General features: G+C 40.3%; 4 protein-coding genes and 1 non-coding gene across 6 annotated transcripts; 3 read left to right on the plus strand and 2 right to left on the minus strand.

The window, feature by feature from the left end:
- The first annotated feature begins 8,273 nt into the window (after window positions 1-8,273).
- LOC123640858 lies at window positions 8,274-8,377 on the plus strand. The gene has a single exon (XR_006736100.1). It is a non-coding gene; the product is annotated as a U6 spliceosomal RNA (small nuclear RNA).
- Window positions 8,378-33,376: 24,999 nt separating this feature from the next.
- Window positions 33,377-119,730, plus strand: DUSP16 (dual specificity phosphatase 16). The gene is made up of 8 exons (XM_045554308.1): window positions 33,377-33,820; window positions 35,007-35,156; window positions 76,373-76,965; window positions 77,879-78,017; window positions 95,504-95,667; window positions 108,595-108,754; window positions 113,889-114,012; window positions 115,957-119,730. Exons 3-8 carry the CDS (start codon window positions 76,738-76,740, stop codon window positions 117,131-117,133), a joined length of 1,992 nt encoding a protein of 663 aa, XP_045410264.1. The 5' UTR covers window positions 33,377-33,820; window positions 35,007-35,156; window positions 76,373-76,737; the 3' UTR covers window positions 117,134-119,730.
- A 6,181-nt stretch (window positions 119,731-125,911) lies between these two features.
- On the minus strand, window positions 125,912-204,909 carry BORCS5 (BLOC-1 related complex subunit 5). Of its 2 annotated transcripts, none has more exons than XM_045554310.1 (4): window positions 204,833-204,909; window positions 201,714-201,857; window positions 149,991-150,148; window positions 125,912-126,236 (listed from the first exon to the last, which is right to left on the minus strand). In XM_045554310.1, coding segments are annotated over exons 1-4 (534 nt in total). In that variant the 5' UTR covers window positions 204,834-204,909; the 3' UTR covers window positions 125,912-126,005. The 2 variants fall into 2 exon arrangements, with proteins under 2 accessions (XP_045410266.1, XP_045410265.1); XM_045554309.1 differs by having other exon boundaries at window positions 204,448-204,859.
- Window positions 132,655-133,383, minus strand: LOC123639997 (V-type proton ATPase subunit E 1-like). Its single transcript, XM_045554311.1, has one exon. The coding sequence runs from the start codon at window positions 133,308-133,310 to the stop codon at window positions 132,918-132,920; it is 393 nt and encodes a 130-aa protein (XP_045410267.1). The 5' UTR covers window positions 133,311-133,383; the 3' UTR covers window positions 132,655-132,917.
- Window positions 204,910-210,095: 5,186 nt separating the features above from the next.
- Window positions 210,096-226,624, plus strand: MANSC1 (MANSC domain containing 1). Its single transcript, XM_045554312.1, has 4 exons — window positions 210,096-210,333; window positions 215,532-215,854; window positions 219,802-219,942; window positions 225,230-226,624. The coding sequence occupies exons 2-4, from the start codon at window positions 215,632-215,634 to the stop codon at window positions 226,159-226,161; spliced, it is 1,296 nt and encodes a 431-aa protein (XP_045410268.1). The 5' UTR covers window positions 210,096-210,333; window positions 215,532-215,631; the 3' UTR covers window positions 226,162-226,624.
- Window positions 226,625-247,058: the final 20,434 nt, after the last annotated feature.

Consider the following 247,058-nt stretch of genomic DNA (forward strand, 5'->3'; position numbering starts at 1 on the left):
TTTAGCCTACCTTAGGCCTTTGAGAACTTGACAAAGATTGTGTTTGATAATAGTATGCCTGAACAGCCCTTTGGCTCACACTTTTTCAAAGACTCCTGAAGTGCTTTGCTAACCCTTGCAAAATTTAAGTGAGGTAGAGTTCCCAGATTTAGCAATAAGTATACAGGTCACCCAGTTACATCTGAATTTCAGATAAACAAATATCTTTTTAGTATAAGTATGTCCCATGCAATATTTGAGACATACTATTACTAAAAAAAAATTATTCATTATTTGACAACCAAATGTAACTGGGCTCCTCTATTTTATCTGGCAACTCTAAATTGAGAAGGAGTAATAGCAGGCAAGTTTTGAACAGTCTCCATCCCATCTATGCGACGCTTCAGAGGAACTAAAACAGGTCAGTTCCTCCACATAAATGCCCAGCCAGATGGTGTGGCTTGGAAGGGGTCTGGCCTGCGGTGGGGGTGGGGCGGGGGGTGGGGGGATTGCATGGTCAGGGCCCAGCTGGGGTGCATTCCCCAAACTGCATTCCTAGGGGCCCAGGGATGCCCAGGCCCATCCACTCTGACCATCAGGGACAAAAGTCTCTGCTAGAGCCGTTCTTGCTTTCCACCTTGGGACGCCTCCTTCTCAGCCTGGGTCCAGCCATGCCTTTGCCACTGCTAAGCTCTCTTCTTCAGAGTGGAACTTCCTTTCCTGCCACTCTCTTCGTGCGTCCCCCCAGCTGTGGTAAAGAGAGTGTCTCCACCAACAAAAATTCACCCAGCCCTCTGCAATGGTGCTTATTCATCTGTCTTTGCGCCTTTGGGAGGCACCAGGATGGCCATGCTAGGCCGTGTGGGAGAAGCACTCAGGCTCAGTTGCCAGCCCCTCGGGAAGGAAGATCTTTTGAATGATGTGGTGGAACCTGAAAACATACAGAGGAAGTATACACCACCAGCTTCAGGACAGTGCTTACCTCAAGGGAGAGGAATGGGATGCCGAGGGTCTTGGGTGGTTAGCTATATAGTTCACTCTTAAAGAGGTGAAGCAAGTATAAGTCAGGTGTTGGTAGGTATGGAGTATATGTTGTATTGTTTTTTTTCTGTACTTTTGAAATGTTACACAAAATTGGAATTTAAAAATTAAAAAGCTATAAGTAAGCCCACTCACTCTAAAAATTTATGGAAATACTTTAAATTACAAACAAATTTTAATTTATGAAAATGAATTCTAATCACATCATAAGAGACTTTGTAAAGGAAAGAAAATCTTGTGAACAAGTATTGTACAGTCATACGTTAAATATTTGCTGAGAAGTCCCCAGAATTGGTAACAAAGGGATGAAAAGAGAACAAGAGGGTGTATTAGCTTCTGTAAGTACAGTATAAATCCTCAAGGACTTTACAGTGCAGGAGGGGAAAATACATACATACATAAGACTAAGATCACTCACTAAACAGGGCATCTGGTGAAAAATAATACAGACGGAGTTTAACATCTATGTGCTCATAAGTTGAAGTTAAAGGGGTGTTTACGGTGGGTAGGGAGAGACAAGCATTAGACTGATTGGGGATAAAAGAAGAGTGAGGACAGCAAACAGAATTTTTAAAGTGGTTGGGGGAAGTTTAGAAGAATGTGCTCTCAGAGTCCTGGGCATACTCTGTGTCTGTGGTTCTCCATCTTTTCTTCCTATACCATCTTCTCTAAGGGAACCTCCAAGGCATGCAATTCCTTTAAAAAATGCATGTATTTCTCCTCCCTCCCCCTCCTCCCCATCACAAAAACATATTCCGTATACTCTCAGACACCCCACATAGAGGCACTGTTGGCCTGTGTTGCATCAAGCCTCTGCAGCTGCTATGGAGTTTCTTGTAGTGACTTCCTAAGTAGTGTGGTACACACCCGATCCTACTAGTTCGCATGCCCTCCATGCCCTCATCTCTCTCTCCCTCTATTCATCTCTTTCTCTTTCTCCTGTTCCCCTTACTGCTAGGCTAAAAGCACAGGTGTCTAAACAGAGCCAAGATGATCATGTTACTCCATGGGCCACATGGGTCTGCTTGGGCTCATATCTCCTGGGGAACATCAGAGAGAAAGGAAGCTCATTAAAATAGCTTGTTAGACTCCAGCTGACTTTCCATTTAGTTTGACACATAGGAGCCTGAAAATTTAAAAATTGGCAAGCTCTTTCCAAACTGCCATTGGAAATGAAAAATATTTGATACAATTCTGGCATGGAAATTTTTGCTAGACCCATCTCCAAATACAATCTAGAAATAGCAATAATTTTGTAAAGGGCCTACCAAGGAAGAGACAAAGGTGGCCATGAAATCTCCCATAGTAACTTCTGACCCACCTTACTGCACGCCATAAACTTGGGGAAGAAGATATCCCAGAATCATCCCAGAAATGTCCATTCATTACTTCTCTGTCCCCAGCTTGTCTTTTCAAAGAGTTGATCATCTGTGGCTGAGTGATAAAGATTTTAACAGGCAGCATAATTTGCAGATAGTTCAAATCATGACACAAAGACTGAGAAAAGAAAGGAGGAAAACTATTCAAAGAAAAAAACAAACCACTGATTGAAGAGAGGTAGCGGGTGGCATGAGATTAAGAGAGGAGGGTAAGGGAACAAAAATTAACCTTATCATAGAAACCACAAACGAGGCAGGCAGTACAATATTCTACATTGAGGAATACCATGGCTACGTTCATATGGAAATCCAGCGCTTGAACAACAGAGTATTATTGCTGCTGATATGGTAATCTTCGGAGGTACAGAGAAAAGTGGGTGGTTCATGTGAAATTCATGAGATGCTTGAGGTGAACTCACTGTTGAAGTATTAGTCATGTTTTGTTTTGTGTGTGTGTTTTTTTTCCAATTTATTTTATAGATAAGTATTCCTCTGTACTTTTTGTTTTCTGAAACTTTAGCTTATTTTCATGAGACTATAAAATATTCCATCTAAAAAGTTTGTTTTTGTTCTAAAGGCATTTTGCAACATGCCTCTCCTCCTTTGGCCTACACAGACAAATATGCCTACATTTGCATACAGCACAGTACCTATTTACTCTCTGCATTGGCTAGAAAGTTCAGAGGCAAGAGTCAAAGGAACATTTTCAGAGTGAGCACATAACTCAGCCTCCAGCTTGTCAGCAGGAGCAAAATAAATAAATAAAGCCAAGAAGTACTGAAACAGTCTGTTGACAGGGAAGGAAAAAGAGACCCAATCAGCATAAAAATAAGGAAGAGAAAATGAAGCTGAAGGAACTAAAACCTTCCATGTTCAAACTTTCCCTCACCTCTTCCCCTTCACCAACCTACTAAAAGCTTCCCCTCAAACTCAACAACAGCTGTTCTTTACACTACCCTACCATTTTCCACTTAAAATACTGTTGCTATTTCCAAGCCATATACATACATAGCCTGGTGGGAAAGAATAAAGTGTGCCCTTATTTGAGCAAATCATAGAAAATTTAATTATTGGCAGATAAGCAACTGTTTAAAATTGAACTACCTTTTGTAAGATGATGGCTTGCCAAGCATCACTATTAGTCATTTACACTTTAGTATGAATATGCTTCTTTTCTTACCTGCTCCCTAAAGATTCGTTTAATATGGGGTTTGTGTAGGGGGAGAAAAGAGGAATATGTAGTTTTGAAGAATAGGTATTATAAGAGGGAGAAGATCTGGGTAGATCTGATTACTATGGTTGGGCTTTGAGGATTTAAAGAACAGCAAATAGGCCCTGGATGCTTGTGAGGGGTGGGGCGGGGTAGGTAGTTGAGAGCTGAAGAAAGAACAAGTGATCAAGTACTTTCTTTCACAATTCTCCTGAGGATTTACCCAACAGACACACATGGGCCAGGCACATTTTCGTTTACTGACTCAGACCTAAAGATGTCTAACTTACTGTAGCACATGTTACAGAGCAAGTCAAACACTCAGCCTGCATTTATAGCTTGAAAGCCTTTTTTAAAAAGCAGCTTTCTTCCTTCAAAATTCACTTCTGAGGTAGTTGTTCCACTTTCAGGTTTGGTAAACCCAGAGTTGTTGCTAAATGAAAATCTGAGAGTGCTCCCCTTGTGGGTCTTTTTATTTATTTATGTATGTATGTATGTATGTATGTATGTATGTATGAGACAGAGTCTCACTTTGTTGCCTGGGCTAGAGTGAGCGCCGTGGCGTCAGCCTAGCTCACAGCAACCTCAAACTCCTGGGTGGGTCTTTTATTTTTAAGGAGCGAAAGACAGGAATCCTGGGTCATTCAGGAGGAAGTGTGCTTTCGGTACCTGGGGACTTCACAAAACCAACAGAGGAATCATTTCTTTCTTTCTTTTTTTTTTTTTTTTTGAGACAGAGTCTTGCTCTGTTGCCTGGGCTAAAGTGCCATGGCATTAGGCTAGCTCACAGCAACCTCTAACTCCTGGGCTCAAACAATCCTTCTGCCTCAGCCTCCCGAGTAGTTGGGACTACAGTCATGCGCCACCATGCTCGGCTAATTTTTCCTATATATTTTTAGTTGTCCAGCTAATTTCTTTCTATTTTTAGTAAAGATGGGGGGCAGGACGAGGGTGTCTCACTCCTGCTCAGGCTGGTCTTGAACTCCTGACCCTGAGCGATCCTCCCGCCTCAGCCTCCCAGAGTGCTAGGATTACAGCCGTGAGCCACTGCGCCCGGCCTGGAATCATTTCTTTATAAACAGCTTAACTGTTCCAATTTTTGCTTTAATCTTCCCCATTTCTGAGAAAAACAATACAAATTAAAATTTACTATTGGGATCCTATCAAACCTACTTATGACCATAAAGATACTCTCAAAAAGCCACGAACAATATTTATAAGAATTTAAGTGCTAACAATAGCTCCTGTCTCTACTCAGGTACTATCTATCGCTATATGTAAATATCTTTGACTCTTTCTGGCATTACTTTATAATATTATGGATATTCTGATGTTTCTATTTGAGATCATATAGCAGTCACATATCTTCATTTATTCTTTTAATTCATAAATTTAGGCTAAGAATTTTTAAAAGCATATTTTCCATTCCTTTATCTTTAAAAGGCTTCATTCATCTATATAGATTTCTATTACAGGATTTTTTCTTTCTTTCTTTTTATTTTTTTAGAAAACAGGGTCTCACTCTGCCACCCAGGTTTGACTGAAGTGGCACAATCATGGCTCACAGCAGCCCCAAACTCCTGGGCTCAAGTGATCCTCCTGCCTCAGCCTTCCAAGTACCTAGGACTGCAGGCATCTGCCACATCCCTGGCTAATTTTTCCTCTTTTTTGTAGAGATGGAGTCTCGTCATGTTGCCCAGGCTGGTCTTGAAGTCCTGGCCTCAAGCAATCCTTCCACCTCGAATTCCCAAAGTGGTGGGATTATAGGTATGAGCCACAGCACTCAGCCCACTGTAGGATATACATTTAAACCTTTCTGCTTATACATAGAATTGTTCTCCATAACATTTGTTTAAATCTGAAAGTGGTTAATGTCATTCTTCTTTGGTTAATATGTTACCTGAATTATATATCACCTAATATCTTGTGTCATAAATTATAAAATTAGTAGTAGTAATACCACTGAGTTTCCATAATGTTTGTATGAATTTTATCTTATAGGAATAAAGGTATTGTCACTTGGAATCTAACCTAACATGCTGTTTTGTCACCAACAGCAATCCTTTGTTAGAGGGCATGGCTATTCCAGCTAAGGTTATCCCTGGAAGTTCAATAGCATAATTTTGCTTAGTAGCTTGTCATTCATAAACGTCTCCAAATCATTTAAAGATTTTTTTTGCTTGCTACATAAAATATTCCTTTAAAATATATACATTCTAGGCCGGACACAGTGGCTCACACTTGTAATTCCAGCACTTCGGGAGATCAAGGCAGGAGTATTACTTGAGGGCAGGAGTTCGAGACCAGCCTGGGGAAAATAGCAAGACCCCCATCTCTACAAAAAAATTTAAAAATTAGCTGGGCGTGGTGGCATGTGTCTGTAGTGCCAGCTACTTGGAAGTCTGAGGCAGGAGAATCGCTTGAGCCCAGGAGTTTGAGGTTGCAGTGAGCTATGATGACACCACTGTACTCTAGCCCGGGCAACAGAGCAAGACCCTGTCTCAGAAAAGTAAATAAATAAATATGTATTCTAAGCTTATCTCAAAAATGTTTCAAAGGGCACCCTTTGATCCTTATTTTACAAACAGACTCAGGTTGAGGCTATCCTCACTGTTCATGGTTTTTATAGATTCACACCATGCTATTTCTCAGCTTTTACCTATCCAAGGTGAAAGGTGCTGCTTTAAAAACTCCTTTCCCCGCACTTGGCCCCTGTAAAGTTTTCTATTGGTCTTTTCTGAGCAGTTTCTGAGACCATCACCTCTCTTTCTAGAGGAAGTCACCAGAAAGGCCTCAGTCCCATCTCCCGTGTGTAGATGAACCATAGTTTGCTTGCCTATTTGTTTCTGGTCTATCCTGACACTCTGCTGCCCTCACAACAATGAGATATGAAACGCAGAGGTAGCAACACCCTCCTTCTGATAAGGAAGACCCCCACCATCTTTTACTTAGCACAGCAGCCACCTGACACCCCCACCCCTCACGGAAGACCCGCATCAGCATAATACTAACCTAACACCTGGCCCATTAGCTAATCTATTACCTGGCACATCAGCATAACACTAAACCTATTACCTGGTGCATCAACATAATACTAACCTATTACCTGGCGGGCATTAGTCACCTGAGACCCCACCCCTTGGATCACCCCAACTTAATAAAAGTGGGAAAAATTGGGTAGACGGGGCTGAGAATTTGGTGGCGAGATCCCTCTGAGCCCCCTGGGGAATAAACCTTGATTCTCCGACTCTCCGTGTGCCGCTTGGTTTGTCCTTGGGACCACCCGCTGTAACACTTCCACTTTTCACCAGGAGTATATGTACACCACTGGGAATTTTATTGATTTTCTTTACACTGAAGCTCTGGTCTCTAGGTATTTTTCTAAAGTAGACTAGGAAGTCGTTTGTCTTAAGTAATGCTGCCTTCCTCAAATAAACTTGAATTGCATAGCTGCCTGTCGCTGGCTGCCGGCATGCAGTCAGGGATTGTGCAAGAAATGTTGATCTGTTCCTTCGGTGTCTGGCACTCTGGTCATCAGCCTGGACTTTGTTAGCCTCTCCCTAATCCTTAAAGATTTTCCGCAGTTTATTTCATTTTGTTTAGTGTTGGAAAACTTCAGGCCTTCTGGTGCATTCCCCTCGGATAGCCTCCTTTCCCACTCAGCTCTGTTCCTGCTGCTGAAGGTGAGGCCCTTGTTTGTTACCTTCCTTCCTGCCCAGTCCCAGCTCCCAGAGGACAAGACCACACCTCCTTTGTCCGACACTGTGAGATGCCTGAGGTGAGGTGGAAGTTGTCGGCTGGCTGCACTGGCGCCCCACCCCCACCGCTTCCCATCCCTGCTCGCATTCAAGCTTTTCTCCCTTGTTTCTACTCCTAAATCCACACAGATCTACTGCTCTCCTTGCCACTGCTGCAGTGCTCCATTGCCTCCCCTTCTCCCCGCTTCCTTTGTCACCCCCCTATTTACTCTTCTATCTTTTAGCCTTGGGAAGAGCTACTTCTGCAGTTTCGCCAGGTGCCTGTAGGCAGCTCCATCCCCAGCCAACCTAAGTGCTTAAGGTACCCAGCAAGGCTGTTTTCTTGTTTCCACAGGTGCTATTGCTAAGCCCGAAGGAGGCAGTTTGTTGTAGGACGGGCTGGGGACAGAATTAGACCCTTTCCAGCATTCTTCAAGGAAGCTGCCTCCCCAGCTTTTCCTCTTTAACGCTTTCAGCAAACAGGTGGTCCCTTCACTGGTAGTAAATTCCTGGGTATTTTTACCCACCATAAACTCCATAAACAAAATGACGACGTTATTGGAAATGTCACACAACCAGGCATATGAGTAATGTCCCCATTAATCAATTTGCCAAAGAAAACAGCTTGCTATCTAAGCTTGTTTGGAGAGATGCTAGCTATGTGAAGGAAGAGATACTCAAGCATCTGCTTAAAAGTATACTGTCAAAATTTAAATGATAGATACCTGGCAATTTGGTGTGTTTTAAAGTTAGCCTTTCCCTATGTAAGACTGCGCCAACTGTACAGTTGACACTCAATGAAGTGTTACAGGAACCTCGCTATAATGCCGTGGGTAGCGCCTGTTGTGCCGGGGCTTGGGGAGAGACAACATGGAGTCCAAGAGAGATGCAAGTTTTACTCGATTTGTCACTATATTAAGAAATATCGTGCTCGCTTCGGCAGCACATATAGTAAAATTGGAACAATACAGAGATTAGCATGGCCCCTGCGCAAGGATGACATGCAAATTTGTGAAGAGGTCCATAAAAAAAGAAAAGAAATATCAAACTGGAAAGAAATCTTTCAGCCATAGTATGATTAATTCATTCTTTTATCCATCCATGCATGTATAAAACGTATCCAGCTGCTCCTTTTTACCAGACACTGTGCCACACACACTAGAGATATCAAGATTAACTAGATAGGGTCCCTATCCTCAAAGAGCTTACACACCAATGGGGATTTATTTATATTTTATTTACATGCCTTCTTAAGTATGTAAGCATATAAATTCAGGAGGATAGCATGTTATGTTTGATAATAAAGGTATACATAACACACAGAGAGGAACTAAGGCAAGTCTTTACTGAAAGACTGATTTCTGAACCAGGTCTTAAAGGATAAGTACAAGTTTTTTAAGCAGGCAAGAAAAGAAATATTTGCAAAGGCATAGTTCTGTGAAATTATAGTGGGGAACTGCAAATAATTAGGTTTGGGTATAACATAGGCATCCCAGGAGATGAGAGCAGTGTCAAGACCTAAGGGCAAAGAAGCAGACAGGTGATAGATGATGAAGCACTTTGAATGTCAAGCTTAGGAGTGTGAACCTAATTTGAAGGTACTTGGGAGCCACTGAAGGTTTAAGCAGGAGAGTGACAAATCTGGGAGAAGTTGACTCTTTCACATACAGGCAGCTCCTCAATACCTCTTATTTTATTTTGGTATATTTTATTACACTAGATTATATCATCTTCATAATATATGGTATATTTTGGCATGGTGTGCAAAAATCAAATATTGGAATGTAGGGGCCTAGCATATATTAAGCACTTACAATATCTGATGACTGAACAAAAACTCTGACATAAGTCTTTCACCCTTGGTCAGATGTTGGCGGTACTGGAGGACCACAGGTCAAGTGTCCTGACTTCATTTCTCTCCAGATTCTTTCTGTCACACACAAGCAACAAGTGACAAAGGAACTGCTGGGATGTCCTCAGAGATATGTAGTGCAGCTATATGACAATACCCAATATATGTTCTAGAAATTATCTTCATCCATTCTTCATCCAAAATTTTAACTTAATCTATTGTAATATATCTGGGACAGGACAATATTAACTTTTAAAAGTTAGTAAGACATGGTGTTCACTCTAGAGAAGCCTTTTATTTTCACCTTTGGTGAACCACGTCCATTTGCAAGGTGAGTGATACCTGTAATGGATATAGAGAGGACAGACTAGAAATTCTCAGTGCCCTTCATTTCCCCAGGCACAACTGTTAATATCTATTACCAAGAACTGACGGATGGGCAAACAGATCAGCAGACAGTGAGATTGAATTTAGACTCTTACCATTTACTTATTCAATAGAGTTGAACAAATATTATTTGAGAAAGTAGACAAAATTTTTAAAAAACCCTCCATGTTCTCTACAGAAATTTTCCTTAACCTGATTGAATTTATCTTTTTTATTTACAAAAGTAAAAAAAGCATTTTATTTCAAAAGTAATACATGCCCATGGGAAAAGATTCAAACAATAAAGTTGTAAGGTGAAAAATAAAACCTCTTTCCCCACCTCTCTGATGCACTCTCCATAGTTATTAATAACAACCACTGTATATCTTTTTAGAAGTTTTCTATGCACTACAATGAGTATAGAGATCTCTCTCCCTTTCATTTTTACACAAATAGTATTATATTATACACACCATTCTATATTTTTCAATTAAAAATATATATTGGAGGGTTGGGTGCCGTGACTGATGCCTGTAATCCTAGCACCCAGATACTTGGGAGGCTGAGGCGGGAGGATCGAGTGAGCTCAGGAGTTTGAGGTTGCAGTGAGCTATGATGATGTCACAGCACTCTACCCAGGGCAACAGAGCAAGACTCTGTCTCTAATAATAATAATAAAATAAAAATGTATATTGGATATTATTTCATATCACTGTATAGAACACTAACTCCTTCCTCTGTTGTTTTTCTTTCCTTTCTTTCAGAATTTACTTCTTGTTTTACTTTTTATTTTTACTATTAAACAATGCAGAAACACATAATTTTGATTATACATCTTTATGTTCTTGTGTGAATTTATCTGTAGGATAGATTCCCAGAAGAGGAACCTCTAGATGAAGTATATATGCGCTTGAATTTTTGACAAATATTGCCAAGTTTTCTTCCAAAAAGTTACAAATATGTGTACTTTCACCAGTAGTGCATGTTTCCTCACTTGCCAGCCAACATGTTTTGTCATTAAACTTTTAAAGCTTTGCTAATTTGATAGGTTAAAAATGGCATCTCATTGTTATTTTAATTTGCTTTTTTTTTTTTTTTTGAGACAGGATCTCACTCTGTTGCTTAGGCTAGAGTGCAGTGGCCTCATCATGGCTCATTGCAACCTCAAACTCCTAAGCTCAAGTGATCCTCCTGCCTCAGCCTCCTAAGTAGCTGGGACTCTACCCAGCTGATTTTTCTATTTTTTGTAGAGATGATGTCTCAGTCTTGCTCAGGCTGGTCTTGAACTAGCCTCAAGTGATCCTCCCACCTTGGCCTCCCAAAGTGGATTATAGGAGTGAGTTACTATGCCTGGCCTTAATTTGCATTTTTTGAATTAGCCATAAGGTTGCATATTCTTTTGTGTGTTTTTTGAGTACATTGATATTTCTTTTTCTGTGAACTACCAGTTCATGTTCTTTGCTCATTCTTTTATGGGTGGTTAGTCTTTGCCTTATAGATTTCTGAAAGTTCCATCTATACTAAAGGAATTAGAAGTTATATATGTATCATATGTGTTGCCCACTTTTCTCCCAAACTGTTTATTGTCTTTGATTTTATTGATTGTATTTTTTTATTCAGAAGTTTCCATTTTTAAGTAGTAATATTTATTAATCTTTTCTTTATGAATTCTGGGTTTCTTGTTATACTTATAAAAAGCCTTGTTCATGCAAAATTATATAAAAATTCATTATTTTATTTTAGTACTTTGGTTATTTCATTTTTATATTAATATTTGTCTTTACCTAGGATTTATTTTTTGTTTGTTTATTTATTTTTTGAGACAGAGCCTTGCTTTGTTGCCTGGGCTAGATTGAGTGCCATGGCGTTAGCCTAGCTCACAGCAACCTCAAACTCCTGGGCTTAAGCGATCCTACTGCCTCAGCCTCCCAAGTAGCTGGGACTACAGGCATGCGCCACCATGCCCAGCTAATTTTTATATATATATATTTTTTAGTTGGCCAGTTAATTTCTTTCTATTTTTAGTAGAGAAGGGGTCTCGCTTTTGCTCAGGCTGGTCTTGAACTCCTGACCTCGAGCAATCCACCCGCCTCGGCCTCCCAGAGTGCTAGGATTGCAGGCGTGAGCCACTGCACCTGGCCTAGCATTTATTTTTGATATGCAGAGAAAAATATAGATCTACTTTCATTTTTTCTAAAAGATGAATCATTTATTCCAACACCAATTATTGAATATTTTTCCTACTGATTTGGAAGGTTCCTTTTACCTTAAATTAATTTTGTTTACATGTGGGTCCATTTCTGGACCATCTACCTTTTTCCATTGATCTGCCTATATCTGCACTATCCCGACTGTTTTAATTAGTGTAGCTTTAGAATACATTTTAAAACCTAATGCAACTCATTTCTTCTTTTTTTTTTTTTGAGACAGAGTCTCGCTCTGTCGCCCAGGCTAGAGTGCCCTGACATCAGCCTTGCTCACAGCAACCTCAAACTTCTGGGCTCAAACAATCCTCCTGCCTCAGCCTCCCGAGTAGCTGGGACTACAGGCATGCGCCACCAAGCCTGGCTAATTTTTCTATATATATTTTTAGCTGTCCATATAATTTCTTTCTATTTTTTTAGTAGAGACGGGGTCTCGCTCTTGCTCAGGCTGGTCTCAAACTCCTGAGCTCAAACAATTAGCCCGCCTCGGCCTCCCAGAGTGCTAGGATTACAGGTGTGAGCCACCGCGCCCGGCCTTCATTTCCTTTCATCATTCTATTCTCGTGTTTATATTTCCAGATGATCGATACTTTCCAATAAAAATTTTAATTATATGCTGTGTACAGAGCAACAATGGCTGGTAAGATGATTTAATGATTCTTAATGGCCAGTACAATTTTATTATTGTTTTCATGTCCAATATTGCAGTGTAAACAACATTTTTAGTGGTGAAATTTTTATTGATATCTATTTTTCTGATTTGTCCATATGTATTACAAGTCCTCTTTGTGCTTCCCCCAAATAAACTTTTAAGTGAAAACTGCTTCACAATGTGCCAGTGCTTACTCAGTCACTGTCCTGAACCCTCTAAAATGCACAGAAGCACAGGCAGTACCTACTGAAAACACTAGGCCTGTGCTAGATGTGGATAAAGAAATCTCATGTTCATCAGACTTCTCATCCCACAATCAAGATAAGCTTAGGGTTTCTGAATTATCCTTTGTTCACTATTTTTTTCCTCCACATCAAGTATTTTCCATCCATGTATCCAGTTCTAGATGTAACTTTTCAGTCTTGGAAAATGAGAGATTTGCCAAAAAGCACTAAAGAAACATTTGCAATCTCAGTAACTGCAGTTGCTGTGGCCAAATTCTAATCCTTACGTGGTTTATCATTGGCTACGTCTTCCCTCTACCCATGCCTCTGCTTATTAAAGTCCACGGGCATGTTGAAGTCCTCCTGAAACATCTGTGAGTCACAGGGAGGGAATTTAGAAATGAAAAGCCAGAAAGTTCAGAAATTACAGCCAGAAGGAAATGACCAATGGCTTGTTGGCAAGCTCCATCCTTCCTCACCATCATCTTCCCCTCCTCTGCCCCTACCCAGGATCTGTAGGTTCAAAACTAGAGATCCTCTCTACAGGACTTGCCAAGGGAATTTCTCAGTCAGCTTCCCACCTTCTTCTAACTCTCCATTCATCTTGAAGCTTCAGGTGAGTACTATTTTAACCACTGCACACAGAAAAGGTCGAGAAACAGGGACCAATAGAATCCCTGATGAAACAAAATAAGAACTGGCCATGGTTGGTTTATGTGACCATGAGCAAACTCCAAAGATATAGCCAGTTGCCTTGTGAAATCATGAGCTCTTCCTTGCATGACCTTCTGCTGGAATGTCTTAGTTAGGACTGGGTTGGAGATTGGACTGAACCATCTTTGGATTGGTATCAATGAGTCACTGGTGGTAGCTGAGCTGAATCTAAAACGGGATTCAAATAGGCACAAGAGGGAAAGGAGGAGTAGAGAAAATGGCATTCCAGGTAGAGGGAAGAGTATAAACAAAGGCACGAAGATATGCAGCATAGGAGCAGCTGCGAATAAGTCAAGACTGTATTTTCAGAGTCTTAAATGCCAGGAAAGGAGTAGCAGGGATAATGTCAGTGAAGTAGGGAGTGGCCGGGTCCTGATGATCCTGGTATATCATGATCAAAAGCTTACGTTTTATCCTATAAATAATTTGTAGGGTTTCAAAGAAGATGAATGACATATAGTAACTGGGATAGTCCCACATATAAGTATCATAGTGATGACCTTACCAAAAATGTATGAGGCAATTTTGAAATTAGCTTAGTTCATAAAAGCTGGTGAGATTCTTGTCATATATGTGCTAAAGGAATATCATACCTATTATAAGATTGACAAAAAGATATCTGCATCTAGCTTCTTTGTTTTCTTTCTTTTTTCCTTTCAGGTGTTTTCAATGAATTCGCCTAGGTTCTTATGCTGGGTTATGACATAGTTGCATTTATTTATCAGAAAGATTATTCCGGTAACATTGTGGGAAATCATTTTAAGGCTATTAAAACTAGAAGTAAGGAAAAAAGTTAAAAAGTTTTCAGAATTGTCTAGACGAGCGATGACAGAGGCTTGAACAAGGACAGTAGATGGAGACATCCAGCGAAGACAAAACTAGCAGATTCGCTTGAAGAGACAGTATGGTATAAGATGGCAGCAATGAAAATGCACCTCACAGAAAGGTTCACATAACCCCAACTTCTGTGCTCTGAAATCCATCACTGCTTCTTACTGATCTTATGCTTCTCGAAGGCTGTTTTATGACTGAGTGCAGCAGGGAAGCTAAGGCAGGCTCACTCCTGGGAATGTGGGACTCCTCAGATGGCAACTTTAGCTCCAAGATGTTCCACCGTCCTTACAGAACTTCCTTAGTACTGCACCGCAGTTTAAGACTCTTCCACTCAACCTTCTTTCCACCCAATCTTCTTTCCTCCCTCCTGTTCTTTCTTTCTTCCTTCTACGTCTCGTGAGGTCTGCTGGCTCTCCTAGAGGACCCGGACTAGTGCTTATAGTGGGTAAGATTTGGGTTCCGGAGTTACAATAGCTTGGATGGTAATCTGGTGCCATTAATCAATCCTAGGTATGTTGGTTCAAGCAAGGGATTTAATCCCTTAAAAGTGCCAGTCTTCTCATCTTAAAATCATAATAATTGTTGTGAGGATTAAATTAATCAGGCTTATAAAGTACTCAGCAAAATATATGGCACATAGTAAGTCCTTGATAAATAAATGTTAGCCATTCTTATTACTAGACATGGGGGATGAAGGAGAGGAAGAAGTCAGGGATAATTCTTAAGTTTCTGGCTACTTACAATATATAAAGTAATCACAAATATTCCACTCAACTTAATTCTCCTTTTGCACACAGCAGATATCCTTTAGAGTACTACAGAGATTAGGAAGTCTTTCCTCCCTACTCCTAAATTTCTTGACTCCTACAGTTTTCAGCAGCTAATGGATGATAAACTATTCACTTACATATAGAAATGGACATAAAAGAGAATCCCCCAGATGCTGGAGTTTAGAGGGTGGCCTTTTACCACATTATCTCAATCACATCTAGTCCTGATAGGACAATCTATAGAAGATTATTCTGCCCTGTGGAGGAAAGACTCATTTTAGAGCTCCTTCGTGTAAAAAAAGAGAAAAGTTACCCAGCTTCCTTGAGGACCTGAAAAACTAAGTGGGGGAATTCTAAGTTAAATGCTTTTCATAAATAGAGTTTTATTTAGAACAATTTAGCTATTAAATATGAGATAGCAGGTACACTGTGAACACTAGCAAATGATCATTCCCTTTTTTAAACACTTACAAAGCTTAAGACAGAACCAAAATCCAAGTCATAGACCGGAATATGGAGTTAAAGCTAGCAAGATGGAATAGAGGGGGAAAATGCAAACTCCTGAACAAAATTTTAAGAAATTTACTGTATAAACCCAGGATACAGAAAATCTAGCTAAGCAGTAGTTTGTAGGAAAAATACCAAGGGTTTTATTTAGGCTAACCACCAGCACCATGAGAGCCAACAGTGTGCTTTTAGCTTGTAAAGAAATGAGTACAGTCCTAGGCTACATAGAAGCACAATATTCCAATAATGGGAAACCACAGCTTCCTTATCTGCAAAATTAGGGACTGGATTGGTGATTTCCAAGTCCCATACAGCTCTACTATTTAATGAGTATATGACTCTATGACTTAAAAGTTCTAGACTTACAATCCAGCATTTTCAGAAAATGATCATAGAAAAATATAGGTTTGATAAAAACAGATAATCCATTTCTCCGGTTAACTTTATAGCTTGAATGATCTACAGCATAGAAAAAACGAATCTTTTGTGTGCTGAACTGACCCACAGAGACACACCATGTCAAGCTTCACACAAAGCTATTTTGCTTGAGGTGGCAAGCCTGGGCAACCAGTTTTTCCTGAAGTTCACCTGATAAATACATTCATGATGAGCTGTGCTGTCATTCTTCTATCTTGCCATAGCCTTCGAGGGCCCCTCCCAAGCCACTGGGCTGCCTGTTGACATTGGTAATCAAGGATTTCAGAGGCAGACACAAAGGTCAACATCCATGGGCTGTGACAGAGAGGACTAAGAGCCCCAGCCCACAGGGCCCCTCACTAGGCTCTGCGGCACAAGGGCTGAGGGAGGGCCCGGATCCGAGGTTTAGCCACAGCGTAATAGGTAGTCTGTGATGGTTTTGTGGGTAACCAGTGAGCCTCCCCACTCCATCACCATTCTCTTCTAGATCCCTAATTGGCATTTCCAGACATTTTAAACATCGTTCGAGAAAAAGGGAGTAAAAGAGACCAAATCTTGGGAAAAGCAAAGCTTCAATAAAAATAGAATTCCAAATATTTCAGCTGGGATCTCTCTGTCTAGCTGAAAGAGATTTGGAGAGTGGATCAGAAGGCCTGAATCTCCTTCCCATTCTGCAATCAGCCAGGTGTATACACTTGGGCAAACCACTCAATAATCCTGGGCCCTGATTCCTCACTTATAAAGCAAGGAGGAACCCCACCTTGCTACTTTCAAGAGTGTAGGAGCCCCTTTGGGCTGCCCTAGGCTGCGGAAGACTCCTGATCTAGGAATAGGTTATATATTGAGCAGGAAAAGAACTGGATATAGGCTTGGAGTTGATTTGTGGTTAGAAGGCCCCTACAACCCCAAGGGCGTATCCAAAGGGCAATGAGGAAGAACTGAAATTACAGGATGCCTAGGTTCCTTTCTCAGGTGAGTCTCTCCTAGGTGTTGGCTGAGTCGCTCTATGTCTCACTTTCTTAATTCTGCCAGGCAGAAGAGGTCACAGAGGGTGGGGCTTTGGCCAATGTATCTCGTTCCCAATGTTCTGAAAAAAGGACAGATGGAGCAACAGAATGGCCAGAAGAGGAGTTTCCACTGCAAATTGAGCACAACTGACTATTCCATTTTCTTTCCAGAGCAGAAGGGACATAGGAGCCAGGTAGCCACGGCATCCACGGCTTCATAGGTCCCTCAAGCCCTTAGCACCACAGTCACCAACTTGGTCAAGGAAAGGGATCTTTAACAAAGAGGGGTGGTCCAGGGGATGCTAAATTAGATGAGCTTTTGGAGGTCTGGGGGATCCATAGATGATTATATTTTCAGGGGATAGGTCCCCCTTTTATTGTGGTAAAATGTATATAACATTTATCATTTTAGCCATTTTAAAGCGTACAATTCAGTGGAGAGCCCCTTTTTTGATAACTTCAGTTTTCTGCCTGTGCTGATGTAGACTGTGCACTCCTTGCTAGGAAGATTCCTGATTGCTTTGCAGAGTCAGAGTACAGGGTCACATCCAGTTAATCTGGGTTTGGCTCCTGCAATAGGGGAACACCCCCAAATGCCAGAAACAGGACAGGAAATTATTCCATGGTCATTTCTCCTTAACGCTGGTGAGATCTCGTCTGCTGCTGTGTCCTTTTAATTTTTATCTCTGCCTTGGCGCTAACTACTTGTCTTGACCTGTGGGACTGATCTCTTTTGTTATTCACTTTTATTCTCTGCTGACTCCTGGCTTATTCTGACTATTAAAAAACCTATTTTCGTTGGGATCTGACTGGTCTGCCCCTTCAGTAGTCCTCGTAGAGCGTTTGTCAGGTTTGATTGACAGCTCTCTACCTGAGCTCCAATCCCATGTCCCTGACTGCCTACTGACCATTTCCTTGGGAATGTGCTGGTCACTGTTCTGCCAAGCAGACTGCAACATGTTCAAAAACAACCTTCATTTTTTGTCACAAATCAGCTGCTCATATAACGTCTCAGCCCCTGTCAATAGTCCATTAAGTCATTTAGATACAGAAGCAAAGTCCTCTTTGATTTGTTGTCCTCTTTCATCACTCTCGGCCATTCAGCACCTGCTGTAATCAGGTTTTCCTTTAAATATTGATCTTTTTTTTTTTTTCTGAGACAGAGTCTCACTCTGTTGCCTGAGCTAGAGTGCCGTGGCGTCAGCCTAGCTCACAGCAACCTCAAACTCCTGGGCTCAAGCGATCCTCCTGCCTCAGCCTTCCGAGTAGCTGGGACTACAGGCATGCACCACCATGCCCGGCTAATTTTTTCTGTATATATTTTTAGCTGTCCATATAATTTCTTTCTATTTTTAGTAGAGACGGGGGTCTCGCTCTTGCTCAGGCTGATCTCAAACTCCTGAGCTCAAACGATCCACCCGCCTCGGCCTCCCAGAGTGCTAGGATTACAGGCGTGAGCCACCGTAAATATTGATCTTTTTTCTATCTTTTTCTCCCCCCATACCCATTTCTAGGGCCTTACCTCCTCTAATGTCATCTAGTGCTCATATCTGCTCTTTCACTGATTCAATTCCCTGTGACAGGCTGAGGCCAGACCAATCTTCATTAATGAAATCATGTCTGTTCAAAACCCTGAAGTTCTTCCCCTTCCTATCATATAGGCTTCCTATTCTTCTCAGGCTGTCAGTTTCCCCTAATTGGATCCCATACCAGACAACCCTTCTGCCAAGTGACTATACTATAATGGAAAGTTTAATGCACCTGGAGATAGCAGACCTGATTTCAAATCCCAGCTCTGTACTCAGCAGAATGACCTTGGGTAATTCACTGACACTTGGAGTCTTGAATCCTCATTTGCAAAATGGGGATAACAATGCCTATATCATAAGGAGGTTTATGAGAATTTAATGAGATAATAAGTGTGGAAGCAGTTTAGCATTGCGCTCAGAACCCATGCTTGAGCTGACTAATTTGGTTCAAACCAAGGCTTTTCTACACAGTAACTATGTGATCTGGAGCAAGTTCCTTAACCTCTCTGGGCTTCATCATTTACATCTTTAAAATGGAGACACTAACAGTGCATATCTCATAGGTTTGTAGTGATGATTAAATGAGATAATACAGGTAAAGTGCTTAACACAGTGCCTGACACATTGCAAGCTTTAAAGGTGTAAGATATTATGCAGCAAGAGTATAGTGCTTGACACCTAGTCAGCACTTAATGTGTTTGCTAAATTTGTTGACGAATTCATCCTATACATATGATTTTATTTCCCACTAAATCTTGCCGTGCACATTCTATGCCACCCTTCCTCCAAACAAGACTGCCTTGGTTTCTATGAATATATCTTCCACTTTTACCACCTTTGATTGTGGTATTCCCCATTTCTAGAATGTCATAATGACTATTCCCTGCCAATCCAAATTCTTCCCATTCTTTAAGATCTATTCTAAACTTTGCCTAGGTGAAATGTTCTCTCATTACTTCTGTACTTATCAATGTCTCACTTTTCCGAACCAGTTACCCTTGATTTAGCACTGATGCTATTATTCTTTCAGGTACACTTAGGTTTCCTGTATATTCATTTCATGTCTTCAACTAGTTTGGAAAACATTCCTCAGTTAGCTTTGTTTCAGAACACACAGTAAATATACAGTGACTGATAAATCTGCTAGGCTACCTTATTATCTCACATTATCTCTAGGGATTGTATTCCCAGATTAGGTTTATGGTGGAATTTGGAGAATGGGACACATATTTAGTTGTCTGAGGGTGGGGAGAGGTCCAGCATTCTGGAATAATTTTTCAGACTTAGAGTCTCTTATCAATAGAGTGGCCTATGAGAGTGGGCAGACACAGAGGGACTTGGGGATAATGAGTTCCTGTTACATTGAACATGGTCCTGTGGCTTCTGCCCAAGGTGTCAGAGAAGTGCTCAAGCATAGGCACCCTGCAGGTGAGGGGCTGCAAGCTGACCATTGCTGACACAGAAAAGTGTCCCCATTCAAATCTGGTTCTTGCTGTGACAGGCTTTGCCTTTAACTAGTTTCTCAAGCTTCTTACACCTTTACACAACATTTGCCCTATTGAGAAACTGGTTTTGCATGAAACTTCCCATGGCTTGAAGCAAGTACCCATGACGGTGTTTGCATACCATTGGGGTTTTATCCCTCCCATACATGCCAATAAAGATGAAGTGGCATTCAGATGACGTGATATGAAGGACATCACTGCGGCCTGCAAAGCTGAGAATGTTTGAACTATGTGAAAGGTTCATACCAGGATTTCGCAATTACAGAGAAGGCCAAGAAAGACTAGTCAAGAATGCAAGGTTAAGAACATTGTCTTTGCCCCAGTTCTCATGGGTACTGCTGCCTCCATCGATCTCCCATTTCTCTGCACTCCTGTAGTACATATTATTTGGACTACATTATACATTGTTTTTAAAAATTGTTTTTTGTGTTAGTTGTGTTCTCCCAGCTGGTTGTAAGTCCCCTGACAATACAGACTATATCTCAAACTTCTTTTTTGTCCCCGATGTAGCTTCATAATACAATTTAACTCAGTTTGGGACACAAAATTCTCAACAGTAAGTATTGATGGATTTGTTTTGGGAAATGTAAATTATTAAAACATGGCCCTACAAAGGAGATTTAGAAGACTTGCTTCTTTTTTAAAGTGGTGGGCACTGGAAGTCCCCTCATTTGTGGTGGTGTCAGCAGCAGCAGCAGCCTCCTTTTGTGGGACATGCAGTCAAGACGGTACAGGTAGGACACGTGGTTCCAGTGCTTTCCCACTCAGGAGAGAAAGATGTCCCACCACAGTGCCCAAGACCCTTCCCTGATTCCCCTTCCCTTCTTGACCATGGAGGCCATACAGTCGGAGCTTGAGGGGCATCAGAGATTATCTGACTCAGCTCCCTCACTGTGTGGTTGAGGAAACAGGGAAGAGCAGCTGGCAGTGTAGAGAGAGCACGTATGGGCTTCGGAGTCAGGCAGAATGGGACTCAAAGCCCAGTGCTGCCTCTCCTTAGCTATGTGATTGGGGGAGTCTCCTAACGTCTCAGAGCCTCAGTTTCCTCATCTTTAAAGTGGAGATAGCAATGCCTACCTAGAAGGGATGTTGTAAAAATTCAGTGAGGTAATGTACGTAAACACCGTGCCTGGCAATGATAGATGCTCAATACTTGGCACTCTGTCTTTTCTTTCTCTTGAGTGTCCTGCCCAAAGTCATAGAACAATTTAGTGCTAGCCTCTCCTGTTTTTCAAACTACACTTTCTTTCAATCATATACTAAGGCTAGCCTCCTACTCACTAGAAAATTAGGATCAACCATTAACAATTTTTTTTTTTTTAATGTGGAAAGTACCTTCATTGGAGATATGGACAAATTTATTTTGAGCACATTCATATACCTTGAGATAAAAGAAGTTAAAAGTTAGAAATACTGAATTTTGGTGTGAAATTCAAAGGCATTGAGGTTTTGCATATTTCCAACTACAGTGTTTGAACCTTTAGCACTCCTAAAATAGTACTCGTGGCCTTTTACCCCTTAAAAAAATAAAAAATTCCCATCTCTGGTATATTTACATGCTTTGCCTTGCAACCTGATATTTTCCACCTGTCTTTCTTAAGACATATTCTGCTGTCCATTAATCATCAAGTGGAGCTAAAATGAAAACACTGCTGTTGAGGTTCTGTTAAAAAAAATAAGAAATGTATTGGTAATAATCATGGTGGATTTGTGAAGTGGGTTAGTTTCAGAAATGGAATGGACACTCATATCATTTATAAAAATGAATGGCTGATGATAAACCTTTTCCCCCCATACTGGAAAGGATTTACTAGGATCACTATTTCTTTTAAAATGTTTAGTTAACATTCATTGTGTTTGGCTGCAAAGAAATCTTAAAGAACAGAGCAGAATCAGGATTAGACCAGAAGAAAAATCTTATCACCAAAGACCTCCTAATTGTGATTATTACAAGTATCAAACTGTGATTGATGGTTTTTTGTTTAGTGAATCAGTTAGGTCCTGCAAGACAGAGAGACAAAGTAGGGGCAAACCTCCCTGGAGTTCTGTTTGAGGAGGGTATGGTAGGCAGAATAATGGTCCCCCAAAATGTTCACATCCTAATCCTCAGAATCTGTGACTACATTAGGTTACACAGCAATGGAGGCATTAAGGTTGTAAAGGGAATTAGGGTTGCTGATTAGCAGACCTTAATAGGGAGAGTAGTCTGGATTGTTCAGGTGGACCCAGTGTAATCACAAGGGTCCTTAATAAGAGATGAGCAGGGGCCGGGCGCGGTGGCTCACGCCTGTAATCCTAGCACTCTGGGAGGCCGAGGCGGGCGGATTGTTTGAGCTCAGAAGTTCGAGACCAGCCTGAGCAAGAGCGAGACCCCATCTCTACTAAAAATAGAAACAAATTATCTGGCCAACTAAAAATATATATAGAAAAAATGAGCCAGGCATGGTGGCGCATGCCTGTAGTCCCAGCTACTTGGGAGGCTGAGGCAGTAGGATCGCTTAAGCCCAGGAGTTTGAGGTTGCTGTGAGCTAGGCTGATGCCACAGCACTCACTCTAGCCGGGCAACAGAGTGAGACTCTGTCTCAAAAAAAAAAAAAAAAAGAGATGAGCAGGGCCAAGGACAACCGGAGAGGTGGTTGGTGAAGTGGGAAGAACTCAAGCTGCAATTGCTGGTTGTAAAGACGGAGGAAGAAGGCTGTGAGCCGAGGAACGCAGCTACTTCTAGACTGGACAGGGCAAGGAAGTAGGTTTCCTCCTAGATCCTCCAGAAAGGAATGCAGCCCCACTGACACCTTGATTGTATCCCAGGGAGACCCATTTTTGATTTCTGAATTACAGAACTGTAAGACAATAAATTTGTGTTGTTTTCAGTCACTATATTTGTGATAATTTGTTTATAGCAGCGATAGGAAGCTATTACAGAGGATCTCTGCAAAGACTGACAGACTATCTTGCCCCAAAGATTCTGTCTGGCATTCTGGGATTTCACATAACCATGGGCAACAACGTTCCCACAGGGATTGAGCTACAGGGAGAGGCTGAAGACCAAAGTCAAGGGGGCAAAGTGACCTGCAGTTTAGTAGAGAGTACCTCTCGTGTTTCACATCACAAAGGATGGAGAAGAAATATAAATATAACTATTAACCTCAAGGAGAGACAGGATTAATACCAATACTCGGTATTTATATCATCTTATATTTTATAAATAGTCTCATTTAATTCTTTTAAATAGTTTCATTTAATCCTCCCATCAATGTTGTGAGGTAGAAATTTTTGTTATCCCATTTCATAAACAAGAAAACTAAAGTTTAGAGAGCTAATTTTCCTGGGATCACACAATAGTAAGTGGGAGAGTTGGGATTCAAACAGATGTATCTGGTTCCAAAATCTGTTTCACTACTTTGGCATCTGTCCTGTCTGGAAAGCCATTCAGCCAAGACGTCAACACCATGTAGGGCTTGCTCATTAGTTTGGGTAATTTCTGCTAATTGAGTGGAGTTTGGGGAGAGAGGTGTGGTTAATACTTTGCAGTGGTATCCGCTCTCCAAATGTCTGCTTCTCATGAATATGAAGTCTTCCTAAAATGTACCCATCATCAAACATCACTGGCCAGTGGTGGCTTCTTGCTGAACATTTTTAATTGACTATCCACCATAAACCTATATTTGACATGTCTAAAATATAGGCCAACTCCATTTCCCCAACCTCAAACAGAGCGTTTTCCTGACTTTCCTATTTCCTTCAGGAATTTTGTTATTCTTAAATAACAAAAGTTGTATAGATTCAACATCTATAAAAACAATAACAGCTCATATTTACTAGGAATGCATTCCAGTTATTGTGCTAAGTGTTTGAGACGTCATCCATTTAATCCTCCCAATCACCCTAGAAGGAAGGTACAATTATTAACCCCATTTTATAGATGAGGAAATTGACGTTTATGTAAACTATCACAGGTGACATCTTAGCATCACCTTTCATTACTCATCTCCTTCACCTTCCATAGTTCGTGAATCACCAAGTCCCGTCAATTCTCCCTCTGTATTACTCCTTGTGTTGCTTTCTTTCCATATCCATTGTCCCTGTACTGGTCTTGCCCCTTTTTGACTTATGCCTGAATTGCTACCAGAGCCCAGGTTAGATCTTTATAATCTGTTTTGGTCAGAGAAGTCACCTAAAGTCCCACTTTTATCCCATTTGTCTCCAAGTTTAAACCTTTAAACTGGAAAAGATACACCCAAATGTCCTCAGAGTTCATCTTTGGATAGTGTTATAGTAGCAATATATTTTAGAGAAATTAAATAACTTATATTAAAAAGAAAAGGAAAATGTGTTACAACTATATGTTGAAAATAATCAGACAAGATACATAATAAAGATAAGCAATCATTGTACCTTATAAATGTATGGTTCCAGCCTTGGGGAGCTCTCACTGGTTATGTGATCATCTCAAAGATGCAATTCCATTTTTTAGAGGCAAATCTTCACATAAAAAGAAAAGTTACGTAAATGTGCTTAGTGCTTTCCATTTGTTTATAAACTTTATTGTTAGTATTAAAATAACAAATGTACGTGGTAAAAAAACTCAATCAAAATACCACCAAAGGAAAATGGTACCTGTGTGGTCATGGATGTGTTAATTTGATTGTGGTAATCATTTCACAATGTATGTGTATATGATATCATCACATTATACACCTTGAATGTATACTATTTCTATTTGTCAATTATGCCTCAATAAAGCTAGGGAAAAAAGAAAAAAATTCCACCAAGGAATATAACAATAAAAAAATTTCTCTCTCTCCCAAGGTAACTATTGAATAAAGTGATTTGTACATTCTTTATATTTTATACTTCTGTATAATTTAGACTTTCTACAGTGACTATGTATTGCTTTATAATAGAAAATAAGGCCATAAAGCATAATTTGAAAAAAGAATCAAACTTTCCATCATTCCCTGCTACTTGTAATATAAAGGCTAAATTCCTTCTCTGGGACCTGATGTAATCTGGACCAAACTGCTTTCCAGGCTTATTATATACTATCAAATTCAAATGTTCTGCTTCAGTTAAAGTACTTTAAACACATTTTCCCTGCTGTGTCTCACTGTGCTTTTTTTCTCTTCCTAGAATGAGCTTCCCATTCTCTTTTAATATCCCAATTCAATCCATTGTTCAAGATCTGAGTCAGTTCTACATACAGCCTTTCCTAAGCAGGAAGGAATCAGTATGTAGTATTACCATGTATGCTAGGCACTGCACTTGGAGTTCTACTTGGTACTTTATTTAAACCTCATAATAACTCTGAAAGGTTGGTGTTATCTTCATTTTACAGATGAGGAAACTAAGTTTCCCTCAAGTCACACAGCCAACATGTGGCAGAGCTGGAATTTGTAGCTGGCTGACTCTTTCTGCCCCAGGTCAGCAAGCTCCCATTTTTTCTAAGTTTTACAGCTCATATCTGAGTGATCAGTTAGACCAGTAATCACAGAAGTACATTCTAAGATAGTGGCATTGCTTATAGTATTATTTTGGACTACTATATTTATACTTTGTATTTTTGTCTATCTTTTCAACAATATCTTTTGGGAAAACTTCTTGGGTTCAAATCCTAACTTGCTATTTACTAGCTACGTGTCTTTGAGCAAATGCCTTAACTTTTCTCAGCCTCAATTTCCTCCACTGTAAAATAGGAAAGAAAATAATATCTAACTCTTAGGTTTGTTATGAGAGTTAAAAATCCAATATGGGCCAGGCGAGGTGGCTCACACCTATAATCCTAGCACTTGGGAGGCCAAGGCAGGAGGGCTGTTTGAGCCCAGAAGTTCGAGGCTGCAGTGAGCTATGATTGTACCACTGTACTTTAGCCTGGGCAACAGTGAGACCCTGTCTCTAAGAAAACAAAATCCAGTACATACTTTGTGCAAAAGAGCTGCTTTTGTATTTGATTTGACATTTGATATGGTGATAGTTTATTTTCAAATTCCATTGAATTTCTAGTTTCTTTATAGTAGTGGTTTGAGATATTCCTAAAACTCAGTGATCTAAACTAGAGGAATAGATCTTTTTGTCATTAAAAAAATTGAGTTTACACAAATTTAAAGAGTATTTTTAATTAAAATAATATTTTGTTATTTGGTCAGAATATCCCATCTTGCTCTTTAACCAACATTGAACAAGAGGTTCAGTTACTGGCTAACGACTGTTCCTGAAGGTAAATGTTTACATTTATAAACATGAATGTTGTTGCTGAATGTCGTCATTGTTAGTCTAGGAAGCCACTGAGAATTTAAAAACTGAGCACACTGAGATGTATGTTTACTCAGAAAATGGGAAAAAAAAACATTTAAAAATCTCTGGCTTTCAAAAACAGATACCAATTTTTAAAAACATATTCTTTATGTAAAACAAAAAAAGGACATTACTATATTCATTCCATTTATTTTCCTTTAGGGTCAGATGAAAAGAAGCAAAATTCATCTAACCTAGTGGTTCACAATTTTTTTGGTTGTTGCAGCATCCTTATTCCTGTTTTCTAATTTTTCAATTCCTGTTTAGACTTTCTATTAAAGGTGCTATAAGACCTTTATTTACTGAAGTGAATTAAGTTTAATTTTATAGGATAATTGGAAACAGAATAAAAAATTTAGGTATTTGTCATTTACATTTAAAGTTTTGTGAGCTGGAGTCAGCAATTGAGAAAAGTTGTAAGTAATTACTAACAAATCTTTTTTAGCCTTTTATTTATTTACTTTCCCCCTACTACCACCATTATTTTTTTCTGATTGTAGAAGTATTTTTCAGCCTTTTAAAAGAAAAATACATCTGATGTTAGAAATGATAATTCTTTGATTAATATTTTATTTTACAGTTATCATAAGACTTGTCAAAACATCCTTGACAAAACCCCCAAATGTGTGTTCCACATAATACTAAAAATAAAGTTTGGGCTGTAGGTAGTGAAAGTCCATCTGCAACTCTCTTGAGGTTGCAACTGAGAAATTCTCATTTCTCATTTCTTTAATCCCTGTTTGTTATGAATTGTTTCATTACAACAAAACTAAACCAAACCTTAGACTGGTTATCAGGTCATTAGGATTTTTGTAGGGTTGAAATATTCTCCATCTGTCTGTAAGTAGATATTATCCTATTCTTAACAGTCAACCGTCTTGAAATAGTAGTTTCTATTTCACTGTTTCCATTTTCTTCCTTCTCATTCCTTTTTCAACTCACTGCAATCTTGCTTTCTGCAAGATTGTCTTCAGTGAAACCACCCTCTCCATGGTCACTTTATTGCTAAATCAAAGAAATGCTTTTTAGTCCTTATCTCACTGGTCTTCCCTGAGGTATTAACCCGCCAGAAATACACTTTCTCCCTGCTTGAAACTCTTTTCTTGGCTTGCTTTCTGTAACAGCCACTTTCATTGCTTTTCTTTCTACTTCTCTAGTTTCTCCTCCTCAGCCTCCCTATGAGCTTTAAGCCTCACAGTTGCCTTCATTGCCAACATTTTTTTTTCTCACTTTCCCCGTGATCTCATCTACTGGCCATGACTGCAACGAAATATGGCTAATGAATCCCAAATCCTTATCTCTCACCCAGATATTGCCTCTGACCTTCAGACACATAAATGCAATGGCCTAGTACCTCTTGAGGTCCACAGGCCCCTCACACATGCTTAAAATTCAGCCTCTCATCTTTCCTCTGGCCGCAGTAAGCAGCACCACTATCCAACCAAGTCAGAAACCTGGGAGTCACCCTTGACACTGCCTTTCCCCTCAGCAGCTCCTACCTAACTGGTCGCGAGGTCCTTTTGATTCTAGCTTTTCAGTATCTTGAACCTGCCTTTTCCTTTCCATTTCCATTTAGTTCTCTAACTTGTACAATTGTTTCCTATCTTGCTTTACGGACCCCACCGAACCATTCTTCACGTGGCAAAATGCGAATCTGATCCTGTCACTTCTGCTTAAAATCTTTCAAAGGTGCGCCCATTGCTTGCCTTGAATAAAGTCCAAGCCCTCTGATACAGCTTGTAAAGCCCCTAGGATCTTGATTCTGCTTAGATGTGTAGTGCATGTTACCCAGATCCCAGCTCGTCCATCGGCTGTGCAATGTCCAGCAAGTCAGCTGTAAACTGGAGGTAAAAATAGTTGTGAGGATTGAATGACGTAATTTTCAATAAATGTTAGCTATTATTTTACATTGCGATTAACACCCTTATTCATATGTCTTTGGAAATAGTACTATCATTTCCTTAAGACTAATTCTTAAAGTAGAATTGCTGGGTATGCATTTTAAAAGACTTTTGAAAACATATTGCCAAATTGCCCTCCAGAAGAGTTATGTCAGCTTATGCTCTCACCAGCGGTATTGAGAAAGTTGGTTTCTCCACACTCTTGACTTAATCGTGGGATTGCCAATTTTTAAAATAATTGCCAAATTCATAAATGAAAAATCATCCAGTGTGTAAGTTATTGTGACTGTTTACATATGTGCCACAAAAAGATCAGATATACCAGATAACACAGAGTATTATTGCTATTTACTCTTTCTTGGTTGTACATCTTAATATTGATGTCTTTCATCTCTTTCAGGGCTGAGAACTTACACATTTTTTTTTTTTTTTTTGAGACAGAATCTCGCTCTGTTGCCCTGGCTAGAGTGCCGTGGCATCAGCCTAGCTCACAGCAACCTCAAACTCCTGGGCTCAAGCAATCCCTCTGCCTCAGCCTCCCGAGTAGCTGGGGTTACAGGCATGCGCCACCATGCCCGGCTAATTTTTTCTATATATATTTCTAGCTGTCCAGATCATTTCTTTCTATTTTTAGTAGAGATGGGGTCTCGATCTTGCTCAGGCTGGTCTCGAACTCTTGACCTCGAGCAATCCTCCCGCCTCAGCCTCCCAGAGTGCTAGGATTACAGGCATGAGCCACCACGCCCAGACCATACTTACACATTTTTGAACCTCTTTCCTTCCATTTCCTCAGGAATAGGCATGTATTTGTGCAATTGAATTGGATGAACACTTAATTCCCATTTAACTTTTAAGCTCAATATTTGGTACAGTTCCTTTATAAACCTTTCCATAAGGAGCTGGGACTTGGGAGACCTATTTGTAATCCTACTTTAGTCCCTAACTAGCTGTGCAACCTTGGGCAAGCCACTTAACCTTTCTGGAGCTTCACTTTCTTACATGTAATGTGAGTGGGATGGTACTAGGGAATGTCTTAGGTATCTTCTAGTTCTCATATTACACAGGTACAATTTTTCTTCCATGAAGTTCCTTCACTGGCAAACTTGTGGAATATTCCCTCCTACTCTGCAGCAAATACTGCCCTCCTCCAATATAGTGTCATCTCTTTGAGGCAGAGCTTGCTTCTGTCCAGAACTATAATTTGTTTGTACAGGGCTATGAACCTTAAGATGACAGCAGCAACTACTATCCAAAAAGCACAGCCAAGACTTATATGTGAAGTGGGTCTTACTCACTTTTTTGCATGTGACAAAATCCTTTGAAAGTTTGTTGAAACCTAGGGAGCCACTTACAGAAAAACACACATAAGCATGTATGCACAAGATTTCAGGGGGCTCCTATACCTTCTAAAGCCCACCCATTTACTCTCTAGGAATCTATGAATCCTGGGCACTTGATTTGGGGACATTAAAGGGATCCCTGGAGATTAAATTATCAAAAATACTCTCTTCCTATTGGAAAAAGAAGCTGCTAAAATAAGAAATATTTATAGAATATTATTAAAAACTAACCTATTAGGCTTACTTGCAAATTTCCTCTTCATAAATCAGATCATGTACTAGCCTGCTTAAATCTTTTAGAATAGAACCCACACTCCTTACCATGGACTACATGGTTCTACATAGTCTGACTCCTTCCCACCCTTGTGTTATACCTTTGAGCCCCGTTGGCCTCCCTTTGGCTCTGGGAACACAGAACTCTCTGCAAGACATTCTGTTTCTGTAGAAGGGTCTTAGAGTGACCTGTTTCCTCTGCCCAGACCACTTTCCCTGGTTGCCATCCTTCAGGTCTCAATTCAAATGCCCCCCCACCCCCCTTGAACTTCCTCAACTACCTTCATCCCTACCCTCAATCATTCATTATCACTTCACCCAGTTTTTTCCCTATGTAGTCAATCTTGTCACAGTCCTGGGCATTGTTTTTGTTTATTTGTTTATTGTCTCCTCTCCCCATTAGAATGTTAGTTCCACGATGGAAGGGCCTTTCTTATCTCATTTATAACCACATTCCCAGAGCTAGGCCTGGTGCCTGGCACATACAGGTAGTAGGCACTCAATCACTGTTTGTTGAATGAATGAATAAACTTCAGCCAGGGATGGATTAAGACCTTAAGCGGGTTTAAACACTAAAGATTATGGCACTCCTCCCCCATATTTAATTCTAACTAAAAAAATTTGTGCTCCTCCTCACATTTAACTCTAACTAAAAACAAAACTAAACCATACACTTTCAAGTACCGAAGTGAAAATAGCTTCTTTCTAGATTATTTGATTGTAAATTTTGGAGTTCCTGCTTTGCTGGTTCCCTAAGTATTTGAGCTCTTCCTTTGCCTTTGGGGAATCTAGCATTCACTCATGCCTCTAGATGTGCTAGACACTGTTTGAGTTTAAGCTTGTCTATGTCTACAAAAAAACTTGCTGGGATTTTGATGGGAATTATGTTAAATCTATAGATAACTTTGGGAAAAATTGACATCTTTATGGGTTCTTCTAATCTATGAATACAGTAAGTCACTCCAATTATTTGTCTTCTTTCTTTCATCAACTTTTTAGAATTTTCAGCATACAGGTCCTGTACGTGTTTTGCTAGATTTATACTTAAATATTTCATATTCTTTGGAGCAACTGTAAATAGTATTGTTTTTAATTTCTATTTCCACATATTTATTTATTGTTAGTATGTATAGAAACTGTTTAAGTAGGAGAAGGAGAAATGTACTCTTCAATTAAGTAAACTTGTTTTAATAGTTTCCCCTTAACTTGCTGGGCTGGTAACAAGCCATTTATCTTAACATTCAAGTGCCTCCACAATGTGCCTCTGTATCTCTTCAATCTAGCCTCGTACCTAATTGCTAAACACCCATCTCTACTACTACTGGACAGGTCACTCGTCTCCCACCTGAATACACCTTATTCACTATTCATTCCACCTCCATGTCTTTGCTCATGACATTTTCCCTCTGGAATAGTCTCACCATTGACTTCTTTATCCCAAATTAAATTTTAACTGTCCTTTAAGGGTAAGGTCAAAACTCTTCATAAGATGCCTTCCCTGACAATCCCAGCTTACATTGCTCCTTTTCTCCCCTAGACTCTTCTAACCAATGTTGTATGCTACTCAATCATTCATGTAGCTTTTAATTAGCTTTATATCTTATTTCTCTAACTAGATGAAATACACCGAGGAGGCTCCCATGATAGCAATCATAGCACTACATGCATACATTACACAAACTTTATTGTATAGATAAGGAAAGGGGAGAAAGGTTTCAAGACGTGTCAGTTAAAGTAAGGCAACTGGAGCTGCAGCAGGTGAAGGGTATATCATAAATTCCCATATATTTCATTTAAGCAAGATCCACGATCTCCACCTCTGGTACAAGGACTATGTTTTCCTTCCTTCCTAAAAATCCCAACACCTCCAACTAAGCAGATTGGAGGTGCAGATCCTTTCTAACTACCCCCTCCAAACCACTCTAAAAACAGCAGAGCTATGGTTACTAGATTTTTAGGGGTTTACTCACAGAGCACAAGCAATCCCGATAAGGCTGCAGTAACATGTTCTGGCCGCCAGAGGACAGGGAGCAGCCGGAGAGATTGCTTCCCCTCAGCTGAAGTCCAGAGGTCAAAGGCACAGGCTGAAAGTTGGTTTTGCATCTGAGGCCTTCAGGCTTCACTTACTGCCAGAAGTGCGTCTCCCATCTCCAAATGGGCTCCTTTTCCTTCTCAAAAAAATGGGTCAGAAATTCCCAGAGGCTGACCCCATAATACTAAACTTAAATGATTCCCAATCATAACGAATGCGTTTTCGTTGCAGGATTTAAAGGCAGAAAAGTAGCAACAGAGCTATATTATCTTTCTAACTCACCCCAAACCTGCTTCTCAGTTCTTTTGCCAATTAAAAAAAAAGTCCACACTTAGGCAGTGTCCACATGGCTATCTCTCAGCGAACAGTGCTTTAGGGGCCGGTGTCCCAGTACGGTACATTGCAGATGGAATGTTTTAAGAGTTAGATTATCCCTACACATAAATTCTGGCTCATGGAGCAGTCCACTCGCAGCGTGCTTTTCCATCATTAATCACATCTTTATGCGATATCCACGTGAGTACTTCTCAGTAGAAGCGGCTTCATGCTCAAATGCTCAAAGAACACAGGAATAAAGCTCCGATTGTCCTATTCAGTGATTCCAAGTCCTGGTTTGTCACCACCTCAGGTCTCTAGCTTTCTGAAATGCATAATGTCGTCTCAAAACAAAGCTATTTTAATGAATTCAAATTTTAAAAAAATGCATGAGGTATGTAGAGTTAAATCAGGAAGGGTCTTGCACCTCTCAAGAGGGCAGTGAATCGCTCATCTGATTTGAAGATGATTCTGTGCTGCCCGATGTAGAAAAGTTTTGAAGAGAATTCTAGGCTGCTTATACTCATATTTGTAAATGTAAGCAAAATAATTCAGGAAGAGTCATGTGCGGGCTTTCAACCGCAAACACAGATAGCTGAATGCCTGCCGACACCAGTGTGATTTTTCTTGAAGTATCCGTAACTTCTCTCCTAAGAGAGAGCCCTGCATTTTAGACTCGTCAGACTTTTTAGAGAGCGATTGTAACTCTCTCAAATCAGTGTTTGCTTTTCTTCACGTCGGTGAGGCGGCTGCAAACAGCCCAAGGTGGAGGGAAAGGCTCTGCGTCTGGGTGGGGGCAAAACCCTTCGGTACCTGTTGGGGCGCAGCGCTGCTGACACGCCGACCCAGCGTGGAGGGCGCGAGCCCGGGGGGGCGGGGGAGGGGACGGCGGGCGCGCGGGCGCGGGAGGAGGAGGAGGGGGGGGGGAGCCGCGGGGCCGCCTCCGCCCGCAGCCCCGGCTCCTCCCAGCGGCGCCCGCGGAACCTGCCTCCGAGTCGCCGAACTCTGGAAGGGAACGTGACCCGCCCCCTCCCCGCGCAGCCGAAACGAGGCGCGGAGCCGCGCTCGGGGCTCGGGCGGCCGCGGGATGGGCGGGCGTGCGTGCGGCCCCGCCCGGCGCCCACCGCCCACCGCCCTGCCCTCGCCTGTCTCCTCCTTTCCCCGGGGCTCTGCTGAGTTCATTCACTGGGATTGGTTTCAAGTGACGCCATCTCTTTATTTTTAAACCAATGACCTCATCCGCGCTTGAAGTTTCCTGACCAGCGACTCTTTCTCTTTTCCCCAACCCCCCACCCCACCCCCCCTGCCTTTCCCCCTCTTTCTGTGTATCACTGCTTGGGGGGCTTTAATCAGTTTTTAAACGATTATTATCACCTCGCCCTCCCCTCCCCTTCCACCACGCGGTCCCCCACCTTTACCTCCTCAAGTTCTTCACCCCTTTCGACATTTTTTTTGAAGGCTGATGGGGGGAAGGGTGGAAGAGAAAGAGTGAAGAAAAGTTGCAAACGTCTCTCTTCCTAAGCCTCCCGCCCCCACCCCTCCCCAGAGAAGGAGAAGATAATATAGTGAAAAGAAGAGGAGGAGGAGAGAGCGACGGGACGGGACGCGAGCGGCAGCGCAGCCGCCCTCCCGGCTCCGCGGCGGCGCCTCGCTAGCTCGGGAGGCGAGGGGGGCCCGAGCGGAGACGCCGTGACAACTTTCGTTTCCCTGAGAGGGAGTCGGGAGGTCGGCGGCCCCAGAAGTAAGTGGCCTGGGCGCACCGCGTGGGGTGCTCGGGCGGGAGGCTGCGGGGTTTGGGGCGCCCTCCCGCCCGGCCGCATGGACGCTCCGCGGCGCGCCCCGACTTCGGGCGCTGCGCTCTGGCGCCGCGGGCTCCGCCGTCCCGGGCGTCCCGGCCACCCTTTCGGGAGGCGGGGTGGGGGCGACCGCGGCCCGGAGCCGCGCGAGCCTCTGAAGCGGGGGTGTAGGCCTCGGTGGGGGCCGGCCCGAGCGGGAAGGGGGCGTGCGGCCGGCGTGGGGTCGCAGTCCGCGCGCCCCTGCGCGTGCCACGGTGCGGGAGCGGGCTCGGACTCGGAGTGGCCGCTGCGGGACGCGGCTCCTTCGCGGGCGAAGCTGCTCACTTGCAGGCGCGACTGTTACACAACTCGCCTGCCAAGTGGGGCCCCGGCCTGACTGTTCCCATTATCCCAAATTCGCCTTTGGGGTAAGCGGCGAGGCCACCTGGCTGGTGACGGTGCTGCTTTCTTCAACCAACCAAAAAAATCTCAGTTTTCCTTCAGGGGCTCGGGTCATGGTGTTGGGGGGGCCCAGTGCGCTAGTGGCTTATTTACATTAGCTATAAAACGTGAGAAATAAAAAAGCCCAGGGAGACAACTGAGGGTCTGTGTATCAGGTGTAGTTTCATGTAATAAAACACCATGGCGGAAAATATGCAAAACCTGTTTTCAGCTGTTGGGTTTATTTCCTAAAGAAAGCCGGTAAAGAACCTGAGAAAATACAACTAGATCTGAAAAAGAATGGATACTGCAAAATCCTAAAGAAGTTTATGAAACGTCATCTGCAAAGATCGTTGGCGTTTTAAAGTCCTGGGTGTCTCAAATTGTTTGGAGAAAGCACACCTCTAACCAGCCTGTGATGAATAAGTAAGGTGGGGAGGAAAAACCTGTTGCATAATCTCATTTGCCGTGAGGTTTGCAGAGCCATCCCCTTGAACCAAGGGGAAGTGAGTTAAGATGCAGGGTTTTAAAACTCTATGAAGTTTTTATTTACCCAGTGCTCCGGCTGCCACTTCTGCTTTAAAAGATTATTAAGTAAATACTCCGCTCTTAGAAGTGAACCAAACCTATCAAACCTGTTTAGAAAATGACCGGGTATGTTTCTTTCTCTTCTTCCTTTTCCGTGTGTGTGAAATTTACCATCCATGAAAGACCTTATGACTACTATTTGGGGACTGTCAGAAAAATGCCTCTTTATGCCACACTTTGTGGGCTGATGAAGAGTACATGTAGATGACAACTTTTCCTCGAAGGATTTATGCTATTTCATCTCCATCAAGAAAAGAGATTGTTAAAGTTAAGGTAAATTTTTAAAAGAAGAATTTTTACTAATTAAGTTAATTACTCTGTATTTATTTACTTTTCCTTGAGAATTGCATATATTGGTGGACACAGCTTGGAAGGCTGTAATTGAGGCTTGTAGAGTTGTGTATTTGGTGAAGGCAGCAGGCTGGAAAAGTAAAATGAAAAACTAAGAATATATGGCTTTGTGTAGGTATTTTAGACAGAATGTGACTAGGCACTGTGAAAGGGTTTTGTTTTTTAAATACAGTTGTGGAATTTACTGAGTTTGAAGACAGTGTGGAAGGTTGCTATTAAAATAATTTATTTGGCTAATATTTAGCATCTTATGTAAAAATTTGGGCTAAATAACACCAGCCCAAGAGTTGGATTTTAGGTAAAATAATTTGCACTTACAAAAATTGCACATGGGGGAAAAATTAGAAATGAGGTTGTTTTGAATTCTGGTAATGTGACTAGTATATGAAAATATGGTTCAAGCACCATAAACCTACATTCAGATGCAAAAAAATGTGTAAACTGTGGTAATATTTAAACATTTTTAGTTTTAACCTCTGGTATATCAGCAACTCAAAGTAAAATATTTGATTTCGCTTAAAATTGTACATATTTTACTTTCATGTTTCAGATAATGCGTAATTATGGAGGGAGCTAGGAACAGAACTGCAGAATTTTCCAGTTTTGTTTCTTTTTCAATTTGGGAAGTCCTTGTCCTTTGGTTCACTTTGGTGAATGTAATTGAGTACCTGTAAAAGAAAAATAGTCATGTGAAATTGGGGGTTAGGGGTCTCTTTGGCCAAAAGCTTAATGGCAATTAACTGAGAAGGGGGCAAAAGAGAAGATCCTGTTAAAACCCAGTTCTTTTCCTTTTTCCTATACATGTAAAAATTATTTGTGGGATGGTTGGGAGTGGAAGTGAGGCCAGGATCAGGGTTTAAGAGTAGGTCTAATAAGGTAGCTGAGTTTAGGCTGGAGCCAGAGAAAGGGGCAGGATTTATGTGTGAATTTGTTTTGATGCTGTCTATAAGTGCTTGTATTGGGAATTAAATGCCATGGGGTTTTTAGCATATGGAATTAATATTTTGATGAAGCTGACCAGTATTAAAGTTTTTCTGTTTTCAACTAATCATGAAATCCCACTAAATACAGTTTGCTAGAATTACCAGTGTAATTTACCTTGGAACCCCAAGTTTTCCTATAGTATCTGACAAAAACAGTTTTATATCCTTTGCTATCTAGACAAAAAATTTTTACTGGACAGTCAATGTTTTTAAAATGCTTTTATGTTCATGATGTCAGGTTTGTTAAAAAAAATGCTTTGCATTCTCAAGCAAAAGGTACTTTAGATTGAAAAAGTAAGTTAATACAGGGTAAACTGATTTGGATCAGAATCCCAAGAAAAGGAGATAAATCAGAGGAAACAGAAAACAGATTTTATGACAGATTTCAAGGGATTGAAGGAATTAGTTAAAAAGACTCATAGGAAAAACTACATTTGATGCTTGATTGGCTTTTTAAAAAAATAACATCAAATTTTAAAACTGAGACAGATATTGTCCATTATAAAACAAAATCTTACTAATGTTGGATTAAACAAAAACATAATTAAGAAAGTAAATCTTGCCCAAAGCTACACATATGTTCCAAAGTCAGATGTCTATTTTTTTCTGACTTTCTTGTGTTGTAGATAATCTGTTATTTTTATACATTTCATTAGCTGAGATGATCAAGGGTTGGCAGTGTGAAGAGAGGTTCATAAAGGTTGGCTAAATTTAAAGAAGCAGGCTCAGGCTTTAAGAAGAGGCCATTCTTCTACACAGAGTGATTGAGACAGGGAGTTAGAAATTTAATCAAATAAATGACTGGAGGAAAAAAGAGTGGCTCAAAAGAAGGATCTAAAACAGATTACTAAGGACAGGTACAAAGAAATAATAAAAGCTTGCCAGGGGTATGATCAGTAAAGAAGGAAATGGGATACATCTTGGCATGAAAGGAAAAAGGCATAAATGGAAAAATACTCTTCCATGCCTCAGCAACAAGAAGAGAGTAAATGAAATTTCACCCCCTTTTTGATTGGGGTTAGAAACTTCATTATAAATATCACCAAAAAGTCACTAGGTTTTTTTTTATTACATAAAAAAATTTAGTCTTGGGAGAGGGGAATGGGTAAATGATGCACATAAATTATGATTATATAAGAATATAAAACTTGAAATTGTCAGAGATAGATTTAAAGTAAAAGGGGACTGACTGCAAATCATGGCCTGTTTTGAGTTATGTGGATTATTAACTGGATTAACTGAATTTCTGCACTAACTAAAGACATAAATCAATCAAGCAAAACATTTATTAATGTTATACTATTTAATGTGCTGAGGTGGCTACCAAAAGTTGGGGACATGGGCCCATGCCCTTAAGGAGAATAGGATTATAAGAATTTTAAGGGAGATATGTACATATGCAAAGGGAAACAATTATTAGACAGACGTTAAGTGCCAAATTCTTGGTATAAAAAGAGAAAGAGGATTCTGGGAGGTAATCTTCATAGAAATAATAGAATTTGACCTTGGCTTTAAAGGTTGGTTAACGGGAAGTGGGGGAGGTGGGAGGTCAGAGAGGGAGGCTATTCACCCATTTCATCATTCAGTAGATTTATGTTGAGCCTCTGCTAAGTGCTAGACACTGGCCTTACAGTAGAATATAAGATAAAAGTTTTTGCCCTTATGGAACTTATATTCTAGTGGGAGAAGGCAGAAGGAACAAGAAACAATAAGGACAGCAAGAAGGAAAATAAACAACACATGAAAATCTGATGTCACTAATAAGTAGTGGAGGTAATGATCAGGGTCAAGGAAAGGGCTAGACTCCCACTTTTTCTGTGAATAACCTGTTTTGCCTATGATATTCTGATGAATAATGTTAATATTATAACTTTTTAATATTCATGTGCAGTCCAAACCAATTTGAATAGAATTCTACAAATTAATTCACTTTACCCAGATTTTCAGTAAAGAAACCTATGTGACTTTTTCTTTAGGTTGAAGCATGCAAACTTTGACTTTTTTTTTAACTCCTTGTTAACAATTCATCCACAGTTCTTTTGCTGCCATTTGTTAAGGAGCTCAAGTTTTTTGCAATGAGGTTAACATCACTGTTTACTGGTTTAGTTAGGACTTTCATGTATTGGGTTATATTTTTAGGTTAGATTCTTCATTAGGAACAATAATCACAATAGTGTTATGAAGTAAAGCTAAATTCCAAGAATAATTGTTTTGAGGGTACAGAGCATACAAAACAAAAGATGTACAGACAGTGTAAGTAAGCTATTGGGTGGGGCGTGGTGGCACCTGTAGTCTCAGCTACTCAGGAGTCTGAGGCAGGAGGATCACTTAAGCCCAGTTTAAATTCAGCCTAGGCAATGTATCGAGACCTTGTCTCTAAAAAAATAAAAAAGGACTAAATCTATAAAAAATATAAGTAAGCTATTAGAGTTGATTACCAGTAGGTAAAATAGGGTAAGGGATAACACCTGTCCAGGTCTTTTCTGGGTGATACAGGAATCAGATGACAAATTTAGACTGTTTTGTGCTCTGTGTGCTTAATTATGTCTCCTCAAAGATTTGTAGGGGATTTGTAGTGGTGTAAAGATTTGTAGTGGTCTCACTGAAAATATCTTAAACTTACAATTTTTCCTGTTTTTCTACAAAGAGTAGAAACCTGAAACAAAACTGTTCAGAAATGAGGAAGTCTGGATTTTTATTGTATTATCTGGTAGATTTGTTTTGTTGAAGATATCCTTTATAGTGTTAACTAAAAACAGACATTATCAGTGACTGTTTCATGTTTTCAGGCACACTTACAAAGTGCTTCTCAAGCATTCTTTTTATTTTGTTTTGAGACAGTCTTGTAGTGTTGCTTGGGCTAGAGTGCAATGGTGTCATCATAGCTCACTGCAACCTCAAACTAAATCATCCTCCTACCTCAGCCTCCCAGGTAGCTGGGACTACGGGCACGCACCACCATGCCTGGCTAATTTTTCTATTTTCTGTAGAGACAGGGTCTCACTCGTGCTCAGGCAGGTCTTGAACTCCTGGCCTCGGGTGATCGTCTTGCCCCAGTCTCCCAAAGTGCTAGGATTACAGGCGTGAGCTACCGTGCTCTGCCATTCTCAAGCATCCCTTAAAAAATATGTTCTCCCCCCTTCTCCACTCTTTTTGCAGTGTTAAATTTAAAAAAACTTTTGTAGGTGAATTTGGGATAAAGGATTCCAAATATTAAGTCTGCGTTTCCATAGGACCAAATCCCTTGAAAATTATTCTATACACCCCTAACCAATTTTTATCTACAATATACTTGGGATAAACCTATGGAAAACAAAACAATTTTAAGAGAAAGTAAGGGCTGGGCATGGTGGTGTGCTGCTGTAGTCCCAGTTAATGTGGAGGCTGGGGCAGGCGGATCACTTGAGCCCAGGAATTTGGAGGTGGCATTAAGCTATGATTGTGCCACTGCACTCTAGCACTCTTGAAAAAAAAAAAAAAAAGACAAGGTAGGAAATTCTTTAGTATTCTAAACTAAATTCAAATTTGTTTTAATGTCGGGGGGGGCGGTGGGGCAAACTGTAGTTTATAGGAAAAGGATAAATTGTAATGGTATGGCAAGGTAATTTACACTATGTATATTCATTCTTCCTCTTAAAATTAATGGAAATGACCTGTGTAGAGAAGTATATGCTACTTGTTGTGTGCATTGTATACTAGTCTTTAAAATACACAGCTCATATCCTAGGGTAGTGCCTAGTAGAGTCACCTGTTGATAAATGTTTGCTGAATAATTTGAATTAATTCTCACAACTGTTATTTTTTATAGCACTTCCATTATATCTTTAGGTTAGAGCACTATTTTTTGAGCTTTGAGTTGCAGGCTGCGGGGGTTAACTCACAGTCTTGGGCACCTGACTCTTGTTTGAGTATGCTCATACTAGAACCAGGTTCCTGACCTCACCCTCAGCTTAAGCCTCATCCTTTCCGAAATGGTGGGTGGTGGCTTCCTGTCACCTTTTTCCGCTCACAGTCTAACAGCTCCTTCTCTCCCTGAACAGTTGAGCTGTCCTCTTCTGGTCACTTCTCAGAATACCAAAGTAAATGTGTCGCCATGCAGACCTATTTTATAGTGGGTTGGTTTGTTGTTTGGTTGGTGGAGAAGCACATTCCTCAGGAAGATAGTTCTTGACCTTGGTTTGTAAACTGTACATGGTATATGAAACATGATATTATTTCCTCTTCCTTCCTAGCTTTAGTTAAAAATCTTGGCTTCACTTGGAAAAGAACTGGTAAGAATGATATTTTGATAATACAAACCAACTAGAAACTAACAAAGATTTTTTTTTTTGAGACAATCAGGAAACTTGAACATGGAGTGTATATTAGGTGATAATTAAGAATTATAAATATAATGTTTTGGCTATAATAACGGTATTGTGGTCATGTTAAAACATTCTCATCTGTTTAAGATATATATAGAAGTATTTATGGGCAAAATGAAATGATGCCTGATATTTGTTTTAAAAAACATCAGGATAGGCACAAACATAAGTGAGAAATAAACAATATTGGCAAATTTTTGAAAATTGTTGAAGCTAAGTAATGGGTACATTGGAGTTTGTTATCTTCTGTACACTGTGTTTTTGGAAATGTCCATAATAATGAATTAAAATATATATTACCATTATAACTGTAGGGACAGGAACTTAATGTGGTAAACTTACGTGGCTGGACATTTGAGCTAATTGGCTAATCAAAAATTTCCACTTTGCATTTTCTGTAAGTTCTGTTTTTAGTAACAAATTTTTAAGAATAGGGAGAATTTTGTAGAAACCTCATAAAAAGTACTTAAAACTCTTAAACTTTGAGAGCTTATAATAGTAATATACCTTATAGTTTATAAATTCCTTTTTCATAGATTGTTTCTCTTATCCTCAGAACAAGACTGGAATTATCCATTTTATACATGAGGAAACAAGGCCTTAGAAAGACTAGGTAATTTAGTCAAATCCCAAAGGAAGTAAGACATAGTGCTAGAAATGGAGACAAGATCTTCTGATTTGTATTCAGGTGCCCATTCTCTTACACACATATAAGTGCTCTTTTTTGGTGACAGTATAAACCAGCAGTTTTCAAACATTTTGGTCCCAGGACACTCTTACACTCTTAAAAATTATTAAGGACCCCCAAAATCTTTTCTGTAGACTATGTATCTATCAACATTTAACATACTAGACGTTAAAACTGAGGAATATTTATTTAAAAATAGCAAACATTAAATGGTTAACATAAATGACATACGTTTGTGAAAAAGGTATTCTAAAACAAATCTAGTGAGAAGCATGGGAGTGTTTTACATTTTGCCATTCTCTTTAGTGTACTACCTAATAGAAGATAGCTTGATTTGCATAACTGCTGTGTTCAATCTGTTGTGATATGTTATTTTGGTTGAAATATTTGAAGAAAACTTGTCTACACACAGATAGGTAGTTGAAAAAGGGTGGAGTATGTTGTTATAATAGTCTTTTCACATAATTGTGAATAATCTTTGTTACACCAAACAAGTGGTAGATCCTTAAGGGTTAGTTGCGCTGTTGAATCTGAAACCCTGTCAATAAATTTTTTGTGCTGTGTATCATTAAAATCTACTGGTCTGTCTTAAACTTTGAATGGATCTTTGACCTGTGTGTAATTTTGTAACATCATGTATTGGTCATTCAAAAATTAACTGAACTATGCAGATCTTTGAAATTTTGGCACATTTGATTACATGATATTAAACAAGTCACATTGATTAGTATGACCATCAGTCTCATCAAAAAAGTCTTTAAGACTTGGGAAGGGGTCAGTTTCTTGGTGACAAATTCAGGTTTTCCAAAATTCGAATTTTCTCTTGAAAGCTCAGATTTTATCATTGGCAACAGATATTGTCAGTTTTCCTTGAAGTGGCAAGCTCACTTTATTCATTTTAGAGAAAATGTCTGCCAGTTACCAAAGACTGAATGACTATAAGTTGTCTGCCATTCTTTTAAGCAAAAATTGTATTCTATGATAAAAGCTCATAACTTAAGCAATTGCATAAATGCTTTTCTTCAAAATAGGCATTATGCTTAGGTATCCAGCAGAAGTGCTTTATGTGTGTACTTCCCACTTCATCATACAGGACATTAAAATGACCAAGTTCTGAAAAGTAGAAATTTAATAAATTAATAATTTTTATTATTTTATCAAGGACATTGTTAAGTGAAACTGGCTTTTTTAAATGATAGGCAGTAAAGGATATACAGGCACTTTCATTAGTTGTCCAAGTGATACATTATAATTCCATACAATGTGTCCTCTGAAATCACTGTTGTACACTTAGAATAAAGAGAAAAGGGCAGATAACATCTTTGTATTACCAAAAATAGTTTTAACATTGTGGATCTCCCAAAGGGATCACCCCTCACCCTCATCTGTGCGTTACACTTTGAAAACTGCTGGTATAAACTACTGTCGTGTGCTAACAACATCTTTTTTTTTTATTCATTTATTTTTTTAGACAGAGTCTCGCTCTATTGCCTGGGCTAGAGTGCCATGGCGTCAGCCTAGCTCACAGCAATCTCAAGCTCCTGGGCCCAAGTGATCCTCCAGCTTCAGCCTCCTGAGTAGCTGGGACTATGGGCGCGCACCACCACGCCCTGCTAATTTTTTTAAATTTAGTTGCCCGGCTAATTTTTTCTATTTTTAATAGAGAAAGGGTCTTGCTCTTGCTCAGGCTGGTCTCAAACTGCTGAGCTCAAGCGATCCTCCCGCCCTGGCCTCCCAGAGTGTTGGGATTATAGGCGTGAGCCACCAGGACCAGCCAAACGTTTTTAGAGCAATCTGGCACACATATCTACATCAATCAAGTAATGTTGCCATCTTAACTGATTAATTTGTCAGGGAAAAGAGATTGTGCTAGTGTGTGGTTATGAGCCATTTGACCCGGAGACCACAGTGGGTGGGAGGTCATATGACATCAGAGAGTGGTGGGTGAAAGGTAGATGAAGGGAGGAGTCAGTAAAAGCACTTTATAACTTACCGATAAATGAGCATTTGTTCTTTGTCTCTTTTTTTAAATAAAAAGCACTGTGCCCACATATATGCTCAAATACCTGTTCATACTCATTTATATTTTTATTTAAAATCAGGAGTACTGAGTTATATTTTTCCTTGAATGACAAGAGGGGAAAGTGATGGTAACATACGTGAGAGGAGAATGGAGCACTCGCGGCTGTTTGTTCCATCCAGCTAGGCAGAGCCGACCTTTTTTTTTTTTTCTTCTCCCCCCTGAGAAAGCCAAGGGATAACAGAAGACAAATGAGGTTAGAAAGAAAATGGTAAGAGAAGAGTGAATGGAATAGGCATTAGTGATCATGGGAATGGCTGTAGGCAGAACTGGGCTGTGGACAGTGGACGTGGGTGTTGGAGGGCACAGAGGAAGACTGCAGGTTGAACTGGGTTCCCCTCTGCGCTGGATGCTGAAGAATGGATTAGGGTAAGTACAGAGATGGGTGCCACAGGAGTCATGTAGATGAACATATATTTGAAAGATTGCCATCAAAATGTGGTTAAAATAACTGTACTAGGTAGTCTGAGTTTTAATGTGTCACCAGTATTCCAATTCTATTAATATTATTATTATTGTTTTAGAGACGGAGTGGTCTTGCTGTGTCGTCTAGGCTGGAATGCAGTGGTGTGATCATAGCTCACTGTAACCTCAAATTCCTGGGCTCAAAAGATCCGCCAGCTTAAGCCTCCTGAGTAGCTGGGACAACAGGCACATGCTACAATGCCCGGCTAATTTTAAATTTTTTTTATGGAGACTGGATCTTGCTGTGTTGCTCAGGTTAGTCTTGAACTCCTGGGCTCAAGTGATCCACCTCAGCCTCCCACAGTGCTGGGATTACTGGTGTGAACTGCTGCGTTTGTACGCAGCCCCAATTCTGTTATTAACTCATCTGTTCAGTTATAGTAGGGGAAAATAGCAATGCCACTTTTTTAAGTCATATTGACTACTGGGTAGTGTCTCTAATAAAGATCTTGATGGTAAAGAAGGCTAAAGCTAAAATTAGATTTTAGCTTTTGTGCAGTTACATTACTTCTGTCCCAAATTTCCACTGAAAATGAAAAACTAACTGCATTTTTATTTTAAGAGAGAAAGATATACATATCTATGTATTGTCTATAAGCAAAATACCCTCAGTACAGTGTTCTGAGGAAGTGCTCTCCATCCCAACGGAGGAGGTATTTTAAGCACTATTGTGAAAAAGCTGGTAAAACATCCCCTTTTGCTTGTTGGGCATTTGTTCTTATTTGTTAGTATTGTTCATGCTGTGTTTTTGCCTTAGATAAAACTAAAGGACAACTAAAGGAAAGTGATTTCCTTTGTGCATTATAGCATATAAACTTTACTTGAATGAAGCAGAACCTTTGATGTTTCAAGTTCCTTAAAATGATATTCTTATTTCTGTTTCAAAAAGAGTGATGATTTGGCCTAATATGGAATATTTTATTAAGGTTGTGTGAATTTGGATATACAGTGAGTTGAAAATCATTTTACCACCTCTAACAAATCATGAAATTAACTCTGCTTATAAATGAGTCTATTAAAATATGTTAGCTTAAAAAGTGTCAATCTTATGCCCACCAAAAATCTTTTTTTTTTTTTTTTTAAAAGAGATGGGATCTTGTTCTGTCACCCAGGCTGGAGTGCAGTGGCAGTGGCAGGATTACAGCTCACTGCCACCTCCAACTCCTGGGCTGAAGTGGTCCTTCTGCCTCAGCCTTCCGAGTAGCTTGGATTACAGTAGCCACTCTGCCTGGCTAATTTTTATAAATTTTTTGTAGAAACAGGGTCTCGCTATGTTGCCCAGGCTGGTCTTGAACTCCTGGGCTCAAGCGATCCTCCTACGTTAGCCTCCCACAGTGCTGGGATATAGGCGTGAGCCACTGCGCCTAGACTCCAACAAAAATCTTATAGAAGGATCCTACTGCGTTTTATTTATGTTGGTAGGTATTGGAGATAAATATTATTAAGTGTAGTATTTTAAGGGCAAGGGACATCTGCAATGTGGGGTGTACTTTTAGGAATGCATGTGTACATTCATTTTTAACAGCTGCTTTGAACAGTTTAGGGTCAGCATATTCAAATATCAGTTAGAAACCTTTTCTTTCTACTGAAACCCTTTAAGAATGTAATTAGGCTGGACATATTGGCTCATGCCTGTAATTCCAGTTCTTTGGGAGGCTGAGGTGAGAGGATTGCTTGAGGCCAGAAGTTGGAGACCAGCCTGGGCAACATGGTGAGACCCCCATCTCTACAAAAGATAATGAAATTAGCTGGGTGTGGAGGCGTATACCTGTAGTGCTAGCTACTTGGGAGGCTGAGGGAGGAGGATTGTTCGGGCCCAGGCCTTCGTCACTGCAGCATGAGCGATAGAGTGAAACCTTGTCTCTAAAAAGGAAGAATGTAATTAAAGCAATTATTTTCGCTTTTCATTCTGTGAATGACTAAGAGCCTTGTTAATGTAAATATTCAGGAAGCTTGATTTTGTAGCTTCTTGGTTTTATAAACAACAATAAAAATCATGTACAATGGAAAACCTCTGCTTCTCTTGTCTACCAGCAATCCCAACTGAAGGACAAATTCAAGTGATTTTTGTTGTAAATGAATGGTTTGTGTGCTCCTACATGCTGCCAGTGGCTGTCTCATTGTGGAGCAATTGTATATTTTGGGGGGAATTCCCAAGTACCGAGTGTTGTGCAATATGGTATCCACCTGCCAGGAAAAATTAGTTGTATAGAAGTTTTTAATAAAAGTTGTGAAGTCAGTGGAAATTTTAATTACAGAAATGACCTTAATTCATTCATTAAAATAAGTACATTGACTTTTGAATCTAGTAGGCATTTTTCTGGACAAAAGATCCATTCTTTTGCCAATAGTGTCCTTGTCATCAGCTTGAAGTTGCATGTACTTAGCAACTTCTACGAGTGAGGTATTAGAAGGAAAACAAAGAAGATGCACGTGGCCTTGGTCATCAAGGAGCTTATACTTGTTTGTGGAATCTCTTTATTGATTATCTACTCTTCACAATTTAAACAAAACACTATGAAAGACTCCTTATTTTTTGCCCTAGGTGTTCTTTAACTGGGGGTCCATCACCCCATCTCCATTTTCCTAGGCCGAGGGACAAAGTCAAGATTAGAAGTGGACAGTCCACCTGAAGTCCTCTCCTGACCATTTCCCCTTCTGTCCTGTGATTGCAGACCTACCCTGCATGCTCTGAGAGCAGTGTGTGAGCTGTAGGATAGGTTGGGAGAAGGAATCCGACGTCCTGGAGCAATTCTTGCCACCTGTAGAGTATGAAAGATTGGGAGGGACACAACAAGAAAAAGCAAGAGATCTATTGCCATTTTCTTTTCTTCATTTTTTTATTGTTAAAAAACAAAATTTAGTATCTTAATTATTTTTAAATGTACAGCTAAACGGTGTTAAATATATTCACATTGTTGTGAAAAAGATCTCCAAAGTTTTTTCATTTTGGAAATCTGAAACCATATAGCCTTTAAACAACAACTTCCCTTTTCTCCCCACCACTAGCCCCTGGTAACCACCATTCTACATTCTCTTTCTATGAATTTGGCTACTTTAGATACCTTAAATAAGTAAAATTATACAGTGTTTGTCCTTTTGTGACTGGCTTATTTCACTTAGCAGTAATGTCTTCAGGGTTCATCCATATAGCAAATGATAGGATTTCCTTCTTTTTAAGGCTGAATAATATTCCATTGCATGTATATACCACATTTGTTTAATCCACTTATCTGTGGATGGACATTGGGTTTTTCCACCTCTTGGCTATTGTGAATAATGCTGCTGTGATCGTGGTTATACAAATATCCCTTTGAGACCCTGCTTTCAGTTACTTTGGCTATATACCCAGAAGTGGGATTGCTGGATCCTATGGTAGTTCTACTTTTAATTTTTTGAGGAATCTCCATTCTATTTTCCACAGCAGTTGCACTGTTTTCCAGTCCTACCAAAAGCATACAAAGGTTCTAGTTTCTCTACTTCCTTACCAATACTTGTTATTTTCTGTTTTTTTAATAGTAGCCATCCCAGTGAGTATGAGGTGATATCTCATTGTAGTTTGCATTTCTTGGATGATTCGTGATGTTCAGCATCTTTTGATATAGTTGGCCATTTGTGTATCATCTTTGAAGAAATGTCTACTCAAGTCCTTCACCTATTTTTTTAATTGAGTTATTTGACTTTTTTGTTGTTGAGTTGTAGGATGCCTTTTTCTTTTAAAAATCTGAATCAGCAACTTAGAATTACTCACAGATCAGGAGTGATATATATATATAGTGCAGGAACACAAAAATGGAGTGAGTGGAGTAAGCAGCTGCCGTCTCTGCCTCTCCCATCACTAGCCATTACCAGGACAGCCTGCTTAGTTGAGGGTTTCTAGATCCTTAGAAGAGATTTGGAGGGTTCGGATTCAGTCTCCTCTTCCTCCACCTCCTCACTATCTATAAACCAGGGGGATGACTAAGTGATATCTGAGGTTTCTTCCAGCTGTAGAATTCTGAATTTTGAACGTATTGCCATTTACCAGCTGACCTCTTGTGCCTAAAATTTCCTAGGAATGTAAGTACTGACTCTTAGATTGAGAAATTTTTGCCAGCTGATGGCTAGTAGGTAGCATGTTAGATCTTCAGTTTCCTAACTTTTGTTTTTGGAGACACAGGGTCTTGCTCTGTTGCCCAGGATAGATCGCAGTGGCAACATCACAGCTCACTGCAACCTCAAACTCCTGGGCTCAAGCGATCCTCCTGCCTCAGCCTCTCGAGTAGCTGGGACTACAGGCACACACCATCATGCCCAGCTAATTTTTCTATTTTTAGTAGAGAAGGGGTGTCACTCTTGTTCAGTCTGGTCTCGAACTCCTGAGTTCAAGTGATCGTCCATCCCTGGCTTCCCAGAGTGCTAGGATTATAGGCATGAGCCACTTTGCCCAGCCAAGGTTAATTCTTTAACTGCTGCTATACACAAGTCCTGTAGTGGGTACGTCATACAGTGGTGGAACTTGTACTTTACCCTGGAGATATATAAATGTTTGTTTTTTTTTATGCCTACTTACAGTCATGAGGAAGTAGAAGCTGAAAAGTTCATTAGACAGTGTATTTTTTGTTTTAAATACATAGAGCAAACAGAATAACCAATCCAAATTCAGTGAATTTTTATTTCTGTAAGAATAGCTACATTTTTAAGTGTTAAATGCCAGCTTTGAAACAATATTACTGAACTGATTTATTTATTCCTTGTCCATGGCTCTCATGTAATGATATCATAATAATTAAGAGGAAGAAGTAATGTGATTGTGGTTGAGGTTGAAGGGTAGGTACTATGTATTCTGCTGTGATATGCTTATAAAATTATTTTTAGGTTTCAAGTGCTTGATATTTTAAATTTTTTGCATCTTAACAGATATTCTCTGACAGACAACCAATCTTGAGGGTACTTGTTTTAGTTATATGGAGTTATATGTTATTGTCATATGGTACTGTGACTTAAAATGCTCTCATGCTGACAGTACTTTAGGAGGAATAAAGTAAACAAGCAAAATCTACTAAACCAAATAGGAATGGGTGAGGAATATGTATGGTGATGCAGAATTTGTGAGTTGTTAGTAGTGTTTGTGATAGAACCCGAGATATCTAGTCTGGCAGTGTCTTTGTGCTGGACCACCTATGACCATCTATATTGCTTTCTGGAATGTTGCCAGTTCTTGATGGAACATTATCAGTCATTTCTTCCAAAATACTAAACACAGCTGGGTGCATGAATAGAGGAGGTAATGCAGGGGACTGAGGCAGCTTCAGAGAACTGCATTGTGGAAAGTTGCTATAATGTTCAGAGCTACCCTAGATTTTTTTTTCTGGCTGTCCATAAGAAATTTACCTGTTTTAAAAAAAATCTAAATGCTGGCATTGTCCAGAAAAATTTAACAGGTTTTTAAAAATCACTGTTACGAAGTTGAACTGCTGAAACTTGTTCACTGAAACGTTTTGACTTGCATTAATGCTTTACATCTCTGTATTTATATTAGAAATGCACATCTGAATGAATATGGAAAAACTGCCAATACCTGATTTCTGTCCCCTATTTTTCCACTCATAATCATATACTTAGGTACTCTTTGACCCTGTGGGAAAAAATAACTAACCTTCAGAACTAGTAATAGGAAGAAGAGAATTTTTTTTTTTTTTTTGAGAGTGAAATGTTTCCCATCCTAGTGGATTCTTAAGTACATTCTTCATATGTGCAGTGTACTAGCTGGACATCTGCTAGCATAATTGCTACACATTTGGCATGAATAGCACACAGGTTGTTGTTTTCTAAAAGACCAACCAGATAGGCCTCACTTGCTTCCTTACAAGGCACCAGTAGCTGCAGTCTGGAAGCACAGATCTGTTTTGAAGTCCTGAGCAATTTCTCAGGCCAGATGCTGGAAGTCAAGTTTATGAATCAGAATGGTTCAGTGGACTTCCGATAATGTCTAATTTTACACAGTGCCACAGTACCAGGCCTGTAACAGTGAGGTTTCTTCACCCCTCCAGTAGAGGGTGCACTCTTAGGAGCACCTTAGGTAGCCAGTTGCTTCCTGGGAGTTGGTTTGAGGCCATGTGCTTTGTAGGAGCCATGATGTGGAGACCTCCTTACTTATCCCCTTCTCCATCTGCTGGAGCTGGGGAGCTAGAGGTGCACTGGCGTTAAGAGAGTGATTGCTTCATGGTGGCCCATTCATTCTTAACTTAGGTTGTACAGTTGACTCAAGGATTGAAAATAAACTTGGTAGCACTGTGACAGTTTTATTTCAAAAGATTACTAGGCCCTTTAGGGTTACTCATCGCCTCCCTCTCTGATTATAGGGTGGTCATTTAATTGTGGAAAAAACGCAACCACCAGAACACAGGTAAAGTAAAAAGATAAAACTAACCTATGGGTGATAATTAGTAGACCAGAATTCATTAATGTAATCATTATCAAAAGGTTATAAAGTTTCCCCTGCAAATGATAGTATTTTCATAAATTTATAATACTGTATAAAGAACTATCAAATGTTTTCATTATTTATTCATCCATTTATGTTGAATGGGAAGTATAACTTATTTTAAGACTTCAAATGTCATACTTTTTTAAAATTTCAAAATATTAAGGGGGAACAAATGTTTTTGTTACATGGATGCACTGTATAATGCTGAAGTCAAGGCTTTCAGTGTGCCTGCCGCTAGGACGGGGTTCATTGTACCTGATAGGTAGGTTTTTTATCCCTCACCCCTCTCTTAGCCTCCCACCTTCTTAGTTTCCAGTGTCCTTCAGGTCTTATTGTGCCCCTGTGTACCCACTGTTTAGCTCCCACTTGTTAGTGAGAACATGTGGAGGAAACATAACTTATTTTTATACTACAATTTCTTTTTTTTCCCCTTAGAAAGCCAAAGGTAGAAGCAGGATATACTTAAATTTCACTTCTGCTTTCTAAAAGTATATGATTTAACTATTATTGTAACATCAATAGAAGTTCTTTTTCCTTGCAGATGTTTCAGAATCTACATATTAAATATTAGAGTCTATGACTGTGATTTGTCACCATTTCTCTGATCTGCTTTGTATTTGGTGGGGAACGGTTTTGTAGAAAATGAGACTGAAGCTATCATAAAATTATGGCTAGCTGGTAGTGTATAGAATATCATTAGACTTCATTTGTCTGTATACCCTCGTATCTATTATTAGAGTAACTTAAGATTTGGTCATGATTTGTGTAATAATAAATAAGATTTTCTAAGTAAATAGGGAATAGATGTATAACTCTTTTTTTTTTTTTTGAGACAGTCTCTCAGGACTCTGTTGCCCTGGGTGGAGTACAGTGGCATCATCATAGCTCACAGCAACCTCAAACTCCTGGGCGCAAGCAATTCCCTTGTCTCAGCCTTCCAAGTAGCTGGGACTATAGGCATGCGCTGTGATACCTGGCTAATTTTTCTATTTTTGGTAGAGAAAGGGTCTTGCTCTTGCTGGGGCTGGTCTCAAACTCCTGAATTCAAGCAATCCTCCCGCTTTGGCCTCTCGGAGTGCTAGGATTACATGTGTAAGCCACTGTGTCTGTCAAAATGTTTTGATGGTATTCAAAAACTAATATAATTCACTGCATGAACTATTAAAAAAATGTAGAAAAATTGTATGACTATCACAGTAGATGCAAAGTGTTTGTTGAAATCTAATACCTGTTCATGATGAAAGCTCATAGCAAACAAAAATAGAGACTTCCCAAATATGATAAAAGATATCTATAAAAATAGCAGAAACACACATAATAATGAAGTACTGAAAGCTCTCTCATTGAAATTGGAAACAAGATAAGGATGCCTGCTATCACCACTCATACTCAATGTTATATTGGAGATTCTAGCCAGTATAATGAGTCAGTAAAGTAAATGGTTAAATGATTGGATAGGAAGAGAAAAAAATCTGACACAATTGTGTGACCAAAAGAATCTATGAAAAATTATTAGAATTAAAAAGTATATTTAGGCAAGGATTTAAACAAGGCAAGGATGTCCATTTGCTATTGCTAGTCCTTGTACTGAAGGTTCTGGCTAGTGTAATAGGCAAGAAAGAGAAATAAAAAGCATATAGGCTGGGTGCGGTGGCTCACACCTGTAATCCTAGCACTCTGGGAGGCCGCGGCGGGCGGATCATTTGAGCTCAGGAGTTCGAAACCAGCCTAAGCAAGAGCGACACCCCGTCTCTACTAAACATAGAAAGAAATTTTACAGACAGCTAAAAATATATATAGAAAAATTAGCCGGGCATGGTGGCGCATGCCTGTAGTCCCAGCTACTTGGGAGGCTGAGGCAGGAGGATTGCCTGAGCCCAGGAGTCTGAGGTTGCTGTGAGCAAGGCTGACGCCACGGCACTCTAGCCCGGGCAACAGAGTAAAACTCTGTCTCAAAAAAAAAAAAAAGCATATAGATTGTAATGGAAGAAATAAAGTAGTCCCTATTTGCAGATGACATGATTGTCTACATAGAACATTTTGAAGAATCTATTTAAAAAGTTCCAAAACTAAGACATGAGTTTCACAAAGTTAGGAGATACAAGGTTAATATAAAAAAAATCAGTTATATATCTATATATTAGTAATAAGCAATTGGAGTTAAATTTTTTTTTAAAACTACCATAATCAGAAACTCAAAATACTTAGGATTAAAACTATTAAAATATGTGCAGAGTCTTTATGCCAAAAACACTGGTGAAAACTGATGAAAGATATCAAAGACTTGTATGTAACATATAATAATTTATGTATATGTTATATTCATGGATTGGAAGACTTCCTGTTACAATGTCATGTCTTCCACAATTGATTGATTCAATAGATTTAACACTGTCCCAATCAAAATCCCATTAGGACTTTGTAGGTATCAACAAGTTGATTCTGAAATTTATATGGAAAAGCATTGAAGCTAAAATGAGACTTGAAGAAAAAGAAATAAAACAAAAAAAAAAAAAAGAAAGAAAAGAAAAGGAACTAGACTCACCAAAACAATTCGGGGAAAAAAACGAAGTTAGAAAACCCAGAAATTTGAAAACTAACTGTATAGATTAATGGATTAGAATAAAGTCCAGATACAGACTCCTAAAGATATGCTCAATTGATATTTTAAAAAATTGTGGTAAAAAACATGTAACTTAAAATTGATTGTTTTAACCATTTTTAAGTGTACAGTTCAGTGGTGTGAAGTACATTCATACTGTTGTGCTTTGAAATCTCCAGAACTTTTTCATACCCATTAAACAACAACTCCTCATTTCCCTCTGGGTTACCTCAGCATTCTACCCTCTGTCTCTATGAATTTGACTTCTTTAGACACCTTCTATTGAGGAATTATACATATTTGTCTTTTTGTGACTGGCTTACTTCACTTAGCAAAGTGACTCCCAGGTTCATCCACGTTGTAGCATATGTTAGAATTCCCTTCCTTTTTAGGGCTGCATAATATTCCATTGTATGTATATACTACATTTTGTCTGTCTATTTATCAGTTAATGGACATTTGGGTTGCTTCTGCTTTTTGGTTATTATGAATAATGCTACTTTGACTGTAGGTGTACAAATATCTTTTTGAGAACCTGCTTTCATTTCTTTCAGATACATTCCCATATCTAGGATTGCTGGATCTTATAGTAGTTTTAATTTTTTTTAATATCAGTATATTTGGAGGGTGCAAGTGCAGTTTTGTTACATGGATATATTGTACAGAGGTGAGGTCTAGGCTTCTGGTGTGCCCATCACCCATGTAGTGTGCCTTGCACCCAATAGGTAATTTTTGATCCCTCACCACCCTGCCAACTTTGGAGTCTTCACTGTCTTTTATTCCACTCTGTTTGATCACGTATACCCCTAGTTTAGCTCCCACTTACGAGTCTGAGAACATGCGGTATTTGATTTTTCCATTCCTGAGTTACTTCACTTAGGGTAATGGCTTCAAGTTCCATCCAAGTTGCTGCAAAAGACATTATTTCATTCTTTTTTATGGCTGAATAGTATCCTATGGGGTGTGTGCACACCACATTTTCTTTATCTACTCACCAGTTGGTGGGCACTGAAGTTGATTCTATATCTTTGCTATTGTGAATTGTGCTGCGATAACCATACCAGTATGGGTATCTTTTTGATATAATTACTTCTTATCCTTTGGGTAGAGCCACAGTAATGGATTGCTGGATCGAATGGTAGGTCTACTTTTAGTTCTTTGAGAAATCGCCATACTGTTTTCCATATAGGTTGTACTAATTTATATTCCTATGAACGAACAGTATATAAGTATTCCTTTTTTACCACATCCATGCCAGCCTTTATTGTTTTTTGACTTTTTAATAATGGCTATTGTGAGTGGGGTAAGAGGGTATCTCATTGTGGTTTTAATTTGCATTTTTCTGATGATTAGTGTTGAGCATTTTTTTGATATGTTTTTTGGCCATTTGCATATCTTGTTTTGCAAAATGTCTGCTCATATTGTTTGCCCAGTTTTAATGGGGTTTTTTCTTGATGATTTGAATTCCTTATATTAATAGATTATGGATATTAGTCCTTTGTTAGATGCAAAGTTTGCAAATATTTTCTTCCATTCTGTAGGTTGTCTATTGGTTATTTCCTTTGCTGTGCAGAAGCTTTTAAGTCCCATTTATTTATTTTTGTTTCTGTTGTGTTTGCTTTTGGGGGCTCAGTCATAAATTCTATGCTGAGGCCCATGTTCAGAGTTTTTCTAAGATTTTCTTCTAGAATTTTTATGGTTTCAGGTCTTACATTTTAGTCTTTAATCTATCTCAAGTTAATTTTTGTGTATAGTAAGAGATAGGGGTCCAGTTTCCTTCTTCTGCATGTGACTATTTAGTTTTCCCAGCACCATTTATTGAATACGGTATCTTTTCCCCAGTGTATGCTTTTGTCTACTTTGTTGAAGATAAGTTGATTGTAGATATATGGTTTTATTTCAGGGTTCTCTATTCTGTTCCATTGATCTATATGACTATTTTTATGCTAGTACCATGTGTTTTGGTTACTATAGCCTTTTAGTATAATTCGACGTCAGGTAATGTGATGCCTCCAGTTTTGTTCTTTTTGCTTAGGATTGCTTTGGCTATTCAGGCTCTTTTTTGGTTTCATATGAATTTTAGGATTGTTTTTCCTAATTCTGTAAAGAATATTTAAATTTTTTTTAGGAACTATTAGGAACTATTTAGGAACTACCATACTATTTTCCATAGCAATTGCACCATTGCACAATCCCACTAACAGTGCATAATGGTTTCAATTTCTCCACATCCTTGCCAGCACTTATTTTCTGTTTTTTTTTTTTTTTAAAGTAGCCATCCTAATGGAAGTGAGGTGTCAGTTGATTTTTGACAAAGGTATAAAAGCAATTCAGTGGAGAAAGAATACTCTTTAATAAATGGTGCTGAAACAATTGGACATCCATATGCAAAAAATTGAACTTCAACCTATACCTTAAACCTTATACAAAATTTAACTCAAAATGGATCATTGACCTAAATGTAAAACATAATACTATAAAACTTTTGTAAGAAAGCATAGGTGAGAGATTCTTTGTGACTTGAGTTAGGTGGAGAGTTCTTAAATATGACACCAGTGAGACCAGCCTGAGCAATGTAGCAAGACGCTGTCTCTACAAAGAATAAAAAAACAATTAGCTGAGTATGGTGGTGTGTGCCTGTAGTCCTAGCTACTTGGGACTCTGAAGCGGGAGGATCGCTTGATCCCAAGAGTTCAAGGTTGCAGTGAGTGATTATCATGCACTCCAGCTTGGGCAATAGAACAAGACCCTGTCTCTTAACAATATATGTATATATGATACCAAAAGCATGATCCATAAAAGAAAAAAATTGATAAATTGGACTTTATCAAAGTTAACTTTTGCTCTGCGAAAGACTGTTATGAGAATTAAAAGAAAAGCCATGGCTGGTAGAAAATATTTGTAAATCACACACATGACAAAGGACTTGTATCCAGAATATATAAAGTACTCATAAAAACTTACAATTAAGAAAATAAATAGCCAGTAAAAATTAAGAGCCAAAGATTGAAGACAGTTTACTTAAAAAGATACACCTAGAGCAAAAAGCACATGAAATGATGCTTATTAGGGAAATACAAATTAATACCACAATGGAAATAACACTAAACACCTTTAGAATGACAAAAGAACAAAAAAACCTGATAATACCAAGTGCTGCTGAGGATGCAGAGCAAATGGAACTTTCATATGTTGCTGATGGGAATACAAAATGGTACAGCAGCTTTAGAAAACAGCTTGGCAATTTCTTATAATGCTAAATATATACTCACTATATGGATTGTCAATCCCACTCCTAGGTATTAAGAGAAATGAAAATTTATGTTCACAAATAAAAACCTAAACACCAAGAACTGGAAACAACCCAGTGTCTTTCAGGTGGTGAGTGTAAAAATTGTGATAGAGATCCCTGTAATGTTATGTTACTCAGTGATAAAAAGAAACAAACCATTGATACATGTAACAACATAGATGAATCTTAAAGGTCTCATGTTGAGTGAAAGAAGCCACCTTCCAAAGATTATACACTATATGATTCCATGTCAGTCATATGCTAGAAAGGCAAAACTATAGGAATGGAGAACAGATCAGTGGTTACCAGGGTTTGAGGGTGGGTAGGTGTTGATTACAAAGGAGTGGCATGAGGGAATTTTTTGGAGTGATAGAAATATCTTGCTTATGGTGGTGGTTACATTACTCTATACATTTGGTCAGAACTCATGGAACTTTGCATTGAAAAGCATGAATTTTACTTTAGACTAAAAATAATACTTTAAAAATAAATTTAGTAAGATTACTAGATACCAGGTCAATATGCAAAATCTATATTTCTATATGACAATAATAGAAAGTAAAATTTTTAGAAAAATGTATATAATAGTATCAAAAAATACCAAATGCCTAGGAATAAATCTAATGAAAGATATCTAAAACCTTTATACAAGTTGATTCTAAAATTCACATGGCAGTGCAAATGGCAAAAATAGCCAAGGTAATATTAAAGAAGAACAAAGTTACAGAATTCACACTGTTGAATATAGAGTGTGGAATAAACAGATAGATCAATGAAATAAAATAGAGTCCTGAAACAGACCCCCAAATACAGATAGATATTACAGATAGATAACTTATGATTAAAGTGGTTCTCTACAGCATTGTGGAAAGAAAGATCTTTCAATAAATGATCCTAGGTCAATTGTCTATACATATGGAGAAAAACTAATTTTGGCCTCTACTTCTCATCATATACAAAAATGAATTCTAGGTCAACTGTAGATCTAAATGTGAAAGGTTAAACAAATAAATCTTGTAGAGGTGTTCAACCACATTAGTCATCAAAAAATGCTGAGTAAAACCACAGTGAATTACTACTACACACTGACCAGAGTAGCTAAAATTTTAAAAACAAACCAAAACTTGGAAATACCTGTGTCAGCATGGATGTAGAGAAACTAGAACACTCATATGCTGATGGTAGAATTGTAAATTGGTGCAACTACTTTGGAAAACTGTTTGGCAATATCTGTTATGCTAGAATTCCATATGCTCATCATGTCTCTGACCCAACAAGGTGTATATCCTAGGTGTATATCCTAGCAGTATATCCAGCAGAAATGTGTACTTATGTTCACCAAAAGACATATACAAGAATGTTCATAGCAGCATGATTAATAATAACTCCAAGCTGGAAAGAACCTAAGTGTCTATCAGTAGAAGAACAGATTAATAAATTATTGTATATTCAATGAGATATTCTATAGCAGTGAACATGAAAAAAACTCTTGCTACTTAAATGACATGGGTGTGATTATAATTTTGTGCAAAACAGTTCAAACACTAAAGAGATTGAAAACAGGCAAAACTAATGTGTGATATAGGAGTCAGGATTGTGGTTACTTTTGAGGCAGGAGATGAGTAATGGGAAGGTATGTAAAGCCGACTTCTGGAGTACTGGTGAGTTTCTATTTCTTGATCAGGGTGATAGTTGCATGAGTGTGTTAACTTTGTAAAATTTCTTTGAGCTATATATTCATGCTTTGCTTATTGGTATATATGTTATACTTGAATTCTTAAAAAGTTTATTTAAATATGTTTTGAGTTAACCATAGGAGTAAATGGCATCCAAAATTGTATTAGTTTCTTTTTTCATTAGTAAAGTTTATATTATCAGTGCCGTAAGGGAGAAAATTATTTGTATCGACGAATAAAAATAACTAGCTCCACAAATAAATACAGAGAATAGGCTTAGATTCTTTCCTAACTAAATCCAGACATTCTTAGACTTCTTGTATGTTTTAATTACCTTGGTTGTTAGGGATAAACCCATTCTTCTGTATACCTCTTTTTCTCATAAAAGAATATATTTCTGGATATCATTCTATATCAGTACATATAGATAGACATTTTTCTTTTTTGGCAGCCAAACAGTGTACTACATTGACTCAGTATATTTAGCCAGTTTATCATTCATTGACTTTGAAATTATTTCTTTTTACAGTTTATAAACATGTTTCAGTGGACAGTATTTCATGTGTAATATGCTTGGGCAAGTATTTATATAAGACAAATTATTGGAAGTAGAATTTCTGGATCTTAGAGTGTGAATATTTTTTATCTTTTTGTTTGGAAATAATTTTAAATTTACAGAACAGCATCTACTGTTAACAGTTTGCCCCTTTGCTTTATCACTTGCTCTCACTTCACTTATATACATGATATATTTTTCTCAACCATTTGAGAATGCGTTACATGTGTCATGGCCCTTTATCCCCAAGCACTTCAGCAGGTCTCCAAAGAACAGGACATTTTCTCCTTCCCACAGCACAGTTGTCAACCCCAGTAAACCTAACATTGATGTAGTATCTCTACCCAGCCCACTGTTGGTATTCCAGTTCTGTTAGTTGACCCAACAAGATTCTTCATAGCATTTTACCCTCCAGTACAGTCCAATTACCATAACTGAGTGGCTTATAAAAGAAATTTACTTCTCACAGTTTTGGAGGCTAGAAGTCTGAGATCAGAGTGCCACCATGGTCTGGTTCTGGTGAGGGCCCTCTTCTAGATTGCATCCTCACATGGTGGACAGAGGGCAAGAGAGCTCTCTGGAGCTCTCTGGCTCCACCCTCATTACTAATTACTTCCCAAAGGACCCCCCCATACCATCACAATAGGATTAGGGTTTCAACTTAATGAATTTTGAGGGGCACATAAACATTCAGTCCATGGCATACAGGATCCAGGTGAGGATCATGTGCTAAATTTGTCATGTGTCTTTTTAGTTTCTTTTCATCTGGAATAGTTTCTTGGCCTGCCTTCCCCCCCCCCCCCCCCTTTTTTTTTTTTGAGACAGAGTCTCACTTTGTTGCTGGGGCTAGAGTGAGTGCCATGGCGTCAGCCTAGCTCACAGCAACCTCAAACTCCTGGGCTTAAGCAATCCTACTGCCTCAGCCTCCCGAGTAGCTGGGACTACAGGCATGTGCCACCATGCCCGGCTAATTTTTTCTATATATATTTTTAGTTGTCCAGATAATTTATTTCAATTTTTAGTAGAGACAGGGTCTCGCTCAGACTGGTCTCGAACTCCTGACCTCGAGCAATCCACCTGCCTCGGCCTCCCAGAGGGCTAGAATTACAGACATGAGCCACCGCGCCCACCCCCCTCCCCTTTTTTAATAGCAGATGGAGATATCATTCATATGCCATAAAATTTTTACTCTTTTAAAGAAATAGAGATATAAATTACAACCATAAAATTAATCCTTTTAAAATGTGCAATTCAGTGGTATTTAGTGTAGTCAGAGTTGTATAACTACTACCACTATCTGATTCTAAAACAATCACCCCAAAACATACACGATATACATTAGCAGTCATACCCTATTCTCCAGCCCTTGGCAACCACTAATTTACTTTCTATCTCTATGCATTTGCCTATTGTGGGCATTTCATATAATATGTGGCCTTTTTTGTTTATCTTCTGTCGCTTAGCATGTTTTCAAGGTTCACCCATGTTGTAGCAAGTATCAATATTCATTCTTTTTTATGGCTAACAGTCCAGTGTATGGACATACCACATTTTGTTTATCCATTTATCAGTTGATGGATTTTTTTGCATTTATAAATAAAGCCACTGTGAACATTCTTGTATAGGTTTTTGTGTGTACGTTTTCAGGATCTTGTATTTATGTTCTGATCTAGGCCTCACATCTCACTATAGCTCTCTGCAGAATTCTCTTCACCATTACTTCCCTCTAGGGTTTGTGGTGGGTCACGTGTAGTCAGAGAAAGAGTTGTTAGGAAGACACAGACTAGGCACTTTGTCACTCTCAAGGGGTCTTTTGACTAAAAATCGTGAGGACCATGAGTCTAGAGAGCCAACTTCTCCCGTCTACAAATATTAAAGATTGACCAGCTCCTGAGACTTTGGTGCTATTTGCCTACCTTACTGGGCCTTCCAATAAAATAGAATAATTTTAATGAGTTCTCTTATTTTTCCTGCTTATGCTATGTGGAAGATGCTGTTGGGTAGAAACAATGTCAGAGTAATCTTGTCAAGTAACCCAGAGTTATAAGGCTTGTGCCCCTCTTTTATTCTTTCCTTCTTCATGTTTCCATTTGTGTGGGGAGAGGGGACTGTATGTTCCTGGGCTCTGAAAGGAGATGAACTGTCTCCCCCTTCTCCCTTTCCCTCTGCTAAGTCAGTGCCACAGTCAGAATGAGCAACCTGTCTGCCTCCTGAAGATGAATCTGTGCTGAGGGGTTCCTGGAAGGAAGCAGCCAGCCTTCAGGGACCAGCCGAAAGGAAGTTGCCTCCAAAATTAGTAGAAGTTTGCTGGCCAGTGATGTTCCTACTCCCCTCCAGACTTCCCTTGGCCAGGGGTTATTTGTGAATACAAAGAAATTGTGTAGCACCCTAAGGAGTTGGGGTAGGAGAGCATCAAGACTAAATATATGTTGGTGAGATTTATCACCTCCTCCTCGTTAATTTCCAGTCATTGCCACTGGAAATTCTTTCCCTGCCACTCTTGCAGCACCGTCAAACAGAGCCTTGTACTATCTGTGTACAAATTTTATTTCTCTTTTGAACTTATCTTAAAGTTGTGTCCTCCAAAGTTACCTGAGCAAAAGACCTTGTACAATAGGAATGCTCTGAATACGAACTCCTGACTCTAGTTGAATGCCTTTTTTTTTTTTCATAACTACTGGCCCAACCTTGAGAAGGGTGGGGATACCCTTTATTTAATGTAATATAGATTATGTGGCTGGAGGCCAAAATCTTGGTTTCCATGATCATTTTACGTCAATGAAGTTTTACAGGATTGGATAGAGGGAGGAATTCCAAAGGATTGTATGTCCTTGTAGTGGTGATTAGCCCTTAGTAATGGGAAATTCCTGGGTGTGTGGATATTTATTTAACTTGTGTTCATAAGCAGGTGAACACTGAGCTCTATCTCCTCCCAACCTTTCCTTGATATAGCTATATCTAGAAAATAATGGAGAAAGATTGGAAACTAGATTGCTTCAACCATAAACTTTTGTTTTATTGAGCTGTAATTATGTTCTATGCTGCAGCATATGCTTGTGCTCTTATGTTGGGTATCATAAGTGAATTGTTGTGCTCCTTTGTTATTATTGGAACCATAGAGGCTGTGAACTTTTGAGAACTTTCTCTCTTACCTAATAATACACTCTGGCATATATTATAAAACACCTCAAGTAATAATTGTGTGTCACCAAATTTCTCCTTTGCTCTCTCTTATAAACTCTGCCTTCCAAGTGGCCTGTCCTCTGTGACCCTTGGGAGGAGGTAAAGAATCCACCTCCACCTGTTTGTGTCAAAAATACTAATGCCAGTGATTCATTTCTCAGAGATTCTGATTTATTGGTCTGAGCACATTTAGAAACTGCTGGATGATTTTAATGTGCAGCCAAGGTTCAGAACTACTACTGTATCAGCCAAAATGTTCCTCCATTAATCCCATGCTCAGCTATTCCCTTTTTTCGTGAATGTTACAATTTACAAATTACTATTCTTTTTCGTACTTTAATTATCTTATTCTATTTTCACAGTGACCCAGTGAAGTAAACAAGCTTTTGTTTCCAGGGTTCCTCATTCTTCACTATTGTCGTGTTGGGGCTATAGCCCCAACCAAAGCTGTCTTTAGGATTGTATTTTTGAAACTTGCCTGATCCAGTGAACTTCCTGGAATGTTTGTTAAAAATGTAAATTCACAGTTTCTATTCTAGACTCAAGAATCAATCTCCAGAGCTGGGGCTTGGGTGCGCATTTTTATCAAGTTACTGAGTGATTCTTGTGACCAGACAGAAGTGGGAAATTGTACTGTAGGAAACTGAACATAGTTGGTGCTTGATAAATGAACGCATGTATTTCATTTATTTATTTATTTATGAATTTATGAATGAATGAATGAGACAGGGTCTCACTGTGCCTGGCTCACTAACCCATTTAATTTTCCTTCCTGGAGTTTTGCAGAGTAGCTGAGATCCGCACCCCAGGATTACAAAAAACAAAACTGAACATTTGTTGTATTTTACTTAGAGGGCCTTTCAGTCCCTGATACTTAGTGATACTTTTAAAACCATTTGTAATGGTTTTACTTATAATTTTAATTTTGAATATGTGATCGTTGATACTGAAGGTTACCTATAGAAAAGGAGCATTGTCCTGTACTAAGCCATATATATTTAAATTGCTTTATAAGGAATACATATGAATGCCTTGTCCCTTGCAGCATGGCTGTCATAGCGATATGTAATTACATTTTAAAATTAAAAAAATTTTTTCACACTACTAAGTCATTGTTAGGTAAGTCTCATGATAGTGTCTTAACTCATTTTGGTTTCACTTTGACTTCCGTGTCTTTCTTCCTCTGAACAGCATGACATGAGTTCAGAAAATATATACTGTAGTTTTCTGTTGTGAATGTTATGTATATATATGATAGAAAAGTTAGAAATTACAGAAAAATATGTGGAAGAAAGTCACTCATAAAGCCAACATTCAGAGTCCACTTCTGTTTGCATTCTGCTTTACTTTATTTCAGCATTTTATTATGCCTAATTCTTCCAGTTTATAAACAGCAACCTGACTGGTAAAACTTGAACCTGTATGTAGTGCTCATCTTGCTTTATACTAGCTCATCTGAAGCAGGGACATCTTAGAGTTTTGAGATATGTTCATATGTTGTTATGGTGGAATAATTCAATAATGTAGTCTAGATAGCCATTTTCATGGGCACTTTGAGTGAGAAGTCAATTATTTAATAGCGGTATATTCTGTGCCAGGCACCCTACCTTGGATTTAGACCTATCACCAGTCTCTTGGCTCTTTCCTGTCCTGTCAGATTTAATAGTCACCATTCTAGGCTGAGCCCATCCTTAGACAACTAAACCTATAATATGGGCTATAGCCAGTCAGTCTCCTTACTTGCATTGTCTCCTCATTTCAGTCCATTCTAAATAGAATTACCAGAGTGAAATTCTTGTAGTACTGTTCTCATGTTATTGTCATAAAGCTTACAGGGGCTTAGATGGCCTTAGACTCTCAGAATACTTTACCAGCGAGCCCCTTCTACACGGCCAGCTTGTTTTGTGGTTTGTTGATATAATCTGTGCTCTAGACAGGAAAATCTTCACACAACTTGCTTGTCCCTCTGCCTTTGCTCATGCGTTCTCTTTGTCTGGAATTCTCTTCCCCCCTTCTCTCTGGCAGCTCATGTCCCTGTTTTCCCTTAAAACTCTTTTTGAAATTTACATTTTCCAGGAAGCCTTCCTCTTAGACTTGCTGTTCATCCCACTAGCACGTTATCTTTTTATATTTGTTCAAAATGTCATTTTTCAACTACTTACTCAACTTGTTAATATCAAGAACTTGCCATCTATTCTGTTTTCCACTGTATTGGTGTAGAGACCTAAATTAATTTAACTCAAACCAATACACAGACGTTGGTATTTTTTAGAGTGGGAAATTGAGCCTTTGGTAGGAAGGTGTTTGCTGCTTTTGTGGCATGCCTGACTGACATCACGCCCAGAATTTATAGAGGGCCAATATAGTACTATGCAAAGATGACAGAATAACCTCTTTCAAAAGGAAAAAGAAAAGCAAAAGAATAACAAAGAGAAACACCATCCTCTTACACCTTCATTATAGAGCAGGAGTTTTGTGGAAACTCCTTTTTTTTTTTTTTATTCCTTGGTTCTTATTCTGTAAGATATAATCCAATACTATTTATTTTGCTATTCAGATTGTGTGGGGAAATCCTTTTAAAAAATAGAGTTACTGGGAGCTGAGATAGGGGGCTTATTTAAAGTTTTCTGCTCTGACTTTTCTTATTTCTCTTTCGAGTTCTTTCTGGATCAGGTTTGTGTTCAACTGGGAAGAGAACTAACGGCTCACCCGAGATGGGGGGAAGGACAGGACAGAGCAGCTCAACACTGGTGTCAGTCCTGACTTGCCAGTCAGACTCTCGATGAAGCCCACTTTGTCCACAACTGTAGGGACAGAGGTTCCTTTCTGCTTGAAGAATCTGAGTACTAGATTACAAAATAATTCAGATCTTATTTTCTAAATAATCTAGTGTAAAAATTCTGAGAATTCGTATCTTCCTCTGAGGTTTAGATAGAGGTCTGACTTCTAGTATCTAGATCATCAGGTTATTTAAGGGGTAATGTAAATGTAAGGTACTGAATTAATAATCTTTATTAATAGTATAATCAACCATGTATAAAATACCAAATTGGAAAAATTTTACCTCTCTCCAAAATGAAACTTTTTTTAGAGTAATAAATAAAAGATTTTAAAGGTTGTTAAATGATAAAACATCTGAATCATTGGTGACTGTCTCAAACCACTCTAACAGTTATGGTTACTTGTTTTAATAGCAGTATGTCAAGGGCCTTGGCAGTCCCCCCCCAAAAAAAAAACCCAGAAAATGAATTAATGGTGAGGGCTTAATGTTAGGCAGGAAGAGGCTCAAGCAGAGAAATTAAGATGAATATGAAGAGGAGAGGGAGAAACAGCAGAGCCTCTGAGGACAAAAAAAGGGTACAGGAACTGCCATTAGATAATGTGAGGGCACCAAATTATAGGGAAAAGATAGAAGTTGAAAAGGACAAGTGAAAAAAGTAACCAGGGATGAGGACAGAGAACGTCCCGGCTCCCGTCAGGGAGTGCTCTGCCAGCCTCTGGTCTTCTTGCTGTCCTGGGGTGCTGTGATTCTTCTGCCCAGGCCTTGGCCGGTCACTCTGGAGTGCTTTGCCCTGTGGTGCAGCTTCCTGAGATCATGAACTCCCTGGGCCCCAGAAGGGGAAGCGTGAGGACAGATGCAGTGGTTTAAATTAGCACAGCCAGGGAGTGAATGAACAGTGATGCTGTTGCTGCATTTTCCTGTCACCTGGCCTCCCTTTCTTTTTTCCTTACCTGGTAGAATAAGGAGTCCCAGAGGAGGCTCCCATATACCATGGGGATGGCAGAGAATTGGAGTGGAAATAGTTGTTTCAGAGCAAGTCTCGGAAATCCCCTATCACAGAAGGAATGATCTGGAACAGTTGTCATGTTGGTTGTGAAACTATTGCCCCTGAGTGAGTTACCCATTTTGCGTGTTGTCGGTTATAAACCCTAATACCTTAACAAGCCTGCTTAATGATCACATCAGCTTTGGTACTCTATTCTGGTTAGGGGACTTTACTAAGCACTAAGACACACTTACAGAGATAGCTTTATATTCTGAATGAACTAATCCTTAGATGTTAGTGGTTACCCAGTTCCTCATTTTACAGTTAAGAAACACACAGGCTTGGTTGGAGATATCAAGTGATATTGTATATGCCATTTTAGCATTTTAATAGGAGTTGAAATTAGAAACAAAGTCTCCCGAGTCCTAGTTTACAGTTTTTCAAAAACAATACACCATAAATTCTCACTTGTTTCTAAATTCCTAGGATTAATTTTGGCCTCAAGGAGCAAAGAAACTGAGCAGGCCTAGGTTGTAGGTGATTGGCACAAAGACTTGAGAGAAAGAAGCCCGTGGTGGAGTCTCTGTGATTGTAGAGTTTTGTAGCTCCTGCTTTTACTGTTAGTGGAGCTGAGCAAGGGGCCTGCAGCTACCCCTGGGCCTGGCTGGTGTCCCATTTTTGAGGCCCCAGAGTTATTTTTAGCCCCAGGGCCTTGGAAGCAGGTGTGGTCGGGGCTTGAAGGCCACGCCTGGAATGTGTTCAAGCCTTGTTGTGCATGTCTACTTAGGACCTGAGAATAGTGACAAAACCGCTGCATATAATCTGTTAGAGGAATTTGCACTTTTTCAGTGAGAGGAATGAAAGTCATACTGTGTTGCATTTGTGCATATTTTAAGCAGGTTTATTTTGGAAACTTTTAAAATTAAAACACATTTTAAGAGTGGTAGGGAATATATTAATTTAAAAATTCAGTTATAAACCCTTTGTATATAGAAGAAATCTTTTGTATTAAATGAATCATATCCCAGCTGACTTATTTTAAAATTCCAGGTTTATAGTCACAAGTATATGATTTAAAATTTAATTTTTCTAATTTTTTCCCCCCTCTCAAACATTATTGCAATTTAAAAGAATTCTTTATAAGTGCTTTTGTGAAGCAGCAACACAGCTTTTACCTTGAGGGTAAACATCAGTTTCCATATATTGTATTTGTTCATCTTTTTACCCTGCACACCCAAACTTTTCTTAACAAGCCTGATAAGAAGGAGTATAGGAGGACCTGGTACTGGGACCTGGTCTGAGTGTATGTCATGCCCTTTACTAATATTTTTCATAGTTTGCAAGGTTATGGAAAAGGTAATACCTTTAATTACCTAAGTAAAACTATTTTGTATTTTATATATATCCATCCTATGTGTTTGTATGTATGTGGGTCTTTGAGGGTCTACTTTGCATAACTTTTCTGTGACTTGATTTTATTCAATATATCACGACCACCCTTGCTTGTCAAGCAGAATTCTTTTACACCATCATTTTTAAATGTTGCATGATACTGTGTTGCAGGATTTGTTGTAATTTATGTTTCTTAGTCCCCTTCTTATATAAGTTGGCCTTTTCTAGTATTTTTCATGTGTGTTTTAACCGAAAGGTGAAGCAGTTTCTTGTAACTCATTTTGAAATTATCCTTGTGAGCCATTTTGAAATTATCTTCAGGAGAATATAGCTGGGCATTCTACTTTTATTTTCGTATTAAGAATTAAAATAGATAAAATTAAGGAATATTGCTACTGTGAATTTGGGCTGAAGTACAGGTGGGTGGAAGGATTGATGCTGGTGATCTCCAATTGCATTCCATTGGAGCCTTCTGGTTCTCTTTGGAAAAATTAAATTATAACCTCTCTTCCATTAAATGGTGTTCCAAATTGTCCAGATGTTTACCCTGGTCTTAAGACCTTGAGTAATTTAGCTCTGTGTCAGGAAAGTACAACAGCTCTTTCATGTAGTGGAATTTTGTTCTGGGGGTGGGATGGGCTGAGGATGGTGTGTATCGATAAAGGTGAAAAACTTAAGTTAGCTAGTGTTTCCAATCCCTTTAATATGATAATCTGACTTGTAAAGTCCTTGTGTTAAGTATTTGATCCACCTTCTGACAGGGAGAGTACCTTGAAAGCATTTTTATTTTAATGTAAACATCCATTAAACTACTTCCTTGTTGTAGAGATTTTTTTCCAGCGTACATCTTGCTTGACGTGTCTTTGGTATTTTACTGCATTTTGTGCAGTAAAACCAAGATTCTGTTATTAGATACAACACATTTGTTGTGGGCTTGAAGGAATTGTATTAAATTAACATTAATAGTAGTCTTTCTTGTTACAGTATTTCTTTTCATTTCTTTGCCAAGAAATGCACTAATAATGGGGATCATAGCTTCTCTCTTTGTAGTTTTAAGGAAAAAACTGTACTAAACTTTAATTTTTCACACTGAAGTTAAAAGTTCAGTTGTCCACTTTAAAAGCACAGGCAATAAAAGCAAAAATAGACAAGTGGGCCAGGTGCGGTGGCTCATGCCTATAATCCTAGCACTCTGGGAGGCTGAGGTGGGAGGATCGCTTGAAGTCAGGAGTTCAAGACCAGCCTGAGCAAGAGCGAGACCTCCTCTCTACTAAAAATAGAAAAAATTAGCTGGGCATGGTGGTGCTTGCCTATAGTGTCAGCTACTTGGGAGGCTGATGCAGGAGGATCAGTTGAGTCCAGGAGTTTGAGGTTGTTGTAAGCTAGGCTGATGCCATGGCACTCTAACCTGGGTGACAAAGCAAGACTATCTCAAAAAAAGAAAGAAAGAAAGAAAGAAGGACAGACAAGTGGGATTATATCAAATGAAAAGTTGCTGCATAGCAAGGGAAACAGTCCATAGAATGAAGGGACAACCTACAGAATGGGAGAAAATATTTGCAAACTATACATCTGATAAAGGGTTAATATCCAAAATATATAAGGAACTCAGTAGCAAGAAAACAAATAACCTGATTAAAAAATGAGCAAAAGACTTAAATAGACATTTCTCAAAAGAAACTTACAAATGGCCAATAGGTATATGAAAAAATGCTGAGCATCACTAATTATCAGGGAAGTGTAAATCTAAACCACAATGAGATATCACTCCATTCCTGGTAGAATGGCTATTATCAAAAAGATAAAAGATAAGTGTTGGTAAGGATGTAGAGAAAGGGAAGCCCTTATTCACTGTTGGTAAATTAGTACAGCCACTATAGAAAACAGTATGGAGAATACTCAAAAAATTAAAAATGGGACTGTCAGATGATCCAGAAATCCCACTACTGGGTATATTCCAAGGAAATGAAATCAGTATGTCTAAGAAATATTTTTACTCCCATGTTTATTATAGCACTATTCAAATAACAAAAATATGGAACCACCCTAAGTATCCATCTACAGATGAATGGATAAAGAAAATGTAGCACAAATACACAATGGAATACTATTCAGCCTTAAAAAAGAAGGAAATCCTGTCATTTGCAACAACATGGATGGAATTGGAGGACATTAAGTGAAATAAGCCAGGCACAGAAAGACAAATAACACGTGATCCTATATGTGGAATCTAAAACAGTTGATCTCATAGAAGTAGAGAGTAGAATGGTGGTTACCAGGGGATGAGGTGGTAGGGAGGAGGGGAAGGGTGAGGAGTTGTTGGTCACAAGACACATAATTACAATTAAACAGGAGGAATAAGTTCAAGAGATTTATTGTACAGCAGAGTGACTACAGTTGAAGATAGATTCTTGAAAAATGCAAAGAGAGTGGATAGGTGTTCGCATCACAAAAATGACAACAAGTAATGCACTTGTTAATTAGCTGGATTTAACCATCCCACAATGTATATGTACTTCAAAACACCATGTTGTATGTGATAAATACATATAATTTTATCTGTCAATTTTAAAAGTTCACTTTCCTGGAAATGCATCATTTCCAATAGATATAACCATAGTTCTGAAGAAAGACTGAACACCTGCCACATCTTTTATTGGCATTTGCCCAATTCAACATTCTTGGCCAGTATCTTCATGCCTGGTCTTCCAGGTATCCACGTAGCTCACCCTCTCACCTCTCTGATGGTCTTTACTTAAATGGTACCGTGAAGATAAGGCGTTCTCTGACGATTCTGTCTAAAATTTGAACCACCCCCATGCCCTTCTTTCTTCTCTGTTTTATTTTTCCTCCATAGCATTATCACCATCTGTCATAGGAAATGTTTTGTTTCTGTTGTTGTCTAGTATGTGTCCCCTATAACTAAATGAGAAACTCCAGGAGGTCAAGAATTTTTGCCTGGTTGACTTATAACAAGGCAATGCATTTATAATTTATAAATTATAATGAATAGTTTTCACTTATTGCTATATTCTTACATCAGTACCTGGCATATATTAGGTGCCCAGTGAGTACTTGTTAGTTGACTGAATGAGTTATGGTAGGTCTGATGAGTTACAGTAGGTCTGACAGATGCTCAAGAAAACCAGGATGCACAAATTAATCCCCAACTGACCTCTGTTTGGCTTGTTCTAAATCTCTTTTCTCCTGTCTGCAGCCTACCTTTATTAAAAATATCCTTTTAAAACATTTTCTCCTTGGCCAGACACAGTGTCCCATGCCTGTAATCCTAGCACTCTGGGAGGCTGAGGTGGGTGGATTGCTTGAGCTCGGGAGTTAAAGACCAGCCAGAGCAAGAGCGAGACCTCATCTCTACTGAAAATAGAAAAAAATTAGCCTGGTGTGGTAGTGCCCACCTGTAGTCCCAGCTACTTGGGAGGCTGAGGCAGGAGAATCGCTTGAGCCCAGGAGTTTGAGGTTGCTGTGAGCTACACTGATGCCACGGCACTCTAGCCTAGGAACAGAGTGAGACTCTGTCTCAAAAAAACAAACAAACAAACAAACACAAAAACAAAAAAACCAACAACATTTTCTCCTTAACTCTCAGATTAAACCCTCCCCTGGCCACATTCCCTCTTGCCCAGTAACTCCATCCAGGGGTCCTTCCATTCCCTCTCCCTCAAGACAATCTCCATACCCAGCCAGACCCTTCTGCTAGTGGGCAGGGTCCTCCATATTCAGGCAGGATGCCAGGAGGAAGCATTGAATGCAGAGTAAGTGAGGGGGGCTGTGGGGCAGAGGGAAAGAGCAATGTGGAGAGGGGAAAGGAGGAGGAGAGCTCAGGTGGGTCAGAGAGGAGAAGCTGGTGCCACAGGTGAGCATTGGCGGGAAGCAGCACTAAGTAGAGAGATGGGGCTCATGAGAACCAAGAATACAGTGCTCCTGGCAGAAACCCGATGAAGGCTTCTCACAGATTTGGCCCCCGCGTGCGCTAGCGTATGTCTAAAAGAAAAAGCATTATAGTTAGTCTTTGAAGGATGGCTCCTATTCCAGCCTTTATCTGTGGGTCCTTGAGATGTATGTAAACAACCTGAACATCTGGTTGGCGTGGTTGCTTTCAGTGGTGCTGTATGTCAGTGAGAAGTAGCTAGGTTTCACGGTGCTAGTAACTGCTGTGTCCATGTCGAGAGTACTGTCTAAACAGTTTTGTTTCGAGCAGTCTATCCTGTTTTGCCATCACTTGTCAGAATATGCGTCCTTACCTTTTGGGTAAGAAATTATGGTCAAGACATTAATAGGCATGTACAAAGCACATTAAGTTCATAGCCTTCTTGGCTTTGGTGAGGGTGGTTTTTATTTTTTTGTTGAATATATTTTCCAAATATCAGACCTCAGAATTTTTATCAGGTTTAACCCATAGCATATGAGATAAAGTTGCTTTAATTTCATAGAATTAAGACAGTCAAAGCCTAAGGCATTCTTGTTTGCTTCCATACCTTATAGACTACTATTTTTCCCTTTTGATTTGTTCAGTTTTTTCTCATATTGAAAGTCTGTTTAAGGTTCTACTGAAAGGCTGTTTGATTTATCTTGTTGCCTGTTTCTTCCGTTTTATTGGTTGGAAAAAATTTAAGTCTGGCTTGTAGTTTAATAAAAGTAAACTTCTCACATTATTATATCCTTTTCATAAACTCTCTGAGAATTTGAACTTGAGCTGTAGCCCAACCAAATAGAGGTAGATCCCTCTGCTTTCTGAACAGGCCTTTTAAGCACCCCATAGCTATAGGATCCTTTTCCTTCTCCTGATAATTTTCCCTTTAAAAAAGGAAATGTTTGAAACAGAAGCCCCACCTCCTGGGGGGTGCACTTTTCAGACCACCATGTGTGTTCAGGGAGCCCATCCCCTACCCTACCTGCTGGAGGCCTTGGTGTAGACCTTGGAGTGGGTGTTTAGGGCAGCAGTGCCGGGTAGCAGCTGAACTGTTGCAGCTGGCAGAATATAACCCATGGGTAGAAGGGGAAAAGTCGTGTGTGAGAAACCTTATCACCTTTTTTCTAAGTGGGACATAGCCAGTGCCAGAGTGACTGACCCAGAGGCCAGGATCATGTTTGGGAAGTTGAAGAGAAAAATGCCTCATCTGAGAAGAAGAGAAAGATGCTTAATAGAATCATTTAAAAATAATTTTTAAAAAATTGTTCTGATTAAGCACTAACTTTGAAGGCTACAAGTACAGAAGAAAATCATAACAAAACATTTTGCTTTTAGCTAGTTAATGGCAAATACTGGTTTTTATAAGGTCAGACTTTATATTGTTCTTTTAATTAAAACAGGCTCCACTTGTTCACCTTATTAAAATAGGCTTAGGACTTAAAGTTCTTAAATTTAACTAATTCAGTAGTATACTTCATTAATATACTATTTGTGCAAAGTTGGATGTAAAGTGAGTATCAGTAAATAAAGTCCATGTAAAGTCATAGATACATTTCCGTAGGTAACTGAATGGAATCTAAAACATAAAATAAATTACATATAGAAAACCAGAAAAATGTTAAAATTGTATATTAAAGGGGGAAGTTCTTATACAACTTGTATTAATATTAAAAGTTATAAAATAAAAAACATAAATCATTTGCTGAAATGTAAAATATACCAGAAATGGTACTTCTTTAGCAGATTTGCCCATTTTGTTCCTGATCTGTATAGTCATTTTGTTATACTAAAATGTTGCCTCAGCCTGTCTTTATACCTAGGTCAATACAGTGTTTCAAAACATTTATTTTTGAACATGGGATACTTTGCAATTATTTAGTACCCCTTGTTAAGGTTACAGCTCTTTGCTAAATATTACTGACTTTAGGGTATCCCTTAAAAGATAATTACCATAATTCCATGAATGTACACTGTCACATTTTAACTTTCTTTTAAGCCAGAGCAGTTACAGAAGATACTCTCTTACTGGGATGTCATAAAACCATTTGCTGACCTTTTGAGTGCACTGTTATGAATTACTCTTCAGTTTTTAGGTGCCCCAGTAAATGGCTGGTCAAGTAGGTATAATTCTAGGGGGAAGAGGGGAGTTATCTTTTAAGCATTTCTGTATATTTTATCTAGCATTTCAGAAGTGCATATGTGCACGACCTATAGATATATAGATTGATTCCCTTTCTAATTAAATGTTGAAGAAAACCATATTGAACTATTTTAAGTGGAATAAAAAGCAAGATGCAGAACAGTGTATCTACCATGTAACCATTTGAGAACAAAGAAGGAGAAGGAAAAGAATATATATTTGTGTTTTATTCTGTATTCATTAAAAAAAATCTTTGGAAGAAATCAGAAGACACTACCAATAGTCGTTACCAGTTAGAGGGCACGGTGGGGACCTGGGCAGATGGAGGACAAGGTAGAAGGAGGATTTTCAATATATTCATTTTTTAATTTAAATTTATTTGCTAGCGTTTCAATATCATGGCATTTTTTAATGCCTTTATTGAGGTATAAGTGACACATAATAAACTGTGCATGTTCATGGTATATATACATTATTAGGCTTTTTTTTGAACCGTATGAATATATTATCTATTAAAAATTGAAAGAAATTAATTAAGACTTTAAAAATTGGCTAATAGATAAATAGCAAGGCTGGTCTGCCCTGGATTTTGTTATATGCACTTGGTTCAATCTAAGAATTTTTATTCCTTTTGACTTCTTATAGAAATTTTGGATAAGGTTAGCTTGGTAGTGTTGCAAACAGTAAAATACTCTCGTCATCTTTTAAGTCCTACCTGGTGCAAAAGATTTTGAAAACAAAATAATGAATATAGAGAAATTTTTAAAATTAGAGTTGTAGCCAAGGATGGGGATTTAACCAAAATTCTGTAGCTGTAAATAAACGGGAGAAGTTAAGGCCATTGTTACCTCACCCTCCATGACCCCTTGTCAGGGTTCTGCCTCTCACATAATCGATTTAGGACTACAGAAAATTAGGCCTTGGGCATAAAGGTGTAACAGAAGGGGTTCATCTGGCCACAGTACAGCGCCGAAAGGCTTAACTTAATCCTCACGTTACTTTCACCCCATTGCTTCAATTATGTCCTCATATGAGAGTCACTTTGACCAGACCTTTTCTTGGTCAGGGAAAGTGTCTTTATATGTGTCACTACTGACTCTGGTTCTCGGGGCAAGAGTGACCATTTTCTGCTCTGTAGAACTGTTTGCTGTAGCCTGTCTTTGGGCTTATGAGATTTGGCTGAAGGGAAGCAAAGATGAGAACTTTTCTAATTCAACTTTTGCTTGTTCGCTGTCTTCTCCCTCCTTTTGTCTCTTGATCTGCTAACCCAGATAACTGCTTTGTCCCATCCGGATTTAATCGTTTAGAGGAGCCAATCAGACTCGGAGACTCAGTGCCATTGTTGGAATCAATCGCTCTTATTCTCAGATTTCTACCTTCTGTGCCACCCGGGCACCCTCGTGGACAAGTCACGTCATTCTTTCCCAGTCCATCTCCATTATGAGAACAGGCACTCAGGGAAAACAGGGTAACCCAGTAGTAGAAGCTCTGGTTTGGGAGTCAGACAATCTGAGTGCAGGACCTCACGTTGCTGTAAACTGTGTCACTGAGCAGTCAGGACTCGATTCAGTGCCAGAGTTTTGATAGGTGCTTTGCAGAAGTTTATTAGTTGATTGACTAGGAGGAATTCTCTGGTCTAGTTTCTTTAATTGAAAATAGAGATGGCTTTTGTAGTTCATTGCCATAAAGCTTTACTAAAAATAAATACATTAATGTAATGAAGCTTGTTTCTTGGAAAATGAGACCTGGACATATGATGTATTAAGTGGAGCTATTTGTAAAATGTGGGATGATTGCGATGGTATCTCAGGTGCCTTCTAACTCCGTGTGTGTCAGGCTCTGTGAGAAAGGGCACAGCTTGGTTGCAGCTGTACTATGGGAGGATGGAATTACATCTGTTTATCTGCTGAGTGATGTCTTTTAGATTCCAGATGCAAGCCAGCTTTGTTCACCATTGGTATCTTTAGAGCGTGCTTCCCCCTTTCTCTGTACGATTCGTAGTGGGTTATTTACCTGTGGACTTAAATAAGCTAGATAATTTTGTCCTTAACAAACTTTGCGAGGAGACAAGGCCACTATTATATCTACACTTTGTAGCTGAGGAAACTGTGGTTTAGAGAGGTTATATGGTTTGTCCAAAGTTGTGTAACAAGTAAATGGCTTTTCTCCATACCCTAATTTCTCTTAACTTCAGCATGCTTCAGCTTCCAATTTGTAAGTATAAAATTAGGAAATATGACCCGAAGATGTTTGAAGGCTCTATCATCCTCATCTGAAATGAGTTAATCAGATATTGATTTAGAATCTAAAATCATTTTTGGAATAAGGAGGATTTTACTTATTCTAATAGTGTAAAATGAGTATGTGCAAAGCACTGTGGAAGTAAGAAATACAGTACAGAACCTTTGCCATCAAATAGTTTATCCTCTAGAAGCTGAATGCTGACAGTAGATATCTAGGTTGATGTAGGCCAGGATTTCATATAAGCAGAGATGGACTAGGGGAGGTAGGAATCTGAGAATATCGAAGGTCAAAGTGAGGTCCAAGCAATGAGCACAAAACTCCAACTAGTGTTAATTAGGAAATGGTTGATGATAGGAGTTTGACAAGAATAGGGAAGTATTGAGTCCAGCTTTAAGGGCTCTGTATGTCTGGGTTGCTGACTTAGAGGCCCAGGTAAAAGAGTGAGATTTTTTAAGTCTGAGAGTCAGTGCTTCTCTGCAGAATGCAGCATGAGAGAGTGAAGGGTAAGGCTAGGTAGGAGGGCTCCAGGAAAAGGGTGGGGGAGGTGGTCACGGGAAGGAGACAGCCCAGGGTCACCACTGTGAGACTGCATGGGGGAGCTGGGTGCATGACAGCCCCCAGCGGTTAGCTTAGCAGTTGCTGTGACAAGCATATCAGCCATTTTTGTCCCTCCTCTCTTCCTTAATAGGTAGCTGAAATTTATAGACCCTCCTATTTCCCTGCATCTTCTTTCCTCCGTGAGGGCAATTTAAAGGGGCTGCTGTTTGCGCCTTGGTACTTGTGGGTGCTTGTGTGTATGCACGTGTGCGCACCCCTCCCACACACACTCATCACACAGGCATTCCCAAGCCATCAGAAAAATTTTTTTGGTTCTGATAATATGGCAAATATGGGATTGCTAACTTGGTCCTAGGCTGCTGTTCTTTTTGCTGTTTTCAAGAAATAAGCAAATAAAATGGAGGAAAACCATTTGGAATAGTAATACTTCAGCTTTTTATAGCCCCTTTAATTTCATATTACAAGTCATTTAGTTCTGGGCCCCAGGTGATTATAATTCATGAATATGTCTTCTTTTGTTTTCTTTGGGTTTTTACATTCTGAGGTAAAATTGAATTACCACTAGCACATTTTCCTGAAGCTGTACCTAATTGTCCTTTTTGTTTGTTTGTTCAAATGAAGCAGTGCATCAAGTATGGAATTAGATTAATGGAGTAAATATTATGAATCATACACTCTCTCTCATCCGATACTCTTTCTTCTTTTTTTGACCTCATGTTTTGTTTTCTGTGTTCCTCTCTCCGCGTAGGCTTTCAGTCCAGTGTAAAGCTGTTGGCGCGAGGGAGCAAAGGTAAAGAATGATGTAATGCACTGGCTGCCCCAAAGCATCTTTTGTTGTGGAATGGTTATTCCAGTCATCTCTTTATGAATCAAATGTGAGGGGCTGCTTTGTGGACAGAGTCCTTTGCAAGAGCACATCAACGGGAAAGAGAAAGAGACATTCACTTGAAGGGCTCTTGCTGAAAATGGGTTTAACTCTCCTTTTGCCAGTCACCACCAGCCTGACCTCATACATTTTTAGTACAATGGAGTGGCTGAGCCTTTGAGCACACCACCATTACATCATCGTGGCAAATTAAAGGAGGTGGTGGAAAAAGAGGACTGATTGTTGTCATGGCCCATGAGATGATTGGAACTCAAATTGTTACTGAGAGGTTGGTGGCTCTGCTGGAAAGTGGAACGGAAAAAGTGCTGCTAATTGATAGCCGGCCATTTGTGGAATACAATACATCCCACATTTTGGAAGCCATTAATATCAACTGCTCCAAGCTTATGAAGCGAAGGTTGCAACAGGACAAAGTGTTAATTACAGAGCTCATCCAGCATTCAGCGAAACATAAGGTAAATGCTTTCTTTTTTGCCTTTTTACAATAAAGGGACACACTGAATGGGGAATAATTTTAATTGAAACCTTATTTTTAAGTGGAGAAAGTAATTTGAGGAAGTTTTGGTTGCTTTTTAAATTATGGTACCTTGTGGTACCTTAAAATAATTTACTAACCATGTTGTCACATTTAAGAATATTTCTAAACTATACAGACATGTTAAGTCACTTTAATTTGGACAGGTGCTATGTTTTCCTATTCATGGCTTACTAAAATTATTTTATCAATCCAAACATTATTTAATGTTATCTATAAATTCACTGAAAGGAAAGTCATTCTCCAAGTGCTCTGGAGAAAAAGTAGGAATTATTAGTGGTACTTTTTATGTGTGGCAACATCTATATGTAACAGTGGTCAAGACCTAAGGATATTATCTTCAAGGAAAGTTACCCGTGGAATCCCAAAGTACCTCCTGTGTGGTAGGGAAGGCTATTTCTTTTCTTCAGGAGTAAAAATGAGTTCACATTTTAATTTTGATAAACAACTGATTTCTTTTTTATTATATAGAAAACATTTTTTTAATGTTTCTTTAGGTTGTAATTGTTATGTTTGCTTTGCATATTACTTGGTTTATGAACTTTATCATTTTATAGTGCCAAGGATTTAAAACCAGGAGTTCTGAGCACATCCACACAGAAATCATCAGTTTTGCCTTTTAAAAGCTGATTTTTACAAGCATTTAAACCATTTGTATGCTAAGTTTATCCAGTAAGTTCACTGCATCTCATTTTCGTTCAAATTATTGATTGAAAACAGGAAGCATTTATTTGCTTCAGCACCAGTAAATGTGAGAGATCCTACTCAACTAGTAGTTGATGAGATCATTTTCCTCACCTTCTTTCCTAATAAGCGGCACATTTGCATTTCAGGTTGACATTGATTGCAGTCAGAAGGTTGTAGTTTACGATCAAAGCTCCCAAGATGTTGCCTCTCTATCTTCAGACTGTTTTCTCACTGTACTTCTGGGTAAACTGGAGAAGAGCTTCAACTCTGTTCACCTGCTTGTAGGTAAGGCTTGTGATAGAATTAAAAGGACTTGGAATCTCACTGAGCTGTATGAGTCAGCAGTATTTTACAGTGAGCTCAAAGTGCAATAGATCATCCCAACTTTGATGTATAAAATGATTTGTTTATAGCTCTTGATTGATGTAAGGGTTCTACTTAACTTGAATACTGTCATTCTTCCACCTTGGTCAGTGTATTTTTGACTTGGTTCAAGTGCCTCTTCACTTGGTGTTTGTTAGCTAGAAGTGCCACATAGATCTGTCTGCCCATATGGATAACTCAAAGCCAGCCGCTTCTGTCCAGGGACTTTTCCATTCACCTATGATACAGAAACACCAAATGATCTACACCTCAGCTCCTGCTCTTAGTTCCCACCCCTGTGGCAAGAACCAGACCAGTGTTACAGTGTCAAACTCTTGTAGTTAAAGTGGACTCCAGAGATACAGTCACCTTTTGGGCATTATGAACAAGGACATAGGGAGAGAATGTGTACAGAATGATTCTTCTGATAATTAGGTGGGCTATTTTAAAACGTAACTACTTGTTTATTTCTATTTGTTTTGTTTTTACAATTGAAAAAAAGTCTCAACTTATAAATGCTAAGCAACCAGATGATTTTATAAAGTAGATGGGAAGGACCAAATATTTTACATCTGCCCTGACGGAGTGCTGTGTGCGAGTTCCATCCCATCGAATTCCAAAGCAGACTGTTCATCCTGTTTTGCAAGTGAAAATCCTTTCTCTTGCTGTGGCCCAAAGAGCTGGGAATATAGTTTGACAATGCATAGTAACCTTAACATAAAGCCGCTGTGTCAGGTAGATGTAGCCACAGTGATAGGTACAAGTGCTTTTAAAAATTTGATCTCAGAAAAACAAAATATTGATATTCACACCTTTAGTATTTTGTTGTGTGGAGGGTACAGGGAACTTGATGTCATTGGCAATTATTAGAAGTGTAAACATTTCAGTTTTAACAGAATAGGATTAATCAATTGTTGGTGTGTTAGCACTTTTAAACTCTGCAGGTTTAAATAAGATTTCCATGTCTCCAGTTCTCTCTCACAAGCTTTTGCTTCAGTTCTCTAAAAACAAAGGGTAGTTTCCAGTCTCTTTCAGATCATCTGTAGCCGTACCTTTCATTTACGCTGTGATTCTGTCTGATCATTCCATTAATGTCCTTAAGTGAAGCCAGCTTCTCTTAGAATGTAGTTTTCAGAATTCTGTAACTGGGAATTATTAGGTTCTACCTCTGTTGATAGGTACATCCTTTTACTGGGAGTATAATTGTGTTAAATATAACAACCATTATTAGAGTCTCACTAAACTAATTTGGTGAGTTTAAGAACTCATTTCATGCTTCTTGTAGCCACTGTGTGAGGGACCTTGGAATCCTATTAATGGGATCTGGGATTTTCTTAAAGAGGCTGCACACCAAGATGTGCTTCCTGATAGAGTGGTTATCCCACCCTCTTCCTATTTGAAATCCTTTTTCCCTGTGGGGGGCTCTGACTTAACAGCTTGGCCAAGCAGACAGCGCAGCAGAGGGATTAGGTCATTTTGTGTTTCTAGCACAGGTGCTTAAGCTACTTATTTACCCTTTACTCCCTTCACCAGAAAGCATTCCTTTCTTACCTAGGAAGGTTCTTAGCATGTGTAGCTTTGGGAGGGGCATTCTTTGGGCAATAAGGAAGAAAAAGGACTCAGTCTGATCAGCTAGATCAACCCTAGGGACACATGGTAGACAACACTGCATATAGGAAATGTTTTTTAGGCCTATAGGAAAGTGCATCGAAGCAGTGCCAAGAACCTCCCTAAATGTAATGATAGCACCATATCCTCATCCACACCTTCAGAGTCTTGTATTTCTTTTAGCTTAGGAGGTGGCTTCATGGTCTGAATTGCCTTGTTTGGGAGTTTCTGAGCAGCCAGATCGCTTCTAACACCTAAGAGAGGGTTCTGGATGGTCAGAAGTCACTCCAGCATCGAAAAGCCTCTGACCAATTGGGAATTCTTTTTGTTAGTGAATCTGTTCTTCGGGGTAGATAGAAAATTGGGGTAAGTGGAAAAGAATGTTGGGAACTTGTTTTCTTGCCAAGGTCTAGCTGCTCAGAGGATGTGTCAGGGATGTAGGTTAGGAGGACATATTGGGCTGGGCATGGTGCCTCAAGCCTCTACTTAGCACTTTGGGAGGCCGAGGCGGGAGGGTTGCTTGAGGCCAGGAGTTGGAGACCGGCCTAAGCAAGAGTGAGACCCCGTCTCTACAAAAAATAGAAAAATTAGCCCAGTGTTGTGGTGTGTGCCTGTCATCTCAGTTACTCTGGAAGCTGAGGCAGGAGGATCACTTGAGCTGAGGAGTTTGAGATTGCAGTGGGCTATGATGATGCCACTTCACTCTAGCCAGGGCGACAGACAGAATGAGACCCTGTCTCAGAAAAAAAAAGGAAGGCTATATTGGCAAAAGGTTTTTTTTTTTTCTATTTTGCTTGGGGAAATAACTGACCATGGAAAAGCACATTACATTCTTGCAGGGCCTGCTGTAAATTACAAGGTCACTATAGATGATTTTTACTACAAATTGCCCATATGGCTTTTAGCCATTAGAGGTTTTTGTCAACCCCATGTGGATATGGTAATAGAAAGACAAAGTGGTTTCTTGGAGTAATTTCTCCATCAGTTTAGAACTTGCAGCCACCCTGAGAAAGGAAGAACGCATCAGACACGTGAGATGGTTTTTATGGCATTGACATGGCAATGAAGAATTGTGGCCGGAGTTCTACTCTCAGGGCTACTTTACCCGAAGGAGTCTGAAGAAGGGGAGAAAGAGGACTTCCCAAGAAATTGATTGCAGCACCTTAAGGAGCTCTTTCCCTCCATCAAGAGGAGACCTAAACTTAACCTGGCAGATTAGTTACAGGGATGTAAAACATGAAGGATTACTGAAGGAAGCAGGGATTGGATTTGGGGAAGCTGTGCTGGAATTCAGTGGGCAATAAGTGTATTAGGCAGTGATGGGATTTGGAAGTGTAGAGAAAATTTGCGTTTGTTTTGAAATAAATGATTTGTAAAGTGTATTTATTCTGGTAGAGCAAACATGTGGCTGCTGTGGGAAAAGTAATATGAAAATGTTTTTATCTAAGTAGATTTAAACATGATATTAGGATCTAATAAAAATACTGCTGCAGTTAATGCTAATTTTGTGTGGTCCTTAAATACTAAAATTTGGTAAGAGCTAACAACTCTAGAAACCTAATTCTACTCAAAGGAATATACAAGTTTTTGAATCCATGTTGAGAATAGTCAGAATAATTTTTATATTTAAAAAATGTAAATTGAATGTTCTATTTAGTAAGTCCCCTAGTTACCAAGTTAAACCAAACTATAGCATTGTTTCACGCCCCCCCCCCAGTGGATTAAATAGTTTAATTATCGGCAACCTCATCATAGCAAAAAAGAGTGAATTAGGATCTCTTTAGAAAGTTCTCCATCATCATTGATGGGTAGGTAATGTCAGATTCTTCTTTCCCTTTTTTTTTTCAATTTTAAAGTCAGTTACTGAATAAGCTTAGTCTATAGACCCACATATCTTCCCCACCACCCTCTTTAAAACTTAAGGATTCATGTGAATAGAGTGACAGGATGGATTTGACATAAATATTTGTTCCATAAAAATGACTTTATAACCTAGGATGGGGTTTTGTAAGAGAAAAATACTGTAATTTCTATTTGGCTAAAAAAAAAGTTAGGACTTCTAATAATTTGAACAGAATCTAATTCTGTTGAGAATGTTTCAGAAAAGCTTATGTAATTATTTTAAATATAGTAAAAGAATTTGTAGAAAAATATTAACAAAGAATAAACTATATTTTGAACTTGCAATAAAAAGTCACAAATGTAGAGAGGGCCAACTTAATGGGAACAATCTGGTGTAGAAATTACAGAGGGTAGAGCCAGAGAGGTAGTTGCCCTGAGTTACACCACACCACCAGCAGAGCTTATCCTTGCTATTTCCCCAACAGAAGTAAAATTTAAGATTGAGGGGAAGGGGAGAGATGAGGTTTGGGAGAACCCAAACTAACCCATTTTCATGGATTGTTAATACCTTTAACAATTTTACTGCTAAACTTTAGATATTGACAGAAGAAAAGCATCAGAAAAGAGAGCAGGAGGGAAGGAAAGTGAGGCAAAGGTGCTCTCTTTGGACAGGGTCTGTATCCTCAGGAGGTTTCAGGGCCTTCTGGTCCACTCAGTGCCATGCCCACACCCGTTCCCTAGGTGGGCTGACATCTGCATCGAGAAAGCCTGCTTGAGCTAGAAAGAACAATGTACTAGGGCAGTGGTCCCCAGCCTTTTTGGCACCAGGGACTGGTTTCATGGAAGACAGTTTTTCCACAAGACGGCTGGGTGGCGGAGCTGTGGCAATGATGTGTAGCCAGGTTCCTAACGTGCCACAGACTGAGCCGCTGCCAGGGTTTGGGGACCACAGTACTAGGGGTCAAAACCACAGCCCATGTTTTTTGTCTCTGCTGCTTATGGCTGAGTGACTTTGGATAAATCATTTTACCTGAGTTATCTTGGTTTTTTCCAGCTCTTAAAAAAAAAAAAATAACCCATGCCGTTTTGTGAGAATTGTACTAGATAATGCATTGTGAAATCTCTATATCCGTAGTTCAAAAAGACTTCTTTTTAGACTATTCTTTAAAAACAGAAAACAAAAAACTGTGATCATTATGAGTTAGGAAACAAAATAACACTTGCCAGCATTGACTTATTGATCAACATTTTTGATCTTTTTAACCTTTAGAAAATGGGTTCTCTTTAGAAAATAAACTTGTTTCTTGGGTTTTACTCATTGACTATGTGTCACTTTAATCTTCTTGCCCTTGTGTATTTCTTAGAGTGCCAGATTATAAATAAATATAGGAGAAAAAAAGAAAAACTACTGAATGTGGGTTTTTATTTTGTGCTAACATACAGGAAAGAGAATAAATGGGTTAATTTAGTAGAAATAAAGATCAACCTACAGATGAAAAATACTATTCTATTATTTCCTTCTCTTTCCTCACTATTGTAGCTTGAACAAAAGCAAAAGGGATCCACAACAGCTTATTAATTCAGCAGCACTCACTTCTGTCCTGCGATGAGGCAGAGGATAACCCTACGGGGAGGAGGAAGGGGGGAGGAAAACCATAAGTGAATCATAGACTTCAGCCCTTTCATTTACAAATGAGGAAAATAGCAGAGCTATTGAGTGACACTCTCCCAGGCTCTCACTGTGTGTCCAAGACCCACATCCACAAATAATTCCAGAGTCTTCTGGAATTTCATCAGGAGGCTGGATTGGAAATCAAGGGTGCGCCTTTCAGATCAGGCTTATTCTGAAAGGCCCTTTTTGTGGTAGCTCTTTCTCAGTCCTTGTGGATTTCAGAGCCATATTCTTACTTTACACTTAATGGAGCATAGCAGTCTATTAATATCAGAATATACCGTATATAAAATTTTTAAAGCATTAAACTATTTTAGCCAGAGGGGATCATCAAATAAAAGTCTAACTACTCTGTTCTGTGCTGAAGTATAGCTCTGAATAATGACAGAAGATATTGTTTTTCAAGCACTTTATTAGGTTAGTAGTGTTACAGCGTTAGGTATAGTGCTAAGGGCTTTTATAAACATTTAGCCTCTGCACACAGCTAAGGTCTTAGATTATTTGATATGGTTAAAGGCCAGATAGTTATTTGTTTTCCGTTAGATTTGCTAGTGTGGTTAGATCTACAAGTGAACAAAAATGTATTTGAGTCTGTATACATTTTCAATTTAATAGGGATCTAGATTCAGTCAACAGTTCTGTGTAATGAATGCATGATTTTGATTTAGGAATCAGTTACTGTCCTTCCTAATAGACGTATGATAAAACCTCATCTTCCTGGTTACAGGTTTTGCTGTCCCTGCTATTATTATCAATTCTGTTATAAAGTTTGGTATTTCTTCTGCTCCTTTGTCTAGAGAAGGGAAGTCTTCAGTCATTCCATTTCAAATTCTGTAGCATTTGGTAAAAAAGATTGAAATTAATGGATTTCAGTAAAAAGTACACCAGGAATTGGCTACTCTTGTGTCTAAAATCTACAAAGACTTAGAGTCACTGAAAATGGACTAAAAATAGGTGCTGTATACAAACACACACACACACACATAATGGAATATTATTCAGCCTTACAAAAGAAGGAAATCCTATCATTTGTGACAACATAGATGAACCTGGAGGACATTGTGCTAAGTGAAATAGGCCAGGCACAGAAAGATGAATACTGCATGGTATCACTTACATATGGATTTAAAAGAGTCAAATTCATAGAAACAGAGTGGAGCAGTGGTTACCAGGGGCTAGAGGGTGGGGGTAATGGGGAGATGTTAGTTAAAGGGTGCAAACTTTCAGTTACATGATAAATAAATAAGTTCTGGAGACCTAAAATACGGCATGGTGACTGTGGTTACTAGTAATGTATTTTGTACTTAAAATTTGCTAAGAGAGTAGATCTCAAGTATTCTCACCACAAAACAAAAGGGTAGCTAATATGAGGTGTGGTAGTCATTTCACAACATATATGTGTATCAGATCATCATCCTCTCTCTACCCCTTAAATATATACAATTTTTATTTGTCAGTCACTTCAATAAAGCTGGGGGAAAATGGTGCTATTTTGCCCACTGGTTGTCTAAATTGGATCATCTTTTTTCCAATTCTACCTGCCAGTGTGGTAAGTCAGTTTATGTCCCTTCCTAGCTACCAGTGGTTGAGACTTAATGCCTAAGATTGTCTTTTGAAAAAAAACGGACTACGGAGCCAGCTAAAAATAGTTTCGTAGTTCCTCATCCTGATTCTTTGCGCAAGCCAAACAAAATCACCCTAGATGACAACAGTGACATCAATCTTCCCTTGCCCCAGTTGTGCCATCTGTATGGTCTGGACAAACGCCAGGTCCAGCGTATCCTTCAGCCTTTACACTCAGTCAGCCTCTCAGTGTTTGATGCGCACTTCTTTGGTTGCGCCTGGCCTGGGCCCTGTGGTGTGGGGATACCACACAACCAAAAGGCTGGCCCCTGCCCTTGAGACCTAGCAGTTAATTTGGGGAACACACCCAAAGTGGATGAAACAGAGAGAAGCTTATGATCATGTGCTAAACTATGTGGTATAGTGATAAGGGATGATTCAGTGTCATCTGCAAAAGTTGAGGAAGACTTGATTACAGCAATGGAATTTTCATTGAACCTTGAAAGATGAGTAAGATTTGAGTGAGGAGGGTCCTTGGCATTCTGAGGGGGAAAGAAAACATGATTAAAAATACCAGGAATGAACATAGATTTGAGGGGAGGACAATGAAGAGAGTGGAGTGGATTTTTTTGTGAAGGGGAGAAATGGGAATTGAGAGGAAATGAGATCAAATTATGCAAGCCCTTTAAACCAGAACGAAGAATTTGTATTTTGAGGGGTGGGCATTGTGATCTGTTGGAGATTTGGCTGCAACCCCAGTCATCTCTTAATCACCAGTTCTTTCTTCTGGCCTCCTAGGTCTGTCTGGTCTTTTGCTGTCCTCCTGCTGCCAACAAAGTTGGGCAGGCATCATTCCTCCCTCGGATTGCTCTAGGACTTCTTAACTGGTCTTCGTACATCCTCTGTCTTGCCACCTTCCAATCCATTGCTCATACTGCAACCAAAGTTATATTTTTATTTTTTATTTTATTTTGTATTTTTAAAGTAATGCAGACTATATCACTTCCGAGTTTAATATGCATCAGGGCCTTTAAGATAAATTACAAAAACTTTAATTGACTCACAAGACGCTGCAGTGGCTGGCTTTTGCCTACCTTGCTAACTTCATCTAATGCCGCTTTAAGCCCTCAGTTGTTTTGTTTCAGCTCTTGAGGCCTTATCCCAGCTGCTCCAAACCTACAGCATCATGCTTTCTGTATTTTGCAGAGGCTTTCTCCTCTGGCCTGTCCTCTCCTCCTCTCTGCTGCTCACTTAGGTGGCTCCCACTGCATTCAAAGCAGTTATCAAGCCTTCCCTAGTTACCAGGCAAAGTTGGTTTCCATGCACCTTTGGCCACCTACTATATTAGTTAACTATTTATCTAATTATTTGGTTAAAGTTTGTCTCGTAAAACTGTCAACTCCAGAGAGGGCTCTGTCTTGGCCACCGCTGTCCCCATTACCTAGCACCATGTCCAGCTCACAGTAGGTGCTCATTAAACATTTTTTGAACTTACATGTGAAACCTAGTGGTCTCTAGTGTTGTTTGGTTGACTGAATAGGTATCCCTTTGTTCCTCACTCCTCTTTGTGAAATCTCCTGTGAAACTTTATTTGGCCAAAGAGGAGGACTGTGGATAGCGTGGAATACACAGAAGGGTCTGTGGAGAACCTGCTACAGGATAGCGTAGAAAGCTTTCAGCTTCACACAGAAAGGCCTGAGAAATGAGTTGTGTAGTGATTCATGGACAGTTTATGAGTTAGTCAGATTTGGTTCTTGAGTCATTCTCCAGAGACCAAACTTGTATTCCTTTTTCCCCTTGACTCATGTAGTTACCCCAATTGATAATTTCATTTCATTGTGCACTTTGACAGTCATTATAGACACATCCACAGCCACTTCATCCTCATCTGGGGTATAACTGTAGTTACTGTCTAACTGATTTCCTAAGGGAGGTGCCCTGATTACCCTAGCCATGAAGGCCTGAGCCATTTAAGGCATCAGAGAAAATTTTTGTTCCTCATGTTTCATATGAAGTCCTGTGGATATGGCAGGAGCAGAGTGAGGATTCAGTGTTGCTTTTGGATGACCAAAATGGCATGTTCCAATCCTACCTTTTTTCCTTTAGTAGATGAAAAACATGTTCCTTGTGCTGTGCCTCCCCTTCTCACCCTGAGAGTCTTCTGGGGCATTGTGGTCTAGGAATAGGAAGCAGATTTTATGCTCCCACCCATGCCAGCTTAGCTTTTGGCTTTGAATGCAATCAGGAAATCCTTTGAACACCAAAAATATACAAGACTTATGTCCGTCAACAGCTATTCATTGTAACAAGGAAGGATTCAATAAACATTTATTGAATTCTAATTATGTGCCAGGCACTATGCTAAATGCTGAGGCGATTACAAAGGAGTGCAAGACATAATTCTTATCCATAAGCAGTTCACATTGCATTATAACTGGAGAACTCAGGTCACAGCACACATACACAAAAGTAATTCACAGTTACCAGGTCAATGGAAAAACTGCCAAATGATTGGTATAAATTTTATAGAACTTCTAAGTTGGCAAGACCATATTATGCTGTTCAGGGAAGATATATATATTTTTAATGCAACAAAATAGAGTAAGGGAAGATTATATTGTGCAACTGTTGCTTCAGTGGTGAGGGTGTGTAGGTGTTCAGAGGGTTTTGATGTAAAATGCATTTTGTTTGTCATGGTAAAAAAATTTTGGAATATGCTGCTGTAGAAGAGGTGTAACTCGTGGTTTGGAAGGAAATATAAAATGGATTGGAAAGACTGAGTTGTCAAAGGGCTAGAGATGGGAAAGCACAGATGTGCTAGGAAAACAGTAAGAAGTCTAATTTGTCTGGTGCATGTAGGGTGTTGGTAGGAGAAATTAGGATGGTGTTAGATTAGGATTAGATTACGAAGGGTCTTCAGTGTCTGGCCAAGAATTTTTTATTTTATTCTGTGGGTGTTTGGAAGCAGAGAATAACATCAAAACTTTGTCTTAGAATGCTTAATCTGGCAGTAAAGTAGAAATGAGTTGCAAAAAAGGATAAGTGGATCAGAGGGAGCTGTGAACTGAATTTATCTGAGCCTGAGGTGGGAAAGCCCTGGACTACAGTGGAGGAAACAGACAGAAGTCAGGAATGGAGAGGAGGATCAGTCAGTCCACATACCAGCTGAGACTGCTGAGGGCACCAGGGAGTGGTGCTGACCCGGACAGGGATGCAGAAGGAAAGAGGGAGGTTTTAAATTTGAATTTATTTTTACAGTGTCCATAACAGATCTTTCAAGTGGAAATGACCAAAGAGAGTCTTTGAAAATGACATTGAAAATGTTAGATTGGAGTTTGGGACATTAAGCCCAAAAGTACAAACTGGGAAATCTTTGGTTAGGTGAAAATGAGCAAATGCGATGGAAGTAAAGTCATTCTAAATCCTTCCTCCTCAGGAAGTTCCAGGATACTGTTCATTTGGTTGTTGTCTTCATATCTTAAGGTCACTGGGGGACCAGTCAGGGTTGCCTCTATGAATCTGGCTGTCCTCCTTACAGATGTTGTTAATTTTATTCAGCCAAGTGGTGGATTCTGGCTGTGTTCCTTCTGATTGGTTATTCTGGTTGTACTCTTTAGAATAATCTTTATTTCTTTGAGGGTGTTTATTGAGTCCTGTCTGTGTGTTTGTTTTAAAAGGAGTAGTTTCTGGGCGTAGTTACGTATTGCCAGTTTGAAAGATCAGTAAAATAGCTATCACTGTACATCTTCTGAGAACTTTTTCTTAAATAACACTTCTGGATTTTGCCAGTTGAGTTGATTTAGATAACATTATCCTGGCTGGACGTGGTGGCTCACTCCTGTAATCCTAGCACTCTGAGAGGCCGAGGCGGGTGGATCGTTTGAGCTCAGGAGTTCGAGACCAGCCTGAGCAAGAGCGAGACCCTGTCTCTACTAAAAAAATAGAAAGAAATTAGCTGGACAACTAAAAATATATAGAAAAAATTAGTCGGGCATGGTGGCGTATGCCTGTAGTCCCAGCTACTCGGGAGGCTGAGGCAGAAGGATTGCTTAAGCCCAGGAGTTTGAGGTTGCTGTGAGCTAGGCTGACACCATGGCTCTCTAGCCTGGGCAACAGAGTGAGACTCTGTCTCAGAAAAAAAGATAACATTATCCTGAAAAACAATAAGATCACAAGAAATTAAATTACAAGTTGCATTATTTAGTACATAGTGATTTGTATGTTAATAATTTCAAAATTTTTGATTCATTTGTTGTGTATGTAGTAACTGCTAATCCCAGAATTAGATCACATAGATCTTTCCATGCCTCAACTATGTCAGATAATAGAGTTGTTTCATATAGGGTGAGCTTTCTTGAAGGTGTCATTTCTAGGACAAGTTTTATGACATGTAGGCTACTTGTCAGGCTTCCTGAAGGGTCTCCAGAGAAGATCATCTCTGTCCACTTTCCTTTTGGTCTGCGCTCCAGTAGATAGGGGGTGGACGGAATAGGAGCTTAAAATTAATGCTTTGGAACTCTTGGGATTTTTCTCTTCAGTGCTGCTCAATGGAGAGTTGGCTCTATGGAAAGTAGGCAGAATGTTGTTGATATTGTGAAAAACAGGCCATGCTCTCTGCCCTCCCAGAAATGATTTTATTATACCTGTGTGGCTTGGCTTACATAGACCAAAGTATCTACATCGAGAAATTATAGTTGCATATTTTTGTTTGCTTTCTTTGGGGTATAAAATTATGTTGCCTTGTTTTCTTTTTCTTTTCTTCAAGTAGCTTTAATTCTCCATGTATACAGTCTGCTGACCCTGGAAGAATTGTAACCATACTCGAGTCTGTTTTTGAGTGTCTAGAGAGCAAAGTTGCCTGAATCAGTCACTTCAGATTAAGGCCTAAAAGAATTACTCTTAAGAGCAATTCAAATACTTTATTGTGAGATAAACATTTTTAGATTTTCAATTTTTAATATTGGGGTTGTCTCCTTTATGCGATAGTAAAGCAATGGACTTTATTTTCAGGATAGAGAGAGCTGTTCTTTATGGTACAGGTGTACTCTAGCCTTTCATCATATATATTCTAAAATAAGCACATGAAAGGATTGTGTTTATATCACAGAAAGGGAGATTTTGTTTGTTTTACAAAAGGATTAAACTACATGAGAACTACAAAAGGATTTAACTACATAGTTTTAAAAACTATGAAACCATATGAACTATATGCAAATGATTTAAAATATGAAAGTTAAATTTGCATGTGACTTTTTAGAAAAATGTCCTCCATGAAGTCGAGCTTTGTATCAGTACTATTTCTGTGTATAACCGTGGAATCCATTCACAATACGGGGCAGGGGAGTTCTCTTTAATTCTGCCTTCCCACTTTGGGCAGCTCGATCAATTGTATTGATAAAGCTCTAATGACTTGCTACCTATTTGAATGAAAGCATAAATGGAAAAGTCCTCTGTCTCTCCCTGCAGGGAACCACCTTTAAAATAATGGAATTGCCATTTGTCTGTAGTATGACTAAAAGGATAGGGACCTAGTTTTAGAATTTGGGCCATAAAAATATTTTAAGAACTGTCACTAAGCTGTAGTAATGTGCTACTTTTGTTTATTATGTAAAGGTTCTTTAATTTTAAAGAAAATGCCCTGTGATTTATAAATGATTGCATGGATGAGAGGAAAGAGAAGAGAGTGACTAATTGGAATTGTTTAGTAAAGTTTTTCTCTGTATTTTATTTTACTTGGCAGATTTTTCCTCTCCCAAAATGGAATGGTGGTTCACATTGGCTTTTACAGAAAGTAGTATTTATGATTGGAATTGTGAAGGAGGTGCTCGTAAGGGAAAAAGTGTTTTTGTGGCTGAATTAAAGTAAAATGGTATCTGAATTATGAATGCCTTAGAAGCTATACCAAATGTTTTCTCTGTCCAAAGTAATATGTATGTTTTTGTTTATAAACATGCATTCTTTTGGTTGGATCTGTAGAAGACTGACAGAAACAGATCTCAGCATTGTGGTCTGTCTGCCCGTGCATCCATATCTGTGGAGGCCAAGACACGTCTCTGTCTGCCAAGACTGCCCATCCCCACTTCTCAGCAGGCTGGAGGTGTCTGTGCATGTGTCTTCTTTCGTCTTAGCACAAATAACTTCCAGAGTAGCGGGGAATAGTGGATGCAGCCATTCTTAGGTTCAGGTCTACATTAGGGAAACACATGTGGGTTACTACAACTGTTTTTGCATTCCTAGATGATAAAGAGCATAAAATTTAGGGATTAGAGAAACTTGGCAATATTGGACAGTGAGTCAAGTCCTTGAACAACTCTAAAAAATACTTGAAAACTTTTCGAGAAGCGTTTCAGTTTTTCAGTACTGTTTTTTACATTAAACAGCGGATAATGAACTGATGTGACATCTTGTAATGGAATCTAACTTGCAGTCCACGGGACAGCAGAGTTATGACAAGGGCAGATACGACAATGCTGTGTTCTGTGTCTGCATCAGCCATTTGTGACAGAAAGTTTACATAAATGAATTGCACTTTTTGCTGGTGAGGCCACAGATAGTTTTTCAAGAGTTCAGGGGAAATCAAGCAGTGTCTCATCTGTTGTTAATTAATGAAATGAAACTGGAGTCAGTAGAGTACAGCAGTGAATGAAAGGTCAGTGAATGGAAAAAACTGTCAATGAAGGAGGATGTCAGCAGAGTGGAACATTGTCATAGATAAAGATCAGGGAGAATGTACTCTGGCTGAGGTAGTGTTTTCTGGAAGAAAGCAGGAGCCACAGTTTGGGACATTTCAAGCCAAACTGAGTGCTACATGAATGCTCTGATTTCAATGAAATCTGTTAAACATTTTAAAATATTTGTCTTATCTGAGTTTGTTCTAGATGTTAGTTGACAAAGTTTGTGAAGAAGGTTTGTTTTTGTTTTATAATGTGTTTTATAATGTAGTGTTGTTTGGTTGGTTTTTTGGTTTTGTTTTGAGGCTGAACAATAGTTTCTCTCATTTATTTCTGTTCCCTTGTCTTAGAATTTTCTAGAGCCACAGTTACTTTTGAGGTCCACCGAAGTTAAAGTAACCTAGGATGACTGTACTAATTAATGATAGTGCTGGACCTTGAACTGCCAGGCTGATGACTCAGTTTATGACTGTTGCAGAATTATATCCCTTCTGAAAGTTGTTCTGTGGAGGATGGCCTGAAAGCCAAGACATGGCTTCAGCTTTACTGCCAGCTTGCAAACTGTGATCACGAACAAAACAGTGTCTATATTTACATTTCAGCTAGTTCATCTGTACACTTTGTTACTGGTTTCATGTGAAGTGCAGTTAGAGACTCATATCTCTGGTCACATCAGATCTTCCTTTTCTTTTCCCTCATCAAAGCATTTGAGCTATATAGCTTTGGGGAAGCAAGGCTCTTCCGTCAGTTTGGGAGAGGGCCGTGGCCTTTTTAGTCTGGTACTGAGAACTGGCAGATGACAGCTGGTGAGGCCAGGACCGCACAGATACCAGCAAGGCTGTCCCTGCATCCAAGAGAGAGTTGAAGTTAACTCCGTAGGATTTAGAGAAGTAGATTTATAACCTAGCTCTTCCAGTTATTACACCATGTAATCCCAAACCTCTATTTTCTTATCTGTAAATGGGACTAGTGGTAACACCTGCCTCATAGGGTGGTTGTGATTAAATAAGTACTTGTGAAGTGCTTAGAACAATGCGTGTCACATGGTAATTATTCAGTACATTTTATGATTACTTATATTATTTATAAAAATGGTTACTTATAAATTTAAAAGGGAATTCAAGTGGAGTTTCCTTGGATTCTCTGGTTTCTCTTTTTCTAAGAACACTTACTGGAATATTGTTTTGTTGGATTTAAATAACAGACCATCCCATGAATTCTTTTGGAACTAGAAGAGGAAAAAAACTATGAAAACAGTTTTTTAGAGAAACACCAGAACTATATAAGTTAACAGAAGTTAAAATTTAAGTCATACAGTTAAATTATAATAAAATAGTGCCTGTCAGTTGTTAATGTTGGGTAGGTGTAAGATAAGCAAAGAATGACGAGAATCTTTAACATCTATCGTTAGAAGAACTGCCTTAGGAGGGGAAAACCTTACCTTAAATAATAACTATATTATCTAATTAGACTGAAAAGGAGCAAAACACTAATAGAACAAAATTATAAATCCTAAACAGTGGGCAATCATGTACCAATATTGGCTGACCCCCTCTTTTGACATTGTTTATGGTTATACTCATAGGTGTGGAACTTCTAATTGACTTTATTTCAGTAGTTGCAATGGCCCTTGTATAGCATTTCCATAAGTGTTAATTCCACTAACTATTAATATATTTTAGGGGGAATTTCATGGTCATAAGTTGGGGAAAACTTATTTGACTTAAATAAATTAAACCAATTTCTTTGAAGATACTTTCTGGAGCCTTTAATATGTTAATATATGCTGTGACTCTCCCAGGGAGATAGGACATGTAGTATTTCTCTTACTTTTTGGGCCAACATTGCATCTATCAGCTCCTTGCAGGACACCAGTGCTCTGGAGGACACTCTGGGAAACATGACCTGAGAAGCATTCCTTTTTTCACTTCAAGTCTCAGGCGACTCCTAAACAATTAGCTGCAGATCAAGGATAGGGAAAGGCCTTGCAGATGATGCTGGGTCCTGAATGTACAATCACTATGATGAAACAGTAATCAGTGATACCTTTGTGCCAGGCACAGAATACTTCAGATGTATTAACTGACCCTCTCCACAACTGTGTGAAGTAGGTAGATCATTATCCTCATTTAATAGATGAGGAAACTAAGAGTCAGAGGGGTAAGTAACTTGACCAAATCAAACAACTGGAAAGGGGTGAAGCCAGGACATGAAGTCAGGTACAAGAGCTTGTGCTTGTACTTTCTCTGCTGTGTGATCATATGGCTTGTGTGTACAGAGCGTATGCTGTGTGTACTGTGGCCTCCACGAGTGCTTGCCTGGGATGGGGAGGGATGGTATTCTTGGACAAGAACAGCATGGAAGTGTGAAATAACAATGAATTCTGTGTGGCTGGAGGTCATGTTTGAAAGTGGTAAGAAATGAAACCATGAAACTGTATAGGTATGGATCCTAAGGGCCTATCACACAAAGGAATTTGTGATTTCTCTAATAAGTCCACTTATTCTATCAGATTACCTTAAGAAATTAAATAAGCTAAAGAACTTGAATTGCTTCTGAGTGAAAAAAAGGTACAGGTACCTAGTCAGGTTGGAAGCCAGGAATGCACTGTCCTACATTTTGCAGGTGGCATAGTTGTCAACTCCCTGCATCGGGGACCCTGTACTGAGCATGGACAGCAGAGACAGGCGTCCGGCTGAGTTATTCTTGACATGAACATAATACAGGGAATAATAATGGGAAATGACTCTCTCCCCCTCTCAATTTCCTGTACTTCTGGAGGCTTTAGAGGGCCTATTTTGTATGTTTCTTGAAGTGGGGGTGAGTCTAATACAGTGTAACTCAAAGAGATGGAGATAAATACTTTAGTGAGATTCTAGGGTCTTGCTTAAGGCTCATTTAACAAGGTAAAAGTGAGGTTGTACTAATAAGTCTGAACATGTTAATTGTTTTTTAAATTTAATGTTATTAAAAATATACAAGTATCTCCTATAGTCCAAGTCTCCTCGGTTCCTGAGTTCGGATTTAAAAGTGAGTAGTGAGGGTTTGGATAGCAAAGGAGTTATCTGAAAATTTATCAGAATCTATTTGGTTCCTGTGTTTCGATTTGGGTAGCAAGGAATATTTAGATTGGAAATCCCAAAGGAGACCTTATTCATTTTTTCTCTTGCCAAAGAGGGTGAGAGTGCCACCTGTGACCACATAGATTTTTCTCCATTGAGTGGTGGCAAGATTGTGACTTAATGAAGGTCATAGAGTGGATCATTAAAGGACAAGACTAGAAAAAAACTGAATTCTTCTAATTCTGAGTCCAAAAATCTTACCACAGGCCTTCCTGTCCCCTCAGCAATTAGGTCTGTCAACACTTCTTTATAGTGCTTAGTGAAATGAACGGGAAAGCTCCAGAAATCAGTGGTAATTATGGGGACCTTGACAGACTGCCAAGGGACTCCCAAGCGCTGGATAGAGAGGATATTTGTAAGAGTAAGGGTGAGTATTTGTGTGATACCGCTGAGATTAAAAAATGCATATGGTAGGAAGATTTAAAGTTAATTCTAGAAAGAATGTTTAACGTGATCAATTTTATTTTGAAGAAGTGACATTCAGCTTCAATTCACATTTTTTTATATCTCCTTTTTGCTTCTGTGGATAATTGGCTTGGTTACTTGCTACTGAATTTAAATTTTCTTTATAGTCCTCAAAAAATGTCTGCATGGAGTATGGGGAGTGGGGAGCCAATGTTGTAAAATATGTGAAGATGAAGAGAATGTTTGAGGAAGTGGGGGGTGGGCAGGAGTGTAGCCTGAAGTGCCTTCAGGGCTTGGGTATCCCTACTGGAGCCTCACAAGCCCAGGCTCAAGGCTCGGTGCTGGAATATACTTCAGACGTGTTAGAATATACACCAGCAGCTGTACAAAGGAGTATGTGTGCAGTGGTATCCACCTGGATCTGAGGGATTTGATTTTTCTGTTTTAAACAGTTGTAGCTGAGTAGTTCACAGAAGGCAGGTTTTTCCTTTGTGCCTGGTATAATTTTATAATGTTTATTCTCAGGTGGGTTTGCTGAGTTCTCTCGTTGTTTCCCTGGCCTCTGTGAAGGAAAACCCACTCTAGTCCCTACCTGCATTTCTCAGCCTTGCTTACCTGTTGCCAACATTGGGCCAACCCGAATTCTTCCCAATCTTTATCTTGGCTGCCAGCGAGATGTCCTCAACAAGGTGGGTGCTTTGAAAAATCCTTCATTGCCGAGTTTATCGTTAGCAGCTGGAGAACAACTGCAGTTGCCCATTATGTCATTTGAAACACAGCATAATCCCAGAAAGGAAGTTACTGCACCATTCTCAGTGTGACTTCCCAGTTAAGCAGTTGCATCATCTTTCAGAGTGTTAATTTGTTTGATGTTATTTATTGCCACAGGGAACCTAAACCATTGTCATATTTGCTTGTTCCTAATAGGTCCAAGAGGCCTGAAATAGAACAGGAATTTTCAGAAATTCAGCCTTATTTTCTTAGGGTATTAATTGTTCTATTATAGTAATTGGGCACACTAAGGAAGGCTAACACTTCCTAAGTTATTTCACATTTGGGAATGTATTTATGTACTGCAGCAGACGAGAAAGGGTCTCAGGTTGTCTTGGATTGAGGAAGGTCTTCATGGTGACACTGGCTGGAGGGGTGGGACAAGGTGGTAGAAAGATGGGGAGGACAAAGGCTAAGAGTGTGCACAGCCAGCCTCCCTTGGCCAATGCCTACTGGAGCAGTTTGTTTGAAAAAGAAGAGGGAGGCCGGGCGCGGTGGCTCACGCCTGTAATCCTAGCACTCTGGGAGGCCGAGGCGGGTGGATCGCTCGAGGTCAGGAGTTCGAGACAAGCCTGAGCAAGAGTGAGACCCCGTCTCTACTAAAAATAGAAAGAAATTATCTGGCCAACTAAAATATATATAGAAAAAATTAGCTGGGCATGGTGGCACATGCCTGTAGTCACAGCTTCTTGGGAGGCTGAGGCAGTAGGATCGCTTAAGCCCAGGAGTTTGAGGTTGCTGTGAGCTAGGCTGACGCCACGGCACTCTAGCCCGGGCAACAAAAGCGAGACTCTGTCTCAAAAAAAAAAAAAGAAAAAGAAGAGGGAAGAGCATGGATTCTTGCTGAAGTGACATGGGCTGCAGTGGACAAGGCGTGCCCTAACGGAGGAACACATCGGATTGAGGCCTTTGTATAGAAGCATACAAGCATAACAGGAGAGCCACAGTCTGACTCCACAGTTTATATGCTTTTAACCAGTAGTGCTATACAACAGTGCACATACTGCCTGGAAAAATGATTTTTTTCCTCCAAAACCTCTTAATTTATATTACCGCTAATTGAAAAAGCAATCTAAGATCTTAATTCAACTATTGGTGATTTACAAGTGTTGCTTTCCTATATGAAGGGAAATACCTCTTAACATTTTCTCCTTGATTAACTAGAGCTGGGCTGACTACAAATAAGTGTCCAGATTGGCTTTTTTTCTTTTAGCACATGGAAAGCAGGGATTTGGGTACCCTATCATTGGGCAGCAGTGAGGCTTTCTTTTCTTTTTTGTTCTCAAAACTGTCCCAACACTGTGTTGTTAATATGTCTGTTCTTACTATGTGATCTGCCCATTTGAGACTGATAGCTCATTCTTGTACTGAGCCTTTCTGGTAGGGTCACAATGCCATTGAGCATGTGATTATTACTAATTCTCTTTAGAGATAAGCAAACTATGTTACAGAAAGAAAGATTAATTTCCTAAAGTTGCACACATTCCTGGGGCAAAGCTGGAGATGATTTATTTAATCCCTAGATCAGAAAATAAAATTCCTGGTTAAGAATCTTGTTTAATCCTGGTAAACCTTAACTAGTCAGTCAGCAGGTCATTCCACAAATAATTGTGTTACAGACCATTTTTGTTACTTTTGACATTAAATTAAATGGCACATTAATTTTGCAGTATACCTTTTTCAGATTTAACAAATATGTCAGTTATAAACATCGAAAGCACCCACAAAGTGAGAGCAGTTAAACCAGAACTTGGAGTTGAGGTAGGGAAAAGCAGTAATGTTCTGTTTTTAATTGGCTTCTAAACACACACAGTACTAAGCAGGACATGTATCATCGAGAGGAAACGTGTGCAGAGGGGAGAATGTGTTTGTGGAAGTTCATGGAACAACAACCTGGGCAAGCACTCATTATGGAAGACTGTCAGGAAGTTTGCTTGCTTGCCATTTATTTATTTATTTATTTATTTATTTACTTACTTACTTACTTACTTACTTACTTACTTACTTACGTACTTACTTACGTACTTACGTACTTACGTACTTACTTACTTATTTTTATTTTCATTTATTATTTGTTTTTTCCAAACAGAGTTTCACTCTGTAGCCCCAGCTAGAGTGCAGTGGTGTCATCACAGCTCACTGTGATCTCAAACCCCTGGGCCCAAGCGATCCTCCTGCCTCAGCTCCCTGAGTAGCTGGGACTACAGGCGTGCACCACTATGCCTGGCTAATTTGTCTGTTACTAGTAGAGATGAAGTCTTGCTCTTGCTCAGGCTGGTCTCGAACTCCTGACCTCAAACAATCCTCCCACCTCAGCCTCCCAGAGTGCTAGGATTATATTATAGGCATGAGCCACCGTGCCCAACTCAGGAAACTTCTTTAACCTAGACTAGGGGTGGTGAGGAATAAGAATGCATTGGTAGGCCAGACACCTCTGAAAGCAGTGAATAGAAATTTATATTTGATCTCTAGATTCATTGTTGACAAGAGCCTTACTGCTGAAGAGGATTTTAGAGATCATTTAGTTGGCCATCATCATTTGATAAATGAGGAAATCAATATTCCAGAAAGGTTAAATGAATTTCCCAGCATCACTCAGTTGAATTTTAGAACCAGATTTGCCTTTCTTTTGCAAATAGCGTAAACTGACTGGCCTTTCTGTTTTACTTCCTGATTTAAACTTTCCAGGAGAAATAATATGCTTCTTTTCTTCTTTTTTAAAACTTTTTTCTTTTCAATTACAACAAACATTGCCTGATAAACTTCTTTTCTTCTTAAAGATCTCTAAATATCAAGATTTTATAATTGTCCCTAACAGTACAGTCTGTTTTATTAAAATTCAAAAGTTTAAGTCTTTAAAAACAGCAACCATGAGGCCACTAGTTTAATTAGTCCTTTTTTTTTAAATGAAGTGCCACCAAAATATGTTTAAAAGCGTGTCACAGAAATTTTCCTAGGAGGATCATAGTATTTACCATTTAAAATGCTAGGCTCTTTATATTATTGCATTTAACCTTCGTAATAGGATTAGGAGGTAGGTTTGCCCTTGTCACTTACCCAAGATTATGTTATTGACTTCAGAGCTGGTCAGTGGCAGAGGTCATATATAAACCCAAGCTGCTCTGATTTTAAGTCTTAAGTATATATAACACTAAAAATACTCAACTTCTGGAGAAAGGAATTCTCTTTCACAGGCCGGTTTAAAGGATTGACAAATCTTAAGTCTATTGAATCACAATTGACATTTTTCCCCCTGGCTGGTTTTTCCACAGCATCTTCTATACCAGCACTGTCCAGAAGAAACGTAATGCAAGCCACATACATAATTTAAAATTTTCCAGTAGCCTTTAAAAGTAAAAAGAAACAGGTGAAGTTAATTTTAATAACATATTTTATTTAGTCCAGTATATCTAAAATAATATTTCAAATGGAATCAGTATAAAAAATTATTGAGCTATTTTATATTTTTATACTGTCCTTCAGTTCTAGTGTGTATTTTAGATTTGCTGCACATCTCAAATTTGGACTAGTCATATTTTAGGTGCTCAATAGCCATGTGTGTAGGTCAGAACTGTCAGCATGTATTAATTTTTACTGATATTTTAAAGATATGGTTCTTTTGCAAAAGACTGTAAGAAGTCATTGGTAGCAAAAGCATACTTTTATTTCCTTTTCCCTCACAACTGTGCTTTTGTTTCTCACACTCTGTGCTTTCATCGTCTCGTCTTTGTACTAGAGCTGAAATGGGAGCAGCTTATTGTGCTGAAAGTCATTTGTGGATGCCCAGTTCATACCTGAAATGAGTGGGATTTGAGAAAGAATCTCTAGTTATTATGTGAAAGACAAAAGTTCTTGATCATTTTTCGTTCTTATCACTTAAAATTTCAAATAGGGACTTTTGTTTCACACTTAAGTACATGAAATGTATGACGGAATTACCTATTCTGAGTAGTTACTAAGCCAGAACTGTATCTGAGGTGAACAACTCCAGCTTCTTTTCTAAAGCAGTTTTACTGTCCCTCTTCTTCATTTGAACAATTTGCTGTCACCATTCTTTGTGTAGCTTCTTATTTCAGCCGTTTAACATGCACAGTTGGTTTTCCTATGCTACCTTATTGTTCTGCCTGCCACTAGGACTACTGCTACTTTCTCTTTTGTCTTATGAGGGTGAGGCAATAGCCTAGACACAATACAGCCAAATAATGTTTTTAGGGTTTCCAAGAACACTATATGATCTAGGAGACAAAAGGTCACTAAAATTACCAATAAAAATATTTATTCAGTGTCCACTGTGGTTAGCACACCAGTGCGCAAGTTGGTTGGTTAGACAAGACCTGTTCATTAAACAACAATCCACATGACAAAGTGACTACAGCACAGTGCCCAGTGCTGGGGTGACATGGTGTGATGGTTGAGAGCCAGCTTGGGGATGGACAGTTGTGCATCCCGTTTCTCCACCTTGACAGCCATGTCACTTTAGCCAAGTTACTAGATCTTGCTTTCTTTACCTGCACACTAGCAATACTTCCTGCCTTCTAGTGTTCCTGTGATGTCCAAATGAAATGACATATGCCAAGCACCCAGTACAGTTCTCGGCCCATAGGGGACACTCATCATTATTGTCCTCATAAGGTAGAGTATGCAGGACACCAGGGTGAGTGATAGGTACATGGTGGGTTTTGTTGTTCGAGGAAGGGTTGATGGAGTAAGTGGGACTTGTGGTCAGTTTTGAAGGCAAATGGAGTGGCAGATGTAGTTAGTCCTGGAATTGACTTCAGAAAGAAAAATTACAATTCTCTTATCTAGAATTGCAGTGCCTTCGGTGATTTAATGGGCTCCTCTGTCCTCAGCCTAGCTGAACACGAGGAACTCGACCAAACAGAGCAGTTTTATTATGGCCATATGTTAACCTGTACTCCATGTATTACTCCACAGTCTGCATCAGCAGATCGTAGAACCCATATTAGAAACTATTTCAACTACAGGGGAAAGTTTATGTCAGAGTTTAGAAGAGAGAAATTTTGGCTGGGCGAGTAGGCTCACGCCTGTAATCCTAGCACTCTGGAAGGCTGAGGCAGGAGGATTGCTTAAGCTCAGGAGTTTGAGATGAGCCTAAGCAAGAGCAAGACCCCTGTCTCTATTAAAAATAGAAAAAATTAGCCAGGTGTGGAGGTGTGCATCTGTAGTCCCAGCTACTTGAGAGGCTGAGGCAGGAGGATCACTTGAGCCCAGGAGTCTGAGGTTGCTGTGAGCTAAGTTGATGCCACGGCACTCTAGCCTGGGCAACAGAGCGAGACTATGTCCCAAAAATAAATAAATAAATAAATAAATAAAAGAAGAGAGAAACTTTTAAAGAGAAAAAGGTGAATGGAAATCATAATAAAAAATAAAATTGTCTTTTTTTGACTCACAGATTATTACTTTTGAAAGTTTACTTAATTGTACGTTGAATCCAGAATCCATTTTTAAAATTCTTAGGGGTCATGTATTCCATTTTGCAGATGAACCTGGCCTGCTATATTCAGTGTAATCTCCCTACTTAGCACCATTTAGGAGAAAGAACAGTTTGGGTTAGTGAAAAATACACATCATAGGCTTTTATTTTATTTTTTTGTAACAGCCATATTGAGATATAGTTCACATACAAGCTTTACAAGCTATTTTTAAAATAAGACACAATAAAGAAGCTAACATTTAATAAGACTCACTATTGTGTGTCAGACACTTTGTCCTCATATTGGCTTTACAAAATTCACATCATTAGCTCTACTTGACAGGTGAGGAAGTTAAAGCCAAGATCATTCAGGTAACGAATAGTCAGTAATGTGCTGGGCTGTGCTCTGGTTTTTCCGGGGTCAGTACCCACATACTTTTCATTATTCCATGCCACACTGAAATTCCACATTAACTGCTAATGAATTGTTTCTAATAAGATCTTTAAGAGTTTGCTTTAATATATTGATCGGCCTTCTCATTATGACATTTGATGTAAGTTCTGTAGCTTGGCAGTAAAACTCTTTAGCTGGATATCTAAGACCCTGTACAATCTAATTCTGTCTTTTCAGCTCTTCTGTTCTCTTCCTCTCTCATTGTTTGAACATACTAGACTAATGAGTGTGCCCCAGATACTTCCGTACTTTCCTTTGTCTTTATTCATTTTCTACGCTCCATCCAGAATGCCTCTACCCCCATCTGAGCTTCAGATGAAAACTTTAGTTCCCATTATAAATGGTCCTCTCAGAACCTTTCCCTTCAGCTTTGCTCCTCTTTTCCAGTGCACAGATACCTCTTTGTATCCATCGATATTTGTGCAGCTGCCTTATGTCTGCCTGTAGACTGTTCATCCCTCAGTGGAACACTTGCTTTTTATGTCCCAGAGCACCCTACAGAGTGCCTCGATCATAGTAAGCCCTCAATGATTATTTTTCAAAATAAATATTAGTAGTTACAGCGTAATTTGTAACCAGTGCCACTTGTATGCAGTTTACCATGTCCTTCAAAATTGTTTAAGTAAACGCACCTCCCAATAATTTTCCTTATGCAATTAATTTACTCAGGAAACCCTCTCTTAATAAATTTGAGAAACTAAAATTTTCAACCCAGGTAAAATAGTCTTTTACAAATTATGAAATGAATGGAATGTTTTAATGACATTTTACCATACTTGCAAAATGAAAATGTGCCAGGAAAGTATACAAAGGTTCTTCATTAAAAGATGCTAATTAACTAGTTACTAGATCCTGACTTTAGTAACTTTAAGGGATAATGGTTCATTCGTAAATTCATTCCACAAACACTTATTGAGCATCTACTGTATGCCAGACAGTGTTCTGGGTGCTAGGGATATATCAGTAAAGTGAGACAGCGATCTCTGCTTTTGTGAATGCACATTCTAGAGGAAAGAAACTTGACAGTAAGCATAATAAATAGGTAAGTCATATAGGATAATAGACTATACTTAAACAGTGTAAGAGGACCAGGGAGTTACCTGTAGGGATGTGGGTTGTCATTAAATGGGGTGGTCAAGATAGGCCTCATTGAGGTAGTGACATTAGAACAAACACGTGAAGGAGATCAAAGAATGAGCCGTTTGCCGTTTGAGTCTCTGGAGGAAAAGTAGTACAGGCAGAAGAAGCCACTAGGGCAAAGACTGCATGCAGCACACCTGGGATGGCAGAGGAAGAGGGGAGTGTCGTCAAAGAGAAAACGGGAACAGATCAAGACTTCACAAGACGTCATAGGCCTTGTAAAGACGGAAGCTTTTACTCAGAGAAACGGGGCCATTGGAAGGTTCTGAGCAGAGGAGTAACATGACCCGACTTCGGTTTTATTAGGATCACTTTACCTCCTGTGTTGAAAATAGACTGAATTTCCTACAGGATGGAAGCAAGGAGGCCAGTTAAGAAGCTACATGGTAATGGGTTGGAATCAAGGTGGTAGCAATGGTGAGATTCTGGCTATAATTTGAAGGGATAGATAAATATTGATGAAGGAAGGAAATCACGAGATTATAGTAGTCGAGGAGACAAGTAAACAAAGTGTTCTCCAGGAGAAAACAGTAATTGAGTGTGCCAAGTGGTGAGATAAAGATAGGTAAAGATAGATGAAGACTAAGAATTGGCCACTGGATTTAGCAATGTGACTATCGCTGGTGATCCACGAGCAGTTTTGATAGGGTGTTGAGGGTGAAAGCCAGAAGGGAATGGGTTCAATAGATAATGGGAGGGGTGGAGTTGAAGATAGCAAGTATAAGCAGCTCTTTCAAGGAATTTTGGTGATAAGAAGAACAAAGACATGGGGTAATAGCTGAAGGGAGAAGTGGAGAGTGAGAGAGGATATTTTTAAGATGGGAGAAATAGTGTTTGTTAGATTGCAGCTAGGAGAAGTGACCCAGTAGAGTGGGAAATTAATGTAGGAGTGAGGGAGAACAGCTAGAGCCATTTCCTTGAGTAAGAGTGGATGGGATTTATTGAGCATGTAAGAGGGATTTAGGAACATGGAAAGTTCATCCATAACAACAAGTGAGAAGGCAGAGTGTATAGGTGCATGTGTGGTTGAAGGGTACAGGTGGTGGTGGGAGTCTGTCAAAATTTGCTTCTGATTGTTTCAATTTCTCCAGTGTAGTAGGAAACAAGATCATGTTCCAGCTGAGAGTGAGGATGAGTGAGGATGTATAGGGAAGGGAGTTTGAAGAAAAGGGGAAATGGATGGAATTGGCATATAGGAGAGAGGAAAGGTGAATGGACTAGGGAAATACAGCAACTGCTGAGGAGCATGACTTGAAAGTGAGATCAGGCAGTATTAGCATTCTTGAGAGTTTTTCTCTGGCCATGTTCAGCTGCAGGGGTGCAAATGGAGACTGGGCAGAGAATGAGATTTAACTAAGGTTGTCATCCTGCCAAGTGAGTGTGAGGAAGTGATTGGCAAGGGAATTGTAGACACAAGCAAGGGAGTGCTTGTAATGATTGAGCACAGAGTTTAAGTTGGGCAAGGGAAGAAGACAGACATCAGGGAATGAAGCACAAAAAAGTGGGTAGAACCATCAGATTGTAGGTCCTGGAGGGCAGAGGAGGAGTGGTCCAAGAGTGGGTTGAATGGAATTGACGTTACAGAGGGTTTGTGGTTATTGGTAATGACAGAGACCAGGCTAGATCTCACAAAAGTTGAGTGGCTCAGATGAGGAGTTCAAAGAACTGCAAGGCCAAAGTGTCAGAAGGATATTTTAAGGCCAGAGAAGGATGATTATCTTATCAGTAGAAAGTATGTATTAGCAGACTTAGCACAAAGTTGAGCTAAATATTTAACAGTAAAAGATGACTGCTCTTTGGAAGCTTAATGATGTTTAATTATGGGACAGAATAAATATTCAGTTGTGTATATTTTATATAACATGGTAAAAAAAAACCTGAATGGATTATATAAATATCTCTTTATAATTTAGTAAGAAGTCATTGACATCCATCTATGAATACAAGCAATCATTATTCCATAAAATAGACTCATTCTTCATAATTATAGTTCCATCTCAGTTCTAACATTAAAAATAGTAAGATGTGCCAGGCCTGGTGTCTGTGGTCCCAGCTGCCTGGGGAAGCTGGGGTGGGAGGATCTCTTGAGCCTAGAGTTCGAGACCAGCAACAAAACACATTAAGATGCCCTCTCAGCCATCTGTATGTACATTGATTAAAAAAAAAAATCAGAAAAAATAATCAAGAAAACAAGCTAATAGAATAGTTACATGAAACTTCAGAAACTTTCTTAACTGGCTTCAGAGATCCAGAAACATCTCTTTGCTGTGCGCTCAGCAAACGAATGCCTGCCACACGGCCGGCAGTAGGCTCTTGCTATGGCACGTCTGCCTCCACTGTTTGAACATACTTTCCAGCAATCAGCTGTGCTCGTTCCTGAACCTGTTTAGGCCAGTGTACTTGTTATTTATAATTATGTACATTAATTAAAATATTACATACATGGATGAAATATGAATGAGAGAAGAGAGTTGTTTTTCTATGACCTAAGTTAAATGTTTTGGAAAGATTTGGGAAAGACAGATTGCTTTGTATATTTTGCCTGTCAGATTAGATGGGAATAAGGCAACTGTGAAATATTTGGGGCACAGTCTTATCTAGAAGGCTTCTGTGCTGATAGTATTTCACAAGTTCTTTGGAAACGATAAGTGGTAGATGCCTTTGAGTGTGATTTGCTTAAGAACTCTAGCCAGCTCACCTAGAAAAGAAAGGTCTTCTAATTTTTCATAGTTTAAAAAGGCAAAAAAGGATGAAATTAAAACTTTATCATCTAATACTTCATTTAGTTTAAAAACATTTGTGTAGACTGGTTAATTTATTGCTTTGTCTAATTTGCTTTCAAAGGAACTTAAGTTTAGTAGAGTGTGGTGATTAAGAGGGTAGATTCTGGAGATGAATATGTCTGGATTTGAGTCTTTACCACTTGCCAGCTCTGTGACTTTGGAAACACATTACCTCTCTAAACCTCAGTTTCCTCATTTGTAAAATGAGGATAATAATGGTACCCACATGAAAGGCTGGTTGTGAGAATTTAATGAGACAATCCATTTAAATGCTTGACACAGTGCCTGGCACATAGTAAGCATTCATTAAATGTTAGATACTATTTTCTTAATATGTCCCATGTGTCATAATATTATAATAAATTATTAAAAGGCTTCTAGCAAAGGTGCTCAATAATATTTTTCAACCCAACATAGGTTGATTAAATTTTTGTCATTTCTATAAAATGAAGGTTATTAGGCTACTTGTTAGACATGTACATTATTATAGTCTTTCTATGGAAAATCAAATTTTACAGTCATTATTGACTTGGAACATGTCTTCAGTGAGAATTGCCTGTTGTCTTTTGATTGTATATACTAGATAACACCTTTTCTGTCACTCCTTTTCTCAGAAACTTCTATGGTGTCTTCCTTATTGAATTGGGCGGAAAGGGATATTACTGTTACCCTTTACTTTTAATTTAATGAATCTGTAGTGCCATTGGTGGAAAGGAGAACAAAATATAACATGGCATCTTTCTTTAACCATTGGTGAGAAAGGCCTCAAAGGCTGCTTCAACTCCAGTGGCCCACTCCTTTTCTTACACGGAGATCATGAACCAGTTTCTGTATCCTGTGGTTCATCAGCTGGTACTGGGTAAACTCAGGGTAGCTTTGGTTTTCCCATAGAAAAACAAATGTCACCTTTGCTACATGTACAAAAGTTTAAAGGGTGTGGTAAACACCATTAAGATCTTCATAGCCTGATTATTAGCCTAACAGAAGAAGCACATAAGACCATCAGAGGACTTGGGCTCTGGCATGGCTGAAGGGTATTGGTCAATTTAAGAAGCCCACCTAGTTCCAAAATCTGTTTCTTGACATTGTCATCTCAGAGATGAGATTGCACACATCATCTGGATTTATGATGTCTACATTTTATGTAAAATAGAATATATTTATTGTGCCAAATGTGGTAAATGAAGAGATTAGGGAACTGGCATGTTTTAGGAGGGTAAACTAGGAAGAAAATTACTAATTGTCATTCAGGTAGTTGGAAAAGATTTGTAGAAAAGGAAAGGAAGAAATGACCAAGGTTGCTCAGAATAAGAGAATTATTCCAGGCTTGGAACATTTCCTGCCGGGCAGCAACAGGATGACTAAATGCAGTGAGGTTGTGTGGGCTTGCCTGGCCCATGGTAGACGGGATGTCAGTTCAACAGACTCCTGGTGAGTGCAACTGCGTACCTGGTGCAAAAGGTAGACAAACAGGCAAGACTCAGTCCAATACCTCACTCATTACTTCATTACTTAACAGGGGAGATAAGAATTATCTGTTAATGATAACACACTCTGCTAGGTGCTTTACTAATGGTGTGAACAAAGTACTGTGGAAGGACAGAACTGAATGGGTAATTATGCATCAGTGGGAAGGAATTCATAGATAAGGTTGAACAAAGCAGGAAAAGTGGGAAGAGTCATCAGGAAGAAGTTCAGGGCCTAGTGAGCACAGGAAAGGTGTGAACAAAAGCACAGAGGGTGGTGGATGGACCCGTGATGGAGCGGGTCGGGGTTGTAGAGGACAGGAGCAGGAAATGAAAGTAAAAGAATATGGATGAAGCACTTAGCCCATGTTTAATTATAAGAAACACTACTCTAGGGCTGGGTGTAGTGTTTCACGCCTGTAATCCCAGCACTGTGGGAGGCTGAGGCAGGAGGATCCCTTGGAGCCCAGGAATTTGAGACCAGCCTGGGCAATGGAGGGAGACCCTGGCTGTACAAAAAATTTTTCAAAAAAATTAGCCGGGTGTGGTGACACATGCCTATGGTCCCAGCTACTCAGATGGCTGAGGCAGGAGGATCACTTGAGCCCAGGAGTTCAAGGCTTCAGAGAGCTATGATCACACCACTGTACTCCAGCCTGGGTGTCAGAGTGAGACCCCATCTCTAAAAAAAAAAAAGGAAAGAAAGAAAGTCTACTAGTTTGTTCAGAATATGGTTTGGAGAGAAAATCACTGCAGACTTTTAAGAGCTCCCTGGTGGCTTTTTTAGTTATCTTGGCGAGGATTGATCCCTGAGCAATGACTGGGAACAGAGAGAAGAGGATAAATGGAAGAGGTATTCATAATTCCAAAAGGATTTGGCAACTATTTGGATCCCAAAAGTAAATTTGGGATAACAGAGAGGAAACAGGAGTTTGAGGCAGGAAAGGGAGAAAGTTAATGTGTTTAGTTTTTGACATTTTGAATTTGAAAGGCCTGTGGAATAGTCTGATATCCAGTAGGTAGATAGAAATATGGTTGGAAATTTAAGAGGAGATAGATACACGTGCATGCACACACACGTCATTGGCATGCAGAGCTGATAATTAAAACTATGGAAATAGATGCAGCCTTCAAAGAGAGTATTTAGAGTGAGAAGAATGCGTAGGATTATATCTCAGAGAACAACCACCATGTTCTTGGGAAGGAAATGTTCTTATTGTGTGTATATATTCTAAAGTCGTATAAAGTCGTATAAACCATTGTTTTATTTCATATTCTTTATTCTATTTCTCTCTCTAGTAATGAAGAAAATAGAGAGTTGTGAATATTAATGATACGTGGTCTTCAAGCATACTATTTTAAACATCCTTTTTTGTCCTTAAAATTGTTTTTGCTGTACACTTAAGTCTCTAGGTGTCATTTTGCTGGGTTTTTGGATTTCTCTGATGTGAATGAACTCTGATTATTTTAAGGAAACTGGTCATTGTTATCATTACATTAAACTTTACCCTTTCAAAGTATCATAGTAGGATATCATTAGTCACTTTAATTGCTCTGTCTCTCTGTAGGAGCTGATGCAGCAGAATGGGATTGGCTACGTGTTAAATGCCAGCAATACCTGTCCAAAGCCAGACTTTATCCCTGAGTCTCATTTCCTGCGAGTGCCTGTGAATGATAGCTTTTGTGAGAAAATTTTGCCATGGTTGGACAAATCAGTAGATTTCATTGGTAAGTAGCTCAAATAATATTGCAAGTCCTTTGGGTTATTGTCTCATGTATGGGTGTACTCCTTCCCACCCTTTTCTTCATTAGAGAAAAGGAGCCTGTTTCAGAGATTTCAAGTCTGAAAACAACACATGATGCTGTTTACTCATTCAGTGGTCCAGGTGACGAATGTGTGGTGTTGTCCCTAAGGGACTGGCCTTGTGATGTTCTAGCTAACTTTTAACACTACCAAGGTTAATGCTCATAGGATCTGTCATTATGTATTTACAAGTATTTGAAAATCAGTTAAGCTTTTGGAGTTAAACTTTTTACCCCATTTTTTCAAACCATATAAAAAGCTTTTGGGAAGTTTGGTGATACTCACTGTCACCTTGCTGCTGTGTTTTCCCCAGCAAGAAGTCAAATCCTGTGAAAATAAGCCTCCTTACATTTAAAGTCTTTGTGTCACAAGATTGCTGAGCCTCAGTCCGTGTGCCAACGATTTCAAGTAGTATTGGATCTAATAAAATCCTGACATGCATGTCATTTCCTTGGCGGTGGTTGGGACAGGATCTGGTCTGTGCCATGCTTTGTTCTACTTCCTGGGCACGTTCAGTTCTGGAGCTTCTCTGAGTCCTAGGTGCTGTTGTGACGTTTTAGTGTCGCAGGACCAGGTCTGCTGACAGTAAGCTGCTGCTGTGCACTTGAAATGCTTTTGTAATGGAGGGCGGCTGAAGGGGAAACACGCCTGGGTCTTGAGCAGCATAGCAAGGAGTGTGAGTCTCAATATTCTGTGTGAGGAGTTTTTGTTGCTTTTTTTCCCCCCAGTCACATAAGTTTGAGGACTGTAATCCATAATTAAACACTCTGAATTGGTTATTATAATTAAAAATAAAAGAACTAGTGCCTTTAAAAAGGGGAAATTATGTAGGCCAGGTGTGATGGCTCACATCTATAATCCCAGCACGTTGGGAGGCCAGGGCGGGAGGATTGCTTGAGGTCAGGAGTTCAGGATCATCCTGGGCAACATAGCAAGACCCCATCTCTACCCCTGCCCCCCAAAATTAGCTGGGCATGGTGGTGCACACCTAAGGCAGGGGGATGGCTTGGGCCCAGGAGCTCAAGGTTACAGTAAGCTCTGATCATGCCACTGTACTCCAGCCTGGGCAACAGAGTAAGACCTCATGTCTTTTAAAAAAAAAAAAAAAAAGGTAGAATTATATAAACACCCCACTGTTTTTTCATCTATAAGAGAGGAGTTTTCTAGGTAATGTTTTTGGAGCTTTGAATAGTTCCAAAACAGTTCTCTCTCTTTTTTTTTTTTAGGATTTCCAGATTGGCAAGGGTTTCATCTTCAATTAGGACTCAATCTATGAAACATCTAAAGATAAATGACCTAGATAGTTCACATTAAAATAATCACAAACAAAACTCCCAAAACTAGTACCCCCCCCATTGTACTTCTAGGAAATATTAAGCATATCATTCAGTTTTTTGCCTTTTTAAAAAATAGCAATTATAGTTAATGTTCCCAGTGCATGTCACATTGATCCAGAGACATTTGGCTCTATTTTCAGCTAAAAATGCGATTTCAGGATCTGTCTAGAAGACAACCTGATTCTGTTAAGTCATACAATGTCTAAGTTTTAGGAGGGGTGAGGAGAAAAAGAATGTGAAGCAGTTTGCCCCAACGTCCTTTCTTCTTCCATGGGAGATACGAGGTCATCATGCCAATTTTTGTTCAAACAAAAGGAACTTTACTATGTTCCAACTTGGCCAAACACCTACATACAAACACATACCATAATTTGTTTGTGATCCCTGCAGATATTTTTTACTTACCAGTATTTCATTTGCTTGGTCCTATTTGCTAGCATCATCGTCCTTACCCTGCACAGATAACTCCAGGCACAATCTCCAGCCCAACTTTGAATTCGCCCATGTTCACTGTAACTGCCAGTCTTCCGCTGCGTGGTGTTTTAGGCCATGTTAGTCATGGCAGAGTGTGTAAGTGGAAGATGTGCCCCTGACTTGGACTTAATGCCTTATAGGCTCATATGTACTTTTTTTCTTTTTGTTATTCAGATTAAATTTCAGTAAGTCACTTGGTTTGTTGGAAGGACTCAGGTTTTCATGGAATTTTATCTTTGTTTCTAGTTATGGTAGGCAGCAGTACCTACCATGGCTGATTGTGCTGTGGGATGCTCGTGAGGTTGCCCGAGCCCCGCTGGCTGCTTCCTGGGCTCTCGTTCCCTCCTCCCTGTGTCAGGACTCCCGCCCCCTCCCCCCCAGCAAACTCATGACTCTGCATGGAGACGCTATAGGGAGGCAATTAAGAGTAGGTACTTTGGGCCAAATTGTCTGAATTTGAGACCTGTCTTCCCCAGTTACTACTTAAGTGATTTGGATAAGTTACTTAAAACTTCTGTGTGCCCGAGTTTCCTCATCTGGAAACTGAAGGTAACCTTATCAGGATATTGTGATGGTTACAATGGATAATATATGTGGATTGAACACCTTGGAAAGTACCTGACTCATAATGGGCTCTTAATAAATATTTTTAAAATTGTTATGAGCAGTTCCTCTCTTTTTGTCTCTCCCGAGAGCTGTACTTTGTAACCTCACTTAGTTATTCCTTCCACCTTTTTGCCTTTGTAACTTCTCATCCTCACTGGGTCTTTACCCTGTTTGCAGTTCTCCCTTCCCCTTTTTAACCTAGATTTTATTCCTAAATTTCTGTAATGGCAACCTGAATTTCCAGTTTTCACCATCATTGCCTTCTGGTTGTTCTCTGTTCAGAAACCTGCAGATGCTCCTTAATTTCCCTACATTAAAAAAACAAAAACAAAAACCAAAAAAAAAAAAAAAAACCCTATAACCTCAACATCATAACACATATGTTACTGTCATTGTTTGATTTCTAACCTTTTAAAAAATTTTTTATATAGATTGCTGTTTTAAAATATGTACCCATCAGCTAGTATTAACTGGTTATATGTTGCTATGTGCCTCGTATTAGACCCTTTTGGTGGGAGTGTTAGAAGCAAGACCCTTATAGGTTCTCATGTCTAGTTTTTGAAATATTTATTAAAAATAATAAGAGTATTGTCAACACTAAAAAAAAAAAAAACACTTCAACCCAGCCTACTTCCAATAAGGATTTGAAGCATGTTACAATAAGAGATTAGGACCAAAAGATACACATATTCTCGCACATACACATTAAAGTGGGATGACAGGGCAAGAACCAAGTCATATCGGACTACAGTAACTATGACAGAAAATCTGAATTGCCATTTCCTATTGAAATTGGATGAAAACCTTAGCTTTGAGCTTCTTAGCAGCCATGGTAAAAGGGGAAACAGGTAGTATAGGATGAATTATAGCTGAGAGATGTAAGAGTAGGCATAGGAAGGCATGAGACTTTATGTACACAGGTTTATATATGACTTTCTGTAGTACTTAACTCTCTGCTTCAGTGTTGCTTTGTATTCACTTATTATTGTTTTATTGGGTTTGGTTTCCCTATTTAGAAGGGAAGCTGCTTGCTGCTTGTTTATTCATACACTATCTAAAATCCCTGTGTTGTTTTGTACATAATGAATGAATAATAAATCATATACACTAGAAATCTGTAATATTTATAGCATAGGCAATGAGATTGAGCAGCCTTGTATTTTTCAGCTGCCAGAACAGATTCCTTGCATATATCTGTTCATTATAAAAATCTTAATGTAAGGTTTGGTAAACTTGGTAGCAGCTACCAGGAATGAAAAGAGAAGAATTTAGTTCCGTGGCAACAGTTTCATGGCTAAGCAGGCATTCGATTGTTTAGAATTAAGGCAGTCGTAGTACTGGTTAAAATGTTAGTTGTTTCCAGGCAACTAACATTTGTGCCGTGTTGGATATATGGGGATAACTTCATCCACTTCTACACGTAAGCTTTGTAAGCCTCTCAACAGTGCGACTTGGCAGCACTGTTTGGGCTTCCCTGGTTCTTTGGTTCTAACGAAGTGTCCATGAGTACTTCCACCATGTTACAGGGAATTAGGATGCTGCAGTAACTCCCTCCTGGGTATCAAGGAAGGGCTAAAAGTTCTCTTGGTTCTCATTAAAGTGACCTGTTAAACCTGATTCATAGCATATACACGATTTTCTTTCTTAAATTCAGCAAATAAAATTGAGTCATTTTATGACATACAGAAAAGTTTCCTAAAGAAAAATAGGGAATTCATATGAAGACAGGTACTATGAGTTTCAGCATTTTAAAAGTTACTTGGTCAGGCATCTTTTTGTGTTGTGATATGATATCATTGTGATCTCTCTGACCCCCCCCCCCACCTCTCTCCTTTTTAAATAGTAATGTATGTCACATATATTTGAAATGAAAATGGATTTTTAAAATTTAACTATCCCTTATGTAGTTAGGGAAGAAATTAAAGTGTCAGATAACATGAGTAAACGAAATATTAGCTGTATCTTAGGAGGGGATTTTAGATGGCTTTTATTTCTTTTTTTATATACTTTTCTGTTTCTGAAATGTTCTACACTGAGCAAACAGGATCATATAATCACAATATAGTATTTATATCCAGGAAACTTTATTAAATAATACTGCTGTGTGTGGTGGCTCATGCCCATAATCCCAGCACTTTGGGAGGCCAAGGTGGGAGAATCCCGTGAGACCAGGTGTTCAAGACCAGCTGGGGCAACATAGTGAGACCTCATCTCTACAAAAAATTTAAAAATTAGCTGAGTCTGGTGGTATGTGCCTGTAGTCCTAGCTACTCTGGAGGCTGAGGCACCAGGAGTTAGAGGCTGCAGTGAGCTATTACTGTGCCACTGCACTTAGCCTGGGTGACAGAACGAGACCCTGTCTCTAAAGAATACTAATAATGCTAATAATAATGTAAAAAGTACACAGTGAAAAGTACTGAAATAAGAGTCAAGCAACTTGAGTTAGTAACAAATTGCTTTTTAACACTTTTGGACTTTAATTGTCCTGTATGTCAATGGTGAGGAAATTATCTCCCCCTGCCTCTTCAAACGGATGTTGCAAGAATAACTGTGATATAAATAGATGAGACTTTCTTTGAGGTTTTTCAGGTGGAAAAAAACAAAATGTCATAGTGACCTTTCTTGAATTTGACTCATACAGAGAAAGCAAAAGCCTCAAACGGATGTGTCCTAGTGCACTGTTTAGCCGGGATCTCTCGCTCCGCCACCATCGCCATTGCCTACATCATGAAGAGGATGGACATGTCTTTAGATGAAGCTTACAGGTGAGGACAAGATCGTGCCCCTGTTTGGCTTTTCATTTGACCTGAAACATGAGTAGATAGGAGGGTGGGTAACCAGACTGAAGCAGATCTTGATTATTTTAGTCACATTCTCTACAGATTACTGTGGGATTTTAAACGGTCTTGCAAAGATTAGAAGAGAACTCAGTTTTATCATTTAGCGTTAATTCTGCCCTCCCGTGTCAGATTCGTTGTCAGCTACTTTGTGAGCCTGAGGAACAAGTCCAGGCAGAGATTCCTATCCTATTAATGGGATTTTATTCTTTTCCCTAAGTGGGGAAATATTGTTTGCTCTAATTTATACATGAGGGGAAAAAAACATCTAGTAGAATGGAATCTCTACTTTGCTTCAAACTTTGTATTGCAGTGAAGAAAAAGCCTAATGCATGCAAGTATAAAACCACGGTCAGTCTCCACTCGTTGAGTAAAATGTCCTACATTCTAGGGTTGGCCAGATTTTGCAGTGTCTAATTTTGTCAGGGTTGCCCCCCAGTCCCTGATCAATCTGAGTCCCCTGCATGCCTTGGTGGGTAGAAGTGGTTCATTTTTTTGTGATAAAGAATCAAAAATAGAAACATGTGGGGCAGGCCTGCTTTAGCAGTTGGACTTTTTTCTCAATTTGAAAACAGAAGTGAGCTGCTAAACAGCTTCCCCTCTGAGGCAGGAGACTGGAGTGGCCGCGTCCTCCCTGCTAAACAGCTTCCCCTCTGAGGCAGGAGACTGGAGCGGCCGGGTCCTCCTTTCAGGCTTTTCTCCCTGAGGTCCTCCTGCTCCATGTGGAAGCTAGAAGAAAAGGCACCCTTGTATCATGTTATAAAGTTTCATTATGCGGACCCTGCATTCATTCATTCATTGAGGAGACGGAGTCTCGCTATCGTATAAATACAGGGGGTTTCAGATTCCTACATTTATATTTGTCATGGTTGAGCCAGTTATTTCTGGCTTTGTTAATTGGCTTTAGGTCACTTGGTTTCCATGGAGTTTTAGGTTTTTTGGTTCCTTATTCAAATGCAGATTTTCAGTGTGGTTTTACTCCTGCATCAGCTGAAGAGTGTTCATGAGGTTCCAGGCCACTGAAGAATTTGTCTACCATTTCTCAGAGACTGTGTTTCCCGAGTGAAACAGGAAAGCTCTTTATTATGAGTTTTGATCCCTTGATGAATCTTTTTTACTGTGGTGGTTACAAAAATGGACCCAGACATTAGACAGACCTGGTCTTGCATCCAGTGCCACCATTTAGTAGCTGTGTGATTTTGAGCAAGTCACTTACAGACTTTGTGTACCTCCATGAAGGGGATGATTACACCCACCTCACATAGGGTAGTTTTGAGGATTAAATAAATAATTCAGTGCATTAGCGTAGTCCTTAGCACTTTGGTTATTCTATCATGTTCAGCACAAAAAGAAGGAACTCAGAAATGTATGCTTTGATATTTTGACCATCTGATACCGTCGTGTTTTTGGCAGTAATTTAAATTGTGAAATATCTTGAGAAGTGACTGTGGGGACTTTGAGAGGGGATGATATTGGAACTTGCAGCTGGAGAGTGGGTGCTACACTGTACTTCTGATGGTAGCACTGGGCTGTGTGTGTGGGGGGGGCAGTTCTTTGATGGTGGCAGAGAATCATCTCTTATCAGTTGCACTGGGAGCCCTGGATCCTTGAAAACAAGGAGGCTAAAACTAGAGCTTTTGGGCCCTGACTCCTCCTGTCCAGCGTGCTCAGGGACGTGGAGCTCCCCCAACTCAGAGAGAAGCCCTTTGTGTTCTCCACCTTGGGGCGTCTCCCTGAACTTTTAAACCAATCCTCGTCCAGAGGTATTTGAGAAGATCTGTCTAATAATTCCTTATCTCATTTATTCCCTTAATACTCTTAAGATACGGTGTAGTTGTAAAACACAGGATTTTTTTTTTCTTCTCTTCACAGATTTGTAAAAGAAAAAAGACCTACTATATCTCCAAACTTCAATTTTCTGGGCCAACTCCTGGACTATGAGAAGAAGATTAAGAACCCGACTGGAGCATCAGGGCCAAAGAGCAAACTCAAGCTGCTGCACCTGGAGAAGCCAAATGAACCCGTCCCTGCAGTCTCAGAGGGTGGACAGAAAAGCGAGACGTCCCTCGGTCCACCCTGTGCCGACTCTGCTACCTCAGAGGCAGCGGGGCAGAGGCCTGTGCATGCTGCCAGTGTGCCCAGTGTACAGCCATCACTGTTAGGGGACTGTCCACTGGTACAGGCGCTCAATGGGATCCACCTGTCCTCAGACAAGCTGGAAGACAGCAGTAAGCTCAAGCGTTCCTTCTCTCTCGATATCAAATCAGTGTCGTATTCATCTAGTGTGGCAGCGTCCTTACACGGTTTCTCCTCATCAGAAGATGCTTTGGAATACTATAAATCTTCCACCACTCTGGATGGGACCAACAAGCTATGCCAGTTCTCCCCAGTTCAGGAAGTATCAGAGCAGAGTCCTGAGACCAGCCCGGTTAAGGAGGAAGCCAACGTCCCCAAGAAGCCCCAGGCTGCCAGGCCTTCAGATGGCCAGAGCAAGCGACTGCACTCAGTGAGAACCAGCAACAGTGGTGCCACCCAGAGGTCCTTCTTGTCTCCGTTGCACCGAAGTGGGAGCGTGGAGGACAATCACCACACCAACTTCCTTTTTGGCCTTTCCACCAGCCAGCAGCACCTCACGAAGTCTGCTGCCGGGCCGGGCCTCAAGGGCTGGCATTCGGATATCTTGGCTCCCCAGACCTCGACCCCTTCTCTGACCAACAGTTGGTATTTTGCCGCAGAGTCCTCTCACTTCTACTCTGCCTCGGCCATCTACGGAGGCAGTGCCAGTTACTCTGCCTACAGCTGTAGCCAGCTGCCCACCTGCAGCGACCAAGTCTATTCTGTGCGCAGGCGGCAGAAGCCAAGTGACAGAGCCGACTCGCGGCGGAGCTGGCATGAAGAGAGCCCCTTTGAAAAGCAGTTTAAACGCAGAAGTTGCCAGATGGAATTTGGAGAGAGCATCATGTCCGAGAACAGGTCGCGGGAGGAACTGGGCAAAGTGGGCAGTCAGTCCAGCTTCTCGGGCAGCATGGAAATCATCGAGGTCTCCTGAGAAGAAAGACACTTGTGACTTCTATGGACAGTTTCTTTCTTGTTCACAAAAACTATTCCCTGTAAATCTGAAATATATATATGTACATACATATATATTTTTGGAAAATGGAGCTATGGTGTAAAATCAAAAGATGGATCAACCCAGTTGTTCTCTCTTAACATCTGCATTTGAGAGGGCAGATGATAGAATTCCCCCTAGACGGAGGAAGCAGTTTTATTCAAGGAGTTGCACATGCTCTTGTTCTCACAAAAGCAAGGGCATTTGGTGTTAGAGGACAAAATCCCCTACCGTTTTCATGTTGTGCTACAAAGAGATCTCAAATACTCATCTTTGTCCAGACCCTTCCCTAGTGCACCTTAGTGCTGAGACTGAGCCAGCTGTGGGTCGGGTAGGTAGACCCTGTTAGGGACAGAGCCTAATGGTAAATCCAAGAGAAACGATCACATCCAAAGCTGATGCGCAGGTCCAGGCTCACCCGACAGCCGAGTGACGCGCACATCATTCTGCTGGACGGACCATTAGGGCCTTGCCAAGATCTACTTTCGAACCAACCCAGTACCTCAGACAGGAAAGTCAGGGCTTTCACCACTGCCGTGTCTGGTAGCCCGTTTTCTAGGCGTTGTGAATAGGTAGGTAGCTAGTCACACTTTGCAGACCAATTCAAACTGTCTATGCACAAAATTCCAGTTGGGGCTGGATGGAAGTAGTTATTATTTTTTTTTTCTCCTTCTCAGCTTTATGAAGAAAAGCAAGGGGAAACCGCCTAGGATTCAATTTAATGGCCAGGAATCTGGCAGCGTAATGATTTAAGCTAAGGTTGGGAGGCTAAACAAGTCTACCTCCCTCTTTGTAAATCAAAGAATTGTTTAAAATGGGATCGGTAATCCTTCAAATAAAGATTAACTTGGTTTAAAGCCAAATGTGAAGTTATTGGGGTTGGTAGCAGAGAAGCAGCAGCACCTTCAAGTTCTCAGCCAAAGTAGATGTTCTCCATTTCTGTTTCACTGCATGGCTGATGGCTGGTAAAATTGTAACAGCAAGGCAGACTTTTATAGCAAACTACCAAGAGAACCGTGCGTGGAAAGATTAAGGAAGGTAAAAATCGCTGAGGAGAAGCAGGAAACTTATTTCCCTAATAGCACGTGATGAGGATGGTATTTCTATAATTTCCTCAGACTTTCAGACTTACTAATAGGGCTGAGAGAGGCTTTAGGAAGCAAGGAATATTCAGAATACGACAGTAGAGGAAGGTGAAGACTGTTGATTTTGTTGGTTGTGAGTAGAGTGGAAAGCCACAGCCAAGCTACTTTCAGAAACTACCCGCAGCGTGGTTTTAGAAGGGGCAGATCCACGTGGAGCAAGAGCAAGGTGGCTTCTCAGTCCTTGAGCTACAATCACCGTATGGAATCAATCCTGGCAGCTGAACATAGGAGGTGATAAGAGCAAGTACACAAGCGAGAGTACAGATCTGCTTTTAAACTTCCTGGCTTGAGTTTTATCAGCGACAGTGTGGTCCTCTTTTGAAACCTTAATTCACGTCAGCAGCTTTCTTGGGGTGGGGGTGTGGGACGGGTGTCGCCGTTGTTCTTTCCTTTACTGTAAGTGTAGCCAGTTGCTGACTCACATCTCAGGTTTTTCTATGTTTGAGAAATAGACATTTCTTTGACTAGGATGTGACTTAATGTTTCCTATGGTGACTGCTAAAGCCAGCATAGAATGACATGATTCAAAACTGACTGATTTGATCATGAGGATATGAGCTTCACAGACATGACGAGTTATGCACAAATAATGTGTGCTGTGACAGGGGTATAAGATGAAGGCAGAGGAGAGTAAACTGCAGAGGGAGTACATTGTTACCATTCTGAAAAAGTTCTGCTGAGTGATCTGAGTTAGTTTTTATATATACATTTACATCTTTCATGTAATCAGACATCCTCCAGTTTCACAGTAATTGCTGTGTTATGTATACACACACACACCAGATGTGTAACAGTTCACCGCTTCCAGAATCTGGTCACATCTGTCAAACATTTTTTCAGAAATGAAAGCAATAGCTCCATGTTGAGTATGTTTCAGGAGGGTTGGAGGACTTGGTTTTAAGGAGATCTCTGGGCAGAAGTTTGCATTCCGTCATTTAGGGTTTCTCTTGGCCATGGTCCCTGTCCTTCCTTTAACTGTGATGTAGTCATACACTACAGCCTTTAGTCCTTGATCACTAATGTCAAATAATCAGTTCTTGGAATCAAGACTACCACGCTGAAGGGGCGGCCTCGGGCGAGCCTGGAGCTGCCGGGTGTCCACGGCGTGGTGGCTCCTTCAGCGTGTGATCGTAGGGGAAGCCCTGGAGTCTACTAGGATGATACAGGTGGTGATTTTAAAGAACAGAACTAGAATTCTATGTGAGAAATGCTGGAAAATGGTTTAGGGCATTTGTAAAGTTAGGTCGAAAGACTGTATAAATGTTTAATATGAATATAGTGTTCCTTTGGAGTAAGGCAAGCTATTGAATGATTAAATTGTGCATTTCTCATTTTGATGTGTCATGTATGTTAATATGAAATAAAATCAAAACTGGTACCTGTTTATACATACCTATGAGAAGAGACCTCTCTTTGCAGCTGTCCACTCAGTGGGAACCGTATCACCCAAGCTGCCAAAGGAGGCAGGGGTGGCACCTGTCCGGTTCTCACACAAACGAGGATTTAGCTCAAAATACAGTGGTGGCGTTGTCAGATCCGGTCCGTGCTCTGTCGTTCATGTGGAACACGGGATCATCAGCCAACACTTCAGCACCCGCCTTCACTCTTCAGTGTGTAGACACCTAGGGCACTTGTAAATATTTTCCTGGTGATTCATTCCAGAACACACAAGGGTAGGAAGAAGAAAAGACCAGCTACACACTGTGGTACGTTCTAATGTAACAAGTAAATGATTTTATAACTCCTGTAGGAAAAACTGAGGAAGGATAGTTGTTAAAGATCTGTTCTTGAAGCCAGGCCTGGTGGTGTGTGCCTGCAGCCCCAGCTACTCAGGAGGCTGAGGTGGGATTATCACTTGAGTCCAGGAGTTGAAGACCAGTCTGGGCAACCCAGTGAGAATCCGCCTCAGAGGAAAAAAAAAAAATAACTGATCTCCATCCTTGCCAAATACATCTTTATGACCTCTCTGCTCATGCACTGAAATGACCACCTACGAAACTAGAAGCTTAGTCTCATCAGTTTAATAAAAATTACGCATCGAAGGAATAAAGTGTTTACCTTCAGTGCAAGCAGACAAAATAATGACTATGGAGAGAATCACAGGGGACCTCACTGAAGTTGGTTGTAACCGGCTTCTGAGTTGAAGTTGGATTGAAGAACATTTAAAAGCAAGAAGGATTGGACTGGGAGAGCTAGACGAGAAGAGCTGTCTTGCCAGGACTCTGCTGAGAAACAGGCGGGAGTGGGCTAGACAAATACAGGGAATGCGGGCTAACTCGGCCTCCAGGGATGGAAGGCAGCGGGAGGAACGGGTGTTTCCGCGAGAGGCTTCAGATGAGAAGATGCAGGGATTGCAAAGGCCTGACGGTCAGGCCAGCGGCCTACTTGAAGGCAGACCTTGGAGCTCCGTGGAGACCAGCCTCAGCAGGCTGGCACTGGAGGACTGGTTTGGATCTGACAACTAAAATTAGATCAGGACTTAAACCAAGGGGGAAGTCAGTGTGGATACTGAGATGCGAAGAAAAATGTGGCCAAACTGGAGTGAGCCCTGAGTGTGCGAAGAGATTATGTGAAGGGTAGGGAGTGTGTGCTGGAACTAGGTGATGAAAGCTTTTTAGCCTCAAAACTAAAACTTCATTATTAGTTTATCGTAAATACTCCTGTCCGGTTTTGTTTTTCTGACATTAAGCAGGAATGTTCTAGGTCTAGTAAACAAAATTTGTTTAAGTGCTTTTCTCTGAATATCACTTTTCCGTATCTATAAATGGAAGAGGGAAGTTATTTCTAGCGTTCTGTGGGACATCCTTGAACAGCAGAATCATACTTGGTTACATCTTTAAAATGTTGCGAAATCAACTGGAAAATTACAGCACTGTCTTGGAAGATATTTACAAGTCAGTCATATTGTTGCAGTCTATGTGCAGAAACATCAAATTGCATTTATGTAAAAACGAGTCTCATTCCTTTGGTTCCAGCTAAAACACTAAAATCAGTTTGAAAATGCTGTCCCACAGGAACTGCAGGGCGTGACCTTGTAGAAGCAGCATCATAAGCAAGTAGGGTGACTTGCAGAGAGTTAGTTCAGCTATGATCTGGCTTCTCTCTGCTCAGGGAATTACGACAATTTCAAAGACTGGATTAAAAGTACTTGGTTCACAAAAGCGTTGGCATAAATCATGCCTCAAGGAATGAGCCTTGATTAGTGAAGAGACATTAACTCGGCATCGGTAAATTCTATCAGGTCTTATATTTACACCGATAACCCTGAAAAAAATCCTAAGAGTAATGGACACACATGTACACCCGCATGATGCTGGCCTCACTAGTAAGCAACTAGATTTAGTTGCCAATATTTTTTTTTTTTTGAGGCATGTGAATAATTACCTGGTTACCCTTCCCCTCTGTAGCCACGACATTTGAATGGGAGGTACATGCCTGCTGTGTCAAAAACCACAAGAAAGTAAGTGTCATTTATTACAAATTAGTGAACAAGAATGACCCCTCCTCTGGGGCACTATATGTTTCTTCACAGAGCAATGAAGGTCAGGGTGCGGGAAAGAAAGGCAAAACTCTCACAATGAAGAGAAATTTTATACCTAAAAAGTCCACAAGAAGAAAAATTTTCACTTCTCCCCACTCCATCCTTCAATCTTTAGTGTCAACATTTTAAGTAATTTCTGCTGATTACTATATGTCTGGGCTTAGCTGAGATATAAACAAATCAGGAAGACAAAGTTCCCAGTCACTAGAATTGTAATACATGTTTGCTCATGTCTCATTTCTGAAGATTCCTGCTTTTGCCTTGGGACTTACTAGGGGAAATGCCAAAGCTAAGTAAGTTCTACAAATCAACACAAAAATGGCACATGTCAGCCCCCAGGGCCCTTTATGTAACCCTGGAAACCGCGTGTGATACCTATAATATAATGGTAACATTACCAGCCTCTTTCAGAAGTCTGAAGGAAAAGCAAAGCAGTACTAGGGAATGCCACCCCCCGAAACAAAAACACTGCATTTCTTGGGCGTACGCCTACATTTCAGGATACGGAGTCCTTCAAACTCATTTCACCAAATATTTACTCTGCAGAGAACACTGCGTAGGTATCAAGGTTCAAAATATATTTTCTATTCTGAGGATTTTATCATCTGAGAGGCAGGAGACTATATAGTCTATAAAACTATATCCTTACTAAGAACAAAACTTTGAGGAAAACAAAGACATGAAATCTGTAAAATAAGTATAAAATAGGCTCCCTTGAAATCTACACTATCATTTGCTGTTGGCCCACAATGCACTGATTATAAATCTATGTGCACATAATACAAGGGGTGAAGGGCGGCTTCTACCGACCCTCCACTTCAGCTGTGCGAAGAGGAGGCTGCAGTACAGGGGCCTCATAAATACAGATGAGGAGACAGGTAAGAAAAGAGGCTCTTAAAAGGAGCCAGTGGGCCCCTCTCCAATTTATAATTAAAAGGGAGGAAAGCAGCTCTCCCTTGGGAGCGCAAATTTAAAGTCACTACCAGGATCTAGGGCCATTGCACAGTGACAACAGGTACACATGCGACTCACTGTTGCCGAAGAGTTTAGTGTCAAAATCACAGACTTGGAACCTTAGAGCTGGAAGGGGCCGAGCCCATCCAGGCAGCCGCGCTGTCCGGAGGCGGAGGCCGGGGCTCAGCACGATGAAACTGCTCAGCAAAGGTCAGGGCTAGAGCCCTGTCGCCGTCCCGGAAACAGCCCATGGAGGCCAGATGGGTCATCGGGTAGTAGCCAACGTAACTGTCTCTCGGCCCTCAGATGCTTGGTCCGCATCCCATTTTGTGCTTTCATTTGTCAGCCGTGTGCAGTGCGGTGAAAACAGCCCCTGAGCTGTCCGAGTAGCTCTGCAGACCCTTCATTCTCTGAAGGCCACCAGCATGTCCCCGTGCTGGGCTCTGTGTGCTCCAGAAGAAAAACAATGATGGTGATGGCTTAGAAATGCCACTTCCTGTCAGTCTAGGTTCACTGGTGAATAGTCATTATATTATTCTTTCAACTTTTCTGCCAGTTTAAAATTAGAAAAAAGTCAGGAAAAAGTTATACTGAGGGTAGGTGCTATCTAGTCTAGCCATAGCAGATATTAACATGTATTGTGAAATTATAACATTAAAACAGCATGAAACAACATAGCAAGACCCTGTCTCTACCAAAAATTAAAAAATTAGCTGGGCGTGGACAGACACCTGTAGTCCCAGCTACTCAGGAGGCTGAGGCAGGAGAATCTAGGAGTTTGAGTCCAGGAGTTTGAGGTTACAAGTGAGCTATGATCACACCACTGCACCCCAGCCTGGGTGACAGAACAAGACCCTGTCTCAAGAAAAAAACAAAACCATGAAACAGTATGGAAAGAAAGATCAGTGGATTAGAACATAGTCTAGAACTAGATCCTCAATTATATGGAAATTAGATACACGATAAAAGGGGTATTGCAAATCATTGGAGGGAAGATGCATTACTCAATAAATGTTGTCACCTTCCCCACCTCCTACATTTCCTAGAACAATCTTAGCTATTAATATTAAATATTTAATAGATTCCTAAGTTACAGAACATATTTCTTGATTTGCACCCTCTAATGAATTGCTCTAGAAATGGTTGAAGGCCCCAGTAAAACCCTGATCATCAGAAGGCATTATCAGGACAACCTTCCTTCACCGGGCAGGCCCAGCAAAGGGTCAACAACAGCTGCCCACTCCCAGCTCGCTCCTTCCATTCCTGCTGGCACCCATGCCCACCTTTATCTCCTGGGGGCGATGTCTCTACTCCACCTTCTAATGGGGGAATAAAGACAGCAGTTCTGAGGATGCAGAAATGGGATCTACAGGCTGCCCTTTGAAAAGACAGATGCTTCCTTGGGCCTTTTCTCTCGGCTCTGTTTTCCAATTTGTCTTTCCAGCTCAGCGGAAATGAACAATCTGGATTTTTTTTTTTTTTTTGGTCATTAGAAAATACTAAAAGCTACTAATTTTTTCCTATGTCTGAATTTTAAAATTTTTTTTCTCCATTTAGCTTGAATGTGCATGCTGCTCTGTCACCCAGTTGTTTAACATCTTGCATTTTATTCTGGTTTCTAAGAAACTTACACGATAGCATCTGATTAAAATCCAAGATTAGAATCAGATAAAATGTAGCTGAGATATGCTACATTAAGCAGGATCAATTTTAATCTAACAAATCTACTGAAGGTTGATTTTTGGGTTTTTTTGAGACAGAGTCTTGTTTGTCACCCTGGGCTAGAGTGCAGCGGCATCATCATGTTAATAGCTCACAGCAACCTCAAACTCCTGGGCTCAAGCAATCCTCTTGCCTCAGCCTCCCAAGTAGCGGGAACTACAGGCACGTGTCACCACACCCAGCTAATTTTTCTATTTTTTGTAGAGATGGGGTCTCACTCTTGCTCAGGCTGGTCTCGAACTCCTGACCTCAAGCAATCCTCCCACCTCAGCCTCCCAGAGTGCTAGGATTACAGGCGTGAGCCACTGCACCCCACCTGAAGGCTGTTTGTGACATCTCAAAAACACCTCGTGAGTGTTGGAGGAATACGGGGAACAGGATGGAGGCCCACATGGTATCCTAGCCCTGGCGGTGGCTTCCTCAAACCCCAGCTCTCAGTCTCAATCCACCCGCCTGGGTCTGTGCCCTACATTCCATTTCTAGCATCTTCAGTCCTTTCTTCCATGAGAACATCTATGATGTGACAAGTAACACGCTAAGCACTTTTGCTGTTACTCAAATGGCTTCATTTCCTAAACTCCCACAGAAATTCTGCAACATTTTGAATTTTTCTCTTCAGAAATGAAGGTAAAGGCTGTCCAGCCATTTCTGTATCTCTGGACAATATCCGGCCCATCAAATGGGCTCAGTAAATGTCTGCTGAGTGAGCGATCTCTGTGGCCCGCCATCAAAGCCTTAATGTCCAACACGTTTACTGGGCCAGGAAAAACAAATGTTGGTTAAAACCTTGTTACAAAAATTGGAGTCCTGCCAGTGTTGATGTAATAACAAGACACCTAAACTATGCCTGCAGCAAGGAAACCAGTTATCAGTGGAGGTGAATCTGCTCAGCGTGTAGAAAGGGAGTCTCTGATGATGACATGCAAGGGACACCCTAACCCGGCACACAGCGAGAAACCCGTGTCTCACGGGGCAGCCCCCAGATGACGTCTCGTGACAGAAGCGGTCGGGGCAGGCACAGGGATGACACACACACTGAGATCAAATGAGATTTTATGTTTGCAACTCACAACCCACAGAGCCTACTGAGTAAACTGTCACGAGCGCGTCGAGAACACAGAGCTGCTTTAAACGCTATTCTCTCCTCTCCGTGTCTGTGCTCCGGCAGCCAAACTACACACACTCTAATTGGAAAAAAAATCTAAACAAAATAAAAACAATTCTCAATACAGAGTTCTTTAAAGAAGTCCTAATAATTCAAATGTTCCAACTTCGGTTATCACCGGGAGTTAGTTTGGACCATTTCGCACAGGGAGACGGCGCCGGGGGAAAGAGCAGGCGGAAGGCAGGCTTGTGCCAGCCGGGCCGCCTGACGCCCACTTCGGGGCGCTTCCAGCCCTGGGCACGCGGCAAGACTGGCTCCACGTGTCCCGGGGCGCGGGGCAGCCGCTCAGAGCTTGAGCTCCCGGCCCGGCTGCATGCTGAAGGGCTCGAGCCGCTCGCCCTCGGGCAGCGTGCTGTTGAGCCTCTCCAGGAGCGGCACGGTCTGGTCGATGCCCATCTGGATGCGCCGCAGGAGGGCCGACATCTCGTTCACCTTCTGCATCTGCTCCGCGTACTTGGCGTACCTCTTCTGCCGCTCCTGCATGAGGCTGAAGAGGGTTTCTACAGACAGGTCCATCTGTGGACGGGAAAGAGAAGTAAACTACATCAAACTTTGTCTGATCCACCCCCTCAACGCGGTCAGGCGTCCGGCACGTGAGGGGCAGGGTCCCACAGGGCACGTGGAAGCCGACGGGTTTTACGGGAAGTACAGGGGCGATAAAAGGCCCTTCATAGCGACAGCAACTGCGGCACCAGAACCTTCTTTAGGCGGGGAGGAGGAGAGGACTGTCCCAGCCTCTAGGCTTTGCGACTGTGAGCTATTTATGGCTTCTGAAACTCTGGGATTTCCGTCTGTCTCTGCGCAGGAAAGAATCCTGGGCGTGGAGGCCAGACACCACAGGGTTTGAACCTGGCTCTGCCCCGTGGCCTCGAATACTTCGCCTGTGTGTCTCAGGGTCCTCATCTGCAAAACACCGGAAACCAATCCCAGAGTGGCAGGGTCGCGCAGGGACTGAGTGACCGACACTCGCGAACACGCGAACCCTGGGCCGCCACGTGCAGGCGCGCCTGGGGGTGTCTTCTGCACCCCCCGTCTCTTCCCCAGGAGGCTGCAGTTCAGCGGGCACGGGGACCGCTGCGGGGGAAGGGGTGGCTCTTCCTGCCAGGCCCAAACCTGCCAGCCAGGCTCCAGTCCGTACCACGGCACGTCCCACTGCGGGTCAAACTGCCGACTGCCTCGTGCGCCCTTTCCCCCATTAAGCACACTGCAGGCTCCAGCCTCCCCTTTTGTGACCTCTTCTCTTCCCCAGATAAAGTTCTTCAGAACCTGTCACCTGGATAAAACAGGCGGAGGGAAGCTCCGTCGTGTCGGACACCTGTAGCCCCTTCTCCGCCCCGACCCCGCGTCGGCCCGGTGCTTCCTTCCCAGACCGGGGAAGCAACAGTTCAACTACCAAGTCTACGTTTCTGTCCCAGATGCCCAAGGCCCCTTCCTGACCCCAGCGCCAGGCCAAAGGCTCAACACGCTACCACAGAGCCTCTGAAACTGGTTTTGATAAAAGCAAAAGCACAGGAGACCAAAGCCAGCCCCAAGAAAAAACAATGAGTCTGTTTTGATATTGTGGGGGGCAGGGGACAAGAAGAAGAGGAGACCACAGTATGACATTAGACCAACATTAGCCGCTTGGTCCTGTGCTGGCTCCTCCCACCCTTGTTTGAAAGGCCTAGGGGACAAAAGCAGCAGCTAGGGGGAGGCGGCACAGGGAGAGCAAAAGCCCATCTGAATGGGAAACTCCAAATAACGCAGAAACAACATGCACCTGCGGGGCCTCTGCAGCCCTTCAGTCTTCAGTCCCTCGGAGGTGGCGAGCCGGCAGATCATGCTGCTCCTGACAGTCAAATGCCAGGCCTCTTCCCAGTGGCCATGCACTCAGCACCCAGACACCCTCCACCCGGCAGACGTGACTGCAGGAGCGGGTGGAATCCTCATGAGCCGCCTGCTCCAGCGCTCAGCACGTCCTCAGGCCTCACACTGCACTCGGCAGGGGCATTCCCGGCCCTCTGCCCCCACCTCTGCCAGACTAGACAGACCCTGGAGCAGGTCATCTGAAATGGCCTCCAAGGCTCCACGTTACCTGTCTAAAGCCCTTGGCAATCAACCCATCCCCCGACTTACACCTGATCAGTTTACACAACATCTTTGCAAGGTATTTGTGCAAATGGCATATCCTCCCCCAACATTTCCACACTTAGCTGGGGGGCGGGGGGCCATGTTTAATGTCTCCAGAGCTTTTGTCCAAAGCCACTTTATGTTTAATGCTTCGGTGAACACATGTCATTCAAGCATGTTGCTCACACATGCTTATGTCAGTCTCTTAAGATTCTCTTCCATTACACCCCGTGGAAGAAAAAAAAGGAAAGAGGAAACTTCAGGTTGCCTGACTTCCAAAGTCTCACAGTGACAGAACTCAGACGTGCCCCCTACCAATCTCTTAAGTCCAGCATCTCCCTTTGACACGTATTTCCTAAGCAAGAGACTTTATCATTGGTGGGACATGAGACTTTAGTTGGTACATAGCATGGCATTAAAGAACATTGAGTCACACGATAGGAAAACAACTGTTTTTAAAATTTTTTCCCATTCTTTGATTGCTGTCAAGAAAGTCTCAACTTGGTGCAAAGCAAGAATTTAATACCTGGAAACATATAATAAAACTAGTGATGCCTATCTTTGATGTCCTTGCCCTCTGGTCTCGAGGCAACACTCCCTGATCCATAATCCCCACCTTTGCTCCGTGAACAGCAGGTGCACTCTTACGCTAACACATCTGACACAACTTCAGACAGTAAATCAATTATCTAACGCAATTCTGAATCACCGTTTTGACAATCTAGAGACATCCATATTTGCCTTTTCTATTTCCATTTTTTGCACATAGATTCTACCAAGACAGCATATACACTAATTGTATTCTTCTTGATAAACAGAGGTATTATGACACTACTTAAGGTCCCCTCACTGAATACTCTACAGCCATTCAAAAGACACAGCTGAAGACAGGGCAATGTAACCACCCAAGCTGCAGCTAAGGGGCAACCAGGAAACTAGTGGGGAAGTGGACAGTTACGATTCTTGCTCACCACACCCATCTGTCCATTCGTCTACCAAACAGTGGTCAAGATGGCAGGTTCTACAGTCTGACTACCTAGGTTTAAGGGCCACCCTCTATCCAGTATCTGTGTGATTTTAGAAAATCATCTACGTGGGGATTCTATGAGGGCAAGGATTTTGGTATGTTTTAGACCCTGCCCCAGTACCTAGCACATAGTAGGTCCTGAATATATATTTTTTGAATAAATGAATGAAAAGTTATCTAAGCCTCAGTTTCCTCATCTATGAAGTAGTGGGGACAACAGTGGCTACTTTAGAGTACTGTCCCGAGGATTAACTGAAATGCTTCATGTAGAACACTTACTATGTCACCCAGCACACAGCAAACACTCGCCAAGTGTGAGCTATTAATATACAGTCAACAGACATGCACTGAGCACTGTCACGTGCCATGTACCATGCTAGGTCTTAAGGACATAAATGTGGAGAACCAAAACTGTTTACACCCACACAGCTTACTGTGTACATGAACATGACTTTTCTTTTCCACTGTCTTTATTAACATGACTTTACTATTCCAGGAAACTCAGGCCCAAAAAGATACAAGCTGCAAAAAACTTTGTTTCAGGAACTTCCCAAGGAACCCATTGAAATGAACAAACTATTTGATTTTCCAATAGAAAGCAAACGACTGTTTATTCTCCACGATGCTCGCCTCAAAACCCTTGCCTTGCTGTGATCACATGACTAGTCACTGGAAGTCTCTCATGGCTGCTTCTGAGCACCTTCCTAAAGTCAGCTGGCAGGCACTCTGTCCTCCGCTTCTTCCTGGTCCCTCACTCCACTCTGCTGCAGCTGAAATGCGAGTGCCGCCCATGCCCACGCAGACTGAGAGTAACTAAGGTCACATCCTTGGGTTGGGAGGGCAGGAGAGCTAGAAGCAGCCTGGGTCCAGGAGGATGTTTGTGGGTAAGAGCAGGACCAGGCCTGAGAGAGAAGAATAAACTTTCATTTTGTATAAGCCACTGTAATTTGGGGTTTCTGCAACACTAGTTGAATTTAATCTTATACTGATAGAACTGAATGAGATAAAGCCCCTGTCCTCAAAGAACTCATCACTTACTCAAAGTCACACTTCAAACCTTGCCCTATATATTCATATTCTCTTTCTGGTGGCAGTACATTTCAAAGGGCAGGTGAGAAAGGAGGAGAGATTATTGGTGGGTATAACTGCACGCTTTACTAAAGTATTAGATATCTGCAGAATGTGCTCAAATTTGTTCTAAATACCTCATATGGATGGTGTGGACCCCTTTGCCCACCTGGCTGATTCACACCATAGATGGACCCAAAGTATTAGCAAGTCAAATCTAGAAACATACAAAAAGGATACTACATCATGACCAAGTGATGCTTATCTTAAGGAGACAAGCTTTTCAGTATCTGAAAGTCAACCAAAGTAATTTGCCATTTCAGCAAAGGTTAGAAATCACATGATTATTCCAATAGATACGGAAATAGCATTCAACAAATTCAGCATGTGTTCATTTGAAAATTTTCAGCAACCTCGGAACAGAAGGAAACATCCTCAACCTGATAAAGGGCATCTATGAAAAATCTAGAGCTAACATCATAGTTACTGGTGAAAGGAACAAGGCAAGGATGTTAAATTAACTCTTACCACTTCTATTCAACATTGCACTAGAAGTCCTAGCCACTGCAATAAATCAATAAAATGAAATAAAAGGCATAAAAATCAGAAATAAATAAAGAGTCTTTTTTTGCAGATGACATAATAATAGTTTACTTAGAAAATCTTAAGGAATCTACCAAAAACTAATAAAACAAGTGAATTTAGCAAGGTCGCAAGATAAATGGTCAATATACAAAAATAAACTATTTCTATACAACAATGAATAATAGACAATGGAATAAAAGAATACTATTTACAATTGCATCAGCAACATGAAATACTTAGGGAAAAGTTCAACAAAATATATACAAGACCAGTACACTGATATTACAAAACACTGCTATGAAAAATGACAGGAGATCTTAAAAAATGGAGAACTATACCATGTTCATGGATTAGAAGATTTAATACTGTTAAGATGTCAATGCTTGACAAATTGATCAATAGATTTAACTGCAATCCAAATCAAAATTCTAAAACATATTTTTATAGGACTTGATAAGCTGATTTTAAGCACAAAGAATGGCTAAAAGAATTCTGAAAAAGAACAAAGTTTGAAGACTTATATATAGTACTTGGTTTCAAGACTTAACTATAACGCTACAGGAATCAGTATAGTGTAGTGCTGGCATAGAGACATATAGATCAATGACACTGAGAGTGCAAATACACATCTAAGCATATATGGTCAATAGATTTTCTTTTAAACAAAAGTTCCAAGACAATTCAATGGGAAAAAAAGAAAGTTTCTCAACAATTTGTGCTAAAACAACCAGTTATCCATACGGGAAAAGAATGAACCTGGACCCTTACACTTCACACCATACACAAAAATCAACATGAAATGTATCACAGACCTAAATATAGAAGCTAAAACTGTGAATCTTCTAGAAGAAAACATAGGAGAAAAACCTTGGCTGCCTTGGGGTAGGCAAAGATTTCTTAGGGTCAGAAAGTACTAACCACAAAAGAAAAAAATGGTTAAATTGATCTTCATCAAAATTAAAGACTTCTCTTCAAAAGACACCATCAAGAAAATGAAAAGGCAAGCTGTAGACTGAGAAAATATTCACAATACATACATCTGATAACAGATGTATATCCAGAATATGTAAAGAACTCTTATGATTCAATATTAAGAAAAAATTCAAATTTGGGATCTTTTCAGAAGAACTACCCCAGGGCCTCTGTCTCCCTAAAAAGATAACTCAATTACTGAATTCCTAAAGGGAAAAAAGTTAGCTTTTAAGATCTCTAAAAGGAGAATTAAGAACGCTTATAGGAAAGTGGGCCAACTGCTTAACTAAACATTGGCTGACTTTATTAAAAGAAAGAAAGAAAAAAAAAAGGGGCAGAAGGGGGCCAGTGACGAGCCACCGGAAATGGGTTAGGGGCTGGGGAAGAGTCCCGCAGGAGATCACCTAGAAGTGGGATCTGGTCCTCTTGGGACAAAGGAGCCAAGGAAGTGTTAAGAGTAAAACTAGTCTGAAGATTGTATCTTTGGGCACTGTTAAGTAAGTTGGACCAGATCAGGAAAAAAAGAGTAGCTACATATTAACCAGACAGTTGTCACAACAGAACTCCTTTGCTGAAGCCCTGACACAGCCCTGAAGGGAAAAACTTCTGTTCAGTTTTCAAATCACTGAGGACCCTGGAGGCTTCTAGCTCATCACCAAGATTGTCCTGAAGCTTATCCTTTGGATAGTTATTGATGCCAAATGAGGAGTGGCTATTCATGACACCAATGCCTACTGAGGCTGCACATCTAACCTCAGCAGGGCCCTGTTCCATGGTTCATGGAAGCTCTTGTCCGGCCTGAGCTGGAGTGGCAGAAGAGGGCCCAGTTGCTTTTTGTCCCATTGGCCTAAATTCTCAGTAGTTCACCTGCCAAGACTTAGCCAGAGCTTTTACATTAGGTGTGGGTAGAACACCAGGACCCTGCAAATGACCTATTTAGACATTTGAAGTCATTCCTGAGCTCGAGCTTAGTGACTCAGAGTTTGAGAAGAGGAGAAAGCCTCTACAGAAAGAATAAAATAATTAAATGTGAGGCTAAGAAAACCACTCCAGTTTTCTTTTGTTTTTTTTTTTTTTCTTTTTTTTTTTTCAGACTTTTAGAGTATATTTAGCTGGTTCACAAGGGAGAACAACAACAGGGCACTGACAGAAAAACAGCACCAGTTCCAAGTGGAACACAACCATGGCTCTATTCTTGTGGCTAAGAGTGCATTGGAAAAAACATGCTTTAAAATAAAGGCCCATATAAAGGGTATTCTCCCAGGGAGAGAAGCTGTTAGCAGCAGGAATATTCCTTACATGTCCTCAGGCAGGTAGGCCTCCTGATCAGTTTGGACATCAACATCATTTTTAGTGGCAATTCTGTACATAGAGATCGCCTTTTGCACTGCAGCCTTTACCAGAGGTAAATCCTGTTTCCTGCAACAATCAATCATTCAGGGCTCCAGCAACTGGTACAAACCCTGGAGGACCAGTGCATCCAGCAGCACCTGGTACCTGGTTGTATCTTTTACCACCTTGCCAAGTCTCTGTTTTGCTTCATTTAGTAGGTCTGTGATAAGGTCATCTGCTGCTTTGAGGACTCTGAGCCTTGCTTGATTCATCAAATTGGACATCTGAATTTTCTTTTCCTGCTCAATCTGCTTCTCTTTCTTCTCATAGTATTCCATAATCTTCAGTCTTTGGGTTTGCACAAGCTGACCTTTCTCAATGTTGAACTCTTCTTCTGCCTTTGCATCTATTTCTTCTGCTTTTTCATTGGCTTCTTGTTCAATGAAAGCCATCATATGCTTCATCTGCTTTTGCACATCAGCATCGCTGAGGGCCATGGAGAAAGCAATGCTAGACCGGTGGGCAACAGTCCAGTTTTACGACTAAATATATACAGCTTGCGAATGAAAACAGTGGTACCAGACCTGGTCAAAATCTTGTTTCTGCATATGACTGATTGCCTTTGTGACCTCTCTGAGCATCAGCCTTTTTGTCCCTAAATTGAGGATAATGACAGTACCTACCTCATGGGGTTGACATGAGAATTCAATGTAGAATGTGAGATAATATGTATAAAACACCTAGAGGAGCCCCCAGAAAAAAAAAAACATAAATGATAAAATGTATGTGAACTGAAACTGTCTAGAAATCTCTTTTACATGAAGGATGGAAAAACAAGGTTAAGAAATGTAGTAAACAGAAGCAGAAAAAAATGGTGACATTTTCAGATATCCAAATAGACACGATATATCTTAGTTGTAAAGGCCTCATCTCTGTTACCATCTTTAAGGCATACACAATCACTCTGATGACAATTTACCATTGTGTTCTTCACTAACGTTTCATTTTTGTTCTGAACTTCTGCTATTGAAAATCTTACTACAGTCACATTACTCATCCCACAGTTTCCTGACAGAATCATTTCATACTATATAATAATGGAAATCAATATTTACCTACAAGTCCATGTGTTTTTGATCTGTATGTTCAGTCATGAGGATGAGTAATTATTACCACTGTTTGAGGCTAGCCAGCATAGTAAAAATAAAAATACATACGTATTTATTTTTCAAAAAGTATTTTGGGCTGGGTATGATGACTCATGCCTGTACTCCCAGCACTTTGGGAGGCTGAGGTGGGAGGATTGCTCGAGGCCAGGAGTTCAAGCTTACAGTGAGCTATGACTGGGCCACTGCACTCTAGCCTGGGCAACAGAGCAAGACCCTGTCTCTTAAAAAAAAAATTATTTTTGAAAGCAAACACAGGAGCTTTGATAAATGATATCCTCTCCAACAAGAGTACACTACTTCAAACACTTTTGTTACATAAAATGTCCTGAAAAAATAAGCTTTGATGCTGGTTTGGTTGGGGCAGGTGGGTCATCCTATGAAGGATGTTATGCTTGATGTAATTTTACTTTCAAAGTAAAGGTAAACTTTTCAAAGTAGTGATACAGACTACAAGGGCTTATCATTTTAAGTTAGAAAAGATGTGCAACATAACAGTAAGAGCTTCATAAAGATATTGTACATCTTCTAAATTCTAAAATCTTAAGTTATAGATATGTACAAGATGGTCAAAAACAAGTTTAATAACTTTATCATGGGTCAAAAGGAAAATGAGTACGTAAATTGTGTCCCACAGTTAACAAAATTCATGGAATAGGATCAATAGACTTGATTTTCCTACCCCTAAGACACTTAACTTTAAAAGAAACGGTAAAAACAACAAAGACAGCTCATGGACTTCAGCAAAACTGCATTTAAAAAGTCACTCATCTTTCCCACCCTTTAAAAGTAACCCCTGGGCAGGGCATGATGGTTCACACTGCTAATCCCAATGCTTTGGGAGGCCAAGGTAGGAGGATTGCTTGAGCTCAGGAGTTCAAGGTTGCAGTAAGTTATGATAGCACCACTGCACTCTAACCTAGGTGACAGAGTGAGACCCTGTCTCTAAAAAAATAAAAGAACAGAAAAGAAAAAAAAAAGCGAAAAAAGAAAAAAAAAAAAAAAGAAAGCAGTTAGCCTAACTATATCAATTAGTACTGTCCCTATGGCAATATCTGGCCTCGCAATTACAGCTCAAGTCATTCCTCCAGAGAAGATATACAAATAGCCAGTAAACACATGAAAAGATGTTCAATGTCATTAAGGAAATGAATATGAATACCATAAACATATACAACTTCACACCCACTAGAAGGGCTAAAATAAGAAGGCAGACAATTGCAAATGTCAGTGAGCATGTGGAGAAACCGGACCCCCCAGCACGGCTGGTGGGCATGTAAAACGGTCCAGCCACTTTGAAGAGCAGTCTGGCAGTTTCTCAAAAAGTTAAACATAAAGTTACCATATAGCCAGCAACTTCACTCCAAGTATATACTCAAGAGAACTCAAACACATGTTCACACAAAAACTCGTACACACAGGTTTGCAGCAGCATTATTCTTCATAGGCAAAAAGTAGAAATAACCTAAATGTCCATCAACTGATGAACACACAAAATGTGATCTATCCACACAATGGAATAATTATTCAGCCATAAAAAGGAATAAGATACTGATACAAGTTATAACATGATGAACCCTGAAATCATTATGCTATAAAAGAAGCCAGATACAAAAGGCCATAAATCACATGATTCCATTTATATGAAATGCCCAGAATAAGTAAATCCACAGACAGAAAAGTAGATTGGGAGGGGACAGAGGAATGGTGGATTAGGGTGTGACTGCTGATGTGTACAGGGTTTTTTTCTAGGGGGATGAAGATGTTCTGGAATTAGACAGTGGTATTAGCTGCACAACCTTGCAAGTATGCTAAAAACCACTGAATTGTATACTGTGAAAATTTAAAAAAATTTTATACTTTAAAATTTTTAAAAATTTCTCAGTTTTTAAAAAATAATACATAAACTCAAGCACATTTACTTCCTTCTCCCATGCCCATGACAGACATCAGTTAATGTATCATGGTTGCTGCTTAAGTCTGACTTGGACTCAGGACCCCTCCTGACACTGAATCCCAGATGGCCACTTCCATGATCAGAGTTCACAAAGATGATGAAACCTATTTGGCAATCCTCGACTAGACACTGTCAAAGTGGCTCTAAACAAATTGCTGAGGCCAAGGAAAACATTTTTAACCATAAAGGAAGGTCATACCTGAGTCCACAAGAGGATCAGTCCAAGGTAGCAAGCGTGTTCATCCAATCCTGGATCGTTACGTTAATGGCACCACATGTCAACTAACCCCAAAAGGAAGCGTGAGATACCTGTTCTCAGCAGTCTCCTGGCACCTGCCATGCTTGCTCTTAAACAGACTCATACCGACTGTATTCTTTTTTTTTTTAATAAAAACTACATATTTAAGGTATATAACAGGATGTTTTGATATACATACACACAGTAAAATGGTTTCTACAGCCAAGCTAATTAACATATTCATCTCCTCACATAGTTATCATTTTTTGCTTCTGACTGGAGACACCTTCTTCAAGATCCTTCGTCCATTCTACAGACCTAGTGCTTATGTTTAGTTGCTCCAGCTTTCATACACCAGCTCCCCCCTGATTTGGTCCTTGACTGTCATTAGCTTCTCCACTCCAGAGAGGAGGCGGCCCCTCGCCACCGATCGAGGTGTGGCACCTCCTAGTCTACCCTCTGTCTCTAGCCTCACCAGACCTTCACAATTGGACCCCTAGAGGGGATTCGGACAGTTCGTCAGGGTTAGGGTATGCTAGGCTGCGACACAAACCTCTCAGGGTCAACTACGTGCTTTCTGGCTCTCTGTTCCTCTTCCACGTCACCGTCTCCACACAGGAGCTGGGAGTTCTCTGTCTGAGTCTTTTCTGAATGCCTCTCTCTTGCACAACAGACAACAATGGGCAGATGTTTTCATTAACTATACCGCAGGCTGAATGGCACCAATTACCACATACTGGACATTCTGTAGTGACCTTGTTTCAGAAGAAAACAGTCTGCAATGGCAGCTCGTAAGAACAAATACTTGCCATTTCTTCTCATGTGCATGTCTTTGATCTGTAAGTCAGACAAGAGAAATCCTTCTCTAGCAAATCTCAGTCCACATGCTCTCACAAAAACAAAACTGAAATCCATGTTGGTCAACTATTCCTTTTGGTAATCTATACATATCATATTAGGAGAACTCGGTAAGGAGAACTCAGTATACAATGTTCAATAATTTTCTAGTTATTTTATTTAGGGTAATAAAATTATGGATAACAGCTACTATGCATTGATTATCTGCTAAATGTGTTATGTACTTTACACACATTTTCTTTATTCTTCACAACAGTTCTATAGGGAAAATGTTATTCTCCTCCTCAAGATGAGGAACTGGAGATTCAAATACGACAAAATGTGCCCAGGGTCACATAAGCTACATTAGCAGTGAAGTCAGAATTCAAATCCACGCTTTTTCACCTAACCTTTGCCTATCTTTTCTACAGAGCTAATGAATTCAAATGTCAATTCATTTCAATTACACACATATAATGTGGAGTAATGTGTTCAATACTTTTCCAAAATCCTTCACAGATGAATTTAAATGGCAATTTTTAATGTTTTCAAGTAGAGAAGAAAAACACTTTGGTGTTTACTTTTCTAACAACAAAAATAACAAACTCCCAGACATGACATGGACATTTACAAAGCAAAAATTGAGAGGAGACCAAAGGGAATAAACTACTTGTTAGCAGATAAACTTGAATGACATTTTCACTGGCAAAGTCCATTTGTGCACTTTGTACTCCGACATTTCACTTGTACAAACATTTCATAATCCTTGACCTCACCAAGGGGGCTTAGACAAAGAATTTGAGAGCTGCAAGGGTCCTCGGAGCTAATCAGTCGCAGCCCCTGCTACTGGGGACGAGGCCTGCTCCAGAGCGGGTGAGCGCCTTGCCCAGTTCACACGCTGGGATCGGCGGGGCCAGGACTGAACTCCAGACCTCAGGATTCCAAGGGCCACCACACCACGACTGTCCAAAGCAACTGAAGTCTGCTGGTGACAAGTCCTTTTCCATAGTTAGGTCCACTTTGTCCAGTGAATTATAGCTGTGTGACACCATGATCTAAAGGGAAGTTTCTCATGACACCATTTCTGGCCATAATGGAAATAAAAATCTATCACTAATTGACGTCAAAAATCAAATGACAAAATCAAACATCTCCACGTCCATTAGGAACGGGAACCCGCTCAGGTGAGCCTCGGTGTGCGGAGAGAAGGGTGGCAGTCACCACTGTGTGCACGCCTGCTTCCTTCTGAATGACGTCAGCCTTCCCCAGCGCCTTGTCAGTCTGCCGTTTCCTGTTGCACAATGACAAACAATGGGGCAGACTGTCGCCAATGTTTTCATTAATTACACCACAGGCTGAATGGCATCGATTTCCACATAATGGACATTTTGAAGTGACCCCGTTTCCTTTGTTCAAACAATGTATCTAAATGTCTCAGAAAAGGAACTGATTTTATTCAGGTCCTCAGGAGAATCAAGAGATACCAGAACCACAGGAATTTGAATTGCATCACTTTGTTCAATAACTGTTTGTGACTTGCCCAACTCTGCCTTATGCCTTCTTACCCTTGGCATCATGTCTAGCTGGGAAAGAAATCCCCAAATCTTTAAGCAGTTCCTAAAACTAAACATGTTAAAGTCAGGCAGCTTACAGGCCGCCTGCCGCCACCAAAGGCCTTGAAAGTGGCACTAAAGGCAGCAAATCAGGAAAAGAAAAAGAATCACAAGCAAAGATGAAAACTTGAGGGCAAAAGTCCCACTCCTCCCTGTTCCTTGGGACAGCTGTGCTCAGAGTCCATGAAAGGCAGCAGTTTAGGGCACACAGACACCTGAGATTTTTTGCCTCCTTGAGAAGGCTCTGCTCCGTAACCTGGCACCCCAGCCCTTCCTCTCCGACTGACCCAGGACTCCGTCTGCAATCCCGCCAGTGTGCTGGGGAAGGATGAGGCTCTCAGCCCAAGTCCACTCCCTGCCCGCTTTACTACTGGCGCAGTCCTCCGAGACCCTGGCAAAAGGCCCCTTTCTCAAAAACGTGACCGGGAATATGGAAAAATTACCCCTAAAGCAGGCAGAGTTGTCATTTTAAGGATGTAAATGTGGGGTCTTCAGGGTTACTTTTCTTTTTAAGTGTGACTGCATCCTATAAAGATTGATTTTGAAATGTAAAAGTACCCTGTGACACCATGAAGAGACTTGTACAGGAATCCTAGGTAAGGGAGAGTGTTCGAACGTTAGGCATGAACGAGGACAGGAGCTGGAAGTAACAGGCCTTTAAAGCATCAACATGAAAGGAAAAAGAAGCGTAGGAAAAGCATGGCTGCGGAGTCTCGAAGGCGGGTTTTAGACCTGAGTTTGCACCCCAGCTCTACCTGCAACAGCTGTGTAACCTTGAACACGTTACGTTTTGAGTTGCTGAACCTCAGTTTATCTGTGATATGTAGATGATGTATGTCAAATGTCTATTCCAGACCTGGCACGTGGTAAGTATGTTAGAAATGACAGTTGTAATATTATTACTACTATTCCTACTGCCTTAGGAGAGGAGCAGGAGGAGCCGTGCTGGCAGACGCAGTGGGTGGGGGGAAGAGGATCTATGAGCCACTCCACTAACCCCACCTCCCCTTTCCAATGTCCAGGATGAAAGGGAAGTAAAAGTAAGTTTGTGTGACTGAAGTGACACACTCAGTATTTTTAAACCTGAGCTAAGGTAACTAAACAATGTAAAACTGGATAGCTACGTATTCTATAATTCCCTTGGTTATGCGCCCAAACCATCTGTGAACACAGCCCCCTTGGACTCAGAGTAGGGGGCAGACCTCGGAGCTGGGGTACAGGTGACACCCACTAGGCTGTGCCTGAAGAAAGAACCAAGCCACTCAATGTGGGATGATGTTGAAGACGACGTTAATATCACAAATTTGACATACTGCTACTGCCACACTTGTGCTCCTGGACGCCAGGCTGGATGACCACCCACGACACGCTAGGCCCTGGTCTGGAGTGCAGAGGCCCGTCTCACTCCCCACACAGAGAGGGCTGCAGTGCCAACAACTCAACTCTACTTCATCAGTTGACCCAGCCAACGTTCCCGAGCACCAGGGGACGGGTGAGGAAGGACGTCCCTTCTTTCTGATGAAGGGAAGCAGGAAGACTTCATGTATTCGGGCTGTTGGCACGTGCTGAGGGGAAGAACAGGATTCACGGGCAAAGACGGGGAGCAGATCCCAGCAGGAGGGAGCAGAGCAGAAGGCCGAGACAGTGTCTGACTCTGGCAGATCTGGGAAAATGCAGCAATGACTATTACAACGTAAGAGGAGAGGCAGGTAAGTGACTCGCTACGCAGGTTCTAGGTCTCAGCAAGGGCGAGAGGGAGAATTCTAGAACTGCCAAGATGGGGAAAGGAAGAGAAACAGCTGAGGCACTTGGGACAGAGGAAGAAACCATGTTGCAACATACTACAAGAGCTTGTGCTGCTACAGAGTAACACCCTGCCATCTCTCCTTGTTTTCTTGCGGCATTTGAAATAAATGACTTTTACTCCAAAAAAATAATCCTTTCTTTACACAGCTCCTTACAGTGCCGCAGAGCAAGCACTTTCTCCTGTTCACTACCCCTGTCGCTCTAGGCTGCAGGTCGGCTGTCGCCTGAACTTTCCACGTGGGCTGTTTCCAGTCATGGTTTGACAAGAAACACGCTCTGTCTACTCATGTGTAGAATGACAACTGTGGAGTGTCGCCAGGATGTCAACTAAAGTCTTACAGTGTCAGAGTATAGTCTGTCAGGCATGGGTAGAAGAAAATTAGCTGTTGCTACAGGCTTTAGAGACAGCCTGAAGAAATCCTTGAGATCTGAAAGAATGAAGAGATGTGAAGAGATGTTTGTAAAAGTATAGATCTGCAAGTCTCCTTCCGACTCACAATGGAGACAGCAATAGCAGATACGACTCTACGTCAGAACTCCCAGATAAGTATGACAATGAGCACAGTGATGATAATAAATAGAATCCTGAGTAGTGGGATTGATCAAAAAAAGAGATAAATTTCAGGTATGGACAGAGTTATAAGGAAGGGTCTCCTGCCTAGCTCTGTACTAGCTGGTAAGTCTTTACGTTCAAGGTCCCTTTCCAGGAAAGCCTTCCCAGGCCACCCTATGTAAAACTTCTATTCCACTGACATTTCATATCCCCTTTCTCATTTTTTTATTCTCAGCATTTAGCATCTTACATGCTATCTATTTCACTTTTTTACATTGTTCATTGTCTGTTTCACCAGTGGAGTGGAAGGTCTGTGAGAAGGGGTTTTGCCTGTTTTGTTCCGTGATCTGTCCCTGACGTCTCCACCAGGGCCTGGCACAGAGCTGACCAGTTCGTGAGTGAAGTGGACAGGGAAGAGCACGTGCACACAAAGTTCTCAGATGCACATTCTCGTTTCAGTGAGTCAAAAATCTGCAGGCAGGGAGATGGAACTCTTAGGAAGCTCATACATTGTGAGACAAAAACAACAGGAAGTGTTCCAAATTGGAAAAAAAAAAAGTAATACATGTTTAATAGATGCAGGCTAAAAAAATACCACTGATAATCTCATCCCCAAAGGGCAACCACAATTAAAGAGCTGTCATGTTTCCTTCTTTCCAAGCTTTTATGAAGAACATTTAACATAGTTGAAACTACACTGAATATATAACATCATATCCTGTTTTGTTAACTTATAATTTATTTATTTATTTTTTATTTTTTATTTTTTTTGAGACAGAGTCTCGCTCTGTTGCCTGGGCTAGAGTGCCATGGCATCAGCCTAGCTCACAGCAACCTCAAACTCCTGAATTCAAGCAATCCTTCTGCCTCAGCCTCCTGAGTAGCTGGGACTATAGGCATGCGCCACCATGCCCGGCTAATTTTTTTCCTATATATATTTTTAGCTGTCCAGATCATTTTTTTCTATTTTTAGTAGAGATGGGGGGGTCTCGCCCTTGCTCAGGCTGGTCTCGAACTCCTGACCTCGAGCGATCCTCCCACCTGGGCCTCCCGGAATGCTAGGATTATAGGCGTGAGCCACCACGCCCGGCCTGTTAACTTATTGTTAAAAGCGTAAGTCTTTTCCTAACGTCACTTGGTTTTCCTTGGCAAGAGGACCTAAACCAAGTGAAATTTACCATGGAACCTTGTACCACCCCTTCTGGATCTCAAAGTTGGGCTACAGATGCATTTTGGGAACATAACTTCAAAGATGACACAGATGTTCACAATGTAGCTCAAAATTTAGTATACCCCTGGGCACACATATAAACTACATTTGCCAGCCTCTTTTGGAGTTAGCTGTGGCCATGTAATTGAGTTCTAGCCACAGTAATGTGCAACCCTTCCATGTTTGGCCTGTATAAACCTCCTATCTGTGCTAGTCCATTCTCTTTTCCCTTCTGCCAACTGGATGCTATGAGCAATGTGGCCTTTGGGGATAGCAGAGCCACAAGATGGAAGGAACCTGACCCTCTGAACTCAATGCAGGACAGTCACCTGCTAACTAGAAACATCTGCCTTGAGCATGAGCAAGAAATAAACTGCTGTTGCATTTACAGCCATTATACAGCTTTGAGTTTATTTTTAGCTGCAGCCTGGCTTACCCTACTGAATACGACTCCCATAACTTTTATTTTCTATAATAGAATGAGAAAGCTTATCAGTCTCTAGGATGACATAATTGAAGAATACATTAAGTTGTTCATTTAACAAACATTTATTAAATGTCTACTACATGCCAGTCATTGTCCTAGGCATTGGAGTAATGTTCAAATTTGCTAAAATTCCTTGTTTTTCTTCACTGAAAGCGATAGAGGACAGGGTCTATCTTTCCCCAGCCTAGTTCCATTTCTGTAACCCAGGTGCCCTCAATACTGCCTCCCCATCGGCTGAGAGGTTGCAGGTACTCTGCTACATCATGGGGCCTCTGACACCGCCCTCCCTGGCAGACTCACAATGAGCTTGGAAAGGAGAACAGGGGCCCTAGTGCCTGGCACAGGCGACCAGTACTAGGAAAGCTGGCAGAGCCAGCTGTGCAGGGGCAAGTCTAGGGCAGGCAAATTGGGGGGAAATGGGGCTGCTGTTCCCACATGCTCAGATGTCAGTATCCAAAATCAGAATGGAGTTAAATCTCAGAGCAGTCAAATAACTGGGCTTTGCTCAAGCCTCGCCAAAAAACACAAGCCTACATTTCCAAAGGCAAGTCATGAACTAGATTCGGCCCTCTTCCAGGGTTTCTGTCTTTTGGCTGGATGGTGCTGGGGTAAAGGAAATGTGAGGCCAGGCCCGAGGACGCCAGCATGGCACACCTGACAGCCCGCCCATCCACAAGCCCAATCTCCCACCTGGATCTCCTGCCACCCAAGGGACCAGCTGTATTTTTTGCCGAAAAGAAAGGTTGCCCAAAGGATAAGAAAGAGGAAAACTGTAATTATATTGTAAGGTCTCAACCTAGAATTTCTACCAGAGGAACTTGTGAGACCGAAAAGGAACACAACATTTTCTTGAAATGCCTTGCCTAGGTATTTCAGCAAAAACAAGGTGGGCATCTCAATGTTCTTGTTAAAATTTATAGTTTCAGAATAAGCACTCTCAACCCATTTTATGATTTCAGGTCAAGAAAGCAGCAACCGATGCCAGAATATGTTTAAAAGCAGCCACAGGAATCTAACAATGTTGTCATTTAAAGGCTATTCAGTTCAAAGTGGCAGGCAGATAGTGACAGTCTCACCTGGCCAACAGTTTGTGCTAACCAGGCTTTTAACTGTAGGAGCTCAGCGTGAATGCTAATGCCGGTTCAGACACTGGTTCTCTGTGCAACACTGGGAACAGCTCATTTAATCTGGATCAATCTCTCCTCCTGGGAGGACACACAGTGCAGGAAGTTGGGTCAAATACTTGGAAAGTGGCTCCAGCTAGGTCTTAACATTACAGCACTGTGGACAGCAAAAAATCCCCGCCTAGCCCTGCGTGCAGGGCCGTGAATGGCGGCTCTCATGCATCCTTCAAACACCAGTTGAGTGCCTACTCTGTGAAAAAGAAATAACTGAAAATGAAATGAAGGATTCTAAAGAAACAGGTCATAAGTAATGTGGTAAAGGGGAAAAGAGGGCTGGCGAGTGGGAGGACTCACCTGCTAATGTCATTTTAGTCACAACAGAAAGATCTTAGGCAACTTGCAAATAAACTCGAAGGACTTTGCTTTATTTGTGCAATGACAGGGCTGAATTAGAGAAACTGTAGGGTATCTTTATAATCCTGTTTAACCATGCCACTTTCCAAGGATTGCAATCTCTCTTACCCGTTCATCTGACCGCCCCCCTATGTTTCATGTTGCTTTATGCTAATATGGCAAGCTCATCAGTGCATCTAAGAATTAAAAACACAGGGATCACCAGAATCATGTCATGAATTTACTCTCAAGGCCTTTAGGCAAGCACACAGTAACTGTAACAAAATAAACCTTGTGGCTTTATCTTAGCTAAGAAGGTATTTTAATCCATTAACATATTTACCCACTGACAGCAACTAGAGTAAGGCAGAAACATGATCCAGCTCAGCGACAGAGAAGCTCCAAATGTGTCAGCTCAGTCTCCCGGGGCTGTGCGCTTGCCACCTGCCTCCCCAGCCCTCGTCCCCAGGGAAACACGCGGGGAGGGATCAGCTCCTTTACCATTTACCTTTCAGTTAATTCAAATGTCAACGACAAATGTAACCTATAACCAAAAGTGTCTTTCTGTCACTTGAATCCCTAACTAGAAATGATGAGGCATCACAGGAAATCACTGAAATCATAAGAAGTGATGTATCCACAGGCCCGAAGCCAAGGACTAACCATTTGTCACTATCTACACGCACATTTCTCCAGACCCGTGCTCCCCAGGCACCGCTCTGCTATCCACAAAGCCGAACAAACAGTGAAATTAACTACAAAAATTCCAAAAATTTCATATTTGTGGCATGAAATAAATCAGGCAGAGTTTGAAGGAAACCACAGTAGGCTAAAAAAGTATCTGCCTTGCCTCTAGCTCTTATCGTACTTGGGTTGTTAAGGGCAGAGCTCAAAATGGGCCAATCTTTAGGCTGCTGCTGGCCCAAATTTCATATGGGCCAATTCACCGCAATGAGGTTAGCCCTGTCTCCTTTAGTCATCGTTTATATTTAAAACAGTAACAAGAGCTAAGGCTACAGTGCTTACCATATGGTGGACATGGTTCCAGGCACTTTACATAGAACAACTGATCTAACCCTCACAAAAACCTGAGGTGGGTACTAGTCTTATAACACTGAACAGAAGAGGAAACTGAGGCTCAGAGGATTGAGTAACTGGTCCAAGGTCACATCGCTAGTTAGAGGCAGTGTCAGGATTTGGACCTTGGCAACGTGGCTCTGGAGTTCACACTCAGAATCATTTTGCCAAACTGCCCACAAATCCACAGACCAAACATACACTTTCCCACCTCGGCTGGGCCCTCATGACTATACTGCCACCCGATCACCATCGGCCAGCAAGTGGTCTCCCTCTTCTTCACGAAGAATGCACAGCTCCCAGGCATGGCCCATCTGTGCTGGTATCCTCGCACCATGAACCTGCCTGCGCCCTCACTGTTCCCGCAATACAAATGCCCCCTGCGGCTCTCACTCCTGATTCCCTCTCTGGCCTCCCCAGGAACCTTGCTCTAAGAATCTCCTTCGTCCCCTTTATCTTTGATCTTGTCTCTTCTGCCTCTCCCCACTCAGCCTGGAAACCTGTTCAAGTGTACCACCTGCAAAAAAAAAAAAATCCTTTTTGAACTTCATCCACTTTTAATTTAATTTTGACCATTATCTCACTTTGTAACCCTAGGCAAATTGCTGACTCTCTAACAGGCTTTAATTTCTGTATCTAAATAACAAGAGCACTGGACCGGAGGGTCTCTAAGGTCCTTCTTACTCCAACATTCTGTGGTTCTTAAAGCAGAGAAGGTTTCTCTGAGCAAGCTTATGAGAACTCAGGCCAGTTTCTTCACTGTCCCTAAAGCCCCAAAGTTAATTTCCTTCTAAGACTGTCAAAGCTGCTCCCACGCCAGCAATGCCCCCCCTCTTCCTCTCGATTCAGTTCCCAAATCCTGGTTTTCCTTTAAGACCTCGTTTAAATCCCACCTGTGCCAGGATAGCCTAATCTTTAACTCTTACAGAACTTTAGTTATAAACCACAATTCAGCACTCTCCTTCGACAGCGCCTGACCTTTCATATTTTGGCTCTGCATATCTTCATTCTCTTATCGAGGCTAAGCCCTCAGAGAGTAGGGACCATGTCACAGTTCTCTACAACCCCAAAGGACCTCCCATGGAGTGGGTCTGCAACAGATGCTCGGCAATGCTGGCTGAAGGTCATCCTACAGCGATTAAAGAAACTAATGGTCTAGGTATATCACAAGACTCTCTGATTGTGAAGGAAATTACCTCTAGTCTTTTCTCTCTCACATACATAAATTTGTACACGTAAAGCTTTCATTCAAAAGCATCATCCAAATTTAACATCAGGAAAGCTTAGCTAACTCTTTGGCTTTCTTTTATCTGAATTGGAAGTGGTTATAGCCATGTTTCCCTTTGATCCAAACTTAAGTGATCACAGGCCCTGTAACTTTATGAACCTCTAGTTGATCCAGGCTCTACACCCCCACTAACGTGTATTCTCCATGGTTATCAAGTTCCCCTACTTTTCAACACATATAGCATTATGTTACTTCCTCACACTTGTAACCAAATTTCCAGGAAACATCTGGAATAATATCAGAGTTGGTATTTGATCAAAACTACATCCTCTGCTTCACTCATTTGGAAGTGACTAATTTCAACCCTTAGGTTTGAATTGAGCTTAGATGGATGAGTTTCAGGAGTTTGCTAACACTCACCAACAGAGACACACAGACATACTGAGTCTCCAGTGAAAACCCTAAAACGGTGTTCACCTCTCTGGCCTAAGGCAGCTACTCAGGTATTGCTCAGTACTGTGAGCACTGTTCCCTGTTTTGCAATAATCCTGGGTAACTACTGACTATTCAAAGTGAATTCCAAAGTTCTTAAACAGAATTTTAAACTCAGTTTAATATTTTTAAATGAATGCTACAGAGCACTGGTTCTCATCCTAGTATGGGCTACATACTAGAATCACTTTCATAAATACCAATACGAAGCTCCCCATCTCCCTCCCACAGCCCTTCAAAGATTTTAATCTAATTGGTTTGGAGTGAGACCCAGACATCCAGTACTTTCTAAAGTACCTCACCTTGTTCTTGACCATCTAGATAAAGGAAATAAAAAAAGCACAACTCAGCTATATGGAACGAATCACTGTTAAATATTTTAGGTATAACAGCACTGTGACTATACTTTTTAAAAGGAGTCCTTCATTGGTGGAAAAACTGTTGAAATTCAAAATAAGGTCTCCATTTAGTTACTAGTATTGTACCAAAGCTAATTTCCTGCCTTTGAGCAGGTTATATAAGATGCTAACTTTAGGGAAAGCTGCAGGGGGAGGAGGGTGGGGGTGGGTACACAGGCACTCTCTGAATTATTTTTGTGGTTTTTCTCTAAGTCTAAAATTAATTCCAATTAAAAAGTTTAAAAAATCCTTTTCTTTTAATGATTTATACTTAAATATTTTTGAATGAAATGACATGTCTAGGATTTACTATAAAATAGAGCAGTTGGGGAGGCAGCAGGAATGAGTGCAGGTGTGGATAAAACAGGAGTGTTCACAAGCTGATGCCTGTAGTAGCTGGCTAGTGAGTATATGAAGGTTCACTGCATTACTCTGTCTTCTTCCGTGTATGTATAAAATTTTCCATCATATTGGAGGGAAAAATTCCCAGGTGATTCTAACACGTAGCCAGGGCTGAGAAATACTGCTCTGGAGTCTAGAAAATGTGGCATAATGAGGGGCTTTGTCTGGCCCGTACCAGCTACAACTACTTTCCCAGTTCTCTGACACTGAGCCAGTCACTGACTCTCCTACACCTCACTTCCCTAAACTGCAAAACAACAGGTATGGATTAGAGCAGTGGTCCCCAACTTTTTTGGCACCAGGGATGGGTTTCGTGGAAGACAATTTTTCCACAGATTGGGGGTGGGGGAAGGGAAGCGCGGTGGAGCTCTGTGGCCTGGGGGTTGGGGACCGCAGGACTAGAGGACCTTTCAAAAAGATGCAGCATCAAAAAGCCAATTTATTATTCTAAAATCTTCTCTAAGAGTTCATGTCATAGTTAACTTCTAGCACAATAGTCAAAAATGGTAAAGTCTATGTGTAGAGTTTACCAAAGATTGCTCTAAAAAACACTACTTCTATGGATGCCAATAGATGTCACCTAAGATAAGGGTATGATAAGTTTGAAAAGTGCTGGTTTTCTTTACTCTACGACTCCCTAAAAACTTTAAATAAGATAATATGCACTGTGACTCTCCAAGGGGTGGTGATGGGATATGCAAAAAGTTTGACCGTCTTTATGTGGAACTAGTTTTGTAGAACTTATTTTGGAAATAGTGCTCTGGACCAGTGGCTGCCACATCCCAGCCAATGGAAGGTGGCATCAATATCATCTGGTAAGCTTATTAAAATAATGATTCACAGACCACAACCTAGAACTACTGGAGGGAGGGGAGAACTCAGTATTAAAACAAACAAACAAAAAACCCAACTGATGCTAATGAACAATCATGTTTGGGAATTAAAGCTCTATAGACCATAATACAATAGGCTCATAATATTTGCAAAGCCACATCAATGACAAGCAATATGAAAAGTCATGTTTAATAGCTTTCCTAATAATAGCATTTAATGCATGAGAGAAGAGTATACGCATACATTTATGAAAGTACTAAAAGTACTAAATGTTGGAGATGTTGGCAAATTTAAATCTGTCAATATACCTAATGACTACTTTGTAATCTCAAGGATCAGCTACCTCTATTCCTAAATGAAAATTAATTTTCCGTGATTCTTGACCCATCACTTGTGTGTTTCCTCATGTCCCTCTTCTCTCACTGGAGTTAAAGACTAGGGCCATTTTGTGGGGAGGGTTATTTTGTTAAAACAAATCTAGGGAATGCCATTCACATAACTGGTTTCTTCACGACAGAGCTCTTGACAGTTCCTTGGCATTACACTACTTCAGGGTATCAGGAACGTAAATGCCTTCCTGATTGAAAACTTGGGAGGATGTGTTTACTTATTCCTTGGTGCCCCCAGAACTGTGCCATGCAGCAGCCCAGTTGATACATCTAAGTGTTCAAAAGAAGCACCTATTTACTGTTATTGATAATTACACAACATTTGTACCATGCTCTTTGGTTTACTAGGTTCTTTCACGTGAATTACATCGCTTCTTTTTTCTAAAAACCTTGGTTAAGTAGGCATAACTATTTCCATATAACCAGTAAGAATCACTGAACCTCTTCATATGCTGACATGGTGAAAAATATAATTGAGGGAGATGTCAAGGCTCCTGCTTTAAAAGAAATGATAACCTCCTGGGAAACAAAATATAAATTATATACAGGAAACAGTTAAAGTCAACTCAGAGATAGAATGTAGCTAGAGAAAATTAATATGACAGGACATTACACATACTAAGATTAACAATTTCATCATCGCTCAACCCTCTGGGTAGGCTGCTACTATTAGGCCCATTTTTCAGAAGAGGAAACCGAGACAAAGAGAAGTTAAGCAACTTGCCCAAGCAAATCAGGATTCACACTCCAAATTAGTGTAGCTCTGTGAATCACTCTTTTCACCACCACATTGTGCTGCTAGGAATGATAATTTCTCCAAAGCAATGGGGACAAATGTCAAGTTTCAAGCCAGAAAAGGACTACTTCTCATAAAGCTGGGTTCATTGTCTACCCTATGCAGTAGAAATGGAATCAGAAGTCGCAGAGAATCACAATAACGAGTCAGCCATGTTATGTTCCTGCAGTACATTACCTCTTTGATTCGCTTCACCAGAGCATTCTGATCAAAAGCAACGGCCTCGGCACACTGATGCAGGTGATCCTGATATCGGAGGCAGAGCTGCAACACCTGCTGAGAATCCAATTTCTCCAGTTTGGCATTTGTTGGAGAAGTCTGGCCACTCAACAGCCCTTCAAAGGAGAAAAAAAGAATGAAATGAAATGAAATGGAAATTACTGCTAATAAACTTGTGAATAAAGTAGTTTAATAAGTTCACTGAAGACAGGGTAAGAGACAAATTTAATCTTGCATCTTTTGCTGTATGTCAATGACAATCACTGCAACTATTATTTATGGAGCCATCTATTATGTTCCTGTGTGTTATTTTTCATGTTCATAATTGCCCTGGAAAGTGAAGTATTATTAACCCCATTTGATAGATGAGGAAGCCAAGACACAGAGAGGTTAAGTAATCTTCCAAAAGTCAAATAGTAAGTGGTTTCTCCAAGGTAGAGCTCCTGACCTTATCATACTACTTCAAGGTATGAGGAATATAAATCCCCTCTTGATTGAAGATGCTGGAAGATATATTTACTCAATTTTTTAAAAATAATTAAAATGGTTGAGAAACTGATAAAAAGAAATAAAGTGTATAAGGAAACTTCTAGGAGATGCTAAAATGAAAAAATTTAACAAGTAAACAGAATGTCAGCTAACATGCAAGAAACATTCTTTCAACATCATATTCTTTCAACATCAGTTTAGTAAAATAACTATTAAACTCCCCTATATTTGCATACGACATTGTATTTTCAAAGCCATTCATATATCATTACATCACTTTTCTTTAAGGTATACAGCAGAATAACTATGAACATTTACAGAAGAAGAAATCAATTAATGAGGCTAAATGACTTGCCCATGGTCACAAAGCAAAGCCCTGACTAGAACTGAAGCCTACTGCTTCCTGCCAAGGCGACAGTCCTCAAACTTTTTGGTGTCAGAAGCTTTTACACTCTTGAAAATTATTGAGGACCCCAAAGAGCTTTTGTTTATGTAGTTATATCTACCAATATCTGCCTATAAAAACTAAAACTGAGAAAATTCTTAAATATTAAGTCATTTAAAAATAACATAGGTAACATTTTAAGGAAAACATCTGTATTTTCCAAAACACAAAAGTGAGAAAGAGTGGCACTGCTTTACATACGTTTTTTAAATGTCTGCTTTAATAGAAAACAGCTGGATTCTCATATCCGCTTCTGCATTTAATCTGTTGCTATTTCACGTCATGTAGCCTCTGGAAAACCCCACTGTACACTTGTAAGAGAATGAGAATGACTTGCAAATAATGTTTATTATAAAAATAGTCCTGACCTCGGAGACTCCCTAGCAGGGTCTTGGGTATCCCCTTACCATACTCTGAGAACCATTATGCCAGGCCATGCTCTGTCTCTTTCCAGAGCCAATGGGACAGCACAAGTACAGCAAAACACATATCACCACGGCGCACATGCTGGGCATGATCAGCACAAACTCACCCACACCACGGCACATCTTGGAAAGCCTTCCCCACGCCTGTCCCCAACCACCAATGCCAACCTCTCACTGTTCTGACGTATTGGAGCTTAAGCCAGTGCTCTTTCCTAAAATGGCTTAAGCTGCATGATGGGCTACCCAGTTGGGTTGTCCCAGAAAATGCTGGTCAGTGCTCTTAGATCTTCAGCTGGCCTGACAGGGCAGAGTGCAGGGCTAGAACCCAAGGCATTGTTTGGCTCCCTGACATTCCACTGCCAGCACTAGGTCCCCCAGCTGATCCGCTGCTAGTCCCAACACAAGGGAGCACCAGGTACTTGAACTAGGTAGTATCTTTTGGTGAATCTGGTATTAGCAGAAATGGGGATTTATTTTTTTAATTGAAATTTTTATTGAGATCCCATGTACAGGATCCTGTGTACCCTTTGCCCAGTTTTCCCCAATGGCAACATCTTGCAAAACTATAGTTATCATATCACAACCAGGATACTGATTGATACAATTCACTCATGGTATTCAGATTTCCCCACTTTATTTGCACTTGTGTGTGTGTGTGTGTGTGTGTGTGTGTGTGTTTAGTTCTATATAATTGTTTCATGTGTAGGTTCATGTGTCCACTACCATAGATACTGAAAAATTCCATCATCACAAAGACTTCTTGTGTTGCCAACATAACCAAAACTACCTCTCCCAGCCCCTTTCCCATCCTTAAACCCTGGCAACTACTAATCTGTTCACCATTTCTAAAATTTTGTCCTTTCAAAAATGTTATATAAATAACCAGTATGCAACCTTCTGGGATTGGATTTTTTTTCACCCAACATCATAGAGATTCATCTATGCTGTTGCTGTATCAATAGTTCATTCCTTTTTATTTCTGAGTAGTATTCCATGCTATGTATGTACCAGGGTTTGTTTAACCATTCACCCATTGAAGGACATTTGGGTTGTTTCCAGTCTGGGGCTATTACAAACAAAGCTGCTATGAGCAGTCATGTACAGGTTTTTGTGTAAACTTAAGTTTTCATTTTTCTGGGATAAATGCCCAAGAATGCAATTGCTGGGTCATACAGCAATTGCATGTTTAGTTTTATAAGAAACTACAAACAATTTCCCAGAGTGCCTGTACCAAGAAAATGGGGATTTTTCAGAACACTAAAATGTAACAAAACTATCAAGGGCTTTTCTGTCACTGAGAACATATTTCCAGGGGTACAAACTTGGGGGAAGGTATCAAAAGCTCTTTGCTGTCAATGCAAGATTGAAGGAGGAAAAGAGTAAGGAAGGAGGCACCATGGAAAGAGGAATAAATGATTTTCTGTCATCAAAAGTGGGCCAGGATAATGCAAAAGCCATAAAAAAATCATTGATAAATTTAACAATATAAAAACCAAGATTCCACATGGCAAAAAAAAGAAAAATAGTTAAAATAAAAAAACCCCACAAAAACCTGGGAAACAATTTGCAACTCATATACAAATGGTAAACTTCCTAATATATAAAGAGCTCCTAGAAATTGGCAAATAAAAAATTAGCAAAAGAAAGATGAACAAAGGATATGAAAGGCAGTTCAGAGAGAAGGAAATACCAATGCCTCAACCGTAAGATGCATGACCTCAATACTAAGAAAAACAAATTTAAACTGCACTGCAAGCCCTTTTTTACCTGTTAAATTGGTAAAAATCCAAAAGCACGAAAATATTCCGTAGGTGGAGCTGTGAGGAAACAGGCTTTGCTGATCAGTGTGTAAGTTGTGAATACTCTATGGAGGGCTATTTGGTTTGGATAACAAAATTACAAGTGCATATAGCCTCTGATGCAGCAATCTCATTACTAGGAATTTACAAATACATTACCACACATGCTAAATGATGTATAATATACATAGAAGAATATTCATTGCAGTTGTGATTGTAATAGCAAAAGGTCAGGAAATACCTCAATGTCCCTGGATATAGGGCTTGTTGATTAACACATTGACTGCCACTCTAGATAAAAATTTTTTTTTCCTTGGGACCATGGTGTTTTAGTACAAAAATAGAATAAAAACTTCAAAAACAAAATGATCCTTTCTAATTTAATGAAGATTTTGTTATTTTTTATTGTTTTCTGTGCGTGAGTTATATGCAACTTGAAAAATAGTTCTTGTGGCTCCCAAGGTGAAGAGACGTTTGAGTTACATATGCTTCACAAGGGCCTGCGCTCAAAACTAGTGTGAGTTAAATACAACTCACATGGCAATGAATGTGTTAAATCAAGATACATCCATAAATAGTATTATATGAACATATAAAAGAATGAGGAAGCTCTAAGTACTTACATGGATAAAAAGTCTTCATAAGATATTAAGTAATTTTTGGAAAAGGTATATAGAATAGTGAATAGAGTGTGCCATCACTGTGTAAAAATGGGGATGGGGACACAGATAAAAAAGAATATATGTTCAGATTTGCTTATATGTAAAGAAACTCTAGAATGATATATTAATAGGAGAATTAGACCAATGGAGAGAAAGGGGAGGGAGGGAGACTTTCATATTCATAGGATACAATTTTTTTTCTGAGACAGGGTCTCAGATGTAAGGAAATTACATCTTCCTTATGGTTAAGCAACAGGGCCATTGGTTTTGGTTTTCTAATTCTTCTTTAGTTTAATACAGTGATGCACACAAAGTAGATGTCTATTGAGTTAAAAACCTGATTGAATATAATAGATTCCATATATCAAGGGTTGGGTTTGCAAACGTAAACACTGGAGACATTTCCTGAGACTCTGTTAAAACCACTCTGTTTATACAAGAATGAGGAGTGGGCTCCAGGGAATGGGTGAGGACCAAGACTGAATATTCTATAGATCTGGCAAACTGCCATCTGTACCTACCTCTTTATGTAAAGTGTTGAGTGGAAAAATCATCAGGGTTAGAAATTTGGAAAATATTTTACTCAGCAATCCTTTTCATTCTGAAATGTCAGGTGGTGGAGGGGAAGAAAACCCACAGTTTTTCTAAAGCACAGTACAGAGCCATATGGGTATTAGCTTAGTCTTACCAAACTGAATTCCTAAACTCTGAGGGGCTTAGTTACTTCTAGGACTAGAAATTAGCATTACGAGTATTGGGGCACATTTTTAAAAAACAGTGTAACAAGCTCCATTTCCTGCTACAGAATTCAGAAAGTAGAATCTATGTAATTTTGACAAATCTTAATCTCCAATGTGATGGTATTAGTAGGTGAGGCCTTAGGCAGGTGAATAGATCATGAATGTGGGGCCCTCATGAATGGCATTTGTGTCCTTAGAAGAAGAGACATAAGAGCTTGCCCTCTCTCTGCCCTCACTGTCTCTGTTCCCCACCATGTGAGGACATAGCAAGAAGAAGGCCATCTGTAAACCAGGAAGCAGGCCCTCAGCACAACCCAAATCTGCTGGCATCTTGACCTTGGATCTCCCAGCCACCAGAACTGTAAGAAATAAATGTTTGTTGTTTAAGCCACCCAGTCTATGGTATTCTGTTATAGCAACCTCAACTGACTATGCTATCTCCCCAAAACTAATAAGAGATTTTTGACTCTGCTGGTCACAGTATATTTCAAAGATAAAAGCACTTTTAAGCTATGTATAATCTTTACTTAATATAAACTCTAGTTCTCAAAGGTACTCCCAATTTCTTCCCTTAAAGAAAGGAAAAAGTCTAAAACTACCTTCCTAACTTGGACAGGATTTTGTGATGTGTGTTAGTGATCAATTCCTTTAGGGTATTTAGAAAAAGGGTTCCCTCCAAAGCTGCTTCCCTTAGGAAGTTTTACCCCCATTTGGCCACCTCAGAGGAGTGCCAACATCACCCAGGAGGAGGATCCACCTAGAATGGCTATCATCATTGTTTTGGTTAAACTATGTGGCAGAAGAGATTGCGAGTGCAGAACAACCCCAGTGTAAGATGCCTACCCACACAATGTTTGCTGAGGACACAAACATTTCTCCCAGGAGCTCCCAGCCAACAGTTCCCAAAAAACAACAGAGGACAAGAAAGGGGAATTTTTTTATTTAGGCAGCATAGAAAAAGCTGAATTCAGTCCCCTTATATGTTAGCTGTGTAAATTTGGACAATTTATCTTACATCTTGGAGTCTCAGTTTTCTCACATGTAGAAACAAGATAATAACTGCCTCCCTCCTAGGGTTTGCCTAGCATATATTTAATAATAGGATCTCGATAAATATCTGTTCCCTTTACTCTTACCTTTCTTAAGACTCAGAGAGCAAAGGGGCACTCAGGCTTTAAGGGGATTTATAGTAGGTTATGAAAAGCACTTCATCAATCTAGGTTTATGCCATGGTCATTTGGCCATGGCCAGTGACCCTGGTTTATGGTACCAAAGAAACGTCCTAAAACAATTAAAAAAAAACAACAACACATAAACCAAAAACCGACAAACAAAAAGCAAGCCCAGGGAAGGGGAAGAATCTGTTTCCAGAATTACCATATTATTACATTCAAATGTCCAATTTCCAACAATAACAAAAAATCATATGGCATACAGAAAAACAGGAAAGTATAGCCCATTCAAAGCAAAAGAATAAACCAACAGAAAATGTCCCTGAAAAAGAGCTAATGGCAGATCTATTAGACAGAGACTTTAAAATAACTATCTCAAAGAAGCTTGAAGAACTAAAGATGATGTGAAGAAAATTAAGACAATGATGTATAAACAAAATGGAAACATCAATGAAGAGATAAAAAACCTAAAAGGAAACAGCAAATAAGTTCTGCAGTGGAAAAGTACAATACCTGATAAAAATTCATTAAAGGGATTCAAAGGCAGCTTTGAGCAGGCAGAGTGAACATGAGGAAAGGACAATGAATATCATCTAGTCTGAGGAACAGAAAGAAAAAAGATTGAAGAAAGTAAACAGAGCCCAGGGATCAATGGCATACCATCAGTGGACTACCATATGCATTGTGGGAGTCGCACAAGGAAAAGAGAGAGAAAAAAGGAGCAGAGAGAACATATGAAGAAATAATGCCTGAAAACTTCCCAAATTTGATGAAAGACATGAATATAAACATCCAAGAAGCTCAACAAACTCAAAGTAAGATGAACTTATAGACAGCTACATCAAGACACATTATAATCAAATTATAGAATGACAAAGAGACTTCTGAAAGCATCAAGAGATAAGCAACTCATCATATACAAGGGACCCTCATTAAGATAGACTATCAGCAGATTTCTCATCAGAAACTCTAGGGGCCAGAAGTCAGTGGATTGATATATTCAAAGTGCTAAAACAAAAAAACTGTTAACCAGGAATTCTATAATATGTCCAGCAAAACTATCCTTCAAATGTGAGGGAGAAATTAAGTCATATTCCACCATATATTATTCAGCCCTAAAAATAAAATTCTGACATGCACTACAACATGGGATGACTCTTGAGGACATTATGCTAAGTGAAATAAGGCAGTCATAAAAAGACAAACACTGGATAATTCCATTTACATAGAATAGTCAACTTTGTAGAGAAAGAAAGTAGAATGGTGGTTGCTAGGTGCTGGGAGGAGGGAGGGATGAGGAGTTATTGCTTAATGGATATAGAAATTCAGTTTTACAAGATGAAAAGTGTTCTGGAAATGGATGGTGGTGATGGCTGCACAACAGTATGAATGTACTTAACACCACTGAACTGTATACTTTAAAAAATGGTTACAATGGTAAATTTTATGTTAAGTGTATTTTACCACAATAAAAAATTGAAAAAAATTAAACATAGAATTACCATACGATCCACCAATTCCACCTCTGAGTACAGACCAAAAAGAATTGAAAGCAGGGACTCAAACAGATACTTATATGCCAATATTCACAGAAGCATTATTCACAATAGCCAAAGTGGAAACAATCCAAATGCACACAATGGATGAACAGTGGTATGTACATACAGTGGAATATTATTCAACCTTTAAAAAAGAATAAAATTCTGGCTGGGTGTGGTGGCTCACATTTGTAACCCTAGCACTCTGGGAGGCCGAGGTAGGAGGATGCCTTGAACTCAGGAGTTCGAGACCAGCCTGAGCAACACTGCCACCCCATCTCTACTAAAAATAGAAAAATTAGCCAGGCACGGTGGTGCACACCTGTAGTCTCAGGTACTTGGGAGGCTGAGGCAGGAGGATGGCTTGAGCCCAGGAGTTGAGGTTGCAGTGAACTATCATGAAGCCCCTGTACTTTACCCACAGTGACAGAGTGAGACTCTGTCTCAAAAAAGAAAAAGAACAAAATTCTGATAGATGTTAGAACATGGATGAACCCTAAAAATATTATGTTAATTGAAATATGCCAGACACAAAAATACAAATATTATATGATTGCATTTACATAAAGTACAGAGAATAGCAAAATTTATAGAGAAAGTAAGCAGAATAAGGGTTGCCAGGGCTAGGGGTAGAGGGGATTGGGAAGTTACTGTTTAATGGATACAGAGTTCAAATTGGGATGATGGAAAAGTTCTGGACATGGATGGTCATGATACTGCACAACAGTGTGAATGTATTTATTAATGCCACTTAATTTTACACTCAAAAAAGGATTAAAATGATAAATTTTATGTTATGTATATTTTACAATAAAACAGCTGACTGATTTAGCAAAAACATACCATAATACCCCTCTAATATGAAGGTCAAAAAAGTGATAAATAGGGAGCAAAATGAAAACTATAAAACGACAAACAAAAAAATAAGTTTCATTTACTACTTTCAAAATGGAGAGAGTTGAACCAGGTTTTCTTCCAAGTCTAAACTTTGAAAATTCCACGTTTCTAAGGGAAAAGGGATAAAGTAGTATTCAATACTGAAATACCACATTTCTTTTAACTAGGGATCAGGACTAATTCAAAATTATTTGCAGAAAGGAACATATTTAAATTCAGAAGACCCTCACCCCTTAGTATGAAGATAAAGTAAACAAATATAACAAACATTCACAATTCAGATGAGAAAATCTTGCAAAAGCCCTCACTGAATGAAGGCAGAGGGCCTGTGTCCCACTCCCCTGGAAGAATGAGTGCCGGCCTGTGAGAACGGGCCACTTGGGTCCTCTCTAAATTTGGCAGCTAGTGCTCACCAAGCCCAGATGTTCTCTACTTGTTGAAACATCCATACCCCCAAACCTCAGCTTTCCAGACAAATTAAGATGGTTGTGTAAAGCACCAAGGGAGTCTTTCCTTTCTAAAAGAGTTTGCTTTAAGGAACTGGAAAGTGTTCTTTTAAAAATTGGCATGTAACACATGCTTCTACTTACAGCAATTTCAGGTATACACAACTACTTAGAAATACAGACTCTGTAGGGCACACCATGACGGATTATTAAAAAGAGGAGGCTATTTTTATAGAGTTAATAGCAATCATATTAGAGACCTGACATTTTTTCTTTTTCTCTCCTTTTTCTGGCTTTTTTTTTTTTTTTTTTTTGGGATTTTCGCAAGATGAATCACAGGTCCACTTTAAACAAAAACAAATGAAGTACTAGAAAAGGATCCAAGAAAAAAATCTGAAATATTCATGCTAGGATTTTTCTTGCTCAAAGGGGCCATCCTCCTTGCAAGTGTTAACTGATGGCTGGAAGGATCACATACCCTGCACTTCAACGGGTAATGGGAAGCAGGATTGTTTACATTGGAGAAAATGCCCTGATCAGATGAAAGGGTCTCACTTATTGGCAGATTAAAATGCCAAGGCAATAGTGTTAATTTATGACAGATAATTTCTAAGAACAAGATCAATTTTAGGAAAAAAACTAATTTTTCACACATGAAGTCTACTAACAAGGAAAACAATCTCAATTTCTACTTGGCTTGTATCCAATTAAAAGGAAATATAAATAAAGTATTCCTTCTATAGAGGGAGTTAAAACCCAAGGAGCTGGCAATAAATCAACTGCCACTGGTGAGAGCCTCTTTGCCTATTATACTAAGAAACTAAAGAACCAAGAGCCGTTTTCCCACCTGCCTTAAAGCTAGAATACAAGCATATGACAGAAGTTTCACCAATCTATACGCCCACTCCAAACTCTAAATAGGGAGCAAATACTGCAAAATAGGAACCTTCCACGAGGTGCATTCCCTGGTGACAGCAGTTTCCGGAAAACAGTGTTTCTGAGGCAGCAGTAGAAGCAGCCCACGGGGCAAAACCCAGTCTCCATCGCCAGCCAGCGCTGTGTGCAGAGCAAGGCATGTCAAGTGCTTGGCAGTGGCTCAGTTCTGTGGCATGATTTTGGCCATTGTGCTTGGCAGGGTGGCCCAAAACATGATTCTAGAGCGCTTCTGGTGATTCTGTGAGCTATCCACCAACCATTCAATAAATTCTTTATCCGCTTAAATCAGCCAGAAAATCTGACTGATAACACTTAACCTCAATTTCTGTATCAGTAAAAGAGGGGTAACATTACATACCTTGAAGGTAGCTGAGAGGATTAAATGAGATAATGTACGTTAAAGTCCTTTGCAAACAATCAGCCACATGTGATTATTCTAATTTACTAAAATTTAACTATATGCCAGACACTATTCAAAGCATTTTAAATTTCATGAGTAAGAAAAACATTAATGATGGCACTCTCTTAGCCAACCATTGTGCTCCTAAGAATGACCTTAGGAGGCATCTTGGCAACTTACTTGAGGAATTAATTTAAAATGCCACTTTCTTCTTAATGTATGCTTAATTGTCTTATGACAATTTTGCTTATCTGAGAAATGGTTATACTTTGGAATCAAAATGTTTTCGTAACATAGCTCATTTATGACTAAATCTTTCCCTTTATGACTGTATCTCTAGAACATACGTGGTTGAAAGTTCACTTTTGGCATTTACCATAGAACCTTTTTTGTGTGTTACCACTGGCATTCTTGCTCTCTTCCTAGTTACTCAGCAGGGTCCTTAGGGAAAGAATTGCGTATTGTTATCTCTGAAAGACTCAGGGCACATAGTGCCCCATAGTAGATGTATACAAAGTAGTTCACAAATATCTGCTGTTTGATACACTGAGGAATGCTTACATTTGCATGAGTTCTGCAAACACACCGTGCTTGTTATGGTTTAAACATGTCCCTTCCAAAATTTAGGCGATGTCAATATGATAGTATTAGTAGGTGGGGCCTTTAAGAGGTGATTAGACCATGAGGGCTCCTTCCCTCTGAATAGGATTAGGTGCTCTTATAAAAAAAGGCTTGATAGGGAAGTTAGTTCCCTTTTTTGCCCTTTCTCCTTCTGCCACATGAGGACAGCATTCCTCCCCTCTGTAGGATGCAGCATTCAGGGTGCCATTTCAGAAGCAGAGAACAGACCCTCACCAAACAGTTGCCTTGATCTTGCACTTTCCAGCCTCCAGAACCATGAGAAAGAAATATCTGGGCCCAGGCGTGGTGGCTCACACCTGTAATCCTACCACTTTGGGAGGCTGAGGTGGGAGGACTGCTTGAGCTCAGGAGTTTGAGACCAGCCTAAGCAAAAGTGAGACCCCATCTCTACTAAAAACAGAAAAATTAGCTGGGCATTGTGGCATGCTCCTGTAGTCCCAGCTACTCTGGAGGCTGAGGCAGGAGGATGGCTTGAGCCTCGGGTCTGGGTTGCAGTGAGCCATGACGATACCACTGTATTCTACCTGGGGCAATAGAACAAGACTCTGTCTAAACAAAAAAAGAAAAGAAAAGAAAAGAAAAGAAAAGAAAAGAAAAGAAAAGAAAAAAGCTCTGTTCTTTATAAATTACCCAGTCTTGGGTGTTTTGTTACAGCAGCACAAGTGGACGAAGACAGTGCTCCCTTGGGTCTTAGCTAAAGATTCCTAACTTCTAAAAGGCTCAAGTGCCCAGTTATTTCATTCCATTTCCCCCAAGCAAAGTTATGGATTTAAATTTATTTCTCACCCAAAGCCAAAGACACACATTCTGTTCATATCTCTCCAAAGCAATGAACTCATTCCTGTCTCTGAAGTAAACTTACGTCACCCATATTTGAAGATATGAGCTCCTCTTGTGCAAGTACTGAATGAGCCCTTATCTATAAATCACTTGACTTTAGCCTTTTGAAAATTCATCAAAAGCAGTTATACGGAACTACAAAAGTGATACCAAAAGTCAACAAAACGAAGGATTAAACTTTGTTCCTTTCCCCTAGCAACTATGTAAAAACACACACAATATATATCCCGTCATCACTAAGTCAAAGCTTGATTGATCTAGGGTAATTAAATCATATATTCAGCAAGTCCACTCCCTGGTTCTCTGACCCTGAGCCTCAAGTTCACTGAGATAACGTATCTGAATCCCCATGTGACCACAAACACAAAGATTCTTATCACAGGGCTGAGAGAATGGGTTTCCACATTCCAAGTCCATCAAGCATGTACATCATAGTCTTTGCTGAAGAAGATACCTGAGTTATAAAAATTCAAACTTTTCCCACTATTCCTAAAGCACACAGCTATGAAAACATGCTTCTTTACGGAACACTTTGATTAATAATATTCAGGAAAAATTAGGTAATAATTTGTTATTCTTTTCTCATTTTGTGCTTCAGTTTCCCCAGAAGTAAGAAGGCCCCACAGGAACCCATGGGCGATCATAGGAAGAAAATCCTCGGTGTGCCCAAACCAAGGGGAGAGGAGCTAAGATTACCAAAGAGCAGTAAGCAGGAGCAATATCCAACAATGATATAACACTACCAATGCAATACAATAACCAAGTCATCTAAAAACATAGACATATTTGATTTTATGATAAAATTAATTAAGTTAGGGGGACAGATTCACAAACTAGTTAAATATGCAGGTTTTAGAATTAGACCTGAGTTGGAAATCCCGGGTCTATCTTTAATAGCCATGTGACAGGAAAGGTCTTTAACCTCTCTGAGCTGCAGCACTCTCATCTACTAAATGAGGAAAACTAATAGGTTGTACAAGGATTAAATGAGACAACGTATGTAATAATTTTGTGCAAATAAAAAAAAGGAAAGAAGAAAAGAAAAAAGTGGTTATTATTATTAATAACAAAGTGGGACTGTGTAAACCACTGCTTATATGCAACTTCTAAGAAATCATAATAAAATTAGCAGTACCTAAACACTTTTTAAGTTTTCTGCCCACCAAGTATAAAAATATGTGGAAAATTTTTCTATCCTACCAATGTCTACATATATAATTTTCACTATAAGAACAGGATACAGCTAAATTATACCTTGGAATGAAACAAAGACTTTAAAAGTAGGTCAAATACATGTTTGTTTACATGTTAATTATAGTAGAAAATAATAGAGAAATACATAAAATTGAAATATTTCCAGACATTTTTAGGGAGCCTCTCATAAAAAAACAAATTAAAGAGTAAGTGAAGGTTATAGGGAATCAAATTTGGGCTTATGGGAAGGAATGGAGCTCAACTAATCAAAACTATCCTGTAAAGGCACAAATTGCCTTATATGACAACAAGCTGCTTGGGATTTTATGTTGAGCAAGTCAAGGTTAGAAGTGTACTATGATGAGATATTCTGCAAAAGGCACTCAATTCAGGAACTCTGTAAGAAGTAGAATATTGAATGATAAAACTTTTAAAAGTTCCTTCCAACTCTAAGATTCTATAACCCTTCAAGACTATAATATACAACCAACTCTGTAGTGTCCATGGTAGGGTACAGTTTCTCTTTAATATTGTCCCTTATAAGAGAAGGGACAGATTCAGGTAAGAGACAGATTTGTCACTCAACTCAAATATGAGAGAAGCTGAAGTAATGAATCTCATGATTCTGAAGCATGTTCTGTTTTCCTCTTCCTTTCTCTTGACTGTTTTTTTTCTTCCTGGGTGCCCTGCTTTTATTAATATAATCTATGCAATCTAATTCCATAAATATTTACTGACCTCTTCTAGAAATCTATCCTAAAGAAACAAACACAGGTGAAGATATACATACTGAGATTTTTTACTACAGCATTATTTTAATACCTGAAGTGTCCTCCAATAGGAGAATGATTAAACTATGTAACACATTTACACAAAGAAAGGTTATGCAGCTTTAAATGGTGTTTTCAAATATTATCCAGTGACATGGAAATGTCCCAATTTAATTTTAAGTGAAACTGTGATATAAAATGACAATTCTAATTATAAAGTAAATGTATACTTAATATATGTCTACACTGGAAGGAAATATATAGCAAAATTTTAACACTGGCTATGTCTAGATAGTGAGATTTTTAATTTTCTTTTTTTGTAATTCTGTTTTCCAAATTCTTTAAAATAATCATATATTCATCTTGTGATTGGAAAAAAAATTATTTTAAAAAATAAATACGAGCAAAAAAATTTATAAAGTTATAAATCCTGAATTTATAACTCAGAAAGCGAAACAATTCTTTTAAAAGGAGGAAGTCTATTATTAAAAAAATCAAGTTTGCATCTGACCCTATGTTTGAGATGGTTGCTAAGCACAATGCTGTCTTTAAATTAATCAGTAAACAAGGAACAGCTGGGACAATATCTAGTTTTATTGAGGATGTAGAACAACAGGAACTCTCATACATAGCTAGTAAGGATATAAATCAGCATGATCACTTTGAAAAGTAAATTGACTATAGCTAGGAAAGCTGAAAACACATATGCCCTACTAGACAGCAATTTGTTCCTGGTTACATACCCTAGAGAAAACTCTTGTACATGTGCAAAAGGAGATATGTACAAGGATGTCCACTGCAAACTATCTGATAGCAAAACAAATGGAAAAAATCCTCAAATACTCACTAATAGGTCAATGAGTGAATACACTGTGAAATACTCATTCAATGGAATACTACACAGCAGTGAAAATAAATGAGACATATATCAACATGGATAAATCTCAAAAACATAAGCCAACATAAAGAAGTTACAGAAGTATATGAAGGATACGTATACTAGGATGCAACTTCTATAAAGTCAAAACAAATGAAATAATATTATATATTGTTTAGAGATATTAATACATAAATATGTAGGAAAAAGTAAAGCCATGAAAAAAACACATGGGTATAATGAATACAACCAAAGTCAGATCAGGGATTCCCTGTGGAGTGGGAGGGAGAAGCAGTATCAGGGAAGGTTATGATAGATGGGGATGAGGCTTTAAGTTTATTTGAAATGTGTTTTTTCCCCAGGGGAAAAAAGATCTGGAGCAAATACGGCAAAATATTGAAATCTGACAAAGTTAATAAATGAATACACAGGTGCTTGCTATTTTTTCCTATATGCTGAGATAATGCAAATGAAAAAGAATTCTAGGTAGCAGCTGGCAATCTCTACTGAGGGCAGGGCTCTCTATTGCACAGCAGTAATTCTTAAACTTCAGTGGGTCTAAGGCCCCTCTTCAAAGCCGATGGAAGCTTGGGGGCTGCTTCTCCGGGAGGTTTATTACACCACCACTCCATCCGCAGTCACTCGGGAGGCGTTCAGGAAAATCTAGCCCCTCTCTTTAGTCATGTGGTTGACCGAGGGGAATTTCTACTCTTGCTAAGAGTTAGCAAGGCCAGACAATTAGACAGGGAGAGAGTGACACACTGGTTGCTCAGAGAAATAGCCTGTGACAAAAACAAGACTGTCACTGAAGGAAAGCTGCCAGAGTGACAACTAGTGAAAAAGCTCAAAGTCCAGTGACACGCTATTTTCAAAACAAACTGAAAAGGTTGGGGAAGTACTCCAAGATATATTCTTGTACTTAATTAAGCCTGGGGCAAAGCCAAGATGACTGATAACAAAGATTGGTGGGATTTTTCATATTTCTCAAAATTTTCCTCTATTTGCACTTGTTTAATAACATTAAATTGGGCTAATTTTTAGCTAACATCTTGCTAATGTCAATGCTTAGCTTTTCCAATAAAGAACTGTATTATTTTCTGAAAGTCCGTATGAATGGAAAATGATGACACTTTCAGTTACTGACTCAGATAATGAAATCTAAGGGAAAATGGCTGTTCAGACCTAGAAGCCAAAATGAAAGCAACAAGTCACAGTATACTTAGCCTGCCAGTTAAGTACCTAGAAAGACACAGTCTTTTTGAAGGATAGGCTTAAAAACTGAAATCTACAAAGGGACGTTAAATACTATAATTTAATAAGCATGTGAAGGTCTTTAACTAACATAATTATCTCGGAGGATTTTTCTCCAGGAAGTTCTAGATCTGTGGTATTCAGAATTGTCCCAGAAATACCAATGCTTTAACAATGTCGTGTAACATCTCCAGTTGCTTTGTTACCGTCTTCCATTATCTCCAAGTCTTCAATCTCTACATCCCAATCCAAATCTTCTCTTCATGCCTGCCTCTTCCCCACACTCTCTGTTCTAGTTCCTGTATCTTACCTCCAACCTCTGCCTCCACGCCTGGGCTATGCATTTGCTGCCTCTCAGAAAAAGAGAACCAGAGAATTAGCCCCACAGAACTAGAGAGCTAGTGCAGATCTGGGAACAACAACGGGCTAGTTAAGAAGTCTTTTGCACCTCACCCTTTAATGTCCTTCTCCATCCATTTTTCCAAACTTTTTTTTCCAATACTGTTTTTTTAATGAAATCCATCCTGAATGAAACCTCTGCTACATTACAAATGCACAACTTCCTAAGACTTTCCCAAGATCTTTAGGCAAACAAACAACAAAGAAAACTACTGCTTAGTAATACTGCAAAGCACATATTGTTTTTAGACACCCTCCACCCCAGAAGGAGTTTAGAATAATGAATGCCTCTCCTGGCTGTCACAGAGACCGGGGGCACTGGTATTTGGTGGGCAGGGATGTTAACCATCCTCCAGGACACAGCATAGTGTCCAGACTGGTCCACTCAAAATGCCAGTAGCACCCCTGACCCACTCGCCCACTCTAATTATGAAACACCAGAGCACAGACATTCATTTGGCCAGATAACTCCAGATAATTTCAACAAGTATTTGGCTAATCTTGACATGTTCTGCCTTTTAGGAAAATGTAAAATCAGCCATCAGGCTGCCCCAATTCCTAATACTGCATGGCATCTGGGAAGGGGGTGGCAGGTGGTGGCACATATTCCACAAAGCCTGCAGTATTGCCTGCTCGTATTTGGGAATCCTAATTAAAATGACTGTATTTTGAGTTTGATATCGCTATGTTTTGGCGACTTCTGCACTCATACTTGGTGCAGAACAACGAGCCAAAAGAGCTACAGGGGCCATTTTTCCCTGCAAATGAGTCAAGGCAGTTACACAACCTCCACAGGGATCCGCACAACAGCCCTCCGCGGGTGTGGGGGAGGACGCGGTAAACATCTCTCCCCTCCACCAGCTCATGTTCCAACTCAGATTCCTTCTGACAAAACAAACATGGCTTTTCTAGCATATTCATTCTTTTTGTAGCAAGCAACACATTCTCACATTCCTTCTCCAGTTTATTTTCCCCATAATTCTTTACCCTTTGCCCGCAATCCCTCTTCCCGGCCATGTTGTACTATTTGTATGGAAAAAAAAATTTTTAAGAGTTGCTTCTTGCCAAGTGTGACATCAACTCATTCTTATTTAGTGATGTCCAGCAAGAACTTGCTCTCCCAAAAACGTTTGCTCAGTTTTGAAACAACAAGATTACTAACTGCATTCTGTCTTCCCTGTCACTTGTTTTTGATGCATTAGAGTATCTTCTGAAACAAATGACATAATGCCTCATTTCTTTTTTTTTCTTTTGTAATTCATAACACCTCATTTCTATGACCCAAGGCACTATACATGTATACAAAGATCTTTTCAAACAGCTTCAGGAAAACAAAGCATTGCTTCCAAGTTACTAAGAAAAAAAAGATAACATGATAACAAGATAATGATAGTTTTAACCTCCCTGAAGAAGATCTGCTTTCAGTAACAAGAAAGAGCTACAGATATTTTTAAAAATGCAAGCCCTAAATTCTACTCTAGGTGAAGAAATTTTTGTTACTTATGGAAAAAAAAGAAAAGGAAGAAGAAAGAGTGACCCCTAAAATAATAAGACAGACATATTACACTATTTCATGCCCAACACTTTGGCAAAGCATTTCTTAATGAATACTTTTGGAAAGCCAACAATTTTATTCTGCACATAAGAGAATCCAAAATTCAGAATTATTTTCAGTTAGCTTATTGGAAAAAGTGGGGCCAGTATTTTTAAAATGTGTTCAACTATAATGGAATTACCAAACCAGGTCAGGTAATAATCCTTCATGAAAGTCTTCTTTAAAACTCTTTCCAGTCCATTCCTCTGTTAATTAAGACATACAATTGGAAATGATATTATTGCCTAGTTCTCCTTCCTTCAGGAAACATTAGCAGCAAACCTGACTTAATTATCAGAATGCAGAAGCTAATTCCCAGTGTGGGCTGTTCCTGGGCACAAATGCCAATTCTGGCACATTCTAGTATTTCCTGACCAGGATGGCACTGAGGAATCCAATCCACATACAAAAGGTTGTATGACAACTCTAATATTTTCCTGGTTCATTCTCTAGGATGTCAAGGCATTTTGGGGTTTCCAGTGTCACCCTAGGAGAGTCAGTTTAGATCCAGCACACCTAGAAATGCTTTAAGAGGTGTCACTCAAAGCTTAGAAATCTTTAGGCTTAGATATCTAGCCTGTTCCCGGGTTCTAAAGCTCTCAGAGGTAAAAGGTTTCAAATAAAATAGGGAAGGAACAAGAATACATATACCTACAGGAATATGTAGGAACTACAACTATTTAACAAAGGCAAGACCAAAAAGTCTACAGAGAAAAAGAAGAAAATCATAGGTTTGTGCTGTTGCTGTGTGTGTGTATGTGTACACATGTGTGTGTTTTAAGTTAGCCTGAAAAAGACAAAGGAAAAGGCCTTGAAAGTTGTAATTATAGAAAATTGCTCAGGTGACTTCATCCCACCCACATGCTTTTGATTTTCAAAAAGTATGACGAGTGCTTTTTAAGTTAGTGTTCCGGAAAGGCTGCAGCTGTTCAGCACAGATTTCACATGCTCAGTTAAGAACATTATTTTATCAACATAAAGGTTAATGGCTTCTAAATGAGGGTAGTAATTTCCAACATGAGTACTGCAAATTCATATTAGTATTCACTCTCAGTTTAAAGATACAGACCCAGAAGGATGAATTGTTCCACGGCATTAACAGTAAAATAATGGTACAAAGATTTATACCCCCCGCCAAGAGTTTTAGGTTGCCCTTTATAAAACATTACATCTGTGTTAAGCACATCAGTGTAGAGGCATTTGCCATGACTGTAATGCTGCATTTAATGGACCCGGGGCAAAATCAGGGCAGGAGCGGCATACTTTGTCAGCATACTTTGACAGACTCCTGCCCCTCCCTTTCCCTATCACGCTCCCCACCCAACCGCACCCCTAGCACCACCTTCTTAAGCGTTCTCCTCCATGACCAGGGGGTGCTATAGGGTGCTAGGCCAGGCGATGTGCAGTGCACATCCCTGAAATGACTCCAACCAGCTGCGGTTTTGCAGGGCCACTTTTATTCATTTATTTATTCTTTAGAGATGGGCTCTCACTATGTTGCCCAGGCTGGACTGGAACTCTGGGCTCAAGCAATCATCCTGCCTCAGCCTCCCAAGTAGCTGGGACTATAGATGCACACCACCACACCTGGCTCTGCAGAGTCAATTTAAAAAATGAATCTCTCTTCTCAATTCTGCCATTATTCTGCTTCCGCAATTAAGCAACACTATGGCTATTTGTCCTTCCCTTTATTCCCTGCACCCAATCTGCCAAATCCTGTTATTTCTTCCTTGAAAATACCTCCCAAATTTGCTCCTCCTTCCACTGTCCCCAGGCCAGACTTTCATCAGCTCATCACCAGAAAACTACAACAGCCTCCTAACTGTTTTGCCTATCTCTTGCCGCTGTCGTACCCATCATTCAAAAAGCACAGCTGTCAACATGTCAATACACTGCTCCCTATTGCAACAAACAAAACTATAGTCGTTTCATTATGGCATCACCTTTAAATTCCTTTTCCTGTCCTTTAGGAGCCTTCATAATCTGGCCCCAGTCTAGTTTTACTCCCTGCTCCTCCTCAAGATGCAGCCTTCTCTTTGGTCATGCGGTGGTCGCACTGTGTCCCCCGAACCTGAGCACACTCAGGCCCACCATGCTCACACTGGCTTCCCAGCCCAGGCATTCCTTCCTCCACTCTCCCGACCCATGCCAAACACAACCACCAAAACCCTGCTTGTCCTTTTAGGTTCCACTCAGTTAATAATTTCTCTCTATATACAGTTGTTTTCAATGACTATGGTACACTTATTCCAGAGTGGTGAAAATAATTTGGCCTTTGGACTACGATAGAACTCAGTTTAAATCTCTTTGGAAGTTGAGCAAGTTGTCTAACCTCTCTGGAGCTCAGCATTATCTATAAAATGAGGATGATGACAGTATCTTCTTCATAGGGTTGTTTCAAAGATTAAAAAAGATCCTATATGGAGAGCAACTAGTATAGCACTTGGCAAATGGTATAATGATATTATGACATTATATAATGTCACATGAATACTATGCTTGTAAAATCCTAGACTTTAAGTCAATCATAAGGTTTTGTTTTCTCTGTCACATCCAGTTATATCTCCCTTATTTAATAATTTCAACTCCCTGAACAGCCAGGAAACAGGAAAAACAAATAAAATGGCCTACAGGTCACTGAAATAGTTATTATAAATTCCACGCATTAATGCCTACATATTCTGGCAACAGGAAGCCCTTCAGACTGCCCCAAAGGCCCACTGATACTTATTATGGTTTCCAAGCCAACAAGAGCAAATTAGGAGGTGTCTGCTACTTGCTATCAGCAGGGAGATGACAGGAAAACTACAAAGAGTAAACACATGCACCTGAGCTGTACAAAACTGTAAATAAAATCAAGTCTAGCAACCAAAACTTCTGTTCTAATTGGCATATTAGCAGGTATTATTCCAGAGATAAAGTAGCCCTAAAGTTCAAAAATGAAGACAAAGTTAAAATGATGGTGCGCTAAGTTCAATGATCATAATTGTTCAAGTTAGAAAGAATTTTTGCATACATTAATTATTTGTTGAGTACAAATACATACTACATAAGCCATGCTGTTCATATAAATTAATCCTCGCAATAACCTTTTGAGGTAGGTATCAGTGCCCTTATTTTACAGATGAGGAAAATGGGGCTCAAAGAGGTTAAGCGACTTAACCAAGACCTTGTGGCCAATGTATGACATTTTCCATCTCTGAACTAACTTCGAAGTCTGTGCTTCTTTCCTCCCATTATGTCACACTGCCCCTCTGCACTCTTATGAATTGCAGGAACTGATCCTAAATTATGAAGAAGAATCATTCCAGTTCTTTTAAACATTTCTAGTAATGGAAAACTTACTACTCTGCAAGCCAGCATGGGGCCCACAAGCACAGACTTTTGAGAATAGTCAGACGTAGGTTAAAGACAGCTGTTCAGCCACTTCCTAGCTGCATGACATTGAACAAATCAATTTGTCTGAACAACAGTTTCCTAAACTGAGACTGAGAAGTACCCATATGACAAGGCTGCTGTGAGAATTAAATGTGAGATGCCTGGACAGTGCTTAGCTCACTGCACAACATACTGTACTTGCTCAATAAATATTACCTTTTAAGTTATTATTATAGAAAGTTTTTCATATCAAACCAAACTATACTTCCCAATAATTTCTCTCTATTGGCCAGTTCTGATCACTGGGACTTTACAAAACTAGATCTAATCCTGTATCTACTTGGTAGCCATTTACTATCAGAAGAGAGTTGTGTTCCCCTAAGTCTTCCCTTTTCCTAACTAGACCCTCTTATCTCCTGCAAGTCTCCTTTACCAGACAAGGTTTCCAGACAATGATCTTCTAGTCATTCTATTCAGGATATACCCTAGTTTATAAATATCCTCTTAAACATGACACCCAGACAACTCCCACAGGTGTAGAGTGACTAGCGCCAAGGGCCTGAGACCACTGCTTCCGCTTTCTGAACTTGAGATCAGTAAAAGCTGCCACTGAATCTGATCAAAATGCAGGATTTGACATTTACTGCTTTTAAATGTCATTGTGGTTCCAGTCCATCTTTCAAGCCTATTGACATCATTTTGACCTCTGGTTCTAGCATTCATCGTGTTAGATATTCCATCTAACACTTTATCATCTGCATATGTGATTAGTATGCCTCTACTTCTTTATTAAGGCTAATCAACAAATCTTTAATGAGTGTCTAGTATGTCTACGATCCTTTGCTAAATACACTAAGAGCCAAGTCAACTGATGTGATGTTGAATAAGGTAGAGGTCAAGGTCAGAACCCTGTAGCATCTTACTTATGATTGTCTTATGTGCTTACCTTGAAAAATTTCAGTTTGTAAAAGACAAGACTGACTGGAGACACAATAGTAACCTATAAATAACTGAAAAGGGAAAAAGCTCTGAAAGTACAAAGAGATGGAACCCCAATGGATGGAACATTACCATGACGCACATTGGAATCATGGCCCCTCTTTCAATTGCTCCCCTCTCCTTATAATGAGAGTACTTTTTTCTGTGTCTAAAATTCCAGTACCTCTTCTATTCTCTACAATTCATCAAAAAATGGTGGTTTAAAAATTTTATCCATAAATTCTTTCAATACCCTGGACAAGAGGTGTGGAGGGTGGGGAGGGGAAGGGTGGGGTGGGGGCGAGCGGACAGCTGCAGAAAGCAATGCTTTTTTATCAGTCAAGTGCACTTACAATGTCTTCTACCTGGGATTTTTGCTACTTCTTTGTCCTATCATTTTCAGTCAATTATCTTTCTTCTTGATAAAAAATACGAAAGCAAAAGCAGTGTTAAGTAGTTCTGCTCTGTCATACATTAATGTCCTTGGCTGGCCCAAGAAGCCGACTACACCAACTTGTTGCTGCTTTTGCTCTGACCATAACCTTCTATATTTCTAGCTACCTGTCATGCCCCTCACCTCAGGAGTCCCTGCTTATCCTAGTTTTTATACACCCTGATACCATTCATTCATGTCTGTATTATTCTTTCATACCTGTCTTTGGTTACATTTGCTTCTTTCTATGTTGAGGACATATACTTTTAAAATTCGAACATTTTGGAATGTTCTCTGCTCAGCCACAGTGATCACTTTAAATATCTTACCTTCTTCTCCCTCATCATAATGTGTACAGATTATCAAATCAACTTAGAGAAGGTCAAAAATTTGATGAAGGAGATGGCCTAAGACAAACCTACATTCTAGAGGGGGTGACCTATTAGAACGTAAGCTCTTTGAGAGCAGACGCTGTATATTTAGCTACAGGCTCACCTACCAGAACAGTGCCTAGCACATGGTAACCCTTGAATATTTGCCAAACACATGAACAATCAAAATCTTAAAGGACTGGTAAGATCTTAGCAGGCCTCCATGGAGAAGACAGCTTTCTGCCAGATAGAACAATAGGAGCAAAGCTTGGAGCTGATACAGCAAAGGAAGGAGGCGGGTTTGGCCTGGAGCTCAACACACAAGCACGCAGTGGTAAATGAGGACGTGAAGGCTGACTGGGATCCTCCCAGCAGGCTGAGGAGCTCACACCTGAATCTGGCAGGTGCGAAGAACAACCAAATATTCTGCAGAGGAATCATATTATATAACTTGAAGCAAGCTTAAGGAAGATTCTGGCAGAGGTGTGCAAAACTTATTAGAAAGAATGATAAATATGCATTAAAAATATATTTATTTGTACGGGCCTAGGACAAAACTCTGGCCAGGCATAGTTAATATCTTTCTATATACTTTCTATTTGAACCCACAGCATTTGCCTCAACAACCTGTGTCCTGCCCCTATGCTGGAATGAGTGAGACAATGAGTGTTACCAGAGTAAAAGTGGGGATAAAACGAAGCCAAAATAAATAGGCCTCAGAACTGTAGCTTCTTGCCAGAACTCACTCCACGTTGGAGGAGAACTGGCTTCAACCATTGCTAAAAGAATGGCTTAGTTGTCTAACTGAAGGGAGCTATGCTCATATCTGGGAACATTTTTTTAAATTTCCATCTCATGCTTTTAATGCCTTGATATTCTGTTTCAGTCTCTTCCAGTATATTGTCAGGAAATGGGAAGAAAAGCAGAAAGATAAAGCCTATCTGGCCACAGTGTTAACATTAGCCTTCCTCTGGTCCTCAAACCAGACTCTCAAATGGCTCTTACCTTTTCTTATATGTGCCCCCCACCTTATGTGTCTGATTTCCTTTCATGAATTATTCATTTCTTGTCCTATTTTCCCTCATTGCATAACTATGGAACATTGCCTGACCTGGTGGTTTTACTAATATGCTTATCTACTACTGCTCAACGACCACATCCAAAAAAAGCAGTGGATGTCATGATGAAATTTATTTTATCTTCTTTATTTACAGAAACATTTCTTTTGCATTTGGATATTAACATCCGCGGCCAGCAGTTCCCCTTTGTTGATTTTATGCAATCTGAATTAGCAGCTGCCATAACACTGCTATCCTATTTGAGGTTTGGGGGTAAGTGTTAAATAAAATTTTTACCCTGTCTTCAGTGGTGTGATTTTTATCTCTCTGGTCACTACCACTGTATGTTTGAGAAGTATGGTCTCAGGATGTGGTTTATTATTATTATTATTATTTTTTTTTTTTTAGGATGTGGCTTAAAGTCTCAGGAAAAACACCTTAACATTTTAAATAAGTACTATACTAGTAAAAAAATGTATGTAGTAGTAATACACACACATAATAGGATACCACAGTAAATACTGCATTAATAATATATATAATAAACACAGTGCTGATAAGGTACCAAAAAGAGTCTCAATAAATATAATTATAATGAACATTACCTCTCATTAATTACATATGAGGTGTCCATTCCTTTTCCCCAAAATACTAAATATTACTAGAACCTACAAAATAAAAAAATATATATACATAAATATATAACATATATATTTATGTATATATTCTTAACAGACAGAGTTCTGTGTCCGTTGACTGTGATGTGATATGAGCTTTCCCCTGGATCTCTGATCTGGGTTCAGTCTTGTTAAACATTTTTTAATGACTTGAATGAGGCTACTCACAGTATGTTAATCGTGGGCATTGAAGAAAAGCCTCAACAAGCTAGAAACACAGGCTACATCTGACACCTAACTGCGGAAGAAAGTAAGTCTGTCTTGCACCAAAGGTCAAAAAACTATCTGGAGAAATAAAGGATGGGGGAGGTGTGACTTAACATGAGCACATGTGAAAAAGTCTTCAGGGTTTTAGATGATTCAATATGACTCAAGTGCATGTGGCTGCCAAAAAATCTACTTAAACCTGGGCTGTATTAGAAGGAATATAGCATGCAGAGCAAGGCAGAGGATCAAATTCACACCTGGAATACTGTGTCGGTTTTGGGGGTCATGCTCTAAAAGGGCTAAAATGGAGTATATTTAGGTTTCAGATCAGAGTGCTGGGTAACACAAAATCATGTTATACAAAAAAACTAAAACTGTTAACCTAGAGAAGAAATTGTTCTACACTTTTTATACCTTTTTTTTTTTTTTTTAGAGCTAGTCTCACTATGTTGCCCAAGCTGGCCTCAAACTCCCAGGGCTCAAGAGATCCTCCCACCTCTGTCTCCTGAGTACCTGGGACTACAAGCATGCGCCACCATGCCCGGCTTGTTTTATAATTTCTTTTTTAAGAGACAGGGTCTTGCTCTGTTGCCCAGGTTGCAGTGCAGTGGCATGATCATAGCTCACTACAGCCTAGAACTCCTGGGCTCAAGTGATCCTCCTGCCTCAGGCTCCTGAGTAGCTGGGACTACAGGCACATAAAACCATGCCCGACTAATTTCTATTTTTTTTTAGAGATGAAGTCTTGCTGTGTTTCCTAGGTCTAGCTATGTTTCGAACTCTTAGCCTCAAACAATGATCCCCCTGCCTCAGCCTCCCAAAGCTCTGGGATTACAAGTGTAAGCCACCACACCCTGCTTATAATTTTTACATGAGCACACATTACTTTTATGATCATAATAAAAGATGTTTCCATTTTGGAGGAAAAAAATCTTTAAATAATGCCCAATGCTAAAAAGGGTATTATGAAACTGAAAGGGTCAGACAGTGCTGGTTTTATTATAAATTGGTTTATTAAATCTTTTGGAAAGCAATCCTGTCATACATGATAACTGCCACAAAACTGCTGTTATGGTGGCTTTATTTGTATTTGCCAAATACTCAGGAAAAAACTCAAATTCTCTCAGCTAGAAAAGGGATAGACAATCTATGGTACATTCATAGATGGAATACTGGTCAACAATACAAAGGAACAGACTACTGATACAGCCATATGGATGAATCTCAAATGCCTCGTGCTAGGTGAAAGAAGCCAGACCAAAAGACTACACAGCATATGATTCCATTTTTATGACATTCTAGTAAAGGAAAAACTATAGGAACAGAAAACAGATCAACGGTAGTCAGAGGTTGAGGCAAGAAGTGAAATCAGCTACAAAGGGGTATGGGAGGAGTTTGGGACAATAACAGAATTATTTTATATCTTGGCTATGAGGTTGACTACACAACTGTATGGATTCACCAACACAGAACTGTACATTAAAATGGGTAAATTTCACTGCATTTAATTATCTCTTAATTTTAAAAAGAGAAAAAGGGAAAAAAAAATCTTGAAGCTTGAAGGCAGCCAGGGAAAAGAGATAAATTACATGCAGAGGAATGAAGATAACAATTCTTTCAAAAATTAAAGAGCAATAAAGATTTTCTCAGACCAAGAAAAACTGAAAGCAGCAGACCTGTGCAACAAGAACTGTTAAGCAAAGTTCTTAAGGCAGCAGGAATAAGCTATCAAACAGAAACCTGGATCTACATCAAGAAAATGAGGATCTCCAGAAATGGTTGAAATGAAGGTAAATATGAATAACTTTTTCATATTTTTAATCACTCTGAATAACTGATTCTGTAAAAGCAAGGTTGACAAAGTATGGCCCAAGGGCCAAATCTCACCTACCTCCTGTTTTTGTAAGTTATATCGGAACACAGTAACATCCACTCTTCCATGTATTGTCTGTCAAGTGTTCATGTTGCAACAACAGAGTTGAATAGTTGCAACAAAGACCAGATGGCCTACAAAGCCTAAAATACTATCAGGCCCTTTACAGAAAGTTTGGCAACCCCTGATCTAAAGCAAAAATAGCAGCAATGTATTGTGGTTTTACAGCGTATGTGAAAGAAGAATGTATGACAACAGTAGCACAAAAGATGACAAGGAAATTGGAGTACACTGTGATAAAAAACGTTTCACTATACATAAAGTGGTGATAAATTAAAGATGTTTATTGTAAACCCCAGGACAACCATTTAAAAATTTAAGATAAAAATAATAAAGCAATAGTGGAGATAAAAATTGGATCATAAAAAGACTCAATCCTAAAGCAAACAGAAATAGAGGAAAAAAAGGAATAAAGAACAGGAACATATAGAAAACAACAGCAAAATGGAAGACTTTAATCCAACCACACTGAAATTATACTAAATCTAAGAGTGTTAAATATATCATTTAAAAAACAGAGATTTTCACCATGTACAAAAAAGCAAAACTCAACTATATGCTGGCTGTAAGCAACCCACTTTAAATATAAACACAAAACTTGATCAAAGGCTAATGGATGTGACGTGTGACTTCACAGAGCCAAGTGAGGAGATCAACAAATCCTCTTGACAAAAAATAACTATTAACATAAAGCTGAACAAAATTCATAAAAACAACCATTTTGAGGCTCAGGAAATCAAGCAAAGGCATATAACAATCTGAGGAGCATTTATGCCTTAAAAATAGCTGAACTTGGGTAAAAATAGCGGGAATCAGTGGTATCCGGACCTAAGGCTTCTCCTATCCCTCCTGCCTCAATTGAAGCAGAAGTCGGGACAGAATAGGGCAGATTATGAGAACAGGCAGTTTTTCTGCTACAAAAGGAAGAGGCTGACTTATCTGGAGCTGTGGGTAACATCCAGCCCAGCAGTGTCATCAGTGGAACTGACTATCTCAGAGATGGGCAAGTGCAAAGTGCCAAAAGCTATCCTAGCATGAGGTGGTAGTCATCAGCAGGGCAAGCTTATTCCTGGCTGAGGCTGCAGGCATTAGTAGCAGAGACCTAAAAGAATCCAACCAGTTATGTGCTCCTAGCTGACACTGAGACTGTGTGTTTGCCAAGAGGAAAAATGAAAAGGCCCAGCAGAAAAACAAAGATGGAAGAGACTTGAAGATGGCCTGAACTTTGAATGTGCTACTCTACCACACACAGAGCTATTGACAGATGACAGAAGCCTTCCTGGATGAAGGTAGTAAGTACAACTTCTCTTCAATAGCTGGCTATTAACCCATGTAGACCCAGGGACAACCCCTAGGACAGCAGACTTAAAGAAATGAACAAGTTTAAAAAGTCAGCAGACATACTGAGAGGACCTGAGACTACGCAAATAAAGAGAAATGCCCAGACAGCCCCTAGCTACTTCAGCCCCTGCTATTTCAGCTCCAGCCACCAACTGACTGCAGCTGCATAAGAGATAAAGTCAGAACTGACCAGCTGAGCCCTTCCAGAATCCCTGACCCACAGATATCTGAGGGATAATTAAATGACTGTTGTCTTTAAAAAGGGGAGGGGGGAAATAGCAGACACTCAATGGCCACAAACCACAGAAAAACAATTTCATACGTTTGGCAAACAAGTTACTAAATAAAGGACAATAAAAAAATAGAGAAGTAACAACAACAATGTCAAGGGGATCAGGATCCAGAGCTGCGATATTATCTAAAATGCCCAGTTCTTAACAAAAAATTACAAGACACACTAAAAAATAGGAAAGTGTGACTCATACTCAAGAAAAAACACAGTCAATAGAAACTGCCCCTGAGTGTCCAAGATACCGGATATAGGCAGAAAAATTTTCAAAGCAGTTATTGTAAATAAATTCACAAAACTAAAGGAAATCATAATGAAAGAAATAAAGAAAAGTATGACAACAATGAATCTACAAATACTGATTCTCAATAAGGAGACAGAAATTATATATATTTAAGAAAAGGAATCAAATGGAAATCCTAGAGTTGAAAAGTACGATAACCAAAATTTTTAAAAAATCACTAGAGCAACTCAATAGCAGTTATGGGATGTCAGGAGAAAGAATCAGTGAAATTGAAAATAGAAATTATCCAATGTAAATGACAGAGAGAAAAGGAGATTAAAGAAAATTGAACAGAGCCTCAGATATCTGTGCAACAACATCAAGCATGGCACCACATACATAATGGGAATCACAGGAGACAAGAGAGAAGCTTACCAAATTTGATGAAAAATATTAATCCACATATTCAAGCAACTCGATGAACACCAAGTAGGACAAATACAAAGAGATCAACACCCAGATACATAACACACTATTGAAAGCCAAAGTAAAAAAAAAAAAAGAAAAGAAAAGAAAAGAAAGAAAGAAAGAAAAGTAAAAAGAAAATCCTGAAAACAGCAAGAGAAAAGCAACTGATCTCAAACAATGAACAATAGAAGAGAGTGGAACAACATATACAAAGTGCTGGGGAAGAAATTTTGTCAACCAAGAATTCCATAGCCAGCAAATTTATCCTTTATCCAAATGAACATAAAATAAAAACATTCCCAGATACACAAAAATTAAGAAAATCCACTGCTAGCAGAACTACATTACATGAAATACTAATAAAACTCTCTTCAACCTGAAAGGAAGTAACAACAGTTGGGTACTTACAGCCCAAGAAGAAATGAGGAATGTCAAAAACAGTAGTATACGGGCCAGGCACAGTGGCTCACGCCTGTAATCCTAGAACTCTGGGAGGCCAAGGCAAGAGGATTGCTTGAGGCCAGCAATTCAAGACCAGCCTGAGCAACATGGCAAGACTCTATCTCTTAAAAAAATAAAAAAATTAAACCAGGAGTTGGAGGTTGCAGTGAGCTATGATTGCACTACTGCAGTCTAGCCTGGGCAACAGAGCAAGACCCTGTCTCAAAAAAAAAAAAAAAAAAAAAAGATTCTAGAAATATATTTTTACTCATATCTTAACTTCTTGGAAAGATAAAATTTTTTAAAGCAATAGCTATGACACTGTGTTTTGGGTTTACAAACATATATAAATGTTATATATATGTGATAATAATAACACGAAGGAGGGGAAAAGAATGAAGCTATAATGGAACAAAGCATATGTATTTTACCAGATTTAAGTTAGTATTAATTTCAGGTAGATTCAGATAAATCAAGATATATATTGTAATCCTTAGAGCAACCATTAAGAAAATAACTCCAAAAAGTATATAGTTTAAAAAATCAATGAAAGAGTTAAAGTAGTATATTAAAAATATTTATTTAAAACAAAAGGAGTAGTAAAGGAGGAATAGAGGAACAAAGTAGACAAGATGTATGGAATAGAAATAACAAAAAGGCAAATCCAATTAGATTAATAATTACATGAAAAGTGAACGGTCTTTATACCTCAATCAAAAAACAGAGAGTGTCAGACTGGATAAAACATTAAGATCCAACTATATGCTGTCTGTAACAGACATACCTTAGATTCAAAGACATAAAAAGGTTGAAAGTAAAAGGGCGAAAAAGAACTTATACCATCAGAGAAGCATAAGAGAGATGAAATGGCTATAATAGTATCAGATAAAATAGACTTTAAGAGAGAAAGTATCATTAGAGACAAAGAAAGGCATTTCATAATGATAAAAGAGTCATTACATCATGAAGACATAATTCTAAATGTCTACACACCCAACAATATAGCTTCAAAACAAATGAAGGAAAAACTGACAGAATCAAAAGGAACAATAGATAATTCAACAATAATAGGTGAATAATTCAGTACTTCACTCACAGTAATTCATAAAACTAAACACAAAATCAGTAAGAAAATGGAAAACTTGAACAACACGACCAACTGACATATATAGAACACTCCACCCAACAACTGTAGGGTACAAAGTCTTTAAAAGTACACACGGTTTATACCTTTCACAAAAATTAACTCAAAAGAGATCACAGACCTAAATGTAAAATGCAAAACTATAAAACTCCTAGATAGTAAACAAAAAAGAAAATTTAGGTGATGTTAGATTTGGTCATGACTTTTTAGATACATCAAAAGCATAATCCATGAAAGAAAAAATTGGACATACAGATTAGCAGAACAGAATTGAGAGTCCAGAAATAAATTCTTACATTTATGGTCATTTTTTTTTAAGGTACCAAGACAATTAAATAAGGGATAGCCCGATCTTTTCAACAAACGGTGCAGGGTCAACTGGATACCCACAAGTAAACAAACAAAGCAATATGAAGGTAGACCTTCATGCAACACAAAAAAGTAACCCAAAAAGGATCACAGACCTAAATATAATAACTAAAACTATAAAACTTTTAGGATAAATCTCTATGATAAAAAATTGATACAATGAACTTCTATCAAAATTAAAAATGTACTTCAAAAGATGTCATCAAAAATGGAAAGAAAAATCATAGACTAGGAGAAAATATTTGCAAATCATATATCTGATAAAGGGATTGTATCCAGAATGTATAAAGAACTTATTACAATATAATTTAAAAATCCAATTTAAAAATGGACAAGAAATTTGAATAGCTATTTCACTAAAAAAGATATATGAATAGCTAATAAGCACATGAAAAGAATCTCAACATTATTAGAGAAATGTAAATAAAAACCACAATGAGATACCACTATGCAACCATTCCAATGGCTATAATCAAAAAGAGAGAAAACAGAATTCTCAAACATTGACAGAGGGAATGTAAAATGGTACATCCATTTTGAAAAATGTTTGATGCTTTTGTAAAACTAAAGATAGGCTGGGTGTGGTGGTTCATGCCTGTAATCCTAGCACCCTGGGAGGCCAAGGCGGATGGATCATTTGAGCTAAGGGGTTCAAGACCAGCCTGAGCAAGAGCGAGACCCCGTCTCTACTAAAAAAAAAAAAAAATAGAAAGAAATAAGGTGGACAACTAAAATTATATATAAAAATTAGCCGGGCATGGTGGCACATGCTTGTAGTCCCAGCTACTTGGGAGGCTGAGGCAGTAGGATCGCTAGAGCCCAGGAGTTTGAGGTTGCTGTGAGCTAGGCTGATGCCATGGCACTCTAGCCTGGGCAACACAGCGAGATTCTGTCTCAAAAAAAAAAAAAAAAAGTTAAAGATAGGTTTATCATATAACCCACCAATTCTACTCCTTAGGACTCTACCCAAAAGAAATGAAAACACATCCACATGAACATATGTGCACAATGGTTCATAGCAGCGTTATTTATAATAGTCAAAAACTGGAAGTCAGATTCAAAAAAGAGGACATACACTGTATGCTCCCTTTAAATAAAATGTCAAGAAAAGCTGACCCATAGTTGCCTAGGACTGGAGGGTGGGAGCAAGAATTAACTGCAAACTTGAAATCATTTCGATATGGCCCCCTTATTCATCTCTTTTGATCTCCAGTTAGATCAAACCATCTTCCATATACAGGCATACCTCATTTTATTACGCTTCACTTTATTGTGCTTTGCAGATACTGTGTTTTTTTTACAAATTGGGGGTGTGTGGCAAACCTGTGTTGAGCAAGTCTATTGGCACTATTTTTCCAAAAGTATGTGCTCACTTCATGTCTGTCACATTTTGGTAAATCTCGCAATATTTCAAACTTTTTCATTATTATTATATCCATTATGGTGATCCACGATCAGTGATCTCTGACGTTACCATCATAATCGTTTTGGGTGCCATGAACCATACCCATGTAAGATGGCAAAATTAGTCGATAAACGTTGTGTGTGTTCTGACTGCTCCACCAATTGATCACTACCCTGTCTCTCTATTTCTCTCCCTGTCCTTGGGCTTCCCTATTCTTCCGAGACACAATATTAAAATTAGACCAATTAATAACCTTACAATGGCCTCTAAGTATTCAAGTGAAAGGAAGAATCACATATTTCTCACTTTAAATCAAAAGCTATAAATAATTAAGCTTAGTGAGCTTAATTAATTAATTAAGCTTAATTAAGCACATTGGACCCTGAGATAGACTTAAAGCTATGCCTCTTGTGCCAAACAGCTAGCCAAGTTGTGAATGCAAAGGAAAAGTTCTTGAAGGAAATTGCAAGTGACACTTCAGTGAACACATGAATTATAAGAAAGTGAAATAGCCTTATTGCTGATATGGAGAAAATTTCAGTGATCTAAATACAAGATCCAACCAGTCACAACACTCTCTTAAGCCAAAGCCTAATCCAGAGCAAGGCCCTAATTCTCTTCAGTTCTATGAAGGCTGAGGTAAGGAAGCTGCAGAAGAAAATTTAAAGCTAGCAGAGGTTGGTTCATGAGGTTTAAGGAAAGAAGCCATCTCCATAACATGAAGTGCAAGGTGAAGCAGCAAGTGCCGACACAGAAGCTACCTATAGCAAGTCATCCAGAAGATCTAGCTAGGATCACTGATGAAGGTGGCTACACTAAACAACAGAATTTTTCAGTGTAGATGAAACCACCTAATATTGGAAGATGATGTCCTCTAGGACTTTCATAGCTAGAGTGGAAAAGTCAATGCCTGCATCAAAGCTTCAAAGGACAAGCTGACTCTCTAAATTTGGGCTAATGGAGCTGGTAACTTTAAGTTGAAGCCAATGGTCATTGACCATTCTGAAAATCCTAGGGCCCTTAAGAATTACTTTAAATTGACTCTGCCTGTACTCTTTAAATGAAATAACAAAGTCTGGATGATTCCACATCTGTTTACAGCATGGATTACTGAATACTTTAAGCCCACTATTGAGACATACAGCTCAGAAAAAAATTTAAAAAACTGCTTTCAAGATATTATTTCTCATTGACAATGCACCTGGTCACCCAAAAGCTCTGATGGAGATGTACAAGGAGATTAATGTTGTTTTTATGCCTGCTAACACAGCATCCATTCTGCAGCCCATAGAGTAAAGGAGTAATTTCAACTTTCAGGTTTTGTTACTTAAGAAATACATTTCATAAGGCCATAGCTGCCATAGACAGTGATTCTTCTGATGAATCTGGGTAAAGTAAACTGAAAACCTTCTGGAAAGGATTCACTATTCCAGATGCCATTAAGAACATTTGTGATTCATAGGTGAGGTCACAATATCAACACTAACATAAATTTGAAAGAAGTTGATTCCAACCCTCACGGATAACTTTGAGGGATAAGACTTCAGTGGAGAAAGTATGTGCAGATGCAGTTGAAATATCAAGAGAACTAGAATTAGAAGTAGAGCCTAAAGATGTGACTAAATTGCTGTAATCGCAGGATAAAACGAGAATGGATAAGAAGTTGCTTCTTATGGATGAGCAAAGAAAGCAGTTTCTTGAGATGGAATCTACTCCTTGTGAAGATAATGTGAACATTGTTGATATCACAACAAAGGACTTAGAATATTACATAAACTTAGTTGATAAAGCAGCAGCAGGGTTTCAAAGGAATGACCTCAATTTTGAAAGAAGTTCTACTGTGGGCAAAATGCTATCAAATAGCACTGCATCTACAGAGAAACCTTTCGTGAAAGGAAGAGTCAACTCACGCAGCAAACTTGATTGTTGTCTCATTTTAAGAAATTTCTACAGCCACCCCAACCTTAAGCAATCACCACCCTGATCAGTCAGCAGCCATCAACACCAAGGAAAGACCCTCCAACAGCAAAAAGATCAAGACTCACTGATGGCTCAAGGGATCATTAGCATTTTTAGCAATAAAATATTTTAAAATTAAGATATGTACATTTTTAAAGATATGATACTATTACATGCTTAATAGACAGTATAGTGTAAAAATAAATTGCTTGTTTGTTTTGGAGACAGTCTCTCCTGTTGCCCTGGGTAGAGTGCAGTGGCATCATCATAGCTCACGACAACCTCAAACTCCTGGGCTCAAGCGATCTTCCTGCCTCAGCCTCCCAACTAGCTAGGACTACAGGCACATGGCACCATGCTCAGCTAATTTTTCTATTTTTAGTAGAATGAGGTCTCACACTCTTGCTCAGGTTGGTGTCGAACTCGTGAGCTCAAACAATCCTCCTACCTCGGCCTCCCAGAGTGCTAGGATTACAGGCAAGAGCCACCATGCCTCACTTTCTTTTTCTTTTTTTTTTTAAGAGATGAGGTCTTGATATGTTGCCCAGGCTGACCTCAAACTCCTAGGCTCAAGCAATCCTCCTACATTAGCCTCCCAGGTAGCTGAGACTACAAACACATGCCACTGTGCCTGGCAAGTGTAGCTATACTTACTGGGAAACCAAAAAATTCATGTGACTTGCTTTATCGTGGTAGTCTGGAACTACACCTGCAATATCTCTGAGGTATACTTACACTGCATTTCTTCCCCTGTATTTTTCCTGCTTCTACTTTGCTGTGGGTTCTCATCTCCTTTAGGTTGGCTCTTCTGAATCCAAGCATAATGTTTTTGTGGTCCTCCCATGTTGTAGCATGTACCAGTAGTTAAGTTTTTTTGCTGAATAGTACTCCATTGTATGGATATATATGTTATTTTGTTTATCCATTCACCAGGGGATAGATACTTGGATTGTTTCTAGGAGACTGAATATGTTCTCTTTAGGTCTTCTCAAAATTTCATGTTTATTAATATTCCCATTTTATAAAATGAAGAAACAGTAACCCAAAAAGATAACTTGCTCAGGTTTCTCAAATAATAAATCTGAAGCTAGGGTTTATTTTTTTCTTTGTATCATAAGGAAACCTGCTAAAGCAGGTGGCCCTGAGCCATAACTTTAAAACTGCGAAGAATATTAGTAGGGAGACATAATTAGAGACATTACAGAAGAACTGTATTATACGCTTATTTTACTTAAACAAGCTAACTTTTAAAACCTAAATGCATATATGATCTGATTCCATTGCTCCTTTAATTCTCATGACAAATCTAGTAACAAGTGTTCAGGATATTAGAAATTTAATATTTTAAAACTATGAGTAAGCAAAGCAGGCAAGTAGCACTTTAGAATTCTCTACCCATCCTGTTTATGATAGGTCAAAAAGGTTTGAATGTCCAGATATATGTGCACAGACTTTCCTTTTATTCTTAACAATTAACATTCAAGAGCATATATTTTTAAAAGTATACTTTATTGATAATTTTTTAAATTTCCAAGGTTATAAGTATATGTAAAATTCATTCACTGATTTTATTTTTTTACTTTTTAGAAACAGGGTCTTGTTCTGTTGCCCAGGCTGGAGTGCAGTGGCACGATCACAGCTCACTGCAGCCTGGACTGCTGACCTCAAGCAATCCTCCTGCCTCAGCCTCCCGAGCAGCTGGGATTATAGGTGTGAGCCACAGTGCCCAGCTCATGCGCCGGTTTTAGAACCTAATTATACCCACCCCCACACTACAAACACAAGATGTTCCTTCACTGTTGCTCTGGGCCCACAGGGTAACCTAAGTAAAGATGAAGAAATACTGTAGGCAAGGGTTCTGTTAGGAAAAAAAAAAGATGAACAACTACATAAGAAAGGTACATAGGCAAAATTTTGTTTTAAAAAAGTGTTTTTTAAATTGAAATACAGGGCATGGGTTGATGGCAACGCCCTTAAAAGACTTGCTAGGTAACAGTGAACAACTTAAAAGGGGGAGTAAGAGTATTAAATCACACTTTGAAAAGCCAAAGTTAAGGTGAAAAAGCCCGGAAAGGCCAGGATGTTAGGGCAATTTACCCATTTGCTACAGTATCCACAGAGATGTTACAATGAACTCTGAGGCCCTCAGAAGTTCTGCTTCCCTGTCTTTAAGAGAAGATACTTAAGAGCAATCCATCCTAGTAGATTGCTTAGTGGATTTTAGTGGATCCTAAAAATTCTACAGGGTAAAAGATTCTAAACCCTAAAAACATCTGACCTCTCAATAGAAAACTTATTCCAAACACAGAACTGCAATCTTTTCTAAAACAAAATTATATTTAAAACTTTTTATTTTTGAAGTAATTTAACTCAAAGAAAGGTTGCATAAAGCTATAGGATTCCCATATTCCCTTCACTAGCTTCCCCTGGATAGTAACATAGTACATAACCATAATACAGTTATCAAAACCAGAAAATTGACATTGGTACAATACAATCAACTAAACTATTAACACACACGTTATTCAAATGCACCATTTTTTCCACTAAGGTCCTTTTCCTTTCTAAGATCCAATTCAGGATCCCACATAGCGTGTCTCCTTAATGTCCTCTAGTCTACAACAATTCTTCAATTGTTTCTTATCTTTCATTACCTTGACCCTTATGAAGAATACTGATCAGTTATTTTGTAGAATGTCCCTAATATTTTTTTCTTTTTTTTTTTGAGACAGAGTCTCACTTTGTTGCCTGGGCTAGAGTGAGTGCCGTGGCGTCAGCCTAGCTCACAGCAACCTCAGACTCCTGGGCTTAAGGGATCCTACTGCCTCAGCCTCCCAAGTAGCTGGGACTACAGGCATGCACCACCATGCCCAGCTAATTTTTTCTATATATATTTTTAGTTGGCCAGATAATTTCTTTCTATTTTTAGTAGAGACGGGGTCTCGCTCTTGCTGGTCTCGAACTCCTGACCTCAAGAGATCCACCCGCCTCGGCCTCCCAGAGTGCTAGGATTACAGGCGTGAGCTACCGCGCCCGGCTGTTTTTCCTTATTTAATAATATTATTATCAATAAGAAGCATTTATTGAGGGTTTACTAAGTGCCAGGTACTATGCTAAACTCTAGGCCTATATTCTTTCTTTTAAACATAAGTGTTTTTAATAGACTTTAGAAGTATTTTAAAATCAAACAGCAATCATCTTTAATCTTTCAAGTGCTAGTGTTTTGTACATTAAAAAGTATTATGCAACACACTATAATATTTCCAGACCCTAATATCCTTCAATGTCCCCTCCCATTCCTCTAAAAAACATTAAATCCAAATGTAAGCCATAAATTTAGGGCCCTTAAGTTCTTACCTCTCTGAATCTTTGCTGCCTGCACTACTCTCTTCTTAATCCTTGGCTTGTTACCTTCTTTACTCGTAATTGCCCTCCCTTTTCATCTCTAAATACCCTTTTTCTTGAGGATACTTTCTCTAATCACTACCCCTATCTCCCAAGAGCTACTCATCCTCTGAAATCCTACAGAATCTAACGACTGCACCATTCAGCTGTGGGCATGTGCTGCTTCCCAGATGAGACTTCTTGAGAGGGGGGGACTTGTGACAGCTAGTATACTACCCTAATGCTTAATGACAGTTACAGAATACCTACCAAGTGCCAAGCTTTGTGCTAGGCCCTGAGAAATCAGAGATGCTTAAGACAAAATCCCAGCTCTTGAGAAATTTGTAGTGTAATAAATACGTCACTGAGTACAGTTATAGACTGAAAATAGAGTTTTCTCTCCAAAAAATTAAGATCACTAAAGTTTCCTATGGTAGTAAATTTTTTCCTTTTCTTTTCTGTCTTGATAAACACTAAAATAAGTTATTACAGATTACTATGTGTCCCAGAACATGTATATTTTCCAACCAGTTTGTGCCTGAAGCAAGCTGTGACTTGATTTTATAGAAATCCAGATGCTACAGAGTGAACACTAAGGCCTTTGAAAATACTGCCACAGGTTGTAGCAGTCGGAACCAGCTTACCAATTGTTTTAGTCTAGTGACATCTAGTGGCAAAAGTGTTGTTAAAAACAGGTTGGCTGTAAACTGAACTACTACATTAAAAGGAGGCCATCTTATGAAAAAAATGGCAAAATATGACCAAAAAAACTATGGTATTTATTAGCATTAAAAAATGTTTTAATTTATCTTTGGCCTATATAACTGTTAATCCCTCTTAGTGGGATTTATTTTTTTTCCTTCTCGTGTAGCTGATAAATATTAATCTTGATACAACTTAAGATATACTGAAATAAAATATATTAATACTTTAACTAGAGAATGACTTATAATGTAAATTTATAATATAGAGAAAAGCCCTCAGTTAAAAAGACTGAATGAAGAGCAAATCAAGCATGATGTGATATGTCTGTTCCAAAAATATTTCAAATCAAAACAGCCTTTTTGTTCACGTGTATCTGCTTATTGACACTTCGGTATGTCAGTAAAAATGTTTAGAAATATGTTTAGAAATTTTTTAATGATTTTCTTCGGGTCATAGAGACAAATAATTATCTATCCAAACTCACTCTTTAAAATATCACTTTGAATTTTATTGGCTTTCTGTGGAGCTGAATTCTGGCAGAAAATAACTTAAATATTATTGAAAACCCGTGTTTCAACAGAGTCCTCTATAAACAATGATTTCTCAATGAGTCCAAAATGTAAGGGACAGGCATTAAATGTGAATCATTTTAACAATGGAGTTCATCCAAAAATAGGAAAAACCTAATAACAGATTCCAAAATACTCTTCTGATAACCACATCTCTTTAAAGTATGTCTAAAATCATTTTGTTGAATTACCTAACAGTTCCATGATCTCAATCAGGATTCACGCTCATAATCTTCTAGCTCAATGTTTTCCAAAGTGTGATCCATGAACTCTGATTTCAGAATCCCCCGGAATGCGAGTTTAACATACAGATGCTTACACCTGAACCTACTGAATCAGAATCTTTGAGACTGGGGCCCAAACAGCATTTTTTTTAAAGTTTCTCCAGGTGGCTAATGCACAACAAAGTTTTGGCAATAATTACTAACAAGACTATGAATAATCATTGTACTAAGAAGACTTAGAATTCTTCTAAGTTGTTCTGATTCTAGTCAACCTTTCCTGCCTCTCTCAGATAAAATAAGCTATTCCATCCTTTAGGTTCCTTAAAGGGTCATACTTTACAGCACTTACCATGTTGAATCACAATCTGTTAACAATATAGTCTCCCTCATCAGACTGTGAACTCATCGTGGAAAGAAATCATGTTTTTTGTTTTTGTATCCCTAGCTTAATGATATCTAATAAACAGCAAGAGCTCAGTCAACAAAATGAATATTTGAAACAGCACAGTTCTAAAAATGTATATATAACTTCCACTTCTGCTCAGAAGTGAAAATCCTTCCCTATTATCAATTCCAATAACTAATAAAATTAGCATCAAATTAATCTGTCCAATAATCAGTTCAAATTTGGGGAGGGGAGAGAATGGAAATTTTTTAAAAATTCTGGGTACACCTACAAAGCTTCTGCTTTCCTAAATAAATATTTCAGTCTCAAATCCTGGTGTGCTTAAAAATAGAAAAATTTGTATACACAATTTTTGGAAAAGTAGAAAAACTGAAGATGGATGACAGAATTTTATACCATTCAGCCTTACAATGTTTGCAGGCTGTCATTTAACAGGAACTATTGACAAACCAGAGCCTTAAAAGGAAATATATACATCTATCTTTACTGCCATATTCTAGGAGTAATCAGTTAGCTCAGACAAGAATGATATTGCTTAGAAAGATACACTAGCAAAAGTAGACCACATATATTTTGTTGAAATTCAGAATATAACAAAAATTAAAAGTTTAAAGAAACAAAAATGAATGAATAATTGGCACACAAAGTATCTGACAGTTAATTATTCGAGTAAATTAATGTTTAAGATTGCTTGAAATTAAAATCAGGGCTGGGTGCTGTAACCCTAGCACTTTAGGAGGCCAAGGCAGGAGGATCACTTGAGCTGACAAGTTCAAGACCAGCCTAGGCAACAGCAAGACCTCGTCTCTACAAAAACTAAAAATAAATTAGCTGGGCATGGTGGCACATGCCTGTAGTCCCAGCTACTTGGGACGCTGAGGCGGGAGGATCACCTGAGCCCAGCGGCTTGAGGTTGCAATGAACTATGATCTTGCCACTGCACTCTAGCCTGGGCAACAGAGCAGGACCCTGTCTCAAAAAAAAAAAAAAAAAAATCAGAATTTAACCTGTATCGCAATAGCTATCAAAACTAAAAAAAAAAAAAAAATCAAAGCAGTTTTTCTCAAATATAATTTTCATCAAGAATTCTTTCTGGCATCTTTTAATTGTATCTTTTCATTTACATAGAAGACTTTTAAACTAGGAATACCCTCCCTGACCCTGCTTCTCTATGTGGCTACCTCCTATTCATCCCATAAAGCCCCACTCAAATGTTACTTCCTCTGTGAAGCCTGCCCCAAATTCCCAGGCCAAATTAATGATTCTCTCCTCCCTCCATGCATGCCTAGTGTTTTTGGCATATGGCCAGTATTACTCATACTATGTTATTATGAGTTACTTACCTGTCTGAATAGCTCACAAATAATAAGATCCTAAAAGGCAGCAACTGTGTCTCATATTCTTTGTATCTCCACTGTCTGGACACATTAGGCACTTAGCAGGTGTTTACCAACATGTTGCAGAAATGAATGACCAATAAAAGGTTGCTGGCATGAAGATATTAAGTAAAATGGAAGAAATGGTATTAGGCTAAAAAATACGGATTAAAAAGCATTTTTTAAAAAGGATTTCTGCTTCTGCACATGAAGGATTAACTGTTATTATGCAGTCATAATCAACTACAAAACCAAAATATACAAAAGACTCTTTTCGGATATTGTATGACAGCCAGCACAGGACTTTGATCCCTGAGAGAAGGAAAACAAGCCCTACTATTTTCCCAGCTTATTGCCTAAAGGCAATCTCCAGGTTGCAGATCAAGGAGGTGTCTCAGTTCCAGCTGCTACAAGAATACCATAGACTGGGTGGCTTAAACAACATACATTTATTTCTCACAATTCTGGAGACTGGCCAAGTCCAAGATTTAGGTGTCAACAGATTCAGCATCTGGTGAGGACACTCTTCCTGGTTTGTAAATGGCCATTTTCCCCTTGTATCCTCACATGGCAGACAGAGAAGAAACAAGCTCTCTCCCAGCTTTTCTTGTAAGGACGTGAATCCCACTCATGAGGGCTCCACCCTCCCGACCAAACCACCTCCCAAAGGCCCCACTTCCTAATATCATCATATTGGGGATTAGAATTTCAACCTATGAATTCTACGGAGAAAAAATCATTCAGTCTATAGCAGGACAGCCATTCAAAAAACACCCAGCAGCCTCACTGAGCTGAGAGAGCAAAGTTTGGGGAACCTGAAGAGTCTAGAATTTACACGACAGAGTATGGGAGACAGGGAGCTCTAGAAGATGGCACCTTGGAAATCTGCACAGGGTACCCTCTCGAATCTCTGGCTGAACACTAATTTGCAAACTTATGGGGTGAAATTCCACAAGGCTGGAGAAACAACTACTGGGAAGCAGGAGGCCAAACCATTTCTGAATAATTCATGTTCCCACCAGCCACAGTGGAGAGCATTCAAAACACATGGGGCAATAGGGAGCATACTCAGAAGGGTATTGCCTTAGTAACGAGGCTAAATTAAGCCAAATTCAAGACTGCTCTGAGTATGCCCTAACAAAACTTAAAAGGAAGTTCAGAAAGGGTCAAAATGACTACAGGTAACTTAACCATATGCCAGAACAAAGTCTGGTATCCTTTAAAGGAATAAAACAAAATCCAGCACCTACAAATATGAAATATATAATGTTTATTATACAATAAAAAACTTCCAGGCATGCAAAGAAGAAGGAAAGTATGACTTGTAACCAGGGGAAAGTTCAGTCAATAAAAAAACAGATCTAAAATTATGGACTAGCAGACAAGAAAGTTAAATGAGTTATTATAAATATACTTCATATGTTCAAAAAGTAGAGGAAAACAAGCATGGGAAGCAGAGAAATGGAAGACATTTAAGGGGGGCTGTTTATAGCTGAAAAATACAGTACCTAGAATTAAAAATATCTTGGGTGGGATTATGGTCAGTAGAGACATGGTAGAAAAAAAGATCACTGGACCTGGAAACACAGAAATAAAAATTATCCACAGCAAGAACATACAGGAAAAGAATAAAAATAAAAATTAAAAGGTATGTTAGTCACCTGTGAGAAAATATCAAGTGGTCTAACACAGAAATTGAAGTCCCACAAAAGGGGAGGGGTGGGGGCAGAAAAATATTGGAAGAAATAATGGCCAAAATAGTTGATAAAAAATATAAACCTACAGATCAAAGAATATATGGAGCACATTAGTGTGAACTCATCATTTTCAGTATATGGGAAAATACAGAAATAAACATAGGTATGAGTATAAACATGTATGAATATATACATATGTATACACACACATATGTATTTCCTATCTAAAATCCTCTGAGAAGGTCTGGGAGTGGAATCTAAACACCATGTTCCACTAAAAGAACCAGTGTTCCTTTGAGAAATTCCTAATTCTAGGGCTAGGATGAGGGAAGAACAAGATAAGCCTGGAACATTATATTAATATTTTGCCAGAAAATAAAGGCATTATTAAAGAATAAGTGGATACGTCAAAAGGACATAGGAAGCTAGATTGAAGGTACTGTAATTTCTTGTATTATCCTGGATAGAGCTGGAGCCCATTCTACTAAGTATCACAAGAATGGAAAAACAAGCACCACATGTACTCACCATCAAATTGGTATTAACTGATCAACAGTTATGTGCACATTTAGTAGTAACATTCATCAGGTGTCGGGCAGGTGGGAGGGGGGAGGCAGGGATAGGTATATTCACACCTAATGGGTGTGGTGTGAACCCTCTGGGGGATAGACACACTTGAAGCTCTGACTCAGGTGGGGCAAAGGCAATATATGTAACCTAAACATTTGTACCCCTGTAATATGCTGAAATAAAAAAAAAAAGGTGCTGTGACCAGCCAAATTTAGAGCATTATGATATTTATTGTGACAGATTACATATAACTCACTGAATAAAACAAGAGTATTGATTGATTGACAGAATTTTGCTCTGTCGTCCGGGCTAGAGTGCCATGGCATCACCTAGTTCACAGCAACCTCAAACTCCTGGGCTCAAGTGATCCTCCTGCCCTAGCCTCACGAGTCGCTGGGACTACAGGTGCATGCCATGACACCCAGCTAATTTTTCTATTTTTAGTAGAGACAGGGTCTCACTCTTGCTCAGGCTGGTCTTGAACTCCTGACCTCAAGCAATCCTCCCACCTCGGCCTCCCAGAATGGTAGGATTACACGTGTGAGCCACTGTGCCCGGCCTCAATTTAAATAAATGAACAAATAAATAAATGGGAAGAAGAGAAACCTCTTCCTTCCAGTAGAACACATGCTAAAAAATGTAGAAGGAATGATAAAATTAAAAAACCACTATTTGGCAACCATTGCCGTGTAATTAATTCAAACAAGAAACATCAGTAGATATTATAACTGGTGGAAAAATGTAGATTGAAAAATGAGATTTCATAGAGTCTCACAATTATTTCTTCAAAAACTTAAGATTTACCAAAAAAATGACTTTATAATAAAACTGGGCAAAAAATAACATTTTCAAATAGATAAAACCAGAATTTTTTTCCAAGCTGACTTGTACTGCAAGAAATGCTAAAAGAAGTTCTTCAGACTAAAAATAAATAACAACAAACGGAAACTGGAATCTACAGGAAGGAACTAAGAATTCTGGAAATGTTAACTTTGTGGGTAGACATAACATTCTATATATACTTTTTTCTTCTCTTAATTTCTTTAAAAGATATATGATTGTTTAAAACAAATATGTGTTTGTGTCCTTCCATGCAAGTGGGATTCCTACCATACGTAGGTGCACCATATAATATGACAGCTATAGGCCAAAGGAGTGGGGGTGAAATAGAACCATACCACTGAAAGGTTCTTACGTTTTACGTGAAGTGGTACAATAGTAACTCTAAGTGAACTATAATAAATGAAAGATATATATTGTAATCTCTAGAGCAACCACTAAAAAAATAATGCAAAGGAGTATAACTAAAAGAGACTAAAAAGGAACTAAAACGGAATATGTAGTAAAAAAATATGCTATTGATCCAAAGCAGGCAGGAAAGGACTATAAAGGAACCAAAGCACACAGCATAACTTGAAAATGAAGAGCAAAATGGTAGACCTAAATCCAACCATATCAATTTACACACCAATTAAGAGGTAGACTATCAGCCTGGATACAAAAGCAAAACCCTATTCATCAACTTAGATTGTTGGGAAAAAAAGAAAAAAGAAAAACTCTACTATATGCTGTCTGCAAGAGATGCATTTTAAATATAAAGAAATTGTTAAAAATAAATAAAAGAACAAAATAAAAAAGTAGAAAGTATACTATGCATACAGTAAGTATAAGAAAGGAGGAGTGGCTAGATTAATATGAGACTAGACTACAAGACAGGGTAATACCATAGATAGAAGGACATTTTCATAATGATGAAAGAGTCAATATAATCATCATTAATGTGTATGTGCCTAATAGTAGACTTGCAAAATGCATAAAGCAAAACCCGATAAAATAAAAGAATAGACAAATTCACAATCATAGCTGGATACTTGAACACTTCTTTTTCAGTAAGTGATAAAATTAAATAAATCAATACAGATATGTGAGATATGAACAAAACCTACCACTCCTTGACCTAATTGACATTTATATTAATAGAATGCTACACCCACATGTATATTGTTCACCTAATAAAATTCTATAAGTATTTGTTGAAAAAATAAATAAAATTAACAAATACATACATAGGTGGAAGATGGGGCATGCTGAATTTAAAGTAACACTACTTGGATGTACTGACTAGTTCAAAGTTGGAGAAATAAGACAAGAAGTTGAAGCTAATGATGTAGACTTACAATCATCTAAATATCTATGTTTCGGCTGGGCGTGGTGGCTCACACCTGTAATCCTAGCACTCTGGGAGGCCAAGGGAGGAGGATCACTTGAGCTCAGAAGTTTGAAACCAGCCTGCGCAAGAGCGAGACCCTGTTTCTACTAAAAATAGAAAATTTAGTCTGGCGTCATGGTGTGTACCGGTAGTCCTAGCTAGTTGGGAGGCTGAGGCGGGAGGATGGCTTGAGCCCAGGAGTTTGAGGTTGCAGTGAGCTATGATGACAACACTGCACTCTAACCAGGGTGACAGAGCAAGATTCTGTCTCAACAACAACAACAACAAAAAACCCAGTCTATATTTCAAAATACTTAAGGCTCTTCTCCAAAAGAGCACTAGGTGAAATGCTATGCAGAGAAAAATGAGAAGACAGAGAAACCAGAATACCGTGGAGAGGAAGGGTGTGTCATGATGCCAAAGGGAGGGAGGTTTAATAAGTGAGATAGAAACCCATGGTAAATATGAAAAGAGAAAGATGATTTGGACTGAGAAAAATCTTAAGGCACGAAAAAAGAACACTAGTAACCCCCCAAAGCAGCAAATACTGATGAGTTGATGTATATGAGACCTGTCCACAAGAACTGTGAGAATGGCAGAGGTCGAAAGGATGCAGGGACAGCAGATAGTGGCCATGTGGTCAGCAAGTTTGGCAAAAGAGATGAGAAAAGAGAAAGCACGGTAGCCAGAAAGGGCAACGGAATTGAAACAAATTTTCTGTCTTTTCTGTTTTAAAGATTGGAAGAGTTATGTATCTGAACAAGAGGAAAGAGGTCCAATAAGCAAGATGCGAGAGACTGAAAGAGGAAAAAAAAAAAAAAGCAGAAGCAAAGTCCCACCAAATGGAGAAAAGAATGAAACAGAGAAGCATTAAATTTCAGAGAAAAGGATAGACACCTTCTCTGAGATTTAATGGAAAGAAACAAGAATGGATGCAGGCACACAGAGATTTGCTGGAGTTAGGGAAAAAGTGAGGCTGCTCTGGTGAGATGTCTTCACCTTTTCAATCTGTTTAAAGCAACCACTCACCTGTTCTTCTGAGTAAGGCTAACACTTTGCTCGTTAACAATTCATGTTAAAAAGGTTAACTGAAGAGCCATTGTACACACAAATCTACAAGGTAACCAGGAATAAGTTATCTAGTTTTCAAATATGGTGTTTGGGGGAAAATATATTTAGAATTAACCCTGGGCTTAGAGATTACCTTTAAGCCACTCAGAGAAGACCATGGTCTTTCATCCCCTCCTTTGGCTTGTCACTTTCCAATGCAATGATAAGGTCTGATAGCTGCAAGAGACAGATGTTTGACGAATGGGAAGACTTCTACCTTTATGTTATTTGACTGGTTGATAGATGAGTCAGTGAGAAGGATGTGAAGAAACTGCTCATCTGAAATTTAGCTCCCTTATGCTCTCTCCTTATCTCCTTTTTCCATTGCTTCATTCTTCCCCAGCTACAATCTCAAGCACTAATTCTCAATGTTCCCTATGATGTGAAAGCTTTTACTGTTGCTCCATGAGATTTTTGCTCCACTAAGAAAAATTCCAGGCTCTTTTTTTTTTTTTTTTTTGAGACAAGGTCTCACTCAGTCACCCAGTCTAGAGTGCAGTAGCGTCATCACAGCTCACTGCAACCTCAAGCGCCTGGGCTCAAGTAATCCTCCTGCCTCAGCCTCCTGAGTAGCCGGGACTACAGGTGTGCACCACCACACCCAGCTAATTTTTCTATTTTTCTGTAGAGACAGGGTCTCACGATGTTGCTCAGGCTGGTCTGGAATTCCTAGCCTCAAGTGATCCTCCTGTCTTGGCCTCCTAAGATGCTACAATTTCAAGCGTGAGCCACCATGCCTGGCCCCTAGGGTCTTTTTAATGATCAAAATCTACTTCACATGCATCAAGTTCTTAACAACCAAACACTGAACTCCCAACAAAGAAGCTTAGTATCACTCAAGCATCTACACTATATATGCTTGATTGTTCTTATTATTAACAAGCATAATCTCTTCCTTAGACAGCAAGACAATCTCTTACGTTGTATCCAAGGTCAGTAACAAAAATGATAGGTCAGTTGCAAAGAATGTCATATGTATGCATTTGTATATGTCTGCATATATTCATCCACCAAGAGTGAATAGAATAATTATTTTTATAACTTTTATACATAAAACATAAACAATATTGTATTTCTTTTACAAATATTTCATTTCTATAGAATGATATAGAGTGGGATTCATTTAAAAATATGAGTGGCTGAATTTTAAGTAAGAAATCTACAACAGCTTGTTTAATCTTTGGAATCCTACTTACATCAAATCTATTATTTTGATTTTGTGTTCTCTCATGGCCATTTATTGCTACTGTCTAATTTTCTAATCTTTCATTTCCTATTAAATGCTTTGCATGTCAAAATAAATTGCTAATTCAGAGACAGCTATGAAAAATAGTAATCTTTTTGACTAAAAAAAGAGAGATACAGATATTTGGATTATGGAGCATAAATTATATTCTGGCATATTTATGCAAAAGGGTTAATTAAGACCAAAGAAAAGAATCTGCTTGCTTATTAAAAATGCAAACATTACCTCAGTCATACAAATAGCCCCAAACTCGCCTAGCCACTGCCTCTGCAGATCACCCACCAGCGTTAGCATTACATCATATGACATTATGGAACAATAGTGAACTCTGTTTAACACTTGAATATATTGTTTTGAAAGAATAAACTGTCATTAACTTGAATAAAAGCTTTCTGAAATCAAACCTGGGGGGTACAGGCTTCACTGTGTGGCCCTTTTTACTATTTTGAGGAATAGCCTTATCCTGAAAGCAGGAAAAGGGGAAAAAAGAGATCAGAGTACAAAGGCAACAATGATGAGTGGCGCCTGCAGCAGCCCAGCAGGCAGAGGGCAGGGCTATAAATTACTGGGCAGCAAAGCAGGAGGCTCTGCCACAAATGCTGCACCTAAAACCCCAAAAACTTCATACCATTATGGTATTTCCTATTACAGCTTAGTGATTTTTATAATGGGCTTTGCTAGAATTGGAAACTGAGTGTTATTCTATGTCCTGATGCCATCTTAAGATGTGCTCTCACTTATAGCCATGCGACTTTAGGCAACTGATTTAAGTTCTTGAGCCTCAATGTTTTAACCTATAAAATGGAAAGAATGATAATCATTATGTTGAGGTATTGGGGAGTTTAGCTACTATTAATACTATTATCATAGTTATTTTTATTGTTTCCACCCAATATTCCCCTTTGCCTATCTTTTCTAATCGCCATCTGTTTCTTCTTCACAAGTGAAATATGAACATCATCTTAAGTGCTACTGGCTTTTTTTGTTCCCTGTAGTCTGCTCACAGCCCCATGTTGCCATTTCTAGAACCATGCCACTCTCATCAAGGGATTTCTCTACCTTCCTTAACCAAATCCCAGATAACCTTACTGTAACCTGCTCCTCACCAGCTTTTCTCCCTCCCACACTTACTCTCAATGTTCTTAATAACCAAGGCTAAAAGAGGAAGAAAAACAATGCCAGGGCAACACAGCTAGTTGGTGGCAAAGTCTCAATTAAAACCCATTTATCAGTGCAACAAAGCGCACTAGCTCTGCGCTGGCTGCATCAAATTAATTATTCACTTTTAGGGTTCCCAGTCATGATTTTAAATCAGAGGTTAGCTTCCCTTAACACCAGGTCTTCTCCTAGATGCTTCCCCTGCTAGTCAGTTTATCATCACAAATATGCACTACAGTTTGCCCTTGAACAACACAGGTTTAAACGGCACACGTCCACTCATACGTGCATTTCTTCTGCCTCTACCACCCCTGAGACAGCAAGACCAACCCCACCTCTTTCTCCTCCTCAGCCTACTCACTCAATGTGAAGACAACAAGAATGAAGATCTTTATGACGATCCACTTTTACTTAATGAATAATAAATATATTTTCTCTTCCTTAAGATTTTCTTTTCTTTTCTTTTCTTTTTTTTTTGAGACAGGGTCTCACTCTGTCATCTAGGCTAGAGTGCAGTGGTGTCATCATAGCTCATCACATCCTCAAACTCGTGAGACTGAAGTGATCCTCCCACCTCAGCCTCCCAAGTAGCTGGGACTACAGGCACGTGCCACCACACCCTGCTAATTTTTAAAATTTTTTGTAGAGACAGGATCTCGCTATGTTGCTCAGGCTGGTCTGGAACTCCTGGCCTCAAGTGATCCTCCTGCCTCAGCCTCCCAAAGTGCTAGGATTACAGGCATGAGCCACTGTGCCTAGCCAGGATTTTTTTAATAACATTTTCTTTTCTATAGTTTACTCTTACTGTAAGAATACAGTATATAATACATAACATACAAATATCAACTGTTTATGTTATCAGTAAGGCTTCTAGTCAATAGTAGGCTATTAGTTACATTTTGGGGAAGTCCAAAGTTATACTAAGACCTTTGACTGCACAAGGGGGTTGGTGCCTCTAACTCCCTCATTGTTCAAGGGTCAACTGTATTTCAAATGGCTAAAAAATAATCCCAGAAAATTGTTAAATATATCTCAAGCTTCCGGGTTTTCGTTTTTTTCTTTTTAAATATTGCCCTAAAGTAGAGACAAGGATTGGTCACATAAGCTCAACCCAGGATCAGAAGAGTTTAGGAGGAGAGAGGATGGAGATCATAGGAAGTAGGGACATGAAAACTCCAAAACAGGCAGTACTATCATTGTGAAACCCCAGAAGGGATGGAGTATAAAACACAAGTATCCAGCTCAAAGTTTCTAAACATAAAGGCTATCTGTGTCTTTTAATCTGATTGCACAAGAATATGTGAAGATGGAAATTTCATCAATGTTGGCTTCTTTGGAGAATCACATTATTCTTCAAAATAATGAAAACTAAGAAGATGGGTAACAGGATGTAATGTGTTGTTTTATGTAACAGCCAGAGTGTTTACCAAAGTCTAACCCTGAGGCCTGTGGAGAAGAGATTGAAAGCTTCTATTTCCTCATCTGTAAAGCAGATGAAGTGCCAGGAAGAATGAGATGATACATGGATCATCTATAAAGCACCATTTGTTTTTGTTTAAGTACAGTGTGGAACAGTGTAACTAATACAGGATTTGACATCAGTGAAGGTTCAAGTTCAACCTCGATATATGCCAGCTGTCTAATCTTGCAGAAATCATTCAAACACATTTAATGATGTAAAAATTTAAAGGGATGATATGTGTATGTTTGTGTAGGGGAGGGGACATTTTAATACAAATAGCTATACAAATGTAAGATGTTTTATATAATACCAGGTTAAGTAAAGCAGGGCCTTATATTCATTATTTCCTAATCTTTGGGGTGGGAGTGAGAATGGAGGGGACTGAGGGATTCCTACAGGAGAAACATCACCCAGGTAATAGAAAATCATCTCTACCACTTAATGGAGATAGGAAAACAATAAAGTTATGGCCTTCATATTAAAAGGTTAACTACTGGCTGGGTGTGGTGGCTCACGCCTGTAATCCCAACACTTTGGGAAGCAGGAGGGGGAGGAGGGCTTGAGGCCAGGAGTTCAAGACCAGCCCAGGCACCATAACAAGACTCCATCTCTACAAAAAATAGAAAAATTAGCCAGGCACGGTGGTGTGCACCTGTAGTCCCAGCTCCCTGGGGGGCTGCAACAGAAGGATCACTTGAGTCCAGGAGTTCAAGGTTACAGTGAGCTATGATCACTCCACTGCCCACCAGCCTGGGTGGCAGAACAAGACCAGAAAAAAAAAAAAAGGTAACTACCTACACGTCCCACCTCAATACACGCTAACCAGGTGAGTAATCTCTCCTCTCAAACACATGCTGTTCTCTCATACAAAACAGCTGCCAGGATTAACTACAAGTGTATCAGTGGTGATGGGAGATTTTCTCCGTGAATCTGAACTAGTCACCCCATAGTCCAGATCACAAGTAAGAATGAAAATCTTTTCATGGAAATGTAGCAGGGAAGGGCCAACTTCAACATCATTTGTTCACTCACTCAGTCTCTCTTTCACACTAGGATTTATTCCAGGCGCTAGGGATTTAACAGTGAACAAAAACAGAAAGTTCTTGCCATCATAGAGCTCACATTCCAGCAGAGAAATACAGACAGTGAACAAATCTGTAGTAGGTCAATGGTAATTAAATGCTACAGAGAAAAACGGGCAGGGAAATGGACTGTAATTTTAAATAGGGCAGTCAAGGAAGGCTTCACTGGGAACATGCTACATATGCAAAGACCTAAAGGAGATGAGTAAGGCACATGGATGTATGGGGCGAGAGTAGGGGGGCTATACAAACCTCTCCAGCAACTTTAGGTAAGACAAAATGCAACCTCTTACCTTTCAAAAGGGGCTGGAAGGTTGGAATCTCTTGCAGCTTGATGACATCAGGATCGTTGCTGACATTCCGTGAGGCTTGGGAGCCCTGAGCTACAACCACAATATCATCCATCTTGGCTCTATGCTTGGCTGGAGAAGGAGTCACTGAAAATAAAGTCACACAGCTTAGGAGTTGCATGTTAGTTGGCCACCTCTGCCTCTCAAAAGCTGTTTTCAGTATAGTCATTAAAAAGAATATTTTTACACAACAAAATGTAGTTATCTTGCACTCGGGGTGGGGGGATGAATTATGGAAAACCCATATTTTCTATAGTATTAAAAACTCAGTCATTACAGGAACAGGCAACATGTATGAACTTCTTTTATGACTAAACATATTTTATCATTCAGCATACAAAAGTACAGGCCTATTGTTTTTTAATTTCTCCTTAATTTTCCTGATCCTCCTGATACATATCCCTGTGTTGCAAATGAGAAGAGGATACAATATTTGATTGTGGCTTGCCCAAGGTCAGTAGTGCTAGAATCAGTTAGGAAATGAACTGGAGGTCTATGGAGTTCCCTAATTAGTCCAATAATCAGTAGGTCCATTCTAGGCTGAGGCAAAATTCAGATTAGTGCACATGGCCCATCCCTGTGACACTGGGGCTGCAAAGCTATCTATCCACCCCATCATAGCAGGCCAGGTACGTTTCATAAATCTTAGTCATGGGAAACACCCCTGGTCTCAACCCCACAGGATGGGTCTACTCCTGAGGCTCCAGCCCCTTCACTCTTTCTTTTTTTTAAGAGATAGGGTCTATGTTGCCCAGGCTGGATTCAAACTCCCGGGTTCAGCAACCCTCCTGCCTCAGCCCCCCCATCACTCTTAAAGTTACAGCATTAGTCCAAGAAGGGACTAATTAGTCCAATAATTAGTAGGTCCATTCTAGGCTGAGGCAGAATTCAGAAATTTGGAGGACTACTAGAGAGGGAGGTCAAGTTCCTTGGGAGAATGTAATCCATTTGGAGGGAAGCGATTCAAACTATAAAGGAATCCCTAAGCCAAGACATCCTCCTCCCCCCCAAATATTAATATCTTCCTAGTTGGAGCAAGAATGAACCTTTAAAGTGTTTTATGCTCTAGAAGGTAATATTCTCAGGTTCATTATGGTTACGTCTCTAAGATTGATCCAGGGATGCCACAGAACTGCTCTGCCTCCTGCAAGCTAGTCTCCTGAGGCTTGGCAGTCAGACTTTCACAAAAATTTCTGCTTTTATTGCTCAAGAAAGATTTCTTAACCTCTTTTGGTAATTTATCTAACGTTTTACAAAAGCCATGCCAGAAATCTTTCCTGCTACATATTAAGTGTGATTCCTCATTCCCCAGGCCCCCAAGGAAAGGGGTCTTCACAACATTCTAGCTAACTATTATCTTATCTGTAAAGTGGGGTTACTCTAAGGGTTAAAGGTAAACATATGTAAAGCACTTGGCACACGGGAATAGGCAAATTCTAACTTCAGAAATGAGCCTGTAGCCTCGGCTCCTCAGGACTCGGAAGGATTTTGAGCCCAGGAGGGCAACACACTGGGACCCCATCTCTTTAAAAAAAGAAAGAAAGAAAAAGAAAATGAGCCTGTGCTATGGGTTCATTGGCAAGCAATCATATTAGTATATTTAAAATATGCCATACTCCTCCCAAAATATGTTTCTGGCTTGTCATAGAGGCAAGAAAGTAAGAGGTAGCAATTATCACCATATTTTTTATAATAGATATGACACTCTGGGTCTTCCAAGGAAGTAGAAGAATGTAACAAAGCCAGTAGAAGCTGTTCATCATTCAAGCTGTTCCAAATCCAGCCCCCAGAATGAAGGACACACTCCAGTGTGAAACATCCCTAGATCTGTTAGCTTCCACACTTTGGAATTACAAATCCTACCAAGAACAGAGCAGCTTTAAGACCAGGGAACTCTCTTTAGGCCCCAGATTCAACCAATTTGGATTAGCAACCCCAGAGCTTATCTATGGCCCTCTCAGCTGTCCTAGGGTTTGTAACAACGATTTAAAAAAAAAAAAAAAAAAGGTCCTCAGTTGAACATCAGCTGTTTTATTTATTGAGCATTCACTATATTGCAATCCTATTCCCACCTGAAAAGCTGAGAAAAATCTAAGAAAACTGGACATTGGGGGAACAGGGGAAACACCAGAGCCTGCTATCTGGCCAACCTCTATAATATTAGAAAAGGGGCCAAGACGCCTTCTGAGGAGAAAAAGCTGTTTCTGGAGAGGTTTGCACCCAAGGGTCAAAGCAATTGTACACCTAACACACACCTCTCCTGAAAAGGAACCTCTAAAACCCGTTTTTAAGGAAGAGCCGATTCTTAGAGGTCCTTGTCTACGATCCATTCACTGTGTGAGCCAGATCTCACTATGTTAGCCATAGCACTAGAGCCAAAAATTAATTAGGTCGTCCTTTAAAGAGTAGGCTGTAGCTGGCAGTAACAGCTGTTTTGAAAACAAACAAGGGGCATGGGGGCCCTCGCTGGCTTAGCTTGCAGTCATAGGCACTCAATTCCATCAGGGGAATCAAGGCTAGGACAGATGGTGGGCTTTTTTTTTTTTTTTTTAATAGCCTGGCGAGGGCTTTCAATGCGTTCCCGTCCGCCGTCCCAGACCCCACTAGGGCTGAGAAGCAGCCCGCTCCACGAGCACGCAGGGCCGGCTGGAGGAGGATGGGAGGTTAGGGCACCGACCTGAGGAGTTCAGATCGTTGGGTCGGCTCTCGGCCTCGGAGCTCTGCTCACTGCCCATGGTGCCGGCAGCGGTGGCAGCGGAAGAACGGCGGGCAGGGCAGTCACAGCCCCAGCGGCGGGGCGACAGGGCAGGGGCCGGGGACCCGGAGGCCACACAAAATCTGGGCGCCGCAGTGAGGCCAAGGTGTGGGGATGGAGCGCCCAGCCCACGCAGGGCTTGGGCGGCGGGGGGTGGGGAGGCCCTATGTGGGGAACGGAAACGCAAGGAGGCGCGGTGCGAAAGCACGCTGCTCGCCCTCCTTCTTTGTGGGAGCCCTACGAGAAGAGGCAGGGGACACCAGCTTTGCCTCGCCCGCAACCGGCGGGCGGCGCCGCTTTCACTCACTGGCTCAAGTGCCGCAGGATGGCTCCTTCCGGGGACGCGGATTGGCGGCGCCGGCTACGCGCAGCCGTCAGTTCCGGGTTAGCAGGCCCCGCCCCCGGCCTGCGGAGGGTGGGGCAGAGCCGCGCCCGCTACTAGGGCAACGCCGCCTTAAAGGGCCCGACGGCCTCAAAACCGGAACTGCCGCGAAGGGTCAGCCCTTTCCTATTGTAATGATGCGTTACCTTTAAACACTGCCCACATATGAAGCTCTTTCCTACCCACATATTAGAACAACTTTACAAAATGGGTATTTTTAACCCTGTTTTGTGGGTGGAGAAAGAGAGATGCTAAATAGACCCAAATTTGAATCCACAATTGTCTAGGTGCAACTTTTTGTTAGTAAGTTTTCGAAAAACTGGGAGTTTGACAGTGGACAACCATACAAAAAATACTAGGAGGTGGTGAAAGAAGGAGCTGGAAGTAAGAGAAAAATTAAGAAACAGAAAATGCGAATTCACGTATTAGGGAATGTGCATCTTCAAAGAGAAGTGAGTGACCTTACAGTCCAGGGCGGCACTTTCTGGGGACCTGGACATGTATCTCAGGAGTGTCAAATTGACTAAATGATTTTTAAGTCCCTTCCACTCTATTATATCACAGACATTTCCCTTATTTTATTAATAACTCATTTAATTTTTACAACCCTGAGGCCCATCAATAGGTAACTTCACCATGGTCACCAGGTAGTAAGTGGTGGAACTATTTAGGATGGTCTGATTCAGACCTTGTGTTCTTTCCTGTACTCACCATTACAATACCAATGAGAAAAGTGCAAATCAATGTAAATTTAGTGGTCTGTGGGAATAGAAAGATAGAACTAGGAAACTGCCTGAGACATAAAAGCAGGTGGTGTTTGACTGTAGTCTTCACGTTTACATAAACCACAAGGCTGATGGAACTGGAAGGGCCAGCTGAGCAAGGAGACCATTCCCTCCTCGAGAGCCCTTGGCTCTCCTCCTGGGTTGCCCTCTTTGAGGGGTAGGAGAGGAAGGAGGTAAAGGTGGGGAGGGGTGAAGAATAACTCATTCCTGCTTTTGTTCCCCCTCTTCCACATCAAAATATATTTATCTGTGTTCCATACTCTAATCCATACTGTTGTGATGGGAAATTTTTTGTGTTTCTCTTTGTATGAACATTTCATTCTAAAAGGGAAATTCTATCGATCAACTGATGAATGGATAAATAAAATGTGGTATATCTTTATAATGGAATATTATTCAGCCCACAAAAGAAGGGGGATGAAGTACTGATAAATGCTACAACATAGATAAGCCTTGAAAACATTATGGTAAGTGAAAAAGGCCCATCACAAAAGACCAAATATTGTAGATTCCATTTATATGAAATGTCTGGGAGAGGCACTATAGAGACAGAAAGAGGTCAGTGGTTGCCTAAGGCTGAGGAGCAGGGGGTGGAGGGGAACTTGACTATTAATGGGCACGGGAGTTGCTTTCTGGGGTTAATGAAATTGTTCTAAAATTGTGGTGATGGATGCACAGCTCTGAATAAATTAAAGACCACTGAAGTATACACTTTGCATAGGTGAATTGTATAGTATGTGAATTATATCTCCATAAAGCTGTAGTCAGAAAAAGGATATCTGAAGATAAAATGCCCTCATGCACTGACTCATCATTTCTTGGGAACCTCTAATGTGTCAGGCACTGGCTAGATGGAGGCTGAAAATAAAAGATCCAACAAGGCCCATTCCTTATCCTTAGGAAGCTTATAGTCTGGTGGCAAGAAAATTAAATGAGGATTTATAATGTAAGGATTCTGCTGGAGGGGCTTTAGAGGTAGGAGACATTTGGGATTGATACCTTTTAGCACCCTTAAAATCATTTCCACATGAGCTGCAAACTATTATTGTATATGTAATAACTAACAACTGAACAGCCCTTTAAAGTTTATAAAGCACGTTCATATATATTAGACCTGTATGATTTTAAACACCCCCAAGGGTCATTCAGACTATAACACTAGGCTAGCTAAAGGGAAGCCATCTTGCTTCCAGTATGCATTTGGTTTGTTCTGTCTTGAAAGTTTAGAATTAACCTGCTGCTTGCTTACACACCTGCCAGGCACAAGATTAGAAAATGACCTTGGGTCCTGTGTGGTGGCTCACGCCTGTAATCCTAGCACTCTGGGAAGCCAAGGCGGGAAGATTGCTTGAGCTCAGAAGTTTGAGACCAGCTTGAGCAAGAGCAAGACCCCGTCTCTACTAAAATAGAAAAAATTAGCTGGGCACAGTGTTGTGCTTCTATAGTCCCAGCTACTTGGGAGGCTGAGGCAGGAGGATCACTTGAGCCCAGGAGTTTGAGGTTGGTGAGCTATGATGATGCTACTGCACTCTAGCGGTAGAACAAGGCAAGACTCTGCCAAGAAAACGAAAGGAGAGGGAAGGGATGGGGAGGGGAGGGAAGGGGAAGAATCTTGAGGAAAAACAGATCAAGAGTCCGGAATAGGCCAACCGCAGACTGCTGATGACAAGATCCACTGCACGACCTATTGTTTGCTGATAACCATGGAGCAAGTCATGATGCCTTGCACAAAGCTTGCTTCCTGCCACTGACCCCCTTTACCCCTTCCCCCCTTCCCTTTATAAGTTGCTTGGTAAGCAGAGGAAATGAGATGGTCTTTGAGACAACAGTCCGCCATCTCCTCAGGCTGCTGGCACACTTGAATAAAACACCTTTCCTTCGCCAACACTCACCTGTCACGTCTGGTTCTCGGGTGGCAGGCCACTGAACCTGTCACAACATGATCTGCATATTTTACCACTTTCCTAATTTTGCAGAAAAATTAAGTGATTTATTCTTGGTCACACAACTAATAAATGATAAAACCAGGACTAAGGTTTTCTAAAACTCATTATGCCTCTGTCCACTCCAGACTGGCTCCTCCTGCTATGTCTTTCTTTACCAACCTGGCACTCCCAACCATCCGGGCTCCCAAGCCAGAAGCCTGCTTACCCTTACCACCATGTCCAACCAGTCACTAAGTCCTGGAGAACCGCTCCCCTTAATTTCTCTTCTGTCTGCCTGCCTACTTCAGGTCCTCATTGCTTCTTCCATTTCTTGGACAGAAGGCCTCTGGCCTCACTTCCTTCAATCCATCCCTCATGTGGCAGGCAGAAAGAATTTTCTAGAATATTAATCAGGTCTCTGGATCTGTCACTGCCCTACTAAAAACCTTCAGTAACTCCCTGTGCCTTTAGGATAAAGTTTAGCTATGCAAATACCTTCTTGCTCTGACCCCAGCCTCTCTGTCCATTCCTGTGAGTACACAGGCAGCCTTCATGCCAGTCAGGCTGAATTCCGATGGTGGTGTTGTTTCCTCTGTCTGGAATATTCGGTCTTTTTCTCCCCATCTAGCTAGCTGAACTTCATCCTTTAAGAACTAACTTATACATCTCCTCCTTGAAGTCAGAATCAGATGTTCCTCCTCTGAGCTTCCTTAGTTAGCATCTTCTGTCATAACATTTATTCTTTACACAGCCATTGTTTAACTTATCTGTTTCCCCCACTGAATTATAAACATCTTGAAGGTAGATCCTATGTCTTATTGGTTTTTAATTTCCTCTGAAGGTGCTTAATACATCTTTCCCAATTAAAATACTTTTTTTGGCCAGGAGTGGTTGCTCACACTTGTAATCCCAGCACTTTGGGAGGCTGAGGCGGGAGGATTGTCAGATGCCAGAAGTTTGAGACCAGCCTGGCAACATATTGAGGTCCCCATCTTTACAGAAGATAAAAATTAGTTGGGTGTGGTGGCGAGCCTATAGTCGTAGCTACTTGGGAAGCTGAGGCAGGAGGAGCCCTTGAACCCAGGAGCTCGAGGCTGCAGTGAGCTGTGATGATGCCACTGTACTCTAGTCAGGGTGACAGAGCAAGACTGTCTCAAAAAAAAAAAAAAAGAAAAGTTTTCTTTAATCATTATTTTTTATCAATGTCCTTCATTCACTGTCATAACTGAAAAAATAATATATCACTTCAATGATGACAGGTTCATTGTATCAAAACACTGAATCTGGAGTTTCTAATGATGAAAAGGTTGACTTAGTGCCTTACATAGACTACCCCATGTAGAAAGATTCAAAAAATGACTTACATCCTGACCCTTGAAGTATATCATCTGCAGAGATGAAATGCATTGTGTATCAGTCCCTTGTGGCAACAGGAAAATCATTCCAGTGAGAAATTACTCTAGAGTTTACTTTTCTTGGGTAACTCTTTGAAACCCGAGCTTTAGCAAAATTATTGTCATTCAAGAGTAGATCATCCTCTGGATACAACTAGTAGAGTTAATTTCACACGGTGGACCACTATTCACAAGCATTCTCTGTCACCGTATACCTCCTGTAGCTATTGGTTAAAACTAGGGTGTAGCTGTTGCTGTACAGGCCTAGATGAATAATCTGCAATTGCATCAGATCTAAAAGCTCTTTCTCACTGACCAAGGTGATATTGTCAAAGGTTAGACCACTTGGCAAATTCAGTGTCCGTGGTTTAGTAACATTGCATTTGTTTGTGTGTATATGGAGGTGGGGGGTGGGGTAAGCAGTGATTTAAAAACACATCTACAACCTATGTCCTATGTAGTTCTTTTCCATTCCTTCAGTCAACAAATATATTAATATTTTAGCTAAATATTTACTGAGCACCTATTACATACCAAGTACTATAATAAGTGTTAGGAATACAATTTTAATAACTATAACAGACACCATTGTTTTCATCATTATTATCCATACCTATAAACAATAAATCTTACAGAAAGCCAAATACCTTGCCTCGCCTCGCACATAATATTTAACTCAAGAATTGCCACCTCTGATCAAGGACCCTCCATCCTCCAATTAACGAAATAGGATTCTCATAATTATGCCCTAAATAGAATGCACTCTTGAATGTCAAAAAACTGCTCTCAGTGGTTGCCCCTAGGGAGGGGGACAAGGAGATCAGCAAACAAGGATGAGCGGCAGACTTTTCACTGTATGCAGTTTGGTACAGTTGACTTTTCCTCCACGTGTATTTGCGCGGGCTCTGGCCTCCCAGGCGACAAGGCGCAGCTGCAGACCCTCGGGGCTACGGCAGGCTGGCGCCCGCGCCCCTCCAGCGCGCACGGCCGGGGGTCCGCGGAGTGGGGGGCTCAGCGCCGGGGCCGGGTGCCCGGAGCCTCCGCGGGGACGGGCTCGCGGCTCTCGCAGGTGCCCGAGGGACCGCGCTGGATGTTGCTGGGAAGCAGCTCCGGGTTGCAGGGCAGGAATGTGCCCTTCCCCCGCGGCAAACTTGCAACGGAAGCAGGAACTTGCTAACCACAAGACCCGTCGGACGCGTGCGGGAGCTGCCGAGCATCCCCCGCAGTCCTCGCCGAGACCCTCGCGCGGATCGCCCGTCCTTCCCGCGAGCGCGGCGGAGCTGTCCTCGCACCAGAGAGGCCCCGAGGTCCTCCGCCGCCAGGTAAGGGCGTCTCCGCCCTCCCCCCAGGCCGGCCCCAGGCAGCGTCCCCACCTGCAGAGAGAGCAGCCCCCCTCCCTTCCAGGGGGCCGAGGCTCCTCCACCCATGCCAGAGGACCCCGAGGACCGGGCTGGGGCGAATAAGGGCTGACCAGGATCTTTGTGTCGCCGCAGTATTCCAAAGGGGACCTCCAGGCAGGCTCAGAGCACCTGCCATAAATGGCACCGCCTCCGCGCCCAGAAGGAGAGGCAGAAGAATAATTCAGTGAGCAACATATGTTTCCTCAAAGGAAGGGAAAATTTTCCATTTTTTCTTGTATGGTTTATTTCCTGTATTCATTATTGAACCTGCTAATTGTCTCATATCCTGTAGGGCGTGTGTATGTACAGTTATAAGCATCTTGATAAGTTACAGTATGCTGTGAGTAAAATGATTTCCACTATTTGAAATAGTTATGTACGAGTAAGTTTTAGTGACACTTAATAAGCAGGCAATAAAGCTCAGGTGCGTCCTCTCCCTCACACCTGTATGCTTTTCCCTCCATCTTTCAACAAGATTCAACTTGACTTTGGACCCTTAAGGCCTGAATAATAATAGACTAGAAGATCTGATTAACCTGATTAATTGTTGAGTATCTTTAATGAGATAAACTCTTCAGTATTTCTTGCAGTCCAGGGCTGTCAAGATGCTGCATACTGAAAACACAGCTTCATTCCTCCACCCCTGGCATTGTTCAGGTTTCTTTTCAAGAGCTTGAAAAGAGACTACATCAGAATCCATTGAAAACAAAGTATTGGCCTGGATTTTCTCTTTTGTGTCCCTAAGACTGGAAGAGAGGCTTGCAAAATGTGGTGGCATAATCTGCAACTTGTGCCAGGATTTTTAACCTGGATTGTCCATGATACCCAAGGTGTCTGTGGATAGAATTTATGAAGTCTGTGAACTTGGGTGGAAAAATTTATTTCACTAATCTCTAACGGAAATGTTAGCATTTCCTTCGAGAGGAATGTAGGCAAAAGCCATCGTAAGAGTATTAATAGCAGTAGCTGTGATTTGCCACCAGTAGAAATCCCAGATATTTTATATCGTGTTACTTGTTGCACATATCTTGAAATATTATTTATACTCAACACTACTTCAAAATGATGGCAGTTACTAGATACACCACTTGTTATTTAATAGGTTAATAAAGAAGCACATATTATATCACATAACTTTTTAAAAATCTTAACTAAAAATGAGCATGGAGGAAGGAAGTAGCAAAAAAAAATTTTTTTTAACTGAAAATGGGAATAATAGTGAGACCTATTCCATTAAGATCCTTGAAAGGATTAAATGATCTATGTAAAGTGCTTAGCATAGAAACCAGCATGTGAGAAACCGTAAATGTTACTTGCTGTTTTACTTTCCTATATACAGAAGTTGGACATAACAGTTAAAAAGGAAGGTATTAGACTGGTGTTCCATTACCATACACTGGTTTTGTTTTGCTTTTTACTTTTTTTGTTTTTGTTTTGTTGTTTTTTTACTAACTAAAGTCCATAGTTCACATAGGGTTCACTGTGTGTGTTTTACAGTTCTATAGGTTTTGACAAATGTACAATAACATGGATCTACCACTGTAGTATTATACAGATACAGAATAGTTTCACTGCCCTGAAAATCACCTGTTCTCCGCCTATTCATTCTTCTCCCCTCATCTCCTGGTAACCACTGATCTTTTTACTGCCTCTGAGGTTTGGCTTTTCCAGAATTGTCATATGGTTGTAATCATACATGTTCAGACTGGCTTCTTGCACTTAGAAACATGCAATTAGGATTCTTCCATGTTTTTTTCATGGCTTTATAGTTCATTTCTTTTTATTGCTGAATAGTAGTCCATTGTATAGATATATCTCATTTTGTTTATTTACCTATTGAGGGATATCTTGGTTGGTTTTCATTTTTGGCAATTATGAATAAAGCAACTATAAACATTGTGCAGATTTTTGTATGGACATAAGTTTTCAACTCATTTGGGTAAATACATAGGAGGACAATTGCTGAATTATATGGTAAGACTATAGTTAGCTTTGTAAGAAATTGCCAAACTTCTTCCAAAGTGGCTATAACATTTTGCATTCCCACCAACAATGAATGAGAGTTCCTGTTGCTCCATATCCTTGTTAGCATTTGGTACTGTCAGTTTTTTGGATTTTAGTCATTCTAATAAGTGTGTAGTGGTATCTCATTGTTTGAATTTGCAATTCCTTATGACATACAATGTTGTGCACATTTTCACATCCTTGTTTGTCATCTGTATATCTTCTGTGGTAAGGTGTCTGTTCAGATCTTTTGCCCACTTTTTGAGGTTTTTTTTTGTTATTGTTGAGTTTTAGGAGTTATTTGTATATTTTGGATACCAGTCTTTTGTCAGATTTTGTTTTACAAATATTTCCTCCAAGTCTGGCTTTTCATTTTCTTAACAGGATCTTTTGTAGAGCAGAAGTCTTGTTTTGTTTTGTTTGTTTCTGAGACAGGGTCTTGCTCTGTCACCCAGGCTAAAGTGCAGTGGCGTCATCATAGTTTACTGCAACCTCATGCTCCTGGGCTTAAGCAGTCCTCCTGCCTCAGCCTCCTGAGTAACTGGGACTATAGGTATGTGCCACCATGCCCAGCTAATTTTTCTATTTTTTGTAGAGACAGGGTCTGGCTATGTTGTTCACTCTGGTCTTGAACTTCTGGCCTCAAGCAACCCTCCTGCCTCAGCCCCCGAAAGTGGTAGGATTATAGACATGAGCCACCTCACCTGTCCTTAGAGCAGAAGTTTTTTTTGTTGTTTGTTTTTGAGACAGAGTCTCGCTCTGTTGCCCAGGCTAGAGTGCCATGGCATCAGCCTAGCTCACAGCAACCTCAAACTCCTGGACTCAAGCAATCTTCCTGCCTCAGCTCCCCTAGTAGCTGGGACTACAAGTGCATGCCACCATGCCCAGCTAATTTTTTTACTATTTTTAGAAGAGACAGGGTCTTGCTTTTGTTCAGGCTGTTCTCAAACTAATGACCTCAAGTGATTCTCCTGCCTCAGCCTCCCAGAGTGCTAGAATTACAGGCATGAGCTACCATGCCTGGCCAGAAGTTTTTAATTTTAATAAAGTCCAACATCAATTTTTTCTTTAATGCATTGTGCTTTTGGTATTGTATTAATATTTTAAAACTCATTACCTAATCTAAGGTCACAAAGATTTTCTCCTGTTATCTTATAGGAATTTTATAGTTTGTCTAACATCAAACTATAGTTATCTTACATTTAGGTCTGTGATCCATTTTGAGTTCATATTTGTGAAAAGTATAAGGTCTGTATCTAGATTTATTTTTTTACATATGGATGTACAGTTTCTCCAGCACCATTTTTGAAAAAATTGTCCTTTCTCCATTGAATTTCCTTTGCTCCTTTGTCAAAGATCAGTTGGCTATATTTGTGTGGGTCTATTTCTGGGCTTACTATTCCATTCCATTGATTTATTTGTCTATTTTGCCAGTACCTCACTTTATTGATTACTGTAGCTTTATAGTCAATACTGAAGTCAGGTAGTGTCAGTCCTCCAACTTTGTTCTTCTTCATTATCATATTGATTATTCTAGGTCTTTTTGCATTTCCACATAAACTTTAAATTCAGTTTGTTGATATCCACAAGTAACCTGTGGAGATTTTGATTGGGACTGTATTGAATCTATAGATCAAGTTAGGAAGAATTGATATCTTAAAAATATTGAGTCTTCCTGTCCATGAACATGGAATATCTCTCCTTTTATTTAGATCGTCTTTGATTTCTTTCATCAGAGTTTTGTAGGCACATTTTAAAAACTGTTTTGATAATTATATTTCAGTATGACTAGCTTCCTTTGAATGCCTGTATATTTCACTGTATGCATTTTAAAACAGAGCTCTCAGAAGAGATCCTGAACTTCTCAGGCTACCCAAAGGGGTTCATGACAGAAAGATTAAAGAAGCAGTAATTCTACGTTAAGCTATCAGTCAGTGAGCAATTTGTATTCTGGAAATGTGGAGGTGGGTGGTGAGAATAGTTTCTGGTATTACTTTGCCAGTTTAACATTTCTTTTTCTTTTTCTTTTTCTTTTTTTTTTTTTTTTTGAGACAGAGTCTTGCTCTGTTGCCCGGGCTAGAGTGAGTGCCATGGCGTCGACCTAGCTCACAGCAACCTCAAACTCCTGGGCTTAAGCGATCCTCCTGCCTCAGCCTCCTGAGTAGTTGGGACTACAGACATGCGCCACCATGCCCAGCTAATTTTTTCTATATATATTTTTAGTTGTCCAGATAATTTATTTCTATTTTTAATAGAGAGGAGGTCTTGCTCAGGCTGCTCTCGAACTCCTGACCTCGAGCGATCCACCCGCCTCGACCTCCCAAAGGGCTAGGATTACAGGCATGAGCCACCGTGCCCGGCCTAACATTTATTTTTCTTAAAAGAACCAGCTTACCAGCGGAGTTGGCATTATACATAGTGTGACTTTTGTGTTTTTAGGGACATCAGAAAGAACAACTGCCTCTAAACTTTCCCTCAGCCAAGCCAGAATATTCCCCCTGCTGACTGGCTAATTCCTAGAATTAGATTATTGTAGTTACCTGCCTCTGGTTTGATATTAAGGAGAGGCAGCAACAAGAAAGCCTGCCTCAGTTTCCTCATTATAAAATGAGGAAAATAATAGCTTTTTTGCAGGACTGGCCTAAGGATTAAAGAGGGTAATATATGTAAATTGCTTAGCATATTAAATACCATCCAGTAGCTTACTTAAAATGCTAACTGTTATTACTGAGAAAGGAAATACGTTCCAACCCATTATCACTGCTTCATCAATGACTAGAAGTTTGTATCCTCTCTCCTCCTGGTTAGAAGAAGCTAGAAGAAGAAGGATTCTAGAACTCAGAGGCAGGCCTGCTGTTCATACCTCTTCCTTCATAGGCACTGTCAGCTTTTAAGCATTGATGAGATACTACACTTGTTTGTGCTTATTAATTCTTTGCCAAGTTTTTAATGTAAGGTTGTCTCCAATCTACTAAAAATGAAACGAATAAAAAATGCTTGTTTATTTCTGTCTAAATCATGCAGGGATCCTTTTCATTGACTGGATGGAAATGAAATGTTTCTTCCCTGGTGTGTTAAAAGAAACAAACTCATTGATGATTCTCTTTTTCTTCTAGGGAGAAATTCCGTCACCTGTGCAGTCTTCTCCACGCAAACTACGACCAGAGGAAGGATCATCCTTGACCTTTGAAGACCAAGAATAAACTGAAATTTAAAATGTTCTTCAGAGGAGACGGGAGCTTGACTTACGCTTTGGTGATCATTTGTTTCCTGATGCTAAGGCTGTCTGCCAGTCAGAAGTGCCTCACCAAGAGTCTAGACGATGTTATTATTGATATCCAGTCATCTCTTACGAAGGGAATCAGAGGCAATGAGCCCGTACATACATTAACTCAAGAAGACTGCATTGATTCCTGCTGTTCAACAAAAACCATCTCAGGTAAATAATAGTTCCCTGGCGGTCCTTCGTTCCACGTGTGTTGTGACTTAAGTAGCTGGTGGATGCGGCTGAAGAGTTTACACCAGTGATTCTCAATGGGGGAGAAATTCTGGGTGACACAATCACTGGCGAATTTGCTACAAGTGTGCCCTCCCCTCCCTGAAGCTGAATAAGGTTATTGATGAGTATGTGTGTATAACCCTGAGGTGACTGGGTAGAAAAATGGTTGAGAACCGCTGGTGTTATGCCCTAACTGGCATCTAGAATATTGAAAAAAAGTCCTGTTTAGATGCTTAGCTTCCATCATTATGGGGTATTGGAATACAGTGTGACATTACAAAGAATACGTAAGCAGAGAAAGAGGATTGAGACAAAAAGTAAAATTTTAAACCTATTCTATGGGAAAATCAGCATTTCATTTTTAAGTGGAAGCGCAAAACCTCCGCTTCATCTCCCTCCCTGGAGCTGGCAGCATAGTGTGAGTCAGGAAGGCACGGATCACTAGGTCATTGCAGCTTCCAAAACTCTAAAGGGACAGGGGAGTGTTCAGTCTGACCTATTCTCATGACACAAAAGGAAACTGAGGCCTAGAGGTTAGAACCATGCCTTTGCATATTTCAGGCTTTAAATCTGCAAACTGAAATAGAGTATACCGTATATCTGAGTAAAACTGTGGTTGTTTTTTAGTTTTACTTGTGACCCTGGCCTCATTCTCTGAATGAAAAAAACTAAATGTATTGAGCACCTAATATCATACTAGGGGCTAGAGATAAAATAATGAGTAAGATGAACTAGGCCTTCCATCAGGGAGCATGAAAGGCTGGTTAACATTGGACCAGTGACTCTTAGTTGATTTCTGTTAGCCAACTAAGTGAGATGTTTACTCTTAGATCTTTACTTCATTTTTTTGTGGTATAATAATATTATTATAATAATAAATAATACAATTATATATTAACAATATATTTGTATATAGACATATTTGGTCTTTGTCCCTGGTTCCTGGCACGGAGCTCCTGAAACCTTGGAATTTCCTGAGTGGTAGGAGCATGTCTTTTGTTATTGTTAATAACAAGCCCTTTTCACCATACTTGAGTTCGTGCTAATGAGGCTACTCTGGACAGCCCCCCGTGCTTCTGGGTGGATGCTGCTCACCAGAAAGACCAAGTCTTTTCTTTCTTAATTAATTAATTAATTTTTTTGAGACACAGTCTCACTCTGTTGCCCGGGCTGGAGTCCAGTGATGTGATCATAGTTCATTACAGCCTTGAATTCCTGGGCTCAAGCAATCCTCCTGCCTCAGCCTCCTGAGTAGCCGAGACTACAGGCGCACACCACCATGCCCCGCTAATTTTTTAATTTTTTGTAAAGTCGAGGTCTCACTATGTTGACAGCGATCCTCCTGCCTCAGCCTCCCAAAGTGCTGAGGTTACAAGTGTGAGGCATTGTGCCCGACCCCAAGACCAAGCCTGGATTCGAAGCTTGGAACTTTCAACCCCATTCCCTGACCTCAGGGGAGGGGCTGGAGATTGAGTTCAATCACAGTGGCCCAGGACTTAATCAATCATGCTCATATAATGAGACCTCCATAGAAACCCCTAAATGATGGGCTTCAGGGAGCTTCCAAGTTGATGAACACATCCATGTGTAAGGAGGGTGGCACACCCCAATTCCACAGGGACAGATTACTTGATACGCTGTGTGCCTCTCCATCTGGCTGTTCATTTATATCCTTCATAATAAGCTGTAACAGTAAGTATAGCATTTTTCCTTAGTTCTGTTAGTTGTTTTAGCAAATTATCAAATCTGAGGGGTGGGATTGTGGGAACCCCTAAGTTTGTAGTCAAGTCAGACAAAAATGTGGGTAACAGGGAGACCTGATGCTTGCTGCTGGCTTCTGAAGTGAAGGCAGTCTTATGGTACTGAGCCCTTAAACCTGTCAAATCTGGTGCTAATTCCAGTTAATGTCAGAAAGGAATTGTAGGATGTCTGGTTATTGTTGGAGAATTGGAGAACTAGAAAAGACACCACATACTTGGTAATAGAGTGAAAAATTCCTTCAGTGCTCTCAAATTGAGCGATATGCTTTCGGACACTGTTTATGGAGGTAATTTATAGAAATTACAGAGATTTCATTTAAATTTCTAGTTTTTCTTTAAATGTTGACATCAATATTTATGTGAAATAGAAACATCACCTGCAAACAGGACTAAGTGCTGGAAGTGTGGGTATTTCCTAGCAACAATGAAACCCTGCATTTCTCTTCAATTCCACGAAATCAGGGTTTGCTACTTTATTTTACGAGCAAAAGTCCTGTTACAGCTTTACTAGAAGCAAAGGTACCTATGGATCTCAGTTACTGGATCTCAAACTTTTCCCTCACTTCTTGAGCAATGTTTTTTAACTGTTTAGGGTGCAGAAGGCACTTTGATAATAGCCATGGGCTCAAAAATACCCATAAAGACAAAGAGCACACAATTTTGCATACAGTTTGGGGGCTTATGGACTCTCCCCTTTACCTAAGTGCCAGAGAGAATGGTATCATAGGGCACAATGGCCCACGCCTGTGTTCCCACCTACTCAGGAGGTTAAGTGGGAGGATCACTTGAGCCCAGGACTTCAAGTCCAGCCTGGGCAACATAGTGAGATGCTGTCTCTAAAAAAGAAAGAAAGAGAGAGTACCTCTTCTATTACTTGGGTAGTAGAAAGATGACGTGATAAAACCCCTGCAGAGGCTAACTAAATCTTCTTTCCCATCCAGAGAGCCAAAGTTGATCCTTAGCCATTGCCTGACTTGCAGTGGTAGTGGCAATGGTTTGCAGAGCATGTGTTTTTAATAAGTAGCCTGTATGCCCCTTACCCTTCAGCCTGGCCAGGAGTACGCTGATCCCTCAAAGATATGAGACTGTGCCAGATTGAAGACAACCAACTCTAGGCTGTGATGAATAGAGAGAATAATTTCTGTTGGACAGAAGAGGAGAAAAAGAAGCCAGAAGTGAAAGTTAAAGAGTGAAAAGTGAGGAAGGAAGGGAAACAGAAAAGCAAAAATGATATGGCAAGAGGGAAAACTGGATGAAAACCCAAAAGAAGAATGGTACTGACAAAAATAAAAGGATAGAATTTGTATTCTGCTCAGATCCTTTGTGGAAGGAGACACGATATCTGTGATGGTTAACTTACTGACTCCACCCAAGAAAGCCAGATTTATGGCTTTATAGTATTTGAGATGCCTTCAGAATATAAGAGATACACAAAATCATTAGAGTTAGAGTCATTTCATAGGAACCAACTCAGCTGTGAGTTGTGTAAAGATTGCAGTAAGTGTTTCTATGTATATTTGTGTGGACATTTTAGCAAACAGAAGGTTTATTTCTATAGAATTCAAGGTGTTATTAAAAAGTGATTTTGCCAAAGACTATCTTAACTCAGATTTTTTTTTTTTTTTTTTTTTTTGAGACAGGGTCTTGTTCTGATGCCTGGTCTAGAGTGCAGTGACATCAGCGTAGCTCACTGCAACCTCAAACTCCTGGGCTCAAGCTACCTCCTGCCTCAGCCCCTTGAGTAGCTGGGACTACAGGTGCACACCACTCACCTGGCTAATTTTTCTATTTTTTTTTTGTAGAGACAGAGTCTTGCTATGTTGCTCAGGTTAGTTGTGAACTCCTGCCCTCAGGTGATCCTCCCTCCTTGGCCTCCCAAAGTGCTAGGATTACAGGCGTGAGCTACTACACCTGACCTTAACTCAGATTTTTAAACCCAGTATCTTTTTAAATTGCTGTAAGCAACTAAACTAAGGAAAAGGAAGTGACTCAGTGGTCAGCAAGTGAGTGAACAAAATGAACAAAAGTGTTTGTGTTGGACACCAGGGTAAATGAAGTTCTTCCTGCTTGCCCTGCTCTTTAGACAATCCAATTTCAAAATCATGCTTATAAAACCTTTCATTGCAGGGGACAAGTCGTGTAACTTGATGATCTTCGACACTCGAAAAACAACTGGACAACCTAACTGCTACCTATTTTTCTGTCCCAGTGAGGAAGCCTGTCCACTGAAACCAGCAAAAGGACTTATGAGTTACAGGATAATTAGAGGTAATAAAAGCATTGCTCATTTTCTTTTGTAATTGGAATTATTTAAGGATATGGTTTATGTGAAAGATTTTCTACAAAAGAGTCTAAGTAAAACTACCAAAAGGGATCACAAATATTGAGACATGCCAGAAAATCTCATGATTTGAAATTCAATTTATTAAACCAAAATCTATTTCCCAATGAAAAGCATGATGGTATTCTGTTTTGTTTTTGTTTTTGCCTTCATAAGAGAATAGGTACTCAGACCTTTTAGGAAACTTTTTTTTTTTTTTTTGAGACAGAGTCTCACTCTGTCACCAGGGCTAGAGTGCAGTGGTGTCAACATAGCTCACTACAACTTTAAATTCCTGGGCTTAAGGGATCCTCCTACCCCAGCTTCCTGAGTAGCTGGAACTACATGCACGCGGCACCACACATGGCTAATTTTTCTATATTTAGTAGAGACAGGGTCTCGTTCTTGCTCAGGCTGGTCTGGAACTCCTGGCCTCAAATGATCCTCCTGCCTCAGCCTTCCAGAGTGCTAGGATTACAGGCGTGAGCCAACACACCTGGCCTATAAAACATGTTTGAAGCACCTCTTTAGAACAGTGTCTGCAAAACTGAGTAAGTATACAGGTCTCCAGGGGGACTGTTTTGAAAGGGTTAAGACCCATGTTAATATATAAAATTCTAATGTATTTGTTATTAAGTTCCTCTTATTTTATAATCACAGTATCTGAAATCAAACTCACTGGATTTTATTGTCTAGACCTGGAAAGAAATTCATGCAAGAAATATTTAGTAAACATCTACCATGTGCCAGATTCTGTGCAAAACACTAGAAATGCAGTCTCCATATTCATAGAACTTATTAGTTCAGAATACAGAAAATAAACAGCTAAAGAAATTAATATTACTTGAATATGTCTTGCTGAGATTTTGGCTTGTTAATTTTTCAGGTTGAAATGCTTTCAGTATCGAATTTTCTTTAACTTTTAGAAAGTTTTTTTTTTTACTGTTCTACCCTTGATTGTTAATATTCCATTTGTTCATTTATTCAGTAAATAAATATTATTTAGCATCTTGTATGTGCCAAGCACTTTTTACATCTTAAGAATGCAATGCTGAACATGAAAAACAAGGTATCACTTCTAGAACTTATGTTTTAGGGGAGAGAGACAATAACTATAATAAAAATCAAGAAAAATATAGTCACAAGTGCTATGCAGAGAAGTGAGACAGGACACTGAGTGGACCCCCTCAATTAGGTGATCAGAGATCAGGTGTAAAGAGGTGACCCCTAAACTGAGATCTGAACAGCAAGGGGCCAGATGTAAGGAGATTGGTGGGGGGAGAGTGGGGGGCGATCCTCAGGCAGAATGGTTTACAGTGTTTGGAGAACACTCCAATCCCAGCAGGCTGACGCATCCCATCGAGAAATGCAGAGTGATATGCAAAAAGGCCAGGAAGGCCAGATCACACACAACTTTGTAAGCCACAGGAGGGAGTTTTTATTTTAGGTGTGCGGTGGGAAGCTGTTGGAAGTTTTGAAGCAGGCATGTTACGTGGTTTTTCTTAAAGGTGATTTCTCAAAGCTCACTGTGACTGGCCTCTTGGGAATGGACAGTGTCACAGCAGCAAAGGGGAAATGGAAAGACTGGCTGTGGGGTGGGGGGGTGAGGCCCACCTGAGAGATCAGAGAGGTGGTAGAGGAGGTGGAGAGGGGGATGGAGTATGGGCCATTCCAGAGGAAGAGTCGACATGACTTGCTGGTGGCATGGATATGGAGGACTAGGAAAAGAGAAGTGTCGAGGCTGAGTCCTAGGTTGGTTTTTTTTGTTGTTTGTTTTTGAGACAAGGTGTCACTCCATTGCCCAGGCTGGAGTACAGTGGGATCATCATAGCTCACTGCAGCCTGGAACTCCTGGGCCAAGTGATCCTCCTGCCTCAGCCTCCAGAGCAGCTGGGGCTACAGACACGTGCCATCATGCCTGACTCATGTTTTATTTATTTATTTTTTGTAGAGATGGGGTGTCACTGTGTTGCCCAGGCTGCTTTTGAACTCCTGTCCTCGAGCAGTCCTCCTGCCTCACCCTCCCAAAGTGCTAGGATTATAGGTGTGAATCACCATGCGGGGCCCGAGTCCTAGTTTTTGACTTGAGCATCTAGAGGGATGGTGGAACCATTTACTGCACTGGGGATAATTTGAGGAGAAGCAGTTTTAGGGTTGGGAGAAGTAGAATCACAGCTTCTCTCTAAACTATATTAAGTGTGAGATACTTTGGGGGATGACCCTGCCCAGGGCGCTTGAGCACCGACACTGCTTTGTCCCCTGGGTGAGGCTGTGTCTCAATGTTGTTCATGAATCAGGGAAACCCGATGTATCAAACACCTCCTTAAAAAGGAACGTGTAGCACAGATTATTTGTGTAAATAATCTGTTGGTGAGATGTGATGATAGAAATTATAGTTGAATTTGTTTTCTAATTTTTCTGACATTTTTGTAGTGTTGTTGCTTTTATAATGTATTGTATAAAAGAGGAAGTATGTGGTAAATGCCGTCACCAATGGAAATGGGAGAAAAGGGAGCTTGGCGTGTGTATAAATCTTTCAAGCGGGTCGGGAATGGAGTTAGAATCAAAAACAGTTCTTGCGGCAGCCACCAGGCGGCGCCGTCAGCCCAGAGCAGGTTGATGGCCGCCTCGGCGCAACGTGGCACCAACCCTGGACATGACACGCACAGAACTGTTTACATCGGCAGGATACGCACAAGTTGTGTTTGCAGTTCTCTCTGTGAATCCGCCCATGTTGATGGATTGAGATTACCCCATTAAAAACGAATTATCTGCTTCCTGTTTGAAGTGAAATCAAATATAGGTGTCTGGTGGCTTGTTTCCAGAGGAACTCTGTTTCCTATAACCCGTTGACTAATATTTACAGACTGAAAGTTGAAAGATGACAGCAGACTCTGTTCGTTCTATAAAACCATTGTAACTTGGCATTGTTTAATCCTTTTTTTTTTTTTTTTTTTTTTTTTGCAGCTTTGTGGTATGTCATTTTTACCAAAGACTGGAAGGAGAATTGAGAAAGAATAAATTGGGAGTCTTTTGCTTAGCTGGGATCCAAGTTGTAGTCAGTCCCTCATTTTTTGACTCAGTGAAGTTGCTTGAAAGTAACTCAAAAGAGGAGTTGAGGGCACAGGGCTGTGTTCTCGCTCCCTTTGTGGCTCCTCTGTGTGACCGAGGGACAGCACCACGCCCCCATGGCAAACCCCAGTGGGCGCATACCCGGAGCAGGTGTGAGGACCCATGTGTGGTTCTGGGATCTTTGCCCGTAGAGGAATCTTATCAAGAAATGGGACCAGCCCTAGCTTTGTTTTATTTGTGACCTTGAGAAAGAAAACAGCCATTTTGGTCATTCTTATCAATGGCTGTGTTTGAGTTTTGATTTCACACACGTCACAGAGTGTTTAATTAGTCTTTTTTTTTTTTAACTTTAAAATGAGGTATATGGAGTTTTGTTTTTTAAAATATCTGATCCTACCTAAAAATATAGGTGCTGTTTATGTCATGGTGATGCTATGAATGTGATAGTACCTGTATTAAAAACTCTGTTCTTAGGCATTATTGGAGGAAAAAGGAACTTTGGGCATCCAAATTCTATGTTAGAGTAGAATATTATATCCTTGAGCAGATGTCTGCCAACTTTTTCTTTCAAGTGCCAAATAATATCTTAGGCTTTTCCAGCCAGTATTTTAGGCTTTGTGGGCCATATACAATCCCTCGTACCTGCTGACCTCTGTCCTTGCAGTACGAAAGCAGCCGTAGACACTATGTAAACAAATGAACATTGCTGTGTGCTGATAAAACTTTATTTATGGACACAGAAATTTGACTTGCATATACTTTTCATTGTCACAAAATGGTATTCTTCTTTTGATTTTTTTTTTCACCCATTTAAAAATGTAGAAACCATTCTTAGCTTGCAAGCCTTGCAAGGACAGGTGGTAGGCCAGATTTTTCCATCAGGCCCTAGTTTGCTGACCCCTGTCCTGAATGCATTAGTCAGTGACTGTTCTAAAGGACCTCTTAGAGGTGTGAGGCTTAGAGAGTAGTCACAAGATGTTACAAATCCACGTTGCCTCTGGATGCTTGTTGGGAGAGAGGAGAGCGAGGTCTAGGTTAGCAGCTGGGATGGAGGCAGGCTGGGGCAGAAAAGGGACAAGGAGCGAGGGAGTGAACCGATAAATGCTAGGGCATTCCTCTGCTGCTTTCCTTGTGTTTTCTGCAGTTCCAGTCTAAGTGAAGGGCTTAGCCAAGCAGCAGAGTATCACAGAGCAATTCAAGTGATCATTCCCTGCCCTTGACTGCTTGAACAAGCCTTTCCAGTTTGAGCTGTAATAAGTGGTGTGTGTGACTAAGAGCAAAATTTGAAGCTTTCTCAAGCAGGAGCAGGATCTCAGGCTGGTTCCTCCTCAGCAGGACTCAGCAATGTGTGGTTTTCTGCTCTTTATGTCTGCAGCGTGTGGCCTCATGATTTCAAATATTGGTCCCATCGTCCTCATAACCTAAGACATTGGCTCTAAAATTCTAACCTTTGAGAGTGAAAATGAAATCTCCCACATAGCCTCCCCAGTTCTGACGCAGCGCTGGAATAATACATCCCTGTGTTTTGGTGGGAAAGTGTCCTCAACCCTCTGCTGCTGCCTCAGCTTCCCGGCCGCCTCTGCCGCCCCCCTGTCAGAGGCGCATCACAGGGACTCTGCCCTCCTCCTGACTCCAGTGCCTCTTCCCATGGCTGCCACACACCCTTCCTGCCTGCCGCATGCCCCGGCTGTGAAGTCTCTCCTGGTGACTGCTCACAGCCCCAGTTGTCACCTCAGTCTCAGTTGACGTGTCCTGCGGGGGCTCGTACCTCACACCCAAGTTGTCCTGGCCACTCCTCTCCTGCCCACGCCACGCACTCAGCCAGCTGTCCGTCCTGGCCTTGGCCCCTCAACCCTCCCCTCTTCCTAAAACTCAGCTTCTCTGCTGTGCAACTCCCACCTTTTCCTTAATTTGTCGGATCCTCCTCCACCAGTGTCTCTTCTGCCCATCCGCTAGAAATAAACCCCACGGCATCTGGTGGAGAGGCGATGCTATCAGATTCTCATTTAGCAATTTGTATTTTTCCATTTTGGATGTGTTTCGATGAAATATCAAGTATCCACAGTTTGGGGACCTATTGAACAAGGTGATAGGTTTGTATTTTTTAACCTACCTTAGCATGGAGCGAGTTAAGTCTTCCTTTTATTTTCTATACCTTTCTAGATATTCCACCTTTGACCGGAACTGACTTGCCCAGCCAAGAGTTGGCCCAAGAAGGTTCTCTGTCACATGGCCAGTCTTCACAAGCCATCACTTCCCCACCGCCTCCTCTGCTGGGTTATTCAAAACCCGCTGACAACTCACAGGGACGTGCCTTTTCTCAGACGTTTGGATCCTCAGATCACTTGGAGAAAGTATTCAAGATTGACCAAGCAAATACCCAGGTCCCTGTTTATAAAGAAAAAACCCATCCTGAGAGTTCGCAGGTTTCCTCAGAAAGAGAAATAGCTCATGGGCTGCCTGAAGATGTGACTGCATTCCCGGGTACAGTGGCTGTCGTTTCTCTACACACCTCGGCTCCTCCGAAGCCGGCAGTTCTCGCAGCCACCACTGCTTCAGTGATACCTTCCAGGACCTCTCAGCCATCACTGGCCACCACAGCTCCTCCTGTGACCACTGTCACCGCTCAGGGCCCCTTGGCTCTCATTTCTACAATTTTCACTCTGGCTGCGGTTGCACCCCAAGCAATGGCTACGACGGCGGTTCCGACTACCATCTCTCAGGCACCTGCAGGCTTGACAGGCACCCCAGAAGGGGTTCCCTTGGGAGAAATCTCCAACCTAACTTTGAGCGCACAGGGTGTACATAACACTGCCACACTTTCTTTGTCGCATGTGGAGTCTTCTGCTACGAATCACACTGTCTCCGGGGAAAATGGGAAGGCCAGTCCCGGCAGTTCCTGGCTGAGCAATGTCCCCCCAAACCAATATGAGCTTCCATTTGAAAAGTGGCTTCTCATTGGGACCCTGGTCTTTGGTGTTCTGTTCCTGGTGATAGGCCTTGTCCTCTTGGGTAGAATGCTCTCAGAATCCCTCCGCAGGAAACGTTACTCGAGACTGGATTATTTGATCAATGGGATCTATGTTGACCTCTAAGGATGAAACTAAATGTCTCTTAATTCGTTTAGTAACTATAATGGAAGCCAAGTGCAGTGAGTTTCTGTTGACTTGCTAATCTTAGCAGGAGGTTGTATTTTGAAAAGAAATATGCCCCCTTCTACTTTCTTTGTGTTTGTGTTTTGAGGCCGAGGGAAAGGAACCAAATTAGGCAATTTAGATGATCTGTCCCTAAAATATTAGCTGAAAACAAAGCTCTACCTAAAGTAATAAAGTATAATTGCCATATAAATCTGAAAATGTGACTGTCTTTATGCGAAGAAAAAAGGCTAGGACATCTAGGTTCCAATTCATTAATATCTTTGGTTCCATATAAAATCAACTGTTTATGATATTAGTTCTAATGGATTCCCTTTTCTTTTTATATGAATTCCAATAAAACTTATTCCAGATGTATTTTCTTCCAATTAAAGATTTGAATAAATCTTTTGTTACTCAGTAATGTTCTCGAAAGTGGCTCATCCAGCTGGACAACTTTCAATTTATTTCCACCACCAAAATGATTAAATGATGAAAATATGTGTTCTAAGTTAAAATGACAGACCCCCCTTTTCCCATCAGTGAGCGAAGAGCTTCCTTTGGGAGAATTCTAGCAGAGTATTAGGCTACGTGGAGACAGTGGTAAGTCAGGTCTGATAAATGGCCAAATCCACTTTGGCGCTGTTCTAGTTAAAATTATTTTTTAAACATTATAGACATTTTCCAAACTTGTACTAAGTTAAAAATGCATCAATAGTCCTTGTAAATCCTTATCTAAACTTGAACAGCAGTCAGTTTTAGCTGTATTTGGAATAACATTGGAAATGACATGCAGCACTTAGGTTAGTACGCTATAATTTTTATTTGTTAGTTATTGAAATTTCTGAGACAGGCTTTGAATAAAGACAGTTTCCAGACACGTTACCGGCAGGGTAACGAAGAGTCCAGAAGTCTGCCTGGGTCAGTTTCACACCTCACCTCTCTGGACCTCAGTTCACTTATCTGCAAAACAAGAAGTTTGGTTCCTTCCACGAGTCACCAGAGTTTTTAAAGATAAATATGGAATTCAGATGCGAACTTTATGCAGTGGGCACTAGAGGGCAGTAGCTGGTTAATAAGTTTAGCAACAAAGACAAATATAGGAAATTACAGAAACGGGCTTTTCTCCTCCTCCCCCCTCACCTCGTCCTCTCCCCTCCCCCCTCCTCCCCCTCCCCCTCACCTGTTCTCTCCCTCCTCCTCCCTCGCCTCCTCCTCCCTCACCTCCTCCCTCCCATCCACCCTCCTGATACCCCTCCCCCTTCCTCCTGGTTTGCACTAAGCTCATAAAGCACATTAAGAGGAAAGCTGGTACATTGAAAATACTACCTTTCATACATTTTCCAACTTAACAGCTTGACACAAATCTCCGAGGGGTTTACATAAGCTTTAAGTAGGTTGAATAAATAAAACCTTGAGTCAATTTAATTTAACAAGTATTTATTGAATATCCACATGTAGGCTAGAATCAGATTAGTGACCAAGTGCCTTGGAATTTAAAAATTTCTCCTCTCCCTGTTAATGGATTTGGAGAGTGGAAACAAGGCTTTCTGTGGTTGTTTATGCAAGCTTTGTCCTGTTTCTCTCACGAGTCTCTGTGCACGGTGCTGTAGTCTTTGTTGTGACGGGGAGCCCAGATGAGTGAGGCTGTGGGGTGTAGGTTCTAAGGTGGAAAGAGCAGCCCTCCTCATGCCCCTGGCACAGCGGGGGAGGCTGCTGCGAGGGCAGGCAAGGGGGGCCCCTACGTTCACTTTCTTGTAGATGACCTTTCAGACAAGCTGAGTCCCCCCCTTTGGTTTGTGGGAAGGGAAGGTGGCTCTTGGAACAGGTGAGAAGACTGGGAAAACCCTCCTGCTCAGAAATATCCTTTCTCCATGTTTTACCAACAAGATACTTAGCTAGGTTCCAAGCTACTCTTAAAAATCCTAATGACTTCTGAAGGATGAAGCCTGAGGCTTATTCACTCCAGTTGAATATTGATGCATTCCTGTGTCTCAGTTACACCTGGCCTGAGCCAGGCACCCTTGGAACTCTGGCTCCCAGACTGCGGTGGGCACCACCAGAGTTCTGTCCAGCAGCCAGCTGCGCCCCACTTTTGCCTCATTTGTTACAGATTGGAAGTGCCAGATTCAGAGATGGGCTTGTGACCCAGTTTTAGCTGAAAGGAAACCTACTGGGCCCTCTAGGAAAGATTGTCCTGCTTGTTGAGAGAAGGCTGCACAGGAGCAGAGCCCTTTCTGCCCCAACCCCTTCCCCCGTGTTGGGATGCTGGCTGCAGGAGAAGGTGATTCCTGGAGCTGCTGAAGCCTCCCTGCCACCCGGAGAGGAGAAGTCACTAACACGCTGAGCGTGGCGTGGGGCAGGAAAGAGACCGGACCTGGATGCCTTGGTTAAGCAGCAGGACCAGCCCTGGAACTGCCAACTTCAATCTTGTTCTGTGATAATAAATCTCTACATTTGTACCACTTTTAGTTGAGTATTTTATTACTTCTTAATAATGACAGCAAACACTTCTGAGGTACTTAAGGTGCTTAGACCATATGCCAGGTTCCCTTTGACATATGGTAACTCATTTCATTCCTACAACAACGAGGAAGTTTTATCCTTATTTTGCAGATGAGGAAACTGAGGCATGGAGAGGTTTGAGTGACTTGCCTGAGGTCCCTGGCCCAGGCAGTCTGGCTCCACAGTTCCCACCCTTCACCTATGTGCAACTGCAATGGTAGCCAGTGTAACCAAAGAGATTTGCAGTAGATCAGACATTTCTAGATAATAGCTTTTACGTGGTGTTGAACTGAATGATGCCTTGAGCCAAAAGCATGGAAATTAAGAGGTCAGTGGTTTCATTCTGGCCTAGGCTTCATCCACTATCGCAGCCACCGAGAGCCTGTCTTGTTCGGCCACTGAGCACCTGTGCCAAAGTTAAGGGTCACTCTTTAGTCAGGGGTGCACTGGAGTAGAGAACCCCTCCTGTCCCCCTGTGTCCTCTCACCTCAGTCAGTAGTATCACCCCCCTTCCAATCCCTCCTCTACTGAGCACCTTCAAAGCCATACTGTTTCTCCCTCTGCCTCAGCCTCCACAGCCAACGTTTCCCAAATATTACTTATTCTCTTTCAGAGATGCTTCTCGGAGTCAGCCATCCCCATTGCCACCCCATTTGGCCTCCCTAACTTGTTCCTCCTTGCTCTGCTCCCACATCATTCCCTCCGTACAACTTCACGTTATCTTAAAAACACAACACAGTAGACACGTAACTCCATGCATGACACTCTGTGCCCCCTATTACCAGCAGGGGCGATTACCAATCGTGTGTGGCCTAACAAGGCTCCCATGTGTTGGCCCCAACATAACCGCCATCCATCTGCCTCTCGCCCACAAAAGCTGGGCTGCACCTGCCCTGCCCTTTCCACCATTTCTCAGACGTGGTGGAAAGGCATCTTGATGAGCCACGCTGTTCCCTCTGCCTGTAAACGTCTTGCCCTGGCTTGTCTGGCAAATTTCTGCTCATCCTTCAAGACCCAGCTCAAATATCACCTCCGCCCCAGGCTCCCCATATTCCCAGGAGAGGTATTATTCCTCTAGGATTTCTGACGTGCTCTTCACTTACACCATTCGTGAAACACTCCCACGGTATCTTCTAACATTCCAGTCTGTATATTACTCTGCTGGACTGTGAGATGTTAGAGAGCCACGTTTCTCTGATTCCCCAGGCTTAATAGCGTGTCTGGCACGCAGTAGACATTCAATAAACCGTCACGAGTGAATTTTATAACCTGTTCATTGAAGGTTGTTCCTTTCAGCGATGGACAGGAATACGATTGGGCTGTGCGTGCAACAGCTTCTAGATCATCAAGAGAAAAGCCAGTCAAGACCCCACTTACATGCATGTCTTAGGAGAATCGGGCAAAATCCAGGTGCACAGTAATGGAGTGTATACTCTTATTTTAACTAAGACCATGTGTGGAGAGATCAGTAGATAAGCATTTTGATTTTGATCATTTCTCTCCTTTGGGTGGAGACGGTGCTGTTTACCTAGCCTATAGAGAGGATGAGCTGCCAGAATGTGTTTTTCTTTGTGTTCTTATATTTTTGGGTAATTTTTTATTAAGGTTACTTTTAGTGCACTTTTGTAGACAAAATAAGGCTCAGAATCTAAGTTATTTGTCCTCAAATTATCCTGTCAGTTAGCAAAAGAGCCCACACTAAAACCGAGGGCTCCAGCCTTCGAGTCTGCCGCTCTGTACCACCGTGAGCAGGGATTTGTCTCTATGGAAACAACGCATCTAGTATCACACACACCCAGCCATTGGGGGGGGCCAATTTTGACCCTCAATCACATTATATATTATATAATTTATAACTTCTTTAGTAAACATTGGTTTTCATCTGTTCTCAATGAGCAACATCATTTACATGTCAATAATAGAAAATGAGGACACAAGATTTGTTAAAGACTAAATTCTGATGAGTATATACAAATACTGTCTATCAAGGACAAACAGAATTACCTACCCAACTTTATATTTGTTTGCATCTTTTTATATGGATAATTTGTCTTGCCAGCAATATTTAAAATGCCTGAAAGATTAGTGCTTCATCTTATATTTCTTATTTGTTAGAGTCATTTATTTTTTACTCCCTGTGGATAGAGCTCATGCCTAATTTTTTTCCTCATCTAGTCCTAATTATAGTGCTGTAAAGGACAAGAAAAATACAGCTCAGAGCTGAAGGATTTGCACAGCCTGGCCCTCTGCCTCTGCATCCTGGCTTTTTCTGCTGTCACAAGCCCATACATTAAATAGATGATCAATAAATATCTGTTAGTTTTAACATCTTCTAGACTCCCAATACTCTAAGGTTTTTTGCCTTTTTTTTTTCTGTTCTTTAGAGGGGTCTCACTATGTTGCCCAGGCTAGACTTGAACTCCTGGGTTCACATGATCCTCCTGCCTCAGCCTTCCCAGTAGCTGAGACTACATGCATGGGTCACCACACCCAGTTTTTGGACCTTTCTTTCCATGGGATGAAAGGAAGCCCAAATGTAGCCAGACAAGAACGATCAAAGTTAGGAGCAGTGGGGTCTTTCATAGGTTAGGCCTCTGCCATCCCCGCTCCCACTTGTTCTTCCCTCTCCGCAGCACCACTCTCAGCGTCTCAGGTCCCCAGCATCCCCGCTGCCTTCAGAGGCTTGGCTCCCACGAGAAGCGGGGAGACCAATGGAATGGGCAGCCCATCCCCTCGGAGACTTCATCTGTTTTCACAATCCCTGAAAGGCTGCTTCACTCGCATCATCAGAGAAAAAAGGAAACCTTTACCAGCAATCACAGCACATTCCTGATCATGTCCATTGCAGGCCTTTTGTGCAGGCTTATCCATGACAAGCTTAAAAAGAAAAAAAGAAAGGAGGCTGAAGCAAGAGGATCACTTGAGGCTGGGAGTTCAAGGCCAGACTGAGCAACATAACGAGACCCTGCCTCTAAAAAAAATAAACACAAAGAAATCTGAAAGGATACAAAGAAGAGATAGAATTTGGAGCTAGTGCCTAAGTTTATAAGTGAGTGAAGGAGGGTGACTCAGTGAATGACAGTATTGCAGGGACTGGACAGATGAACCCTTTAGCAAGCAAATGGATGTTCTTGTTTAATATTTAATGAAACTATACATGGTGCTGCATTTATTACCCTCAGCCAATGTTCCCTAACAAACCAGAAGGGTGCTCCAGGCTGGGCTGACCAGGGACAGCAGCACACAGGCCAGATGCTACTGCCACACTGCCACCTTTGTGAATGCCCCAGGGTAGGGAGGAACAGGGACAGCTGCATTTTTGCAGACCGCAAGGAGCTCCAAGGAGTCCTCCTTTCCCACCCACCTTGCCTTCCAGACAGGTGCTCTCTACTCCAGTGAGGTTCTGCAAATCTCAGCTTTCTTCATATCCTCTTCAGTCAACATCATTAGCACTCTTGGGGGTGGGGGTGGGGAGCCAAAAAGTTCTTATCTTTTAAAAAATGTAGAAAGCCCTGCATTAAAGGGACTTTGTCCAGTGCTGTTACACCCCCCGCCCCGCCCATACATGACTTTGAAACTGTCCCCAGCCACAGTAACAGAACATACCTCGGGCTGGATTTATGACCTCCCACCCCCCTCACTGCAGCAGAGAGGAAAACGGCCCAACTTTGAGAAAAACAAGCATCAGGGATTGACAGGGCATGCTGAACTTTAAAATGTTAAATTACAGCGAAAAATTTTTTGGAAAAGAAACTATCTTCAAACTTGTGCTACACAGTAAAGTTAATGGAGCCCATATGTCGTCTACTAAAATTTAGAAAAACAAACTAAAAACAATACTTTCACGCCTGCCAGGCTGAAATGTGATCTACTCCTTAATATTCAGTCAACCCAGAGTAAAATGCTTTAAAATGGAAATGATTCCAAAGTGCAGCCCAGAGCTCAGTGGATAAACAACAGACCTAAACCCAGGGGCCTTCTGTTCTAATCCTAGCTCTGGGCAAGTCACTTAATCTCATGATTCCTTCTCGATTTTCTCAGCTCTGAAATGGGGATATCAGTACTTCACAAGGTGTTTACGAGGCGTACTAAAATGATTGTAAAGCACTTTATAAACGTTTAATAACTGATGCTCTTTTCATAATTTGGCTTTATAACATCCTTTATTATTCATTCAGTGGTGTGGAAATAAATGAGTACAGAGGCTATTTATTCAGAGCTTGCTATAGTAAGGGAGTCAGCCACCATCATTTGCATTTGGCAGAAACCCAAGGCAGGCCGAGGAGTGGGAAAACTTTATAGAGAAAAAAAAGGGAAGGCTTCAGGTGTGTCTGGACTGAAGGCTGTGGCACGGGGAAGGCGGAGGCGGGCTACCTAGAAGTGGGGCATCTTAGGTGACTTGTTCAGGAAGCCTGTCTGGCTTTCTCTGGTTGGTCCTGAGTTGGAAAGGAGGGAGGGGGACTGAGTTGGAAGCCAAGTGGTTTGGCTTCCCCAGCTGGCTGCTGTAGAGGCTGTGGGTCTCGATTCTACTGCCATCTATGGTCTGGCCACCGTCCATTGTTTACCTATTCATCAGTGGAAAATTAAAGACGGAAAAGTTCTGACTACCCCAGGAGATGACCAGGTACCTGCCTAGTAGCCTCGGGAGCAGCTTCTATATTTTACACCTCTTAAACACTTTTAGAAGGAGCAAATTGAGAAGACAGACTGCTGAAGCAACAATTTTCACTCTCTTAAATCAATGGGCACCCACTGGACTAACAATCAGGACAAGTGGGTTCCAGACAAGACTCTATTACACAGTGAGGGAGGGGAGGTGGGAGGAGCCTGCCACAAGTCGCATAACCTCCCACAGCCTCGATTTCCTCATGAAGAGGCTGAGAATTTCTATCTGTAGCCTATCTCACTGTTTGGTTTTGAGGATAAGTGGCCTCATGTTTGTAAAAGGACCCTATAAAGCAGGTATTTCAAACCCTACGAAACAGGTATTTTAGAAGGTACTTTAAATGTGTGATAAGGAAGGATGTGACACAAGCTTTTGAAATTCCACCTAATGGCCTGGATGTCATGACAATTTCCACGTGTCCAGGAGGGAGACTGACTCTCAGACTCACCGTCTTCTCTGTGTCTGCCTCCACCCAGGCCAACTCTGTCCTACCTCCCTGCTCCCCCATTTTGTCTCAGGGAATGGGACCCAAAACTCAGGAATTCTTTGGGCCTCTGCAGGAAACCTGTATGCTTGACTTCTGCCTCTCATTCATCCATCCCATCTATTCAGAAATAAAGGATTTCTTATTGCTATTTTAACAATAGCAATTTTGTTATTTTTAAACAATTCTCATTTTTGGTTTCTAATATAGTGAATATTGATTGCTATGGCCAATATAAACAAAATCTCTTTGTGTCTTCAACAATAGTTAAGAATGTAAAGGGTCCTGAGAAACTAAAAACTTTGTTAACTACTACTTTAGATAATCTCATGCTTTTTCTCAGTAATTCCATCACTAGGATTCTATTTTAAGGCCGTAGAATTGCGCATAGAAATGAATGCACAGTATGTTCATTGCAGTGCATTTATCCTCAGAATCAACCTAAGTCTATGAATAGGATTAGTTAAATAATTCATAGTACATTCATAAAACAGAATATTGTATAGTTACTAAACACATTTTCAAAGAATTTTAATGATATAGGGAATGCTAGCAGGATAATAGTAAATGAAATAGGAGTATATGAGACCATATTGAGTATAATCCCAATTTTTTGTTTATGTTTGTATAAAGTCTTAAAGAAAATATACTAAATACACCAAACTGTTCACAACGATTCTCCATTTTTTTCGTTATTGTTGCCTGAGCTAGAGTGCAGTGGCATCTGTATAGCTCACTGCAACCTCAAACTCCTGGGTTCAAGCGATCTTCCTGCCTCAGCTTCCAGAGTAGCTGGGACTACTGGCATGCACCACCATGCCCAGTAAGTTTTCTATTTTTGTAGACATGGGTCCCACTATGTTGTTCAGGCTGGTCTCAAACTCCTGGCCTTAAGTGATCCTCCTGCCTTGGTCTCCCAGAGTGCTATGATTACAGGCATGAGCCACCACGCCTGGCCCAAATATTTTTATAATTAGAAAAATGCAAAAGTTATTTTTAAAAAACCTTTATAATACCATATTTATATGTATAACATAGAAGCTTCCAGCCCCCAGAGAACAAGAATCCATAATTTGCATATATTTTAGAGGAGTATTTGCTACAGCACTTAAACCTATCTAGCCACTGCTTCAGTATCTGATCCTGTGTCTGGAGTCTGACCAGTCTTCTCTTTCATAGACCAGAGCCCAAACTACAACCAGCACAGGCCTGAAATCAGGCATCCCAGTGGGGACAGGCAGAGGCCACTGGCCTGGACCTGAATGCACAGCAAAGTTAATTTCTTTGGCGTAAGCCTTGGAGAAAATGGCAAGACCAAAACATAAGCCTACGGGGAAAAGACAGTGGACTCTCACTTCTCTGAAGCAGAGTCCCAGTGGCATCTGGGAGTCACTCCAAGCAGGAGCCGGGTGGGCAAGTGGCCTGTGATTAGAAGGTGGAGGAAGAGACAGCCCATGGCCATCAGGGAGATTTGGCTACAAGGCCTCGGGGTCCGATCCCAGGTGCCAGAACTTGTGGGTGACCTGAGGCCACTAAGAGCATACAGTCCCCCAGTTCAGGGGGCTGTGGAGAAAGTGGGTTTCAGAGACACACCTGAAAGTCCTCGGTCAGAAATACTCAGTTCAGCCAAGTGACCTGGTGCTAGTTTCTACCTTACAGGGTTATGGTAGAGATTAAATAAACTAGTTGAAATATCCAACACAGAGCCTACATAGTAGAAATAAAGAGAAGTCACTATCATTATCATTGTCGTTATTGCTTTCTCGACTCTCATAAAATAGAGAATTGGGTGTAAAGTTTGAGTCCAGCCTGGGCACCATAGCGAGAGCCTGGATATTTTTAAAAAAAAATCAATTTTCCTAATGGGCCAAGCCTAGGAATTCTCCAGTGAATACCACCCCAGGACAGATGTTCCTTCCAGGCCTGGAGGAGCTCTTGAGTCAAGGGGGGCTCACAGCGAAGTGCTCGTCGTTCGATCTCTCCCACCTGGAGCAGCAACTCCTCTGCACCGAGAGTGGGTCTATCTCACATGCAGCCTGTGAAAGTGAGACTTTACTGCCTTTATGGGTCCGTCTCTGGTGCAGTGGGAGAAAACCAAAATAGAATTCACTTAAGCCTTAAAATCATAACATTGACAGATATCACACATTTTATGATTAAGAAACAGAATTACACATAGAGATTATGAATCATATCTTAATTCAATTGGGTATACATTGTACAATGCAGTTGAAACTTTTTTGGGGAGGCAAGGATTATAAATAGTTACTTTCAAATTTCCGATATTATATAAGATGTCAAACTTAACAGGAAAAAAAAAAATGGGAATTTTCCTCCCAATTTCTATCTCCTTCACTCAAGTCTAAGAAAATGTGCCCACACTTTTTACCACGACCTGTACTGGATCCTCCATTCCCGCAGCCTTGTGTACTTACAGGTTCAAGCTCAACTCCACCCAGGTCCTGAACTGAAATAACACCTAGGGAGCACGTAACTGCGGTTCAGACCTAGTGGATGACCTTTAAGCCCTAGGCACCATGATGCCAACTGTAATAATTATTTGTCATTTTTTTCCCCAGCCCAGTATCCCTCCTCCTTCTTCTGATAACACCATCCTACTTTTTTGTTGTTCTTGAGGGTAGAGTACGGCAGTGGTGGGGGTGAGAGGGGAGCAGTCCCTCCTTGGTCCCTGTATCCATGGTGGAGCTGTCACAGCCCTCTGCTCCCCTAGCATGGGGGTGGACATTGTCTTTTTACAAAGCAGAGGATATTTTTCAGACTCTAGATATATGACTGGATATTCAAGCATTGGCTTCATAGACCAACCCCTGAGATTCTGATTCAATTGAGAATAGGGCATCAGTATTTTTTAAGTCCCCCAGGTGGTTCTAGTATGTGGACAGGGTTGAGATCCATTGGACCAGGCAAGGAAGCCATGACATGGGGACCCTGAGACCTTCGACCTCTCCCCAACTCCCGGGAATGTCATTCCTCCTGCCCTTCCTCCGTCTTTCTCACTCTTGAACTTCTGTCTGGGTTATCCATATTAGAAAGTAGATATTTGTGCTATAAAGGTAACGTAGAATCAAGATTGTTAGATTTTAAAAAACCCACTGGAGTTGGTGGATCATTTGTGACATTTTTAGTATTCTCAGACCGAACTGCTGGGTTTGTGCTGTCCTAAGCAGACTCCATAGTTCCCAAGCATGGCCCATGTGTAGCAACAGGAGGAGAATTGTGCAGGTGAGGTGAGAAGACAGGTAGCAGTGAGAAGCAGCAGAGGCAGATTGGAGGCGGTTTCTAGGAGGTTGTGGCATATTCTGATTGTAGGACCTTAAAGTGGGGGGGATATGTGTCCAGTAAGGTGAAAATGAGCCTTGTAATTCTGTAAAAGGACATACTTTTCTAATTTTGGTGCTGTCTGGATACCAGAATTTTGATTCAGATACTCTCAGAGGGCTCATATGTTCCATGTATTAGATATATCTCTATCTCCAAAACATGTTTTACATTCTTTAAAGCAGGACTTTATAAAGATAACAGGCAAATGGATTTGTTTGAAAAGACTGAGCCCACGCTCTAGGATGCAAACCGTGTACAGCTTACTCTCACAGAGGTTCATATATAATAAACTATAACGAGATACTTTCTGTGTAACATCACTCAATATCCCTGGCAGCACGGCTGGAAATTACTGCTTAGAAACTTCGTGCTCAGTGATCCAAGTGCTACCAAGGCACAGTACTGAAAGAATTTATTATAATTTGGTGTCCTGAGGTTAGCCTTCCACCTGCTTTCCCATTCAGCAACAGAGAGAGACACCTGTTGTAAACCCAGCCTAAGGTAATAAAAGCCGATGACCTCTGGATAAGCTACAATGTTTGTTGGTGAAATTTGAAGGCATTGCTTGGCAGTTTTCCTCATTTCACTCATCCATTCAACAAGCATTCATTGAGCAACTTCTCTGTGTCAGGCACATTGTTAGAACCCTGGGATTCAAAGGCAATTAATACACAGGTAATTACAATAAATTGTGCCCAGCATGCCCCTAGAAGTATGAACAAAGTAGTATGGAGAAAGAAATTTCTTAAGAAATTTAAGCACTTTTTTTTAATAGAGGGAGTCATGTTTGAGTTGGGTCTTGACGACTATATAGGAGTTTCTCTAAAGCAAAAGTGGAGAAAAGTACAGATGGTCCCTGACTTATGTTGGTGCGGTAGTGATACACATTCAGTAGAAACCATACTTCAAGTACCCATACGGCCATTCCTTTTCCACTTTCTGTACCATATTTAGTAAATTACACAATATATTCAACACTTTATAATAAAATAGGCTTTGTATCAGATGATTTTGCCCAACTGCAGGCTAATGTAAGTGTTCTGAGCATGTTTAAGGTAGGCTAGGCTAAGCCACGATGTTTGGTAGGTGAGGTGTATTAAATGCATTTTCAACTTATGGTATTTTAAATTTACAATGAGTTATTGGGATGTGATCCCATTGTAAGTAGAGGAATATCTGTACACCAGGCAGGACGAATAGTATGTACAAAAGCATATGAGTGAAAAAAGCATGGAAACTTTGAGAATAGTGAGAATTTCAGTATGACAGAGGCAATGGACATGTGGGGATGGATTGTAGGTGAGACTAGCAAGGCAGTTTCTTTGCGAAGTGTTTTGTAAGCCTTGTGTAAGAGTGCAGATTTTACACTATGAGTGCACAGAATAATGTTTTTCTTTCCATGCAAGGCATATTTTTGTTACAAAAGAAAAACTGTCAGTTATACAAGAAAAATACTAGAAGTGAGAGGCAAAAACGGTGGCTCAAGGCCATGCTTCTCAAATGGGGAGAGTTTTGCTCCTCAGAGGATATTTGGTAATGTCTGAAGACACTTTTGATTGTCACGACAGGGGTATATATAATGAGTGGAGACTAGGGATGCTGCCAACATTGTACTATGTGCAGGACAGCCCCTTACAACCAAATCTTATGCAGCCCAAATGACAATAGTGCATAAGTTGAGAACCTTTGTTCTAGGGTAGAGTGGACATTTTTTGCTTTTAGATACTCAGCGTCTATTCCTTCTTCTTCTTTGGAAAAGCACCTTGATTTTTCATCCAGATGTCCACTGTCTTTTATAAAGCCCAGGTGCTTCAGGGGAAGCTGATCCAATTCCCACCCTCCCCCACCCCTAGAGGTGGGCCCTGATTGGATTAAGTCAATCAGCTCATCCCATTCCCCCTAGAGTACTAATTTGGGTAGAAGCTGAGCTATGGTAACAAAGATACCCATAAATAGTGGTTTAAATAAAATGGAAATTCACTTCTGAGACTCACAAAATCGTCAGTGGTCAGATATCCAGAGCTAGCTAGGTAGCTCTGATCCATCTGCCCTTAAGGAGAGAGGATTGTTTTCATCTAGTCATACCACCATCTCGTAAGGTGCTGTCCTGCTCACATGGTGGAGCCTGGCTCAGCCCCCTATTCCAGTCTGCAGGGAGAGCAAAGAGAGAGTTCACTGCAAGCAGTTTTATCTTTAAGGAGATGATCTAGAAATTGCACAGATCACTCTGCCTCCCATCCCACTGGCTGGAACTTAGGCACACGGACATGTCCAGGCAAAGGAGAAACTAGGATGTGGCCATTTTCTCAGCAGAACCCGGGGGAAAGTGGTGACTCTTCTGCTAAAAGGAAAACGGTTGGCGTGGAAACTGAGGGATAATTAGCTTGTCTGCCATGCCTAGATTCATTTAATGTTCGTTCCAGGACCATGACTTAACATAGGCTCATGATATATGAAAATATAGGAAAAAGACATTTTCTGGGAGCTTCTGGGAAAAAAAGCTAGTAAAATTCAAATCAACCTAAAAATAACTTTTAGTGCCCTGGTATTTTTCCTCAGCCTTATTAGCTCTCTTCCTCTAAATTGCATTTTTATTTCTTTCTGTTTCCACATTGTCCTGTTTCCATCAGTGGAGATCACCATCACATTCTTCCTGTCATCATGAGTTGAATAGTTAACTTTCTCCTTGTGTCCTTCCTCTCTCTAGCCCCTGTAACTAGTTACTCATGACATCCAACCTATATTTTCTAATGTCTTTATTTTTAACAACTTTATTGAGATACAATTCACATACCATACAACTCGCCATTTAAAGCGTAAAGTCACTGGTTTTTAGTATATTCACAGATATGTGCAGCCGTCACCATAGCCAGTTTTAGAACATTTTGGCCATAAGTTCTTTATCCCCACATCTCTCCATACCACACACAACTGTAAGCAACCACTATTCTATTTTCTGTCTCCATAGATCTCCCTGTTCTGGACATTTCATGTGAATGGAATCATAAATGTGATCTTTTATGGCTGGCTTTTTTCACTTAACATATTGTTTACAAGGTTTGTCCATCCTGTATGGTGTATCAGTACTTCTTTTTTATGGCTGAATAATACTTCACTTATGAACATACCACATTTTGTTGATTCATTTGTTAGTTGATGGACATTTGGGTTGTTTCTACTTTTTGGCTATTATGAATAATGCTACCATAAATATTTATGTATGAGTTTTTGAGTGGACATGTGTCTTCATTTCTTTTGAGTATACATCTATGAATGGAATTGCTGGGTCATTTAATAAATCTGTTTAATTAAGAATTACCAGACCATTTTCCAAAGCAGATGCGCCATTTTACATTTCTGTCAGCAGTGTGTAAGGGGTCTGACTTCTCTACATCCTTGCCAACACTTGTTATTATCTGACTTTTTGATTTTAGCTATAATCTAATATCTCTTGTTTTAATCTCTTTTCCATTCTCAGAGGCATCATCCTAGTCCAATTCCTCAACTGGCTCATTGGTCCCTGACTCCAAACCTCTTTTATTAATAGTACTACCAACCTCTGTATTTTCCTGTCCCAAACCTCAGCTACTCATAATGAACACCTAATATATTAGTCAGGGTTTTCCTGAGAAACGAATCAACAAGACATAGATAGATAGATAGATAGATAGATAGATAGATGATAATGAGAATTCTGGAGGTTCAGAAGTCTCATCGTTTGCTCTCACTGCTGGAGATCCAAGAAGCCAGTGGTATAATTTAGTCCAAGTCCAAAAGCTTAAGAACCAGGGTAGATGATGGTGTAATTCCCAGGCTGAGAGCAGGGGAAGGTGAAATGAGATGTTCCAGTTCAAGCAGTGAGATAGAAAAAAAAGGGAGTAAATTCCTCCTTCCTCTGACTTTTGTTTTGTTCAGGTTCTCAACAAATTGGATGGTGGCCACTCACATTGGGGAGGGCAAGCTACACCACTGAGTCTACCAATGCTCATCTCATCTGGAAACCCTCACCCACCTGAACCTCTGGCCACCCCGACAGGCCAGCTGGATAGATGGCATCACCTCTGTGGATAGACGGACTGACCAATCATAGGAAGAGATAGTTGGGGAGTCAGGAGTGTGGTCTTAGAGGCTGGTGCCTTTGAGGGGCAGGGTAGAGACGTGCAGGGCCCAGGACTTCCCTTCCCTGGGACTTTTGGCACCTGCTGGGTCCCTAATGAAGCTGTCCAATTTCCATCACTGCCTCTCCCAGACCACCTGGGGAGTAAGGTGGTAGCACCAAGTTCCAGACACATCCAGAAATAATATTTAATCTAGACATGACTTGGCCCAGAAAATTGACGCAAAAAATTAACCATCGCATCTTGCTTAAGCCATACCTGGCTTACTATTAATACCTAGCCTTGCCCTCTTGAACCAAGGAGAAACCCATCAGATAATGTGCAGGTGACCGTCTACTCCAGAGAGCTGCCCAGACCTCTCCACATACTGAATTGGGGAACATTAAAATATCATGACTGGCTGGGCACGGTGGCTCACACCTGTAATCTGAAGCACTCTGGGAGGCTGAGGCTGGAGGATCACTTGAGGTCAGGAGTTCGAGACCAGTCTAAGCAAGAGTAAGACCCTGTTTTTACTAAAAATAGAAAAAATTAACTGGGTGTGGCAGCGCATGCTTGTAGTCCCAGCTACTCGGGAGGCTGAGGCAGGAGGATTGCTTGAGCCCAGGAGTTTAAGGTTGCAGTGAGCTATGATGACGCCACTAAACTCTGGCCAGGGTGACAGAGCAAGATTCTTATCTCAAAAAAAAAATCATGACTGCACACTGTTAATGGGAATATAAAATGGTGCAGCCATTATGGAAAACAGTATGGCATTTCTTCAAAAAATTAATAACAGGCTGGGCGCAGTGGCTCACACCTGTAATCCTAGCACTCTGGGAGGCCGAGGTGGGCGGATTGTTTGAGCTCAGGAGTTCGAGACCAGCCTGAGCAAGAGCAAGATCCCATCTCTACTGAAAAAAATAGAAAGAAATTAGCTGGACAACTAAACATAATATAGAAAAAATTAGTCGGGCATGATGGCACATGCCTGTAGTCCCAGCTACTCGGGAGGCTGAGGCAGGAGGATTGCTTGAGCCCAGGAGTTTGAGGTTGCTGTGAGCTAGGCTGATGCCACGGCACTCTAACCCAGGCAACAGAGTGAGATTCCATCTCAAAAAAAAAAAAAAAAATTAAAAACAGAATTACTATATGATCCAGCAATTCCACCTCTGAGTATATACCCAAAAGAACTGAAAGCAGGGATTTGAACAGATATTTGTATACACATGTTCACAGCACCATTATTCACAACAGCTAAAAGGTGGAGGCAGCCCAAGTGTCCATCAACAGATGAGCAATAAATAAAATGTATCTATGTTTGGAATGGAATATTATTCAGCCTTTAAAAGGAAGTAAATTCTGACATGTTATAACATAGATGAACCTTGAAGCTATTATGATAAGTGAAATAAGCCAGTCATAAAAAGACAAATACCATATGCTTCTGCTTGTATGAGGCGCAGAGAATAGTCAAATTCATGGACACAGAAGGTAGAATGGTGGTTGCCAGGGGCTGTGGGAGGGGGCACTTGGAATTACTATTTAATAGGTATAGAGTTTCAATTTGGGGAGAAGAAAAGAGTTCTTGAGGTGGACGGTAGTGACAGTTGTACAACACTGTAAGTGTGTACTATGAATGCCACTGAACTGTACACTTAAAAATAGTTAAGATAGTAAATTATATTATGCGTATTTACCACAATTAACAAATTTTTAAGTATCATGACTGCAAATACATGTGCAATGGAGTATTATACAGACATAAAAAGGAATGAAATACTGGTACATGCTACAATGTGGATGAACCTCAAAATATTATGCTAAGTGAAAGCCAGACATGAAAGGTCATACTGTGTGATTCCATTCATATGAAATGTCCAGAAAAGGTAAATTCACAGAGACAGAGTGCAGATTGGGGTTGCCAAGGGAGAAATGTGGAGAAACTGCTGTGGGTAAGGAGTGATTCATTTTGGAGTGATGGAAATGATTTAGAACTAGAGAGAGGTTGTGGTTGCACAACATTGTGAATGTACTAAATGCACTGAATTGTTCATTTAAAATAGATAATTATATCTTATGTGAATTTCACCTCAATGCATTAACATTTTTTAAAAATATATAGCACCATTGATATTTGCTGCCTGCTTGATACAAAGCACTGCAGCTGCTCCACTAGGGCTCGGCCCAGTTATTAAATATATCACCCTGAGGGGAGGTGGCCTCTTCACTCATCCTCTTCTCCCCTTTCTTAGGAACCTCTCTTCTTCCCTTCTCCCCATTCCCAATCCCTCCCGCCATGTTCATGACGTAGCCCAAGTGCCCTCCCTGAGCAGGACCCTGCTTAACCCTGAGAGCTCATTTCTGCCGCCCTCCCCTCTGCTCTCTGCCCACTGTCCGCACTGCCTCTTCACAGGTCACACGACAAGCCCAACAGGCTGCCCTCCACGCTTGCTCTTGCCGTTCCCCCAGCCTGGGGACTGCTCCCTGGATATGCGCATGCTTCACTCTCCCGCGTTTGGGCCTCTGCCCTAATGTCACCTCCCCAGGAGGATTCTTGTAATCACTCTGTCTAAATTTTAAGTATCATCCACCGTGACTCTCCATCTCCTTCCTCTGCCTTTCCCCCCTTCATAGCCGTTATCACTAGACTTGTCAAGTGTGATTCAGGTCTTTCTGAAATAAACAATATATGTGAAGGACCCTGTGATGGTTAATTTTATGTGTCAACTTGACTAGATGAAGGGATACCTGGAAAACCCGTAAAGCGTTACTTCTGGGTGTGTCTGTGAGGTGTGTCCAGGGGAGACTGGCGTGTGAGTTGGTGCGAGTTGGTGCACCGAGTCGGGAAGATCTGCCCTCAGTGGGGGTGGGCAGCATCTGATCGGCTGGGGGCCCCGGAGAGAACAGAAAGGCAGAGCGAAGGTGAACTCTTTCTCTCTCCCCTGGGACACTTTCCTCTCCTGCCCTTGGACATCCGAACTCCAGGCTCTCTACCCTCTGGACTCCAGGACTTCCACCAGCAGCACCCTGGATTCTCAGGACTTTAGCCTTGGACTGTGAATTACACCATTGGCTTCCCTGGTCCTGAGGCTTTTAGACTTGATCTGAGCCACGCTGCTGGCATCCCTGGACCTCCAGCTGGCAGACCGCCTGTCACGGGACCTCTCTGCCTCCGAAATCACTCACATCAATTCTCCCACTAAATCCCCTCTTATTTATCTATCTATCCACGCACATATGTATATATCATATTGGTTCTGTCTCTCTGGAGAACCCTGACCAGTACAGCTCCTGTTTCCATCCTCCCCAATATCATTCCCTTTTCCACCTTCACCAGAGAAAACTACTATCATAATTTTGATTTCTGGGGCTTCATGCATTCTTCTACTCACGTTTTTATATTTCTCCTACGTATACATAGGTGTAAACAATGCATGATTGCTTTTTCTGTTTGTTTTAAATATTTTTATCCAATAAATATCATACTGCATGTATCTCTCTCTGCCCCTCCCCCTCGCCCCCCAAACACATCCAGTTCATTCAAATTACTGGTTGCACTGCATTTTAACAAATCAGTATACCTCCATTTATCTAGCCCCTTATTGATGGACATTCAGCTTTCTTCCCAATTCAAAAAGCTACTAAAAACAATGCTGCAAGACAGTATTTGTGCATGTCCTGTACACACGTGGAAGAGCTTCCTCAGGTGTAAGTACAGAGGTAGGACTGTGGGTCACGTGCTAAGCTGTATGTTTTCCACTTGCTCCTCAGATCTACTCTTCTTCTCTACCCTGTGCCCCAGGAAGCTGACGTTTTTGGACTGTGTCAATAATTCCCTTTCCCTCTGGCTTCTTGTTGGATTTGGCCAGTGGGAGATGCCAGCAGGAAAGTAAATCCCGGCTCCCACCCTGTGGGGCCTCTCTAATTGGCTGTGTTCCTACACCTAAGGCTACAGCTCCTGCCAACTGGCTCTCCCACTGCCACTGCTGTTCTCCTTGGGTTCTGGGGTTCTGATAACCACATCCTCTCTTTGTCCCTTCAGGCCTAGAGGCAGCAATGAAGTGCCCCAGACTCTCCCACTATTGCTACCCTTGTGGGGTTTTTTATTTTTTTATTTTTTGAGACTGAGTCTCGCTCTGTTGCCCTCGGCTAGAGAGCAGTGACATCATCATAGCTCACTGCAACCTCAAAACTCCTGGGCTCAAGCCATCCTCCTGCCTCAGCCTCCTGAGTAGCTGGGACTATAGGCCACACCACCACACCCAGCTAATTTTTTCTATTTTTAGTAGAGATGGGGTCTCGCTCTTGCTCATGCTGGCCTCCAACTCTTGAGCTCAAGCCATCCTCCCACCTCGGCCTCCCAGAGTGCTAGGATTACAGGTGTGAGCCACTGTACCCAGCCCCCTTGTTGTTTTTTAAAGTTGCCATTAACCCTACCCACATTTTGGTAGTCATTTTGCTGAATTGTCCACAATGACCCAGGGTGAGGGCACATTCTGTTTTCTGCCACAGCACTGACCAGAACATAGGATATGTGCATTTACAACTTTACTAGACATTGATAAATCCGCCTAACCTTCCAATCTTGATCTCTTTCAGGGAATTTGTTGATGAAATCTTAGAAATTTTCTAGTGCTAATAAAATATGATTTTCTTACTTTTCTACATCTGAATATCTCTGCTCCAATCAGATTGACTTATTCACTGGTCCATGAACATGCTTTTGCTCTTAGGTCTTCCTTGAATAGAATATTCTTCTTCCTTCTATTTTCCCAGTATTTCATACTGTGATCATCCGAGGCTCTCCACTTTTGCTCTCCCTCTCCCAGCTTCCTATGAGGGAATCTTACCTGCTTCATGAAATCATTCAAGCTGCCAGGGAGCTAATGCTGATGAACTCCTAGCACGTCTTGCCCCGACCCACTCACTCAGGATTCCGCTTCTCAAAAGGTCTTGTGTGGTTGTTTTTCATTATCAATTAGTTTTTTTATGCATATGTCAAATGTCTTCAACTACACTACACTTCTCTTAAATGCAATTGACTCTGGGCTCTTTTTTTTTTTTTTAGTGTTTACCATATTACCTAAGTGCTACGTATAGAGATGGGTCCAATTAGTATTTTTAATGAAGCTATAAATGAATTTACTGCACTAATATCAATAATCAAGAGTTGGTAAAAACATACAGTCTGATAACCTGAAATCCTCTCCAAAGTTCTAAATAGATGTCATTTTCCTTTTTCATGCTAGTTTAATTTATTGTTATGTCAAATGTATCCTGTTAAATGGCCTGTTTGTCTAAGTTCAGAGAAGTATACATTTTGATAGTGAATGAACTAATGCTTATGAGTTATTATAGATATAAAACTTCCATTAAAGTAAAAATATTCACATTTTCATTAGGAAAAAAAATATTAGTAGTGAAAACAATAATGGTGGTACCCAAGTAAGTTAGTTAATAGGTCTTCTATTCCCCACCCTCTCCAGTGTGAAAATCTGAAGTCCCTTTTCAGACTTTGAAGTATCTGTTAACATCTGCAGACATCCTAAGGGAAATTGGCACAAAATAAATACATCCATGCTATGTTTAACTCCACAGAGGGAAAAAAGCAAGGAGAAATTAAGTTTCTCTAAATGAAAATAGGAAGAGAAATGTTTCTCAGGAATCTACGTGAAAAAGCAAAAAGCAAAAAAATTATTCTCTCTACCTTTCATAGCCACCCTCAAATGCAATACAAATAACAATCACTACTAATCGCTAT

Source organism: Lemur catta, chromosome 6 (genome assembly GCF_020740605.2).
Source record: "Lemur catta isolate mLemCat1 chromosome 6, mLemCat1.pri, whole genome shotgun sequence".
In the NCBI taxonomy this organism is placed as follows: Eukaryota; Metazoa; Chordata; class Mammalia; order Primates; family Lemuridae; genus Lemur; species Lemur catta.

What these genes read in the sequence shown, in the direction of transcription:
- BORCS5 (XM_045554309.1), bottom strand. Translation starts at nt 204,505, where the DNA reads ATGGGCAGTGAGCAGAGCTCCGAGGCCGAGAGCCGACCCAACGATCTG. An exon ending in CAACGATCTGAACTCCTCAG is followed by an intron (nt 201,858 to 204,447) that starts GTCGGTGCCCTA and finishes CTTTATTTTCAG; the next exon opens with TGACTCCTTCTCCAGCCAAG. An exon ending in CTTCCAGCCCCTTTTGAAAG is followed by an intron (nt 150,149 to 201,713) that starts GTAAGAGGTTGC and finishes TCTCCTTTGAAG; the next exon opens with GGCTGTTGAGTGGCCAGACT.
- DUSP16 (XM_045554308.1), top strand. Translation starts at nt 76,738, where the DNA reads ATGGCCCATGAGATGATTGGAACTCAAATTGTTACTGAGAGGTTGGTG. An exon ending in AGCGAGATGTCCTCAACAAG is followed by an intron (nt 95,668 to 108,594) that starts GTGGGTGCTTTG and finishes GTCTCTCTGTAG; the next exon opens with GAGCTGATGCAGCAGAATGG. An exon ending in TCTTTAGATGAAGCTTACAG is followed by an intron (nt 114,013 to 115,956) that starts GTGAGGACAAGA and finishes TTCTCTTCACAG; the next exon opens with ATTTGTAAAAGAAAAAAGAC.
- MANSC1 (XM_045554312.1), top strand. Translation starts at nt 215,632, where the DNA reads ATGTTCTTCAGAGGAGACGGGAGCTTGACTTACGCTTTGGTGATCATT. An exon ending in TTCAACAAAAACCATCTCAG is followed by an intron (nt 215,855 to 219,801) that starts GTAAATAATAGT and finishes CTTTCATTGCAG; the next exon opens with GGGACAAGTCGTGTAACTTG. An exon ending in GAGTTACAGGATAATTAGAG is followed by an intron (nt 219,943 to 225,229) that starts GTAATAAAAGCA and finishes ATACCTTTCTAG; the next exon opens with ATATTCCACCTTTGACCGGA.
- LOC123639997 (XM_045554311.1), bottom strand. Translation starts at nt 133,310, where the DNA reads ATGGCCCTCAGCGATGCTGATGTGCAAAAGCAGATGAAGCATATGATG.